The sequence below is a fragment of the Xyrauchen texanus genome, chromosome 29, assembly GCF_025860055.1.
Source record: "Xyrauchen texanus isolate HMW12.3.18 chromosome 29, RBS_HiC_50CHRs, whole genome shotgun sequence".
NCBI lineage: Eukaryota > Metazoa > Chordata > Actinopteri > Cypriniformes > Catostomidae > Xyrauchen > Xyrauchen texanus.
Window position 1 is genome coordinate 35,882,387 of NC_068304.1, and position 203,444 is coordinate 36,085,830.

The 203,444-nt window shown below is 38.0% G+C and overlaps 6 protein-coding genes across 15 annotated transcripts; 2 read left to right on the plus strand and 4 right to left on the minus strand.

The window, feature by feature from the left end:
• The first annotated feature begins 5,884 nt into the window (after positions 1 to 5,884).
• LOC127622699 (unconventional myosin-VIIa-like) lies at positions 5,885 to 52,158 on the plus strand. Of its 3 annotated transcripts, XM_052096740.1 has the most exons (48): positions 5,885 to 5,902; positions 9,480 to 9,596; positions 10,997 to 11,110; positions 11,194 to 11,346; positions 13,443 to 13,627; positions 14,334 to 14,455; positions 14,595 to 14,737; positions 15,052 to 15,165; positions 15,384 to 15,537; positions 15,695 to 15,771; positions 17,399 to 17,518; positions 17,600 to 17,742; positions 18,123 to 18,333; positions 18,462 to 18,597; positions 20,715 to 20,821; positions 22,179 to 22,316; positions 23,359 to 23,517; positions 23,679 to 23,771; positions 25,090 to 25,184; positions 25,545 to 25,629; positions 25,709 to 25,927; positions 28,095 to 28,412; positions 28,519 to 28,722; positions 28,902 to 29,098; positions 29,421 to 29,493; positions 29,735 to 29,862; positions 29,993 to 30,119; positions 32,348 to 32,467; positions 35,483 to 35,656; positions 35,982 to 36,209; positions 36,827 to 36,997; positions 38,189 to 38,306; positions 40,891 to 41,017; positions 41,169 to 41,338; positions 41,557 to 41,747; positions 41,907 to 42,031; positions 43,031 to 43,188; positions 43,967 to 44,120; positions 44,275 to 44,430; positions 44,905 to 45,010; positions 47,766 to 47,879; positions 48,196 to 48,283; positions 48,776 to 48,882; positions 49,029 to 49,214; positions 49,324 to 49,440; positions 49,623 to 49,706; positions 49,827 to 49,946; positions 52,030 to 52,158. In XM_052096740.1, the coding sequence occupies exons 1-48, from the start codon at positions 5,885 to 5,887 to the stop codon at positions 52,120 to 52,122; spliced, it is 6,657 nt and encodes a 2,218-aa protein (XP_051952700.1). In that variant the 3' UTR covers positions 52,123 to 52,158. The 3 variants fall into 3 exon arrangements, with proteins under 3 accessions (XP_051952700.1, XP_051952702.1, XP_051952701.1); XM_052096742.1 differs by lacking the exon at positions 9,480 to 9,596 and having other exon boundaries at positions 49,324 to 49,434; XM_052096741.1 differs by lacking the exon at positions 9,480 to 9,596 and having other exon boundaries at positions 40,891 to 41,013; positions 41,078 to 41,338.
• A 1,745-nt stretch (positions 52,159 to 53,903) lies between these two features.
• Positions 53,904 to 110,240, minus strand: LOC127622701 (glycerophosphodiester phosphodiesterase domain-containing protein 5-like). 4 transcript variants are annotated; one of them, XM_052096747.1, is made up of 16 exons: positions 110,150 to 110,240; positions 78,750 to 78,961; positions 77,338 to 77,441; positions 75,077 to 75,170; positions 74,931 to 74,990; positions 73,707 to 73,805; positions 73,493 to 73,586; positions 72,416 to 72,561; positions 70,932 to 71,014; positions 67,280 to 67,430; positions 63,327 to 63,551; positions 62,925 to 63,082; positions 61,121 to 61,268; positions 60,274 to 60,356; positions 58,556 to 58,635; positions 53,904 to 57,721 (listed from the first exon to the last, which is right to left on the minus strand). In XM_052096747.1, exons 2-16 carry the CDS (start codon positions 78,930 to 78,932, stop codon positions 57,600 to 57,602), a joined length of 1,830 nt encoding a protein of 609 aa, XP_051952707.1. In that variant the 5' UTR covers positions 78,933 to 78,961; positions 110,150 to 110,240; the 3' UTR covers positions 53,904 to 57,599. The 4 variants fall into 4 exon arrangements, with proteins under 4 accessions (XP_051952707.1, XP_051952706.1, XP_051952708.1 ...); XM_052096746.1 differs by lacking the exon at positions 110,150 to 110,240 and adding an exon at positions 109,991 to 110,138 and having other exon boundaries at positions 78,750 to 78,967; XM_052096748.1 differs by lacking the exon at positions 110,150 to 110,240 and adding an exon at positions 92,958 to 93,096 and having other exon boundaries at positions 53,904 to 57,527; positions 78,750 to 78,967.
• Positions 110,241 to 114,378: 4,138 nt separating this feature from the next.
• On the minus strand, positions 114,379 to 168,527 carry LOC127622703 (serine/threonine-protein kinase PAK 1-like). Of its 2 annotated transcripts, none has more exons than XM_052096749.1 (15): positions 168,386 to 168,527; positions 139,543 to 139,759; positions 136,171 to 136,265; positions 133,660 to 133,807; positions 133,207 to 133,244; positions 129,628 to 129,741; positions 125,803 to 126,019; positions 123,093 to 123,156; positions 122,958 to 123,006; positions 121,796 to 121,908; positions 121,177 to 121,294; positions 120,732 to 120,831; positions 117,517 to 117,713; positions 117,184 to 117,321; positions 114,379 to 115,495 (listed from the first exon to the last, which is right to left on the minus strand). In XM_052096749.1, the coding sequence occupies exons 2-15, from the start codon at positions 139,733 to 139,735 to the stop codon at positions 115,409 to 115,411; spliced, it is 1,671 nt and encodes a 556-aa protein (XP_051952709.1). In that variant the 5' UTR covers positions 139,736 to 139,759; positions 168,386 to 168,527; the 3' UTR covers positions 114,379 to 115,408. The 2 variants fall into 2 exon arrangements, with proteins under 2 accessions (XP_051952709.1, XP_051952711.1); XM_052096751.1 differs by lacking the exon at positions 168,386 to 168,527 and adding an exon at positions 168,164 to 168,373.
• A 1,772-nt stretch (positions 168,528 to 170,299) lies between these two features.
• On the plus strand, positions 170,300 to 175,540 carry LOC127622704 (aquaporin-11-like). The gene is made up of 3 exons (XM_052096752.1): positions 170,300 to 170,911; positions 172,995 to 173,111; positions 174,376 to 175,540. Exons 1-3 carry the CDS (start codon positions 170,314 to 170,316, stop codon positions 174,486 to 174,488), a joined length of 828 nt encoding a protein of 275 aa, XP_051952712.1. The 5' UTR covers positions 170,300 to 170,313; the 3' UTR covers positions 174,489 to 175,540.
• Positions 175,541 to 177,961: 2,421 nt separating this feature from the next.
• LOC127622705 (methylosome subunit pICln-like) lies at positions 177,962 to 186,370 on the minus strand. Of its 3 annotated transcripts, none has more exons than XM_052096754.1 (7): positions 186,014 to 186,309; positions 184,371 to 184,507; positions 183,627 to 183,752; positions 183,418 to 183,537; positions 182,935 to 183,114; positions 178,891 to 178,954; positions 177,962 to 178,205 (listed from the first exon to the last, which is right to left on the minus strand). In XM_052096754.1, coding segments are annotated over exons 1-7 (822 nt in total). In that variant the 5' UTR covers positions 186,208 to 186,309; the 3' UTR covers positions 177,962 to 178,204. The 3 variants fall into 3 exon arrangements, with proteins under 3 accessions (XP_051952714.1, XP_051952715.1, XP_051952713.1); XM_052096755.1 differs by lacking the exon at positions 177,962 to 178,205 and having other exon boundaries at positions 178,887 to 178,954; positions 186,014 to 186,133; positions 186,282 to 186,370; XM_052096753.1 differs by lacking the exon at positions 177,962 to 178,205 and having other exon boundaries at positions 178,887 to 178,954.
• A 3,419-nt stretch (positions 186,371 to 189,789) lies between these two features.
• Positions 189,790 to 203,100, minus strand: LOC127622700 (remodeling and spacing factor 1-like). 2 transcript variants are annotated; one of them, XM_052096744.1, is made up of 16 exons: positions 202,946 to 203,100; positions 201,628 to 201,719; positions 201,462 to 201,554; positions 200,959 to 201,164; positions 200,517 to 200,632; positions 198,770 to 200,400; positions 198,174 to 198,398; positions 197,944 to 198,048; positions 197,776 to 197,855; positions 197,538 to 197,592; positions 194,562 to 194,665; positions 194,402 to 194,469; positions 194,123 to 194,309; positions 193,483 to 193,715; positions 193,169 to 193,354; positions 189,790 to 191,935 (listed from the first exon to the last, which is right to left on the minus strand). In XM_052096744.1, the coding sequence occupies exons 1-16, from the start codon at positions 203,097 to 203,099 to the stop codon at positions 191,442 to 191,444; spliced, it is 4,029 nt and encodes a 1,342-aa protein (XP_051952704.1). In that variant the 5' UTR covers position 203,100; the 3' UTR covers positions 189,790 to 191,441. The 2 variants fall into 2 exon arrangements, with proteins under 2 accessions (XP_051952704.1, XP_051952703.1); XM_052096743.1 differs by having other exon boundaries at positions 200,508 to 200,632.
• Positions 203,101 to 203,444: the final 344 nt, after the last annotated feature.

The window sequence follows — 203,444 nt, forward strand, 5'->3', positions numbered from 1 at the left end:
TTACTCAATTCAGTTTCATGGATTTTTGTTATTAAATTTAAATGCATAAACCTTAAGAAAAATGTATCTATATACTGTATATTTAAGCAATAATCACAGTAGTGCTGATGTAGGGTCATATTGCACGATTGTGAGTGTGATATTGCTTATATACAACAGTGAGTGTGATATTGCTTATATACAACAAAAAATAGGAAACATTGATTTAATTAACTGAATTTAATTGTACAGTCATAAAAATGCATTTGTGCATGGAACTACTTTATTATGCGATGGATCAAAAACTGCCATTGCTGGTTCAAAACAAATGATGCGTTCAAGCCTTCATTAGTAATTCAAAAGTTCACTTCAGAAATAGTATCATGGCTTGTGCTGTTTCTAACAAGTCATTGGATAAACAAGGATAGACGGCTGGATGTGTGTGTGTGTGTGTGTGTGTGTCTGTTAGAGAGAGAGAGCGCAAGAGAGCGTTTGCGATCAACTGTTGCCACACCCAAGCAGAGATGCTGTCAGCTTTCTGAAGGTCAGCTTTCTCAGTGGAATATAGACGTCCAAGCGGGGGTATTCCTCGCTATTTCGTGGTAGCCGGTGCGCAAGAGTCATTCACTATAGAAGCAGCGATGTCTTCCACCATTTTAAACAGTATGTATCCAATGTGGAATCTCTGATAAAAGGAAAGCACCTTGAGTTCTGTAATAAATTAGTTGTGTCTCTCAGCTGTGATGAGCGTTAATCTGGAAGTTGTCCATTTAAAGCTGTTCAAAGCTATTTATTAGCTTTGGTAATGTATTCGTAATACCAGCGATCACAGAGCTCTGTTCTATGTAAACAATGACTAACGGATTCACTTTGTCACCAACTGGCTCAAATTAAACACAAAAATGATCTTTTGCCACAACCTGCTGGGTAACAGATGTAATTTCAAAAATAAAGACAGTAACTCCTATCAGATCTGCACTGCTCTTACACTTTAGTTTAGAACAGCATTGTGGCGTGGCAGGGCAGAGGGCGGGGGCCGGGTCGTGATTCTACACACCGGTCCCTTATCAGGCTAATCAAGCCTCCGAGAGGGACAAAGGCCCACTGCGGAGGATTGTGCGGGAGAGAGAGAGATAGTTTACGGACATGTCCGTCATGTGTGTTTGTGTCTTCTGTTTTAAGTTATTCATTAAAATATTATTTATATTATCAAGCCGGTTCTCGCCTCCTCCTTTCCATTGAATTCTTTACAAGCATGAACACAAGCGGAGTGATACACACACAGTGAAGCGTCCGAGTGCTGATGGTGTCAGACCATCAGTGATCATGGAATGTCTCTCGTCCAATCAGATTCGAGGACTGGAACTAACTGTGATTATATATCTATCTATATATATATATATATATATATACACACACACACACACACACAGTATATAGATACATACATTTACATAAAAATACATAAATAAAAGCATGCACTCATCTCAGCTGAAACAATGTCTTTTCATGTACAGTGCCAGTGTGGTGTTTATAAAGCAAACCCTTTTATTTGAAATCAACTTGTCAATTTCATGTTGAATGTCTGTAAAATTAAGCACTCAAATAACATGCATTGTAAGCAGTGACCTTTTCATCTGTTAAACATTGACTTGTAAAATACCGCCTGTTAATTTGCATTTGAGAATTTAAGTGTTGGGTGTCTTTGCTTTTACTGTGTCTCTTACATGACGTGACTCTGCTTTTTATCAAATATGCCATATCAGTATGTTGTGTTGGCATATTCGAGTGTGTGTGTGTGCGCGCGTGCTATCTCGAGTTTTTCCCTGCTGAGCTCATACCTCCCTCGTGCCACTCTCTTAACATCCTGTGGCCCGTCATAACCCCCTGAGGGATCAGTGACTGTGAATGAGAGTGCCGTCACAACTAATAGACCAGACAGAGCAGTAGAGGCATCACACAGAGTGAAACCCACAGGGGCCTACCTCCTCATCGAGAGTCATTCTCCATCCTCCGTCCTGCCCCTGACCCAGTGTGGAGGTGTGCTCTCAACTCACCTGAAACCAAGAGAAGAGCATCTTTCCTGCATTGTGGTGAGTTTCTGCTGTATGGTGCTGCTTTTTGTAGGCTGAAGACTAGAATATTCTTCGAGCCACTGATCTATGTTATCTATATTATTGTTATATTGATCTATAAGAAAGATCAGCGCTCCCAGAATAATCTACACTGCCATTTCAAAATGTGAGGGATTTTATTTTAGTAATGAAGCTGACCCTTTCTTTTATTCCTTCTGTTATAGTTGTTAAATGTGTTCTATTATAGGAAATTACTGTGGTAGCCTAGACATCCTAACAAATATTGTTCCAACTATCTTTGTGTGGTGTGACTTAATTTATACTCATTAATACATTACATCATTTTAATATTTAAAATGTTTTTGTTATTCATAATTATATAGATTATTTATAACACCATGGCACTATACACTACGACACTGAATGATCACCATGTAAAACCACCATTTAAAATGCATTTGTCACACAAAATTGTGCATCACTCTTATAACACTTTACATATAGTAACCTGCTTCAAGCCTTGTATACAAGTTTTAGATCAGACTTGGCACTTAAATGACCTGTGACGTGGTGAAATTGGAGGGTTTTTATGGCAAACTGTCTGATGCATGCTACATTTTTTACAAGGATAAGGTACATATTGTGAGGTTTGCATGTTTTCTTGCTGTTCAGCATTTAATTCAGTATTTGTCTAGCTGTCACTCACTCGACGTTGTGTCACCTCTGATCTTTGAGAAAAGGCCAATGGGAATTGGTGATTGGAATTTGCATGCCACTCCCCCGGACAAACGGGTATAAAAGGAGCTGGCACGCAACCACTCATTCAGATTCTTTTTTCAGAGCTGAGCAATACTGAGCAGCGAGTCCCACTGCCGTTCCATTCACCTCACGAGAAGCGTTTACTGTTGGATATACGGCGCATTTCAGCAGATTTCTCTCTCTTGTTTATGACTAGTGCAGTGTACGCCTTCGACAGCTGAAAGAGTATATATTCTTGCAAAAAAAAAAAGGATATTTCCTTCTAAAAGAGCGCACACTGACAGAGAGCGTCTTTTTAAAGATGCTTTTTCATCTGTGTGTAGTTCCTGGATGCGGTCGCCATCTCTCCGCTTCTGACGGCAACGATTGCTGTCTCACGTGTCTGGGACGTAGACAAGTTGAGTCAGCATTCGTGGATGGCTCATGTTCTCACTGCGAGAGCATGACCATGGGAACTCTAGCAGCATCCCGCCCAGTCCTTCTACCTATGGGTACGAGGTCGGTTAGCGCTGGGGGCGATTTGGGGACCCAATGGGAGTGATTCTGCCGTGTAACCCCCATGGACCTCCCATTCCCCAGTACACTCGTTTTCCCCGGTCGAATTCTGGGATGAGTCAGGCAGCTCGAGTGTCAGGCTGCCGCGAGTGTCAGGCTGGAGTGGAACCCTCCACCCTGCCCTGAGCCCTCGTGGCTTGATGATTGTTTCCTGGGTTTGCAGAGCCGCTCACGGCCACACCCTTCCCCGGTTCCATTCTTTCCAGAGGTGCACGAGGAACTCACAAATTCGTGGCGGGCACCTTTTACTGCCCGGACCCGACTTCTGGGTTCTCCGTCTCACTACTCTTGACGGTGGGGCGGCCAGGGGGTATACAGATATTCCTCAGTGGATAAGGTGGTTACGGTGCACTTGTGAAGAAGCAGACGGAGGCCATCCAACACATCCTGCCCTGGCACGGTTCAAGGTTTAATTAGACATTGAAATATTAATGGCAGTATGCATGCAGCTCTATTCGGCACATTTAATGTGCTCGTCCCAGCGTGTCCAGCCCTGATCAACCAGCTAGACTTACAGGAAGTACATAACCGCTTCACTTCGGTCTTCCATTAGACGATGTGGACCACGTTCACAGTTTGATTATTGGAAAGTCTATTATTTGCAACTTAACACAACTTGCTTTAGGCGCCCCTCTGTGGACATTTAATCCGGTAGCACTTCCCTGCTTCAGCCACTGGGGGATGAATTTGGGTAATCAATGACCACTACAGTAGAATAAAAAAACGTAACGCACTAGTCAAATTCACAGTTAGATCAGTCTGCTTTTGTCAGCCATTTACAGTATGTTGTTGTAAATAAATCCTAAACATAAAGACAGCCATAATTACAAATTATGAGTAAGGGTCAAAAGGTTTTATGTAACAACACACCCTGAATGGTTTAAAATATCTTTTAAAGATCTGTCCGCTGTAGTGGATGTCAAACAGATCACGTTCATCAGGGGGTTAGAGGTCAGCCACTACCTAAGGGATGTTGAATAGAGGAAATGTGAGGCAGGCCCTGTGGTGCCTGAATAATTTAGCATGAGAATGTTTACAGACTTTTTTTTATTTTTATTTATGTTACTTTGTTGTTCTTGTCATTGTTAGGTTTTTCCTTTCACCTGGTTCTTTCAAACTTAATGACAGCAGTGACATTGTGTGTTTTCCTGCATTTTAGCGGCAGAATTGTAGTATTTTGTGTCCACTTGATTAAAAGCCATTACATGACCATGACTGCGACTAATGAGGAAACCAGACCTGGGAGTCTAGTACTAAATGGCTTTGTGTGTGTGTGTGTGTGTGTGTGTGTGTGTCTTTCTTTTGTCAGTGCTTGACAGTTATTATGTCCCACACCAGTCTAGGGTTGTCGAGGAGAGACAAAATTAAAAAGGTTTGGGGTTCCCCTTCTTCCATCCCAGCACTCAATGATCACTCAAGTTTAAAATCCAAAACAAAAGTATTTTTTTAATCGTAACAAGAAGTCAAAAAGGCTTCAGGAGGTCCTGAAAAGTCCAAAATAACAAACAAAACTTAAAATGTATATCTGTTGGGGAGTCAAAACTACCTTACCTAACAAAGAAAAAGTGCAAATAAACAACATTAACTTCCCTACCTCCCTCACTAAAAAATGAAAGGTTGAACAAACATGGCACCCACCTCCCTACAGCTTCCACACTTAACTAGTAATTACAATATTTACACAATGATTAAGGTTAACTTCAACAAGTTACCTTCAACTCACTATTTACAACAGTAGACGACCGACCGACCGCCCGCCATCCATCCATCCATCCATCCGACGCAACTGTCTAGTCTAGTCTGGTCTGGTCTGGTCTGGGATGGGGGTGGGGGGGGGAAGGAAGTTCCCTTTGCAGTTAAGATCTGCTTGGGATTTATCCTGTTTCCCTCTCCTCACCAACCAATCCAGACAGGGGAGTGATTGGTAATCATCATTGCAGACCCCTGATGTTAATCACCCTGCAAGGAGGCCGGAGGAAGAGAGAGATATAGAGAAACAAAACAGGATAACCACAACACAAAGTGGACAAAATCTCCAATTGCAAGAAGGCCAATGCCATACATCTATAGATGTAATTCAACAAAATAAGTTGACAAAGGAAGGAACCAATAAACACATAACACAGTGTACATTCAATTAAAAGTTTATGTGCATTAATGACAAAAACTGTATATGTGTAGTTGACATGAAATGCCAAGCAGTGTGACATGCTGCACTTCATGTAAACAATGTTTTTCTTATTCTTGTATACTGTACATTAATCTATTGACTATACATGAAGTTTCTATGAGCTCATATTAATTTAATTGCTCCACATGGCTTACATGTACTTTAAAAAATTTATTTGATGTGCAAAAAAGAATATTATGGACATAATATCTGGGAACTACCCATGTATGCATTTTTGTGATTCTATATTGTGTTACTTCTCTTTATTAATGTATATATGTGGCTCTTTCTCAGGGTCTCGTGTGCTGATGTCTGATGTCCAGGAATAATTACAAACAGCACAGTCATGGTCATTCTACAGCAGGTAGATTTATCTTTTAAACACACAAGCACTTGCTTGTTGTGTAATACAAAATTATTTGGGGCTGAATACATTGATGTGACTAGTGTAGTGTCCATGTAATTCTTAAAGGAAAGTTCTGGTTTCAAATTGATCTGTGCTTATTAATCTCGGTTATTGTTCATTTCAACATATGCTAATGTTTGTTTGTTTATTTGGTTAAAAGTGGAAAATTCAATATGAACTAACAAACTGAACAACAGTGAGTTTGTGTTGTTCTGTAACTGTATAAGTCAGTTAGTGCATCTCTGGTTTGACATTGAGACACACACATATACACACACATGTAAACACTACAGTTCAGAAATAAATCTTCTTTACTGGAGCAGAGAACTTAAATGCTGTTAACTAATTATGTCTAATCTGATCAGGGTCTCTCTTCTGTTCCTGCGTATCCTTGCAACCACAAACATTTTCTCTGCCCTTAATAATGTCAATTTTCATCTTTCTTTTTCCGGTTTGACTCGTTTATTTCCTGTCAATCTTATGCTCCTCTAATGTTGAGAAAATACATTGTTTAAGTGCCTGTGCCCCCTTGAGCTGTGTTGGATGATAATCCTTAGTGCAAGTGTACCTCGAATGTTCTTATGTTACTGTATTATGGTGTCGCGATAAATCAGAATCTGAAGACTGTTGTCAGATTGCTCACGCTAGTGAATATTTCTTAGTATATTTGGCTTCTGGTTGGCACATTCCTGAAAGTATTGACCACAAAAAAGCTTTTGAACCATTAGAAAAATAATATGCAATTAATTTAACACCCTCTATGTTGTCACTATGTATACCAGTGAGGTTTTATTGTTTACCCAACAGCTATTACAAAAATATGATGATTTTGGAATTAGTTTGGAGGATAGATCTCTCTCTCTCTCTCTCTCAAGTCGTTCATGGTTATGTTTTGTTTTGATTCACATTTTTATATGCACTTGGGTTCATCACTTTACCATCGTCTCTTCGTCTGCCTGTCATTGCCTGCCAGCATCATTACAATAGCTAAAACAGCTCACTTCTTTTCGCCATTTTCCTTTGCTGTAGACAACACGTGCTTCCGCATTCGTCACTTTTCACCGGAGCTTACACTACGCCTACGTCATATGCCAGAACTCGACTCTCTTGTGAACGCGAGGAAGGTCGTTACCGGAAGCCAGTGATTATAGTTTATAAAGTTATAAATATGGATATTTTTCTTTCAAAAACCCATCACTTCACTTCAGAAGGCCTTTATTAACCCCCTGGAGCCCTATGGATTACTTTTTTGATGGATGAATGCGCTTTTTTGGGCTTCAAAATCTAAGGTACCATTCACTCCCATTATAAAGCTTGGAAGAGCCAAGATATTTTTTAATATAACTCCGATTGTGTTTGGCTGAAAGAAGAAAGTCATATACACCTAGGATGGCTTGAGGGTGAGTAAATTATGGGATCATTTTCATTTTTGGGTGAACTTAACCTTTAAGAAACTGACGCTGATGTGCTGTTATTTTGGTTTAATTGTTTTCAGTGTGCTACATGTTTCACATATGTCTTACAGTTAAAGTTGGAACAGTGTTTTAAAATACCACCCATGTATTTTGTCCTGCTCTATTACACTTAAACTGGAGAATTATAGTATTGTTTGTGAGGATAATTAACCTATGTACTGTAACTAAGCACACATACACCACAACATGTTACAGCATCATTTGCGCTTCCTGAATAATTTACCTTCTCTGCTGTCTCACACACCTGCACAGGCTTTAAATGCTCAGCATTACCTGCTTCCATGTTCCTGTCTCTTTTTTAAAATACTGAAGCATGTTTTAAATCATCTCTAGCACAAAACTGGACATCACAGAATTATTATATTAGGAGTTAGAGGTAAAAAGAAAGTAGAGAACAGTGCATTGGTTTCTTTAATGATGTGTATTAATATGGTATAGGCCACTTCTCAATAATAATAGCGGTATTATTTAAAAAGCAAGGTTACTGGAACAAACTGAAAAACTCTTTGTCTCACAAAATCTCACAAAACCTGTCATGAACACATCCACCTTTCACCCCAAAATGAAAAGATAGAAATAACATTCTCATTACTGTTATGCGATTTAAAAAAATTATTAAAGTGTAGGGTATTTATTCATCATGGTAATATTTGTAAGTGGTATTTAATTTTTTAAAGCTTGAACTACAGTTTTTAATGCTATACATTAATACAGTATAAAACTAATGTTTCTCTAATGAGAATTGACGAAAATGAGAATTACAAAAACATTTACAGTGCAACAGACAAAGTAAAAGGTCACAATATACATTATGGGAGGTAAATGTCCTTGAAGTTATATTCCGAGTTCAATACAAGTTAAGACAAATCGACAGCATATGTGGCATAATGTTAATGACCACCAAATTTTTTTTTCAAAATTATATAAAACAACAAACAACGTGGTTACAGTAAGGAACTTACAATGGAAGGGAATAAGGCCAGTCCATAAACATTAAAATACAAAGTTTCAAAATGTAAACATACACTACCTGCATTACAGTGTTTACCATATAACAGATTTGTTTTTTGTGATCACCATTATGCTACAAATGCTGTTGATTGATCTTAACTTAAAAATAACCTGGCATAACATTTAATTGTTTTGAAAAAAGTGTCACATTGCAAAAAATCTTTTTTTTGTTATGACACGGTCATGTTCTCGATAGGTTTCGTAATTAATTTCCCTGAATCATCTAGCTGTAACTAAGTCTGTTAGAAGTTTTCATAATGAAAGACAGAGCAGAGGAGTGAGCAAACAGCACAATTGTTGTCTTGGCATGAATTATTCACATACTCACGGTTGCTAGGATTGTATCAGCGTCGACGGCCAGCAATGCTGCCTTCTCAGACGTGACAGCTGTGGTCAAATGGTGTTAGATTCTCCCTCTACCTGGATTGATTTGCCTTTGGGGATATTTAGTTAATGAAAAAGCTCCATATTATCTGGGGATACACCAGCATGGACACTGCTGCTGGAGAGATAACATGTGGGGCTAAAGTAGGAAAAGACTCCATGCAGACAACATATAATAACAGAAACAGAGGGGGAAAAGAATGATATATGGTCAGTCAGACTGTAGATTAAAACTAACCTCTTTAAGGACAAGAAAGTGCAAACAAATGACAAGAACAACAATATAGGACTAATTAAAGAAAAAATACAAATACGAGTATCAGACATGTTTGCATGTAGATTTTAAGGACCAAAAAGCGACAGAGACATCTTCCAGGTCTCACTAGACAAACGGACCATCCTTGGGCCTCAGATTGGGTTCCTCTAGTCTGTGTTTGTCTCATTGAGGACATCGTACAGACAGTCTGGATTCAACATTTGATCTTTTTGTGTCTCCACTATTGTTTTTATCCTATTGTTGGATGTAAAGGAAGCTGGTCCTGTAACATCCTGGGTCTCTGCTGGGCTGAAGGTCGGTTAACTTGTGGATCTGTGCGTTCGCGGTGGTGTATCAGGTGGTGTTCTCTGTCTGGAGTTTTGCCGTTAGTATGGATTAGAGTTTGAAGATACTCTTGAGGATGTACAAGCGTCGGGATTATGTTGAACTCTACGAGAAGGATCAGGAGAAATGGGCTTTATTACGAAATGTCAACACTGTGTTTAAACACACCACTCTACTACCGGTACAACATGCGTGTGTGTGAGTGTGTGTGTGTGTGTGTGTGTGTGTGTGTGTGTGGAGTGTTACCAGTTACATATGAGCACAGTGCTTGTTTATACTTGTGCATTTGTTGGTGGTTTATTGGTTAAAGAAACATTTATCCTGAAAATGAAAATTATGTCATAATTTTTTGCCATCATATTCCAAACCTGTAAAACACAAAAAAATGTTGATACATCTCCTTTTGTGTTCCATGGAAGAAAGTGATAACATGATGGTGAGTAAATGATGAGGGAATTTTCATTTTTATGTAAAGTTTCCTTTCAAATGATTTAAGTGTTACAGAAAGATTTAAATGTACATTGAAGCTATATAAGTAAAAATCACATGCCATTTTAATGGTATGTTTGTTTTTGATTAAGCAATGCATGTTTTCTTTGAATTGACTGGACAATCCTGTCCACTTGAGTAAAAAATGTAATGTAGCGCCGATGATGTCACAGTGTCTGAATCATTGAAGCCCAATGAAATGACTTGATTTATGCATTATTTTTTCCTGTGACTAATTTCCCATCGAAACAGGAGGTATTGACATAATGATACGCTTCTCCCCTTGTATTTAGTAGCCTAAAGCCTTTTATTTATGTCACAGACGAGAACATTAACTTGCTCCTGTCATGAAAATATCCTGGTTCTATTTTACTCCAAAAGCAAATAAACAAAAAACAAATTCTGTTTTTCCACTTTTCATAAAGAAAATGGTGCTTATTTTAGGGCCATTAAGATTGCTCATGAAAGTTATGCAGAAATAATTTCATTTAAATTTTTATATATTGCAGTAGTTTCATTTTTGCTGATTTAAACCACCTTTCATTTTTGCTGATTTAATAAAAATACAAAAAATGCATTATTGCACAAATTATGACAGCATATATGTTAAAAAAGAATTCTGTTGTGGTAATGACAATCATCATTGAAAGTAATGGGAATGGGCGGTGGGGGGTAAAATGTGTGAAAGTGTCCTTAAACTAATGTCACAATGTAGAAAATCTTAATGGTCCTAAATGTAGGCTTGACAGTTTTTTGAGAATGACCCTATTAGTAGTCATTCATGAGAGCATTTTATTGGCAAAAAAACCTGGATACGCCCACGAGTGCAAGATGACTCATCGTCATATTTGGTGCTTTTACTCCGTAAGAGAAAGACTGTAAATTATATTACGGTTAGAGAAAGGCTGTATATTTTAAGTGAGCTGACCTGCTAAGTTTTTTTATTTATGTTAGAAAAACTAGATGGCCTTAAAGCTAATAAACAGATAAAAAAATTTAAATTTGGATTTCATGTGGTCATTAAATGGTTTTGGTCCATGTGATAATTAGACTGAGGTCATTTAAGAACACTGTGATGGTTGATGGTTTTAGGGCGACTATGTCTGGCTGGACCTAAAGACCGGCCGTGAATTTGAGGTCCCGATTGGAGCCGTGGTGAAGCTCTGCGATTCCGGTCAGATCCAGGTTTTGGATGATGAAGGAAATGTAAGTAACTAAATATGATCATAATTGCCTTTGTGTTACACTAAAAGGCAGATCGTTGAATTATTGAATCTTCATGTTTTCAGGAACACTGGATCTCCCCCCAAAATGCCATCAACATCAAACCGATGCACCCCACCTCGATCCATGGGGTGGAAGACATGATTCGACTAGGCGATCTGAATGAGGCTGGAATTCTCCGGAACCTTCTCATCCGCTACAGAGAACATCTCATCTATGTAAGTTTTCCTCCTGGTGCCAAAACTGTGATTTTGGAAGATCTGTTGATGTTTGCATTGCAAAAGTGGCTGACTTCTCATTATTCCATTTATTACAAGACCACTTGCCAAATAAATAGGAAAGATGCAGGTCTTGTAACCGGTTTGTACCAGTTAATATCTCGTAACCAACATTCAGACACAATATTGGCAGATACTTCTTTTTTTTTTTTCAAAATAATGATATTCTTAGAATTATAATTCTAGCATGGACAAGAGGATATGTTTATTTAAAGGGGCTTAAAGTAATTTCATTTGAAGAACAGGAAGAATTCATGCTTGCTTGATACTGGGCAGAGCACATTCTGAGGTCCATAAGTTTTTCTCACCTGATAAAATAGTTTGCCATTTATAAGAGCTTTAAAATATTTCATTGATCATTATGTTGGTGGTCACAACGACTTTAGGCTACACAAGAGTGAAAAATGTACCTCATGTACATGTAGGAGTGCTAAATCTACCCCGTTTGCTTAATGGTTTTGTCTTTAAATAACTGCCCTTAATCATTCGCTCTGGTTATATTCTCTTGTCTGTCTGTCTGTGTAAAGACTAACTGTGGGGGTCGGGTGAGTACTCGCATCAGTTTTTTTGTGGCTTTTTCTCAGTTTCTCTGAGCGACTGCGTTTTCATTATGGTGTTGCGTTTCAACATGGCCATTAGGTGTGTGGTAACAGACGCTGATACATCTCACTGAAACATCACCCTTTGAAGAGCAAGAAGCCTGTGCATTCTGCTCTCATTGTCATCTTACTAGCTGCATTTTGTACGAATATTGGCTTTAGGTGTCTGTTGTCTGTTGACATGTCAGCATGTCTTTACATCAGGACTTGTCATGTTGATAAGTAAATACACTAGTATTTTGAGTTTTTAATATTTTTTTAACATTAAAGTCTTGTGTCAGTGTCAGCAGAAGACAACTCCTCATAAATGGAAAAATAAATGTAATGTTTTGGAAAGTGTCCAAAATGAACACATACATTTTTTTTTTACATGTTGTTTCTGAAAGTTCATGTACCCTGAAATCAACCCCATTCAGCCAAATTACTGACAAGAGTCATCCCTCATCAGGCAGTTTTGTTTTTTCAAGCCTCATCACATTTATCTCTAGTGCTACTGATAGCATGTTACACACGCAACCTCTGAATCACGGTCATGGTCCCATGGAAACAGGAAACAATGGCGTTCACAGAAACAATGGTGAGCGTGTTTCAGAGGTTGCATTTTCGTTGTGAAATTACATTTTTACCGCACTGGCGGTTGGGTTTAGGTTTGGGTGTATACTAGAGTTAATAAAATATGACTTTCATACTTCATGTAACTGTACTACATCATTTACAACTACAAATACAACTGGCTTTTGGCACCACTCTGTGGACATTTCACCTGCAAACTGGAGCTCCCGCTTGCACATACGTTCAATAGTACTTCCAGGCTCCAGGGGGCAGTATATTTGAATTTTGGTTAGCACAGACTGATTTCAGCAGCTAAACTTTCAACCCATTAACACCAAATTCACAGTACGATTGGTCTGAAGGGTCCTTCAGTATGTTATGTTTTGCATTGGTTACAAATAAGCTGCATATTAGACTTAAAATTGCTGTAAGGGATTTTTTGGAACTCAGTGCATAAAATGTCACTATTACCTTGCAGATATTGGTCAAAAAGTGATCCTGAGATGTCACACCTGTCTCCGCGACAGCCCTAGACTCTGCCGTGAGGTTTAAGCAAGCGTGAAGCATTTACATGTTTCCATGGGTCTAATTCATTGGCTAATTCTAGCAGAAGTTAGCAAAAAACAGGTCCTTTAAAATCAACAACATAAACAACTTAAAATTGTCACACAATTAATGTATTAATGACATGAGCCACAGTGATATTTCTTTAGCTTCATGACTGACAGAATTTAGAGATAGAGCACCAAGAGGGTCCTCCAATCATGTTTACATCAGTTGGTCCATCCTGTTTAAACTCTCTCCAAACCCACATTTAAACCACTTCAAACCATTCCAGCACAAGTTTTTTAGTCTGCTTAAACTATGTTTCTGTATCCTCTGTAGACGTATACCGGGTCAATCCTAGTGGCTGTAAACCCCTATAAGCTGCTGCCCATCTATACAGCTGACCAGATTCGCCTCTACACCAACAAGAAGATTGGAGAGTTGCCACCACATATCTTTGCTATCGCTGACAACTGCTACTTCAACATGCAACGCAACAACAAAGATCAGTGCTGTATCATAAGGTGTGGGGAAACTTCTAAGATTATGTATGCAAAAACTAAGTATGAGTGCCTCCATTAAAGCTTTATGAAATGTATTGCAGATGTCTTTCGAATGTGTCCATCCACTTTTTTGTGTCGTGTGGCTTTGGGACAGATATGGGCTGGTTACACTAAGGTTGTAGGTGCAAACCCCACGCAGGGCAATTCACGAGCTACCACCATGGAACCATGGTGCATGGAACCCTAGCTTGGGTCATGTCAAGTAAACCTTGTTCTCTGAGATTAGAGAGATTTGCTTTAGTTGCTACTAAGGTTAGGGTTAGTCAATGGTATTTAAGATAACTTTTATTTATTTTAAATTCGGAACTAGCATTGGAAACCTGATTAAAAATATGGTCCTGTACTTCGAAATAGACCAAGTGCCTAGAGCTGAAGTTCAAATTAAAACAACATTTAAGTTTGACTGGGAAGGATCTGGGATGAAGACAAGCAAAGGGAGTATTCACATTGAATGTGTCCTTGCACTAAAAAAGCTGGAATGCAGATGTCTTTAGATTGAAGTTCATTTTAACTTGGCACGGTCTAAAAAAATGAGCCGCTCCAGCATGTTCCCATTTAGACTCGACCCCCAGGTTGTCCCAAACGGATTGTCCCTGTGCTAAAATGTACTGCAAGAATATTAAAAAATTTGTCCATTTAAGTTCAACTTTCTGTATCTCCCCATCAGTGGCGAGTCTGGAGCAGGGAAAACAGAAAGCACCAAGTTGATTCTACAGTTTTTGGCTGCTATAAGTGGTCAGCACTCCTGGATTGAGCAACAGGTTTTGGAGGCAAACCCCATCTTAGAAGGTAAGAGTTCTAGGGTCTACCTGGAGGGATTTGTGTTCTGGAAACAGCACCTCTGTCTGAAACATGCTGCTCTGAATCTGGTTTGAGGGGAATTTATTTACAAGGATTTACTAACAAAGGCAGGTGCTTTACCCAACAGCCTTTGGGAATGCCAAGACCATCCGAAACGATAACTCCAGCCGGTTCGGGAAGTATATTGACATCCACTTCAACAAAAGAGGAGCTATAGAGGGGGCAAAGATTGAGCAGTACCTTCTGGAGAAATCCAGAGTGTGTCGACAGGTACAAACAAATTTGAAGATGAATTCTGCTTTGACTGAAATTAACTGTGTATTTGCGGTACAAAGTAGTAGGTAGAATGGCAGTGGTTTGAAAAGAAACCACTCCTAAAATAAAGCAAATAATGTAACCAAGACAAGATATCTAATTTTACAAAAAATATCTGTACAAACTGTGATTTTGTGTTATTTAAGTTGTAAAACACTAAAGTAAACTTTTTTAAAAATGTAATTAAACCAAACTGCAACGTTTGTGAAATGTTTTATTTAGGTTTATTTAAAAAGCGTTCAATTTGCCTCATTCCTGCACTATTTTAGGCTCGTGATGAGAGAAACTACCACATATTCTACTGTATGTTGAAGGGTATGACTCCAGACCAGAAGAAGAAGCTCGGCTTGGGTAAAGCCACAGACTACACTTATCTTACTATAGTGAGTCATGGTCTTTGCTCAGATTTTGTAGCAGTGGAGTATACATGTTATGTTTTACTTCAGAAAAACAATGTCAAATTTTTACAGCAGAAACTGATGCCTGCAAAATGACTCAATTTATGCAGTAGCTATGCCACTAACAAACATTAGCATTATGAGTATACAATTAGCACCTTCATCCAGAGTCTATTGGTGTCTTTCTCACTGTCTAATCTCAGGGCAATTGCACTGTTTGCGATGGTCGTGATGATCAGAAAGAATACTCAAACATCCGTTCGGCCATGAAGGTCCTCATGTTCACAGACAAAGAGAACTTGGAGATCTCCAAGCTGCTAGCAGCTATTCTACACATGGGCAACCTGAACTATGAGGGTGAGTCTGCATGGACAGTCATGTCTACCCTGGAGTCCATCTCTATGTTCAGTTATTTTATATGATTTTTTTTTTGTTATGTGCTATTGACTTAGATAGCATTGGAAGTGTAAACAGCTGACTTGGGCGTTAAAATAGTTATACATTTCTTTCACAGCTCGCACATATGATAATTTGGATGCCTGTGAGGTGGTGCGCTGCTCAGATTTGTCCACTGCAGCTGTTTTATTAGAGGTATGGTGTTAAATGATATAGTTTAGCTGCTAAAAGCAAAGGACATAGCCAACATGCATTTTTTTTTATCATAAGAACTTTTTCAGAACAATTTTCAGAATTAGATCTCTAAAAAAGAGAGAGAGATTGATTATGGTTATAGAAATGGTAATAAATGAGTTCATGAATTCTGTGTGGTATCAGATGTTTGATTATGTTAGCATGGTAGTATATGTACCATGCTAACATAATCTCTGATCATATGTTTGATCATATGTTTGAGCGCCCTCTTGTGACTAACATGGAAACACAACTACAGAGATGACCATAGCTGAAGTGTGACTTTTTCCGGTGTAAAAATATTTTCTCCTATCCCAGCTTAAAGAGATAGTTCATCCAGAAATGAAAATATTTTACTCACCCTCATGCCATCCCAGATGTTTATGACTTTCTTCCTTCTGCTGAACACAAACAAAGATTTTTAGAAGAATATCTCAGCTCTGTAGGTTCATACTATGCAAGTGAATGTGAACACAGATTTGTAGCTCCAAAAATCACATAAATGAAACATAAAAGTAATCCATTTGACTCCAGTGGATAAATCCATATCTTCAGAAGCGATATAATAGTTGAGGGCGAGAAACAGAACAATATTTAAGACCTTTTTTGCTCTAAATCTCTACTTTAACTTTCAGATGGGAAAGTGAAACTAAACAGGCACCACATGTAAAAGTGAAAGTGGAGATTTGGAGTAAAAAAAAAAGGTCTTAAATGTGAATTTGTTTCTCACCCACACCTATTGTATTGCTTTTGTTTCATCGTCTTTTGGGTTACTTCTATGGTTCCTTTATATGATTTTTGGTGCTACAAAGGTTTGATCACTATTCACTTGCATAGTATGAACCTACTGAGCTGAGATATTGTTTGTTTTCTGCTGAAGAAAGATATATACAAATATGGGATGACATGGGGGTGAGTAAATGATGAGAGAATTTTCATTTTGGGTGAACTATTCCTTAAATATGCAGGGACAACTATAAGCCATTCATTGGTTAATTTTCTCAAAAACTGTAAAAACTGCGTCTCTGAGGAACTATGAAAATTCCCTTGTTTGATTTGATTGACCCATCTAGACCCTACCCAACAACACTGACTTGACCAATGGCATGAGTTGGGGGCAGGACTATCTGTTTGTTAGATGGGGTTCAAAAAGCGGTTTTGAAAACAATGTTTATTTTTGCAATTACATTTAATGGTGCAAAAATGATACACTTAAGCTTTAAAGTTCCGAAAGGGCCCAAAAATGTATGAATACTAATTTGAAAAGCAAACTTTGCTTGATTTTTGTTTTACTTCAAGTGCTTAATTGTTCATGGAATGTAACTTTTCACTGAATATGTATACTTTAATTTCCATTTTGCAAATACAATAAATAAAGCTCCTTTGAGTCTTTCAGATGCTTAATATATAATGCATTTCTCAGATATTTAATTTATGATATGTGACAATTGACATTTAATAATTTATAATTCAACATTTTTGCAAGAAATTTTGATGATCTTCATTGTTTTCTGCTTTTGTTAAGAAATACTGCATGTTCAAATGACCCTGTTGTGTGGTGGGGGTCATTTTTATAATATTTTCATAGGTGGACCTAAAGGATCTGATGAATTGCTTGACTAGCCGAACCATAATAACCCGGGGAGAGACTGTGTCCACCCCTCTCAATGTGGAGCAGGCCCTGGACGTCCGAGACGCCTTTGTTAAGGTAAAAACTGTCTCCCATATCATCTCTACTTCCTACCCAGTTTAATAATGACGTCTGATTGGCTGGATGCCTGTGCTGTAGGCAATATATGGACGCTTGTTTGTGTGGATTGTTGAGAAAATCAACGCAGCCATTTATAAACCTCCATCCCTGGAGCTTAAAGCAGTGCGGAGGTCCATCGGACTGCTCGACATATTCGGCTTTGAGAACTTCACTGTTAACAGGTAGTAAATGTATCTCTTGCATCACATTCATTTACTGTATGCATATCACATACAGCACACTTCTTTATTGAGGACATTTTACCAACAATTTACATTACATTACTAACTGTTAATTGCAACAATTATATAATTGAAACATGGACACCATTCTTTAAAGTTTGACATAAATACCATATTGTACATACTGTATGTTAAAGTCAACATGAAATAAAATTGATTTCCATAAATACTTTCTTAATACGTAGTTAGTGTAGTAACGGTTATGGCAAAATGATTGCAAATAAGGCATGTAACGTATATTTTTACTTAAGTAACATAAAATCCAGCATATGAGCAGTGTGATTTTGTGGCTTTCATTAATAAAGTTATCTCCCCATTAGCTTTGAACAGTTGTGTATCAACTTTGCCAATGAAAACCTACAGCAATTCTTCGTCCAACATGTTTTCAAACTGGAGCAAGAGGAATATAACCTTGAGAACATCAATTGGCAGCACATCGAGTTCACAGACAACCAGGACGCTTTGGACATGATTGCCATTAAACCCATGAATATCATCTCTCTAATTGACGAAGAGAGCAAATTCCCAAAGGTCAGAGAGTGACTGATATGACCTGTAAATTCACTGGGAAGTGATTCTCATTCACTCAGAGTATCCTGTGCTCATGGCCATTGACCATTTGTTTTTCATGTTTCATTCTGTTCTTTTCCTGCCTTTAGGGTACAGACACTACCATGCTGAACAAACTGAATTCTCAACACAAACTCCATACCAACTACATTCCCCCCAAAAACACTTATGAAACACAGTTTGGCATTCAACACTTTGCTGGTGTTGTCTACTACGAGACCAGAGGTTGGTGTCTTTAACACAATGCATGATATTGAAATGTGTTCAAAAATAATTGGGGCGACGGCATCTAGACAGTGGACACAATTTTAAGAGCGCTAAGCTCAGCGCTATGTGATGAATCATATATGCAAAATCAGTGGGCATGGTTTGCCGAAGTTGCTCGTGCAAGGGGCTAATGGGCTGGGTCAACTGCAATTTAATTTTGAGGTACTTCTCTGGTTATTGCAGTGTTTGCGTCGCAAGTCAAGTGTTCCTGTCAAGCACCAGCAATATAAACAAAGACAACACATTCACAAGAAGTTGGTAGTGTAAATGTATTGTAGGCAATAGAAGATGAGAAATATGGACTTTTGACTTTTAAGTTCTTTTGCGCATTAACTGTGTCCTTGTTGCAGGACCGGCCTATTGCATTTGAGACATAGGTGGTTGCCTAGGGCGCAAAACGAAAGGCGGGCGCTGTATGAGAGTATTTTTTTGTGCCCTCTCATGAAGACCGTTGGCCCCTCTATCCCTGTATTAAGCTAAATGTGCCACTAACTATCCCTTCAGTACTGATTAATGGTTACGACCATACATCCTCTTTTTCCCGGACATGTACTCTTTTTCAGACCTAAAAAGGCACCCGTTCGGGATATCAAAAATAGCTAAAATGTCCAGGATTTGGCTTTTTGTTCATATTGATGCACACACTACTCTTAGGATTACCATACATTATGTGTATTCATTAAAATTTGATATTTAGGGAAGCACCTGTGCACAGCAGGAGGACGGAAAAGTGTACTATAAAAATTATTTTTAATCTTTCTGTTTTTATTTGTTATATTTGTCATTTTATAATGTTACTATTCATTAAATGTATTAAATACATGTAACTGATGGCTTTGCCACAAAGAAGTCCAGGCATGTCCAGTTTGATACCACAGATGGCAGTATTAACTGTGATTGTATTGGCCTTCAAGGTTAGGCTGTGGATCTTCGCACGCACATGATTTTTATTTTTGAAATTATGATTTTAAAAATATTAGTAAATTCAAATGACACCTATAATGAATGTGGTCAAAAAAAATATGTAACCACCAGGGCCTAACCCTAAGAGAAATCCTACTGGGATTTCCCTCCCTGTCCACAAGGGGGCCGCTATACCGGTCTAGTTGAGCCATAACGGATGTCTAAGCCTTACTCCCAGGTTTTAGTATGTATGTATATATAATATATATATATATATATATATATATATATGACCTTGCCTTAGGGGCCCCTTGGTGGCCCGTTGGCCCTGAGCTGCCACTTATACAGTAGCTTAAATTGGCTCTGATAACCGCATTCCCAAATCCAAACATTTTACCCTCTCCAGCTTATTCCACCTTTTTTGACTTAAAAATCACTCAGGCGAAACAATAGGTGGAAAAATATAAATCTAAATTAGATAATAAATACAAGTGTAAATATAACCTAAAAATAATAACTAAATATAAACCATGGCCTCTAGAAAGTTTAATGCAAATCTCATAATTTCTTGTTTCATAAAATGGCTACAACATTGATTGTCCTTCTTTCAGACTTTGGGCATGAACTTTATTAAAACTTGCTGGTGGGATCTTCAAACTGCAAATGTAGGAATGGATTTTAGGCTTTGCGCTGAAAACAGACGTGGTTTTGAAATGTCTTAGCTCAATAACCTACTTCTCAGGAAAATAGCACAATGCACTTTGCATCACTTCATTTACATATAAGACACCCACAGTTTGCTCACATACACCCACAGACAGCACAAACAGTCCCAACCACGGCCACTTGCGCTTTGTGCTCGCACGAAAATTGCACTTAGAATTAGTGCTCACGTGAAAATTGGACAAGATGTATAGTGCACAGTCATTGTGCTTAGTGCTGCGTTAAGCACGGTCATGAAAATAGAGCCCAGTATATTTAAAGGGATGTGGTGTGGGTGTTGATGTCAACTTGCTAAGGCAAGCATGAGGGTGCGGAACAAACCATTAACCCAAAGTTTTAAACTCGAGTGCGTAAAGCACCGTTTGTGTACTATGGACATTTGTTAATGTACTTAATTATGCATTAGTCCACATTTGTAAATGATTTTGTGTTTGTTTGGTTCTCCACAGGATTTCTAGAGAAGAACCGCGACACTCTTCACGGTGACATCATTCAGCTTGTACACTCCTCTAAGAACAAGTTCATCAAGCAGATATTTCAGGCGGATGTTGCTATGGTAATGTCTCCAGGTCATACTGTGCTTTACAATGGTTCACAGCCCCAATCACAAGTGTCCTACCCTTACTTTAAACCTACTGCAGTGGTGCCATTGTACAGTGATGGGTGGCTCAGCGAGTATTGACGCTGACTACCACACCTGGAGTCACGAATCCAGTGGGTGCTGAATGACTCCAGCCAGGTCTCCTAAGCAAACAAATTGTCCCGTTGCTAGGGAGGGTAGGCTCACATGGGGTAACCTCCTTGTGGTCGCTATAACGCGGTTCTCGCTCTCGGTCGGGCGAGTGGTGAGTTGTGAGTGGATGCCACGGAGAATAGCGTGAATCCTCCACACGCGCTATGTCTCCGTTGAAACACGCTCAATTAGCCATATGATAAAATGCGCAGATTGACGGTCTCAGACACGGAGGCAACTGATATTCGTCCTTCTCCACCCGGATTGAGGTGAGTCACTACGCCACCATGAGGACTTAGAGTGCATTGGGAATTGGGCATTCCAAGTTGGGGAGATAAAGGGAGAAAATAATAAAATAAAAAACATCATTCACTTGTTCATGGCACAGCCTAGATTAAATTGTAACACTTTCCACCTTTTTTGTTCTCTTAAGTAGACTTAAATAAATAATATGGTCTGCATCTGTCTAGATAATATATCTGCCAAACAGCACTTCCTGAGGTGAGGTCATTTCCTCGGGAACTCTGGAAGAGAAAAGAGACAGTGATTTCAATGAGAAAACAGACAAAGTGACAGAAAAGCAGTTATACTAGTTTTAAATATGTTCTTGGGAAGAAATGTTTCATTTCAAAATCTAAATTAAATAAATATATCAATAAAATTTGGGATTAAGCCTGTTTTTAGCACTATTCATATTTTTGCATTGTGACATCATATATATAAAAATTAAGCAAATTTTTTTACATAATGTAATTCTGTAATGAAAACATCATGTTTAGTCACAATATATCATTTATTTTTTCATTAAAAAGTTTAAATGGAAGACAATAAAACAGTCACTACCATAATGGGAAGTTCTTACAATGGTTCTTTAACAAATGTACTTATAATATACAGTATACTGTAATTTGTTTGCCATTACATTACCGTTACAATGCAAATGCTTCTTTTTTTTCTTGCAACATATATTTATTATTATTATTATTTCTTTTGATTGTTTTTTAAACAGTTTTGAGATTTACCCTAAAAAGAATCTTGACCTTCTGCTCAGCACTATTCCTATCATCTTTTAAAAGTGCTCATTTAAACACAAAGTGTGTGTGTGTGTGTGTGTGTGTGTGTGTGTGTGTGTGTGTGTGTGTGTGTGTGTGTGTGTGTGTGTGTGTCTGTGGATACACAGGGGGCGGAGACCAGAAAGCGTTCCCCAACACTAAGCAGTCAGTTCAAGCGCTCTTTGGAGCTGTTGATGCGCACACTGAGTGTGTGTCAGCCGTTCTTCGTTCGCTGCATCAAACCCAATGAGTACAAGAAGCCCATGGTGAGTTAATCCAGTGGTATTCTGTACAACAGGAACGGTAAGCCATAACTCAATGTTAATGGAGAATGAGATCTAGTTCATACCAATGGATCACTCATATTTTAATGTAGAAATAAGGATTTTAGCTTAGAATGTCTTCTCATTACTTTTCCAATAAGGCTTATTGATTGCTTTTGTCCTGTTTTGACATTCTTTAACTGTTTGGTAACTTACTGTGCATTTTATTGTCAAATCAGAAGTTTATGTACATTGAATTGTAGGGAACAATTTACAGTAAGGTTCTATTTGTTAACATTAGTTAATACGTTAGATATCATGAACTAACAATGAACAATCATTATTTACAGCATGTATTAATCTTAATGTTAATTAATAAAAATACAGTTGTTCATTATTAGTTTATGTTAGTTATTAATGCATATATATACATATATATACAAACAGCATATGCATAATAAGTACATGGAATCAAATGGTTAAGTGCATAGAAGTTAAGGCCACCTAATATAAAGTGGGTAGATATATATAGTGGATAAAATCATGCAAATAAAGGTCAGGAGTTTCAGTTAATGTTCAAATCAACCATCAGAATGAGGAAAAATGTGATTTCAGTGATTTGGAACATGGCATGACTGTTGGTGAGGGGGAGGGAGAGGACGATGTAATGTCAACAAACCCTAATATTACTGTAAATATCGCAATTTAAACAAATAATGCATTTTAACTGAAGAATTAATATAAGTGCTTTTATAAAATTATAAGCTTCTCATTCCTGTCTTTAAACCCTCCAAAATGTGGCCCCATCCACTTCCATTGTAATTGCCTCACTGTAACCTTGATTTTTGCTTTTTTTAAAGAAAAGGGGTTACGAGTCGAAATTAATTTCTGTGGTAATCAATTATGCCACAAAAGCTGTTGATTGAGCTTAACTTGTATTGAACCCGGAACATTCCTTTAATTCAAGTTTGTATAATATTCTAATACGTTGTAAGTGGCTTCTACTATGAGGTTTGTATCTCACCATACTTCCATGTTTCGACAGCTATTTGATCATGAACTCTGCGTGAGACAGCTCCGATATTCTGGAATGATGGAAACCATCCGGATTCGCCGGGCCGGATACCCCATTCGCTACACTTTCGTTGAGTTTGTGGACAGATACCGCGTTTTAATGCCTGGAGTAAAACCTGCTTACAAACAGGTGAGAGACAATTTACCGTCTCTGTAAATTCTCATAGTAACATATGAAAATATCCCTAGGGACTTAACTTTGGCTTTATGAAGTACACTGAATGTAAATATGTCTTCCTTGTGTATTTAATAAGATGTCTACATGTATTCTGGGTGCTTTTATTTTCTTAGGAGGACCTGAGAGGAACCTGTCAACGTATTGCTGAAGCTGTACTGGGCCGTGATGATGATTGGCAGATGGGAAAGACAAAGATTTTCCTGAAGGTACAGTACCGACAGAGCAACAGGACTGGCATAGGACTACCAATAGGACTACTACCAATGAAAGTACTCTGCAGAGATTTCTCCTTTTTATTTATCACAAGAAAGAACAAAATACCATTATTGAGTATTGAGAACAGAAGGATATGTCACCACAAGAGACCATTCGCAATATGTTCTTCACAATCAATACAAGAAGAGGAGCTGATTAACATGTGAATCTGTGTATAGATCATGAAAGTTTCAGCTCATTGTCATTTCTGTTAAAACTGTGTCAGGGTATTATATGCACTGCAATATTAAATGACTGAAATTATCAAGGTTTGTTTTTCTGTGACTGGAAAAACTGCCCTCATCTAGAGGTAAAAGGTCAAAAAAGAGTTTGTCCATTTCTAAACTACCAGTGCATATTTTCCAGGCATTGGTCATTATCATACCTCCCAGTTCTCTAGAATAGGAAAGTGTCAAAACATATTTATGGGATGTAACAACACCAATGGAGGATTGGGAGAGATACACAGTAATTATTTGAGGCTTGAATGATGGAACATCAAAAGAGTTGTGCTTAAAGGAATAGTTCACCCAAAAATAAAAAGTATCTCATCAGATGTGCATGACTTTCTTTCTTCTACCGAACACAAATTAAGATGTTTAGAAGAATATCTCAGCTCTGTAGGTCCATACAATGCAAGTGAATGGTGACCAAATCTTTGAAGCTCCAAAAAGCCCATAAAGGCAGCATAAAAGTAATCCATACTACTCCATTGTTTTAATCCGTGTCTTTTGAAGTGATCCAATCAGTTTTGGGTGAGAACAGACCAAAATATATATATATTATATACATTTTTCAGTATAAATCTAGACATAAGCAGTCTCTAGGCATGATTATGATTTCAAGCAACACTTCCTAACACTTGACGCATGTGCAGTGCGCTAGATGGCGCAAGGAAGTGTAATCAAAACTTTAAATCATGATCGACGAGGAGACTGCTAGTGTCAAGATTTATAGTGAAAAAGGAGTTACATTTTGGTCTGTTCTCACCCAGAACTAATTGGATTGCTTAAGAAGACAGGATTAAACCACCTGAGTCTTATGGATTACTTTTATGCTGCCTTTATGTGCTTTTTGGAGCTTCAAAGTTTTGGTCACAATTTACTCGCATTGTATGGACCAACAGAGCTGATATATTCTTCTAAAAATCTGCGATAGCATGAGGGTGAGTAAATGATGAGAGAAATTGTATTATTGGGTGAACTATTCCTTTAAGGCTGCTTGAGTATATAATTCATCAAGATAAACACCTGTTTCTACCTCTGGCAGGATCATCATGACATGTTGCTGGAAATTGAGAGAGATAAGGCCATAACTGACATGGTCATTCTCATTCAGAAAGTTGTGCGAGGTTTCAAGGACAGGTAAGAATGACTGCCGTGTTGTAGATTGTATTTTAAGTAGGGAAGCAGGGTCTAAAATTAGCACTCGCCAAGGGCCAAAAGCGAGTCTAAATTGGCTTTGAAGAGTAAATAAAGCTCCAATTGGCCAGTAACTTTCTTGACTTGTAATTTAATTGTAAGAACCATCAGTGACCTTCACTGAAGTAACTGTTTAGTAGACATCCAAACCGGTTCATAATACCGAATGCATTTATGTTAACAAATAGAACCTTATTGTAAAGCGTAACCAAAATATGGCCTTTATGAACTTAATGAAATATGAACTTTCTGTCTCATAATGTCACCACTTCACACAAACAAACATTTGAATCTCTCCCACAGATCCAAATTCCTGAAGATAAAGAAATCAGCTATGTTGATTCAGAAAACATGGAGAGGCTATTTCTGTCGGAAGATTTATGGAGCGGTTGGTTTCACTCATTTTCACAGCAAGTCCACACCTCTTACCCACAAATACTCTAACATTCTCATCTTCTGTCTCATAGATGCGAGCTGGCTTCTCACGTCTCCAGGCCTTGTATAGATCTCGTAAACTCTACCAGACGTACCATGTTGCACGGCAGAGAATCATTCTTTTCCAGGGCCGCTGCAGAGGGTGTCTGGTACGGCGGGCGTTCAGACATCGTCTTTGGGCCGTCATCACCATCCAGGCCTACACAAGAGGCATGATTGCCCGCCGACTCTACAAGAGACTCAAAGGAGAGGTGAGATAAGCTGCTTCCTACAAATACTTATAAATAATTACTCAAGTAGAAGTAAAATTACTAATGTTAATAATTACTTGAGTAAGAGTAAAAAACGATTCAATTAAAAGAATACTCAAGTAGAGAGTTATTAGTTACTTCCAATCTTATTATTTTTATTAACACCTTGTGTGAATGGATCATGTGCCTGTGTCATCCTTTATACCCTCTGTTACTGTGATAGTTCAAAGAGGAAATTCTGTTCCCTCATGTCTTAAACCCATATGGCTTTAACACAATGAACACAATTAAGATATTAGAAAGTAAGTCTTAGTCACCATTGACTCATTGCATTTTTTTCTCATTTTTGAAAGTGACATTAACATCTTGTTTTGGGTTGCAGAGAAGACAGAAAGTTGCAGGTTTGGAACAATGAGAGTGAATCTAAATAATGACAGAATATTAATTTATTGGTGAACAATCACTTTAAGGATGCTTGACAGAAAATTTGAAGAAATGTGTGGAAACGTTCCTAGCGATTAATACAGTGAAATATGTAAACAATGTCTCACAGCCTCAATTATATTATTATGTATTACAGTATATTATATAATCTGAATTATGAACCAAAGCTAGATCATTGTTAATGCCTTACTGCATTATTTACGCCTACTACTGTCACTATTTCACAACTTTTTATAGTCCTGCATGGACTTTTAGTTCAGTGTATTCTTTGGCTTCTAGAATTTACAGTGAAAAAATTTCGATCATTAGTTTTGTACACTGAAAAGTTAAATGGCATCATATCTCTGTCTAGAGGTGCATTTGGGCTTATTTCAGTTCAAATTTGGTTCTCTGTTGTCCTTAAGAAAAATGCACTGCACCTGTCAAACACGTAAGGTTTATAACGCGCATCGCTGTATGAACGTGCTGCATCAAGCACACGATCAGCAGAGCAAAGGGCGTTTGCACATAACACTGACGTTTACATGGATAATGCCATTGAAGGGAACGTGTCTTTTGCATCTCACTGAACATCTCTGTTCCAAACAGCAAACGTTTTTTTTATTTTGGCCATTCAAATTTAACTTGAGTAAGAGTAAAATGTACCCACTATTAATTCATGACATGACGTGGTGGTGGTGTAGTGGGCTAAAGCACATGAACTGGTAAGCAGAAGGTTGTCGGTTTGATCCCCACGGCCACCACCATTGTGTCCTTGAGCAAGGCCCTTAACTCCAGGTTGCTCTGCGGGGATTGTCCCTGTAGTCGCATTGTCGCATTTTATCCAAGTCGCATTGGATAAAAGCGTCTGCCAAATGCATAAATGTAAATGGAATGCTTCTGTAAACATTTGTTAGTCAGCACTATTTGCTGCTGCATCCACAGATGAAAGTTAAAGCTTTACTATGCCAAGCAGAAGCCCTACATTAACACTGTCCAGAAGCGCTGCCGACTTCTCTGGGCTTGGCCCCATCTGAGATGGAAAGTTTTTTTTTTGAAAACACAGCTGTCATGTTCTCTCGTTCAAAGAGGAAAAGGACCATCCAAGCTGTTATCAGGTCCAAAAGCCAGTGCATGGGTAACTTGCACATCTGGGAGGTCACCATTAATGCAGAAAGATGAATACAAATTTTGAAGTAACATACACTCTTTTTTGCAGTCCCTGCATTTTCCAGCAGGACAATGCCAAACCACATAATGCCCGGATTATACGTGCATGGCTGTGTTAGCAGAGAGTGCAGGTGCTAGATTGGCCTGCCGGTAGTCCTGGCCTGTCTCCAATTGAGAATGTGTGGCACATTATGAAGAGCAAAATACGACAATGAAGACCCCGTAGAATTGCTGATGTTACATAGTGGTAAAAACTATTCTGTCCCCATAGTGGTAAACACTCGACTGTCCCACTCAACTTTTTTGTTGCATGTTGCAATCACCTTATTTGAAAAAAAAAAAAAAACTATTACATTCACTAAGTAAAACATCATATAATGTGTTGTTTTAGTGCTTTCAATAGTGCATTTGGTGAAAACAATTTGCAAATCACTCCTTTTGTTTTATTATCATTTTCCATACTGTCCAAACTTTTTCTGAATAGGGGTTGTACTAATAAATGATGCCTATTTACACATTTACATTACTGTACATTTACAGTATATGCCTATATTCCAATATATTTCTCTCTCAGTACCGACGGCGTTTGGAGGCGGAGAAGATGCGTCTGGCTGAGGAACAGAAGTTGAGGAACCAGATGAGTGCCAAGAACGCCAAAGAGGAAGCAGAAAGGAAACATCAGGAAAGACTGGCACAGCTGGCACTTGAGGATGCAGAACGAGAGAATAAAGAGCGAGAAGAGACACGGAAGAAAAAAGAAATGTTGGACCAGATGGAGAGAGCTCGTCACGAGCCGGTCAACGACTCTGATATGGTGGATAAGATGTTTGGCTTCCTGGGAACCACAAACTCGTTTCCTGGTCAGGAGGGCCAAGCACCAGCTGGATTTGAGGTGAGGATGTAGGCTTAGGGGTTTAGAGTGTATCCTTGTGATATTGAAAGAACATTCTGGATTCATTTATAAACTAACCTCTAATGTGTAATTGTGCCCTCCTTAGGACCTGGAGCGAACTCATCGGGAGATCGAGGAGGAAGATCTGGATGAAGCTCTTCCTCTTCCGGAGGAAGATGAGGAAGACTTATCAGAGTACAAATTTGCCAAATTCTCAGCCACGTATTTCCAAGGCACGACCACGCACACTTATGTACGGCGCCCACTCAAACAGCCTTTACTGTTTCATGAAGATGAAGGGGATCAGCTGGTATGTGACCTTTGACATTCAAAACATGCTTTAGATTTTAGCTAATTGAATTGTGTTCCAAAAGCTTAGTGAGCTGTCCACATAGGTAGCATTTTAAGACATCATAGGAGCTCTCCCAATGCAAAAGTGTTCCAAAAAAGATTGTCATGCCATATTTGTTTTCAATGGTTGTCCTGCAGGCAGCTCTGGCCGTGTGGATCACGATTCTCAGGTTCATGGGTGACCTTCCAGAACCTAAATACCACACCGCTATCAGTGACGGTGGTGAGAAGATCCCGGTCATGACCAAGATCTACGAGACACTTGGCAAGAAGACCTACAAGAGAGAACTGCAGGCTCTGCAGGGAGAGGGAGAGGTACGAGTGAGAGAGAAAAAGTAAAAGAGTTTGAGGAATTCAAATACAGTGGGACAAATGTGGCAGGGTCAATAACGTAACGCACATTTATTTTATTTTATTTTATTTCAGGGTCTATTAAGTTATTCAAAAAGACATAAAAATGCAATTCAAATTGATGCTTGATTACACCTTTAATATAATGAACGTGTTTTCAATTTTGGAGTTTTGATATCACCAAATATCACTTTTATATATATTTTTAGCGCTTAAAGTAAAAATGTGATGTGCAGGCCTAGATGTATTCACGATTTAAAAAGTTTCTCCAATTTGTCGCTTCTTCCAGAACACTCACATTGACAGTCATAAGAAAAGCAGTGTGCGTCACAAACTGGTGTCCCTTACCCTTAAGAAGAAGTCCAAGATTACAGAGGAGGTGAGTGACGCTGTTACCATAGCGATGATATTACAGTACTCCTCCACATCTTTTAGGGAGCTCTTATGTACTCTTTTGGCCTCTTTTTGACTTCTTGAAGAAATAAATTGTACAGATCTGACAGACTGTCAGTGTATCAGAGCGAAGAAACATTGCAAATATTATTTAATCTCAGCCAACGAGGTCCTTAGGAGTTACTGATCTCTGTCCAGGTTTGAAAAGTAATTTAAATTCTCTCTAGGTGACCAAGCGTCTGAACGCTGGTGAATACACCGTACATGGGAACAGCATGCTAGAGGATCGACCGACATCCAACCTGGAGAAGCTACACTTCATCATCGGCAATGGCATCCTTCGGCCAGGCCTTAGGTCAGACTTTAGACACCAAAGACATCTCGTAGAGAACTTGTTTTGGCTGTCTTATAGATATATTGATTGATTTATATGGCATTCCCAAACAAACCACCTGTATCATTCTTTTTACTCTTGTCTCCATCAGAGATGAGATCTACTGTCAGATCTGTAAGCAGCTGAACCAGAATCCCTCCAAAAGCAGTCACGCTCGTGGCTGGATCCTCATGTCTCTGTGTGTGGGCTGCTTCGCACCCTCTGAGAAGTTTGTCAAGGTGAGAAATCCCAACTTCTTCTGACCACGTCATGATATGACTCTATCAGTGATTGGTTCATTTTTTATATTTAACCACATGCTAACACTATTGTAAAGCCTAATTTATATAATGGTAGAAGGGTCAATGATGTGACAATCATTTATTTTTCCAGATCTATTAAATTATTCAAAAATACATAAAAAATGCAATTCAAACAAAACAATTACTTGAATACATCTCTTCTTCAATGAGCATATTTTACATATCTAAATTATAAAGAGTATAAAGTGTAATATTGATCTTTTTTCTGGGGCTTAAAGTAAAAAATTGTGTGTTGTGTAACCATCCAGAGACAGTAAAATAAATAGTCTCATTAAAGGCTGACATTTTTGAAATAATAAATGTTGGCATACGTTGTGCACAATAATCAATAATCTTTGGACCCACTTTATATTAGATGGCCTTAACTACTATGTACTTAACCATTTATGTACTTATTATGTACATACATGTTGTATTGTAATTACATTTAAAGAACTTGCATTTAATTACATTTGTATTTACACTGTTAACTTTACCCCTAACCCAACCCAAAACCTAACTCTAACCCCCAACCCTAACCTTACTCCTAAACCTGAAAAGGCACATTTTGTTTAGGTCATGTGGTGTAACCCTGACAAAATGTCTTGATAATTTTGACTCAAAAACTAAAAAATATTACCTTGGAAAAAAAGATGTGTATGACTTTCTTTCTTCTGCAGAACAAAAACAAAGATTTTTAGAATAATATCACAGCTCTATAGGTGCAAATAATGCAAGTGAATGGTGCCCAAAACTCTGAAGCTCAAAAAAGCCTGTAAAGGCAGCATGAAAGTAATCAAGTCGACTCCTTTCAACTATTTTTTAAATCCATGTCTTGAGATGTGACATGTTAGATGTGGGTGAGAAACAGATCAATACTTAATAAGTCCTTTTTTTACTATAAATCTCCACTCTCACTTTCACTTTTAGTTCCATATTCTTTTTCCTTTGTTTTTGTCATGCATATCGCCACCTGCTGGGCAGGGAATATATTTTCTGAAATAGTTTTGCGTTCTATCACAAGTTTTGCGTTTCCTCGCAATTATATTGAGCAATAACTTTATGAAAATGAACCATGGTTTTACTACAGCAACCATAGTGGTATCATGGTACTTGCATTAAAACCATAGAAACCACAACATTTACCATGTTTTTTTCTAGAGTAACCATAGTACAACTATAATACAGTATTTGAAGTAAAACGACAACCAAAAAAATTACTATGCTATTACGCAATAACTAATGAACATTTCACAAAAATACATCATATTTATTAATGGAATTCATGGAATTTTTGCATTTTTTTAAATCTACAATGTGACCACAATAATGATAATTAACAGCATTAGCTGAAACAGAATTTCTTTCACATGCAAGTGTGATGCTCCTGTTCTACCTGCTCCGTACGGGACACGAACCACGTCTCTGGCATGGGAGGAGTGTGCGCTAATGAGGAGGCTAAAGGCTACAGCCTCTAGCATCAGTCGCTAGTGCACCTCTTGAGGTCAGGAGAGTGAGGTTTATACACATTGCATAGCTATCTATCAGCTGCCAACCATATACAAGCAAAATGACTGAACTCTATGGGGTCAAATCTAATCTGAAAATCTTTATCAATGCCAAGCCCAAACGGTCCAATACTGACTGCCCAAAACTGATTGATAAAACATAATCAATATTAATGATTATGTTAAAAGATTTTTAGACTTTGATTCACATCTTTAATTTTGTGTCGATGAAGGGGTACTTCAGCCTTACTTACAGATCTTGCTGTGGGGGTACATATGCCAAAAAGGGTTGGGAAAACACGGCATTGCGCCATATCTGAGAGACGGGCTTCAAAGTTATCCATTTTTAACATTAAGGTAGTAAGTTAGCCAGTTTCAATCTCCTCATCTGGCACATGTGATTGTAAATAAAGAACGTCACATCCAATCCACACCCATGATTAGTTTTAACCAGTCATCAACACTCTTCGACTAGCCTAGTTCTCTTAGGTCACTAATGTCACTAGAAATGTCACTAAACAAGCATGTTCACAGAACAAAAACATCAGTGCATTTCATCATAATATTTAGGCAAACTTAAAGGAACCTGTTCGCCCAAGTATAAAGTATAAGTATAAATTAGCCTTACGTTTAATATATCTTGTCTTCTTCCTGTAGTATCTGCGTAATTTCATCAGTGAAGGTCCTCCTGGTTATGCTCCATACTGCGAGGAGAGACTCAGGAGAACGTTTGTCAATGGAACAAGGACACAACCACCCTCCTGGCTAGAGCTTCAGGTATATAGTTTTCTCCAAATTACATGTACTGAACAGCTTTTGTATTTGAATAGTTTAAGAGGATGATAGCATAGATGCTACAACTGTTATCCACTAGATTAAGAAGGTCAGCAGCCTTTTAATGGAGAGTAACACTAGCAAAAATACTTTTTGGTTCTTTTTTGTAAGTGTGATGACTCATGGACTAATTTTGTGACCGCACTTAGGGCAGCACTACGCACAATGACCATGCGCTACGTCTTGTCCTATTTTCGTGAGAGCATTAATTCTAAGTGCAATTTTTATGCCAGCGCAAAGCGCAAGTGGTTGTGAGTGGGAGTGGGAGTGTTTGTGCTATCTGTGTGTATATATATATATATATATATATATATATATATATATATATATATATATATATATATATATATACAGTGAGGAAAATAAGTATTTGAACACCCTGCTATTTTGCAAGTTCTCCCACTTAGAAATCATGGAGGGGTCTGAAATTGTCATCGTAGGTGCATGTCCACTGTGAGAGACATAATCTAAAAAAAAAATCCAGAAATCACAATGTATGATTTTTTAACTATTTATTTGTATGATACAGCTGCAAATAAGTATTTGAACACCTGAGAAAATCAATGTTAATATTTGGTACAGTAGCCTTTGTTTGCAATTACAGAGGTCAAACGTTTCCTGTAGTTTTTCACCAGGTTTGCACACACTGCAGGAGGGATTTTGGCCCACTCCTCCACACAGATCTTCTCTAGATCAGTCAGGTTTCTGGGCTGTCGCTGAGAAACATGGAGTTTGAGCTCCCTCCAAAGATTCTCTATTGGGTATAGGTCTGGAGACTGGCTAGGCCACACCAGAACCTTGATATGCTTCTTACAGAGCCACTCCTTGGTTATCCTGGCTGTGTGCTTCGGGTCATTGTCATGTTGGAAGACCCAGCCTCGACCCATCTTCAATGCTCTAACTGAGGGAAGGAGGTTGTTCCCCAAAATCTCGCAATACATGGCCCCGGTCATCCTCTCCTTAATACAGTGCAGTCGCCCTGTCCCATGTGCAGAAAAACACCCCCAAAGCATGATGCTACCACCCCCATGCTTCACAGTAGGGATGGTGTTCTTGGGATGGTACTCATCATTCTTCTTCCTCCAAACACGGTTAGTGGAATTATGACCAAAAAGTTCTATTTTGGTCTCATCTGACCACATGACTTTCTCCCATGACTCCTCTGGATCATCCAAATGGTCATTGGCAAACTTAAGACGGGCCTTGACATGTGCTGGTTTAAGCAGGGTACCTTCCGTGCCATGCATGATTTCAAACCATGACGTCTTAGTGTATTACCAACAGTAACCTTGGAAACGGTGGTCCCAGCTCTTTTCAGGTCATTGACCAGCTCCTCCCGTGTAGTTCTGGGCTGATTTCTCACCTTTCTTAGGATCATTGAGACCACACGAGGTGAGATCTTGCATGGAGCCCCAGTCCGAGGGAGATTGACAGTCATGTTTAGCTTCTTCCATTTTCTAATGATTGCTCCAACAGTGGACCTTTTTTCACCAAGCTGCTTGGCAATTTCCCGTAGCCCTTTCCAGCCTTGTGGAGGTGTACAATTTTGTCTCTAGTGTCTTTGGACAGCTCTTTGGTCTTGGTCATGTTAGTAGTTGGATTCTTACTGATTGTATGGGGTGGACAGGTGTCTTTATGCACCTAATGACCTCAAATAGGTGCATCTAATTTAGGATAATAAATGGAGTGGAGGTGGACATTTTAAAGGCAGACTAACAGGTCTTTGAGGGTCAGAATTCTAGCTGATAGACAGGTGTTCAAATACTTATTTGCAGCTGTATCATACAAATAAATAGTTAAAAATCATACATTGTGATTTCTGGATTTTTTTTTTTAGATTATGTCTCTCACAGTGGACATGCACCTACGATGACAATTTTAGACCCCTCCATGTTTTCTAAGTGGGAGAACTTGCAAAATAGCAGGGTGTTCAAATACTTATTTTCCTCACTGTATATATATATATATATATATATATATATATATATATATATATACATATGGCATAAAAATTCGTTTGAAGTGTAATTTGAATTTAGAAATATTTTTGGTTAAATTGTTTTTGTGTGTCTCAATAAAAAAAACGCAATTTTTCAAAATCAAAATCGTTTGTTGGAAATGAAGTGTGTGAAAAATCCCATACCCTAACCTGGAAGGCAGATACAATCACTGTTAATATTAGGCATGATTTGTGTGTCAGTAGATGAAAATGATCAATACAAACATTCTCTGTAATTTAATGGAGCATACATCAAATCCTGGCAAAAAACTAATTTTCCATGCATATAAAAGGAGCGTGTCACTGTCATAGAAATGTGCCTGACATTCAACAAGGACACAGTTAATTAACACAAGAACGTAACTCCATATTCTTCCATGTTCTTCTAATATAATACATTATATATGACCAATTTACACTATCAACTTCTTATGAATGTGCTGTCTTTGTTTATATTGGAGTGGTGGTGGCGTAGTGGACTAAAGCACATAACTGGTAATCAGAAGGTCGCTGGTTCGATCCCCACAGCCACCACCATTGTGTCCTTGAGCAAGACACTTAATCCAGGTTGTTCCGGGGGGATTGTCCCTGTAATAAGTGCACTGTAAGTCACTTTGGATAAAAGTATTGCTGGTGCTTGAGGGATTGGACTTTATAACAGGATGCAGACAGTGCAATAACCGGAGAAGAACCTCCATATTGGCGATATTGTGCTGCCCCCGCACAATATCGCCAAACCCACTTGTGCCTAGACTTAGTGTATGCTCGCACGAAAATACAAAAACTTCATGGCTAAGCCCATTGACTTTGCGTATATGATTGATCGCATAGCACTTAGTGCTTGCGCTCTTAAAATAGGGCCCTAAAGGGCATTTGAATATCACAGAAATTGTTGCACCTGTGTTTATTAGAGCATTTTATAGCAGATGAGCTCATAACATGTGCATTTTATTCACGAGGCCACGAAATCGAAGAAGCCGATAATGTTACCCGTGACGTTTATGGATGGCACCACAAAGACCCTGTTGACGGACTCTGCGACCACAGCCATGGAGCTCTGCAACGCACTGGCCGACAAAATTAGTCTTCAGGATCGATTCGGCTTCTCCCTGTATATCGCTCTCTTTGACAAGGTATGTATGATTTTCATCCTGTCTGAAATCTTGTGCTCCACTTCCTAGATCTCACACACACACTCACAAGTGAGAGATCTTTTCCATGTTGAAAAAAAAGGCTGGTCTTAGCTTGTTTAAGCTGGTCTCACAGCCTGGCCAGCTGAAAAGTGCTCAAAAACCAGCCAAATAACTAGACTGGGAGACCAGCTGAATCCAGCTTATGCTGGTTTTTGCTCATTAATTGTATACAGTATTGTATATTCTTCTGACTCATTCTATCATAGATATATGGCATGTTGTCAGTCATGAATTAATAAAACGTTTATGATTGTGTATTTGACAGGTGTCATCGCTGGGCAGCGGTAATGATCATGTGATGGATGCTGTTTCTCAGTGTGAGCAATACGCTAAAGAACAGGGTGCACAGGAACGCAATGCCCCTTGGAGGCTGTTCTTCAGAAAGGAGATTTTCACGCCCTGGCACGATCCTTCTGACGACGGTGTAGCGACAAACCTCATCTACCAACAGATTGTGCGCGGCGTAAAGTTTGGAGAGTACCGTTGTGATAGGGTAAGATATGTGACCTCAGAATACTGCTTGATCAATATGGGGTCTTTCAATGGATGATTCTTGAACTTTTATTTGTGGTCCACTCCAATTATTATAATTATTTTCATTTAAGATTTAAATGTAATAATTTAAGTATTAAAAACCAATCCGAATCTATATACCTAATCAAATTATAAGAAGCATGATGCTTAAAATCCAAGAGACTTTAATTTTTGGTTTTAATCTACTTGCTTGGCATCAATGCACCTGACAACTATTTACGCTGTATGATTCAGTGCTAAAAATATTTTTGTATGTTTAAGAATTAACCATTGAATAAACAACGTTGATTGACCACTAATGTCAATATTGGTAGGAATGGTTTCATTTTTATCATCTTTATATTTGACAAACAAGAAAAGTTTATAGGCTAACTAATGTGTTTTGAATCAATCCTAAATTCTAAGGAGGGAATATTCGTCTTTTTCTACCTCTTTCCCTTTTGCTTTCTATCCTTGCTTTTCTACTCCTTAATTTCTTTCTCCCTTTTTTCCACATTTCATTATCTTTTGCTCTCTTTCTACGCATTCTTTTCTATCTTTCTATGTCTTTCCATTCTGATTTTTCTATTCCGGGAGGAGGAAGATCTGGCTGAGCTGGCGTCGCAGCAATACTATGTGGATTATGGCTCCGAGATCCTTGTGGAGCGACTGTTGAGTCTCATTCCATCATATATCCCAGACAGAGAGATCAGCTCGAACAAATCTGTGGAGAGATGGGCGCAATTCATTATGGCTGCTCACAAAAAGGTAACAAAAACCATTGATGATGAGCTAAATTTCACAGACCACATTTCAAAAACTGCAAGATCATGTAGATTTACACTCTACAATATCAGCAAGATAAGACTCTTCCTCTCTGTACATGCCACACAACTGCTCGTTCAGTCACTTGTCATAACTAGACTGGACTACTGTAACGCTCTCATTGCAGGCCTTCCTGCATGTGCTATTAGACCTCTCCAAATGATCCAGAATGCAGCAGCACGTCTGCTCTTTAATGAGCCTAAGAGAGCACGTTACACCACTCTTTGTCTCTCTCCACTGGCTGCCGGTTCATGCACGTATTCAATTCAAGGCCCTGATGCTGGCATATAAAACAGTCACTGGGTCTGCTCCAGCATACCTAAAAACATTTATGCAGAGCTACATTCCCACCAGAAGCCTGCGGTCGGCTAAGGAACGTCGCCTGTGTCAAACAAGAGGCACCAAAACACTTTCCCGGACTTTCAGTTTCATCATACCACGGTGGTGGAATGACCTTCCCAACTCAATCCGGGAAGCTAACTCACTCTCTATCTTCAAAAAACGGCTAAAAACACATCTTTTCCAAAAGCACTTAACCGGTCACTAAAAAAAACAAACAAAATACAAAAAAAAAAATGTATTTACATTTCTTGTTGCACTTAAATCTGTTTGGTGTACTATTCTGATGATAGTGAAACTTTGTAATATGGCACTTTTTGTACCACTGTCTCCCTAAGATGATTCGCTGATGTTCTTCCTCTTTTGTAAGTCGCTTTGGAAAAAAGCGTCTGCCAAATGAATAAATGTAAATGTAAATGTAAAAACTGCTATCAGAACATATCGTATGAGACAATAAATGTTTAACAGTAGTACGCTACATTGCAACTACTATTCTGGAAGTGGAGTAATCTCTGGTTATATTTCACCCCAAATTTTTATAAAAAAAATGGGAAAATTATATTTTACTTAATGAAAATCAAGCTTATTTTAAGGACCATAATATGTTTTGGGCATATCTATGTTTTCCATACATACAGAAAATTCCACACATACTACAATCTTTTCTACAATAGGTTGTGTACCTTTTCAAACACCCATTGTGTCTATATTACACTGTCACTGCAAAACCAAAGAGGCTTGTGCACTTATCTGTAGTTGTGTGCTTCTAGAAAGACATCATGTTTTTCTTTGTAGGGTATCTACACTCAGAAGCGAGTGGACTCTCAGAAAGTGAAGCAGGAAGTTGTGGATTTCGCTCGTTACAAGTGGCCTTTGTTATTCTCAAGATTCTACGAGGCCTTTAAATGTTCAGGTATATTTCATAACATTTATGGTTCATTGACGTGACTCTCATTTGTTTTGTCTGGATGTAGTTCACACATAAGCATTTTCCTCTACTTTATAAGAATCACCTCTACTTTGATGAATATGGTTTTAATTTCTGAGATTAAAGTCCTTTCTGAGGCTCAAAGTAAAACATTTCTTAGTGGTGTGACCGTCCAGAGACAGTAAAAAAGTAAAAAAATAAATAAAATAAAAAGCAGCATTTAGTTTTAAAATAATATTCATATATATTTGCATTATGCATTATATATGCATTATGCTTCATATATATATATATATACACAGGTAAAACTCGAAAAATTAGAATATCGTGCAAAAGTTCATTAATTTCAGTAATTCAACTTAAAAGGTGAAACTAATATATTATATAGACTCATTACAAGCAAAGTAAGATATTTCAAGCCTTTATTTGATATAATTTTTATGATTATGGCTTACAGCTTATGAAAACCCCAAATTCAGAATCTCAGAAAATTAGAATATTGTGAAAAGGTTCAGTATTATAGGCTCAAAGTGTCACACTCTAATCAGCTAAACACCTGCAAAGGGTTCCTGAGCCTTTAAATGGTCTCTCAGTCTGGTTCAGTTGAATTCACAATCATGGGGAAGACTGCTGACCTGACAGTTGTGCAGAAAACCATCATTGACACCCTCCACAAGGAGGGAAAGCCTCAAAAGGTAATTGCAAAAGAAGTTGTATGTTCTCAAAGTGCTGTATCAAAGCACATTAATAGAAAGTTAAGTGGAAGGGAAAAGTGTGGAAGAAAAAGGTGCACAAGCAGCAGGGATGACCGTAGCCTGGAGAGGATTGTCAGGAAAAGGCCATTCAAATGTGTGGGGAGCTTCACAAGGAGTGGACTGAGGCTTCAAATGTCGTATTCCTCTTGTCAAGCCGCTCCTGAACAACAAACAACGTCAGAAGCGTCTTACCTGGGCTAAAGAAAAAAAGAACTGGTCTGTTGCTCAGTGGTCCAAAGTCCTCTTTTCTGATGAGAGCAAGTTTTGCATCTCATTTGGAAACCAAGGTCCCAGAGTCTGGAGGAAGAATGGAGAGGCACACAATCCAAGATGCTTGAAGTCCAGTGTGAAGTTTCCACAGTCTGTGTTGGTTTGGGGAGCCATGTCATCGGCTGGTGTTGGTCCACTGTGCTTTATTAAGTCCAGAGTCAACGCAGCCGTCTACCGGGACATTTTAGAGCACTTCATGCTTCCTTCAGCAGACAAGCTTTATGGAGATGCTGACTTCATTTTCCAGCAGGACTTGGCACCTGCCCACACTGCCAAAAGTACCAAAACCTGGTTCAATGACCATGGTATTACTGTGCTTGATTGGCCAGCAAACTCGCCTGACCTGAACCCCATAGAGAATCTATGGGGCATTGCCAAGAGAAAGATGAGAGACATGAGAGCAAACAATGCAGAAGAGCTGAAGGCCGCTATTGAAGCATCTTGGTCTTCCATAACACCTCAGCAGTGCCACAGGCTGATAGCATCCATGCCACGCCGCATTGAGGCAGTAATTAATGCAAAAGGGGCCCAAACCAAGTACTGAGTACATATGCATGATTATACTTTTCAGAGGGCCGACATTTCTGTATTTAAAATCCTTTTTTTTATTGATTTCATGTAATATTCTAATTTTCTGAGATTCTGAATTTGGGGTTTTCATAAGCTGTAAGCCATAATCATCAAAATTATATCAAATAAAGGCTTGAAATATCTTACTTTGCTTGTAATGAGTCTATATAATATATTAGTTTCACCTTTTAAGTTGAATTACTGAAATTAATGAACTTTTGCACAATATTCAAATTTTTCGAGTTTCACCTGTGTGTATATATATATATATGAAGCATAATGCAGGACTCTGAACATGCACGAAATACACCTACTTATTTTGGGACTCTTATTTTGAAACAACGAAGACTTGACTTGGTTACAATGCTCTATATTATTTACCAAATTAAGCTTTATATCCTAATTATTATTAGGTAATTATTATTAGTAAGGCTGATTATAATAATATGTTGCATTATATATATACATATACACATTTCACTAGAGGATTTTATTTATAATTATTAATAAGATATGGAGTAAGAGACCCGTTGTATGTGCTGATGCCGCACGTTTCTGTATCGTCGCATTTTTCTTTTCATGCCCTCTAATTAATTTAGAACACTTGATTTATCTAATCAAAATAACCAAATTGCACTGAAATATGGATTAATATTGTCTGTTATTGATTGTGTTTATTTAACCTCTAAAAGCCACAGAGGAACAAGGAGGAATAAAATATATATAGACAGATTTTTGCCAATACTTTAACCGATAGCTCCAAAAAGCAACACTGTTTAATTAGTAAACACAATATCAGTCTACCTATAATTTCTACAAACTTGACACTAGACTTTACAACATTTTCAAAAGATTTCTCATTTTTATAATCTCTGACCACCATATTTGCTAATGACCCTTATTTCAAATTAAAAAAACTACTTTTCAAAAGTTCTGTTGTTTGGTGTGTTATATTTCTTCCGTCCTGTTTTCAGGTCCCAGTCTACCAAAAAATGATGTGATAGTTGCTGTAAACTGGACAGGTGTCTACTTTGTGGATGAACAAGAGCAGGTTCTCCTAGAACTTTCTTTCCCGGAGATCTCTACAGTTTCCAGCAGCAGGTTAGACTATACATTTAGCATTGTTTATAGATCTTTTGAGTTTTTTACATGATTTTTGAGCTTTAATGATGTTAGTTTGGATATTTACATTCAGTTTCTCTCTCTCTCTCTCTTTCATTCTCTTTGTCTATGAATTTTCTCTTTCTGTCAGAGGGGGTAAGCTTCAGGCTCAGAGCTTCACTTTGGCCACCATCAAAGCCGACCAGTACACTTTTACTTCCAGTAACGCAGAGGACATACGTGACCTGGTGGTGACCTTTCTAGAGGGTCTCAGGAAGAGATCAAAGTTTGTTGTGGCCTTACAGGACAACCCCAGTCCAGGTTAGAGATACAGGTTTAGCAAGGAGTAAATATCATTTCAGTTCATGTCAAAATCATTTACCGGTAATCATTATTTTTGTCTTCTTTTCCAATACCGATGAATGCTAAGCAAATGATTGTTGCCGTGTGCAACATGAATTTGCTTGAAGAAATTGTGTTTAAACATACAGTATAGTTAACATTTGTCTTACTGCATGTAACTGATTTTTCCTGTTTAGCTGGCGATGATTCAACGTTCCTGAGCTTCCTGAAAGGTGACCTTATTTTCCTGGACCAGGACACAGGCGAGCAGGTCATGACCTCTGGCTGGGCACATGGCACCAATGACAGAACCAAAAAGAGAGGAGATTTCCCTGCCAATTGTGTCTATGTGCTGCCCACCGTCATTAGACCCCCGCCGGATATCGTGGTACTGACATTTTCTTTTCTCTAGAGATGCTGCTGCTGCAGAGGACATCTAATATTTATCATTTCATTCTGTTATGATTCATTACTCTTAGTCAGGCTCTCTCTCTGACTGTCTTGCTCTCTCTTTCTCTTTTGCACTCTCTCTGACTTGTCGGCTCAGGCTTTGGTTACCATGACACCAGACCAACGTCAAGAGTCGATCCGGATTTCCTACGTGCCTCTGTCAGAGAGTGAGGAGCGGATAAAGCCGTATACCCTGGAAGAATTCTCATATGACTACTTTAGGTGAATGAATGAATGCTGTCTCTCATGAAGAATTTCCTGGGTCATATTTCAAAATCATGTTTGAAGAAATTATATTTAGCATTTTAGATATTTCACCCAAAAATGAATATTCTCTACACATCATTTACTCACCCTCATGCCATCCCAGTTGGGTATAACTTTCTGTCTTCTGCAGAGCACAAATCAGCTCTGTAGGTCCATATAATGCAAGTGAATGGTAGCCAGAACTTTGAAGCTCCAAAAAGGACATCAGATCAATATTTAAGTCCTTTTGTCTATAAATCTCCACCTTTGACTGGACCCAACCAGTAGGTGGCGATATGCATGACAAATGCAATCACCAAAAATACTAAATAAAAATAATGTGGAAGTGAAAGTAAAAGTGGAGATTTATAGTAAAAATAAAAGACTTAAATATTTATCTGTTTCTCACCCACACCTGTCATATAGTTTCAGAAGATAGGATTTAACCACTGGAGTCGTATGGATTACTTTTATGCTGACTTTGTGATTTTTGGGGACCATTAACTTGCATTTTATGGACCTACAGAGCTGAGATATTCTTCTAAAAATCTTTGTTTGTGCTCCGCAGAAGATAGAAAGTCATACACATCTGGGATGGCATGAGGGTGAGTAAATGATGTGTAGAGAATTAAATTTGTGGGGAAACTATCCCTTTTCAGAAAATGAAACCTAAAATCTTAAAGATTTTTTGCATTACAATATTGCTTTACATTATTAGTGAAATTATGCCCATTAACAATGATGCCCATTACGACCATGATGTTTGAATAATTAACTATTTATTTAATATTATATTATATTTTGAAAGGCTTCATGTTATCAACATTCTATATAAACTGTAAATACTCCATATAAACTTCTAATACATTTTTGCATCTTCACCATGAGGGTGTACAATTTGCAAACATTTTAGCAAAAAAGAAAAATGGACTAAAGCAAGCCCTCATTGACCTTTGACCCCATCCTCTCATCCAGGCCTCCTCCCAAACACACCCTCAGTAGAGTGATGATCACAAAGAACCGAGGGAAGGACAAGCTCTGGTGCTGCACTCGAGAACCAATCAAACAGGCTCTGCTGAAGAAATGTGTGGCCCATGAGGAGCTTTCACAGGAGGCATGCATGGCCTTCATTGATATCCTTTAAGACCGATGGGTGGATAGTTGGATGGAGTGTAGAAATGCATAACAATTCAAAGTGTCTTTTGTTAACGAGTAACATGATTTCTACATTTTATTTTAGTCTTTCCTAACATTTAACATTAACCCTTGTGTTGTGTTGTGTTTGTTTGTGTGAACACCTTTTGTGTTTCCGGTCAAAAATGTCCGGCTCACTAAAATTGTTTATTAATCTCTCACATTGCAAATGTAATTGCCAGATATTGCATTGCATAATTTTGTCAACTTCTTTTCTATTAATTATGGCAGGTTTTGTACTTCTTTTTGGAACTTTTATTGATAGAAGGGCTTATTGAACTGAGCTTACTCCAGGGTAGTGAGGGGCACTCATAAATTATTATGTAATAAATTATTATCACCAATATACATGGCTAATCCATCCAATTCTTAAATAATGCTTTTTAATTTGCTGACAAATTTTCAGAATTGATCAAAACATCAAAAATATGAGATATGAGAGCCCTGTCTATATTATTGGAAGTGTCTCAATTAGTAGAATACAATGAGAAAATGCTTTTCACTCTGAGACAAAATTACAATGAGTACTAGTGTATGAAAAACCCCACAGATACACATAAATATAATAAACCTATGCCATGGGATTGCAGTCCAATCAGATGAAACAAACCAATTATTTTTAGAGAAAAAGAGTTTCACTTAAATGTTAGGAAGTTCATGGATATTACTCTATTATTCGCTTCTACGTGCAAGTAAACATCCTTGATTCTCCTGCACCTCTGATGAAATATATGGGCGATTATCCGTCTAAGCGGACGCGTTCTGTGAACGAGCTCACGGATCAGATCTTTGAGGGTGCATTGAAGGCAGAGCCTCTTAAAGACGAGATCTTCTGCCAGATACTTAAACAGCTGACTGAAAACCATATCAAGTGAGTCACAACTCCGTTATTGGCCTCAACATATGTAGCCAGACACAGTCATGTCTTCCAATATTTTTTGTGGTTGTCAAAAAGAGTTAAATTAAAAGCACACACAAAACTAAAAACATTGTATACGTGAGTTAGTTTGTCTGTGTGTATGCAGGTACAGTGAAGAGAAAGGCTGGGAGTTGCTCTGGCTTTGTACTGGTGTTTTCCCACCCAGTAACGTCCTCTTACCTCATGTCCAGAGATTCCTACAGTCCAAGAAACATCATCCACTGGCTCTTGACTGCATGCAGAGAGTGCACAAAGCTTTACGGTATTTATGCTTGTACACATATACAGGGGCGATTTTAGGGTCAGTGGATATTCAGGGTTTGACCCAGACCCCTGTGGCTATGTATGGGGCTATCTTTTGATGAAATATTGGAATGTAATATAAAAGTTTATATTTTACATCTGTGAGGTGTTATTTATATCACATTTATCTTTAAATTAGGACTGTCAATCAGTTACATTTTTGTAAACAAAGTGTAAACAAACTCAATGAGTGCCAAAGATAACAACTCCCCCTAAATACTCCTTAAAAGAGTTTCCTTTTCTGAAGTACAGTTACTTGGACATTCATATGGGCTAATTAAAACTCTTTTTGTCTGTCTGCCCCATTATGAGCTCTCAGCCAATAGAATCTGGAATTGGGATGTTGTTTTTTTAGTGCTATTGAACATGTGTCACCTGTGTTATGAATATCACAGTATGAATGACTCATCATGGATGCTTGTTTGTGTGCCAGGAATGGTTCACGGAAGTACCCGCCTCACCTGGTTGAGGTTGAGGCCATTCAACACAAGACCACACAGATCTTTCACAAAGTATACTTCCCCGATGACACAGATGAGGTGGGACACACTTTCATATGTTTATGACTAATCAAACATATTTGGATCTTGTTTTTCAGACGGTAATAGGATTCAGAGGTGTTGCTTATATACTGGGCTTCAACAAAGATAGAAATAAACTACTTAAAGGTGCACTTAGTAATTTTTTCATCATTAAAAAAAGTTTTACTCTAAAATAAATTAATTGTAATTTTGAAACTTATGTATAAAATCATGACCTCTCACATGAGTTGAGGACTCTAGTCATGTCAGAAACCTTATAAAAGCTGTTTAAAACTACATGGAGACGGTCCCCTCATGGGGGCTGCCATGTTGAGATCACATAACCAGCCAAATACTACTCGCTTAAGCTCAGTAACCATTTTGTTTTTGGACGCTTTCACTCTTGGATTAAATTAATCATGGCTGATTGTGAATAATGAATTTCTACAATGACATCTGTAACTGAAAACTATTGATTTTGAATGATGCTGCATCCACACCACTAGGTGTCACTGTAAATCCAAAATGAAACAAACTAAAACGTTATGAGTGTGGTGTCATGTGACGCTATGCAAGTGTTGGTTGCTTAAAGGAGTGTTCTGCTTCACTTTGCTACAATTATCCTTTTAATTAATATTAACCAGTGAGAACTGAAATAAGTTTGATTGTTAAACTGTGCTGGGAGTGTAGGATGTCGGAAAATTTGAAATTGTCGGAATTGTGGGGGTCATTAAAAGTTGAAATTGTGCTCGCATGCATCTGACACCTTGCAGGATCGCAATGGTAGGGGTCCGGTTGATAATGTCAGCGAACCACATAGCGTAGGTCAAGATATTGCGAACATTTATGCAGCACTAATGAAAATCTCAACCGACATGGAGGGTCTGAAATATGTTGAGTGACCACATCCGTGGAGGCAAAACTTTCCACACTGATTACAAGAAAAGACGAAGTTTAAAGCGAGTAGAGTTTCTGGAGTTGGACGGAAAAGAGCTACAGGCTAACCCGCCTGCCACCAAGGCTGATATGGACCAGGCGTGGGAAAAAATAGAGGATATGGAAAATCAGAGCAGACGTTATAATGTTCGTTTTGTTGGAATCCTACTCGAAATAGAGTGTGTGCACAGAGCTCTTGGTCAGCTTCCCAAAACAGGTGACAGACCCTGATCCATCCAAGCAAGATTCTTGCGGTCGGCAGACAGAGACTTTGTTCTATGAGCGGCGAGGAATAAAGGCAAGTTGTGCTGGGAGGACTGTAACACTATGGTTTTTACGGACTTTGCCAGTGCTACACAAGTGAAACGGGACAGATTCAAAGAGTGAAAGAAATATCTGCATGAGGAAAAGGTGAGCTTCACATTGCTTTACCCTGCTAAGCTGAGAATTGATGGCAAGGATGGACGCAAGACTTTCACTTGCCCACAACAATCTATGGCTTTTATTAAATCTGAGGTGTGAGTGGGTAACTTTGCCTGCACTTGATCCATAATATAGACTACACATCGTACATTTTGCTGATGCAGTCGAGAGGTTCTGTTATTCTGTAGGCTGCCCACTGACTCTTGCCTTTTTTCTCCCTTTATTGACTTATTGTTAAGTTAATTTGTTCATTTTGTGTATTTGATGTTACTATTTACTGGGGCCAATTTTACTGATGGCTTCAGCAATCTGGTAGCATTAGTGTTGTGGAAAATCTTGTGAGCATGCATGGACCATCGTATTTCCAGGGAATGTATGCCTGTTGGGACTGTTGTGTGCAGGGTTGAAGTGCATCTTTTTTCTGTTCTGTGGGTTGTTCAGGATTTTATGATTACATAAAATGTACTACTGTATTTGTGGTGGTAGTACACAGCCCCCTAAGGCTGCAGACACTTTTTATGGTGCTTTACTGGGGGTTCAAAGGGGATACTGGTTGATTCTGTACATACTGTATGTATTGTTCTTTGTTCTGTGTTTGTGTAACCGGTTACATTTGTATAATAATCAATGAAAAGTGTTAATCTTAAAAAAATTTATTGATTGCACCTTTAATTATACAAATGGCTTCCATCTATTATAATGGAAAAGTCAAAGAAATGAGAGATAATGACTGTTTACCGTAATATATTTACAATGGAAGTCTATGGGACAAGACGCTGCATCAAATAAAACCTTCAAATAAACACCTCTCGAAAGTGTTGCGGCAAGACTTTGGGGCCGTTCACAACAAACGCATTGTTGCATCCGTCCTTGCTGTTTTTCTATTGTTTCCCTATGTAAACATGCACTAGATGGACATCTTTGGCCATTGTGCTGTGTCTTACTGTTTTTTCACCGTCTTGTGCTGGAGCTTTGTGTTTTTATAGATGCCACGTCAAGTGAAAAAGAACTTAAGCTGTTAAAAACGCTTCTCGAGACACCTGCACTCTACTCTATTTGTAGCACTGCATCTGGCTTCTTTTTTGCACAAGAACATGTTCGGTGTGAATGGCCCCCTATACATCATATGTGTTAACATAAAGAATAATTTACTAGTTTTGTAAGTTTGCAAATGTTTTTTTTTAAGTTCTGTCAACTATTTCTCTTGTCAAGATCATGTAAATCCAATAAACACGGTGCATTTACTTTACAAGATTATAGTCTGTGGTAACTGAGAGCTTAACTTGTAATAAAGATGGAATATTCCTTAAAATGCATATAGAAGTGTTCGTTGCCTTTGACCCAGTGTGTATTGTGATCTGATGAGTATTCAAGCCAAAAGACACACCGTTAACGTTAACACTGTCTGTTTAAGGCATTTGAGGTGGAGTCCAGCACAAAGGCCAAAGACTTCTGTCTCAACATCTCCAGTAGACTGCTGCTCAAATCCCCCGAGGGCTTTAGTCTGTTTGTCAAGATCTCTGATAAGGTAAAGTTAGACAGCACTGTCTATCACATAATGAGCCATGGCTAAGAACATTTAGTACATACACCAGAGATAACTGTATATGTACTTATATATATATATATATATATATATATATAAGATAGATATATTATAGATAAGCCATGTTGGCGTCTACAATATAATGTTATGTTATGCTATGCCAGCTAGACCAGCTCCAAAACAGTATAAACCAGCATAAACTAGCTTAGACGTGCTGGTCTAAATTGGCTTTTTCAGTAAGGGGCATGACACAATTTCATTTTTGTATAATTTTTTTTTCTGGGTTTGTGTGTTGTAGGTGATCAGTGTACCAGAGGGGGATTTCTTCTTTGATTTTGTCCGCCATCTGACAGATTGGATAAAGAAATCCCGACCTGCTAAAGATGGTACAACTGTGGTGTCTACAAATACAGCACATTCAGGCTTTTTTCCATATTCACTGCTCACTGCCCAAACCTAAATGTCAATTCATCAAGGGTATTAATTATTAGAGTTAGACCGATGTATCGGTTTTACTGATAAACCAGTGATTTTGCTTTTTGGAACTATCGGTTATCGGTAAAAATCTATGGTGATATTTGCAGAAATGTTTTATTATTATTCCGCCATGTTCCTCTGTTGTATTGCAGAACCAAGCCATTTTAACTGTAGAATTTGTCCACAGAGGAATCTAGAGGTGAAATAAAAACAATCACTAACACCTTGTGGGGGATTTGCTTTTTCTAAATGTTTAATTATTGACCAAATTCATCCATACTGTATTTTTATCCTCCTCACTTTAGTTATCGTATCGGCAAAGTCTACTATTGGCTGACCTCTATTCATTTTGTAATAATTAGAGAAGAAACTTTGTAAATGACTCTTTTTCTGATGTTCAGGTATAGTGCCTTCATTGACTTACCAAGTGTTTTTTATGAAGAAGTTGTGGACAACCACAGTTCCAGGAAAAGATTCCTTCGCAGATTCGATTTTCCATTATTATCAGGTGAGCTGGTCATTTAAATACCATAGAATGAATCCCTGGACAATATGTGGTCTTTCAAATAAGGAGTCATTTGGAAGACAACCATTCTCATTTTATAAGTTATGAAGGCAGCTTACGGTATCTTTATAACCACTTGCTGTGTGTAGGAGCTTCCTAAGTACCTCCGTGGATACCACAAGTGCTCCAGAGAAGAGGTTTTCCAGCTCGGTGCGCTAATCTACCGTGTAAAATTTGAAGATGACAAATCCCATTTTCCCAGCATTCCCAAGATGCTGAAGGAGCTCATTCCTCAGGACCTGATACGCCCGCTCTCGCCTGATGACTGGAAACGGGTTGGTTTTAAAGTTCCAATGTTCTCAGCTGTTGTTTTTTTGTGCCAATGAAAGTCTTGTTTTTTTTCCCGTATTTGCCTCTCCTTATTTGTCCCTCCATGTTTTGCAGTCGATTGTGGCGTACTTCAACAGACAAGCTGGTAAATCAAGAGAGGAAGCCAAATTGATGTTTCTGAAGATCATTTTTAAATGGCCCACGTTTGGTTCTGCCTTCTTTGAAGTGAAGGTAATGGCCTATTTATATTGACTCGTGTTATGATTTCATTATTTGGTAAATGTGTATGTGTATCGTTCACAATTGCAAATGTTTTTAATTGAACAGTGTTCTTTAAATGTTAATGTAATTGTATCTTTGCCATGAGTGGACTGAAGGTTCTTTTAATGTTTATGTCATTCTTCTTAATGCAGCAAACTACTGAGCCTCATTTCCCTGAGATTCTGCTCATCGCCATCAACAAATATGGAGTCAGTCTGATCGACCCCAAGAACAAGGTGTGTGTGTGTTTCAATGACTGTATATAACTACAGTAGCATTATTATATGCATTTCTCCTTCATATTAATCCCAATCTGCAGTGATATATTGTGTTTTTTCTCTGTTCTCAATCTACAGGATATTTTAACCACGCATCCCTTCACTAAGATTTCTAATTGGAGCAGTGGTAACACATACTTTCACATCACTATTGGGAACCTGGTTCAGGGCAGCAAACTACTGTGTGAGACATCACTGGTGAGAGAAACACTCTACTGTCCCAAACTACACACTCAACCAGTTTTATTTCACACTATATAGCACAACAGTACACGCCCACTTTATTCAGACATCTGGTTTCCGGAAGTATTTTTCCCTTTCATTATTTTCATTGGCTTTTCAGAACAATCCTCCATAAGAGTGCTAAGTCATGAACTAAACCAACCGACTCCGAAGTGAATATAATCAATTTATTATACCATGTTGAAAATGCCAATATTTGGGTGGGAATAAAAAGGAGCTGTTTTTGTGCGTGTGTCTTTAAATGCAAATGAGCTGGTGCTCCCCGCCCCATGTCCAGAATAGGGTGGAGTTTTGACATCTCTGCTTCGGATAACTAGACATCAGAAGCAATATAACTGACAGCGAAAATAGTGATGTTCAGCCCGTCAGAAGGAACAACTTTGAGAATGAAGCAGATCGTTTCCGAATGGTTATTTGAAGAATTTGTTTATTTGTTGTAGAGTTTTTTCAGCTGTTTTGCAACAATGGATGAGCAACATATACACACAAATACTTTTACAATGTTCGCTATGCACTATAATGAAACAACACACACAAACAAACATGTCTGTCGGCAGTGTCCGTCAACAGTGGGCGTGGCCTGTACAAAATGACATCACTTTGTACAGAATCTAAGAATGGCTTGTTCTGAGACAGTGCTTGTGATTAATGGGAATTTAAAAAAAAGGACTGGGTGGATTTTTATCATTATAAGGTGGTTGTGTACACACACTGCCAACACACATTTATGTTCAAACACTATGTAAAAGTGAATTTTGCATAATAGGTCCCCTTTAAATTCTATTGCAAAATATTCAGATACTTACAAATACACAAGTAGCTTCAGAATGCAGGGAGACTGACTCGATTGCGTCATTCGCAATGCATCATGCAAGTGGACAGTTGCCGCAGCACTTGTTTGGTGTGCTTTGTTGGATGCTATTCTCTGATTGATGCAGCTTTTCTCTTAAGGATCCTGGGTAGTGTAGTTTGTCACCAGGATTTCTGAGGAGCTCATGATAGGTCTCGTCTGTCGTTGAAAGGTTTGTTATTGTTAAAAATTAATTAGCCAATGGAGAAAATAAATGGGATTTTTACTTCCGGAACCCAACTGTCACAGCCTGCTATGCTGTGCTATGCTATACTACACTATGTTATGCTTTGTAAAGCTACACTACGATGTTACACTATCATATTGCTGTCTTCAAGTGCACCTGGTAAGCTCTTACCTCTGAATCGGGCATTCGTTACTATGACATAATCACACATTCAAGTGGAAAACTAAATAAAGAGGCCAAACTTAAATACACAATGAACGACAGCAAAAGCTCTTTTTCTGTTCTACCAGTAAATAAATGTAAGTGAATAAACCTGCATTACCTAAACACAACATATATGATTTATTAATGTATTGTATTTAACAAATTATTAATTAATATTCTAAAAACAAACCACATGTCATTAGTTGACAGTCATATATAACAAATTAATATTTTTGAAATAAAGTACAGAAGTTGAGACTATTTTGCAAAATAATTGCTTTCCAGCATCTTTCATATTGTCACACCCTTTCCAACGTCCCAATACAGAAACTGGGGTATCAAGAATTCCGACTCCCCCACTCATAAATACGACTGGGCCATTCATGTGCTCATACTTACAATATTTCTGACTCTACTTGAAGGGCACATATTTAATGCTATGCTATGAACGCAAGATATGTTCCGCTATGATATGCTATGCTACGCAGTTACACTATGCTATTCTATGTTAAGATATGGTATGCAACGTTATGCTATGTTGCTATGCTACACTGTTATGATATGCTTTGCTTATGGCTTTAGTTTAAAGACATGATAAAAGCCAATTATTTAATTTAGCAAACAACATGTTTTAGTTATAATACCATGGATAATATTTCCTCACAGTAAAAATGGGTCTTAACACATGAAAATAGCAGCCTTTATATTTTAGGAGGTCCTTGGCATCACAAAGTTTGAATGGTTTAGTGTAAGAAAATGTGATTGTAGCAGCTGTTTCTCTTGTTTACTTACAACAGGGCTACAAAATGGATGACTTATTGACTTCCTACATAAGCCAGATGTTGACCAGCATGAGTAAGCAGCGGAATTCTCGTGGCCACAGTAAGTGAACGTTTGATTAGCGCGAGGCGGTAGAGCTGGTGCGCCTGCTGCGGCCCATTGGTCGGCCCTGCAGCTGGGGGTGGGCCTTTGCGTCCGAACTGTGGAGAATGAGCCGCAGCCCCTCCGCCAGCTCTCAGGGCTCTGTGTATCCCAATGAAGACTCTTCGTCCACCTACAGTGAGGATGACTACCTCTGACAGGTCTGTGCAAGCATTCTGCTTCACTCCATAAACGGCCTTTGCCCCTGCCTCCTCTGATTTTTGTAAATGGCGTGTGCAAAATCTGATTTTGGAAACTGTGTATCAGCATTTATGTGTCTTTTGGAGGATACTTCAGAATTTGTATTGAAGCACAATTTAGGTACCATTTACATGTTTGTTTGTTTGTTAAGTCTAATATGAATTGGAAAGGCTTGGCTGTGTACAGCGATCCCAAAATGTATTTAGACACTGAAGTCACACTTATTAAAATGTGAAATTTATTGCATTAAATAACAAAATATCAAACCAAGTGGCTGTAATTTCTAAGCCAGACACAAGCACACCTTTCAATCAAAACATTTAATCAGAAAAGATTTTTAAATCATGAATCAACAGAGACCAGTTGCTTAAAAGTCATTGCAAAAATGGTTCACAAAAGGGAAGTCAGTTCTGAGAAAAGCTCTAGCAGCATTTGTTTGCAGATGCCACTTGCTTTGATATTTTTATGCAATGATAATCAGATATTTTGGACTTGTGACCTGATACTTTTGGCTTTTGCAGGCCACTATACTGTAAATGCATCTGTAACATGCACATTATGCATTTACCAGCATTACGGAATGTAACGGATCATTTTTGTAGTTTTCCTCATGTTGACAGTCATAAACATACAGTATTTGGATTATTTTTGTGGTAAACACTGTAATTATACTGTGAAAAATACATGCATGAGATTTTGGATGTTTTTCACCAAAAATAGTGCTTTTTGAAGTTAAAATGTTAGTATGGTAAATTTGTGAATTATGCAACTTAAATTGATTTCTATTGTGTTAACCTTTTTAAATATTGTTGTTACACTACAAGCCTTAAGCCTTACTTTTTTTGGAAGATAAGTAACTTTTTTACAGGCTAGAGTGAAGCACATACTGACCTTGTTTAAAAAATGTACAAGTTTGCACAATCTACTCTCAACTGTAGATATGCCTTCATAACCTCGTTTCCATTTGAGCGTTGGTGACAGCGATGAGTCTAAGTCATAGTTTAAATTAATTTGATGCTGGAGAGAGAAGCACATGAAATGTATTTCAAGAGTGAAACAATAGAAACAAAATACATGGCCTTATTTTAAATTTGCTTCTACATAAGGGTGGTCGGTTATAGATATGTTTATGCTGTCAATGTTCACTAGATTCATTAACCTTATAAAGCCTGATATATTAAATAATAGTCAGAATTATTTATTTATTTATTTTTAATGGAGCTGTTTTTTGAGCCTTTAAATATAATTGTGATATTTATTTATTTATTATTATTATTATTTTTGTTTTTTGATTTTATACTTTGTAATTGTCCTCCTAAGACCCAGCAGTTAATTTTTGTATAGGACTTTTATTTAAATTTCTCTTAGCGCATACTTTCCACAGTAGTAAATCTTGGTGTACTTTAAGAGACTATAGAATTATAGAAATATAGACCATCTACATTACAATTCAGCTTATCAAATACAGTATAAATTATATGTTTTATGCACCAAACACTATATTAAACAACTGAAATTTGTAAACAGTTTTTTTTTTTTTTTTTTTTGCTGGGTCTCAAGAGTTTGTAGCTTACCCTACCTAACCCTAATAGCTAATAATGTAAAACAATGAGACCTTTAAAATGATTGAGCAGAGTGCATATATAAAAATACATATAAATATCAGCTCTGACTTTAAATGTCTTATAAATGTTTTATTTTCTTTTGTGGTGGGCATGAATGGAATGTTATGATGATTGAGTTATACCTCAAAAGCCTGTTGTAATATATTTGACACATGCATTTGATGATGTTTTTTTTTTAAATAAAATAATGTACAAAATTGTAAGCAAGAAAAAAAGCAAAATTGTTAATTCAGACAATACTACATTTAAAATATAGCGGCAATCATCTGGGTCCAAGCACTTATGGCCAGAACATGAACAAATGATTTAGGGACACTGATGGATTCAGAAGAAACAGATTTTTGTGGTTTTGAAGGCTTTATTATATATAAAAATTAGCTCATTATAGCACCACCTTGTGGCTTATTCTTGCAAAATTAGTATACAGCCTAATTTTGCTGACCTGCAAATCCACTGCAAATGTCATAACCATTGCCCATTCACAATGCAAGTTATTTGAAATTTGATTGGCTGCTGGTGGCCATGTTTGTTGATTTGTCAAATAGTTTTTGTAATAAATCATTAATTTGTATCTCTGAAACGATTTCACAAATAAAAAAATCTGGAAACAGTTTTTTGTCATGACGGTCCCTAGATGATACGTGTATAATTTCGAAAAAATTCAAAATGGCGGCACATTTTTATAGACTGAAATACAATCGGAGATATATGTTTTGTTCGCCTTGGCTCAAGAAATCAGAGGGAAAAATTATTTTGATTCTAGCCCTAACAATTTGGAAGTTATTAGCAAAAATGCAAATAAGCTCATTATAGCACCACCTTTAGGCCGATTCTCACCAAATTTGGTATACACTTTGGCGACCTGTAAATGCACTGTAAATTTAATAACGATCAGCCATTTGTAACGCAAGTTATTAGCTTCTGAAATTTGATTGGCTGTTGGCGGCCATTTTTGTTCACTTGCCTAATAGTTTTTGTAAGGATATGTTAGCACGTGACCCAAAGATGATCAATACCAAATATCAACTTTTTCACTCACTCGACTGCAGATTTTTAAGAAATATTTAGCTGTAGTGCCCCCTATAAGCGAAATTAGACTAAACTTTGCAAACATCCTCAAAATGATTTGGTATTAACTTATGCCAAGTTTCGTAAATTTTGGACTTTGCATTGAGAAGATATGGCCCATTGAGTAATCTTGGGACACGACAGTTTGACAAATAAAAAATCTGATAATTTTTTGTCAGGACAGTCCCTAGATCATACTTGCAAATTGGACATACGCCCTTGGACTAGTTTGCAAAAGTAGCTTTTACGAAAAGTTTTTAGCCGGAAATAAAATAGGAGAAATATGTTTTGTTCATCTTGAATTGACCAAAATGTAAAAGTGCTTATTATAGTGCCACCTAGTGTAGGATGGGTGTGTGTGTGTGTGTGTGCCTGAGTAGTAGGGAGGACTTGGGACCATCCTGCCAAGGTGTCTCTAGGACTTAAGGTTTTTGGCTGCCCATACGCTTTTAGGGTAGAAAAATAATAATAAGAAGAAGAAGAAGAAGAAGAAGAAGAAGAAAATCAGTACAAAAACAATAGGGTTCCAGCATCTTCAGTGCTTGGACCCCTAAATATCAATAACAATGCACACTATACTGTTGCTTTTACTTTATCAAAATCAGCAAATGCTTCGCAGCAAAAAGACATGATCATCGCAAATCCGAATCGGACATTTTGGTAATGATATTACAGGGTCTTCTACTTCCAGAAGAGCACGGACCAATAAAGTTTTGATCGTGTTGATGATGCTGAGGCTTTAGAAAATGACGTATCAAATATGATTTATGCACAGCATCATAGGGTTACTAATTTTATATATTGCCTTTATTTGGACCACAAATGTCCTTTAACACTAAATTTGGCTTAAATAGTGACATCCTAGCTAACCTAAACTACAGAAACATCTGTTGTTGTTGTTGTGGTTTTTTTTTGGCGTGGTAATTAATTTCTGATCAGATAAAAAGTGCTATATAGCAGATATAACTACTGCAATTTTGCCACAATGTTAGTAATAAATATCATTTTATATCTAATGTTCTAGTAAGAATAGTGTACAGTGTTTGTCATTTATTTTCATAATTCACACGGATTATGACATGGGTTCAACAATACAGTTTAAGAATTAAGAGACTTATAATTGGGTATAATGGTGCTGACATTCTCAGGAATAGCAAAAACTTTATGAGTTTGCCGTTTTCTATTATTACAATGTCCTAACTGCAGATGTAGAGTAACACAAAAGAGATCAAACTTGATCAGAATGTTGTTTAAGATCATATTACAATCATATTTACAAACATATAAGTTACATAAAACAGATTCAGTAAGTAGAACTTGTACTACGCATTGCATTTTATACAGGCAGCGATGTTTCTTCTCCATGTATGCAGTCCAGTGCTTCACTGTTTATCATGCAGATGTGTATGATTAGGAGCTTACGCATGAAAGAGCGTCAGCAAACATTTGAGCTGCTGTTTTACCCTGGCATTATGAAAAATGATTAATGTTCATATTTATTATTCACTTGCAAATAAATAACAAAAAGCATGTTTGATCAGAAGTCGATTAATTTAGAGAACAAGCATGTCCTTGCAGAAATTACTGTACCTGTGATTACAATAAACAATTCTGTTCAAATGCAGATTGTCTGATTGTCTTGTGTCTTCCTGATTGTGAGTAAACTTTTACATATGATCACATCATGCAATGAATCAGACATCTTAAATGTTTGTCTGGTGTCTGAAATCTTTATAGATGAAGTAGTTCCTTCTGCCATATTTAACATTGTACTAGTTGCATTGGGGCCTTAAACAAGCAAATTCAGCTGTTCATTTGTTTCACATAATAACAGAAGTACTCTAAAGCAACAAACAGAGTGATAATTCATCATCTTATGCCATTAATTTAGAGGATAATTGGTCAAATAAATTAGTTGATTTTTTTTAACAAAAAGAATACTACAATGGTTTTTTTGGACATTTACAATGTAATGTTATAAAATACCTTATAATACCATATGAATATAGTAATCATTCAGTACTATATAGTAGTATATATCAAAGCACTATGGTGTCAAGACTATAACCATCATAGACATTTAGGAGCAAATTTCTCATTTATGTTCAAATGAATCCATGTACTGTATATCATTACAGCTGCAGCACATTTATGTCCAGGTTTGACCCACTGAGGTTTTACTATTGTCATGGCTAGACAAAAAAAAAAAAAAAAAAAGTTTTTGCAGTTATGCTATGTGGATTGCATCCAATGTAACCCCACCAGACGCTCTGGTCCACATCTGCAGCAGTTTAAAGCTCATATGCAAATGGACGGGGTGACGGTCAGCAGTCTTCATTCCTTTCTGCTGCTGTTTTCCCAAAGATCTAGGTCTCAAATGGGTGGCTCCTCTGAAATGGTTGGCAGGTTTGGTGTGACGGGCGAGCTCTGAGCTTCTTCTCGAACGGTGACACTCGAGATGGACCAGACATCACTGAGCTCTGCCGTAAGGAAACATGTGGAAGGAGAAATATATGGGCTCAGTCTCAGTAATGAGAGTCATGAGGAGGGGGTCAGATAGGCACAGGGAAGCCATGCACAGGGGGGACATGCAGGGAGAGGTCGGGGTCCAGGGACAGTGACGGCCCGTCAAAGAACAGCGGGTTCCAGCGGATGCCTTGCACTTCAGAGGACTCTAACGCACAGAGACACATTCAAAGTGCTGCTTTGGACGTGCAAGCAAAGAACAAAGTTCATGACAAAATAAAAAAAGTATTTTCCCGCTTTTCTACTTACAAATCTACCACAGCATCAGATAACTATATCCATAGTTTTTGAATAATTGTCATCTAATTTTTTGCAAATGTATGGCTCTGTTTGTAAAATGATGCACATGGTAAGCTTTAGTATCGCAGTATTTCAGAGTAGCAAATACATTTTAGAATGCTTAGATATTTTGTGAACTTTTGTGATTTTTTATATACTTGAATACTTGTTGGGGTCACTGTAACTAAAATACAACTAAAAATTTGCAAACAAGAAACATTAGGACATACAGTACACCAAAAATATGTTCGGAGTGGAATACTGGCGTACTTCTCACTGCATACTTTGCAGTATACACTATACACTGCTGACCTTTCCAAAAAAAATTATAAAAACAGTTCAAAAATACATAAAAAATATTTTATATATAATTATTTCATATTTTTGCACTTTTTAATATTTTTTTGTACTTAAAATACACTACATTTTTCAATATTCAATATAGTTTTATTGTTTTTTTTTCCTTTTTTTAAAAACTATTTTAAAAAACAATTATATCACAATGCATTATGCAATAGTGCATGTTTAAATGCGAAAGGCGTCCAATTAACTATTAAAATCTATTTTGCATTTTAAATGTAGTTTTATACATAATGTAAAAAAAGGAAGTGTAGCATGTCAGTATGCTATTCCGAACACAGCCACAGAGCCAGAGACACATGCAGGACGATATGAGATTTAGGTCCAAAAAGCATTAGCTTACCTGTCCTGAACTTGCTGTATGGTCCGTTCTCATTCACCTGTCTACTACCAGACCAGAAAGGCAAACCTCTCTCACGCCACCTGCAGAAGGAAACATGACAGGTGATTTTATCCCATGATGCAGCTGAGATTGAAAGTGCATTGTAGAACAGGGTGCATGTGTTTGCAGAAATAGGTGTGTAAAACACATTCAATGATCCTCTCTGTTGATAAATGTTCACCTGCACAATATATTCTAGCATTGCTATTTTGCTTCTTTAAATGTCATCTTCTGAGCATCGGACAACAGAGCAATATATGGTCGGAAGTCTGAGATATCAAGGAGGAATATCGGTAGATATTATGTGTCTGTGACGAGGAGGAGGGTGGGGCTGGGCCATAAGGAAACACGGCAAGCCCTGAATCGGGGTTAATCGGCCGAAAGGGGGATAAAGACGAGCCTGGAGGCTCCAGTTCGAGAGAGAGAGACACACGCGGCCGTGCTTTATGTTGTTTTAAGTTCATTTATATCATTAAACTGTTCAGCCGGTTCCTGCCTCCTCCTTGCCCATCCTTATACTGTTACAGTGGTGCCTATACTCAGGAGACAGGAGGGTTGTACTGTCACGGAGTCCTTGCCACTGCCATCCGCCAAAGGAGCAGCCGCGGCCGTCTGCCTGGGGACGGATTGATTGCTGCTGGCTGCCGACAGCCAGATTAACCGCTGGTATCGGACAAAAAAGGGGAGGAGCAGTTCCGTCCACTAGGAGCCGGAGGACTCGCTGCCGTCTACCTAGGGAGGAGCGAGCTGTCATCCACCAGAGGGCGGAGGAGCATTTGAGGACCAGATGACAGCGTGTCCGGGAACCGGCGGGCAAGTTTTTCTCTCTCTCTCTCCTCTCTCTCTCTCTCTCTCTCTCTGTCGCTCCGCCTCACACATTCTCTCTCCCCTTTCCCTCCCCTCGTCTCTCCCAGGGCTCCAGAAAGGCGGGGAAGACATGCTGGCAGGCACGATCAGAAAAGCAACACCCCCCTCCAGGAAGGGAGGGGAGTGCATCATGCCTGGCCTGAGTGGGTGATGGAGTAGTGTGATGAGGAAGAGGATGGGGCCTGGCTGTGAGGACACATGGCCAGTCCTGAATCGGGCTAATCAGCCAGGAGGGGGATAAAGACGAGCCGGAGGAACCAGTTTGAGAGAGAGAGCGAGAGAAAGAGAGAGAGAGAGAGAGAGAGACAGGTGCCCGTGCTGCATGTGCGTCTGTTTATGTTGTTTTAAGTTAATTTATATAATTACATTTTACTTTGACTGTTCAGCCAGTTCCCACCTCCTCCTGGCCCGTCCTTATACAGTTACAGTGTCCATGGGTTATATTTTCATTATCATTGAGATTTTAGGTCAACATGTATAAGAATGATTAACGGAAAATGTACTAAGATTAATGCTTTATACAAGATTTCAACTTTAAAAACAGAAATATTACACAGTCTCTTAATTCATAGAACTTACATGAATTATAATTGTAGGATAATTCCATGCATCACAAATGCAAAACACTTATTTAAAATTAATGCTGTTTATAGTTGTTTTAGATGGAGTCTAGTATGACACACCATAGGACATGTCAACTATTTAAAAGTATTTTAAATAAATACCCATGCTGAATCTCACATCTGATTTTGAATGGAACGCAGTATAAACTCAGCAGGAAGGTGGCGCTGGTTAGTTGAAACAGAACTCACCAGTGGAATATGAAAACAGCAGTGATGAGGAAAGCAGACACAATATCTGTCAGGATCCACATCAAACTGTACTCTGCTGGAGTCTATGAATTTGTGATTAAGAGAGAAGAGAGTTACTGCTAATCACAGACCTCAATATCTGTGACTTTTATATCTGTGACTAACACAATTAATGTAGTAGGTGGATTAGAATAAATAAAAGGGATAGTTCACCTAAAAATTAAAATTCTCTCATCTCTTACCCTCATGCCATCCCAGATGTGTATGACTTCCTTTCTTCTGCAGAAAATAAATTTAGATTTTTAGAAGAATATTTCAGCCCTGTAGGTCCATACAATGCAAGTGAATGGGTGCCAAAAAATTGACACTCCAAAAAGCACATAAAGGCATAATAAACATAATACATATGACTTCAGTGTTTAAATCCAGATTTTCAGAAGTTTTATGAAAGGTGTCTGTGAGAAACAGATCAATATTTAAGTCCTTTTTTGTCTGAAATTCTTTTCTCTGCCCAGTATGTGAATCACCAAAAACACAAGAACAATGTGAAAGCGAACTCTTTCTCACCCACACCTATCATATTGCTTCTAAATATATTGATTTAACCACTGGAGTCTTATGGATTACTTTTATGCTGACTTTTGGAGGTTCAAATTTTGGCAGCCATTCACTTGTATTGTATGGACCTACAGAGCTGAATTATTCTTCTAAAAATCTTCTTTTGTGTTCTGCAGAAGAAAGAAAGTCATACACATCTGGGATGGCATAAGGGTAAGTAAATGATCAGAGAATTAACATTTTTGGGTGAACTATTCCTTTAAGGCACCTGCGGGACAATAAAATTCACCATGAGGAACATAGGACGCTGTAGTTTCTTCAGGGCATGTAGAGCGTTCGTTGTAACTGAATGAGCGCCAGCGCACCAGGCCAGTGAGTACAGCCACGGCTGACTGATCACATACAAGTTTGTGCTGATGTTCACTGAGGCATACTTTCTGAAATAAGAACCACACACATTCAGGAGACAGAGGGTCATGTGGAGTTCAGGACGGTGGGTTGTCACGGCAACTGTATGTTTTAGAATGTGAAGAAATTAGAGAACTTTCTCTGCAGTGCAAGAGAGAGTTCGATAAAAGACATCAAAGTAAGTGAGAACGAGTATGCTTCCCAGAACATTTGTGTCTAAGGTAGAAATGTGGCTTTATTTTATAGTATCAACATAAAAAACAAAATATCTAGAAATGCTGTGAGAACAGGCAAGTTGTGTCATTTTGAAAAGGAGGAAATATTGCATTTGCTGCATAAGAAAGCTCAAGAAGGAATAGCTCAACCAAAAATGAAAATTCTCTCATCATTTACTCCCTCATGCCATCCCAGATGAGTATGACTTTCTTTCTTCTGCAGAACACAAACAAAGACTTTTAGAAAAATATATCAGCTCTGTTGGGCCATAATAATAATAAAAGTAATAATAATAATTTGTATTTATTAAGTGCCTTTCCCACAGCTCAAGGTTGCTTTATGCAAGTGAATTGTGACCAAAACTTTGAAGCCCCAAAAAACACATAAAGCAGCATAGAAGTAATCCATACAACTTCAGTGGTTAAATACATGTCTTCAGAAGTGATATACTAGGTGTGGGTGAGAAACAGATCAATATTTAAGTTATTTTTTACTATCAATCTCCACTTTTGACCAGCCCTCGTGTGGGGGACAAGTAGGTATAGCTGCAACCAGGAGATCTTCAAATGGGGGCAAAATCTCAGAAAGAGGGTAGGGTAACTCCAGAAGGGGTTACTCAAGAAGGGGGTTGGCCATAATCCAGAATGGGGAAACTGTTCCTCACACGGTTAGAGTTAGGTAAAGGGTTAGGTTAGGGGCACCTACATGCATATCGCTGTTGTGCAAATGTGATTTTTTTTTTTTCCCCTTTCCTTTACCCCTTCTATATATTTTTTTCTTTCTCCTGCCAGCCCACTTTATGCACGATAAATGTGAATTGCATATTTCGCAATATGGATTAATTTTATGCTCCCTTTATGTGCTTTTTGGAGCTTCAAAGTTTCAGCCACAATTCACTTGCATTTTATGGACCTAGAGAGCTGAGAAATTCTTCTAAAATACTCTGTTTTTGTTTTGCAGAAGAAAAATTCATACACATCTGGGATAGCATGTGGGTGAGTAAATGATGAGAGAATATTCATTTTATGGAGACCTATTTCTGTAAGTACAAAAATAAATCAAAACTTACCATATTTGCTTGTTCAATAAATCTCCAGTACTTATTGTATACAATTCATCAGAGCACATTATTCTTAACAGAAGAAAAGTTTACTTTCATAATATTTTATCACAGTTTCATATCTCTCCATGCCTTTGAAACAACTTTTCTGTCGACAAAAGAAAAACGTTTCTGTTGACATAACCAAGGCCATGTGGGCGGAGCAAAACAATATTATAATCCACAATCTAATCACATCCTGATAGATAAAGTAAAGTCCCACCCTACATTATTTCCTGCTAAATATTGTGTTTTACTTGGTCATTTGATGCTGTTTTCAAACAGATGCCAGACTTCTCTGTGCGATAAATCAGAGCCAGCAATTGCTGTTTCAGCACAGTGTCATTTAACGGTCTGATGTATGATGTACCTGATCTGCTCCTGTGATATGTAGCTGTAATGGAGGTTGAGTCGGACTATATGTTCCTCCTGTAGCTCCTCTATGGGGGCTTGATCTCCAGATGTCTGCTGTAGCTCTGGGTCAAGCTCCTGTACCACACTCCTTTGGTCCGCCAGCAACCACAAGACCTATGAGAGACCGAACAAGTCAAAAACACAATGTAACACATCACTATTCTTGTAATAAATTGCATTTTCATTATAGAGTATAAAGAGGATAGGAAACTATTGGGAATCAATTACTTTTGCGGTACTTTAATGGTGATTTTTGGAGTCATTCATTTAGGGTGAACTATTCCTTTAGCTTTACTTTATTTTAAATCTAACAGCAATTCTGCAGTCATGATATTTGGTTAATAGTATGAAATATCACCTGGCTAGAGTTAATATAGGACTCATTGTGTAGGACCTCCAGGGTGCGATTGATCCACGAGTCCCTGTACGGATGACCTCGGGGTGGACGTCTCAGGTCAAAGATCACTAGTCTTCCATGCTGGGCAGCCAGGTTGAGAAACTCCTTCAGGGTGAGCACTGTTTGGTTCTGGACTTGAACCCTCTCCTCTACATCAAGAGAGGAGACTGTCCCAAAAGGATCCCTCTAAGAGGAGAGACAAAACTGAAAAATTATTTGACTGTGTGAGCAATTAGAGATTTTATTTGCTTTTGATTTCATGACTGTAAATGTACAAGTAAGATCTGTTTAAAGGGGTCGTGGCATGCCTATTTTTTATTATATTAACATGTTCCTTGAGGTTCACTTACGGATGCAGTCTTTGAAAGCGCAAGTTTTTTCATGCGCCATCAGGCAATCCATCATGTGAAATCACTCGACATACCACAAAATATGTCAGACATACTACTGAAAATATCCACCAGGTGGTGAATGAAAGACTTGAGGAACAGCTTATGCCCATGTCCAGTTAGTAACAGGTCGCCTGCTGCGTCTTGTGGGTGCATCATAGAGTATCTCACAGTAGCATATAGTTAATTCCCTCATTAAATATGTTAAACATACAGTTTTGATTGCTATTTCATATATTTGTGCTTGGAATTAAATACACCAATCAGCCACAACATTAAAACCACCTGCCTAATATTGTATAGGTCCCCCTCATGCCGCCAAAACTGCGCCAACCCGCATCTCAGAATAGCATTATGAGATGCTATTCTTCTCACCACAATTGTACAGAGTGGTTATCTGAGTTACTGTGGATTTGTCAGTTCGAACCTGTCTTGCCATTCTCTGTTGTCCTCTCTCATCAACAAGGTGTTTCCTTCTGCAGAACTGCCGCTCACTGGATGTTTTTTGGCACCATTCTGTGTAATTTCTAGAGACTGGTGTGTGTTAAAATCCCAGGAGATCAGCAGTTACAAAAATACTCAAAATTATAATGTGATTATCTAATCAGCCAATCAGGTGGAAGCAGTGCATATAATCATGCACATACGGGTCAGGAGCTTCGGTTAATGTTCACATCAACCACCAGAATGGGGAAATGTGATCTCAGTTATTTGGACCGTGGCATGATTGTTGGTGTCAGATGGGCAGCTTTGAGTATTTCTGTAACTGCTCATCTCCTGGGATTTTCACACTAAGCAGTCTCTAGAATTTACTCAGAATGGTGCCAAAAACAAAAAACATCCAGTTCTGTGGACAGAAATGCCTTGTTGATGAGAGAGGTCAACAGAGTAGGGCTATCAAATTCAAATTTCGAGTATTTGTCGAATTTCAGAAAAAAATGCACATTCGAATGCTAAAACTGTGCATTCGAATTTTGGATTTGTGCCAAGCACTGACGATGACTTCAGATCGTTTTCATTCTTGCACTAAAAAAGGCTAGACAGAGTACAACAAATAGAGTTTAACAGAGAGCAGGTGTCTCAAGATGCTTTTTAAATTTCGTTTGAATTAGACATAGCATCTAAAAAAAACAGCGCTCCTGCACGAGATGCCGAATAATAAAACGAAAAGTGAAACTAAGATGTTCGTCTAGCATGCGTTAACATAGAAAAACAAATGGATGGTTGCAAAAGCATACGGTGTGAACAGCCCCTTACAGTTGGTGGAGGTATTTGGCCATTGCGTCTTGCTCTCTTATAACCGTTTCTCAGATTAAGCAAGGAGTTGTTTAAACTATTTGTCAGGAAAGATTTTCAGCTTGGAAATGTGCCTCGAAATCCTTGCGTTCATTTCCAGTCTGTTGTGTTCCGTCTGTTTGAACAGCCCCTTAAAACTTGAAACTAGATGCTGCTGATCGCAGTAGACTCCAGATGTTTGCGTGTCATGCCGGTGATATTTTACCTGAGCTTTGATGATTAAAGTCCACCATACAAAGAGTGCAATAAAAAACTCTTAATAATATTAGTAAAGTTTTTTCCACAAAAAACAGTCATATATTTGTAAAACATGATAATTTTCCACCATCATTCTGACCCTCTGTCAGAAACGCTTGGTTTTGGTGCTGCTTCTCCTTTAAGAATTGACAGTATACGCCCACTGTTGTGATTGGCTCTCTACTCTTGACTGACCTGCTCTCTCCTCGCCATCTCACTGCTCACCACTACTGGGCGGGGCTACAGAAGTGATAAGGTAAAGTAGGCATTGATATGTTGTTGTGGAGGCGGTCAGATGTAAATGTCTCCCACAGTGTGACATCACAATATGGAGGAAGTAGAGAACGAGTCGTTTTGGCAGCTTGGTTTCAACAAATGCACTTTTTGCAGTGAGGAGGAAGTTTTGAGTTCTGAAACTTACACTACGTTTTTATAGTACAATGAACTCTTATATGTAAAAAATAAAGAAGGAAAAATTTATTCCTCATGTCATGACCCCTTTAAAGAAGTGACTTTGTCAAAGTAGACGTGTGTTCGACTGACCATTGCACAACAAAAACTGTAACCGAGTGTATTTCCATACCTCACATCCTTGTTTTTGTTTGTCAAATTAAATATGTCACGTAGTCTGACAACGGTTATTGCAAAGCACAATTCTGAAGAATTGTCACCAAGTACCTCAAAGATAGTACATGTATTCCACCTTTTGACTTCAATTACAAAGCACATAACACTAATAAACTTGGGTACGGTCCAACCCTTGTCACAGTCGCATGTCTTTTAGGGTTGGCTGGAACAGTGATGCATGGTACCTCCTGGCAAAACCTAATTCCAGTCTGAATCCTTTAATCCCAATTGATTCCACCCCGAGATTTAAGAAGGATTTCTGAGGTTAATTGAAGGGCCAAGAACCGGTGCATATTTGGATGTTTACTACATAAAAATGATTTGTACAGTATGATGTGATTTATAAAAACAGTAAAACACAATGTTTTTTTTGTATCTGTTTTGACCAAAAAATCTTCAAAGAACTTGCTTCTGGGCGAATTCTAGGAAAACACTCAAGCCTCCTCTGATATAATGGATTCTTTCAAGTACAATTACTATGAAAGAACAACATATGTTCGGCCAACTAAATACTAGAAAATGCTGGAAAATAACAACATAATTTCACAAATATTCAGCAAACATAATATCCCTCTTTTAAATAAAAAATAGAAATCAGTAATTACTGTATCAGAGTCACTTCTCTTAATTGTAACAGCTAAAAACATCAGCTTAAAATAAAACATATGGCAAAACAATAAATCAACCTTTTATCATTATTTTTAACACAAACATGTTCGGAATAGCATACTACAATTACTGTTTCTGTGGTTTAAATTATGTGTATGATGCACAATATGCAAATTGTTCATATGCATGAAAATACATGGATGGCCTACTAGTATGTTTAGCAAAATAAGAGCATACTGCCAGAGACAGTTTAGCAGAGACAGATCACAGAGGAAGGGTGAATGGATGTAGAAAAGGAAGTATTGCCTTACAGGTAAAAGAGACAATCACCTTTTAGGTACAGACTATCAGTCAACTCAAAACCGTGCATATGCATTAGCTTAACCAGCCTGAAAATTAGCATTTCTTGGCTGATCTGAGACGTTTGACTTTTCCAGTGTGATGAATGAACCAGAAGTCGAACAGTTCTTTCTTGAAATATGATTGTCAAAAGTTATGTGATGCTACACAACATCAGAATTATGGATTTGCCCCATTCACTTCCATTGTACATGCCTCACTGAAACTATTTTTGCTTTTTTTTAAAGAAAAGGATTCGAAATACATTTTTGTGGTAATCAACATTATGCCACAAATGCTGATTGAGATTAATTTGTATTGAACCTAGAGTATTCCTTTAAGTAGCCAGTATAATATGCAGTATTCATGAAGCAGTACACGCTAATATTCACTATTGGTTCATGAAGCCATTATTACCCGGAGGAACCAGGATCCAGCATTGAGCATCTCCAGCTCTGCCCAGGTAAACATCCCTGCTGGGTCATCTGTTCTGTTTGGAAACACTTCATGCACGTTGGTTGTCCTCCTTAGTGTACTGTCATGCATCAGGAATGGGACACCATCATAACTGTAAAGAGGAAATACTCTGTGAATATTTCAGCACACTCAAAAGCAATGGCAACTACTGTATTCCTGCATGCTTTGAAAAATTAATGACCTCTTCTCCCAAAATATGAAAATATGGCACTTTGTATTTATTCAAAACAAAGCAAACAAAAATAAACAACAAACAAAATAAAGGCGTTTTAATGTTTATATATGAGGAAGACCATTGGACTACACTTTTTCTATATTGAAAAAAAAAAAACAACTCAAAGAACCTATAGGCCTGAAACAGTAAACTTATGGACATGGACCAAACAAACTGCTTGGGTAACCTGTATTCACCTGTTTTGAACTAGTGAGCTAAATGTGGGTAAAGGTTAAGTTGGCCAAACGCATAAATAAAGAGTGCCCTGATTCTGCCAGCTTAACCTAATTTCTATCCATACCTGACACAGATCTATATTTGTCAGTGGGGTCACAGGTTTTATATTACTATATATATATATTCAGATAATTAAAATGCATTACATTCTTGTGGCAGAAGAGCTTAGGAATACAATGTATTGTTTACTACCATATTATTGAACATAAACCAATCATTGGCATACAGTTCACAGCAATCCATTTCACAAGTGAATTTGTCAATCAGTTCGAGATTCATTATGAGGGCTTGTTTAAGGACCCGTCAATTTCAAGAAGCGTCAGACATGCTTGTGTAGCATCTCTGGTGCGTTGCGTCATAAACATAACATTTTTAGGTCACAGTGTCAAGTTGAATATAGTTTAATAGAACACATTTTGAGATCCTTTAGTTCGAATTTGCACTCCATAAAATGTTTTGAACGCAAGAACATAATGAATGTCTGTTTTGTGCTGTCTGGTTGTTTTCTTCTAAACTACGCATTGCCACACAGCTGACATTTTAATTACTGCCCTCTGGAGTAAACAGGTGGTACTACAAGCTTGCATTTCTCAGGAATCTTCCTTATTACAATCCGGGGGCATTGCGATTAATTGCGTTCGACAGCCCTAATTACTAATAATCCAAGAGTAAATAAGCTTCATTCATAAAACATGAACAGAACTAATTTAATTCAGTGTGAACGTCCCCACGTCCTCCTTAGACTGATTGACAACTCAACAGAAAAAATGGGTAACACTTTACAATAATCAGAATCAAAATTAGAATTAACTTTATTGCCAAGTATGCTTACACATACAAGGAATTTGTCTTGGTGACAAAAGCTTCCAGTGCACAAGCAATACAACAGCCAGTGAGCCAGCCAGTGAGCCAGCGTTCAACCTCACTTCTGTATGCAGACTCATCATCATCTTGGATGAGGCTGATGACAATAGTGTCGTCTGCAAACTTCAGGAGCTTGACAGAGGAGTGCTTGGCGGTGCAGTCATTGGTGTAGAGGGAGAAGAGTAGTGGGGAGAGCACACAAACCTGGGGGGCACCAGTGCTGATGGTACAAGTGCTGGAAGTGAATTCCCCCAGTCTAGCTGTTGCTTGTCCATCAGAAAGCTGGTGATCCACTGACAGATAGATGTGGGAACAGAGAGTTGATGTAATTTAGTCCGGAGAATAGCTGGGATGATGGTGTTGAAAGCCTAACTGAAGTCCACAAAAAAGGATCCTTGCTTATATACCTGGTCTGTCCAGATGTTGCAGGACATGATGCAATCCTATGTTGACTGCATCATCCACAGACATGTTTGCTCGATAAGCAAATTTATGGGGATCTAGAAAGGATCCTGTGATGTCCTTCAGGTGAACCAACACCAGTTTTTCAAATGATTTCCTGACCACAGATGTCAGAGCGACATATCTGTAGTCATTAAGTCCTGTGAATTTCGGTTTCTTTGGGACAGGAATGATGGTGGAGCATTTGAAGCAGCAGGGAACTTCACACTGCTCCAGTGATCTGTTTGTAGATGGGGGCCAGCTGGTCAGCACTATAAGGTTAGTATCAACATTAGTTAACATGAACTAACAATGAACAATACTTTTACAATATTTCTTAATCTTGGTTCATGTTAATTTAACATATACTAAAACATACGTTTTAAAATGTAATACATAAAAAAAGTTACACGTTTTTGTTAACATTAGTTAATGCACTATGAACTAACATGAACTAAAAATGAACAATTGTATTTTTTATTAACTAACATTAACAAAGATTAAGAAATGCTGTAAAAATATATATATAGTTCATTATTGTTGGTTCATAATACCTAATTCATTAAAACATGTGATGTTAATGAATGGAACCTTTATTGTAAAGTGTTACCAAAAAATGGATATGATAATAAACAATATATTGATTTCTAGAGTTACTTTTTTGTGATGACTTTTCAATGAATTACTCAGTCTGCCACAAAAATGTCATTTATTTTAATTATCTTTATTTACGGTCTTATTTCAGCAAATATTGATTAATGTAATTTTTTGTGATTTATTTGATTAGTAAATCAGCACATCATGTAATTAAAGGAATGTTCCGGGTTCAACAGAAGTTAAGCTCAATCGACATCATTTGTCAAAATACTGATTAAATATACACCTTCCCTCATCCATACTCACTAGGAAGCTTCCCAGGGCTCGAGCAGTAAAGATGAGAGCACTAACAGTATTAGCGTACCGCTAATCACCTTAACTGAGCGCAGTGACTCATCCAGGAGCATTTGGTGTCTTTTCTCTATTTATAGAGTCCTGTTGGCTCAAGCAGACCGTTGTCCAGATGACAGACCTTGTGAATGAGCTGCCCATTGACTATTTGTTGATGTCTTTGTAGTGGTAGATCACAGAAATATGCCCATGTCTGCGACACATGCTAGGCAACTGGGATTGTGCTATGATTTCTGTATACTGAAGAGGTAGTCGCAAGGGGATTATGTACCATCAACAACAGATCTATTCTAAAAACTAGCGAACTGCCTGACTGGTCAGCTGCTTTCTGAGGTAGCATCAATACCGAAATAGTGACTTGTTTAAAAACACTCTATGTCAGAAACTTATCATACCTATAAATGTTGTCTAGGTAGGAAGCAAACTTTGTTTTGGAACAGAGCGACAGAGTAGGTCATATATTTGCCACAGGATGACAGGGCACAGCAGGTTTTAGATAGCATGTCCACTTTTATAACAGATGTGACCAGAAAGTTCTTCCAGAAAGCAAACCTCTCATATATATATGAGAGAAATATGTAAGTATATACAATATGGGTTTTTGAGTGCAAAGTTATGATGTAGAGAATCAGAGGTACAAGGTGCAAATGAAGAAGCATAAACTGAAGGTGCATTGTACAGAATGAGGTATAAGTATGTAAAAGTGTAAATATATGTATATGGCCGGTGGACATAACAGTGCAAGCAGCATCAGGAGGTAGACATTATGTGCAAGAATATAGTAGTATACAGTATATGTTAGAAACAATGCAAACCAGTATATGTTTCAGTGCTTTATAAATCAATGAACACAAAATAAATTTAGTGGCATTGGGTGAAGATGCTCACCTGATTGTGACATCAGTCTCTAAACCCTCTCCACCTGATTCAATGGCCTTCTCAAAGGATAGCTGGGTATTCTCGGGTGCAAACTTTTTGAAAAGAAAAAACACAATTCAAATGAATTCAAAATGTATGTAATTTTAACAGTAAAAGAATGTAAAAATGCTACAGTAAAAAAACGTTACTTGGTTATTAACAGGTAACCTTAAAATTTAACAAGACAATACATGCAATTGTTTTAGATGTAAAAAGTATTATTTTACCGTATATAGTAATTAATGTTAAAATGTATATTTCGTTTAACAATTATGGTGATAAAACAATTATCGAGCCTTCCCCGAAGTTCCTGCGTGACCCATCACATTTCATTGTAATTTATGGGAATAGTTATGTTTCTTCTTATTTTGAATATAGGTTATATACATTAGGTTGTCCTGTGTTATATTTTATGTCCTTAAGTAAATGTTTATTGCATTATTTTAGTGTCAGTTGTGTTACCTGATGGAGTTTTGTGTTTTGTATTCATTATTGCTCCTGGAAGGGCCACTCTTGATGAACTAAGTCAACATAAGGCCTTTTGTAGTTACAGTTATTAACAATACATTTTAAAGTGAAAAACAGACTATCTAGTTCCAGTAGGTTAGTACTGTATATCAAGTTTCTATAATTTAATAATATAAACGGTTGTGAACTATAAAATGTACAGGTATCAAAATTACATCCGGTAAAGCCTGAAACATGATCACTGTATTTTTCCACGGTAAATTCTGGCAAACAAAGCAGCCATTATTTTACTGTAAATTTTCACTAGTTAAAATGCTAATTCTTGAAATCAGCAATGTAATTTCTACTAATGCAAATGCTATTTTTTTCATATCTGGAATGTGTTTGTTAATTTCAGATATCTGGAAATGGATTTCTGATATCAATAAATTGAAGAGAAATTAAGGATATCTTTAAAGGCTTTCTTACTACATTCACATTATAGATATCTGAAATGAACATTGCCACTAGTGAGCATTTTTACAAGCTGTAATACAATTGTTGATGTCAGGAATGTACATTGTCACTAGTACCATTTTACTATTGATATGTATTATCTTTCTATTGACATCTATTTATTTATTGATGACAAAAAATATTTTTACTAGTAAGAAATACAGAGCTGAAATGTACATTTGAAATTCCAACAAGTACGAAATTAATTATAGATATCTGTAATTGTGTTTTTTGTTAACATTAGTTAATGCACTATAAATGAACATGAACTAACAATGAGCAATTGCATTTTTATTAACTTTAACCAAGATTAATAAATGCTGTATAAAATATATTGTTTATTCATGATACCTAATGCATTAACCAATGTTAACGAAAGGAACCCTGAATTCAAGTTATTTCAGAATGAAAGTCTATTTTGGTTCTGACACTGAAAGAGATGTTGATTTCATGATGGATTGAAAAACCTAAGCAAAATTAATATGACGCACCATGGGCGCTCCTCTGTGTCCAATGAGGATTGGCGCTGGCCCCAATGTGCCCTCCTCTTTGATGCAGAGAGAATGCATGTCCAAAGGCACCAAATACAGCGCAAAGAGAACAGCCAAATACAAACTCAGGAGAGTCACCTGCCTCGCTGAAACACAAGATATTTTCTTGAATGAACATTTACAACTACTGTCGATTTGATTAATAACATTTACATTATGTTATATTTCCTGAAGAACTTTTGAGCCATTAATAACAATAGTGAAGCCTCCCATAGCAAGAACCACCAATAAGCAAACTCAAGAATGAAAGGTTAAGATACATCCAACAGTTACATGATTGAAGCTGAGCTTATCAAATCTTAACAAATGCTTGCAAAAACTGAACTTTTGATCTGCCCGAAATTAGGTCAACATATTCCCCTTCTAAATCCATTAAGCCACCCAGATAAACATTTTGTTACAGGCTATTAAAGAAAAAAAACAGCACCAATATCGCTACAATAATTTTGCAACTCCAATAAAAAGTGTAATTAGAGAAAGATAATCCTGCGGCAACGAGGCCCAATTTACTGTAGAATCCACATGACGTATTTCACATCTACACTGGCACGGCCCATCTCAACATTAGAGACAGAGAGAGTGATGATGTCTTTGTGAATGTTAGAACAAAGGGTCAGTCTGTGGAAGAATTGATCATCACTCTCAGCTGGTGTGAACTGAGCCTTTGTCCCACATTTGTCTTGCTGCCTCGTTAAGAGATATCCCTTGTTAAGAGCGCTCATAGAGTCTCAATCATGACTCAGCGAGATCATCCGCAAAAGGCAGGGAGGAGAAAGAAAAAGAGCAGAACAGGGATGAACTAGGCTTTCCGAGGATAATCTGTGCATCACTGACGCTGCAGTCTTAGTGCTGTAACTTTTTTTCAAAAGTGCAGATGCAATTTTTCTGGCCACAAACCACCTTTTCTTTGGTGGAAATGCATGGGGAAGGATAACGCATTGGTTCCAACGCCAGCACCATGCCAGTGAAAAAAAGATTTGATACAGTTGACAATGTGTTAATAATACGATCACACACCTCTCTTGTCCATGCGAAAGAAGTGTAAGGCTATTGGCCAAGAAAGAAGTGCCATTAGTGAAACTCCGCCCACATGCAGAAAGGGTGCTGTGACCTGCAAAACAAACATGGAAACACATAAATGCAGTTCAGGAATGTCTTGTATAAATTATGTAAACTGTCTTAAGCAATGCTTAGAATATTTTCCAAAAACATAACAGCTGAATTTACCCACCTGAAAAGAAATGAGCAGCGTGGTCCATTCTTTGCTCCATAAGTCTGACAGCACAGCTATGGCACTGATGGAGAAGATCAGAGTCACCAGGATACCAATCTGTGTAACAAAAACGCAGAATTTGCTCACTTCACCTTTATAGCCCTATTCGGACTGGATTCATTTTTCAGACATATGTCTATAAAGTAATAAATACTGCTGACATCTATCAAATTTACCATCAATTCGCACACCCATCTCTGTGATTTTTACAGATATGGCTTATAAGCGATAAGTGTCTACAGCATTAACATACTGCTGCGTAACCGATCTATTCAAAAATTATACTGTGCTGATTAATTATGCAGGAAATATTAAACATGAGCACATACTGTACCTGGGATTATTAGAAGAAATTGATGGGAATATCTGGCTAAATACAACAGAATTGGTGACGTTAGCATGCAATCACTCTTGAATTAAAACGATGGACAATCCCTTCACATTGTGTCATTTTATGTTCCAAAACATGGGGCTCAACACAATTTCCCGCACTCACTCTGCTCAAATCATAATCAAAAACTGCTTGTTTCTCTTTTTTATGGGTAAATAAACACTCGACAGCATAAAATGCTTGAGAAAAACATGCATCAGTCCAAACGCAAGAGCCAGCGTTATCTGAAGTTCTAAAACGCTTCTTACATTTTCTGCCATCTTCTCATGACCAACATCCACTTCAGACACTCAATATTTAATGGGCTCATCAATGGCTTGAAAGTGCAGATTTACAGGATTTTTACTAACATGTCAATTTGCACCGGATTAATATTACCTGGGGTTATTTTTACAGGCCATTTTATAGTAGGTAAAACAAATTTTTACCAGCATGGGACCGCACACTCTGTAAAAATTTGTGACATGACCGATTCGCACAGGATTAAAATGACTGAGAATTAATTTTCTGGTAATTATTACATTACCCCACGTCACCATATAAAACTAATCCCATCCGAATAGGGCTTAAGTCTAGCCAACAGACTTGCATTTTCTTTATTGATATCTTCAATAGATTGGTTATGTAGAATGAAACATTTAACCAAGTTTAACACTATTTGTGAATTATTTGAAACAGCTTTTCTCATTACAGATATCACAATGAATTGAAATTTGAATAATTAGAAAATAAGCATTCACAAGTTCACAACAGTTACAGGGCAAATGATGAAGCGATGTTGTTTTGTTCACCTTGTGGCTCCAGTGAAGGTACAGCCTCTGTCCCTCAGAGAGAAGGCACACTGCTAGGACCTGCAAAAAGTCAAAGCCAAGTAATTCATTGTTGCTAATTATACAAAATTAAATGGAAATGCTTTGTTGCTGTTCACCATTCTTACCAGCAGAAGGGCGATATAGGTAAAGAGTGCAGCAGCAACCACCAGCAATACCACTGACCAAGGGAACCAGAACCCAAAGTTCCCAAAATTAAACCTGTGGAAAAAAGGATTTTAATGGCTTGTTTGTTTGGGAATAACACATGTTTACTTCTTAATTCTATCTATCTATCTATCTGTCTGTCTGTCTGTCTGTCTGTCCATCCATCTATTTGTCTGTCTATTTATCTGTGTCCATCCATCCATCCATCTTTTTGTCTCTCTGGCTGTCTGTTTGTCTGTATATCCATCTATGTGTCATCCATCCATCTATCCATCTCTCTATCCATTCATCCATCCATCCATCCGTCTGTCTATTCATCTATCCATCAAACTATTTGTCTGTCAATATATCTGTGCCATCCATCCATCCATCCATCCATTTGTCTGTCTGTCTGTCCATCCATACATACATACATCTTTTTGTCTCACTGTCTGTCTGTTTGTCTGTATATCTATCTATCTATCCATCCATCCATCCATCCATCCATCCATCCGTCTGTCTATCTAGCCATCCATCAATCTATTTGTCTGTCTGTCTGTCTATCTGTCTGTCCATCCATCCTTCTGTCCATCCATCCTTCCATCCATCAATCTATTTGTCTGTCTGTCTGTCCGTCCATCTATTTGTCTGTCTGTATATCTGTCTATCTATCTGTGTCCACCATCCATCCATCCATCCATCTATCTACCTGCCCATCTATCTGTCCATCAATCCATCCATCCATCAATATATTTGTTAGTCGTTCTGCCTATCTATTCATCTGTCCATCTGTTTGTCTATCTATCTATCTATCCATTCATCTGCCCATCCATCTATCTATCTATTTGTCTTTCCATCTGTCCATTCATCCATCCATCCATCCATTTGTCTGTCTGTCTCTCTGTCTATCTATTCATCTGTCTATCCATCCATCCATCCATCCATCTGTCTGTCTGTCTGTTCGTCCATCTATCTATCTGTTTGACTGTCTGTCCACCGTCCGTCTGTCCATTCATCCATCTATTTGTCTGTCTGTCTGTCTATCTATCTGTGCCCATCCATCCATCTATTATTTTCTTTTTGCAGGTATTTACAAAACAAACACAGTTTGAAGACATCGCTCAACAAGAGTGCCGTAAACTGGTAATATATGTCAATAATGCACGTGAGGGTTTATTTAAAACGCGCACGCAAGCTATTCTTGCTTCTCACGCAGATGTGATCTATCGCAAGCATCAATAATGTGCTTTGATTAATGGCATCAAGACACCGTGTTAGTAATACATTGATATATGATTAATCTTTTACGCCGACATCACCCAGAGAAAGAGTCGCAGGTGAGCCGAAACTGCACACACTCCCTTCAATTTTAAGCAGATCATCCGTGCTAATTCAGACATGAAACAAATGAAAAGATTGCATGAAACAATAAGTAAAGCACTTGGGATGTTCATATGGGATTTCCACAAATAGGATTAAAATATTCAAACAGCATTATCACAACATCCCTTTTAATATGCCTTTTAATAGCAAGAATATTCCTTTTATAGTGATGTACAGCTTCTGAATATTTAATATATGTTGAGATTCATTTGAAGTGCACTTTATGTTGATGCATGTAGCGTATTAGTGCAAGTATTAAGTTAAAATGTTAATTTAGTAATTAGAGAAAATGTTTTGTTTTTTTAGTAAAGGATCCTGACGAAAGTTAACCATGGTTTAAATATAGTAATATTGTAGTAACCATGACTGCTGTCACCATGATTTTCAGAACAGAAATCATGGTTTTGATACAATTAACCATGGTTTTACTACAGTAATACTGTAATTTCTATATAGTAACCATGATTATACTATATATTGTAACCATGACAGTAACCATGTTTATATTGTGGTTACTATGATTTAACTACAAATGCCATGGTTAAATTATGGTTACTGTTGTAAAACAATGATTGTTATTTAAGGGCAAACCTGTTGAAGTGTTTACCAAATAGCTTATTCTTTGGATTTGGCAGTAATATTTTTTTATGAACAAAGCAAATACTAAACCGTACCAAAACTGTGACCCTAAAACTGTGATACAAACCGAACCATGAGAAATTGAAACCATTACACTCCTACTGTTTATCCATCCATCTATCCATCCATGCATCTATCCATCCAGCCAACCATCCATCAGTCAATCTATTTGTCCATCTGTCTGTCCATCCATCCATCCATCTTGTCCAGAGACACTTACCAATCAAAGTCATTGTAGTCATTCTGCGCCTCACTCCAGAAATAGAGGAATATCAGCGTCAGAAAAAATGTTATGATGAGGAGCACAAAGCTACCACATTCCAACTGCAAAACAAGACACACAGAACACACAGAGAGACATTATTACCACTGAAAAAACACATGCACTTCAGCACAGTTTGTCAGCACAGTGGCTGATGTGTGAAAATTAAACATGAGGATGAAACAGAGGAGCCATATAAGCCTAATTCAAACTTTGCCATTCAAATCATATGTTTAGAATCACATTGGACATCCGCCTCAGCTGAGCACCATTCAAACAGTGAGTCATCCAGCTGATTTGGAATGACTTGATGAATGGCATTTACTGAGTCATGTTGTAAACTTTTTTTTTAAACAACCAAAAAGCTGACGAAGAGTGTATAACAAATGCAGAGCTCAGTGTGTTAAAGAAGACTAATCAGCAAATACAGTAGAAAAGAGCACATTCAAGCACTTTCTATAGAGTCTGAGCAGCCTGGTTACTTTACAGTTCTATGCAGATATTCTGGCTAAGAGGAGAATATCTAAAAGATCTAAAAGAAAGGTTTCACAGGCCCCTTTATGGATACATTTTTAAATTTAGTGTGCTGACTATACTAGTATGCACTGGCTTTCCTTACTTGACAACTGTATATGTAATGCCCCAGTTTTGGTGCTGCTTCTCCTTTAAAACCTTACAGTAAATGCCTACTGTTGTGACTGGCTCTCTATTCTTGACTATTCTCTCCTCACCATCTCACTGCTAACCGCTACTAGGTGGGGCAACAGAAGAAATAAGGTAAAGTAGGGGTTGTGGTGTTGTTGTGGAGGTGGTCAGGTGCAAATGTCTACCACAGTGTGACCACAATGTGGAGGAAGTAGAGAACCAGTCTTTTTGGCAGCTTGGTTTCAACAAATGCTCTTTTTACAGTGAGGAGGAAGTTTTGAGTTCTGTAACTTACAGTATGCTTTTATAGTACAATGGACTCTTAAGTCAAAAGAAAATTGTATTCCTCGTTTCATTAAAATCCTGGCTACAAAAAAAAACGTTTTCTCGATTCTTTCCGGTAAAAAAAGATTATAGGATCATCAGTTCATTGAACACGATGACCTTTTGTGGCATCTTGTCTCAATTGCAGGGCATGTTGTCACAATATGGGGTAAGTTGTCACACTGGAACCTGCCATTAAACCAGGGGCGCAGGTTTTATCTGAACATTGATGGAGGGCACATTCCCAATCACAGTCACCAAAACAAAATCATTGCCTCTCTTCAAATGTACACCTTTATTAAGCACTCTAATACAGAATTTTTGCAAAATGTAAAAAGAATAACAATTATGAGGCATTAAACAATTCATATAACAAAAAAATATGAAGCATGTGTCCTCACCTGACTACAACAGCATTCTCTCGGCTGGGCTTTGGCACGCTGGTAGCGTCTCCACTGGCAGCCGTAGAGGCCGGCCAGACAGGAGACGAATGGCTGGTGCTCATACCGCTGCAGCAGCTGTCGCCGCACCACCTTTAACTTCCCCAGCTTCAGTCTGTAAAGGCTCACTGGAGAGCGGCCCATAAATCAGCCGCTACCCTGCATGGAGCAGCCTGGAGCTGACAAGTTGAGGAGAAAAAGGAGATGATAGGGAGACAAAAAATTGTGTTAAGCCTGGTGCATAATGTATGATTTGCTAGCTATACTGTATGATATGATCCCAGTGAGATCTTGGGTACAAGCCAAGGCACACCGTATGGCATGATGTCAGACTGGACAATACACATCAAGATGAATTTGGTCACAAACATTCCAACTGACAACATATGACAAGCTAAAGACTTTATGAAAAGTCTCAATATTTGCACTTCATTTTACATCATTGCTGTCTAGGATAAAGTAATGAGATATTAAGGAGACCTCCTTGTGTAATTTGTAAATTCTTGTGTCTGAAAACAACATTAAAGCATAGGTATTTTGCTCATTTTAGACAAAATGATCAATCATATTTAGTGTTTTCACAGTTGGTACCAATACTTTTTGATTCCAATTTTGATACATAGAAAATATAGGTAGTTTGCTACTGAACACACATACTGAAAAATACTCCATTAAAACAATACCATGTTTCCTTTGTGTTTCTCAATTAAGTAAACATCGCTTCAATTCATAGCTGGACTGGGCAGAGAAATCGGCCTGGGATTTTACATAGCAACTGGCCCAAAAGTTGAGGGGGGGGGGGGTTCCTTTTCTGCATATCGCAGCACCGTTTTGTGGTCCGATCTACATAACACAGCGGCTCATTTTAGCTTATCATGTTTCATTCTGTTTCATCATTCAAAATTGTGTCTAACGAAATCAATCCAAACTTTGATCAAATGAAAATTAACAATTACTTTCAACAAAACAATGTTTTTAAAAAGAAGTGCTTTAGTAAAAATCCTCACAACAATCTAAAACACAACATTGCTCTTATTTTTGTAAAATAAAATTCTGCAAAACAGAGGATCACATTATAAATGTAAACATTGACGAAAACTGTTCAGTACAACAGCACTCTTGCTTGTGAGATGTAGGTTCAAGATAATAATAATAATAATAATATATTTTACTAAAAAGTAGTAATATATTCCTGTCGCAATTTCTTAAATTTAAGATTTTTTCAAGCTTTTATTTTTGACCCCAACTTTTATTTTGACGTGAAGGCCTTTCTGGTTCTGTGTTTTTGACGGAAGTTTCACACTTCCAGATAAGACGTTGGTTATGTAGCCCAGTGAAATTATTACAGTGCAAAATTCTGCGATTTAATTATACATGTATAAATATATGAGCAGCTTCTTCACACATTTACTTTGCAGCGTGCAACACATGCAGACTGTATATTTATTTAATTAAACATCCAGTTGCGGTTTAATAATCACCCTACGACATTAAACTGTCTTAATATGGTTAATTGTCAATTTATGTGTAAAAGGAGAATCAGAACACTCAAATGAGTGTGTGAGCATTTGAAAGTGTGTCAGTCAGACAGCGTGCTGGGACCGAATTGAGTGTGTGCTCAGTACTACTGGTATTGCAGAAACACATCTCATTACATCTTTTTTATGTTAATATCGACTTGGGTACTGAAGTACTAGTACTTTTGACATCACTAGACATAATAATAATTAGTCGGGGAATTCCTTCAGTCACAGACATATCACTTCTTCAGTTCTGTTTATACTGAAAGAATGAGGTCTGCTAATAAATGACCCTTCTGCAGACTTTCATAAACAGCAGTCGTGACTCAAATAAGCTGCACTCTCTAGAGGCCTCTCATGGGCCTCTGCACTTCCAGCACAATTGTTCAAATGCTCACACACACTTCTCATAGCACACAAACACATATACCACAGATGGACAGTATTTACATACAGTACATAAATACATTTAGATCTTTATTTACATAAAGCCAAAAATAGAAAAACTTTGTTTTATGATGCTGATAATACAAATTTCATGGGCACTGTATTTGACTGAAATACATCTAGCCTGATCTCATGAAAATTAAGTGACTGCGGTTGAAGTTTTGCTTGATTTTACATGGTTTATTACATGTATAGCGAAAGTTCTGGTGTAAAATGTCCACTGTGTGGCACTAAAAGAGAGTTCAATGTTCTCCCAAACATAAAAGGTTTTTATGGTTAATGCTCTATCAAGTTTTAAATCAACAAAACCCTCCTCCCTACCCTAAAACTTTAACATAAACCTAACAGATGTTAAATGTAAGGGACAGCCTCAGTCATTGCACTGCTTTCCATACAATGAAACTGAATGGTGACTGAGGCTAACATTCTGCCCAACATCTCCTTTTAAATTCCACAGAAGATAGATGGTCATACACATGAGGGTAAATGGTGAGATAATTTTCATTTTTTGGTGAACCATCCCTTTAACAGGCTTAATAACATAAGATCCCTTACAAAAAAAGTATGGTAACACTTTACAATAGCTACACGGTATAGAGCATTAGTTTATAGTCAATTAATAATTTATAAACTATTGTTCCTACATTAATAAGCCACATACAAAGAGTTGTATTAGTTATATTCACTGTAGCAAATTATTTATTATTGTTTAATAAGTTAATTTATAGGCAGTTTGATCATGTTGTTTTCACATGAACAAGGCATGAATTCATATAGTAAATAAATAAATTCTATATGTAATTAAATGGATTTACATTTAAACATCATGTATTTGTTATTGTTTTAGTTTTAACAATAAAACAATTGTTACTTAATATATAGGTCATAACAAAGCATTGACTAATTGCCAACTAAGCCTTTTGCATGACCTAATCTAAAGTGAGAACTCTATATGCCTAATTAAACATTTATTAATGATCCATTACTCTGAAAGTTTATTAAAAGAGATCCTCTAATTGTTCAAATGCAACTTTAGCAAGTTAAGTTAAGCTTTATGAGTAGACACCACAGTCACATGACAAAAAAAAAAGAAGGAAAGAGCATGTAACGTTATATTATTGTATACAGTAGTTTGTGGGGCATTATGGGCATTTTCCAAACTGCATTTATGTGCCCTTGAAGGGCACATCGGGAAGGGGACACCACTCTAAAGGCTGTTCCAAACAAAAGTAAGAAAGTTAATTATTTCACAAAGGGCCATTTGCTCCCTTCATCAATTCAGTTCCCTCAACATTGCGGAAAACGCTTTTGGGGAATTCCTTCTTCGACGACCTAGTTGAAGCCCTTGTAGAATAATGGCAATCTAATGATTGGCAATGGTGTTTGAGCCCCGCCTCTTAAGGCGCACAGTTGTCCTATATAAGCGGGCGCGCGAACACCATTTCTTTAGGATGTTCTTCTTTCAAGACCGACAGCATCTCGTCTCGAACCGCCCTCTCTTCACTGTTGATGGACACCCTCCAGCGTAATGTTCCTTTGGCACCTGGCAATTCAGTTGTCTGTAAATACTAGCGGTCTCTTCGACTTGAAGACTTTGCATTCTGAGGTATTGAATCAGAATGTGGTGATTCGTTCGCACAACATGACAGTGGTAGCTTACATAAATGCTGTGCCCTGCTGGGGTGAATGTCATTCTACAAGCTACAGTGCTGTTCGCAAGACGTCTCTATGCACTAAGTAGCGTGTGTTTACAAATTAGACTCAGTGAACAGCTCCATAGCTGAGATACTTGTGTTCCTCCAAGAGCGGCTGGATGCAGAACCCACCACATCAACGCTTAGGTAGCAACAATGTCGGCATACCACACCCCGGAGGCTGACTCCTCCATGGCAGACATGTACTATTTTTCAGTTTCTCAAGGGAGCGAGGAACCTAAACCCGTCGCCCTGCTACAGTCCAGCTTGGTATTTAAACCTGGTGCTGAAAGCATTCAAGAGTGTCCTGTTCTAACCATTGGAGTTTGTTAAGTTGTTGTGTATGCTTTCTCTAAGACCGCACTCCTATTGGCTCTGGCCTCAGTTAAATGGGTGGGTTATATGCAGGCACTGTCGGTTGACAGTTCATGTCTAGAATTTGGACCAGGGCTTTCAAAAGCCACTGTCAAGCCCCAAAAGGGCTATATGCCTGAGGTGCTTTCCACACCCTTTAGGGCCTAGGTAGTCCACCAACAAGCCTTCGCTTCCCCTCCATCTAATTTGGATGAGGAGCACTTAATGCATTTATTATGCCCCGTGCCGGCATTACACATCAATGTAGAGCGCACCCGCCAGTTTAGAATGTCATTTCAGCTCTTTGTTTGTTATGGAGGATGCACAACAGGCACGTCCATCTCTAAGCAAAGGCTCGCTGGAAATACTGGATCGCTGATGCAGTTGTCCTCGCTTATGAATCACAGGGCGTGAGGCCCTATTGGCGTGAAAGCGCATTCAACCAGAATCATAGCGTCTTCATGGGCATGGACAAATGGTGTATCACTACAGGATATATGGCTTGCAGCAGGTTGGCCTTCGCGGAACATGTCCATCGCTTCGCGAGTCCTCTCTGTCTAAAGACCTTGCTATTTCAACACCAACGGATGAGCCTGAGCTCCTTATTATGGGCAGGCTACATGTTATAATTTTTTACAGCCGCCTGAGTAGTCTGCTATCCAATTTACTCCCACTAGAAGTCACATGCACTTCCAATAAGAATAAACCTACCTCCCTACCTCTGGTTATGAAAGGGTTACATTTATACTGTATGTATTATATATTATATTATATGACTCATATATATTCCAAGTGGAATTAGTTAGTGCGGAAACCTGACCGCAGTTGATGCGTTTTTGTCCTTCAGTTAGAAAATTCAGAAGAAATGGTGGTATATAGGCCAACCGTGCCTAAATGGGCGGGGCCCAAACACCTTTGCCAATCATAAGACATGGATAAGGGCTTCAATTAGGTTGTCAGAGAAGGAATTCCCCAAAAGCGTTTACCGCAATGTCTCGTGCCCTTCAACTCAGAGCAGAGGTTTCATGTGTAACCTGAGACCGTTTTCCATTTTATATTTTTTATTTTCATGTTTAAAAGAGTTCAATCAAATGAAATTATTTTATCAAATAAAGTGCTTCAATAACATCTGATACCATCATTGTACTTTGCTTTTTTTGTTTCTTCATGTCTGGAGTTTATCAGTCTCTGAATGATCAGGATTGAAGCGAGCAGGTAGCAATGGGTCTTCTGATTTTACTCTAATCCGCTGACTTAATGTCTTCTAACCGGTTTAGCTGCTCTCTGTGTGACATCAAGTCAATACTGTCCTGGTCAGTCTGTCTTGACCTCAGCAAGGGGTCAGACATGATTTCCTCAGAACAAACCTTATGCCGCCTTTTCACTGCTTATGATAAAATGACAGAGCCAAAGTCATTCATTTACAATGGAGAGTCAAACAAGGGCTGCCTAGAGATCCAACCATCTGTGGAATAGTAATTTTCAGATCCAATTTGAGATTCAATTGCATTCGAATATTTCAACTTGTGATGATTTTAACATGGCTTGTTTCACTGTAAGCATCGCAGCAGTTTCCTGGTGAAATAAACGTTATAGATGCTACAACAACAACTTGTATTCCCTTTCACACAAATCAATTACAATGGCAGTTTATCAAAAACACTTACTTTTCGCCCTGTTCCTTGCACAATGCTATCTTCTGACATCAAAACACTTTTACTCTAGCGCATGACATTTAAGGTTATATACATTTTAATGTTTGCATTACACAGACAATTGCATTTACAAGCTTGTTCGTGCATGATCAGATTGCGCGGTAACTGATTGAGCATTGCACTTGCGATGCAAAGGACCAGGGTACAAGTCCAGTAGAGTACGGAATTTGATATGTGAGCCGAATTTGACAGAAACCTGAACCTAACTTCCCCTTATGCATTCCATAGAAGAAAGCAAATGAGGGTGAGTTAGGGTGAGCAAATGATGGCAGAATTGTAATTTTTTTGGGGCATTCAAAGTTGAAAAAAACATCTCGACTTTGTTTTCAATGATGATTATTTTAAGAAGGTGGAGCAGTGGTATGTAAACTTATGAGCACAACTGCTAACTTCAGGTGAAAGACAAATCGATGGTGAAATCATAGAGCCAGACAGAACTGTCTACACAATCCAACAGCTCTTTTGATCAGTAGGGAAGTTGTGGTCAATGTGGGCAGTGTACAAAACGCTTGTGGACAGGTGCCAGATGTCTGTAGCATAAAGAGGCTTTCAGGTTTAATGATCAGGGGGAGAGACATCTTGGAGATCTTTGGCTCAAGTTGTAGTTTGATTTAGAGGACAGATCTAATGAAAATACCTGCACACAAACCCCTCCCTCTCTGTCTGTTGTCATGGAGATGTCCTTAACAGCAGTGGAATTTGAGTGACGGTGTTACAATGCCACTTTTATTGCTTCACTTCATGTCCTTAATGCATCTACGATCATTTACTTGTCCAAAACAGGTGACACTGATATATCAAATGGCAAAGAAACCAGCTAACTGTTTGAAATGTATTTTAAAGGGGTCATTCTGTTTTGACAGGGGAGTAAACTTTGACATTTATAAGGTAGTTCACCCCAAAAGGAGAATTTGGCAATCATTTATTCAACCTCATATTGTTTTAAACCTGCATGACTTTCTTCTGTGGAACACTCAAAGGTGATGCAAGGCAATTTGTTAGTCTCTGACACCATTCACTTTCAATGTATGGAAAAATATACAATGAAAATGAATAGTAACTGAGGCTAACTTTCTGCTTCTTGTTCCACAGAAGCAAGTAGCATACAATATCACCGGTCCAAATATTCTTGCAGTCAGCATAACAATGGGATTATTCTTTCTTATTCTTTCTTTCTTTATCACTTTATTACCTCAAGTTATAAAATATCCTTAGTTGTTTATTTTTTCCATGTTTCATGCATCATTTCCTGAATGGTAAAATATGATGTAATAGATATCTGCTCTGCAGATGAGACAGGAAATGAGTTTCTGCATTGTGGGTCACACAATCATAAACTAAGAAATCAAACTAAATATAAACCAAAGGTATCACATTGGCAACTAAACGCAAATCTATTTTCAACTGGAAGAATATGACGCAACATTGTAAAAATGCCACTGAACTATCTGAACTATCACTGAAAGACAGATATTGCCACACCCACTGATTAAATCAAACAGCAGCCTGTGAGTGGCAGATCTTTAAAAGCACGCTTACAGGCTGCAGCAATAATGAATCATGACTAACGGAGCATGCTATATTTTTATATTATTTTTAATATTTAAAAATAATTATTTTCTTATAATATTTTATATATTTATTTATTTTATTAATTATTAAAAAAAATATATATTTATAGTAAATATATTAAGTTTTATTCTATTTTAGAACTTTATTTAATGTTTATTCTATAGCTTTAATATATATATATATATGTATATAATACAGTATATATAATAAATATTTATTTTAATATTATTTTATAATAAATTACAATCACATTTTATATATTTTTATTTCATTATATTTATTATAATAAAATATGTATTTTAATATTTTTTTTTAATTATTATATATTTTAAATACATATTTATATGATTTTTATGCAAATATTAATATATTTGAATTGTGTCTATTCTTTCTTATATATCATTTTCATTTTATATATTTTTTTTATATATTTACAGTATATGCTCAATGCAACATATTATTATATTTTAATTGTGTATATTCTAATCTTAGAATTTTCTATATTTATTCTATATATATTACATGTTTATATGATTTTTAAACTACATATTAATATATTTGATTGTGTCTATTCTATCTTATAATTTTTTATAATATTTACTTGTTATTGTATATTTATAATTATTTTTTAATGCTATATAATGCTATATACTATATAAATGAACCTTGGCACTGAGGAGACTGATAACAAGTTTGTTATCTCAACACTATGCATATTTTACATGGGTGCAGTTTTATTGTAAGCACTTATTGGAATTGAACAAGAATTATAGATTTTCTCAGGGTCAAACAGTGTTTCGGTTGGCTGATCCCATCTCATCATGTGATCCAGACTACAGGTGCAAAGTAATGATCATTCATTTCTAAAGGTCAGTCTCACTTTAGGCTAATTTCCTCCTTGTAAACCGCTTTAGAGACTTTTACAACATCTGAATGTGTAATAGGTAGTTGTTTGATCATAACATGTCCAACATTTTTTTTTTTTATCAACATAAAACTTTTATGTTAACATTTAGGTATATGTATAAGGAAAGTTTATGTCTAAGGTCAACATTAGCTTTTCCTAATGTTTAATCAGCTTTTTGCTTTCACAATGTGGTGGTCTCTCATTAATATGAAGTTATAAAAGCTCCATGCATAGTTATTAGAATTTAGCATAGGCAATTTACAGCTTTTTAAAAATGTTAAATTGTCGTTTCTAATTAAACAGTAAACAGAGTATAAGCATTCTCACACGTCATCTCAACAGGGTGTAAAACACACAACCCAGCAGAGAGAACCAGCCTGCACTGCGCGCTTGGCGAGGGATGGCACTTTGTTTAGACATAAATAAACAATGCACACACAAATAATGATCGCCGTGGTAACAGCAGGACTGTTCTGTATTCACTCTCCCGTATCACCCTATACACACTCTCTCTCATTCTCTGAATAATTCATTAGAGCATTTTTGGTAAGATTATTGGAGTGCAGCTTTGACTATTTTTTATTTTTTTTTTAGAATAGGTTATACATTTTATTTAATGTACTATGAACTAGATTTGTACATTTATGAGCAATTTGTGTTTAACAACTGACCACCACAATGCAAGGGTGTTGCTATGCGGTTGTTATGGTGTTCAGGGTAGTTGCTAGTAGATGGTTGCTAGGGTGTTCTGGGTGGTTGCTAGTAGATGGTTGTTAGGGGGTTCTATGTGGTTACTATGGCATTGGTAGAAGGTTGCTAGAGTGTTCTGGGTGTTGTTAGGGCATTGGTAGATTGCTAGGGTGTTCTGGGTGGTTGATAGATTGTCATGTTGAAGAAAAGTGCCAGGACGTTGTTATGCGGTTGCTATGGTGTTTTGGATGGTTGCTAAGATGTTGGTACATGGTTGCTGGCGTGTTCTGGGTGTTTGCCCAGGCATTGGAAGATGATCTCTAGGGTGTTCTGGGTGGTTGTTTGATAGGGCATTGTTAAATGGACGCTAGGGTTTTCTGGGTGGTTGCTAGGTTGTCAGGTTGAGCAAAAGTCATGTGGTTCCCAGGGCATTGCTATGCAGTTGCCAGTGTGTTCTGGGTGGTTTTTGGGCATTGTTAGATTGCTAGGGTGGTTTGGGTGGTTGTTGAAGAGTTAGGTAGATGGTTGTTAATGTGTTCTGGATGGATGATAGGTTGTCAGGTTGAGCAAACGTTGTTTTGTTGCCAGGACATTGCTATGTGGTTGCTAGGATGTTCTGGGTGGTTGCTAGGTTGTCAGGTTGAGCAAAATTTGAGTGATTTCCAAGGCATTGCTATGCTAGGTTGCTAGGGTGTTTTGGATGGTTGCTAGGGCATTTGTTGCCAGGACATTGCTATGTGGTTGCTAGGATGTTCTGGGTGGTTGCTAGGGCATTGATAAATGGATGTTAGGGTGTTCTGGGTTCTAGGTTGTCAGGTTGAGCAAAATTTGAGTGATTTCCAAGGCATTGCTATGCTAGGTTGCTAGGGTGTTTTGGATGGTTGCTAGGGCATTTGTTGCCAGGACATTGCTATGTGGTTGCTAGGATGTTCTGGGTGGTTGCTAGGGCATTGGTAAATTGATGTTAGGGTGTTCTGGGTGGTTGCTAGGTTGTCAGGTTGAGCAAAATTTGAGTGATTTCCAAGGCATTGCTATGCTAGGTTGCTAGGGTGTTTTGGATGGTTGCTAGGGCATTGATATATGGTTTCTAGGGTGTTTTGGGTCATTGCTTGGGCACTGGTTGCTAGTGTGTTTGGGGGGGTTGCTTGAGCTTTGGTAGATGGTTGCTAGGTTGTGCTGTTTGTTGCTAGGGTACAAGTCACTTTAATATTCAGGTCTCTAGATGTGCCTTGGGTCCCTCCAATGTCAGTCTATGGGATTTTTTCACCCATTTTATCATCCTGCAAAAACAGTTTATGTGATGATCGCTTAGAAAATGTATAGCACATCAACAAGCCTTGTGTTTTGAGGTATCATTCATGTCTTTAGACAAACGTGTGGGAGTTACAGGCCAAAGATTAACACTTGGGAAAAGCATGAGCAATAGCAAAAGTGATGCTTGTCTTAGCAAACACCAATTAATATAAAAACAGAAAATGAAAATAAAGACACCATTCTGTTAACACTATTAACCTGATCTCTCTCTCTCTCACACACACACACCAGCATTTAACTGTATCTGTACAAAGCAGGAAGTGACCTGTGAAACAGACCTAAAACAGACAATCCTCTTACAAGCCGAACCTCTTGACCTAAACGTCTAACCAAAACAACAAAAACATGCATGCAAATTGACAAAATATTATATTTTGTCTGCCCAGCGTAAACAGTTAAAAGAATTTCACCCCAAAATAGGTATTTACACACCATTGTGTTGTTCCAAATCCCTAGAACAATTTTTCTTTTGTGGAAAATACAAAAGGAGATTTTAGGTATATTGCTAGCTTCAGTCACCATTAACTTTCATTGTAAAGAACAACAGATACAATGAAAGTCAATAGTGACTGAGGCTAACATTTGCCTAAAAAGTGCGCATCCGCAATAGTCACATCGTAGAACGTGTGATGTAGTAAGATAAAAATATAGTCCACAATATTTTTTTTTCCAATAGGAAAAGTAGCATTATATCTGTCTGATATTAAGTAATTTACTCCGATTTATGGGTTCATGGATACACAGAGTTTATTATAAAAAAAAAATGTTAAACGTTTATTGCTGCACGTTGTTGACGTGCAGGCTCTGCTTGCGCTTGATGAAATGATGAGTGAGGAACAGGCAAAAAGAAATGGAGGATTTGGTTGCAAAATGAAATGCATTGTCAGTTATCTGGAAATATTTTGTCTACAGACAGGATGATGTTGACCAAAAACAGGTACTTTGTCGAGAGTGTCTTGCAATTGTTGCCACAACACGAGGAAACACGACCAATTTGTTTGATCATTTAAGTAAGCACCGCAAATCTTTGTATGTCAAGTGCAAAGCCAGATCTAAATGCCATCCAAAGCAAAACACTATTTCAGATGCCTTTGCCAGTGTTACACCATACGAGAAAGGTTCCAAACGGCAGAGAAAAATCACAGATTCAGTAACATTTCACCTTGCGAAAGACATGGTACCAATTAACACGTTTACCAAAGGTTTGTAATCTAATCTGTAATGTAATAAAATTTTGAATTACTTATTTTGTCATTCACATTAATGCCCTATTGTCATAATGAAACTTCCTACGTGTAATGCTCTGTTTTAACATGGTTGGAGTACAGAGATAAAGCCTCCTGTAATCTCCTGGATCCCTTCTAGACACCACACTTCATTCACAAATGAGCCCCTTTATTTTAGGGTAAGCAACATGCATTATTAATATCATAACATGTTAGATCATTGACTTTAGGGTGAATTGATAGAGGAGTATTACATGAATACAATGGAACCATGGTGAATTAAACAGTGTATTAATTATTATAATAAAATAAACTACCCAAAATAAGTCAAAAAGTATTTTCCATGAAAATGCAGTTCCCTACAAAATCACCCCAATCATTCTAGAATAATTCATTCTTCTCAAATAGAGCTATTCAAGTCACCTGGCGAAGTCATCCTGTATTTTTTCAAATCGCAATATATAATCGGAGAAAAACAAAATATCGCAATGTCAGTTTTTTCCAATATCATGCATCCCTAATGCATTGCCTTACAAGTATTATGCAATTAAAAAAAAAAACATTCTGCCCTTACAAAACATACTTTGACTGTAGGTGCTGTGAGAGTATCAGATCATAATATGATACCTTGATATGTACTACTAAACCATGTTACTGATACTCCAGTGTACTTCAAAGAATACTATGGCACTACCATGGGAAGTACAGTGCTGATTTCTTCTATTTTTTATATTTTTCATACTAAATTGTTTTAGATCTTCAAACAAGATATTACATAAAACCAAGGCAACCTGAGTAAACACAAAATACAGTTTTCAAATATATATATATATATATATTTCTTGAAGCAAAAAAGTTAACCAACACCTGTATCACTCATGTGAGAAACTAACTGCCTCCTTAAACTTAATAGCTGGTTGTGTCACTTTTAGCAGCAACAACTGCAACCAAAAACTTCTGATAACTGGTGATCAGTCTTTTACAACGCTGTGGTGGAATTGTGGCCCACTCTTCTTTGCAGAACTGCTTTAGTTCAGCCACATTGGAGGGCTTTCGAGCATGACCTACCCATTTAAGGTCTTGCCACAGCATCTCAATCGGGTTCAAGTCAGGAGTCAAGTTAGGCCACTCCAAAACTTAAATTTGGCTTCTTCTGAGCCATTCAGAGGGGGACTTACTCCTATGCTTTGGGTCATCGTCTTGCTGCATAATCTAGTTGCCAGTAAACTCACATACTAATGACCGGACATTCTACTTTAGAGAGCAGAATACATGTTTCCCTCATTTATTGCAAGTCGTCCTGGCCCTGAAGCAGCAAAGCATCCCTACACCATCACATGACCACCACCATGCTTGACCGTAGGTATGATGTTCTTTTTGTGTAATTATGCGTTTGATTTATGCCAGATGAAATGGGACCCCTGTCTTCCAAACAGTTCCACTTTCGACTCAATGTCCACAGAACATTCTCCCAAAAATTTGAGGATCATCAAGGTGTGTTTTGGATAAATTAAATGGTTTTCGTCTCGCCACTCTTCCATGGATGCCATTTTGGCCAGTGTCTTTCTGATGGTGGAGTCATGAAAAGTGACCTTTATTGAGGCGAGAGCGGCCTGCAGTTCCTTGAATGTTGTCCTTGGCTTTTTTGTGACTTTCTGGACGAGTCGTTGCTGTGCTCTTGGAGGAATTTTGGAAGTTCAGCCACTTCTGGGAAGGTTCACTACTGTGCGAAGTGCTCTCCATTTGGAGATAATGGCTCTCGCTGTGGTTCTTTGGAGTCCCAGAGCCTTTGGAATAGCTTTGTAACCCTTCCCAGACTGATGTATTTTAATCACCTTTTTAATCATAATTTCTGGAATTTATTTTGACCTTGGCATAGTGTGCTACTATGTGAGATCTTTTTAGCCAACTTCATGCTGCTGAAAATGTCCTATTTATGTGTTGATCTGATTGATCATGGCTGGCAGGTCTCACATAGTAGCACACTATGCCAAGGTCAAAAGAAATTCCAGAAATTATGATTAAAAAGATGATTAAAATCTGATCTGGGTTGTGTCTAGTCCAGCTGAACCCCAATATGAATGCAGGCCCAGTTTGTATTGGATAACTTTTATGCTTCAATAACATTCTAATTTAAAAGCTGTATGTTGTGTTTACTCAGATTGCCTTTGTTTTATGTTAGATTTTGTTTTACTATATAGTATGAGAAACAGAAGCAATCAGGATGGGGGCAAATACTTTTTAACAGCACTGTATGCATAAGACATGGTATGACTGTAGCCAAAAAATGCATGGTAGTACTTGTTAGTACAATTTTTATTCGCTGGTTTGAAATGGCACTTAATTTCAGATTCCACTGCCGGTATGAAGCTAAACGCGTATACACACACACACACACACACACACACACACACACACACACACACACACACACACACACACACACACACACACGCATACACACACACACACACACACACACACACTTGTTTTCATTGGATTTCCAGAAGACTCTGATCTATTCACTGCCACAGTCATTCGCTGTTATGACAATAACGATTCAAGGAAAGGGCGCTAGCAGTTGGAAAAATAAATAAAATATATAATTTTATTTTAAGTCAAACCTGAGTTCGATTAATAGTTTCATCTCTGACGTGAAGGTTTAAAAAGCATCACCAGAAGTACGAATTTATAAACAAATAAAAATGACACGTCAATGTTTTTACTCACCGATTATTCTTTCGTCGGTATGTTCCGGTTATTATAAATCAGCGGCAGTATCAGAAGAGCCAAACAGTATTTGATCGTTCAGCTGTGCAGTCTGTGCGCGCGAGTGAAGAGCAGTTGCTGTAGACCTGTTGCTCTCTCAACACCGCAGTACTCCTCAATGCTCACTCCTCCCACTAAGACTCTCTCTCTCTCTCTCTCTCTCTCTCTCTCTCTCTCTCTCTCTCTCTCTCTCTCTCTCTCTCAATCAATTTCAATTTCAAATTTGCTTTATTAGCATGACTGTGTAACACAATGTTGCCAAAGTATCAACATATTATATATAACTAATAAAACAAACAAACAAACAAACAAAACATATATGTATAAATCATGTCACATGTAGCATTGTAAATAGATGGATAAATAAATATACACACACTGCATAAATAAATACATTGGGTCACTCTAGAGAATTAGCTGTCTCTGGCGTTGTGAATAGCTAGCACATATTTAGCCGCTAGTGCAGCTGTATTATCATCTTCTCCGAGTAAGAAGGACATTTTTTCAGTGTCACTCAGTTCATAGAATGATGGGATCAAGGCTTCAAATTTGGGCAGAAACGTTTCTCTTATATTGTTATATTTAGAGCAAAAGAGCAGAAAGTGTTCCTCATCCTCTATGTTCCTCTCTCTCTCTCTCTCTCTCTCTCTCTCTCTGAGGAGAGGTTTGGGCATCTGAGGGTTCCCACGTGGAGAGGGTGACTTATTGGGCTTTTTCTGTCTAATACTATAATTTTATTTTCTTTTTTTTCGGTTTCTATAATTTAAAAAAAAAAAAAAAAAGTTCTTTAATTCCATTTGTGTGAGGTACTTGTGGAGTTTTGTTTGGGATCAGGATGGCGTCCCTCTTCGTAGGGGTAGCGCCACCTGTTTCCCTTCGTCATGGCGTCAGGTGTGTTCCTGTAACCGGTGTGACTGTGGAGGATGTGCTAATGGCTGTTGGAGAGGAGATCGGGCATGAGAATATTGCATCGGCTTCACGCATGAATAAAGCCGTGGTCGTTTTTGTGAAGGAAGAGATTCAAGTTAGTCGCCTGATAACTAATGGAATTGTGGTAAGTGGAGAATTTGTTATTGTTTCGCCGCTTGTTGCGCCAACTACTAAGGTAACCGTATCCAACATACCTCCATTTATTCGAATGATGAAATTGAGCGAGGGCTTTCACGTTACGGAAAATTTGCTAGCGCGATAAAAACGCTACCACTCGGCTGTAAAATGAAGCATTAAGACATGTAATGTCTTTCAGAAGACAGGTGTTCATGTTTTTGAATGAACCAAATTTAGACGTGTCTTTTAGAGTGCTGTACGAAGGAAAGGCATATATGATTTATGCTAACACGGGAAGCATGAAATGCTTTGAGTGTGGGGATGTTGGTCATAAGAGACTAGCATGCCCACATAAAGCTGGGAGTAGCGGGACTAGTGTGGCGACGCCGGACTAGTGTGGCGACGCCGGGCCGAGTGTGGCGAGCGCCGGGCCGAGTGTGGCGAGCGCCGGGCCGAAAGTGCTGCGGTGATGGCGAAGGCCTCAGAGGACGCGCTGCCTCGAGTTGTGGAGGAGCTGGATGCTCGAGTTGTTGAAAAGGCTGAAAGCGTTACTGATAACGGTCAAAATGAGAAAGTGGTTGCTGAAACAGAATCAAGTGAAAATTGTGAAATGAACGATGATCTGAGTGACCAGATTTATGGTGAAGTGGCCAGTGTTAATGTTGATGCATCAAGGGATGAAGAAAGTTGTGATACAGAGTTAAAAGATGATGATACGCTTTCCGAAGTTTTCTGATATGGGCTCACAGATAGTAGGAGAGGTGTACACTTTACAAGAGATAAATGACTTCCTAGATTCGACTTTTGGTAAGACTGTTGATGTGACAGTTTTTTTCCGGACTCGAGAAATTTATTGCGACAGTGTTGTCGTTGCATAGAACGGTTAGCTATGAGTCTTTGGATAAGAAGAAAAGATTTAGACTGAAGAAGATGGTAACAAAACTGCGTAAAAGATATTTGTTTCTCAAAGACATCAAGATGAATAAATCTCACGTGGTGGCGTTTATACTTTGCTGTTTTTTTCTGTCTCTCCCCACTCTATATCTCTTTTCTTACATGGATAGTTTGAGGGTGGGTTCTCTAAATATTAATGGGGGAAGAGACAGGGGTAAATTAGCAGTGGTTTCAGAATTTCTTAAATTTAAAAAGATCAATGTTTCTTTTTACAAGAAACACATACAAATAAGGATAATGAAATTGAATGGGGTATGTGGTGGAAAGGCAAGTTTGTTTTGAGCCATGGGACATTTAATAGTGCAGGAGTGGCTATTTTATTTTCTGCAAACATGAATGTTAACATTTTAAATGTGGAACAGATTGTTGAAGGTAGAGTATTGTTAATAGAAATTGAGTATGAGGGAAATAGTTTTGTGTTTGTTAATGTCTATGCCCCCAATAGTGGTCCTGAACGACAAGATATTTTTTTGAAATTGAGAAATGCCATCCAGAAGTATGATGATAGTGTGTGTCTTGTAATTGGAGGGGACTGGAATTGCACAACAGATTTTACAGTGGATAGAAATGGGGAAGAGCCTCATAGTCAATCAAGTAGCACACTGTTAAAAGTTATGCATGAGTTTCAATTAACAGATGTATGGAGAACAAGAAATATCGGGTGAAACAGTATACGTGGTTGAAAATGTGTGACAATAGATTTTGGGGTGCAAGATTGGATCGGTTTTATATGACGGAAATGTGGAATAATAGAGTAATTGATGCTTGTATTTTTCCAAACGGGTTTTCAGACCACCATATGATCACGTTGGTTTTAAATGTAAAGAAGACATTAAGATCTAATTATTACTGGCATTTGAATGTTAAATTATTACATGATGCTTTTTTCTGTGAGAGTTTTAAAGTGTTTTGGAGTGAATGGAAGTTGAAGAAGCTTTTGTTTGAGAATCTTTGTCAATGGTGGGATGTGGGAAAGGCGAATATAAGATTATTTTGTCAGAATTATGCTTTTCATACATCAACTTTTGTCAAAACAACAGTAAAAACTCTACAAAAGGACATTGAGTTGTTGGAAAAAATCTTGTAACTAATAATGAAGGTGTACATTGTGATGGTTTGAAAAAGAAAAACAAGAGCTGAATTCTTTTTACAAGAGCAGGCCAAAGGAGCACTGATACGGGCAAGATTTTGCACTATCAAAGATATGGATGCTCCAAGTGCTTTCTTTTTAATCTTGAAAAAAATATACTAATCAAAAACAGATGTGTCATCTTCGCCGTCAGGATGGATCAGTAACATCAAATCCAGTTGAAATGAGAAAGTTGTCAAGAGATTTTTATAAACAATTATACAGTGCTGAGAGCTGTGATACTGAGAGTGTTCATGATTTGCTTAAGGAATTACCTCAGCTTGGGGATGAACAGAAAAAGGCTCTGGACAATTTGATCACTTTTAAAGAACTTACAGAAGCAATGCGTCAGTTGCATATTGGCCGCTCCTGGAATTGATGGACTACCTATAGACTTTTATCAACAGTTCTGGGAAATAATTGGACAAGATTTTTACGAAGTGTTGCTGGACTGCATTAGAAGTGAAACCCTTCCCATAAGTTGTCGTAGAGCAGTCTTGTCGCTGCTTCCAAAGAAAGGGGACTTGGGACTTCTCAAAAACTGGAGACCAGTATCTTTATTATGTTCTGATTACAAAATATTTTCCAAATGCTTATCAAATAGATTTAAACACTGTTTAGACTTGTTGGTTCATAATGATCAAACGTATTGTATAGCTGAAAGATCTATAATGGATAATCTTTTTCTATTACGGGATATAATTAATATCAATAATTTTTATCATGTTGATCTTGGAATTCTCTCCTTAGATCAAGAAAAAGCTTTTGATCGGGTTGACCATCAATATCTTTTTAATGTGTTAAAGTATTTTGGGTTTGGTGACAGATTTATATCCTATATTCGGTTGTTGTATTGTAATGTTTCTGTTATGGTGAAAGCAGGTGGTGGGCTAAGTGAACCAATACCTGTGTCGAGAGGCATTAGACAAGGATGTCCACTTTCTGGGCAATTATACAGTTTGGTTATCGAACCTTTGTTGTGCAGATTGAGGAGGAATCTTGAAGGATTTGTAATTCCTAATTCAAATGATAATTTTAAGTTTTTTTATCTGCGTATGCAGATGACATTAGTGTTTTTATCACAAGTCAAAAGGATATTACAACCTTAAACCAAACTATTGAAATCTATGAAAAAGCCTCTTCTGCTAGAGTTAATTGGTCTAAAAGTGAAGGGTATATTATTGGTAGGTGGGAAGGTTTTGGGTTTCCTCAACTCCCGGGTGGGTTACAGTGGAGACAGGACGGATTGAAAACACTAGGAGTTTTTTGGGGAACGACCAATTTCAAAAGAAAAATTGGGAGGGTCTGCTGGAGAAGGTATCTGCTAAATTGTCGAAATGGAAATGGCTATTGCCACAATTGTCCTATAGGGGAGAGCTCTGGTTGTCAATAATCTCGCTGCATCTATGTTGTGGCACAGGACTATAACTATGGAGCCTCCTGAAGAGCTAATTTCTATGATACAAAGGACATTTGTTAATTTTTTCTGGAGTGGACAGCACTGGATCCGTGCAGCTGCACTTTACTTACCAGTTCAAGAGGGCGGTCAAGGCTTGGTAGATGTGAGGAGTCGGATCCGGGCTTTTAGGATTCAAGCTGTGCAGAGACTTCTCTACAAAACAGATGTGGTGTGGGCCAAAACTGCAAGTGTGTTTTTGAAGCGGGCAGGAGGACTTGGATTTGATAGACACTTGTTTTTAATGAGACTTGAGGAAGTAAGCCTGTCAGAGCTTCCACCTTTTTATAAGTCTATGCTGCAGACATGGAGAACTGTTTTAAGAGTGGAGCGAGATATGGGTGACCAAGGACATTGGACTCCAGAGGAACCTTTGTTTTTCAACCCAATGGTCCAGACTAGACTGTTGTCCTCCGTGAGCGTGAGGAGATGTTTGTTGAGGAATGGTGTTCAGAAACTTGGACATCTCCTGGATGAAAGGGGCTGGAAATCCATTGAGGCACTTCAAGAGCTGACGGGGTTAAAGTCCTTGCGTCTTGTTTCAAAATTGAAAGAAGAAATCTGTAATGCACTTCCAAGCAGCTGCAGGACTTGGATAGGACTGAGACAAACACAGGACATGAGAACTGGTCAAGATTTTCCAGAATTAAACATTTCACCTGTCATAAATGAAGAAGAGGAAGGTGAAGTTGCAGACTCGATTTTATCTTTTAAGACCCCTCAGCTGGACCATTTTAAAAAGGTGTCTAAGAAAGCAATATACTGCACTACAGTTAAAGTCACACATCGAGATTCATTGAAGAGGCAAAAAGCTTCTAGATGGCCAGAACTGTTACAACCAGACTTTCTCGTGCGGGACAGGTGGCGGACCCTGTATAAACCCCCTGTAGAGAAGCGCAGCGCTGATCTACAGTGGCGGATTATTCACGGGGCCATAGCTACGGACCGACATGTGGCACACCTGAATCCGGCAGTAGTTGGGGAATGTAGATTTTGTGGGGAGCAGGAGGATCTAGAACATTTGTTTTTAAGGTGTAACAGATTACAAGAGCTTTTTGTTTTGCTTAAGACTTGGTTTAGAAGTTTTAATGAGGTTTTTTCCGATAAAGTGTTTATTGGGGAATGAAGTATAGTTTTTCAATGAGGAGGAAAATATGTTTATTAAATTATTTGATGGGAACAGCTAAACTTGCAATTTGGAAAACAAGAAAGAACAAAGGTTTGCAACTTGCTACAATAGATTCTGAAATGATGTTTAGAGGGTTGGTAGAGGGAAGACTGAAAATCGAATTCAGCTTATTATAGACTTACAAATAATGTGGTTTTTTTTGTGATGTATGGTGTTTTAATGAGGTACTATGTATAGTACAAAATGATCAACTGATTGTGAATTTTTAATTAAGTAATTTATTTTTATTTTTTAATTTATTATTTTTTAATAATTGCCAGTAATGTAACGTGATTTAAGGTTCAAAGAATAATAAAGTGCTTGTTAACCTCTCTCTCTCTCTCTCTCTCTCTCTCTTTCTCTTTCTCTCTCGTAATTTGCATATTCTCTATAAATTGTGTTACAAGATTTAGATTAAACGTTTATATCAAGTTATACATATTTGTTTAAATATATATTTAGTATTTACATTCAGATTCAGCTTTTAAATGTATAGTTACATTTAAGATTTTCATTTAGACAATTTTTTTCATTTTCAATTTCAATTTAACACTTTCAACATTTTCTAACATTTTCATTTAGATTTAAGGTATACATTTATAAATACTATGGATGTATGGATGGACGGACGGATGGATGGACGGACGGACGGACGGACGGACGGACAGACAGACAGACATCTAGATAGATAGATAGATAGATAGATAGATAGATAGATAGATAGATAGATAGATAGATAGATAAAATATACAATCAGATTTAACATAAAAATTTAGATTTTTCTTCAAAGATTTTAATGTAATATTTATATTTAGGTCTTTTATTTGTATATTTACATCAGGCATGTTCGATTCCACGATTCTGATTCCAGGTTTCCAACAGTGGATTCCAAAAAAAGTTTCTCGATTCTCAAGAAAAAACAGAAGAGAAATCTTCCATGAATAGAAAGCATACCACACACTTGTTTTTATATTTACAGGTAATTGTATGAATCACCAATGATCATGCCACACCCCTGAGCCGAATCCAATCTTGAGTCGATTCCCAATGCTTCGGAATCAAAGAATAGTGATCATTTTTTAAATCTTTACTAATCCTTAAAAGTGTAAAAAATGAGCCATTTGAAAACTGCACAATATTTATATACAGTAACTGCAGCACTGTTCTAGCATAAACAGTGTGAATACATAAATAAATATAACTGCACTATAATCTAAGTAAATTTTACCATAACTGAGTAACTTTTGTTGCTTTGGCTGTACTGTATCAGTGTAATTTATTGTGCAGAGTGAGTGAAGCTATCACAGTAACACTATCATGGTGACTGTGTTGTTTACAACAGCTGGATACTCATGACACCGATCATACGCTTCTAAAATCTTGTCACTCGCTTAAATATTTCATTAGACAGTCAAGCTGGCAGTCAAATTAGCTTTTAGTTCAGACCTTTCCTTTTGTGTCTCTGATGTTGTTTTTACATCTTATTGATTTCATTATTGTTTGTTGCATTTATTCCTTGAAAAGTAATCTCCAATTTCATCATGATTAGCCATTCATAAGTGAAATGATTGGCCCCACCAGAAATTTTAGGGCATTAGAATAACAATTAGATGACAACCATGAGGACAATCTGAAAGAAAGGTTTCAACAGCTGAACTGCTTAGACAACTAAACAAAAGAAAACATTTATACTGCAGCATTTCAGCAACTCGGGCTCAGTCGAATATAGAAAAGGGTCATGCTGGTACTTTGACTGCACATACTGTATTTATTCCATTATTCAATGGGTCTAAGAGAGCTAATCTTCTAGTAATTGTCAGGCAATACAGACTGCACTCTGGACTGGACTGGTGAGTCATAAAACCATGTGTATGCACCTTTAGTTCTGGAAATAGTTGGTCGAACTCCTTGACTTGATTTCATAATGTGATTCTGAAATAGCTGAGCTCTGACACAGAAGTTTCATTTGAAATAGGACTGAGTCTCATATTTGCCCTCTAATCTGCATGTAAGACTGCACTGCGTGTACCAATTCCTCATGAAAGGGTTCTCCTAATTTCTTTTCTGTCTATTTTCATATGTCATGACATATCTCACTATCAGCTGTATGAAGAAAATAGATCCACACACTTCTAAATGACTTTAAGTAAAGACCTGAATTATTATTTGATAAATATCTTAATATCATCACCCTAAAGACTGTAATGTACTGTTCATACTATATATGGTAGTGCTTTATATCTAGAAATCAATGGTGAGTTAGAGGAAGATGGGAAATTTGGCCTATTTATTTAGCACAATGATATAATGATGCTCATCATAATCACTTCTGTTTCCAGAAGAGTGCTGATGTCCTGAATATCAGCACGGCTCTGCAGTCAAATCAATATAAAAACATGATTTTAAGTGTGATATTGCCTTTATACTACAACAACAGTTCTATAAACAAGAAGTTATTTTCAAATAACTTTCTAGACACAATACGACTAGCTTTGTTGTTTAATTTTGCTCTGTCTACAAAAATAGTAAAAAAAAAGCCAAAGCAGGATCAAAGCAGGATTGTGTTTCGCCGCAGACTGATCTCACAGTTAATTCAGAAACAGCAGGTTGACTTTTCTTGAACTAAACTTGCCCTGTTCATATCGAGATTTGAAGCACTACCCGCAGTGCCTGAAGCATGAAAGTGTTTTTTAACGTAAGGGTACATGTGAGGTCCAGTTTTGTAAGCTGTAAAGGAAGAAAGCATATTTTATTAACTATGCCCCCAAACCCAAACCCTAAACCTAATCATCAGTGGAGTAAATTTGTATTCTTAGAGGGAAAATGCGACCTCAGAATTGCTCTCGTCACTGATTATTTGAATGTGATTACTCCCTGGTTTTAACGTGGGACAAGAATCCAGGTCTCCGACGCAGCTGACACAACACACTACCAGTCGCACCATAGGAGAAGAGAAACACATTTGAACCGATGCAGAAATGTCTGATGTTAGTTGGCACTTGTCAACTCAACATAATGGGGCCAATGTCTGGTTCCTGGAACATTCGGAAGCAACATTCAAAATTCTTATGTTATGTTAGATACAGAGAGTGAACAACGCATAGCCTGGAAAGCCGCAAACAAAGATAACGAAGGAAAAAGGAAGTAAACTATAGCAGGGTAAACGTCAATAAAGGTACATTGTATATCATAGCAAATATTGTTTTTGCATTCCAATCTGCTACAAAACAAAATGTCAGAAAACAGTGTATCATAATTTTCCTCATGAGCAACTTCAATCCTTCGCTGTCATAGTTCATGAAGAGCTAACAAAACGTATTGAAACATCAAAAGTCACAACATGTATGTTAGATCCAATACCAACCAAGCTCTTAAAAGAGGTACTCCCTGTGATCTCAGATCCTCTTCTTAATATTATTAACTCCTCGCAATCCTTAGGACATGTCCCAAGAAACTTTAAAATGGCAGTTATCAAACTGATTATTAAGAAGCCACAGCTTGATCCTGGAGAATTGGCTAATTATAAACCAATTTCAAATCTCCTATTTATATCAGAAATACTATAAAAGGCAGTATCCTCCTAAATACAGTATGTTAATTTCTACAGAGAAATAGTTTATATAATTTCAGTCAGGATTTAGGCCCCACCACAGTATAGAGACTGCACTTATCAGAGTTACAAATTACTTGCTCCTATCATCTGATTGCGGCTACATTTCTCTTCTAGTGCTTTTAGATTTTAGTGCTGCCTTCGACACCATAGAGCATTGGCATGCAGACGACACACAGATCTACTTAGCCCTATCACCTAACGATTACAGCCCCATTGACTCCCTGTGCCAATGCATTGATGAATTAAACAGTTGGATGTGCCAAAACTTTCTTCAGTTAAACAAAGTCAAAACTGAAGTCATTGTGTTTGGAAACAAAGATGAAGTTCTCAAGGTGAATGCATACCTTGACGCTAGGGGTCAAACAACTAAAAATCAAGTCAGGAATATTGGTGTGTCTCTAGAGTCAGACCTCAGTTTCAGTAGTCATGTCAAAGCAATAACTAAATCAGTATACTATCATCTGAAAAATATTGCAAGCATTAGATGCTTTGTTTCCAGTCAAGACCTAGAGAAACTTGTGCATGCTTTCATCACCAGCAGGGTGGATTATTGTAATGGACTCCTCACTGGCCTTCCCAAAAAGACCATAAGACAGTTGCAGCTCATACAGAACCAGAAAATATGAACATATCACACCAGTCCTCAGGTCTTTACACTGGCTCCCAGTTACATTTAGGATTGATTTTAAAGTATTATTACTGGTATATAAATCACTCAATGGGCTAGGACCTCAATATATTGCAGATATGCTCACTGAATATAAACCCAACAGATCACTCAGATCATTAGGATCACATCAGCTATAAATACCAAGGGTTCACTCTAAGCAAGGAGAGTCTGCTTTTAGCTATTATGCCAGCCGCAGCTGGAACCAGCTTCCAGAAGAGATCAGATGTGCTCCAACAGTAGTCACATTCAAATCCAGACTCAAAACACATCTGTTTAGCTGTGCATTTACTGAATGAGCACTGTGCCACTGTTTGTCCGACTGTTGTACTGTATTTTATTTTATTTTATTTCTAAACTGTTTCAATTATTCTTATTTTTTTTTATTCTTATTTTAATCTCTTCTATGTAAAGCACTTTGAATTACCATTGTGTATGAAATGTGCTAAATAAACTTGCCTTGCCTAGCCTTGCCTTGCTTTGCCTTGCATGGTTTAGGTCCTATTTAGCAGACCACTACCAGTTTGTCTATGTAAACGAGAAATTGTCAAATCAAACAAAATATGGAGTGCCACAGGGATCAGTTTTAGGGCGTCTGCTTTTCTCCTTATATATGCTTCCCCTGGGAGATATTATTAGGACTCGTGGAATACATTTCCACTGTTATGCCAACAATACCCAGCTTTATATTTCTTCGAAACCAAATTAGCAGTGTATAAATGAAATCAAATATTGGATGGCCAGAAATGTCATTCTACTCAATTCCAACAAAACAGAGGTACTAATAATTGGACCAAAAACCTCTAAAAATTAGCAGATAAAATATAATTTGACTCTTGATGGATGTACTGTTACATCATCTTCTACAGTGAAGAACTTAGGTGTTATATTTGATACCAATCTGTCCTTTGAAAATCAAATTGTAGAAAAGCATTCTTCCACCTCAGAAATATTTCTAAGTTACGACGCATGGATGGAGACGTATTCTGTCTCCTAGAGATGAATGTAGATTGGTGTGAAAAGTGCAAATCAATCCCAGAACAAAAGCAAAGAACCTTGTGCAGATACCGGAGGAAACAGGTAGACAAGACAGTATCTATATCCACAAGTATATATATCCACATTACCTGAAAGGCTGCTCAGCAAGGAAGAAGCCACTGCTCCAAAACCGCCATAAAGAAAAGACAGATTACAGTTTGCAAGTGTACATGTGGACAAAGATTTTACTTTTTGGAGAACTTTCCTCTGGTCTGATGAAACAAAAAATGTGTTGACCATCGTTATTTTTGGAGGAAAAAGGGTGAGGATTGCAAGTTGAAGAACACCATCCCAACCGTGAAGCATCGTGGTTGCAGCATCATTTTATGGGGATGCTTGGCTGCAGGTGGGACTGGTGCACTTCACAAAGTAGATGGCATCATGAGGAAGGAAAATGATGTGGATATATTGAAGCAAAATCTCAAGACATCAGCCATGAATTTAAAGCTTGGTTGCAAATGGGTCTACCAAATGGACAATGACCCCAAGCATACCTCCAAAGTTGTGGCAAAATGGCATAAGGACAACAAAGTCAAGATATTGTAATGGCCATCACAAAGCCCTGACCTCAATCTGATAGAAAATTTGTGGGCAGAACTGAAAAAGTGTGTGTGCGCAAGGAGGCCTACAAATCTGACTCAGGTACACCAGTTCTGTCTGGAGGAGTGGGCCAAAATTCCAGCAAACTTATTGTGAGAAGCTTGTGGGAGGCTACCCAAAAAGTTTGACCCAAGTTAAACAATTTAAAGGCAATGCTACCAAATACTAACAAATTGTATGTAAACTTCTGACCCACTGGGAATGTGATGAAAGAAATAAAAGCTGAAATAAATAAGTCTTACTACTATAATTCTGACATTTCACATTCTTAAAATAAAGTTTAACTGACCTAAGACAAGGAATGTTTTCTACAATTAAATGTCAGGAATTGTGTATAACTGAGTTTAAATGTATTTTTCTAAGGTGTTTGTAAACTTCTGAATTCAACTGTAAGTGATCTCTACCACGCTATATTCCATCACGTTCATTACGATAGCAAAATTCTGGACTGTTAATAGTTCCTAGAATATCAAAATCCACAAAAGGAGGTGGATCCTTTTCCTATTTGGCTCCTAAACTATGGAATAGTCTCCAAATGCTGTTCGGGATGCAGACACACTGAGTTTAAGTCTAGACTAAAGATTAATATACAGTATTTAGCCAGGCATACACCTAATTCATCCATCATCTCACAATTAGGCTGCTTTAGTTAGGTCTGCAGGAACCAGAAACATCAATCATGATCTATAACTCAGCAAAACCTTTTATGGAATCTACACAACATATTATTCTGTTTGTATCCCTATTTCAACCAGAACCGGCCAGATCCAGCTCCATTCCTGCTTCGTGTTGGACTCCACTGCTACGTGTCACTGTGTGATGATGACTAAATGCAGCCGGTGCCATGCAGCTAGACATCACTTCAATCTATTATGATGTACTTCAGAGGATGACTGATGCCAACTCCAACCATAAGACATGGGATACTTCATATGCCACTGCCTGAACCTTGGACTTTGGATAAACCTCACCGAAATGGCCAAGCGATTCAACTGTGATGCACCTCACTCATCTCCAGGGGTGGGGAGTGTGGCAGGGCGGAGGGCGGGGCCGGGTCGTGATCCTACACACCCGGTCCCGTATTAGGCTAATCAAGCCTCCCGAGATATGACTTGATTAGCCTAATACGGGACCGGGTGTGTAGGATCACGACCCGGCCCCGCCCTCCGCCCTGCCACAGGGAGTAACGGATGGGTTTATATATTTAAAATACAAAATATAAGTAACAGTATTCCACTACAGGTACAGTTTAAATCATTGGTAATTAGAATTCAGTTACATAAAAAAAAAGTATTTTGATTACTGAAGAGATTACTTTGCATTTTATTGTCATTTGTTTCATTTCATATTTAGTTCTTTCAGATGGAAAACATTTATACATATAAATGATGCGATCCAAAGTGCATTTGAACAGCGGTGAAACACTTTCTTATGATGTGTTACATTCATACGAGCAGACAGAGAAGTACGTTTGAAGTAAGTTTGGAACAGAAGAAATAGACATAAAGCTTGTGTAAATTCAGTCAGTTTTACGCTAAGCTAAAATGCTATTTCTAGCCATTTCACATGCACGTTACCAGACACGATCATATATTTTTATCAAGAAAATTCACGTTGGATCATAATTTCTTTTTTCTAGTAAGACCTTTGATATTAGGGCAAAAAAATCATATTCCTGATAATAATTTTTAGATTATTTTTCCTGTGAAAATATCAAAAAATCCTTAAAAATATAAATTTGATTTATCTTGTTTTAGAAACAACACTGCATAAGATATTTAGGTTTTTCAGATAATGTATTTTCAACATGTGTATTTTGTATTGAGTTTTTATAGTCTAAACAAGTAAAAAAATCTACCAGTGCTGAAGAAGTAATCCAAAGTATTAAGAATACATTACTGACCTTGAGTAATCTAATGGAATACGTTACAAATGACATTTTACAGCATGTATTCTGTAAACCCTCCCAACCCTGCTTATCTCTGCCTGTATCACCTTGTGATGGAATACAATCAATTAATTGCCAACAAAAGCCTTCATCAGCCAGTTTACAAAGTACAATGCATCCATGTGAACTTCTGCAGTTAATCCAGGATGAACTTCAAAGACATTAGTCAATAATCTTACAGTTCATACAAAATCTTTGTTTAAACACTGACCCTTAACACTTACTTAGTTTAATAATTTTAAACCATGACTTGCCCTGGACATAAATAAGTTGTTATCCAGAAGGGAACTGACTACTAATCAAATTACACAATGATGACTAAGACTTTATAGATATTACGGTCTCATTTACTGTGCATGATCTTCTGTAAAGCTGCTTTGAACCGATATGTGTTGTGAAAAGCGCAATACAAATAAAAATGACTTGATAGTGTTGATAAAATTTTTTTAAACAAAGAATAAAGTAAAAAAATAATCATATATATATATATATATATATATATATATATACAGGTGAAACTCGAAAAATTAGAATATCGTGCAAAAGTTCATTAATTTCAGTAATTCAACTTAAAAGGTGAAACTAATATATTATATAGACTTATTACGAGCAAAGTAAGATATTTCAAGCCTTTATTTGATATAATTTTGATGATTATGGCTTACAGCTTATGAAAACCCCAAATTCAGAATCTCAGAAAATTAGAATATTACATGAAATCAATAAAAAAAGGATTTTAAATACAGAACTGTCGGCCCTCTGAAAAGTATAATCATGCATATGTACTCAGTACTTGGTTTGGGCCCCTTTTGCATTAATTACTGCCTCAATGCGCGTGGCATGGATGCTATCAGCCTGTGGCACTGCTGAGGTGTTATGGAAGACCAAGATGCTTCAATAGCAGCCTTCAGCTCTTCTGCATTGTTTGGTCTCATGTCTCTCATCTTTCTCTTGGCAATGCCCCATAGATTCTCTATGGGGTTCAGGTCAGGCGAGTTTGCTGGCCAATCAAGCACAGTAATACCATGGTCATTGAACCAGGTTTTGGTACTTTTGGCAGTGTGGGCAGGTGCCAAGTCCTGCTGGAAAATGAAGTCAGCATCTCCATAAAGCTTGTCTGCTGAAGGAAGCATGAAGTGCTCTAAAATGTCCCGGTAGACGGCTGCGTTGACTCTGGACTTAATAAAGCACAGTGGACCAACACCAGCCGATGACATGGCTCCCCAAACCAACACAGACTGTGGAAACTTCACACTGGACTTCAAGCATCTTGGATTGTGTGCCTCTCCATTCTTCCTCCAGACTCTGGGACCTTGGTTTCCAAATGAGATGCAAAACTTGCTCTCATCAGAAAAGAGGACTTTGGACCACTGAGCAACAGACCAGTTCTTTTTTCTTTAGCCCAGGTAAGACGTTTGACATTTGAAGCCCATGTCGAGGACCCGTCTGTGTGTGGTGGCTCTTGATGCAGTAACTCCAGCCTCAGTCCACTCCTTGTGAAGCTCCCCACACATTTGAATGGCCTTTTCCTGACAATCCTCTCCAGGCTACGGTCATCCCTGATGCTTGTGCACCTTTTTCTTCCACACTTTTCCCTTCCACTTAACTTTCTATTAATGTGCTTTGATACAGCACTTTGAGAACATCCAACTTCTTTTGCAATTACCTTTTGAGGCTTTCCCTCCTTGTGGAGGGTGTCAATGATGGTTTTCTGCACAACTGTCAGGTCAGCAGTCTTCCCCATGATTGTGAATTCAACTGAACCAGACTGAGAGACCATTTAAAGGCTCAGGAACCCTTTGCAGGTGTTTAGCTGATTAGAGTGTGACACTTTGAGCCTACAATACTGAACCTTTTCACAATATTCTAATTTTCTGAGATTCTGAATTTGGGGTTTTCATAAGCTGTAAGCCATAATCATCAAAATTATATCAAATAAAGGCTTGAAATATCTTACTTTGCTTGTAATGAGTCTATATAATATATTAGTTTCACCTTTTAAGTTGAATTACTGAAATTAATGAACTTTTGCACGATATTCAAATTTTTCGAGTTTCACCTGTGTATATATATATTTCAAATTACACACTTTAGCTTTAAAAATAAAAAATAAAAACTTTTAAAGCCCCAATTATAATTGAAAGTGAACCTTCACTAAAGGTTTACTAGATTGCGCAAGGTCATTTAACTGCATAGTAACCTAGTGGCTAAGGAATTGAGTTAGAAAAGCTCCACAGTCCCATTTAGTGCTGCCTGGAAACAGGAGAGTTACATTAAATAATGATGCCCTGTTACCATTTTGAACTTGATAGTGGCTCTTAACTATAGGTGGATCCAGAGGGGCTGTTATCGAAAATAAAACCCCTGGAAGGCATTTGCGAAAGAAACCATCTGCAAAATGACATGTAACCGCACTCATTAAATCCCCTCAGGTAACTATTTACACAGCACATAAAAGCACCCTCAGTGCTGGTTAGTGAATTAGATAGATAGATAGATAGATAGATAGATAGATAGATAGATAGATAGATAGATAGATAGATAGATAGATAGATAGATAGATAGATAGATAGATAGATAGATAGATAGATAGATAGATAGGTGTTCAGAGATGAATAGCTCTTCAAATCAATGAGCTCAAAAGCTCTATAGTGTCCTCCTGAAGAATGGAGTAACCTTGAGAAGTAATAAGCATAGAGCACAGGCTGTACACTAGCATTTTCCTTCTTATGACAGCCCTCCTACACACAGTTCAGGGGGCTCATTAGGATATAGGTCTCTAATGCAAAGAATAAAGTTAGATGCATGATGTCTATGTTACTATTAACAGTTATTATAGCAATTGCAATCATGTAAATACACAGTGACATAAGCTAAATAAAATAACGTGTGACCAGCAACATAGCATACTCAACACTGATAAACATTACTAAATCATTTAAAACAAGTGTATACAAATGTTTCTTTATTGCAGTTGTTCATATTGCTGTTGTCATTATTTATACTAGCATGCAATTTACAGTTTTTTTTTTAAATAAAGCTGTTCTTAATGCTATTGTCAACAATTACAATAACATGTAATATGTGTGACATGGACATGGTCTGTAAAGTGTTACCAAGCATTGAGTATTCAACATGAAGATTGCATATGCAAACATTGCTCATTGCAAACTAATAAACAATATTAGCACAGTCATTCGTGCATAATTGTTTTTATCACTTTATAATTATACATTTGGATTTATTGCAATGAATAACAAGAACATAACAAAACAAGGACAATGTAATATACAGTAAAGTGTAACCAAACAATGCATATGCAACACTCCCATTCGTTTTATCCAGCAGTTATTAAATAAAATGTAAAGACTCACTTGTCTTTGCGCTGTCTGATGTTGCAGTTATTCAGTGTGCATGAAATCTCTGCATTGAGTTCATCGGCGCATGCACACAGTATCCTCAGCATCAGCACCACAACTGATGATGCACAAATGATGCATGAAAACACATGCATAGACAAGGTCTCACATTACCGCAGTGTCGCGAGTGCTCGTCGCGTCTTTGATCGCATGTTGCGTAGTGCTGCTGATGCAGGGACAGCGCGGAAGCTCAACGGTCTCAATCACTGTTATGTAATTCAGCTCTCAATAGCGCAGAGCGACGCGGAGAAGCACTTAATGGCAAGAAAAAGCAAGATGTCTTAATCATTGAATATACTGTATGTTGTCCCCCTAAAACCGTTCGACTGGCAGTAAAAAGTTTTATTACATCAATACAGAGTTTGATGCATTAAAATAATAAATTAAAGTTAAATACTACAAACATTAAATAGTCTTAACACAACACAACATAGTGTAACATAACATGTAACATTTTGCATTGAGGTTGAATTTGTTAATATATCAGTTACAAAAGTTAACATGAACTAAAAGTGAACAATACTTTTACCGCATTCATTAATCTTGGTTAATATTAATTTTAACACATGGCCATCTATTTTAATTTTTAAAAGTTGTATGCATTAGTTGAATGAGTATGCATTATTTAAGTAAGATAAATGCATTATGATCTAACATGAAGAAACAACAATTGTATTTTAATAAATGAACAATAACCAAGATTAATAAGTGATTTTAAATGTTGTTCATAGATCATGATACCTAATGAATTTACTAATGTTAACAACTAGAAACTTAATGTAAAGTTATAATATAGTATAATATAACAAAAAACTATAATACAATAGATGACACCTTACAATAAGTTTGTATTTAAGCATTTATTAATCATGGTTAAATTTAAAACAAGCTGTATACTAACATACTATATTTGTATCTTACATGTACTACATTTTTTAATTAAAAGTTAACATTAATGCATTATGAACTAACATGAACAAACAGTGAGCAATTTATATATATATATATATATATATATATATATATATATATATGCACAGTATATCAACATTAACCAAGATTAATGCAAAAAAAATAATTGTTAGTTGATAATACCCAATGTATTTACTAACAATAACAAATATAATCTTATTGTAAAGTCATATAATATAATCAGACCTAACTTTTGCTTGAAAAGTGTAAAAAAAAAAAAAAAAAAAAAAAAGAGACGCTTGGGTGATTTTGCTATTTTTAAGAGTGGCTTACATGCCCAAATACTTTATTGAGGGCCACGTGCATTATCTGAATGTAAAACATAACAATGTTACTGTTTGGTGAAAAAGGATGTCCTCTTTAACCAGGATACACCAGGACATAAACTATGTGATTTTAGTAATATTTTCAAAAATTAAAGTAGTAGTATATCCACTACACTGGACCCATGCAAATTGCTGGCTTTTACAGAGGTTAAATAATTATTCCGTGAATGTTTTGTCATGAATAATTTACAACTTTCAGTTAATTTGTGTGTATTCCTGATCATAAATGTGAGATCTCGCTTTCAAGGACAGCTTAATTTTAATATTTCATAAACCAAGGCTTGTGCTTAGCTCAAAGCTCAACATCCCAGATGTTTCATGCTTTGAGCCGCTCTCTAGTTGGTTAAATGCAAAAAGCAAGCATGCGTTAACTTTGGTTAATTTCATCCATTAAACTAGAGTGTTGCCTTTCTCTTCTTTGAAATTAATTTGATACATTTCAGGGAATATGCATAAAAGTGTAGCCTAAATGAGATTTGACAAATCACACTATTACTTTAAAAAGTTACACAACCTAAATGTTCAGCTTTGCTCTGAATTTGAGTGGGCTATAAGATGTTTTTGTGTTACATAAATAAAATCATCCTCTTAGACTATAAACATCACAACGTAACAGATGTAATCAGATTAGTGTTTAAAATGACGAGTTAAACCTTTCTGTACTGAAATAACTTGTACTCACATTTAGTTTTATTTTGTTTGTTTTTTAACCCCCTAAGTATTATAATTTGACATTTATCTCATTCTGCACCATTTGTACTAAAGATATGAAGGTAAAGATATTGTACCTGCAAGTAACTGCCTAGCAACCACAAGGCAACACCCTGGCAACTATCTCAAACATCCCAGCATCATGGCAAGTTTTGCACAAATAAGTACCACAAAAAAAAAACATTTTCAGAAAATGTAAAAAAAAAATGGTATTATTGACTTGTTATTGTTGGAGACGACTTTGATTAAACTTATTCTGCATTGATGTTTTTTATCATTATTAAGAAATCTACATATTTTTACAAAGTTTTTACAAATGTATTACTCCTGGAATCTTGCCACTATAATATGTCTAGCATTGGCAGATTTCCAACCTATTAAATGCCAACTCAGCAGGACCTCTTGTACCTTAGAAATTATTGTAGCCTACCGACAGGAAGCAGAGAGAGAATTGTCAGGGGGCGTTACATTCTATTTCGCAGTCCCAAAAAGGAGCTTTGACGTCTAAGAATCAGATTGTTGTTTTTGATCCCACTTTGATCACGTAAAAGGTGATGTTTTTGGTGTGCATTTATATCTCAAATCCTACTAAAAGGCACATAAACAAGCCAGCTAATCTGTCTGAAGGTGCCAGCAGTGGACAAAACATTGTGTTCAAACACTAAAGTTTCTTCACAATGGTTGTTTTGCAGTTTTATTACAGTGAGTGGGGTCACTGCTGTTGTTTTAAGCATGTTTGTATGTTTTCACTAACCGTTGACTGAAATCAGTGGGGAATGAATTGAAGGATTAATACAGTCAATAATTAAAATGCATCATTTACTCACCCTCATGTCATTCCAAACATGTATGACTTTATTTTTTCAATGAAACACAAAACAAGAAATTTTGAAGAATGCTGACGCTATTTTTCCAAACAGTAAAAGCATACAGTGACTAGTGGCTGTTAAGCTTCAAAAAGGACAAGAAGAAAGAAAAAGCACAATCAAATTTGGTAATGAGACAAGCGAGAAGTGACCGCTTTCATTTTTCACATTTTCAATTTTGATAAGAAACCTGGCGTGATGTGTTTTGATGCACAAAGTTTGAATAAATGCAAGTGCGAATGATATTTGAGAGCTACAGTGCCGGGAAAGATTTTCAGCAAACGACTTAAATTTCAGTCTGTTCCTCATACAAAGCTATCGAACGGCTTTAGAAGACTTGGAATATAGCATATAAGTTGTCTTGAGTTTTTTTTGTTCTTTTGAATCTTGGCAGCCCCTGTATACTTTAATTGCATGTAAAAAAGTAACGCAATTTATAGCTACGAGTTAAAAGATACAGTATTTTTACCTTATCTTTTAAGTTAAAGGAATAATCTGGGTTCTAAACAAGTTAAGATCAATCGACAGCATTTGCAGCACATTGTTGATTACCTCAACAACAACAAAAACACATTCGTCTCATCCTGTTAATTAAAAAATAGAAGCAAATATTGTGGTTACTGTAAGGCACTTACAATGGAATTAAAATATACACTTTTAAATGTATTGCCACAAAGACATTTAATGTGTTTACATGATTTTAGTGATCACTTTGCACTGAGATAAGGTTAGTAGGTGATTTTATCACACTAAAATCATGTTTTAACATATTGTTGCTATGCTTTTTAAACAGAGCTCATTTTAACATTTCTGGACTGGCCCCATTTACTTCCATTATAAGTGTCTTAGTGAAACATGTAACTTTTTTTTTACTTTTTTGGATTTTGTCCAATTCCCAATGGACACTAAATCCTCACGTTGGCGTGGTTACTCACCTCAATCTGGGTGGCAGAGGACGAATCTCATTTGCTTCCACGTCTGAGACCGTCAATCAAAGCATCTTAGCTTGTTGAGCGCGTTACCGCGGAGACCTAGTGCGTGTGGAGGCTCACGCTATTCAAGAGCGAGAACGACATTATAGCTACCACGAGGAGGTTACCCCAACGTGACTCTACCTACCCTAGCAACCTGGCAATTTGGTTGCTTAGGAAGCCTGACTGGAGACACTCTGCACGCCCTGGATTTGAACTTGCGACTCCAGGTGTGGTAGTCAGCGTCTTTACTTGCTGAGCTACCCAGGCCATTTTGTATCATTTTGTGTGGGGTATTGTGTCAACATTATCCCACAAATGATGTCGATTGAGCTTACCTTGTATTGAATCTGGAACATTGTTCACTGTTTAAAAAAAAAACTTTAAAGAGTACAAACACATACAGTATCTCAAGCTGAAACCGTGTCATTGGGTCACCAGTAAAGAGTAACACACATGCATGATAAAAGATGATCTTGACACTGTGAAGAATTCTGAAGTTTATTTGTACCGTTTCAATTAAGAATTTCGATTCACAAAAGGCCTTAAAAACAGTTTATGGCTCGCATAGACAGATTAAGATTGCTAACTGGAAAGATTTTTTTCTCAAGAAATCCCATTAGACAAACTGAAAATAAATAAATAAAGACAAATTGCATCTCTGTGGGTTGTGCCATTCTCATAACATAGTACTATTCGTGTCACAGTTTAAGGCCAAAGGGTACATTAATGTAGGAAAAAAAAATCACTTTGTGTAAAAGCTTCTTCAATTTCATTCATGTTAATATTTTTGACATCACAAATCATTGTACTGCCAAGAATCCGGTGAAGTTTGTTTCATCACGGTAGATTTGTGGGACAGGATGGAACTTTTTGGAGATTTTGTTTATATTATCTGCAGTATTTTTCAACCTTTTCATGCATAGGCATCCTGTATAGTACCTTAATCAAAAGTATCATCAATAGTCTTTTACAGATCCTTATTTTTCCAATTTCAAAAAGTGTATTCTTCCATACCTGATTTATTCTCCATTTTGTGGCTTTTTGTTCAGTGACCCAACTCCCTCACACACAAAAACACACAATACATTATTAAAAAGTTGTAAAATTAAAAAAACTCTAAACAAAATTCACTTTCAATAGCAGACATGAAAACACAATGTTTTCACCATTCAATAGGCATTAATAAACACATAAGCAAATAAAAATAAAAAAAGGACAGAAAGACCCAGAAAGAGTCAGCGATTGGATGGACCACTTTCGCCAGTGAAACAGAGGTGTAAAAACCCCATAGTCCTGTGGGCCTGATGCACAGGGACCCATCAGTACTTAAATTCCAGCGATGTCATCATTCAGAGGCTCTTTGGTGACCTCTGTGACTTCAGTGGTGACCGCAGACACCCCTCGGACCCTAACGGTAGAACTAGGTGGTGAGGGTTGTGTGAACCCTCGTCCACAAGAGACGGATGATGGGGCGTTCTGGGGGGTGGAACAGAGGAGAGGTGGGGCTGGGGTCCACCCAGGAGGCTAGCGGTTGTTCTTTGCTGCCTCTTTAGCCGCTATGATCAGTGGTGTGAGACTGGACAAAGGCTTGGCCACTTTTAGAAACTGGTGCTGCAGAGAGAGGATAGAAGATACGGTCGGTTCATTAGTAGTGTTTCTTAGACAAGCATTACTATTCATTTTGCCAAAACACAACTCTGCACAAGTACTTAAACACAGACGCTTCTAGACAAGGCAAGCTCGATTTAGTGTGTTGTTGCGTTCCAAAACATATCAGACTCGCATATCAAGTTTGCGTTGCATTCTCAACATTGCCACAAGGGGTGCTATAGCGAGATTATTCTGAAGATTCTGAGTTTTCTCTTTCAAGACAACTACGGTCATGGCAGAGCAATGGTTTGAAAAGAACATTACTGAGCAACTATATACTGTATATAAACTCTAAGCTACCCGACATGGACTAAAACCCACAAAACTCCAATTCTGATTTTAAGTAAACATATTTAAATGCTTAAGGGCTTAAGACATTTCTAAATCTAAAACCTGTCACCTACTTTACAGCAGAGTTTTCCGTGTATTATAAATGTTTTCACCGGATTTAGGGTCATCTGAGGATTTGTACATTTAGTGTGAACCAGATAGACTGAGCTGTAAATTCAAATTCTTACTGTATGAAATCCTATTTCTGCAGATTTGCAGCAATGTTTCAAGCTGTTTACACAAGTTTCTCCATCCCCCGTCTCTTAATGCACACTCGAGTCATATAATATGTTATGCAACCTCAATATTGATGCTCACATACTTTCAGCTCTTGGGGCTTTTCTAGAAAGTTCTGGCAACACTCATTCCAAACCAACAGATTTAACTTTTTCAAAATCAGATAGGTGGGCTGATACGAGAGAGAGAGAGAGAGGAGAGAGAGAGAGAGAGAGAGAGGAGAAACATGTGCTATTATTGTTGAACAGACCTGAACTTGAATGACTTGAAATTACATGAAAATTGTATATTATAATATGTGAGAATATAAACTACATCAACATTATGCATTTTAAGAGAGGGTGTAAGAACCAGGCCATATAACATGCATGCTCAGTCCGAGGTGGGTGGCACACCTTGGCTAAAAAAGCATGCTTGAGCCCTCCTGGAGGGTCCAAAAAGTGATATTTTGCATTCGGGAGAGGGTGTAAGAACCAGGCCCTATAACATGCATGCTCAGTCCGAGGTGGGTGGCACACCATGGCTAAAAAAGCATGCTTGAGCCCTCCTGGAGGGTCCAAAAAGTGATATTTTGCATTTGGGAGAGGGTGTAAGAACCAGACCCTATAACATGCATGCTCAGTGCAGAGCAGGGTGGCACACCATGGCTGAAAATGCATATAATGCAACTCATTTTAGTAATATACTTACCTATCTAAAATGATGAGGACACCTTACTAAGGTTATTTTTTATTTTTAAAAACCTGTAGTTTTGCTCCAAAATCATAGGAAAACATTGTCATTTTAACTAAATAATGGATAGCTCTGTAAATAATGTGCTATGACATATAATATATTAGCTGTCATCATTTAAGTTTCTATTTCTTTAGAAAGTACAATTTTAGCTGGGGAAAGTTGGAAAAGTTTATGATTGATTCAAACTTTCTACTGTAGCGCTACAACATTAAAGGTCAAGCATTATACACTGATACAGTAACACAACATTTTCTAATGTACCCTAAATAGAAGTACCCTAAATCCTAATACTGTATGTACAGGAGGAAAACACTGAACATGCATACACTCTCAACATGAACACACACCTGTAAAAGCTCTTTGGCTGAGCCTCTCTTCTCCACATCCATCTCCAGACACTGATTTAAGAAGTCTCGGAACACAGAAGAAAGTTTCTCAGGATTCTGCACCTCTGGCGTTCCATTGGTGGCGATGAGATACAGAGCCTGAACAACAGCATGGGTTCAAGGTCACACAAATATCAAAATAACTGCGGCACTAGTTAAACTAAAGCAAATAACTCAAACAGGATTTTTGAAATTCTTGTTGATACAACTATCTTTATCAGGGTTAACTCTACCACGGAACCACCACAGCACTATTTGACAGTGGGGGATTCAGCTCAAACATCGCTATCTCACCCTCAGAGGGTTTTCGTTGAGGTATGGCGGCTCGCCCTCTACCATCTCAATAGCCATGATGCCCAGGGACCAGATGTCCACTTTGGGCCCATAGGCTTTGCGTGTCACCACCTCCGGTGCCATCCAGTAAGGTGTCCCCACCATGGTGCTCCGCTTGCTCTGTTCAGGAGTGATCTGAGCGCAGAAGCCGAAATCAGCTGGGACAGAGAAAAAAAGATAGTTGCTTAAACCAAATCTTGGTGTGATACTTTCATTTAATGTAATGCAAAGAAGATTGCTGGAATTGTTCAGACTAAACAGCTGCATTGGACAAAATTTGGATTATTGCTCTCTCTACTGGTGAAAAGGATAAATCGCAATATAAGTTGGATACCCCTCACTGCAGAGAAGCCTCTCCACAGATTAATACAACACATTCATGGTTCTTTTTAAATATTATCAAAGCTAAGGATAAATATATATATATATATATATATACACACACACACACACACCCACACACACAGTATATACACACTGGCGGCCAAACGTTTGGATTATTGTACAGATTTTGCTGTTGAAATTAAATTGGTACTTTATTTCACCAAAGTGGCATTCAACTGATCATAAAGTATAAGTCAGGATATTACTGATGTAAAAAACAATAGCACCTCTTTTTGAAAAAAGTATTTTTTGATCAAATCTAGACAGGCCCCATTTCCAGCAGCCATCACCCCAACACCTTATCCTTGAGTAATCATGTTAATTGCTAATTTGGTACTAGAAAATCACTTGCCATTATATCAAACACAGTTGAAAGCTATTTGGTTCATTAAATGAAGCTTAACATTGTCTTGTGTTTGTTTTTGAGCTGCCAAATTATGCATGTCTTAAGGTCAATATTAGGTCATAAATGGCAAAGAATAAAGAGCTTTCTCTAGAAACTCATCAGACAATCGTTGTTTTGAGGAAAGAAGGCTATACGATGCTTGAAATTGCCAAAAACTGAAGATTTCAAACAAACAGTCTACAAAGGACAACTGGCTCTAACAAGGACAGAAAGAGATGTGGAAGGCCAGATGTACAACTAAACAAGAGGATAAGTACATCAGAGTCTCTAGTTTGAGAAATAGATGCCTCACATGTCCTCCGCTGACAGTTTCATTGAATTCTACCCGCTCAACACCAGTTTCATGTACAACAGTAAAGAGAAGACTCAGAGGTGCAATCCCTAATAATTGCAAAGAACAAGCCACTTTTGAAACATAAAAACAAAAAGAAACAGCTAAAGTGGGCAAAGAAACACAGACATTGGACAACAGATAATTGGAAAAGAGTGTTATGGATCTTAACCCCATTGAGCTTTTGTGGGATCAGTTAGACTGTAAGGTGTGTGAGAAGTGCCTGACAAGACAGCCACATCTATGGCAAGTGCTACAGAAAGTGAGGGGTGAAATGACACCCGAGTATCTGGACAAACTGACCGCAAGAATGGCAAGAATCTGCAAAGCTGCCGTTGCTGCACGTGGAGGATTTTTTTTATGAGAACTTTTGAAGTAATCAAAAAATATTTTTCAATTTGTAATAGTATATTTTCATGTTATTAATGTCCTGACTATATACTTTGTGATCAGTTGAATGCCACTTTGGTGAATAAAAGTACCAATTTCTTTCCATAAGAGCAAAATCTGTACATTATCCAAACTTTTGGCTGCCAGTGTAATTATGTGTATGACCTTATTTCTTGAACAGTACTTTAACTGGTCAATTCAAGGGCTGACCGGATTAATATTTTTTTAAATACACTAAAAATACAATTTACAACCAACAATCACTTAAATACACCTCTACTCTACACTGATGAACTGTCAATCGATTTAAACATTTTTAAATACATGATGTGCTGATTAATCAAATTAAATTATTCGCATGCCAATATTTACTGAGAAAGTAAATATAGCCCAAATAAATATTATAATTCAGATAATTCTAATGAATGACATAATATTGTGGCAAAAGACAAGTAAAACATTTAGACAATACAAAGAGTGGCTTTAAAACTGAAAATAATAATAATAATACAAATTTGTGTTATATCAATTTCATTGAACAACCATATAGACCTTATTCACATTAACGTCATCTTTGATTTTTAATAGGAATGACAACGAGACTGTGAGGGATAGACATGCAGTCTTTTCAATAGGCTCTACTGCAGTTTAAAGTTTTTTTTGGGGTCGTTCTGCGGACAAAACATTGTGAAAATATCTGTCCAAGACCATTCACTATACAAAGAACTCCAGACATCTTGAGTTGTGGAAAATCAGATGTGATCAAGGAGATTTATACAGCTTTATACCCTTTGTGCCATTGAAGAGACTGTAAGTCTCTCTCTCACAGCCTCCTTGTCATTCCCATTAAAAATCAAAGATGGTGCTAGCATGAATAAGCTCTATTTTTGGCCTAATTCCCTCTGCTCTTTATTTTTTATTGTTGGTCTATGTAGGCTACTCATGCGTCAGAAGGACACTTTTGGAGCATATCACAACATTTATAGCACCTCAACAACCCCTTAGCACTGTGTTTTTAGGATGCTGTGTCAAGTTAAACACAGTTTGAAACTTTTTAAAACCTGTCTCGAGATCCCTGCATTTTGTTGTGCATGTTGCCTGTACAGCTGGAGTGCTGACTGCCCCCTACTGCATCAAGGTGGTACATCAAGCTTGAATTACTCCGATGGTCGGAAAAATGTCTTATTAAAGAATTTACGTATACACGTTTCTTTTTACGCATTATTTGTCACATAAATAGAACTAAACTAACCCGTTAAAATGGACAGCCCTGAAAATAATATTATAAACCACCAAATCAAAGTCAGGTTGTGTAACCGACATGCAGGTAGCCATTCTGCTGTCATGTGACAAAAAAATTATCTAAAAAGATAGAAATCTTGATATTAGTGTCTGAATTAAAAAATAAATAAAACAAATTAATTATAATTAAGTTTTAGACACTCACATGTATTCAAGGAGCAAGGTTTTTTTTTTATGAAAATGCTCTAAATGTTTTCAAAAATATACGAAAACAACATGGACATAAAGATTACATTTCTACAAGCTTGACATGTTACAAGATTTTAAAAAAATTGTTGCTTTAAAAGACCATATCTGTCAATAAAACAAACACTTTAATGTCTTTTGAAGGAAAGAACATTCTAGATCAGGAGGTGCACTTACTCAGTTTGACTGAACCGTCCATGCCCAAGAGAATATTATCACTCTTGATATCTCTGTGAATAACCTGATTTGAGTGCAGAAACTCCAGGGCCTGTAGACACTGTTAGGATAAGAGGAGAGTGAAATGGTAAATGTTCTGTACTTATATAGCGCCTTTTTAACCTTAGCGGTATTCAAAGCGCTTTACACTGTGACTCATTCACCCATTCACATACACACACTCACACACCAATGATGGCAGAGCTGCCATGCAAGGCAGTGAAGGTGAATAGGTGAAGCAACTGAAAAAGTAATAAAATGTTTAAAATAATTTTTTCCAAAAAGTATTAATAAAGAGTTCAGACTAACAAAAAATGTACTATTTTATCCAATATTTGTGCATTTTTATGCTTATTGCGATGCACGCGACGAGCACTCTTTGTGTGGCAAACAGTTCCATTCTCACTTCTCGACAGACGGCCGCTATCTGCGCTTCATCCATACACGTTTCCGTGACCACGTCTGTTAGGGAGCCTCCCGCGAGATACTCCATCACCACCCACAGCTCATCCCCCACCAGGTAACTATGGAAACCAGAAAGCACCATCAACACATGCTACATTGTGACAACAGGATAATTGGAGGCCCTTTGGTTCCATTAGTGCAGAGACAGAGAGTAAGTTGCCATGGATATGGAGAAACACATCACTCAAAACTTTGACTCGGCACTACATCGTGAAGGAGATGGTAGCATAACTAAAAAAGATCTGGACTCCTAACACAAAGGTTGCTGGTTTAATCCCAAGAAGGGCACCAGGTGGAATAGCACGCATATAATGCCACTATTTTAAAAATGTATGGTCCGCTATTAGATTTGTTGAATTGAAAGTCAATGTTTCAAGTTGAGAAAAGAAAGGTGTATTTGTGATGTGTTTTGAATTAAGGTCCGACACATTTTAAAATGCAACAACACTCCAAATCGTGCTTATGTAGCTAGAAGCATCTGCGTTTATGTACTTGCGTGGAGTCTCAGCATTTGCCGAATGCTTTTACACTGACACCCCAGTGAAAAATCATGAACTCACCTGTCCAGGTAATTGACGATGTTGGGGTTCTTGTTTTCCCTCATGACTAAGATTTCATTAATGATCAACTCTTTCTTGGGCTGCTGCTGAAGATTCATTTGTTTGATGGCCACCTGAGAAAGTATATCAGAAAAGAGCTTTTAGACACTATTGAAGATAAATCAGACAGTCTTTGGGTCCATTAGTCCTCTTTCAAACCATATCTCCATATCTCAACATAAGCTGAGGTTTGCTTTGAGATCATCCGAGTCTAAGTGTGCAGGTATTTACAGATTACATTGCAGAGCCTCGGCTCAGTGGAATGTTTCAGGCAATCAACACAAGACAAAGTATCCCCTCGGCACCCCCAGATTCATTGTTATCGATCAGTGAGAATGTCGAAGACTTCGTCTGAGGTATGTTTTTTTATTTATTTAGTTTTCTCCACTTATCTCTCCAATTTGGAATGGCCAATTCCCAATGCGCTCTAAGTCCTAGCGGTGGGGTAGTGACTCGCCTCAATCTGGGTGGTGGAGGACAAATCTCAGTTGCGTCTGAGACCGTCAATCCGCGCATCTTATCATGTGGCTTGTTGAGCGCATTACCGCATAGACCTAAGGTGTGTGGAGGCTTCACGTTATTCTCTGCAGCATCCACGCACAACTCACCACACGCCCCACCGAGAGCGAAAACCACATTATAGCGACCACGAGGAGGTTACTCCAACTTGACTCTACTGACCCTAGCAACCGGGCCAATTGGTTGCTTAAGAAGCCTGACTGGAGACACTCCGCATGCCCTGGATTCAAACTTGCGACTCCAGGTGTGGTAATCAGCGTCTTTACTTGATGAGCTACCCATTGCCCCCTCATCTGAGGCATGTTAAAAATAATAATAGGAGCGTGCTAATAACCATAAAAGCATCTGGACACTGAAAGAGCGGTCAATATCTCCAAACCCACCAGCTAATGCACTTTATGGGATTATACGTCATGACAAGAGTTCTTTAATTAAAAACGAACATGACTCTGAAAAGTGACATTTTTGCAATACGTATGAGAACATGCACTGCAAAACATGGCTGTTGAAGTTTATGCATAAAACAAGTGAAAAGCATCAGCCAACAAAACAAGACAAAATAGACTACTTATATTTTATTGGCTGGCATTGTCTAATCCCTCACCTCTTGTCCTGTGGCGATGTCTATGGCTGTGTAGACTGTTCCAGATGCTCTGAATCAGGGAAGGGAAAGATTTGTCAAGTTTGGTTTGAAGATTTTGAGAAGAACAATTTGTTTATGACATAAAACAAGACTCACCCTTGGCCGATCTTCTCAAAGCGTGTGTATTTCTTCTTGGGGTCACCCACGCTGACTATACTTCCTGTGGAATGAATGTCAGACGTTATTTTCAGAGACAAAAGACAAGCAAATCTGTAAAGTTCAAAAGACACAGGTGAGGAAATAACAGAACTGACAAAAAGACAGAATGAAGGATTAAAGATGTAACATTTCAGGTTTGTGATAGGGCTGCACAACGAATAATAAAAAATGAGATGGCCTTGTGCGACAGCATTTCTTCAGGTCTGAAACAAGATGGCCTTGGAAGAATCACTTGTGGAAGTGAGGAAATGAAAACAGAAAAACGCAGGGCAGATCGAAGCTAGTTGACACATTTTTGTTTTACTATTCCAGTGAATATTTCTCAGGGTAGGTTTATTTTTGAAATATACATACCTTTCAGCCTTGGCTAAAAAAAAAGAAGAAAAAAAAGCTAGGTGTGTAGTGACTCAGTCAGGCCGCCTAAGCAACCAAATTGACCCGGATATAGTCCTTGTGACAACTAGCCCCGGTCATCCCTTTCTACAGTAAATACTGTATCAAAAATGTCTAAATCTTTCTATCATCTCAGTGACAAACAGCTGGTCAGGTACCAGCTAAGGTCAGAGTAGTCAAACACATGCTGTGGAGTCTTAAAAGCAGTAGTTCATCGAAAAATGAGTCATCATTTATTCACCCTCATGACGTTCCAAACACATTTGGTTGACTTTCTTCCGTGGAACATGGAAGGAGATGTTTGGCAGAATGTTAGCCTCAGTCACCATTTCATTGCATCTTTTGTTTTACATGCAATAATAGTGAATAGTGACTAAGACTCTTGGTACAAAACATTCTGCATCTCACTTTGTGTTCCAAAGAAGAGATTAAAACGGTTTGGGGTGACATGAGGGTGAATTAGCATTATTGGTGAACTATTACTTTTAAAGAAATACAATGGTTAATTTACAGTCAATCAAGTGATCCAACCACAGAGAAAAAGACATAGGGGGGAGAAAAAGGTTTCCAGACCTTTGAAAAAAGTGAGATAACAGATAATTGGAAAAGACACAAAGGAAGAAGGCAGAGGGATGATCAGAGATTTACAATGTTGGAGTCTTAAATTCAGTCCACATAAAGGAAAAACAAGTTTAGTTTGATGGGGTAACCCAGCAACTGTTGATGAGAGGATGTTTTAAATGAAGACAGACACATTTTTGTTCAAGAGGGTCCTGCCAGAATTGACAGAAAGGGGCAGGAAAGAGACACACTGGATGGCTGATTACTTGAAGCAGCATCCCGTTCTTACCAGTAGAGGGCGATCTTAGCACGTCTGTAGCATGGGGTTTTTAATAAGTACAGGTTCATAGAAAGTCATGGTTCTCTAGGGCCGTTCATAAACAAAATGACAAAATGTAATATTGTTTGGCAATTACATGCCCAAAAGATTATACATTTCAAATAATAATAACAAGATTAAAATAATAATAATAAAAAAATTACATAAAGACTCAATCAGCTAGAAATGCAACCAAGATATGAAATATTAGCGTATCAAAGATATTTTATAAACTCTATGAACGTCAATAGGGGTTTATTTTGCTATAATGACCAGCTGACTGTAAATTACTGTATCTACAATGCATTCAGAAAGTATTCAGACCCCTTCAAGTTGCAGCCTTATGCAAAAATGCTTATTCATATCAATCTACACTCCATACCCCATAATGACAAAGCAAAAACCAGATTTTTGATAACTTAGCAAATGTATTAAAAAGAAAAAATTAAATATCACATTAGCATAAGTATTCAGACCCTTTGCTATGACACTTTAAATTTAGCTCAGGTGCATCACATTTCTCTGGATCATCTTTGAGATGTTTCTACACTTTGATTGGAGTCCACCTGTGGCTAATTAAATTGACTGGTCATGATTTGGAAAGAAACACACCTATCTATATAATGTCTCACAGCTGAAAATGCATATCAGAGCAAAAACCAAGCCATGATTTTTTTTTATAAATTTGCAGTTATCAAAAATCTGGTTTTTGCTTTGTCATTATGGGGTATGGAGTGTAAATTGATGTTGTTATTTATTTATTTTTAAGCATTTTATCATAAGGCTCCAACATAACAATATGTGACAAAAATGAAGGGGTCTGAATACTATCTGAATGCACTGATGCTTATTATATGGCTACTTAACAAATAAATAAAGGAGATGAAATAATGATTATTTCATATTAGTGATATGAGACATGAAACTAACACTGGGACAACTGCCGATTATTCCGCTCAGCGCTTAAACTTTACAAATATTTGACAGTAGATTGCCATGATGCAGTCACCATTTACTTTCATTGCATTTTTTCCCCACACAATGAAAGTGAATGGTGACTGAAGCCATCACAAAAATGAAAATACTCTAATAATTTACTTGTTCTCACCCACATAAATAATATAACTTCTGAAGGTACCACTGGAGTCTTTTGGAGAACTTTTATGCGGCGGCCTTTATGTGCATTTTGGAGCTTCAAACATTTGGTACTTATTCACTTGCTTTGTATGGGCCAACAAACCTGAAATTTTCTTCTAAATTTCTTTGTGTTCTGCAGAAGAAAGAATGTCATACACATCTGGGATGGCATGAGGGTGAGTAAATGATGAGAGAATTTTCATTTTGGGTGAACTTTCTTAATGTATCTGCACTTACGCAGTTTCTCAAGTATCTCCTCATCGGTCATCTTCTTTTTGCGTGTCTTGTCAGTGCTGTTTGGAGTGGATGGGGTGGCAGTGTTGGCATTGGAAGTGGTCGAGGGTGTCGGTGTAGGGCTGCCACCATCAGTGGCCGTGTTGGTGATGGGTGATGTGGCGGCATCTTTGGTAGAGGGCAGCGGAGGAAGAGGTTCGATCACAGAGCGTGTGTAGATCTGTAGGGTGGAGATGTAACGTATTAGCAGCAGATATGGGAACAAAAACACAGTACTTAGTGGAATACATTAGAATTAAAAAAGGTACATAAAATGGTACAGTAAGGAGCCGTTCACATTGAAAGGTTTTTCTGCCACCTGCACTGTTTTTTTCATGTCTTTCAATGAAAACATGCGCTAGACAGACGTCTATGACTACTGCACCTTGTCTCGTGATAAGTATGCTGTGTTTTTTAGATGCTGTATCAGGTAAAAAATAATATCACTTTTAAAAGCAGGTCTCGAGACACCAGTTTTCTGGTCTATTTGTTGCTCTGAATCCAGCTTCTTTTAGCGCAAGAACACACTGATTGTGAATGGCCCCTAAAGGCTCCTTTGAATCCTAACACGATTTTGCATCTGTATGGGTAGTTTTTCCTTTGTTTTGCCATGCAAACATGTGCTAAATAGGCATCTTTTACTGTTGCCCAGTGCTTTGTGCTTTTTTTCAGCATTTCGAGCAGGAACGCTGTGTTTTTTAGGTTATAAGAACATCTCAAGACACCCACAATGTTATATTCATTGAGGACCTCCATTAGAAGCAGAATATTTTTGGTGTGCCTTAGTTGTGCAAAGAGGCTCTCACTGGCAGAGGGACATTTCATGAAGTTTTGCTAAAGTTATCTGGGTCTCAAGGTCTTTGGACAGTTTGTACATTTTATGAACTCTGCTGTCCCACGAAGAAACCACTGCTGAATTGGGTCCATCGACATCGAATGCATTTTGTGTCGGTCTGCCCTGATTTTCCATATTTTTTCAATGTAAACATGCACTAGACAGATATCTAGACAGACTGGTATGCCACATATTGCTGTAATTTCAGCATCTCGTGCAGGAGCAACATGTTTTAGATGCTGTATCAGGTTAAAAAAATAAAGTTTTAAAAGTACATCTAGCTTTTTAGTGCATGGATGAGTCTTGTGAACGATGGGCCCTTTGATACTGAACATGTTTTTCCAGGTGTGTGTGTGTGCACACCCAAATTTCATGGCATCATTTATCAGCTGTGGTTTATAGACTGACCTAATGAGAGTGAAACCCCTCCAAATGAAGAACTGAAAGCCTCACAAAACTTCACTTCACTCTTGATTGAGCATCTTTAATCATCTGGGAACCTAAAAGCCCTACAGCCCTGAACCAATGATCTCTCGACAGATCAAGGGAAGACAATGAGACTTCCGTCTGCAACTGTTGCCCCCTGTTGCTCCTCTCTCACACACTCACACACACACACACATGTCCTCAGTGTGGGGGTAAAAAAGTCATCAACCAACTACTCTGAACCCATGCATAATTATTCAGTATTTACAGGTTAGCTGGGAGGCATCTATAAAGTCAAAGAAATTATTATTCCAGACTCCAGACATTCACTGTTACTTGGCAGGAGAAGGCAATGAGAACAAAAAACTATTTCAATTATTAGCATATTTCATCTTATTTTTTAAATATAGGTTATCCTCCTTAACTACTCTAGCTGAATTCATGTTACTTCAACAATGTGGGAATGCAACCAGCATATATTTTTAGGGAAACAATATTTTCCCTAATGTGAGACAAGCATTTCCAATTCCTCTAAAAGCTTACAATCTACATCAAACAAACTCAGCACACTCCTTCAGACTGTAAAAACTATCGCTTTGTTAATTGAGTGGACTTGTGCACTATTCACACCGAACGCATTTTATCTGTCTGCACAGTACAAATGTGCTAGAGGGACATCTTTGACCTCACTGTATTTTTAGTGTCTCACACTGGAGTGCCATGTTGTTTAGATGCTGTGTAAAGTAAAGAAAATCTCGAGACACCTCTGTTCTGTTTCGCTGCATCTAGCTTTTTTTTTTAGCACAATAATGTTGTTTGGTAATTGAAATTGAAATCCAAAACTCAAACTTTATTCAACTTGTCCCAGGCACTTACAGTGAAAGTGAATGGGGCTAGTCCATTAACATTAAAATACACACCGTTTCAAACCTATAGCTGCAAGACGTAAACATTACTGTATATGGTAAGCATGATTTTAGTGTGATGAAATCACACTAATTGTCATAGCATCAAAATTGTAATTATTTCTGAAATAATATTACAATGATAAATTTAATAAGCGATTTTATCACACTAAAATCATGTTAACATGTATAGTTGAAGTCAAAAGTTTACAAACACTTAGGCTGAAGTCATAACCACTCTACAGATTTCATATTAGCAAGTCGTTTAATACATCTACTTTGTGCACGACAGGAGACTTGTTTTACTTTTAATTGACTATATCACAATTCCAATGGGTCAGAAGTTTACATACAGTACATCAAGTTAACTGTGCCTTTAATCAGCTTGGTAAATTCCAGAAAATTATATCAAGCCTTTAGACAATTAGCCAATTAGTTTCCGATTGGAGTCAATTGGAGGTGTACCTGTGGTTATATTTTAAGGCCTACCTTCAAACTCAGTGCCTCTTTGCTTGACTTTATGGGAAAATCAAAATAAATCAGCCAAGACCTCAGAAAAAAATTGTGGACCTCCACAAGTCTGGATCATCCTTGGGAGCAATTTCCAAATACCTGAAGGTACCACGTTAATCTGTGCAAACAATAGTACGCAGGTATAAACACCATGGGACCGTGCAGCCATCATACCGCTCAAGGAGGAGATGCATTCTGTCTCCTAGAGATGATCGTAGATTGGAGCGAAAAGTGCAAATCAATCCCAGAACAACAGCAAAGGACCTTGTGCAGATGTTGGAGGGAACATGTAGACAAGTATCTATATCCACAGTAAAACGAGTCCTATATCGACATAACCTGAAAGGCTGCTCAGCAAGGAAGAAGCCACTGCTCCAAAACTGGCATAAAAAAGCCAGACTACAGTTTGCAAGTGCACATGGAGAGAAAGATCGTATTTTCTGGAGAATTGTCCCCGCTTTTTGGCCATAATGACCATCGTTTTATAAGAATTGTGAAACATTTTGTTTAAATTTAATTGGCTAAGGTGTATGTAAACTTCTGACTTCAACTGTATAATGTTGATAACATGTATAATGTTTGTTTCTAGTGGCTATACTTTTGAAATGGTAACGTTCATGGACTTGCCCCATTCACTTCCATTGTAAGTGCTTTACTGTCACATGTTTTGCTTTTTTTAATAAACGAGGGATGATGAATTGAAAATGATTGAAAATATGTTTGTGGTAATCAAACCAACAAAGGCTGTTGATTGAGCTTAACTATTGAGCCCAGAACGTTCCTTTATAATATCAAGACTTTGTCAAGCCAACAACAAAAGTTTACATTGCCACACATTCTGTTACTACAGTAGTTTTTGGATTGCGCTTTCTTTGTTTACTGTACACTACCATTTGATATTATATCATTTTATTTACTTTATTCATCTTGATTTTATTTTTTGTTTTACTTTATGCATTGTTAATTTCTCTTTGTTCACAAATGCCTAAAATAATTTGCCAATATTAATAAAAAAAAATGTTCATGCCAATTAAGCACAATATCAATTTTGTACTGAAATGGAGATACACACACACACACACACACACACACACGATACAAGATACTTACAGATTTGGTGTGCTCAGGGCGGGGAGCGATCATAGGTGGGGGTGTGACTTCATCCTCATCATCATCCTCAGTGACGGTTGCCACAGCAGGGGTCTCGCAAACGGTCTTTGAGTTCTGTGGTGTGTGAAACAAGCCAAGCAGGAAATGAGGCTGACCAACTGACATCACAACATGGTTGCAAAACAAACCCAATGTTAACATGCCAACTACGACTGAGCTCAACAACCCGTGACAGGTCTCCAACATAAACAGTCCATCAGATAAAAGTTTAGTTTAGTTTCTTGCTTGGCGCATCAAATTTCTCTCATACTGAGCATCTGATACTGTACAACACAGCAGGAGAATTGGACAGAAAAAGATGCTGATTCACAGTGCAGAGAGAGAGAGAGCGAGAGAGAGAGAGCGAGAGAGATGAACCCATTGGCACTGCCAGGAGTGTCTGGCATGAGTTCTGTCCTTCTGTTGAGTGGGCATCTGTTACGTGACTCTGTTACCTTGCTATTCACTGCATCCCTTCTGTTTTTAAAGGGGTAAGCCACACAAAAATTCCAATTCTGTCATCATTTATTCACAGTTTTTATTTATCAATTAACGTCATACAGCACCAATTCTCCTCGTTAGGGTGGCAGTATGTTCCAAGTTACTTGGAGAACTTGCCACTGTTTTTCAATCTATTCAAGCTGTCTCAATTGTTTCTGTTTCTTCAATATATAAAATAACATTTTGATGACATCCATTTAAATATAATGCACCTAAGACTTTTGCACAGTGTATATATATCCACCTAATTTCACAGTGGGTTCAAGACACTGTGGCTTGAAGGCCTCTCCAGGTCTCCATCTAACCATTAGATGACCAGGGGGAGGATTGAATTTTTCAGTAGTGGCATAAAGTCACCCAACAGCAATGTGAAAGACTGGAAGACAGCATGCCAAGACGCATGAAAGCTGTGATTGAAAATCAGGGTTATTCCACTAAATATTGCTTTATGAACTCTTCCTAAGTTAAAACATGGTCTTGCATTTTGCTTTGCTGCAGGACGGACTGGTGCACTTCACAAAATAGATGGCATCATGAGGAAGGAAAATTAAGTGGATATATTGAAGCAAGATCTCAAATGGACAATGAACCCAAGCATACCTCCAAAGTTGTGGCAAAATGGATTAAGGACATTTACATTTACATTTACATTTATGCATTTGGCAGACGCTTTTATCCAAAGCGACTTACAGTGCACTTATTACAGGGACAATCCCCCCAGAGCAACCTGGAGTTAAGTGCCTTGCTCAAGGACACAATGGTGGTGGCTGTGGGGTTCGAACCGACAACCTTCTGATTACCAGTTTAGTGCTTTAGCCCACTACATCAACCACCACTCCATTAATGACATCATTAAGGACAACAAAGTCAAGGTATTGTAATGGCCATCACAAAGCCCTGACCTCAGTCTGATAGAAGATTTGTGGGCAGAACTGAATGTGCAAGTAAGGAGGCCTAAAATCTGACTCAGTTACACCAGTTCTGTCTGGAGGAATGGGACAAAATTCCAGCAATATTGTGAGAAACTTGTGGAAAAAAGGTTGACCCAGGTTAAACTATTTAAACGCAACGCTACCAAAATACTAACAAAGTGTGTGTAAACTTCTGACCCACTGAGAATGTGATGAAAGAAAAAGAAAGCTGAATCTCTCTAATATTATTCTGACATATCACATTCTTAAAATAAAGTATTGATCTTAACTGACCTAAGACAGGGAATGTTTTCTATGATTAAATGTCAGGAACTGTGAAATGTATTTGGCTAAGATGTATGTAAACTTCTGACTTCATCTGTAGACTTTTGCAAAGAACAATATATATATATTGTTCTTTGCAAAAGTCTTTGGCACTTAAGATGTTTCACAAAACATTTGGCTTCAGATGGTTATTTATATCTTCAGCTTTAGTGTGTCAATAGGAAATAACATTTTATACTCCAAACATTAATTTTGCTAATAGAAAAGATTAGAATAGAAGAACAGGGAGCCCTACAACAGATGTCATGGCCCCCTCAGAGGCCTCCTACTGAACATCAGGTCAGTCTGGGATAACACGAAAAGACAGAAGTAATTGAGACAGCCGAAATAGACAGAAGAACTGTGGTGAAGTCTCCAAGAAGCTTGAAACATCCTATCGGCCATCAACCAAGAAAAACTGTGTCCAGGTGTAAGTTGGAGAATTGGTGCTGTTTTGAAGTCATATATATATATATATTTCCCTTAATCTGGTGAATATACAGGCAATAAAAAAATTATTTGGTAAATACTTAAATATAGGGTATTGTAACAGAGCAAAGTCTCTGTCATTTCAAAATAAGAGTCCCTTTGTGGGTTTCGGGCTTGTTTACAGTTAAATGTTCTACATCTTCATTTTTGCAAATCTTCATTTTTTTCTAGTTATTAACAATAAATTGCATCTGGGATTGTATTCATTTTGACTCTTGTAGCCTCTATGTCTGTGCGTGTCAAATTCAGGAAAGACTAACATAGTTTTTAACATTCAACAAATTGATTTTAAAAACTATCAGTCCATTAAGTGGTTATCTGTCTTTTCCACCACCATAGTTAACGTATCGGCAAAATCCACTATCGGTCGACCTCTACTTAAAAGTATCAAAACAGAGATTTAGATACTAGAATTATACTATATTCCAGGTTCTCTGAAGCCATACGACAGCTTTGAATAAGAAAAACTATAAGTTGTTATTCACTGAGAATCCTGACATCTGTGTCCCTTATGAAAATTAAAAACTTTGGTACTAATATATTTCATTTCATTAAAAAAATGAAATTCATTCAAAAAATTTACCTTTCTGAGGAAATCATAGTGGTTTGGAATGACATAAGGATGAGTTAATGATGACAGAATTGTCCTTTTTCTGTGAACTTTTCCTTTAACCCCCCCCTTACCACGCCCCGGCAAACTTTCTCTTGTCCACTGTCAATCTGGCGTGTTTTTGTGAGCCGAGAGGAAATTTGTCCACATTTCCAAAGATTCTATCATCATTTGCACACCCTCATGTTGTTCCAAACCTATCTGTCTTTCATTCCTCTGTGGAACATAAAAGGAAACAATCTGATGGTCATTTAAACCAATTCAGTTGGCTGAATTGATTAAAAAGGCAGTAGACTGTGACTTACTATATAACTTGCTAAAGCACCTAAAAGTTTCATAAAACATCATAAATTACATTCTGTTCATCATACAAAGCCATCGTATGCCTTCAGAAGGCTTGGAATATGTCGCAGAAGTCGCATATACTGCTTTTATGACAATTTTGCTTGCTTTATTAAGTGATAAAGTGAATCTCTATGTACTTTTATTTAAATTAATTCAGCCAACAGGACTGGATTAATTTACTATTAAATTATCTCCTTTTGTGTTCTGAAAAAGTGTACTGGTTTGGAGCAACACGAAAGCGGGTAAATGATGACAAAATTGTAATCTTTGGCTGAACTATCCCTTTAAAGTAAAACAGTCTCTCAATATGCCAAAGATAAAAGCTGAAAACACAGTCAAATGTCACACACAGTGACTCACCACTGCATTGGAAGAGCTGTAGTTATCTGCACCTTTATCTGAAATAAAAAAGACAGACATGAACAATCCGGTGAATCTAACGAAAATGGTGAAGAAATGCCCAGGTCACATTCCACCCCAAAATAAAAAGAATAAATACGAATAAACAAGAAATTACATTTTGTATAAAGAAAATAAAGTCTACTGTCTGAGAATTGTTGCATTGTATTATTTTTATGTCTCACCAGTAGCCTACGTAGTTTACAAAAGCACTCCACTGCAAAACATCTCGCTATGATGTGAATCAATTTCACTGACATATTATAATTGGAAAGTAAACTTGCTAAGTAATTGTACACATTCATCTTAATAAACTTAATGAATTTAATGCATGTTTGTTTCTAATATTTGTGTGTGTTGTGTGTGTGTGTGTGTGTGAGTGTGTGTGTGTGTGTGTGTGTGTGTGTGTCACACCTGTAAAGCTCATGTATTTCTGGCTGTTGGCTGTTTCTTTTGAGTCGTAGAATTTAAGCACGTCAAGCACCGCCTGAGGATTTTTCTTCTGCTCCAGTTTGGTGATGTTTGACGTCTGTAGTAACCGTCCCCACTGCTCAGGCATTCCCTACAAACAAGAGGAACAAAAACAGCTCACTTTATTATGAAGTTTGTCATTTTTGTTATAATACTAAGCCATTTGTAGGTTAAAAACCCCACAAAAATGTGAACACCGTGGCTCTTTGGAGCTATCAAAACATTGCTCTGTTTGCATCCCAACCCTAACCCAACCCTAAAATTGGCTCAACCAATGGTGTGTTTGTTTGTCCGTCCAATGGAAGATGAGGGGGCGTGTTCGGGAAACCAGTAATCATTATTTTTGCAATTCCATTTGGTGACACTAGTAGCAGAAATGACTCTTCAATAAATGACTGTTGCCTCTGCCCATGAATATAACAGTTAATAGTCTGGTTTCACACTTCGTAGTCTCAGACTGCAAGCCTGTGGACTTGGTCACACAAAAATGGTAACACTGGTGAAGCTCGGCTGCAGCATGCTCCTTATGAGTGTGTTAGTGGTGAAGAGCATGTCATTAGGTTATCTGGCCACTGTCATCAGTTTAAGGACTAATTGAGTGTCTCTGGCACAGGGTGACCTGCTGGCTCTCTTTACACACAGAGAACTCTTCTCAGTGTCACAAACTAAACTTATGGCTGTCCTGGGGGTCAGGGAGAGAGCAGAGCTCATTTAGTGTCTTATCAAAGATAATATAGACGTCATAAAAGACAGTTCTGGACCAGCAGATACTGCTGTGAGACTCTAATTGTTTGAGAAACAGTCAAAATTTCATTCTATATTGTTGTATTGTGTTCAGGACGGGCCAACATTTTTTTGTATCTCAAACCGAGGGTGTAAAATTATTATATACACAGTGTATACATACTAGGGGTTGACTGATTAAATCTCATATCGCCTGGCCAATAATCAATAAATAATTTTTCTTATTTTGTCTTATCCGATTGCCGCTAAATTTTAAAATGCGCTCCGTTGGATCTGATGCCATTGTCTCTCTTAAAGGTTACTGCTTGTAGTCTGGATCAATGTCCCGCCCACAGTATTATCGGATTGGTTATATGTCACGACTAAATGGCCAATCAACACTGTACTCCATATTCGTGGGTGAGAGGTGGGAAAGAGGAAAGTAGCGAGAGAAAGATGCATCACTGAGACTGAGAGGACAAGCTATTTTCAAAAGGTAAGAATGCAGATACTGAAGTTGCAATAAACATCACGATATTCTATGCCAGCGGTCATCAATTAGTTCCATCCAGACTACATTATGACAACAGCCGTTTCTACACTTTAGGTTAGCAGCATGACAAAACAAGCGCTCCGGGGCGCACTGTAGATAGCACTGATCTTTCAGCACTATCCACCTTTTTCCTGAACGCGGAAGTGTTCCACGATTCGTCTGTTTTCAATATCCGGTCTCCAGTGTTTTCACTCACATTGGCATATATTCTTAGCGGTAATGTAATGTTTAAGGTATTACATTTACATTACATGTGGCTTTAATGTGAGATAACAGTTTTTTATTGACAGTACCTCACCTGAGTGTGTAGATGGCATGAAGTGACGGTCAAAAGTGACAGTCCGAGGTTAGTGACATTAATATAATTAAATACTTTGAGTATGAAATGTATTTTTACTCCCAAAAACCAAAATGGTTGTTGTTCTCTGTCTGGATTGCTCGTTTCAGTTAATTTTACATCGCATCTTGAGACCAGGAACAGAAAACAGGCTATTAGAATCATCATGGCGCCGCCCAGTGGTTGCTCGGGAAAATTGTGGATATAAATGTATTTTATTTTTTTCCTCCTATTTTCTCCCCAATTTGGAATGCCCAATTCCCAATGCACTCCAAGTCCTCATGGTGGCGTAGTGACTTGCCTCAATCCGGGTGGTGGAGGACGACTCTCAGTTGCCTCCGTGTCAGAGACCGTCAATCTACGCATCTTATCATGTGGCTTGTTGAGCGCGTTACCGTGGAGACGTAGCGCACGTGGAGGCTTCACGCTATTCTCCGCGACATCCACGCACAACTCACCACGTGCCCCACCAAGAGCGGCAACCACATTATAGTGACCACGAGGAGGTTACACCATGTGACTCTACCCTCCCTAGCAACCGGACCAATTTGGTTGCTTAGGAGACCTGGCTGGAGTCACTCAGCATGCCCTGGATTCAAACTCGCGACTCCAGGGGTGGTAGTCAGCGTCTTTACTCACTGAGCTACACAGGCCCCCAAACTGTGGATATCTTTGAATATTTTTCTCTAACACTGAACACGCTTCATTAATGACCATTTGCGCGCCACATATCGTTTATCGGTCTCCTTGATTACTAACAATCGTATTGGCCCTGAAAAAAACATATTGGTCGACCCTTAAAGTATATGCATTTTGCAGAGACAACTTTGCTCACACTTACTGTAAACTCTCCAGTGACTGCATCAAAGCCAACATGGATGGTGTGCTCGAAGTCCGACGGTAGAGAAATCTCTGGACGCTCCTTCTTCTTATTGGCTGAGAGATGGCAGGCAGCGGGGACACAGGAAGAGAAAGAGAGCACAATGCGAACATTCACTGTGGGTGAAAATATTTCTCCAAAACATTGTTTATGAAACATAATTTTTGTGTTTTAAATGAAAAAATACAAATTCCTTTTTTTTTCACCCCCATACACTATTCAGTATTTCAAGTCTACTGCAGCTCTCAAGCTAGGTTGTCAGAAATTTTCAAATGTTAGAACAGATTGTATAGATGCTATATGTATGCCTGACAGTATAGACAGTCAGGCATCGATTTCACTGTCAACATTTACTTTGCACCAGTTTCTCTTTTTGTCACTCATCGGACACAGCTCTGAGCAGACACAGCTAATGCCTGTTAAACACAACACAATCCTCTGGTTCTCCCTCTGCACCCGCTCACTCTGAAGCCAAGCAGGGCTTTTAATATTAATGCTGTGATAACAGTATGCTAATTTACACAAAACAGTCTCCTGAAACACGAGCTGCTCAGCACACGTGTTTGGAGGGAGACAAACACTTGACATAGAGACTGAAGGGATGCACAGGTGTCTGGAGACATGTGCTATAAACTAATAAAGTGTTGGGATGGGACGATTTGGTTCTTAAGGTTCGGTTTGATAAAAGATATGAGGTTCCAGACTCGATATAATTAAATGACAGTGTTTTTTTTTTATATATATATATAAGCAAAATGCACATTATAATTTCTCATCAATATAAAATTATTTAATACACAATATAAATGCTCAAAGTTTAAATAAAAAGAGTTCTTCATATACCTTTCTATATAGATCACAAACAAATAAGCTTTCAAATATAGTGGGCTACATTTAGGCTGATCAGGTGCAGAACAAGCAATAGATCCGAACAGAACCTGTCCTAAAAAAGTGTGAAAGCTTATATTAGATTTTTTAATAATTTGTTTGTTATCATTATTATAATTACATTTTAACTTCTTAAAAATATTTAAAAAAAACTTACATTCTATTAATACACTTTTTATCATGAAATTATATATCTAATAATATATAAGTACTATTACATATATCACAGTTTGAAATAATGTGTACAATTTATAATCAATAACACTTTTATATTTATTTGTATAACAAGCACTAAAATGGCCACTGTCACTTTAAGAGATCAACGTGATCACAGCTTTTCCATTTTATTAACAAGAGAGAAGTCTTTCTTTATTTTTTTCTTTACCACATCTATGCTGTTACTTTTTATCTGACTGTAAAGAACAAAAAGGACATTAAAAACACTTTATTCAAAGAAAGTGGAGTGCGGGATCTCATCTTTGAAGAAGACATATTACACGGAAGAAATATTCTCTTTAATCTCAAGCCCTTTTCAACAAAACAAGGCGATATTCCAGGTAATCCAGTACTTAAATTCCTAAAAAGCAAAATTCAGGCACTTGAAGCACTTCAAAGACCTTGTGCAAACCCTGTAAACAGAGTAGACAAAAGCGCAGTGGGCGTAAAATCAAACGGTATAGAGATTATAATTAGGGCTTTCGATTTAACATTAATTCAGTGCGATTAATTTTATTAAAAATAATGCGTTAAAAAAAATGTACGCAATTAATCGCAATGCCCCCAGATTGTAATAAGGAAAATTCCTGAGAAATGCAAGCTTGTAGTACCACCTGTTCACTCCAGAGGGCAGTAAGTGAAATTTCAGCTATATGAGCAACACACAGTTTATACAGTGAACAAAACCAGGCTGCACAAAACAGACATTCGTTACTTTCAAAACATTTGATGGAGCACAAATTCGAACTGAGGGATCTCAAGATGTGTTCTAAGTATTAAACTATATTTAACTTGCTTTATTAACTTGTTTATATTTTATGTTTATGACGCAACACATCCGAGACCCTACACAAGCATGTCTGACACTTTTTGAAATTGACGGGTCCTTAAACAATCCCTCATAATGAATCTCGAATGGATTGACAAATTCACTTGTGTAATGGATTGCTGTGAAATGTGTGCCACTGATTGACTTATGATCAATAATATGGTAGTAAACTATACATTGTATTCTAAAGCCGCTTTTTGTATTGTCTTATTAATGAGTAACTCTTCTGCTACAAGAATGTAATGCATTTTAATTATCTGAATATATATATATATATAATTTTTAAATATTTAAAGATAACTATGTATAATTATTTCATATTATATATTGAATTATTGTTATATAAGGGGCTTTCTCAGCAAATATTTGTATATGCGATTAATTGATCAGGACAACATGTAATTAATTCAATTAAAAATGTTAATCGATTGACAGCCCTAATTATAATGTTTCACAGGTCATTTAATTTATGATCACGTGGACAGAAAACAATATTACAAATTTCTAAATATCAAGTATTGCCTTGTTATGATTCGTCATTTTTTTGGTTTGTGATTGATCGAAATTCGATATATTGTCCCACCCCTAATAAAGGGTGAGAATTTGGTGTCCCAAACTAAAGAGACAAACTAACCCAATTGTTTTTCATAAAAAGGTCAAAGGTTTATGGTAATTAAGTTTTTTGAAACTCATCAACATGTGATCTCATCAAGGATCTGTCCAGCAATTTTGAATATGTGCAAGATCAACAGTGGAGAGATAGATTATAAGTGAATAACAGCTTAAATTTCAGTCTATTCCTAACACAACGCTATCATATGGCTTCTGAAGACTTGAGGCAAGCAACACAAGCTGTACAGACTACTTTATGGTGTTTGTTTGTCCTGGACACTTTAAGCTTTTATGCACGGAAAAGAGCAACGTGAACATTCTTCCTAACATCTGCAACAGAAGAAAAGTCATATGGGTTTGAAACAACATGAGAGTTGGTGAATGATAAAAAATTGCAATTTTTTGGTGAACAATCCTTTTAAAGATTACCAGGGGTAAATTATTGACCAGACCATTACTGAAGTAGCACATAGACGGCGATGTCCCATGTGACCCGTTACTTTTCTCAGCGCTGGTCAGGATGGACCAATCAGAGTCATTTGTGACTGTATTTGACTGTATTAGCTACTGTATTTTTTTTTTTAATGATTTTATATGATTGTTGGGCAGATTTAAATTTCTATATCAAGATCTAGTCTGTGGAATTAATCAATTAAATAAATACACTTTTAGTGTACAACTTTCTCCAATGAGACAAAAAAAGGGAAATTTGGAGGATTGGCTTTCTGGGTCCTCATGCTTTGGGCCCTTGAGGAAGACTCCTCATCTTGTAGAAAACAGTCACTCACTCTTGTCTCCTCCTCCTGTGAGTATCGATCGAATAAATCCTTCTTTTCGTCTCTTGTCCTCTGGGTTGGGCGGTAATGGTTTAGAGCCGTGGTTGAGGGGGCCTGAGTCTTTACTCGACGAGCCAATCATGGTGCTGGTGTTTCTCATAGGCGGAGCCGGTGGCTTGTCTTCTACTTCCCCATTGTCTGACATCTTCAGCTGTGGTCGTGGCTAAATCTGAAACACACAGCCAATCAGAGTTAGTGAAAAGAGGAGGGGTTGATCATGTAGAATGAAAGCAGAGGGCACAACAGTGCTTGCACACTTTTTCAGCCGTCTTGCATCCTGAAGTAGTTTTCCCATAAAAATGTTCCACAGGCATTTCATTCTAAGCCATTAACCAAACCAACCAGCTGCAAGGTGAATCACAACATTACAAAGTTTGATTTGAAGCAAAACGTTATTTAAAAATAGAATAAAAAGACAAAGCTACAAGTCTGTGTACTTAACGTCTTATATGAGGGAATGAACTCCAATTCCGCGAATGACATGATAGAATTAAAAAATATGGAAAACTATAGATTTAAAGTTGTTGTATAGAAACAATATATTTTATTTTCATTTTATTTCAAAATCTCCACATATTTGCAAATATACAAGTAGTTTGAGAGTGTAAGGAGACAAACTTTAGTCATTAAAGGCTTAGTTCACCCAAAAATGGAAATTCTCTCATCATTTACTCACCCCATGGTATCCCAGGTGTGGATGACGTCAGTAGGTCTCTGGATCTCAGTAGGTCCTTAAAATGCAAGTGGATGGGGATCTGACTTTTGAAGCTCCAAAAACAACAGATTGTCAGCATAAATGTCCTCCATAAGACTCCAGCTGTTAAATTAATGTCTTATAAAATGACATGATTGCTTTTGGTGCGAAAAATGGTCAGCAGCGGTTTGCGCGTGTAATCGCGTTGAGTTCACGTGAGAACTGACGCACGTGAGTCATAGAGGGAAGAGTAGTGCTATTTACAACTGAGGAGGAAAGCCATACAGAAATTTTGTTGGATTTGATCTGTATTTGTATCTGTTTCTTAGTGCTTATCCTGGATGTCTCAACCAAGAGAAGAACATGAGATTACGTCCAAATCATGGCAACAAGAATACGTCACACGAGAGACCACGCAAACTCAGCGCTTACTCGTGAAGCTTACATGATGGATTATAGCTGAAAAGTACTTAAATACTGATCTTTTAGAAGACATTAATTTAACCGCTGGAGTCGTATGGATGATGTTTATGCTAACTGTCTGTGATTTTTGTAGATTCAAAAGTCTGATCACCATCCATTTGGATTTTAAGGACCTACTGAGAGATATTTTTCTGTTTTTCTTCAGATGTGTTTTGCTGAAGAAAGAAAGTCATACACACCTGAGATATCATGATGGTGAGTAAATGATGAGAGAATTTTCATTTTAGGGTGAACTATCGCTTTAACTCAAGTCATTGACAATGCGTAGTGGGAGTGGGCGATTTCTGCTGAGCTTGTTTTCTGTGCTATGTTAGCCGCAATTATCTGATTGATGGATATTTCTCTTCAGGATTCAACGGTTGTGTACCACTTCAGCATTATATTACACTTAAAAACAATTTTTGAAAAATTAAGTTGAAATGACATTGTCTGATAGCTTCAACATAAGCATGCTATATACCGATAACATCAAGGTATACAATTTATTGTTAAAAAAAGGCCAGGCAATTGTGTGACATTTGCCCATTCTGCAGTAACTGTGCCCGATTGGCCAATAAACAAAGGTGGTCATTCTAATAATATATTGAAAGACTTGTAAATGGAGTGTGCACTTTAGGTCAAGCTTACCAAAACTACCATTACTTTTTCTATTGGGGTTTGGGATTATCCAAGTATTAAAGTTCGACGCATAACTCATCCCACACCGTTTGTGCTACAGACATGAATGATACCTCAAATCATGCAACTTGTTGAGGAGTAATGTGCTACAACTTTCTAAAGTGATCAGATTTACCATTTTCATGATAAAATGGGAAACCGACAGCAGGATTCCAGACATATCTAAGGACCAGAATATCATAGAGACATACGTCGAACAAACAATGTTGTATAAGTTCTGTGTTAGAGTATAATATTAAGGGTTGGACATTTAGAACGATCCCAAACACCAAGTATGAACACAAATTATAGTGATACTTCAAACATCACTGTTTATCCAAAGCATGACCCAAAGATGATTCAGCACAGCAGCTCTGACAGCTCTGTACCACCTCAATGTACCAGCATTACGTAAGACTGACAAGGCTGTATTATTTTTGGCTTGTATAGGTGTGTGTGAAAACAATCCAACCAAGACACAAAGATAACAAATCGTCAGAACAAATATGAGCAATGAACACACGAACAACCCTGGAAACAGACCAGCCTGGACATATAGACAAGATTTACAAAATCTGTTCAATAAAACACACACCCACTTTAGATTCTTTCACAGATCATTCATGTGGAAAACACTGTCCCTATAAAACCAATGTCTAGCTTTCTTGTAGCCTAAAATAAATACTTGCTTTTACCAATCTCTTCTCTGCACATTGACAGAATTCCAATGAGAAAAAGTTTCCAAATCCTGACTTTGTGTGTGAGAGAGACAGTGTGTGTGCTGCTGGTTTTAAGAGGTTGTGATGTGATGTCACAGGTGAGTTTGATGTGAGTGACACACCATGAATGGTGTAACATGATAGCGGAGACTGAGAAGTGCGCACACACACACACACAATCACACATACACAAAAACAGACAAAACAAATAGAAAACCGTAATACCCATGCACACACTTGAGCACTTTGCAAACGGCCAACATAAGGCAACAGGGCAAACAAACAAACTGTTAAGACGACACAAGAATATTAAAGTCACACTATAGTTCAAAACACACAGCTGGTGAAAGACAGACAGGGTTTGTTGAGTGAATGCAGTGTCTATCTGGATGTGTGAAACCCCCCCCCTCAAACACACAAACACACAAAGCTGACTCAAAAGCACACACAAAGCCATGTGGACTCACATTTCAGACACTTCTAGTAGAGCCCTGTCATCACACTGGTCTCTTTAATCACACAAAGATCCCCCATTTTGCCTTAACAGACTGTAGGGGCAAGTGCTGTTAGCGAGCACCTATGAAGGCCGGAACGGTACACGAGGGGGTGGGTGGCCAGCACCATGCCCGACCACCTTTGTCTCCCCAGTCGCAATGTTTACACACCACACCAGGTACTCATTTTAGGCTGAGTCGACCTAGGGGAGGCCCGGGACCGGTTCAGATAATCGTCACTGGTGTTGACCATGAGCGGGAATTGAACCCAGGTCGCCAGGATTGTAGCGCGCTAACCGCTACACTACCGCTTTAAACACACACACACACACACACACACACACACACACACACACACACACATGTTGTGTTTCCATGTTTTATGGGGACTTTCCATAGACATAATGGTTTTTATACTGTACAAACTTTATATTCTATCCCCTAAACCTAACCCTACCCCTAAACCTAACCCTCACAGAAAACTTTCTGCATTTTTACATTTTCAAAAAACATCATTTAGTATGATTTATAAGCTGTTTTCCTCATGGGGACTGACAAAATGTCCCCACAAGGTCAAATATTTCGGGTTTTACTATCCTTATGGGGACATTTGGTCCCCACAAAGTGATAAATACACGCTCACACACACACACACACACACACACACACACACACACACTTCTTTTTTTTATTACATTTAAGTCTCCAAAACACCCATTTTAATACAAAGATCAGTGAACCAACAAGAATGAGGAAATATAGTCTGTGGGACTTTGGTCTGTCTACAGTAATTCAATTGACCTAAAGTGCAGTTTGACCATCACACAAGCTTCTAACCAACTTCAGGTGCTTCTTATTAGAGTGAACAAAGGGCCTCATTCACAGTAACACTTTTGTGTTCCCATAGTCCTTCACAGTCTAAAGAGGAAAGACAAGAACAAAGTTCTGTGCCATGAAAACAACCACATAAAGATCCAAGCAACCAACCCTTCAATATACTGTGACAGGAAGTTGTACCTCTGACTCAAACGTCTGTTTATGAGGTCATTCATTCTTAAATTACATGATAAAGTCTGATGATTTTCCTGAGCTGCTTCAGCACAGCTGTGACGTACTGGCAAGACATCGGACATCAGTGTGGCATGACTGCTCATTTGTGGTTGGTCATGTCTTGTAAAGCAGCAGCCTGTTGATGACTCACTGTTTGTAGACCGCATGGAGAAATCCATCCACAGGAGGCCATGGTAAACATAAAAGAGTGAATAAGACCAAACACACTCCAATACACACTTAAAACATTCAGCTTTAGTCACCGGAACTTTCTCCTAAACTGCCTCTCTGACATGTCGTTTTGTCTCTCAGAACTCTTTTTACTGTCTCTGTTGCTGTCTTTTCAACTTTAACATGGGTCATATCCTGGAGAAAAAAAAATCTACCTAATTAACTAAACAAAAACTAACCAACCAACCAACCTAACTAAGCAACTAAACATATTAACAAACCTATTGACCAACCAATCAACCTAACTAACCAACCAAACTAAATAACCAACTCACATAACCAAATTACTAACTCACTAACCAGCTAAATAACTATCAAACCAAACCAACTGACCAACCACAATAACTAACCAAACTAAATAAATAGCCAACTGAACTAAATAACCATCCAAACTAATTGACCAAACTAAGTTACTCACCAACCAACCAAACTAAATAACTGACCAACTGAACAACCAACCAACTAGCCAAACAAACTAAATAATTAACTAACCAACTAAACAACAGAACTTAATAACTACCTATATAATAACTAAACAAACCGAACCAATCAACTGATGGACCAACCAACCAAGCTAACAAAAACCCAGAAATTACTACCTAACCAAACTTAAAAACTATACAAATGAACTAAATAACTAACCAACAGCACTAATGGACTTCATTTTCAATGTTGATGGGTTTTCGTGCGGGGGGGGGATCGTGAAACCTTAAACCCCTTGGGCCCCCTGGTAGTCAAAGGCCCCTGGGCACTGGCCGCATTGGCCCGGTCGGTAATGCATCCCTGCAGATAGCGCAAACACTCCTACTCAAAACCATATGCGCTTTGCACTGGCACGAAAATTGCGCTTAGAATACGCACTCTCATGAAAATTGGATAAGATGTAACGCACAGTCTTTGCACGTAGCGCTGCGCTTACGAAAATAGAGCCTACGATACTTACATGGAACTCCAATATGGGGGGGTCCGCCCTTGCAGAAAAGATTTATTTAAATTCTGGGCCATGCTCGACAGACATGTAGGTTTTTGGAATATTCCAAACTCACGGCAATTGAATGCTGGTATAATGACATTTTTTTGAGTCCCCTGCTAGTTTTTGGGAAACGCTTTCTGAAGTGGTTTCTCTGACATGTGCACTTCAAGCCGCATGTCTGTGGAGAAACAGCCTTTATCAAACCCGCAGCTCAAGGCCGCAGTGAAGCCATGCCATGACAGAATTAGCACACATGCTGTTTGATCCCGTGTCCAAGCTGGTGTTAAGAACATTCTACTAACCAGGGATATGAAAGAGGGTGTACTAGGGCTGGGAGGTTAATCAAATTTTATTTTCAATTACGATTTTGGCTTCCAACGATTATGAAAGTAAGATAATCGAGATAAAGCTATTTTTGTGCGACATTCCGTTTCACAATGAAACACCCCAGCATTATATCTTTAAAGCATCTTTCATTAATGTTCAAATAATAAGGAAGCGGGTTATGAAAATAAACTCAGAAACTGGCAATTCTCTATGCGGTCAAGCGCCACGTCTATGAGTTGCGTGAAGTGATCAGAGAAGAGATTGAATCTTCTCTCGGCTGATGTACACTCTGGTGCGGGGACGCTAATCACTAGAGTGCGTTTTGCATCAGCTAGATTATAACGTGATGGCTCACAACGTAGTGAATCATAATATATGTGTCATGTTCACTGTGTTTATCTTATCATAAAGAAAATCAGCAATACGCAGCTCTATTAAGAAGAGAAAGTTTGTTTTTTGTGTGTTAATGATAGATCAAAGTGAACAGCATGGAATCGGAAAAACAATGTTTTTATTCACCCATAGCATTCACAGACATCATGAGAAAGAGACTTGCAACCTGTAGTCTTTTTGAAGAGAAGACCCTTTTACTGTCAATCGATCAATGTTTTTTTTTTTTTTTTAATTCCATGACAATTCATTAATCGCAATTAAATCGCAATTAATCGTAAACAAATATTTGCTGAGAAAGGCCCCAAATGAAGATAACTCAATATAAATCATACATAATAATGCAAATAATTTTTCATTTAATATGTAGGGCAATTAATAAATATAATAATTTAGATTTTGAAACTAAAATGTATGCATTATTATAGCAGACGAGTAAAGCTTGGATTGGACAATTAAAAAATGCTTTAAGTGTCTCACTGGTTTTCAATGTCATCAATGCATTGTTTTTAGGACGTAGTGTCAACATAAAATTAGTTGAAACTTGGAAAATTGTGTCCCGACAATTTTGCATCATGTAGGTGTTTACAGCTCTTCCCATTCATTTATGTGGTATCTGCAGATGATGCTTCAAACCTTCATTTCTGTACTTTTATTACAGAGTTTACATGTGGGTCAGGGGGCATGAAAAATTGCTTTCATTTTTTAACCTGTTATTTCTCATGTAACCGACAGCCATATTTTAAACTACATAATAGTGGAACAGCTATATAATTATAACATTTTTAAAACTGGAAGAATTCTCCATGTCATATTCAAACCTTCATTTCTGTACTTTTATTACGGAATTTACATGCGGGTCAGGGGGTATGATAAATTGCTAACACAGAATGCTTTTGTACTTCAATCTGTGCTGTTTCTAAATAGTTTTTCTATGTCAACGTATGCATACAGAATATTTGACACAGAAGAACATACTCAGGGCTCTGTGGTGTCAAACCTCTGTCAGTCTGTCATTCCCTGGAGATTCGGCTTTTCCCGCAAATTCTCTTCCAACAAAGACATTCCATATAAATGAAATAAACCTGTCTCTTCTTTCGTCCAGTGCATGTATTCAGATTTCCAACACATGTCCTGCTTTGCACCTCAAAGAACCTCATTTGAACTTCTGAGCACTCGCTCTGTCTGATCTACACACATTCTGCTCTGACACACAGTGACAGGCTCACGGAGATGATAGATCTGTTTCATAACAAGACCTGGACCACTGGGACCTGAATCCATATCAGACCTCTTTCGATTCATCAACTCTGAAAGTGCATTCACTAGAGCCGGGTATTGATACAGATTTCCAGATTCAATTCGATTCTGATTCACAAACTCTCAATTCGATTAAATATCGATTCATATCGGTTTATTTCAGTTATAATGTCCCTTTTGATTACATAATATAAAACAAATCAATAAATAAGACATTATATTTCATATATTATTTTTGTTACATATTTATTGTTAAATTGCATAATTTGTACTAATTACAAATATTTGCATTGATTTGTTGAACACGTGCTAAAACCAGTACTGTCTCTTTAACAAAAAACAGCATTATTGTAAACAACACCTTTAAATGAGCGCATGTTAACTAGAGAGGACTCGAATGGCTGCATGATGCATAATTAGAATTGAATGTTTTTCATAGTTGTTTTTGATCAATAACTGAATGTAAAGAACAGAAAGGGTATTAAAAGAGACAGTATTCAATGACAAACGGTTTGCGAGGATCTCGTCTTGAACACACATTACACAGCACAACTTTTGCTCTCAACACGCTGTGAAAGGTCTCGCTGCTGAACACTTTACAACTAAACTACACAATTACTGGTGAGTGTAATAGAAACATTTACCAGACAGTTGCCAAATATATTCACTTTAGACACATAGCATGAAATTTGGTTGCAAATGCAAGTGATTCCCTCACATTGTAGTACAGGGTTGCACATAGAGTAAAAGATCAATCTTTGGAATTAAGAATCGATATCGAGATCATCAATGAAATGATCACGATTAATCGGAAAATGTTTTTACCCACCCATAGCATTCACAGATATTATGAGAAAGAGACTTGCAACCTGTAGACTTTTTGAAGAGAAGATGAATCAAAATGGACCCTTTTACTGTCAATCGATCAATCGATTACTTTTTTTATCAAATTACATGACAATTAATTAATCGCAATTAATCGTAAATGAATATTTGCTGAGAAAGGCCCCAAATGAAGATAACTCAATATAAATCATACATAATAATTCAAATAATTAAAAATGTTATATGTAGGGCACTTAATAAGTATAATATTTTAGATATTCAAACTAAAATATATTGCATTATTGTAGCAGACGAGTAAAGCTTGGATTAGACAATAAAAAAGTGGCTTTAGAAGTCAATATATGTATCATTAATCAAGCCTACAGTCAACAGCAATTCATTTTGCAGTTGAGTTCATCAATTGTCACAGGACACGTTAATGTGTTCCATGTGTGCTATTTTTAATTGTCGGTCTATGTACATATGTGTCAGACAAATGATTTTGAAGCGTATCACTGGTTTTCAATGTCATGAATGCATCATTTTTAGGACGCAGTTTCAAAATAAAAGAAGTTGAAACAATTTTGAGTCAGGTTGCATCAGTTTACAGCTCTTCCCATTCATTTATGTGGTATCTGCAGATGATGCTTCAAACCTTCATTTCTGTACTTTTATTACAGAGTTTACATGCGGGTCAGGGGGCATGAAAAATTGCTTTCATTTTTTAACCTGTTATTTCTCATGTAACCGACAGCCATATTTTAAACTACATAATAGTGGAACAGCTATATAATTATAACATTTTTAAAACTGGAAGAATTCTCCATGGCATATACAGAATATTTGACACAGAAGAACATACTCAGGGCTCTGTGGTGTCAAACCTCTGTCAGTCTGTCATTCCCTGGAGATTCGGCTTTAAACAAAAAAAAAAAAACATTAAAACCCAGCAGGACATGACAGTTCACATCTGCCCAGGAGGAAATTCTCTCCCACTCCAAGTTAAAATGGGTATAGTGCCAACCTGTTTGCTGGAGCTCAGCATACATGCATATAAAAGTGCACACACGCCCTCCAGACTAAATAATTACACGTTCAAAGATGAAATGCACATTTCATATTAGCAGCAGACAAACATGGTGTTGAAATATGCAACGCGTGTGTGTGCGCGCGTTTGGGCACAACCAGACATCTATAAAAAAAACAAGAGAGATGATCATAACACAGAGGCAATAGTCAGCAGGGGGGTTGTGTATATGCTAATGAGTTTATCCCTGGAAGGCGGGGTGAGGCAGAGACTTCAAGTGTATATTTTATCATATATTATAAAAGGCACAGTCCACCAGATACTAAATATACAGAATTATTCCTAAGACATGCAGAAATACTGCACTCAATTTTTTTTTGTTTCTCTTCCTAAAAGAGTATAGTAACGGAGATCAAGTAAAAAGCACATTTCAAACATTTTGAATAGTAATTAATACAGCATGATTGTATTGATTATGATATTAATGACAAAAAATGACCAGCCATCATGACAAATGTTCCAAACATATTGTCTTCTGACATCTGGAAGCAAAAATGGCATATTAACATATTCGGCTATAGGAATATGTACCTTTGTTTTTATTACACAATAAAAACCAATTTCACGTTTCATGTTACATGTCCAAAAATGTGAGTTGTTAGTGTGGGATAAGGTGTGTGTTTGTATGTGGAAAGGAATCACAGCATTCATCCACTCCCCAGAGGCATGATGCCGCTGTGGCCAGAATCCCACTTCAGCAGATGGTAATGAAGCAAACACTGCCAATTTACACAGAAATAAACAGCAGGAGTATTAAGTACAAAAAGTTCAATTATTTCTGCTTAAATATGCCTTAAATCCACACCACTCCAGTCAAAGTAAAGAAAGATGGAGAGATAAGATTGGGGTCAGCAGAGTACTGCAGTGCAGCCAGTGTTAAACTACAATATTAAATTACAGACCAGTCTCTCTCATCCCATTCATGGCGAAAATACTCAAAAGGGTAGTTTTCAATTAGATCTCTCCCTATCTCTCACAGAACAAGCTGCTGGATGACAATCAGGCAGGTTTCAAAAGCGGACATTTTACAGAGACTGTCCTGATATCGGTCACTGAGTCTCTGAGAGAGGCGAGAGCTGGACCAAGATCAACCGTCCTTATTCAACCACGCTCATTGCTCTGGGAATCACAAGAACTGTGCTTGGCTGGTTCAAGTCCTATCTCTCAGGTAGGTCTTTCAAGGTAGCCTGGAGAGGTGAGGTGTCCAAGTCACATCAGCTACTTACTGGGGTTCCTCAGGGTCCAGTGCTTACAATAGTAAAAATTTAAAGTATTAGTCACCATAAATGCTGAATTAGTCCCATATCAAATACATTTTAACCCAAAATATTGATTGATTTGTTTTTCTGCTTTCTGACCTCAAACGATAAACAGCTGTGTTTTAATTAGCGTTGCATAAAGGGTAAAAAAGGGTGACCTGTCCACCCCAACATCCATTTTTGTCCTAGTGGTGCTCATGGCAACACCAAATGAAGGATGGATTGAGACAGACCCTCTCGAATAGGGAGGGACACTTCATCCATCATTCCTGTATCACTGGCTCTCTCTCTCTCTCTCTATCGGTCATACACAAACATGCACAAGAAGGTCTAAGGGGCTGTTCACACCAAACGAGTCCTTGCACTAAAACAAAAAGCTAGACACATTGCATTGCACACAGCTGTCTCGAGAGATATTTTAAGTTTCTGATCTTGGCACAGCATATAAAAATGTACCATTCCTACACAAGACAAAGAAAAGAGAGATGGGGTGCAATGGTAAAAGATATAGGAAAACTATTTAGAAACAGCACAGATTGAAAAACAAATGCATTCTGTGTTAATGGATCCTAACACGGTAGTTCTTGAATGGTTTTGCTACAGGATCCAAATTTGATATCAGACTGGTGACCCAAAAGAGTGTTATTTCTGGGTTTCAACAATGAAGGCATTTGGTCGATTTTGGCATCTCCCAAATTAGGCTAGCTTCAACTAAGCGACATGAGCTTGCACAAAATCCCGTAGAGTTTTATTGGACGAACACCTTCAACAGTAAAACATTTGGAAATAGTTTTCTTCTCCATTTTAAAAGTCTACTTATTTTATGCTATACTCACAATGAACAATTATACAGCCAGTTGTACTTTAATTAGTCACAATTAGCATTGGGTTTTTTTCCATTGCTGTCCGCAACCCTATCTGAACCGTTCTGCAACCCATTTTAGGGTCATGACCCACCAGTTGAGAACTACTGACATGTCCCCAAACTTCTGCAAAACCATACCGACATTTTTATATATTTCCCCTGCAGATGCTACCACATGAATATGTCATTACAAAAACAACAACACAGGTAACAGAAAGTACACACTTCAGGGGAGCCATAAGACTTCAGTTTAGATCCTATCAAACCTCCAGCAACCAGGCGACTCTATCTGCGATGCAAGAAAGGGGCAGCATCCCTCAAACACTCCTGCATAATCTATTAGACACCTCACAGTGTGTCGGTTTAGATTAGATCTACGTGCATCGTTCGATTGAGGGGGTATTATCGTTGAGACCCCCCCTGAAGTGTTGGTTTAAGGAACATGTGCTTGTCTTACTTTCTTAGTCCCCTGGGAGAGGAGAGAGACAATAGCATCGTTCTTTTTTATGTGGAACAGTGGATGGGAGGGTCTCTCTTGGACCCTATTTGAGGGGGAAGGGATTATTCAGGTTTACAGCAATGGAAGAGAGAGTGAACTATTGGAGTTTGGGTCATGAACGATTCTGTCTTTGAGTTTGAAACATTCATTTTCGGTTTTAAAACATTGTTTTCCAAAGTATGCGGTTATGGAGAGCATTTTCAAAAGTCCCTGTTTTAGTCAGATGAAAAGGCAGTTCAAGTGTTGATGAGAAATGTAAACATAGCTAAATTTGTGTGTTTTTAATTGAAAACATATTAGAGAGGACGTGGCCTGAAGCTGTAATTATGATCAAATGATAAATGATTCAGTAAACAAATCTGAATTAATCTATTTGGTAAGTGATAATTAAAAGTTCAACTCACTGGAATGAATCAAAATGAATCTGTAAATGGAACATTCTGGAAGTTGACTAACCGGAATGGCCTGTAAGAAATCCTGAGTACAGCCTCGGTGTTGTTGATTTCATTGATCTACTCTGGGCCTGTGGCTCTACTGCAGCTCTGTTTGCATTTCTAAGTGCTGAGTGGTCTAAGATGGGCTCTGAATCTCAGATCAATAGACTCACTTCTATTTGGTAGTTTGTCCTGTTAGACTGCAGTCAGAAAGGGATATAAGAATCCCATTTGTCTATAATACCAGTGTCTACTGTATGCCACTAGACATCCAAGGCAAGTGAAAGTTGAGTCAGTTTGGTTGTGTTTAAAGATACTGTATGCACTGGAAATTTTAGAAGTTTTTTCTCCTGTAAGAGGCTTTCTAGTTCTTTAATAAAGCCTAACAGGGCTCTGGTGAAACAAAATAATGGTGATCACAGGAATGACTGGTAACTGGTAAATTACGCTGATAATAGTGAATATTACAATCATAAAAATCTCAAAAAGAGATGTTTCAAATCCTTATTCCGTTCTGTCATAAACAGACTTCAGCTCTCTGGTGTTAGTATAGATCACTTCTTTATCTTGTGGTTTATGCCTAGTTGTGCACAGTACAAGAGATCCTGGATGTGCCCCTAATGCTAGACAACTATATATACACCTATATCTCAACTAGGGCTGGGGCGGTATGGATTTTTTCTAACCGCGGTTGAAAAGCAAGATATTACCGCGGTATAGCGGTAAACCGCATTAAATACATTACATTGGATCAGAGAAGTCCCCCCACACCGACAGACTTTGGCGCACACATCAGAAATCGCTTTTGATAGACAGACTTTAAATATTGTCACCTACATCCGAAGAAAAAAAACGAGCACAATTTTAAATAGTCCAATTTTCATCAAGCAGTAATTTGGCATGAACTAATCACTGTATAGATTTCCTTATTTAAGATTATTCTCAGATACATTCGCATTGAAGATGGGTCAGACATGATTTTGACCACTTTATTAAGTTTTGTTTTGTAGAAAGCCTTTCTTTAACTTAAAATTTCGTTTTGTATAAATTGTATCTTAATTTTAATCACTGTTTCATTAACTAATTGCCTGGAATTAATAAATAAGAAGCAAATATAGCAGACATATAATCAGCAGCAGGACGTGGAAGCGCCGATGCGATCTCTTGCGCGTGAGCTCTCTCATAAATGAACCGAAACTCGGCGGCTAGGCCTACTGCCTCACAGACATGAGAAATAAATAGAAATCTTAAAATGCATTTTAAACAAAATTCAAAACAAAATGATAAAATTTTAGGCTACAGTAGCCTAGTAGTCAGGTTTGCCGATGTACGCTACTATTTATTTATTTATTTTTATCCCTGTGCGCCAATCGGAAACGGACTTCACTGCTGATATTCTGGGGATACAACATAGCCAATAGGCTATAGCCTACTAGGGACTTTAGCCTTTAAAATATCTTTGCTGCATAGGATCAGTCTCCTTTCTAGAACAGCCAAGAGCTTTCTAGCCTCACGGCAGCAGCGCTTTGCATCGCTCAGACCTTAAAAGAGTCAGCGCCATGGATGCGGTTTTGAAAATTTATCAAAAAACGTTGGTGCGGACAGATGAGTTTTGTGATGCGGTTGCGGATTAAATAATAATAGCCCATCCGCGCATCTCTAATACAAATGGAATGTTATTATGTGTCATGGAACATTGCGCTCCCCAACTCGCGAAAGGTCGGATTTGCTCCATATTTTGATAAGTTTTGTTTAGAAAACCTTGAATCCATGTAGGCTAATATCATTAGACATAATCCATATCATTAGAATCAATGAATCCATGTCATTAGACACAACGTGCACACATGTGCAGGCCAATGTTTTTTTTGTTTTTGTTTTTTTGCGGTGACGACGGTGACAAGCTCAGACCCGCGGTTGGAGTCACGTGACCGCGGTATTGCGGTAATGCGGTAACCGTCCCAGCCCTAATCTCAACTCTTAATGTTAGACACCAATACACACACCTATTTCGTACCCTAGAGCAAGACACATATACAAACTTATATAAAACCCTAGACACCTATAAATCAACCCATAACACATATTAGCCAGCTTCCCATCTCCCTGCAGCTCTCGCCTGGTTACCCACTGAAGCCAAGCAGGGTTGAGCCTAGCTATTACCTGGACAGGAGACCTCCTGTAGAAAAAAAAGGTTGTTGCTGGAAGAGGTATTAGGGAGGCCAGCACGGGGTGCTCACTTTGCAGTCTGTATAGTAATAGACAGACCCCAGTATAGTAACGGGGATGCTATGCTGTAAAAAGGCACCATCCTGGGCAAATTCCCCCACTGACTTCTAACCATCATGGCCTCCTAATAATCCCCTACACATATGAATTGGCTACATCACTGTACTCTCCCTCTACACTAATAGTTGGAGATCACAATGTATAGTCAGGACATTAATAATGTGAAAAATGACTATAACAAATTGAAAAAAACTTCTTGAACTACTTCAAAGAGTTCTCATCAAAAAATCCTCCATGTGCAGCAATGGCAGCTTTGCAGTTTCTTGGCATTCAAGCTGTCAGTTTCTCCAGATACTCAGGTGATATTTCACCCCACACTTCCTGATGCACTTGCCATAGATGTGACTGTCTTGTCAGGCACTTCTCACACACCTTACAGTCTAGCTGATCCCACAAAAGCTCAATGGGGTTAAGATCCATAACACTCTTTTCCAATTATCTGTTGTCCAATGTCTGTGTTTCTTTTCCCACTCTAACCTTTTCTTTTTGATTTTCTGTTTCAAAAGTGGCTTTTTTTTTGCAATTCTTCCCATAAGGCCTGCATCTCTGGAGTCTTCTCGAAACTGGGGTTGAGCAGGTAGAATTCAATGAAGCTGTCAGCGGAGGACATGTGAGGCATCTATTTCTCAAACTAGAGACTCTGATGTACTTATCCTCTTGTTTAGTTGTACATCTGGCCTTCCACATCTCTTTCTGTCCTTGTTAGAGCCAGTTGTACTTTTAAGACTGTAGAGTACACATTTGTATGGAATTTTTTATAATTTTTTTTTTTTGCAATTTCAAGCATTGTAAAACCTTCATTCCTAAAAACAATGATTTACTGACGAGCTTCTAGAGAAAGCTATTTTTTTTTGACATTTATGACCTAATATTGACCTTAAGACATGCCAGTCTATTGCATACTGTGGCAACTCCAAAACAAACACAAGACAATGTTAAACTTCATTTAACTAACCAAATAGCTTTCAATTGTGTTTGATATAATGGCAAGTGATTTTCTAGTACCAAATGAGCAATTTAGCATGATTACTCAAGGATAAGGTGTTGGAGAGTTGGCTGCTGGAAATGGAGCCTGTCTAGATTTGATCAAAAATGGCTTTTTTCAAATAGTGATGGTGCCGTTTTTACATCAGTAATGTCCTGACTTATACTTTATGATCAGATGAATGCCACTTTGTTGAATTAAAGTACCAAACACTGTGGTTATATAAACCACCAAAACTAGACACCTAATACACACCTAAATATCAAGCCCTAATGATAGACACCTATATACACACATATTTATCAACCTCTAACACTTCACACCAATATACACCTCCTGTATATCAACCCTCAATGCAAGACACCTATAAATACACCTATATAAACCCCTAACACTAGACCCCTATACACACCTATATATCATCCCCTAATGCTAGAAAACTATCGGTCTGTCCAAAACCTTGTAAGCTTCCTCTGGAGGCAGCATTTTAAGAAGTAGGCCTGCTCCTGAAGCGTAGGCTCCAAAAGTTAGGTTTCTTTAGTTTTTCTCCCAATTTGGAATGCCCAATTCCCAATGTGCTTTTTAAATCCTTGTGTTCGCGTAGTGATTCGCCTCAAGCCGGGTGACGGAGGACGACTCCCAGCTGCCTCCGTGTTTGAGATCATCAACCCACACATCTTATCTCATGGCTTGTTGAGCGCGTTGCCACGGAGACATAGTGCGTTTGGAGGCTTCACGCCATCCACCGCGGCATCCACGCTCAACTCACCACACGCCACACCGAGAACGAACCACATTATAGCAATCATGAGGAGGTTACTCTACTCATGTGACTCTACCCTCCCTAGCAACCTGGACAATTTGGTTGCTTAAGAGACCTGGCTGGAGTCACTCAGCACACACTGGGATTTGAACTAGCAAACTCCAGGGGTGGTAGCCAGCGTCTTTACCACAGAGTACATATTGTGTACCCTTCCCTGAGTAGGTGATCCCAGAATGCACCATGACAAGTTTGGTGGAAAAATAAATCCAAGATGGCAGGCAAAGCAAGATACATTTTGATTCTAAATATACTTACAAAACATTAAATTCTAAAAAAAGTATAGATAAATAACATTTTAATATGATACAAAATGGACTATTTTACCCAAAATGTATGTCCTGTGCATATTTATTTATCTAGAGGATCGAGACGTTTCTTTTGCTTCACCTGTATTGAAATCAGTTGCGATTCGAATCTCGGGCACTGCATGCGAGAAATCAATTTGAATGATGCGCGGAGCTGCCGTCTATGTAGAACATTACAAATCACTCTCTTTTAAGGCTCCATTTCAGTTAGGACGCTGCCATAGAAGACAGCTGCTTATGTAGGCAGGAGACATCTAAGTTTTGTGTAACAGACCCTATATATACACACTTCTATAAACCCCTAATACTAGACACCTATATATACACACCTCTATTAACCCTAACATAAGACACCGATTCATATAAACCCCAACTCTATTCAACTTTATATCAACCCCTAACTTTACACCTATACATATATAATCAATCCCTAACCCTATACACCTAGACATCTCTATATCAACCCATGTGTGTGTGTGTGTGCTGAGTGGGCTAAGCACCAGTCTTCCAATTCAATCCAATCCCCTAAATGCAATTGGTTCTGCACTGCCAACCTTATGGTCTATAGTAATTCTGTGTGTGTCACCTGCACTATAGTCATTTGATTGGTGTATCAGGAGTAATTCCTTGCTAGTAATTTATTTCTCCTTATAAATAAAGCTCTCTCTCTCAGACAGTAATGTCAGCAGAGCTGGACTTTTGGCTCCAGTACCGGTGAAGTAGATCGTGTGTAATGTTGCTTAATGTTTGTTTGCAACATAAACTTAAGTGAGCAGCACAGAAATAAGATAAATCACAGTATCTGCTGATGTCAAGACATCACAATAATGTACACACACACACACACACACACACACACACACACACACACACACACACACACACACACACACACAGAGAACATCTCCAGTTCTACAAAGGGACATACATGGAAGCACAATCGTTTGTGGCTCTCACACACACACACACACACACACACACACACACACACACACACACACACACACACACACTGGTATTACTACGTTTATGTGGACTTTATTGTTTTTACATTGACAAAACAATATTGTCGATGCCCTTATCTGACCCCAAAACACAAAGCTCATTAAAACCTTTTGCCATGTAGCCGGTGGGTTGTAAATAAACCACACGGATACAAAAATATCTTTTGGGGTTTTATTCTGATGGTTGTTTACAAAAAGATTAAATAAAAAAAACAGCAGTCGATGGGGCTGTATTTTATTTCAAAAAAAGAATAAAGAAAACACAAAAAATGAAATATGGTACAATGAAATACGGTAGAGGCAAATGTCAAATGAAAATACAAACAGGGAATTAGCCTACCCCTATGCTTAAGTATACATACCTTAATACATGCTTGTAGCATTCACAGCATTTTATGCATTTATGTACTTGCTTAAATCACTCCAAGCATTTTGCTTGTTATACATATATAGACTTGTATGTATAACATTTTAAAACAATAGTATTCTCATTACACATGTTCACTCAATTGGAAAACACTCTGGGATATAAATCATTAAATAAGATATGGTTAATTCTAAATGTAAATATCTAGTCCTCCTCGCATGTGACAAAACATTGTCATACTCCACACATGCAATCCATATGCATCCTTCAAAAATTATCCATAACAATTTTAACATACGACTCTCCTGACCACATATTTAATTTATAAGCATCTTGTTTGAAATTGTATATTTACTCAAAGAATTCTCAAACAATGAACAAAACCAGGAGCTCTCTTGCACAACATATGTTCTCACGTCTCTAACACGAGAGAGTGTCGAAGCAGGTGTCGCAGAACTCCGGTTCTTGAAGGGGCCACGTCCAATTTATGTCTAGAGCTAAATCTCACAAAATTTCACCACTTGGCTACAGACATTTTGCTCATAATGTAATGTGAAATTACTACATTTAGCTTCTCTTTATATATAAACACACACACACAAGTTAAATATAATTATTTCAGAGACCATTAGAAATATTTCAGCAATTTTAAAACTTAAAATGTTAATTGTTTTTGCTAAAAAAGGGCATTCCCAAATGTCCGCAATGGCAAGTTTTGTCACATTTACTTAATTCTGATGACAGATTTGTCCCAAATCTATAGCTAAGTAAACACATGGCTTTTGGACCTCTTATTGCAAAGACTGATAATTATCATGCTGCTTGTGCTTATGGGAGACGTTACATTTATGCCTCAGACTGCCTTGCACTCAAAGCCAACTAAAATTCCCTGCTTTCTCTCAAAGGGAGTCTGCTGTAATGTACGGCTAGCTGTAATCTTAAATGACATCATGCACTAAACATTCCTAATCCCGCCCTGGATTTTCCTTGGAATCATGAAACAAGTCGATTTTTTAAATATCAGAAGAAAATATGAGTGGTGCTTTGCCATGTCAAAGTCAATGCCACAATAGGTTGCCTGCCAGGGGGTTGCTATGCGGTTGGTAAAGTGTAATGAGTGGTGCTAGGGCATTGCTAAGTGGTTGCTGGGTGGAAAGCCAAAAGACCTCATCCCCAAGTCTGTAAGATTTTCTCCAATGTGATTCCAATGTGGTGCAAGACAAGTAAAACCCCAAAGTTTAATACTTAGGGTTAGAGGTTTGATCAAATCACTAAACCCACATATGAACAATAAGTAGTAGTGCTTGCCATAGTAAACACCTCTAATTCACTTTTACTCAATCTCAGCAGATCCAACCTGTCCCGATTCACCTCATGCTATTCTCTACTCTCCTGGCTGACAACTTTTGGGTGTGTTTTGAGATCGAAGGAGAGCTTGGGAGCGATTTAGGGAGTGAATGAGAACATAATGCACAGCCTGAAGAGTAATAGGCTGCTCTATTATTCATCAAACCACCCCCCACCCCACCTCTTTTACTCCTTTCAAAGAGAGCATGGGTATCAGGTATATAGGGCTGAAAGGAGAGTAACCAAATGGAGAGCGAAGCAGACCAAAGGAAAAGAAAGAAATGCTAAAAGTTTGTTTGCATGAGTGTGTTATGTATTGAAGGCTGTGTATACTGTATATATACAGAAGAAACAGAAAAGAAAGTCAGATCAAATCAGAGCATGCACTGAGTTTTAATCAGGGTGTTCCCTGATGACCAACCGCCTGTTTTAATGTCCCCCAGACTGATCACTTAGAAAAGTAAAAGCACACCACTCCTTAAAACGCTGTGTTCTCTCGACAGTATTCTGGTGAGAGAATAAATCACGGACTGCGTTTGAGGAAGCTGTGTTGCATGCAGACAGAACGGAACAACTGCTGAGGAATTTGGCAGATCTTGTGATTAGAATTACAGTAAGATGTTTCTTAAAGCTGGAATTGTAAAGCATGAATAAATAGCAAGACTTATCAGGAAGACTTCCTTGTTTTTTTTGTCTTAATGCAAAAGTCGAGTTTATCTGGTTGATGAGGAAGCTAGAGATCCAGCCTTGTGAAGTCCAATATAGTCCTGTACATGAAAGCTAGCCTATCATAATTAGTCATTTACATATTGAAGTCTTAAAGGTACTGTAGCAAAAAACGTCTCGGGAACTCGATGGCAAAAGACGGAGAAGTATGATATATTCTTGTGTGCTCCACTGGAACGTTTCACTCCCAGCATGCCGTGCGGGTGTACATTATTAAGCACGTTGTCATGGCGATGGACACCTCTGAGTATTGCGCTTCATATGGGAGGAGTTGGACAGCTGGTGGATGGAAACAGCTGCGTCACAGATTACCCTTTTTCCAAAAGAAAAGTGTGTGTGTGTGTGTGTGTGTGTGTGCAAGCGCATTGATGTGCTTGTGTACGTACTTAGTTTATTCTGACAAAACCAAACCAAAACCACTTTTTCTCTTCTGATCCGATTCCGATATCAGAAATCTCAGTATCGTCCGATACCGATCCCGAACAGAAACCAGTGCTGTGTGTGTGTGTGTGTGTGTGTGTGTGTGTGTGTGTGTGTGTGTGTTGCGTGTGTGTTCACGCATGTGTATGTGTAAACAGAGCAGCGCCATTAATAACGCACTGCGCATACTATATATTACTTCTTAAACACAGCCTTTTGTAATTCACAGAGCTATCTTCAATTGGCATTGAATAAAATGCATGAGTCATATGAACAACTTTAATGGTGTTTTAATGGTTCTTTTATGTCATTTTTGGAGCTTGACATTAACAAACATGACTAACACACCGTATCGGATATACCATCTGGATGTACAAGCTCTGTAGCCCACCAACTTTTTGGGAAATTTTTTCACTACATAAAACAACAGCCCAGAGGCCAATGTCAACCACTTGCTTTGATGAACTGAGCGAACATGCAGGTAAGTGCTATTCTACAATTGTCAGCGTTCCCCACACACACACTTTCTAGATCATTCCTGCACCATTGGTGGTATGTAAATGTGTATCGAAGTACACGTGTGTACTGAAGCGCATGAGAATATCTTCTTTATCACTAGGCTCAAATTAATATCACTATCACAGCAGCTCAGCTTGTCAAAACTTTACAGAATTACCCTAAGGTGTCATATACTGTAGATTCTTTGTATCTGTAAGATCACACACCTTGGGTTCCTCCTTTGCTGTTCTGTTCTATTGATAATGGTTATCATATGATACAGGGGGAAGGTTGACTTAAGCCATTGGGAGGCTTACCAAATTTCTTTGCACAGAACCACTCCTTATTCACCTGCTCGCCCCAGCCATAACAATAAGTTATATTTGCTAAGTTAAGCATCCCTGTTACTATTGCTCATACTTCAGTTTAGGGATTTGAACAAACCCCTAACCATTAATTTGTCATGTAACTCATCCTGCACTATTTGTGTCAAGGATGCTGATGACACCTCAAATCACGCGGCTTGTTGAGGAGATGTGTGCGGTTACTTTTCTAAGAAATCAGACTTATGATTGTCGCCTGGCAGATGATAAAACATCCCACAGACTTTGAACGAGGAACATACATTAGTTACATTATTTAGAAGTAAAAACAAGTCGCTTTTGGCACCCCTTTGTGGGGATTTCACCCATATGTTCAAAAAAACTTCCTGCTTCAGGCACTGGGGGCCGCGGTTTGAATTTCAAAAAGCACTGTTTGAGTTTGGCTTAAGAAATGTCCACTTACTGTTTCCGAATTCACAGTGAGTATGCAACCTCCTAACAACCACACAGACCACCCTAGTGACCACTAACCACCTATCAATGCCTTGGCAAACAGCCAGGGCACCCCAGTAACGGCATGCAAAGCGCTAATAAAAACTCTTTTTAGAAAACCTTAGCGGACACACAGAAATGCCCTGGCAACCACACACAACACCCAAGCATGGCAGCAGTGACTTTTGCACAGGCAAGCACCATTCAAATTTTCTTAAGAAATTTGAGCCTGAAAAATCAACTTACACTGCATTATTTCAAAAAAACATTTTGGTTCACACTCCAGTGAAATACAAGTTTTATGACTTTAATTAATCAGCCATTGAGTACACCTCTGAAATCAGTTCACGCAGAAGCAGGAATGTTCACTAATAAACCAGAAGTTAACTTTTGAAAATCAACCAATGAGCTTTGAGAAAATTGAACATTACATTTTGATTAATTAATGTGGATAATTTATAGTTCTTAGTCATACCGGGGCACATTTTAGAGCTCAAACCGGAGTGGGTAGTGGATGTATTATGGTTCATGAAGTGTATAATTGTGGGGGTTTGAAAAACTGACATCATAAGAGACAGCACACATCCGTTACTATGAAATTTTGGGAGTAACAACCAGATTTAAACGTGTGAATCCCACTAATTAGCGTTCAGTGTGTACGGAATACAGAAGTCATTCCTGAAATTGTGATGATTGAAATAGTATTAACCATAGCAACGTTTTGGCATCTCAAAGCAGTAAACAAGTAACATGGATGCTAACAGTTTAACCTATTTGGAGTTTGCAATTTTTTAGCAAAGTATTAGAATGGTTGGAGCAACTTTGGTAGAGAAAGTTTGGTTCTGTAAACAATTAGCAGATTTAGGGCCAAAACACACTTTATGTAAACACTTCTAGCAACGCATGCTCGATTTTTTGGTACTGCAAGTATGTGTCGCATTCACAACGAATGTTGCCACAAGGGGTGCTATAGCGGATATTAGTGTGAACTGTCCACTTCTTTGATTTTTCACTTTAAAGCTACAGTTTGAACAGTTTGAAGAGAACATTGCTGAGCAAGTTAAGGCGAAGTCAATATATTTATAGAAACTTCCCTGAATAATGAGACATCCCAATTAATGGCACAGGATTTTAAAGGTAACTCTATCGCCCTTTTGAGTACTGAGGTTTGTTACCGCCACAGTTACGCAAGAATGCAAGTTATGCATGTTCAACTGAACCTCGTGTTGGCCAAGCATTCGCATCGGTGTGTGCATACTTACATAAAGTATGTTTCTGGCCTCAATGTAAATATGTTAATTCATTTGACACCTCCATAAATAAGCGAACTCTGCATATACAGAATTGGATTGAGCACTCAGAAAGGGAGTGACAACTGTATTTAATGTTTGCCTGGACTAAAAAAAAGAAATCTTGTTGAATTGCTTGGAATTTAGTAAGGTCGGCCTTTAAATTAGCAATTAATGCAGAAACAGAGCTTAGAGGAACTCAAGACATTTATGAAATTAATATCTCTGCCCAGCCTCCAACGCAATTGTGTCTGATGCTGGTTTATAAGTCAAGCGTGTATCATATACATGAGACGTCCAGGTTATTTTCCATTTCAAGCAATGACTGATACACAATACAGCTTTGTTACAATCAGGGACTGGTAATCTGGCATACCGGTCATTTTCCCGGTAGGCCGACTCACTTTGGGGCCGATCATGGGAGGACTGGCCATCGGGAGAACCGAGCGGGCCGGTTGGTCGGCCGCGAAATTGGCCAAATGGGCTGCGATAAGCTAAAATGAGCCGCCCCGTTATGCAGAACGGACCAAAAAACAACGCGCCGATATGCAGAAAAGGCCAGCAAACCCAACCAGTGCCGCTCAACAACTTTTGGCACAACTTTTGGTTTAATGTCAGCAACTTATAGAAATTATAGAATATTTACAAGGGATTTCCAAGTAATATTTTCAATCACCAATGCTACTATGGTAATGAAAATAAAGATGATGATAGCATTATAATCAAAGCTTCCATGTTCAGTAACACAATTTCTGTACATGGAAGAGCAGGGAAGAATAGGAATATGGCTGGATGGGGTTGTGACGGAAAAAGTGGACAGAAATGTCGTGGCTCATTTCTTCCGAACACATTTGGGGCTGTGCGCTGAGATGTTAACGTTCAATGACAGGTATTGCATAACAATAAAAAGGGCATGGGGAAAGTGGGCCACAGGAAGGCAAAAACAAAAACTACATAAACGTACAGAGATGCTACCCATGAATTATAATTACTGAATCCTTTTTCTAATCTGCATCTAGCTCTTGTTTTACACCTCTTCAATACCATTGTTTTGAAGATGCACAGTTTACTAAATTATTCTAATCCATACTGACACAAACTACATTAACAGCACAATCTGTTAGTTCTTCTAATATCAAAATATCAAGAGACATTTGATTCCTCAAGAAATTACCCTTTAAGTGGTCAGATGAAAATCCCCCATGCAAACAGCCAAAGAAACCCATTTATGGTCATTGGACCACTGACACCAATCTGAATGACACTCCCTGGTCTGAGATCAGACACACAGGAGCCCCACTGGTGGCTCCCACACTCCTCCTGTGTGCTGCTACTTTTTTCATCTCTGCAATGGTACAGAGCTCTAAAGTAGCTGTATTGTCAGTTGATGTAACTGGCTAGCACTTTGCATTCTTTCTTTTGTTAGCAAGATTCACAGAGAGAACAGGCAGGACAAAGAATATTCTTTCGAGCCTCTTCTTCCATGGTTAGAATATCCACTTCACAGTCCTACTTACAGTTTATTTTTCTGACGCTCTTTCTTAGTTCTTCCATAGTCTCTACTAACATATTCAGTGAGAAAAGTGCTACATCAATACACAAATACATGAATTTCAAAATGTACACTGATAGAGGGATGGAGACATATCTAGAGTCCATCTAGAGACTTGGGGGAGGGATCTTTGACTCGGGTCTGTAAGTAATTACCTAGCAATGTCCTAGCAACCACCAAGGAATCCCTAGCAATCGCATAGTATTAGTTAGTAACATGCTAATACCAACCAGGTTGCATAGAATCACGTTAATATACCTTAATTTTTGCTAAATAACTTCTATGTTGTTCGTTGTACGCATCGCAGAATCTTCATGCATGGTGAAAAATTGAAAATGTCATAGAAGCAGCACAATATGACACGGTTCCTTCAGCAATTGCATTTTCATGTCACATTCACTTTTTATGGCACTATCAGCAGGGGCGTCGGACTGGGGGGGGTAAAGGGTACCGAGTACCCAGGGCCCGAGGCAGGGGGGGCCCCTTAGAAGTCAGTTTTCTATACATACATATTTGGTACGGGGGCCCAGCAAGATGGTTTGTACCCAGGGCCCAAAATTTGGTGCTACGCCCCTGACTATCAGTTAGGTTTAGGTTTAAGGTTTAGGGTAGGGAGGTCGGTTTTGTTGATTTAAAAAAACCTTAAAAGCCTCATCTGTTCAGCAGAAAATTGTCCTCGCTTTTAGCGCCACTCAGTGGACATTACACCTCGTAACTGCCACGATACGTGCAAGCAACCACATGTCATTATGCTAAATTTTTTGCCACAATCACATAAGTTTCATGCGATCAGGCTGACAAATAGAACACATTGCAAAGCAATGCCCTGCCAACTTGCCTGGCAGTGAGTTTTGCACAGGCAAGCACCACTCATAGTGTAAAATGTAAAAATCAAGCTATTTTTACAGATCCTTGTGGTGCCACTAATGGAATCACACACTTTAGATCACAATATTACATTTTAATTACTTAAATTAAAAAAAACATTCCTCTTCATTGAGGATGGAAATTCTGCACGGTTTTCTTTATAAACCTCGGGTGCACCATTTGAGATCCCTCTGTGAAACAAATTTAAAGATTTCCATTTTCCAAACACCATCTTTTAACCATAAAAAACAGGATTAATCAGTGGGAGAGTACAAATCACTGTTTGAAAGAACAGCTTGATAAAAAAATACAGTCAGACAGACTCGTATAACAATGTGTATGAAGTCACAGCAAGGGTTCTAGGTTAAATACACATCTAGATTGTGTGTTTTTTGTCCTCTTTGTTGTGGGATGATAAACAGGGTGTTCCTAAAACCACATGGTGACGTGTGGCCCAAGGAATTGCTAATTTCAAAATCACCAAACCCCACTTTAATCTGTAAGCACAACCCCCCAAATAAATGAATCAGTTTCCTACACTGCAGATGTGTTTACTGGTACTGCGCATTGTATGCACTTTCAAGCACTACTTGCATCACACCTAGATTAAATTAGAATGGATGAGCAATTCATTGTACAAACACATAAAACACACACAGATATGGCATCTCACACCTTAAAATACCCTAACAGAACAGTAGCCTTACAGGCTGCGCTCATGACATGAGGTGCTGATGCATCACGGATGACCCTAGTTCAAGTCCCAGCTCGTGAGGTCCTTTCCCAATCCCATTTCCACTCTTCTCCCTCTCATTTCCAGTCACCTATCTACTTTCCCTATCCCACAAACTAGAAGTGAGAGTGCCACGTGAGGTGCTAAAATGTCTTATGGCATGCATCTCCACTCTACCATTTTAACACATGTGGATGTGGTTTATCGAGGATTTACCATGTTACAGCAAGCCATTTAGAGATGTCAGTCCGTATTGTAATATCCATGGAGATTGCCGCTTGTCTGAACTAGATTAAGGATTGGTGACTTGAAATACTGATACAAGTGACCCAGTTTAGTCCTGGTCTTTCACATGTATCATTGCCTACAATGTGTCGAATAAAGGTGCTGATGCATCACGGATGACCCTAGTTCAAGTCCCAGCTCGTGAGGTCCTTTCCCAATCCCATTTCCACTCTTCTCCCTCTCATTTCCAGTCACCTATCTACTTTCCCTATCCCACAAACTAGATGTGGTTTATCGAGGATTTACCATGTTACAGCAAGCCATTTAGAGATGTCAGTCCGTATTGTAATATCCATGGAGATTGCCGCTTGTCTGAACTAGATTAAGGATTGGTGACTTGAAATACTGATACAAGTGACCCAGTTTAGTCCTGGTCTTTCACATGTATCATTGCCTACAATGTGTCGAATAAATCCACAACACAGCAAACCACAATAATAGCATTCTGGTAGATTTGCACAAGTTTCTGTAATGATTTCAATAACTGCGAAGATTAATTTCTGACTTTGTTTCTAAATAGAGCTTCAATATACAAAAAAGAAACACTGTTTTATTTTCATCATACACTTTGAAATAAGAAGCCACTCTAAAATCACTCCATAACTCAATGCATGTCTGACCAAAGACATGATCCTAGCATAATGGTTTAATATTAAGCTCATATCAATTCTAAAAGGATTAAATACACTAAAGATCAAATATCCTACTGGATGAACTTAAATGTATTTTTAAGAGTACAATATATATATATATATATATATATACATAGTATATATATACAGTGTTTGTGTGTGTGTGTGTGTGTGTATATATATATATATATATATATATATATATATATATGATTTCTGATGGCTCCAGTCTGAACAAAGTGACAGTCATTGCTGCTTACACGCTAACGGTGTAAATTGTGTATAAGCATTTTCTTGACTGTTGGGTAACCAGTCCCTTATTTTAACAAAAATGCATAAACATCTATAATGGGAACATGGTTGCAAGAACAACAATAATAATATTAATAATAATAATAACAATTATAATAATAGAAATGTATGTGTAAAATGTATATTTAAAATGCGTGCAAATCAAATGATTGTGTGTGTGTATATATATATATACCGTTCAGCCACATTAAAACCACCATTGTGTAGGTCCCCCTCTGAGTTACCATAGACTATCCATGCGATTATCTAATCAGCCAATCGTGTGGCAGCAACGCAGTGCATAAAATCATGCAGATACAGGTCAGGAGCTTCAGTTAAGGTTCACATCAACCATCGGTATGGGGAAATGTGATCTCAGTTATTTGGAGAGTGGCATGATTGTTGGTGCCAGATGGGCTGGTTTGAGTATTTCTGTAACTGCTGATCTCCTGAGATTTTAATGCATAACAGTCTCTAGAATTTACACAGAATGGTGCCAAAACCAAAAAGCATCCAGTGAGCGGCAGTTCTGTAAAGGGAAACACCTTGTTGATGAGAGAGGTCAACAGAGAATGGCCAGACTAATTCAAACTGACAAAGTCTACAGTAACTCAGATAACCACTCTGTACAATTGTGGTGAGGATGCAGGTTGGCGCTGTTTTGGCGGCACGAGGGGGACCTACACAATATTAGGCAAGTGGTTTTGATGTTGTGGCTGATCGGTATATATATATATATATATATATATATAGTAACTAGTCGCTTATTTTTACTAATATTAGTATTAGTAATAGTTATAGTTATAATAATAATAATAATAGAAATATATGTGTAAAATATTTATTAAAAATTAAACATTTATTTTATTCTGTTTTAGAAAATCTATTTTAATAATACATTTACATATTTTTTTATTTTGAATTTATTTTGTACAAATCATGTAGCGAATATTCAATTATTTATCTATTTTTTTAATCAATATTATTTATTTATTTCATACAAACATCAATTACTAATACATATTAAATGATCTACATTAAACATTCAACACTCAAGTATGTTGATTCAGTTACATTCAATATAAAAAGCGACCGTACCTTCTACAGATCAGGTGGTGACTTGATATCAAATCAACAAATTGATGAGAGAAATTCCTGCTGATAAAGCCATATACACTCCCGTGTGATTTCTTTCATGAATAGGCAGCCAGACACGCGCCCCACACCAGCGCGTCTCCGATTCTCCGAGTCACGCAAGATCCCCGTGAACGAGACTGCGCCTCCACGACACGCGTGACAGCAATAAAGACCTGCACTCACCTCTATCCAAATGATATCCGAATGTAATATTCCAGATCAGACTCTTCTTTTTCTCTGTCACGCATTCAGTGTGTCTCTCTGTGTCTCTCCACCCTCATTTGCTCCAGTCTCACTGCTACAGACACACACAAACCTGCAGCGTGAAGCTCCGCCCACCCGCACTCCCAGTGGCCACTGAGTTCCCCACGCAGCGCTGCGCTCATTCCCGCAAGAGACCAGACGCGTCACCTGAACCAGCTGAGGAAGAATATGCAATATAAAGGAAACTACATGTCTGCTAGATTGTCCTCTTCTTCTTAAAGCTGCTCGCGTTAAGGATCGCCACAGCGGACCATCCGAGATCCGCATGTTTGACTTGGCACAGGTTTTACGCCGGATGCCCTTCCTGTCTGCTATATTGACTGATCTTATGATATATCTTAAGACATCTGTGTTAATAGCAGAATGTGATAGATAGATAGATAGATAGATAGATAGATAGATAGATAGATAGATAGATAGATAGATAGATAGATAGATAGATAGATAGATAGATAGATAGATAGATAGATTGATTGATTTTAGAAGGATATTTCCGCTCCGTTGGTCCATGCAATGCAAGTAAATGGTGACCAGAACTTTGAAGCTCCAAAAAGAACACAAAGGCAGCATAAAAGTAATCCATGCGACTCCAGTGCTAAAATCCTCGTCTTCCGAAGCGATGTGATAGGTGTGCATGAGAAACACATCAATATTTAAGTCCATTTTTAATTGTGAATTCTACTGTGATATGTACTTAGAATGCGAATAGCCAAAAACAAAAGATGAATGTGACAGTGTAGACCCATAATAAGTAAAAAGGGCTTAAAATGTATCTTTTTTTCTCACACACATCTATCATATCACTTCTGAAGACATGGATTTAAGCACTGGAGTCACTTTTAAGCTGCCTTTATGTGATTTTTGGAGCTTCAAAGTTCTGGCCACTATTCACTTGCATTGTATGGACCAACAGAGCTGAGATATTCTTCTAAAAATCTTAATTTGTGTTCTGCTGAAGAAAGAAAGTCATTCACATCTGGGATGGCATAAGGGCGAGTACATGATGGGAGAATTTTTATTTTGGGTGAACTATCCCTTTAACATAAATCTTATTCATTTTACATTTATGTTGCATTGTTAAGTATTTATTTTTGCATATTGCTGTTTTTCTGTTCTAATAATTGATCGATTTATTTTTCTATTTCATAATTTTTTATTGCTTTGACGACACAAAAATATTTTGTCATGCAAACAAAACACTTTTTAATTCATTCTTAATTTAATTGAATTTGACTACCCATTACCAAAGTATCGCGGCGCCCTCTGCAGGAAAATAACAGTTAACAACAATAGCAATATTGAAGGTTCTCCAAAGGCAACGTTTTATAGCTTTGTACATTTTTGAGAAATGTTCCTTTGGTTTCTGTATTTAGATGAATGGTATGCAATGTCATACAATTAACATAATCAAAATCTTGGCTACATTTCAAATTCACAACTTCAGTGTCATGCCAGATTTTTCGTAATTTCTGGTAAAACAATTTCGTAAATGTATTTATATTGTATTGTAATTGCAGTTTTATCCTGAAGATGAACTCCTATGTACGAATTCTACTAAAGCGAACGCATAACTTATGAATATTAACTATGTGACTAGACGTTCTCCGACTGAGTCTACGTGATTGGCTAAAAGGCAGACGGGGGCGTGAGTCAGCTGACGAATTAACAAATCACTGTTGCGGTGAGGGGTTAACTCATGAATATTAATTAGTTCACGTGCTCCAAACAACAGCAGGACTTAAATGAATAGGGCTGATCGTTGCGGGGGCGGAGTCGCTTTAAAGTTATCTGACTGGATTAAGGTTTCGGACGATTAATCGTGGTGAGGCCGGACGAAGGTAGTAGAGATGGCAGATCTCAGCATCTCCGTGTCCCTACTGGTGGGGATTGTAGTTTTCAGTGAGGTGGCGAGGAGGACTGTCTTATATCTGCTCCCAAACCGCGTCTGGACCATACATGTTCTGGAGTTTATTTCTACATTCCAGCTGTGCGCGTGCACTCATGAGTTAAAGCTCCTCGCGGAGGTGGGCGGACTCGAGACGCATATTGCATTAACACTCACGTATCTGGTCTCGGTGGTCCACGTTCTGTCATTCCACGGTGCTATCTGTAACCCCACCGGCGTGCTGGAGAAGCTTTACCGCGGGACTCTCTCCCGCAGATGCGCACTGGTAAGGATCTCATGCCAGCTGATCGCGGCTGTAATGGCACGCAGCGTGATGCCACACGTGTGGGCACTGGCGCTCTCTGACCTTCACTCAAAGCACAAACTGATGGGGTTTAAATGCATGAACAGCCCTATTAATGCCCCGCTGCTACAGGCTGCTGCTGTGGAGCTGGGCTGCTCATTTCTTATGCACACAGCAGACTCTAACATGGATAAAGTGGAGGAGAAATATCAAGTCCATGCCATAGCTGCTGTCATTACCGCCTTAGTCTATGCAGGTGTGTGCACTAATAAAAAATACAATGATTGTACCAAGTTTTTGGACTACAAATTTAACATCTATATATATATAATCTATCTGTCTGTCTGTCTATCCATCCATCTATCTACATTTATTCAGAAGTATAGCCACAAGACTTTAATAATAGGTGTGTTAATGTGATTATGGTGTGATAAAATCTCTTACTAAGCTTTTCTGTGTAAAGTTATATCCAATTTCACAACTTTAAAGCCACATGGACATAACGCTGTGAACTCTAAAACACTCAAATGACCATAAATGTGACAATTTATCAATTTTATATCTCAAATAATACAAATGTTTAAACAGAGGAATCAATGTTGGAGCTTTTATTAAATTATAAGCTTAATATTTCTGCCATTAAAACCTCCAAAAATTGTCCCCATTCACTTCCATTTTAAGTGCCTCACTGCAAATTGTTTTTTAAAGAAGGAATGACTCCAAATAATGTTTTTTGTGGTCATCAGTATGCCACAAATGCTGTCAAATCATCTGAAGTTCAATTGAACCCAGATTCTTACTTTAATGTAAGCAGATCTAGTCAATAAATAACATTACAATAACGTTTCTATACTGTTAGCAGCAAAGAAACATGCCGAAAGTATCTATATTTTGTCAATGATGTCAAGTCATTTTTATTTGTATTGCGCTTTTCACAGCACACATCGTTTCAAAGCAGCTTTACAGAAGATTAGGCATTAACAGAAGATAAAACTGTAATATTTATAATGTCGATGGGTCATCATTGTGTAGTTTCATAAAATACGATTTTGAATTGTGTTTAAAGACAAGTAATTAAATAATAATTGTATTTATGACCCCAGTGAGCAAGCCGAAGGCGACTGGCAAGGAACACAAAACTACATAAGATGTTGGTTAATGGAGAAAAACAACCTTGGGAGAAACCAGACTCATTGTGGGGGCCAGTTCCCCTCTGGCTAACATCATGAATATAATGCTAATGCAAGTCCACAAATGCCAACATAATTCTCAAGCCTATTTAAGAGAATGCCGTGATCTATCGTGTTGAAGGCAGCACTAAGATCAAAAGCACTAGAAGAAAAATGATAACTGCCATTTTAAAGTTGCTTGGGACATGTCCTAAGCATAGCGAGGAGTTAATAATATTAAGAAGAGGTTCTGAGATTACAGGAGATACCTCTTTTAAGAGCTTGGTTGGTATTGGATCTAACAAACATGTTGTGGCTTTTGAGTTTTCGATAAGCTTTGTTAGCTCTTCATGACCTATGACAGCGAAGGATTGAAGTTGCACATGAGTAGATAATTCTGATTATTTAAATTTTATCAGTAAAGAAATTCATGAAGTCATTACTATTGTGCTGCGACGGAATATCTGGTTCTGTTGAAGCTTTATTCCTAACCAATTTAGCCACAGTACTGAATAAACACTGAGGATTGTTGTGGTTATTTTCTATGAGTTTCCTAAAATATTTTTGTGCCTGTCTGTAGGTACAGACATTATCCTTCCATGTACAGTGAAATACCTCTAATGTTGTATTCTTCCACTCCATTTTCCGAGCTGCTCTCTTGAGAGCATGACTGTAGTCATTGTCCCATGGTGCAGGGCTTTTTTCTTTAATTTTCTTTAATCGAAGGGGGGTGACACTTGAGTGCTAGAGAAGACTTCATTTATGTTTTCTGTTATTTCAAAAAGTTATTCTGGGCTTTGGGGTTTACTGAGAATATGAGATCTGTCTGGAAGATTATTAGTGAAGCTATCTTTAGTGGTCGAAAGAATAGTTCTACCTGAGCGATAGCATGGTGTAGATCGAGTAACATTAGCTGATTGCAGCATACAAGAGACGAGGTAATGATCTAAGATGTCATCACTCTGCAGTAGAATTTCTATAGTATCAACATCAACTCCATATGACAGAATTAAATCTAGTGTATGATTATGATGAGTTGGTCCTGCCACATTTTGTCTGACTCCAAGAGAGTTGAGAATATTGATAAATGCTAATCCCAATGTGTCATTTTCATTATCTATGTGTATGTTGAAGTCACCAACAATTAAGTCACACTTGTTTTTTGTTAAGGTGGACATATCACAGGAGCAGTCTTCAACCCAGCACTGGCATTCTCAATTCAGTTCCCCTGTCCTGGAAACTCTATCTTCGAGTACACATTTGTATACTGGCTGGGACCAATACTAGGTGAGCAATTTGGTTAGACGCTCTTGTCCAGAGTGACTTCCAAAAATTGTTTCACACGTGAGACTGTTGTGTGATCAACAGCAAGAAACAATCAGCAAGAATGAAATTCAGAAAGTTACTTGCTAGAAAAAGTGCTTTCAAACACGTAATATGTAACAACATATACAGAACAGGAAATCGTCAGTACTAAAGTAAAATTTGGATTTATTTGCATAGTACTGTTAAACAGCTCAAACACCAGAACAGCAGTGTCAAAGAATGCCATATAGCATTTGTTTGCAGGATTTTCGTGGCCATGGACAACCTGTGAATATCAGGGAACTTTAAAATGTTCAGGCTGGGAAAAGTCATGGAAATTAATAACATTTTAAAAAGTCATGGACATTTCTACAGTGAATACTAATTTTCTAGTTGAGATTAGCTCTAAAATTTCTGTAATGTTTAAACATCTAGTTACACTTAAAGGTGCACTCAGTAATTTTCACCCCAAAGAAATTTAAAGAAATTAATTGTAATTTTGAAACATATAAAATCGGGACCACTCATATGAGATGAGGACTCTAGTCATATCAGTAAATTTCTAAAAGCCGTTTTATTCTACATGGGGTAGGGGCTCCCAGGGCTGGAATGATCATCTGGCATACCGGGCATTTTCCCGGTGGGCCGGCACACTTTGGGCCCAATCAGGGGCGGACTGGCCATCGGGAGAAGCCGAACGGGCCGCGAAAGGTTCCGAATGGGCCGTGATAAGCTAAAATTGAGCCGTCGCGTTTTGCATAACAGATCACAAAATAGCACTGCGATATGCGCAAAAGGACAGCTAAACATACCCCCCCAGTTGGGCCACCCTGGCAGATTTCTCTTCCCAGTCCAGCCCTGGGGGCACCCTCATGGGGGCTGCCATTTTAGAATAACATGACCAGCTGGATAGCACTTGCTTAATCTCAGTCATTTGTCTTGTTATTGGACACTTTCACTCTTTGATTAAATGATTCATGGCTGATTGTGAATAATCAATTTCTACAATGACATCTGTAACTGAAAACCTTTGATTTTGAATGATGCTGCATCCGCACCACTAGGTGTCACTGTAAATCCAAGATGACACGAGCAAAAAGTTCATGAGTCCACCTTTTAAATTTCTGTTTGTTAACATTTGTAAATGCAAATCTAAGAAATGTAATATCAGGCTTTAGGGTCTTTCTGCTGTGTCTTTAAAGAAGTTCAGTCAATGTTTTTAACATTTGTATTGTGTTTTGTACAGGTATGGCATGCTCTCTACTGCTTTTTGACCAGGTGATCCCAGTCATCTCAGGAAAAAGCACAATTTTAAAGGGCCTAAACTCCAATGACCTCAAAAAGAAAAAGATGAAGTAAATTTAAGGTGCTATTTTAAAGGGTATTATTCAGTAAACACACTCAAAAAAATATATTTTAGCCTATTTTAAAGATTATTTCAATTTCATACAAATTAAAACAATACATTAAAATTTATTTAATAACACTTAAAATATTGATTTTTTTATTAAAGATTACTCGGTTCGACTTGATTGAATTTTGTTATGAAAATGAAATGCATAAGAATGGTGTTTTAATGAAACTATATTGCATATTCCAAAGGCACAATAATCCTGTTTAGCTGCCGGTTGCCTGAAACGGTTATAAAAAGCACATGACCAACTCTTTTATTCGTGCTTTTAGTTAGTTTTTATGTTTCTTAGATTCACTGTAATATTTATTTTGGTGATCATATTTTTTATTTGTCACACTGTAACATTTCTTAACAACTGGACATTCCTGGAATAAGCGCTGTTAGAACGTTATTTGAAGATATATCTACTAGCGATGATTATTACCTAGTAATAGGTAATGTTTTACAACAATAATAGTTATATAAAGCACAGTTTGGCAGTGTCTTTGGGCTATCCTGTGTAAAAGAACCTGGGTACACCAGAAACAGACCAGAAAAGAAGTGCCATGTTGTGAACAAGCCAATCAAGTTCAAGTTTTGACTGCATAATGTATAACACTGCTGTGTTAGAAGGAAAACCGAAGCAGTACTAAAAAATCAATCCAAATCAATGTATTAGGTCTGTTTTAAGTAAACTGTGTAAAAAGCATGTCCCAGTGGTTATTATTTAACCTGAGAGATCAGACCAGACTGTTGTGAAATCATTGTCACCTTTGACCTTCTGGGATTTACAGACTGAAATGGTGCACAGCACAAAAATGTGCAGTCTCAGTCACCATTCACTTTCAATGTATGAAAAAAGTGCAATGAAAGTGAATGTCATTTTGCCTTACATCTCCTTTTGTGTTCCATGGTTTGGAACAACATTACGGTGAATAAATGTTCGGTCATTATTGGGTGAACGATGCTAAATATGTCTTTAGTTTGAAACAAAAGAGGTACGTATATCAAACTAATATTCAACCAACAAAAATAATATTTTTGATCAATTCTGATTGGATAATTACAGATGCTTTCATTTTACAGCATTGCTAATAATCCCATCAGGATTATTGATCATTACAAAAACATTTAGGAGGAAACACGGTGTGTGGGCTTGTCGTGAGTTGGTGTGTAAATTACATCATTTGTTAATCATCAGCCGATGACAGTAGTTGTCAGGCCTAGTGACTCACTATGATCTTGCGATTCGCTGAGAATAACTTGACGAAAAAGTCCAAGGTTCATTAAGAGGGCAAGAGTACACTGTGGGGAGACATTATAAAGTTCTGTATGAAATTTAGCCACTCAGTAATCTGTCATTAGGGCTCATTATTACCGAGACAGAAATAACACTAAACTGTCACTCCCTATATTGTCTGCATTACAGATGGTAATTAATGGTTACATTGAATATTTGTCTGATTAGGGCAGTATGGGCAGACGCAAGGGAAAAGTTCACACATTATTATTTGAGCACAAATCCTTTTAAATATTGTCTGTCTTTAGGGGTGAATCTCACCATTCTTCCAGCATTGGGACGAACGGTTCTCGTTGTGGAGCAGTGAAATGAGGATTAGAATAGACTGACTGACCAAGTGACCAATCGTGAGTCCCCATGTGACTAAATCCGTTCCGTCCAGCAGGTTTCTGTATCCCGAGTATGGTTAGCTAATCTTGCTGAGAATTCACGGCCGCAAATATCCGAAATGTAATACCGAACTGGAAATGTGAACTTGTGCTCTGAATCGTTTGGCAATTTTAGACCAAATAATAATAATAATAATAATAATAAAAGAAGAACTTTTTGAAGATTTTGAAGCTTATTTTTGGTTTTTGCATTTTTTCCCATGTCAATTAAGCACAAATACGAAACAACCACATCAGATAGGCTACTATGTGGTATAAACATTTACTAATATATATTATATATGTGTGTGTGTGTAATGCAAAAAATAATAATACAAAAAAAAAAAAATATATATATATACATATACACACTGGCAGCCAAATGTTTGGAATAATGTACAGATTTTTTGACAGCACCATCATTTTTTGAAAAAAAAGTGTCATTTTTGATCAAATCTAGACAGGCCCCATTTCCAGCAGCTAAATTGGTAATTTGGTACTAAAACTCACTTGCCATTATATCAAACACAATTGAAAGCTATTTGGTTAGTTAAATGAAGTTTAACATTGTCTTGTGTTTGTTTTGGAGTTGCCAAATTATGCAATAGGCTGATATGTCTTAAGGTCAATATTAGGTCATAAATAGCAATAAAAGAAACAGCTTTCTCTAGAAACTCATTGGTCAATCATTGTTTTGAGGAATGAAGGCTATACAATGCTTGAAATTGCCAAAAAAAAAAAAAAGATTTCATACAAAATGTGTACACTACCGTCTTCAGAGACAAAGTACAACTGGCTCTAACAAGGACAGAAAGAGATGTGGAAGGCCAGATGTACAAAGAAACAAGAGGATAAGTACATCAGAGTCTCTAGTTTGAGAAATAGATGCCTCACATGACCTCAGCTGACAGCTTCATTGAATTCTACCTGCTCAACACCAGTTTCATGTACAACAGTAAAGAGAAGACTCAGGGGTGCAGGCCTTATGGGAAGAATTGCAAAAAAAAGCCACTTTTGAAGCATAAAAACAAAAAGAAAAGGTTAGAGTGGGCAAAAGAAACACAGACATTGGACAACAGATCATTGAAAAAAGTTTTATGGATCTTAACCCCATTGAGCTTTTGTGGGATCAGTTAGGTGTGTGAGAAGTGCCCGACAAGACAGACACATCTATGGCAAGTGCTACAGGAAGTGTGGGGTGAAATGTCACCCGAGTATCTGGACAAACTGACCGCTAGAATGCCAAGGATCTGCAAAGCTGCCATTTTTCATGAGAACACTTAGTAGTTTAAGTTCTGAATTTAAAAAACACTATAGAAATGACCAATGTTTCTTTATGACTTACTGATTTCTATGACTTTTCCAGAATGTGAAAACAATTTTAAAATTCCTTTTTTAGGTTTACCATGATTAATGGAACCCTGAAACGTCACAATGCAAAGAAATCAGAATAAATAAAATTATATATATATTCTCTATGCAAAATAAAATAAAAGTTCTTATTTTTATTTTGGGGTGAAATATTATCCACACATTTCATGACAGGAGTTTCGGGAGATTCACTTATTACATGTCTGGATGAACTGACAGACAAAATACTTTACTTATGCAAGGAAATATTTAGACAAATGGTTAGAGACAGAGATGTCTCAAACATCGGTCTTGGTATCTTTAGAACTACTTTGAGGATATTTCTTCTATCAAAGAGAAACAAGACACCAAATATAAAAAAGCAGGCTTTGTACAAAAACAATTGTATTTATTGAAATTTCTAACAAACACATTAACATCACTCCATTGAGAAGAATAATTCTTTAATTTGGTCATCAGGGAAAACTACAAAATACATTAATGAGACGTATGCGGTGTAAAACAGCCCATTAAATTCAGGCGAGAGTGCTGACTGGGGGGTGGGGGGGGTGGGGGATAAGAGCTTTCTGGGTTCTGTGAATCAGCCGGTATCCCAGCATGCCCCACTGAAGTGCTATAATCAGCAATAATGAGACACAATCCATCTGTCAGACAGAAGATACATTTCACAATTCAGACTCATGCACATGCTCCGATTACAATTACAGACACACCAACTGTTTACACACTCATAAATCTGATCTTCTGAATCTAAATTATTGCTTAACTAGACTTAAGCTGGAAAAAGAACAGCATGAACTTCTTTCCTAGCGTTTTGTCCCACGTGGGTGCGTTGTCTGCTTCACATATATATTTGATTTGGCACAGTTTTACGTAGGATGCCCTTCCTGACACAACCCCCAGTGGCTGGGGGACTCTCACTGAAACATATGGGGCAATTTAGAGTCCAGTTCACTTAACCTGCATGTTTTTGGACTTGTGGGGGAAACCGTAGCACCCGGAGGAAACCCACGCAAACACAGGGAGAACATGCAAACTCCACACAGAAAGGCCCTGGGTGAGCCGGTACTCGAACCTGGGACCTTCTTGCGTGCCATGACAGACCTTCTTAGTGCTACTAAGCCACCGTGCCATGACAGAACTTTAATGTTTGGGTGAACTATTCCTTTAAGAGTGTGACCAAAAGAGCAGTTTTTAATGTATCTGTCCAGGACAGATGAGAATTTCACCAACAGCAGCGGCCCACTAAGACATGCATTTTGCATCACTAACATTTGGCACCAGTTCCAGAAATTCCCTAGATTTATAATTCCATAGAAGTATAATTACCAGTGGTCCACATCAGCGTCCTCAAACTGCCCAGCAACTGTGTTCGAGTCGACCTCCATTCCATCTGAATACATAAAAAGGAACCAACACATGCAACGTTTAAACAGTATTTAATTACACCCATCCTGCTTTGCCCAGCACACATCCATTAGTTTTCAGGAAATCCGGCTCATAACAGACACACACAAACACATCTGGCTGAGTTTCACGAGTCGATGGATGCTTGAATTCACAAATTATACAAACACAGAACATTTTTACTCGATTGAAATACAAAACATAAGCACACATATACACTGTCAGATAAAAACATCCTAAACTTTTATATTTTAGTGTCATATGAGGGATGTACAGCCGTGGCCAAAAGTATAAGCAGTGACATCAATTTTGTGTTTCGCAAAGTTTTCTGCATCAGTTGTTGTGGTGTTGATTCACATCAATTCTAGATTGTGCAGATTGATCAGATGCATTTTAAATAATGGCAAAAAGCTTAATTTGCCCAAAAAAACTTTATATCACAAAAAAACTAAATTTCACGGTTTTTTGGCCCTGGCACAAAATGACCAGCCAACATCATTTCACTAATCATATCAGCAGCACCTGGGAAAGTGTGAACGAGGACTAGTCAGGTGAAATCCCTCTATCATTCTGATTGGATTATAAGAGCAGACTGATTGCTTTAAAAGGAGGGAAGAAGTGCTTCCAATCATTGTGTTCTTGTTCATAATGGTTACCTCTAAAGAAAGACGTGCAGCCATCATAGCTTTGCATCAAAATGCCCTCACATGCAAGGAAATTGCTGCAAAGAATATTGCACCTGAAAGAACCATTAACCGGATCAAGAACTTCAAGGAGAGAGGTTCAACTGCAGTGAAGGCTTCAGGACGTCCCAAAGGGTCCAGCAAGTGCCAGGACCGTCTCCTCCTGAGGAGTCAGCTATGGAATAGTGTCACCACCAGTCCAGAACTTGCTCAATATTGGCAGCAAAGTTGGTGTAAGTGCATCTGCATGCACAGTGAGGCAAAGACTTTTGGACAATGGCCTGGTGTCAAGATGGGCTGCAAAGAAGCCACTTCTCTCCAAGAAAAACATCGGACAGACTGAAATTCAGCAGAAGACTGGTGCAAAGATGTTTTCTCTGATGAAGCCCCCTTCCGACTGTTTGGGACATCTGGAAAATCGATAGTCAGGAGAAGGAAGGTGAAAGCTACCATGAGTCCTGTGTCATGCCAACAGTGAAGCATCCTGAGACCATGATCCATGTGTGGGGTTGCTTTTCATCCAAGGGAGTGGGCTCTCTCACAATTCTGCCCCAAAACACTGCCATGAATAAAGAATGGTATCAAAATGTCCTGCAAGAGCAACTTCTCCCAACAATCCAGGAGCAATTCAGTGATGGTCTGTGCATTTTCCAGCATGATGGAGCACCATGTCACAAGGCAAGTGTGATAATGAAGTGGCTCGGAGATCATTACATTGAAAATATGGATCCGTGGCTAGGCAACTCCCCGGATCTTAATCCCATAGAGAACCTGTGGTCAATCCTCAAAAGATGAGGGGACAAGCAGAAGCCCACAAATTGGGATCAACTCAGAGCACTAATAAGGCAAGAATGGATCGCCATCAGTCAGGATTTGGCCCAGAAGCTGATATGCAGCATGCCAGTGCGAATTGTCAGAGGTTATGAAGAACAAGGGTCAACACTGTAAATATTGACTCTTTGCATATATTGAATGTTTTTGCCAATAAAAGCCTTTAAAACTCATGAAATACTTATCAGTGTTTTCCAGTATACCATAGAAACATGTGAAAGAAAATAATCTACAAATACTGAAGCAGCAAACTTTGCAAAACACAAAATTGATGTCACTGCCAATACTTTTGGCCACGGCTATAGTATGACATTTTTGCTTCTGCCACCTTGTGGCTGCTCGTGCATTACAATATTTCATGTATATTTAGAGTCTATAAATCAAGCCTAGAATTCCTTACAAAAAAACCAACATGGTAACCGGAGCTGTCAAAATACCAAAATTACTACAGTTTTTATTTCTAGTGCAAATGTTAATACGGGATATCCTTCAAATAGTGCAAGAATCTTTCATCTTAATTTTTTCATTTTGATCGCAGTGATGCTGATGATACTAAAGGATGTATTATAGTAACAAGAAAAACTTGCCATGATAGGTGGCCAAAAAACATGGCAATACCATGGTAACACAATCATGGTATTCTTTGACGTACCATCAGAGTATCACATAAATAAAAAAAATACTGTACTATGATATCATATATACCAAGTATGGTTTTTATCATGGCATGTTTTTTCTAGGCAAACAAAAAACTGCATTCTTGTAGACAAATCATAAATTCTGTAGTGATCATCACTAGTTTTCTAAAATAAAAACAAATTGTAAACTTGCAATTCCGAAAAAGTTGATACAGTATTGAAAATGCTAATAAAAACAAAAAGTGTGTCATTTATATTCACCCTTTGCTATATTGAAAGCACTACAACTACACATTATATGAAGTTTTACATTGTGAATTTCATTATTTTTTACTTCAGATGATTGCAAAGTACTCCAAAACAGTTGACACCGGGGCTAATATTAATCTGATGAGTTGAAATAAGGTGATGTGAAACGGAGATGTTAAACAGGTGAGGTAATAGTGTTATAGTATCCAAGGAGCCTCTAAAAAAAGCCTAGACCTTCAAGAGCAAGGATGGGTTGAGGCTCGCAAATTTGCCAACAGATGAATCAACAAATAATCCAGCACTTTGAGAACAGTGTCCCCAAAGACAAATTGGAAGGATTTCACCCTTTACAGTGCTCAGTATAGTTAAAAGATTCAAGGAATCCGGTCAAATCTTGGTGTGTAAAGGGCAAGACGAAAACCGCTTCTGAATGTGCGTGATCTCTGATCCCTCAGATATCACGTCTTAAAAACAGTCATTTATCTGTAATGGATATCATGGTCTCGGAAATACTTCGGTAAACATTTGTCATTCAAAACAATTTGCCGCTGCATCCACAGATGCAATTTAAGGCTTCACTGAAGCAGAAGCCCTACATCAACACTGTCCAGAAGCACCGCAGACTTCTCTGGGCTCAGTCTCATCTTAGATGGAAAGTAGAAAACTGTAATGGTGTTTTGTGGGCCAACCAGTCTACATTTCAAATAATGTTTGGAAAAAACAGCCATTGTGTTCTCCGGCCCAGAGAGGAAACGGGCCATCGAAGCTGTTGCCTGGTCCAAAAAGCCAGTGCATGGGTAACTTTCACATCTGTGAGGGCACCTTCAATGCAGAAAGAGGTGTAAACATTTTAAATCAACATTCACTGCCATCCTGACGCCGTCTTTTCCAGGTTCGTCCCTGTATTTTCCAACAGGAAAATGTTAAACCACATACTGCTCGGACTTAAAGTGCATGGCTGTGTTAGCAGAGAGTGCAGGTGCTGGATTGGCCTGCCGGCAGTCCTGATCTGTTTCCAGTGGAGAACGTGTGGCCCATTATGAAGCGCAAGATACGCCAACGAAGACCCCGCTAAATTGCACAGCTAAAGACCTGCATAATATATAAATGGGGGAAAGTTTCGCTTGCTAAACCTGACAGACTTGTGTCTTCATTGCTCAAACGTGTTGTTAGAGTGGGTTGCAATCATACGAATTGAGATGAGTGTACATTTTTTAAAAGCAATTAAATTCACAATGTAAAACTTCAGATAATGTGTTTTCAACATAGCACAGGTGAAAAGAATTTACAAATCACTCCTTTTTGTTTTTATGAGCATTTTCTTTCTTCAGGTGCAAAGATCCATAAAGAATTCACTATGCAATGAAAAGAATTATCTGTACTTCCATATTTTGGAATATGGCTGTGAGAAATAAAATATGGTAGAACAGATCATTTATCAAGGTGACACAGGCTGTTAGCTGAAATATCGGTGGCCCCTTGACTAACAAAAAATGAGGTAGATTGGATATTTTTTTTTCTTCAAAATAAAAAATATCAAAAATAAGTTTTCGAAATATACACACTTTCAAACTGGGCTGATGGCTCTTCAGTTCTGACTCCAGCCATGTGGAACTGCTGTGAAACTGACTGGGCGAGCAACCCCTCCAGTCTGTCCAGGGTGGCCTGACCATCAGACGTCAAGTGAGACAAGCCCTCCTCGTAGGTGTAAAATGCGGGTTCATCTCCATGACCAAGCTCTTGTTCTAAGACAATGATAAACCTTCAGAGTAAAAAAAGGGGAATTTTCTGGAATGTTTAAAAAAAAATATCATTCTTTTTTGTTTGATGACGCTAGTGCCACAAAACTGGCATTCGCTCTTCAGCTATCAAGGGATAGTTCATCCAAAAATGAAATAGTCTCTCATCATTTACACACCCTCATGCCATCCCAGATGTGTATGAATTTCTTGTGCAGAACACAAATTAAGGGTGAATTATCCCTTTAAATGCATTACAAATGACATTAGAGAGATGCTTGATGCATCAATGGTCAGAAAGACACTCACCCGCCCCTTCAACATCATACTCCTCTCCCTCAAAATCATCATCGTCATCATCTGAATCGTCATCCTCAGGATCAGGGTGCAGCGCCTGACAGTCACACATGGCCGAGAACAGGTGCTCCACTGCACACACACAAGCTATCACTATGTACAGTAATGATTCTTGTACTGTATATACTGAAGTCATTTCTGTGTTTGATTCATACACTCACATGAGGCTTTATCACTGGGCACAAAGCGAAGCTCTGTGATGGTTCCCAAGTCTTCACTGTCACAGTCGCTCGCCACATCTCTTGCATCATCTGGAGCTTTATCCGGCATCTCAGCCTCATTTTCATCTGAGGGACAATATCATAAGTGATAATATAAATCACAGTTCCTCCAATTCAAATGGTAAACACTTTCTGCCAGGTTTCAAAAGTACAAAACAGATATCCATCTTTTCCATTAAAATGTTGTGATGCCAGAATGAATTTAAAGTATGTCAAATTCATGATTGGAGCTATAGTGTGATGATTGTGTTTGTTTTTATTTTTAAACAAAAGTGGGGAGGGGCAGAGGGCAAACAACACTAATTACAAACTATCTGTATTGGTCTAAAAATCTATATCAATGCATCTCGAAATTTGCTGGAAAAGTCCCTGTTCTTTCAGCATTCTGAATCACTGTTACACCCGGTCTACACTGGATGGGAGCGGCACGTTGCTTAAAAAAAAATAGAAATCCATTATAATCAATGATGCGGTCTACACTGGAAGAAATCCACAGCGGCACGTCCGTTGCGCCGACAACAAATGGGTGTCACGTTCTATTTTGTGCTGCACGCGCTACTACACAAATAAAATGGTTTAGAACAGTTGTGCCGATGCATCCAATGTAGACAGCCTCAAGCAGTTGCAGCGGCATGTCAACAGACGTGCCTGTTGTAGACAGGGTGTTAGACCCCTATTCCTCACCATCAAGTTTGGCATTCACCATCACATACAAGTGTTCTTCTGGAAAGTCACTCTGATCTCGTGAGATTGCATGCAGATTGATGGACGTGTATTCAAGAGAGAAACCCATTCCTGACCCATCAAACCAAGACAGACACCTGCAAGAACAGAAAGAACTCCATTATTAAACAAATGTTCATGTGCTTTATGACAGGTGACAAAGAAAAGAACATTTAAAGTAAATACATTTGTACTGAATAATTACATACAATTCCATGGTATTTAGCCAACATGGTACTCTGGTGAGAAGAGGTTTTTATGCATTACAGTAATTAGAATTGTGGGGGAATGTGTGCCTAAAGTGATAATTTACCCCAAAAAAATTTTTGCCGGCTGTGGCTCAGTTGGTAGAGCGGGTCGGCCACTAACCGCAGGGTTGGTGGTACGAATCTCAGCCCACACAACTCCACATGCCGAAGTGTCCTTGGGCAAGACACTGAACCCCAAGTTGCTCCCAATGGCAGGCTAGCGCCTTACATAGCAGCTCTGCCGCCATTGGTGTATGAACGTGTGTGTGTGAATGGGTGAATGATTCACAGTGTAAAGCGCTTTGAATACCTTTAAGGTTAAAAAGGCACTATATAAGTACAGACCATTTACCATTTAGCTCTGTAGGTTCAAACAATGCCAGTGAATGGTGACCAAAAATGTCAAGCTCCAAAAAGCATGTAAAGCCAGCATAAAAGTAATCCATAAGACTCCAGTGGTTTAATCCATGTCTTCTGAAATTATCAATATAGATAATATTGGGTGAAACAGAACAAAATATAACTTTTTTTCACTGTACATCTTGCCATAGCAGCCTCTAGGCAAGATCATGATTTCAAGCTCGATTGCACTCCTTAGTGCTTGACGCATGCGCAGAGCGCTAGATGGCGCTAGGAAGTGTAATCGAGTTTGAAATCATGATCGCCAAGTAGACAGCTTGTCAAGATTTATGGTGAAAAAGGAGATATATTTTGGTCTGTTCTCACCTAAAATCATTTCTAAAGGCATGGATTACCACGTTGGAGTTTATGGATTACTTTTATGCTACCTTTATGTGCTTTTTGGAGCTTCAAACATTTAGTCAAAGTTCACTTAAACATTATATGGACCAACAGATCCGAGATATTTTCTGAAAATATTCCTTTGTGTTCTGCAGAAGAAATAAAGTCATAAACATCTGGGATGGCATGAGGGCGAGTAAATAATGAGAATTTTCATTTCTGGGTGAACTTTTCCTTTAATTGTCATGAAAATGACGTCACAAGTTAAAAAACGGTCCTAAATCAGGGCTCATTATGTTAAAGCAAAACACATTTGGTTATATCTTTCTTTTAGTTTTGTGTTGAAATATGACCCAGGATTGTTTTTGGACAAGTTACTAGATTATTGCCATGATTTCTAGAACATGTACCATGAAATTACCATAGAAGTCCTTGCAGCAGCAAGTAAATAAACTGATAAAGCATCATATTACATGAATATGGTATTCATTCAGGACCATGGTATAATTATGTATATACAAATTGAATTAATGTCATTATAATGTTGGACACACATTCAACAAACACAACAAGCATAATAAACAAACACGTGTAATGTCGCTCAAAAATACTCACGCCTCTGCTACAAACAGGGTCCCTGAACCGAGTCTTTTCTCGTCCATGAATGCTGTTGTCTCGGCCTGCTGGTGTCTGATGCCCTCGCTGGGTGGAGGTAAACTCTTCAACACAACCATCCTGATGGATTTAGAGAAGTTAATCACCGTGAAGCTGCTGAATGAACCAAAACTTTCATTTTGAACTGCATTCATGCACAAGTGAATTATGGTTGTTATACGTGGAGAGAAACTTTCAAATGAGTATTATAGCTAAAAAATTCACTGACATGCGTCACTTCTGTAGAATTCAGTCAATGTGCGGCAAATCTTTCTTAAAAAAAAATTAAAAAAACCTGTTCCCTTTGAGACTTTAAGTACACTTCCTCCAGGGGGCCCTCGGTGGCCCAACACGATGGTTTTAGATTTATAAGAGACCATTTTGCATTAAAATATATATATTTTTTTAAAGGTGTCATTTAAATCTGTTCATTTACTTGATTAAAATAAATCTGACTCATCAATATTTATGAAATAATTAATTATAAATATTTTCCAGTAATCACAGACAGCTGTGATTGATCCATCGTAACCAGCGCTGAGTAAAGGAACACTACATAGTTGCATACTGTTTTTTGTTTTATTGGCTAAATATGTGCAATAAAAGTATGTTATTTGAAATTAACGCATTGCAAAGATCAAACAATTTATATATGTCGCTGCAATCTTCTAAAATGACTTAAAAAATAATGCCTTGATCGAAAATGCCTATTATGATTAGCCCAGCACTGAACAGCGCTGAGAAAAGGAACAGATACGCGCGATGTATCACAATGAGTTTCACCGGAATCTGGTTAAATCTTTAATTTCAAGATATACTGATATTGATGATTTATGTTGCTTCAGTAGAAGTGAGAAAGAGTTGTTGACTAATTTGTTTATTGATTGTAAAGTTGTCAACAGATTTTGGGTTGAACTGGCAGAATTTATCTTTAAGTTAGTGAAATTTGACAACTGTTTAACATTAAAGGATGTATTCATTGTTAACCTTTTTATTTTAATGGAAAAATGTTATATACTTAAGCAAAAATGTATAAATTCATCCCCTGTGATTAAGGTGTTTTCTTTTGAATTTGACTGCTATGTGTCTTCTAAGACTGTTAAAAAAAGGTCAAAAGCATGTATAAAATATTATGACATAATTTTCAGTTACACTGTAATATCAATATATGCATAACATATTAATGTGCTATGCTATGTTTGGTTCTATATGCTAATAAAAAAATTAAAATAAAACAAAGTTACACCTGAATTATAATAACGAGAGAATAATAGCAATTGAATTGAAAATACACAATCACGAGATAAAACAAGATAAATGTTTATTATTACTAATATTACCTGACCAATTAGAGACGACATCCGGGCAGCTAAACTCTGCCCACTTTGAGAAACTGTTTAACCGTACTCCCCACTCTAATCGCTTTTTTATTTCTATGTATCAGAGCAACGTGCGCATGTGACGTAAGAGTAGAGCGAGAACGTTTCAAGCCATGACTAATAACATGGTGCCCTCCTCCGGCTTGGAGAAGATATTGCACAACTACATGTACAAACTCACAAGCTACGTGATGTGTTTGGATGCGTGTATATTCATGCTTTATTTAGATTTACTCTTGCGGCCAAAAGTTTGGAACAATGTACAGATTTGGTTGTTTCGGAAGAAAATTGGTTCTTTAATTCACCAAAGTTTAATTCACTCATGTCCAGTAGTCATGGCTCCAACACCTTATCCTTGAGTAATCATGCTAAATTGCTAATTTGGTACTAGAAAATCAATTGCCTTCAAATCAAACACAGTTCAAAGCTATTTGGTTAACATTGTCATTGTCTTTGTGTTTGTTTTTGAGTTGCTACAGTATGCAATAGACTGGCATGTCTCAAGGTTGATATTAGGTCATAAATAGCAATAAAAGGAACTGCTTTCTCTAGAAACTCATCAGTCAATCATTGTTTTGAGGAATGAAGGCTATACAATACTTGAAATTTAAAAAAAACTGAAGATTTCATACAAAGGTGTACACTACAGACTTCAAAGTCAAAGGACAACTGGCTCTAACAAGGACAGAAAGAGATGTGGAAGGACAGATGTACAACTAAACAAGAGGATTAGTACATCAGAGTCTCTAGAGTCTCTCTTTGCTGTCCCCTCAAAATAACTCAACACACAGCCATTAATGTCTAAACCGCTGGCAACAAAAGTGAGTACACTCCTAAGTGAAAATGTCCAAATTGGGGCCAAAGTGTCAATATTTTGTGTGGCCACCATTATTTTCCAGCACTGCTTTAACCCTCTTGGGCATGGAGATCACCAGAGCTTTACAGGTTGCCACTGGAGTCCTCTTCCACTCCTCCATGATGACATCACGGAGCTGGTGGATGTTAGAGACCTTGTGCTCCTCCACCTTCCATTTGAGGATGCCCCACAGATGCTGGTCTGGAGACATGCTTGGCCAGTCCATCACCTTCACCCTCAGCTTCTTTAGCAAGGCAGTGGTCGTCTTGGAGGTGTGTTTGGGGTCGTTATCATGCTGGAATACTGCCCTGCAGCCCAGTCTCCGAAGGGAGTGGCTCATGCTCTGCTTCAGTATGTCACAGTACATGTTGGCATTCATGGTTCCCTCAATGAACTGTAGCTCCCCAGTACCGGCAGCACCCTGCAGCCCCAGACATGACACTCCCATCACCAGGCTTGACTGTAGGCAACACACACTTGTCTTTGTACTCCTCACCCGGTTGCTGCCACACACGCTTGACACCATCTGAACCAAATAAATTAATCTTGGTCTCATCAGACCACAGGACATGGTTCCAGTAATCCATGTCCTTAGTCTGCTTGTCTTCAGCAAACTGTTTGTGGGCTTTCTTGTGCATCATCTTTAGAAGAGGCTTCCTTCTGGGACGACAGCCATGCAGACCAATTTGATGCATTGTGCGGCGTATGGTCTGAGCACTGACAGGCTGACCCCCCACCCCTTCAACCTCTGCAGCAATGCTGGCAGCACTCATACGTCTATTTCCCAAAGACAACCTCTGGATATGACGCTAAGCACGTGCACTCAACTTCTTTGGTCGACCATGGCGAGGCCTGTTCTGAGTGGAACCTGTCCTGTTAAACTGCTGTATGGTCTAGGCCACCGTGCTGCAGCTCAGTGTCTTGGCAATCTTCTTATAGCCGAGGCCATCTTTATGTAGAGGAACAATTCTTTTTTTCAGACCCTCAGAGAGTTATTTGCCATGAAGTGCCATGTTGAACTACCAGTGACCAGTTTGAGGGAGTGTGAGAGCGATGACACCAAATTTAACACACCTGCTCCCCATTCACACCTGAGACCTTGTAACAATAACGAGTCACATGACACCAGGGAGGGAAAATGGCCAATTGGGCCCAATTTGGACATTTTCACTTAGGGGTGTACTCACTTTTGTTGCCAGCGGTTTAGACATCAATGGCTGTGTGTTGAGTTATTTTGAGGGGACAGCAAATTTACACTGTTATACAAGCTGTACACTCACTACTTTACATTGTAGCAAAGTGTCATTTCTTCAGTGTTGTCACATGAAAAGGTATAATCAAATATTTACAAAAATGTGAGGGGTGTACTCACTTTTGTGAGAGACTGTAAGTATTTTAACCATTCCAATAATGCTTCTTGAATCTATTTCAGATATTTTAAAAGACATTAAGCCAGCAACATAAACAGGAACATTAGGTTTATTTCTGTTTTGTGGATTATTTTCTGGAAGAAGCATATGGAGACATACATCTGGAGAAAAGCAAAATGAGTTCCAGAAGTAAACGACTCGAGACATTTTTTTATTTTATTTTTTTTATGGCAAAGGCCATAATTATCCTGGAGAGTGTGTGTGTGTTTTTTTTTTTTAGCATTGGATTTGTTTTGGAATGGTTTCATTGTGTTCTAATTAAAAAATAAATAAAAAATAAAACAAATTCCAGCATGTCGAACACCAGTCTGGAATAAAAGAATACTATAGAACAAGTCTATAGTAAGTGCTTTCAAAAGAGTGCAGTACCAAACAGCACAATTAAAGTGGCTTGAACAGCAAGTGCATTCAGTTGAAGAATCACACAGGCAACCTACATAACAAACAACCTTAAAGGGATTTAAATGTGCCTGAATGCTGATGTCTCTTTAAATGTCCTAGAACTTCAGCAACATCTACTTTCAAAGTGCAGAAATGTTCTAATTTAAAAAATTAAAAAGTAAACAATATACATTTGTTAATAACATATAATATAATTTTAATAAAGAGAGTACATTAGTCTTTAAAATTATTTGCAGCTAAACAGACCTTTAAAATTATGGTCATTTCCAATTCGCCACCTACCATATTTGCTTGTCAAATAGTCTTGTCTACTAAATAGTTTGTATTTTAAAGGAATAATTCAACCAAAAATGAAAATTCTGTAATTTACTCATCCTCATGTTGTTCCAAACCCATATGATTTTCTTTCTTCCATGGAATACAATGTACGTGAATGCTGACTAGGAGGTAACAAGCTCCAAAAGAGACAAATCATCAGATTTGGAGCATCATCAGGGTGAGTAAATTCATTTTTTGAGTTAACTATTCCTCTATGCCTTTAATTGAATGTATGCACTGATAAACAGCAAGGTTCGGCATCCAGGATTAATATCTGACCTCTTTCGAAACCGCCAATTTCCCTACATCAAAAATGTCCTTCATTTAAAACAGACAAGAAAACATTTTTACACACAACATAAAATTGTAAGACACTAGTTTGAAATGCGCGTAACATATAAGCTTCAAATCCGCAGCATCCAGTGTCTCTCTACAGGATGATAGAAGCCTCTTTATTCAAATGCAATGTTACTGGCCGTAAATTACAAAGTGCTTTTACGAGGAGCGGTTACTGTAGTATTAAGGAGACCCTGTTCTAAACCTGGGGATGCATGCGACTGTATGGTGTGAAGGAGTGCATTTAAACATCTAAACGGACACTATGGCATTCCTTTGGAAGCTTAAAGGGATAGTTCCCCCCAAAATTTATCATTCCATCATCATTTACTCACCCTCATGTTGTTCCATCCCATATAACATTCTTTCTTCATTGGAACACAAAAGGAAATACTAGTCATTTTCTATTTGATTCATAAAATGAAACTGAACAATAACTGAGGCTAACCTTCTCTCCTTTTGTGTTCCACAGAAGAAAGAAAGCCATACAGGTTTGGAACAATATGAGGGTGAGTAAATGATGACAGAATTAAAAACTAAATTGTGTGATCTACCCCTTTAATTTGGTCCTCTACACCCAAAAACCTGCAGACTACGGTGACTGACATGGAACATTCCTGTATGAGGAAGGCGGTGAGAAAATAAACGTGTTTGACCTATTGAGCACATCAAGACAACTGTTCACTGTCGAAAACAAAGTTAACAAGGTCCGTGTCTCCTGTGAACTGTTCCTCATCCTCATCATCATCATCATCATCGTCATTCTGAGGTGCGGCCCTCCGTGGAGCCAGGCCATTGTGCCGGTTGGGGACTTGGGGCCCCGCAGTGTTTCTGGCTGTGTGCTTCCAACTGGTGTCCTCCGGGCCTCTAGAGGGCCTCCTAGAGCAGATCTTTGCTCGCTTGGGCTGCTGTCTTTGCACCTCGTCCACCTCTTCTTCGTCTGTTTCTATGCGGTTTGACCTCTTCCGATGGGGCCGTTCGCGTTCCTCCTCCTCCTCCTCTGTTTCTCCTGCTTCCTCAAAGTCCTCCTCCTCACTGGAGCTCCTCTGCTGGCTTTGTTTCAGAGGTTTGAGCCTCAGTTTGGAGTCTTGCCTTGTTGACTCGCATTTCAATCCTCTTTTTCTCCTTTCCTTTGGCTCAAAGTCTTTAGAAAGTATGGACCCTGGAAGCAAATCAGTGGATTGTTTACATATTTCAGATGCAAGTGAACTTAAAGGAATAGTTCACCAAAAAATGGAAATTCTCTCATCATTTACTCACAATCATGCCATCTCAGATGTGGATTACTTTCTTTCTTCTGCAGAATCCAAACAAAGATTTTTAGAAGAATATTTCAGCTCTCTAAGTCCATACAATGCAAGTGAATGGTGACAAGAACTTTGAAGCTCCAAAAAGGACATAAAGGCAGCATAAAAGCAATCCATACAAATCCAGTAGTTTAATTCATGTCTTCAGAAGCGATCCAAACGGTTTTTGGGAGAGAAGACAGACCAAAATTATAATTCCTTTTTTACTATTAATATTGACATCATCAGTCTCCTTGGCGATCATGATTTAAAGTTTGATTACACTTCCTAGAGCCATCTAGCACTCTGTGCATGCATTAAGCACTGGAGCGTGTAATCAAGCTTGAAATCATGGTCTGTTTTGGTCTGTTCTCACCCAAAACTGATAAGATCGCTTCAGAAGACATGGATTAAATCTCTGGAGACTTATGAATTACTTTTATAGTCTCTTCATGTGCTTGATGTACTTTATAGATATTACAGTTTCAATTTGTGTTAAAGCATGATTTCCTGTAAAGCCGCTTTGAAATGATGTGTGTTGTGAAATGCGCTATACAAATAAAAATTATGACTTTTTGGAGCTTCAAAGTTTTAGTCACCATTGACTTGCATTGAATGGACCAACAGAGCTGAGATATTCTTCTAAAAATCTTCATTTGTGTTCAGCAGAAGAACAAAAGTCATACCCATCTTGGATGGCATGAGGGTGAGTAAATGATGATGAGAGAATTAGAATTTTTGGGTGAACTATTCCTTTAAAGACCCTATGACATCAAAAGTGGAGTTTTGTGGCTTTTAGTTCATGTCTATCTGTTTTAAGGCCATCTAGATGCTAGCGTACTTCCAAACACTGACTAAATAAACACACTTAAAATGTTAAATCTTTCTGGGAAAACAGAACAATCAAAAAGGACTCATCTTGCATATTTTTGTCCATATATCTATAAAATAGTGAGGTGTATGCTTAAAACTAGTATCTATTTGCCAGTGGGGTAAGTAAAATAAACTTGATTCAAGATATATTCTTTGTAAACAAGTCTTAATACAGTATCTATATTTTTTACAGGAAAACAAGACAAGATTTCTTTGCAGGGTATGGAGAGACTGACCTTCACTGTTGGAGCTGGACAGTCGTCGGCGGTGAGGCAGAGATGAGTGTTTCCGATTGGACGCCTTCTGTGAACTGTCAGATTCTGATGTCTCATAATAGTTGACGTGAGAATTGTGATTTCGCCGCAGTCGCCGTCTGCTTGTGTCTACATCACTGTCACTAAACTCATTTGAGCCCTCAGTCTCTGTCAGGTTAAAAAGAGAGTGACAAACATTTGTAAAGGGGTTAGGAAAGGAACAAAGATTTGCATTCATTCATTCCAACATTCATTCTGTAATTTCTCATTAATGTGAAAAAAATTGTTCTACCGACCCATTTCCTCCTCCTCCTCTTCTTCCTCAGAATCAAACAACTCCTCCTCTGAGGGGCCTCTCCGTTGAGTGTGAAGTCTGCGTGAGCTCCTCCTGGATCTCTGGGTGTGTGTGGTTCTGCCAGTTCTCCTGGAAGTGCGTTGATTATCAGTGGCACTCTCTCCGCTGCCCATTTCACTGCCGGCACCATCAGACGCATCATCACCCGAAACCACAAAATCTTCCTCCTCCATGCTGAAAAGAATATGTGCTGTCACTGGCATTTCATTTCATCTATGGAAATCTATGTTCATTTATGTGCATCTGTTGCCTTGTTTTGTTGACTTAGTAGGGGTGAATCTCACATAACCTTTATAGAACACGTCGAGGTCACATTTCATCCCAAAAAGATTTATTTTAAAATATAAATTGCCATTACAGTAATGAAAATTTGGGGACATGTTCTTAATTGTCATAAAATATGTCACATTGAAAATCGAAATGGTCGAAATGGAATATTCATTATTCCCTTCTTTTGATTTTCAGGGGAATTATGACCTGGACATGTTCTTGATAGATCGTTGTGCGAATCCCAAAACTTCAAATGTGAACCTCCAGTATTCTAAAATATGACTATATCTCTCATTCACATACGCACACACCTGTCACTGAGCTGAAAGTCATCCTCACTCTCCTCCTCGTCCACCGTACTGTCGCTGTCCAGGTCATTGAGTCGCCGGCGTTTCCTTTTGCGCGGGGCGAGAGGTTTCACAGGCCGCCGGATCTCGCGGCTCGCGGTGTTCTGTTGTTGACCCATGACAGATGTCACCCGTTTACCATGACCAGCATCTGCAGAAACATCACCAGAATTCACATCACAGAGAATTCAAACCAACAAGCAACAAGTCACAAATGATAAAACCCAGTCTTATGACAGCAACCTTCTCTTTCTATCTCTAGAAGATCTTCTTCTATCGCTTCATCAATGGCTTCATCAAAGTCATCAAACCTTGCAAATGGTAATAAGAAAGTCAAGAATTAGTAGCTCATTTCAGTAGACTAATTTCTTCATTTAGAGTGAAATTCTGAAATATTGATCACCTGTAACTGATGGATTTTCTCATCCTGGTTGATCGTCTCTCCAGATTCTTGCGCTTTTTGGCATCTTTCTTCTTCTCTGTCAGGTCCTCCTCTTCAATCCCATCCTGCCATGATGAGAGGCCACAAAATTGAAATAAAATAACACCTTTTTAAACCCATCATATCATCTTTATACAAGTAATTTATCTCAAACAATTATTTAGATATATCATAGTATATTATGGTACTGATAAGAATAGCATAATTCAGTATAGCATGATATAAGATAGTATAATATGGCTTAGTATTTAATTGCATAATATTATTAGTATAATATACTGTAATAATACAGCATAGTGTTGTATAGTACTGCACTGAATAGTATAGCATAGCACAGTGCAGTATGGTGGAGTTTTTTATAGTATAGTATATAATTGAATGTTACAGTACAGTACTTTACCATATAGATCTGGATACTACAGTATAGTACTGCACTGTATAGTATAGATTTGTATAATGCTGCAGTGTATACACTAGTATATGGTTGTACAGTACCGCACTGTATGGTATATTATATTGTATAGTACCATACTGTATACTATAGTAATGCACTGTATAGTATAGTCTTATATGGAACCGCACTGTATTGTAGTGTTATATATTACCACACTGTACAGTATATAATAGACACTGTATCACACTGTATAGTATAGTATTGTATAGCATAGAATGGCACATTACAGTACTTTATCATATAGTATGTCATAACATAGTATGATATAGTACAGCATTGCATAGCACAGTATGATAAAAGATTAGCCTAGCTCATATAAAAGCATAGTATTCATCGTATGAAATAGTACAGAATAACACAGCATAGTGTTGCATACTACTGCACTGAATAGTATAGTATACTGTAGAATAGTACAGCACTGTATAGTACATTATATTGTTGTATTGTTCCACACTTTATAGTATAGTGTTGTATAATACCACACTCTATACTATAGTACATTAGGCCCTTTCCCATCTACAGTCCTGGTACTTTTCCCTCAATAACTTTCTAGATGAGAACTCTTACTTGGAACGGATCACCCAAGGAGACTTTTCCCCTGTTGCATTCGCATTCATAAAAGGAACCACAGTAGTGACGTCATCTAGTATCGACAATTTTTTTCTGACATTATTTGCATGCGAGTTTCAATAGCAACAACAGAATCAACAGCACCAACGGAGGACGCCAGGATTGGAGCTACACTTGTTTGTTTAGGGCTGTTTTATACGAACTTTGGCTGTATCAGAAAATGTAGGCAGCTGCCTTATCAGTTAATGGTTTAAACAAAAGTGTTTTTGGATGAATGTAACTATTTGAACAGTTTAAAAAGCACCTTATTTAATTCTACCTTCATACATCCTTATACAGACTCTGAAGGCAGCATTTTCCAGTTTTAAACCTATTTATCAAGGCAATCTTTTACAATAAAGGCTTTTATGACTCAGCATAAATTACTGAACTGAAATACTCACTAACTGACTTAAAAAGACATCTTGGGGGCATGGGTAGCTCAGCGAGTAAAGACGCTGACTACCACACCTGGAGTCGCAAGTTTGAATCCAGTGCAAGCTGAGTGACTCCAGCCAGGTCTCCTAAGCAACCAAATTGGTCCGGTTGCTAGGGAGGGTAGAGTCACATGGGGTAACCTCCTCGTGGTCACCATAATTTGGTTCGCTCTCGGTGGGGCCTGTAGTGAGTTGTGCGTGGATGCCGAGTAGAATAGTGTGAAGCCTCCATGCGCACTATGTCTCCTTGGTAGCGCGCTCAACATGCCACGTGATAAAATGCACGTATTGACGGTCTCAGACGCGGAGGCTACAGAGATTCGTCCTCCGCCACCCGGATTGAGGCAAGTCACTATGCCACCACAAGGACCTAGAGCGCATTGGGAATTGGGAATGCCAAATTTGGGAGAAAATAATAATAAAAAATAATAAAAAAAGACGTCCTGATGCAAGTTAACCATGCAGTAACAGGCACGCAATACTTAAAGTAAACTACATTTAATGACGGTTTAGTGTATAATAGTTCAATTACCCATTCTCGATAAACATCGGATTATTTATATCCATCATCCAAGGAAAAAGTGGATGTAGTAATCCAGAAATCAATTTATTTTCTGTATAGTCACACAGTACAGATGCGATGAAAACTCAAATAGTGTCTCCCGATGAAGTCACACACACACATACACGTGTAAGGGTTATTATCTTTGGATACTTTGTTAAATGTTATTTCTGTTAAGATAATTGTAAAATTAGAACAATCCTCTGAGTAGCAGACTAGCAGCTAGTTTGTTTACTAATGGTGGCTGTGGAGCTCCTTTCCTTTCTTAATGCAGGTATTTGAAAAATCACAGGCTGCAGCACCTCCCACAGTCCCACAGTTCCTATACGCCCCAAAAGTATCTACCCCGGAGTAGGTGCTAAATGTCCCCTAAAATGGCTTAGAGGAACTACAGTTCCATCGGTGCGAAAGCAACGAAAAGCACTAGACCCAGGAAAAAGTACCTAAAATGGCCTTTAGTACCGCCAGTGGGAAAGGCCCTATTGTTGTATAGTACCGCACTGTATAGTAGTGTTAAATAGATTCACACTGTATAGTATAGTTTAGTATAGTATAGCATAGTACCACACTGTATAGAATAGCATAGAATAGTTTAGTAAAGTACAGTACTTTACCATATAGTATGGTATAGTACAGTATGATATAAGATCATATCATAGTGTAGTATACATTGTATGATATAGCACAGTGTTGTATAGTACCGTACTGTATAGTATATTTTTGTATTGTTCTGCACTGTATACAGTATACTATAGTACCGAACTGTATCCTATAGTATATTGTTGTGTAGTACCACACTGTATACTAGTGTTGTATAAAACCACACTGTATAGTATAGTATAGTATAGTATAGTATAGTATTGCTGCATACTTACAGGGGTGGGTATAATGTTCTCCACACTAATGCCCACATACACTAACCGCTCACGCCTGAGAGAGAAAGAGAGTGAGAAAGAGAGAGAGAGAGAGAGAGAGAGAGACAAAAAAGAGAAAGACAGAGTGAGAGAGAGGGACACCGAAAATCCTAAATCACAAGATTGCTTTATGCTGATTCATGGGAATTAAGGTACATGGGTGAGAAGCATCATAATGTGTTTGTGTTTGTATTTACACCTTCGTTCAGCACGCTCTTTCTTCTTCAGAGCAGAGTCCAGATTCTGAAGCTGTTCTTCTAACCGCTCACAGAGAAGCTTCTACAAATGACAAGAATGTATACTTCATCAATAGATTCCACACATAAACACACACAGGCATTTGCAAAGTAAAGATTTAATGCGTTACATGCTGGCAGGGAGGACAGAACCATTCTCCATCAGGAATGATCATTAGTGGAGGTCTCAAACAGGCAGTGTGATACCCACTGTCACACAGATCACAAAGAAGAATCTGTGAGAGAGAAAAAACACACAGGTAGAGCAAAATATGAATCCACTTTTATTAGTTTAAAAGTATTCTAATAATAAAGTATTATTTAGAGCTGATGAAAAGAGTACATATCTCCTGCAACATACCAGTTCTGGGTGATTGGCGAGACCACAGTGTTTACAAGCATCTTCAGGTAGAAGCTCATTCGGTTGGTCAGAGTCTGTCTCACTTTTATTGTCTGCGTTCTCTGAATTGTTGTCTTCATCATTTTCAGCTTTGTCATCACCCACTTCCTCCTCCAGAGCTCCTTTGGATTTGCAATTTTTTGTCCGAAGTTTTGACCAACGAGTCCGCTTGTGTCGCCGTCTGGCCTGAAAGAGTCAAAAATCCATATCAACATAAACTTTAGCCACTTTTCTGCCATCGCGCAGACAGTTCTTGTTACTGAGCTGTGCCGTTTCGTACTGATCCGGGCTCGTTAACACAGTTATGGTTTCTGCTGCGAAATCAGGATTAGAATGGAATGACTGAGCAAGTGACCAATTGTGGTTCGCCACACCGCTAAAGCTGTTCAACCAACAATGGTTTAACACTGTTCGCTAATCATACCATACCAAACACTGATCTTGTGGAAATGTGACTGGAACTATTATTCACGGTGTTCAGAATCATTTGGCGAGATGGTGGAAATGCACTTATTCTGTCAAATTCCTAAACTGGATATAAAAAGCTTTCATGTTACCTTCAAAGACTTCGAAGTCTGTCCTTCCATGTCCACTGTTTTGTGAATCTCTTTCTTGGGCTGGACTCTTACTTCTTCGTCTTCTATGTGTTCTTCTTCGTCCTTTGCCGCAGAGGATGTTGTTTGTTTTCTGCCCTGAATATTAGCCTCTTTGGGGCAGGGTTTGCAGATTCTAGCAGATCTCCTTGGGGATCGCCTGTTCCTGGTTTCTGACTCCTCAACACCTTTGTACTGGAGTTCAGGAGTTCGTCTATGAAGTGGGATCTTAATCTTCAGTCTAATTCCTTCCTTCTGAAGCTCTGAAGATACCTCATCATCACTCTGTCCAGACTTTTCACCTTCTCCTCCATTCTCATCCAAAACCTTAATAATACTAGGCGATGGTTCTTTCTTGGGTCTGTCTTCTCTCGGTTGTAGCTTGGATTTGGTCTTTTCCAACCTTTTTTTTCTCTGGCTTCTCAGAAAATTGTCTTGGCTTTCGTCCTTACCTACAATATCAGATTTTCCTCTGGTTAAAAGAGCTTTCACCTTGCAATTTTTTAGTTTGACCACATCTTCTTCATTATCTTTTTCCCCAACCTTTGCCTCAAATGTAGTTTTGTGTAGCTCTTCAATCGAATGAGACTCTTGCTCAACAGCATTTGATGCTTTTCCAGACAGAGCTTGGCCCATTTTGCTAATGTCTTTGGACAATAAATCATCTGGGATACTACAAGGAAGAGCATCATTGTCTGCCTTAATCAATGTTTTCCCAACAAGGACGGAATGTCTGACATCTGTGTGCCCAGCATCAGGATTCAAGACATTCCCATTTCCATGACGACCATTTATGTCCTTTACTGGACTATTACCAGTTTCAGTCAAAGGCTTCTTTCGCTCAATGGGTCCCTTAATCACCCCAACACCTATGTATTGTTCTTGCACTGTCTGTTTGCATGGATCAACTGGTGAATGCTTCCCACAAGTTGGGTTGATGCTGAAGTCTTGAGGAAATTCTGTCCCTGGGACAGCAATGGTGGCCACTGGACCTTCTTCCCTCTCAGTTGGGAATTTACTTTTGGTGTGCTGTTCCTTCACTAGTAAAACAGCGGGATTGCGTACAATTATACCACCTGTGCTGATGCTACCATTGCTGTTAAGGTTGTTGTTGTCGTGACTGATGTTGTCGTAGTGATTGTTGATGTCATATCCCCCACTCCTTTTCAACTCTCTCTTCTTCAGTGGTATTTTAGCCTGTTGATCGCTCTTTATAGTTCTCGGTGTGTTCTCAAACGTTGTCTCTTTCTTGTCTTCACAAGCCTCTTCTTTCATTGGAGGTTCCAGTTTGATGGAAGCAGGAGCCATGACGACTGAAATGGCATTCCATGCTCTGGGACTATCTTTTGGTTCTTGTTTGACAAGGGTTTTGATCGTACTGACCCTGTTGTCTATGACTGGGGTCTGCTCCAATTTATGCTTGGACATTTTGACACCTTTGAACTCAACTTCATCCTTGTCTTCTTGATTAACAGGATCTGTTGATGTTTCTTTTTTAATGTTTTGGGGAATTAAATCACTCTCCTTGGAAAGGATGGTACTTTTATTTGAGTCCCTTTGTCCTGATACACAGTTCTTTATGTCCTCATGCTCACCTAAAAAATATTATCTTGATTAGAATTTTTATAAGAATCTATTTGATGACACCATTACAACGCAGCCCTAAGTTGGAGTGTTAAAGTGACTTTTCATAGAGTTTTACCTTTAATACCTTCTGCATCCGTATTTGGGCAGGTGGGACCATCTTGCATCATCTCTTGGTCAGTAACAACTGGGTCCATCTTGGCTTTAAGCTGTTCAAGTGTGTCTGCAAGGTCATTTCTAGTCCTGTTTTAAGTCAAAATGAATTGCTCAAAAAAACACTACAAACTTCTTCAGAACCTTTGCTTCACGATGTAAACATTAAAGGTCATTGTTATTGATCACACTCAAAATGACTTATGATTTGATGTTCTCATATTTTAATTTGACTCTTAATATGTGTAAATAATTTAATACATAAGAATTATTGTTTCTCCCTAAGTTTCCTCCCCCATCATTTTGTCAAATCAATTCCCCACAGTCATTTCTGTTGAAGAACTACACTACCCATGATCCTTAGGGGGAACATCTACAAATCTACAAATCAGATCTTCTCCCTACTGTTTGCTCACCTGGCAATGCATCTCCAAGAGGATCCATCCAAGTCATCTTGTTCCTCAGAATAAACACGCACATTCTGATCTTGGTCTAATTGGAACCAGTACAAAAGGCCTTCCTTGTCTCTACCGATTGGCTGTAGACGCATCTTATCTGGGTCTTCATCATTGATTAATGTCTTAAACCTTAGATTGTCATCAAACTGGCACTCGCACAAGTACTGTTAACACAATATAGAATGCATTATGATTTCAATCATATGTAACTTAATACTGTGTACTGAAGCAATCTATCATTCATAAACTCTATTACTGTTATAAAACAAGCTTGTACTTACATGACAGTGGTGTGGTAAATTGTAGTTACACAGTAGTTACATTACAGTATTTAGTATAGCTAATCAGAGCTCAGAACTATGCAAAGACTAATGTTTACATTCAACAATAAACTTGGATAAATTGGTAGAAACTAGGTTCAAGCTGAAAGATTGTTTGTGGGTCTGCTGGGAAATACTGACCTTTAGGATACCAGTTTTACACTCAATGGTCATTTCTCCATAGCTTTTCCTCTCCAGTTCCCAAGCCCAGGTGCTGTTGAATTCCTGACACACCTGTGTCAACACGATTACATTAAACTTATGCACTGGCATTTGCTTTAATGTGATTTAAAACTAAAACACTCACCTTAACAAGATATTTCTCCCATTTGTCTTGTGTGACTGTCTTGCCAATCTTGCGCAGTAATTTAATATGGAGCTCAATCAAAGGTCGAGGAACTGAATTGTACAAAAAAATATATATGACTTTAGGGTGCGAAGACATACATAGAAAAAGTTAAAAGATTTAACTTATTCAATACATCAGTCCCTAAGCCTTCTGTATGTGGCTATTTATTTCTGTAGCATTATTTTTCCATATTTAATCTTTTCATTTAAATAAAGATATTTAAAAAATATGTCAATGTTTTGCTATATTTGTTCTTTATTGACATACAAAAATTTACAAGCATCCAAAAGTAGCATCCAGTGGTGGAAGGCTCTGCACAATACAAGTTCAATTACACAACAAAACATTAAAATAAGTCAAATATAATAATAAATTAGATGGTGAACATGAGAACATGGTGCATCATCTTCAATACTTTTATAACAAATGTAATGCAATATTCATCTTTATTTATAAAATAAATAAACATTAATACTTTATTTATACTTCCTATAAGAGTGAGACATTTCTGAAGAAATTCACTATAAATGACCCCTGTTTTACACTCACTAAAAGCCCAATCAGCTGTCAGCTACGTCAGAGAACGAAAACCAATAAACAATTCTCAAGTGATGCTTTCATACGGAATTTTCCTAAATGACAACATTAGGAGGATCTGCACGAGACACGTACAAACTCATTCATATGTGACATCCATGTTTATACATATATGACATTCATGTGCACGAAAATAAACAGAATTAACACATCTCAAAAAGAGGGCGGGGCGTAAAGAATATTGCATTATTATAATATTACAATATAGCGTCGGAAGTTTGACAGCGGCCTACGCATGCGCAGTGTACGATAACAGCACGGTCGCTGTTGATAATTTAAATGTAAATGTATCACGATTTATCAAACAAAACACAAGTGTCGCTCCATATTACTGCGTTTGATGATATTGTAACACCATTAGCCGAGCGTAAGGCAATTCTGATCGCCATGGTTTTCTTAAATTAATCTTTAACGGTGATTTTTCCACGAGTCCCAAAGGGTGGAAAATAATAACACCTGACTTTTTCAAAACTCGTTTTTAAAGCATCCACCCACAGGCCACTTCAAAGCCCTAAGGGAAACTATTCCTATCACTCCGCATTAATATCACACAAGCTGTTTATCCCTTAATAGGCAACAAGGACCAGGCAAGCCAAACTTTAAGTGTTCGAACCCACTGATGGGCAAAGATGGGGATTCTGTCTAAATAAAAACAAACCCAGTCTTGCCCACAGCTTACCTGCTGATGTCTCCTGTAAGTATCGCTCCAGCTGGGGGAACGTTAGCTCGGGCAGATCCAAAGCAGTCCCGTAGCGCTCCAGGAAAGAGCAGACCACCGCAAAACCGGGACTGAGAGCTGGAGGAAGAGCCGCTGTGGAGCACGGAGCAGCCATCTTTCCTAAATATGACGAACTGTGCTCTGCTATACCACAAACTGCCCACAATACACCGCGCGTCCGCGACAACCCACTGAGAGCATCATCTAAAGCGGCATCAAGTGTGTGTGGACCACCACAATACTAACCACCGTCCTCCACTTAGATATCAGTACAATATTATACACATATAATGCGCTGATTTATGTCACAATTTTACACAAACGCTTTTCTGACAAGAGTGACATCATAAAGGCACACAAAAAACAAACAAACAAAATAAATAAATAAAATAGGCAGAGCAGTGTCGTGTTTGTCTTTACACAGCTGAAAAAGCCAGCTAGAACCATCCTCCGCTGGTCC

What these genes read in the sequence shown, in the direction of transcription:
- LOC127622699 (XM_052096740.1), top strand. An exon ending in ACAAGAGACTCAAAGGAGAG is followed by an intron (nt 25,928 to 28,094) that starts GTGAGATAAGCT and finishes TTTCTCTCTCAG; the next exon opens with TACCGACGGCGTTTGGAGGC. An exon ending in CTGCCTTCTTTGAAGTGAAG is followed by an intron (nt 49,441 to 49,622) that starts GTAATGGCCTAT and finishes TTCTTAATGCAG; the next exon opens with CAAACTACTGAGCCTCATTT.
- LOC127622701 (XM_052096747.1), bottom strand. Translation starts at nt 78,932, where the DNA reads ATGGGCCGCTCTCCAGTGAGCCTTTACAGACTGAAGCTGGGGAAGTTA. An exon ending in ATATCACAGGAGCAGATCAG is followed by an intron (nt 61,269 to 62,924) that starts GTACATCATACA and finishes TTCTTATTTCAG; the next exon opens with AAAGTATGCCTCAGTGAACA. An exon ending in GCTGTTTTCATATTCCACTG is followed by an intron (nt 58,636 to 60,273) that starts GTGAGTTCTGTT and finishes TTCCTTCTGCAG; the next exon opens with GTGGCGTGAGAGAGGTTTGC.
- LOC127622703 (XM_052096749.1), bottom strand. Translation starts at nt 139,735, where the DNA reads ATGTCAGACAATGGGGAAGTAGAAGACAAGCCACCGGCTCCGCCTATG. An exon ending in CAGTCACTGGAGAGTTTACA is followed by an intron (nt 133,808 to 136,170) that starts GTAAGTGTGAGC and finishes TCTTGTTTGTAG; the next exon opens with GGAATGCCTGAGCAGTGGGG. An exon ending in ATCGTCAATTACCTGGACAG is followed by an intron (nt 121,295 to 121,795) that starts GTGAGTTCATGA and finishes TGGTTTCCATAG; the next exon opens with TTACCTGGTGGGGGATGAGC.
- LOC127622704 (XM_052096752.1), top strand. Translation starts at nt 170,314, where the DNA reads ATGGCAGATCTCAGCATCTCCGTGTCCCTACTGGTGGGGATTGTAGTT. An exon ending in TACCGCCTTAGTCTATGCAG is followed by an intron (nt 170,912 to 172,994) that starts GTGTGTGCACTA and finishes TTTTTTGTTAAG; the next exon opens with GTGGACATATCACAGGAGCA. An exon ending in CTGGCTGGGACCAATACTAG is followed by an intron (nt 173,112 to 174,375) that starts GTGAGCAATTTG and finishes TGTTTTGTACAG; the next exon opens with GTATGGCATGCTCTCTACTG.
- LOC127622705 (XM_052096753.1), bottom strand. Translation starts at nt 186,207, where the DNA reads ATGAATGCAGTTCAAAATGAAAGTTTTGGTTCATTCAGCAGCTTCACG. An exon ending in GTATGATGTTGAAGGGGCGG is followed by an intron (nt 183,115 to 183,417) that starts GTGAGTGTCTTT and finishes TCATTGTCTTAG; the next exon opens with AACAAGAGCTTGGTCATGGA. An exon ending in GCCATCAGCCCAGTTTGAAA is followed by an intron (nt 178,955 to 182,934) that starts GTGTGTATATTT and finishes TTATGTATTCAG; the next exon opens with ATGGAATGGAGGTCGACTCG.
- LOC127622700 (XM_052096743.1), bottom strand. Translation starts at nt 203,099, where the DNA reads ATGGCTGCTCCGTGCTCCACAGCGGCTCTTCCTCCAGCTCTCAGTCCC. An exon ending in GGATGCAGAAGGTATTAAAG is followed by an intron (nt 200,401 to 200,507) that starts GTAAAACTCTAT and finishes AATATTTTTTAG; the next exon opens with GTGAGCATGAGGACATAAAG. An exon ending in AGAGGAGGAGGAGGAAATGG is followed by an intron (nt 193,355 to 193,482) that starts GTCGGTAGAACA and finishes TTAACCTGACAG; the next exon opens with AGACTGAGGGCTCAAATGAG.